This window comes from Podarcis melisellensis (genome assembly GCF_964234715.1).
Source record: "Podarcis melisellensis genome assembly, chromosome: 8".
Lineage (NCBI taxonomy): Eukaryota > Metazoa > Chordata > Lepidosauria > Squamata > Lacertidae > Podarcis > Podarcis melisellensis.
The window spans coordinates 76,871,335-77,159,692 of NC_138540.1; the positions used below are offsets into that span (position 1 = coordinate 76,871,335).

The 288,358-nt window shown below is 42.9% G+C and overlaps 1 protein-coding gene and 5 long non-coding RNA genes across 7 annotated transcripts; all 6 read left to right on the plus strand.

Annotated features, from left to right (window-relative positions):
- Positions 1–57,243: 57,243 nt before the first annotated feature.
- On the plus strand, positions 57,244–68,155 carry LOC309376173 (phospholipase A2 inhibitor and Ly6/PLAUR domain-containing protein-like). Its single transcript, XM_081922408.1, has 5 exons — positions 57,244–57,330; positions 58,288–58,410; positions 59,678–59,827; positions 60,956–61,102; positions 66,922–68,155. The coding sequence occupies exons 1-5, from the start codon at positions 57,282–57,284 to the stop codon at positions 67,074–67,076; spliced, it is 624 nt and encodes a 207-aa protein (XP_081778534.1). The 5' UTR covers positions 57,244–57,281; the 3' UTR covers positions 67,077–68,155.
- A 13,501-nt stretch (positions 68,156–81,656) lies between these two features.
- LOC309376278 lies at positions 81,657–194,205 on the plus strand. The gene is made up of 3 exons (XR_014171146.1): positions 81,657–81,786; positions 86,487–86,609; positions 194,125–194,205. It is a non-coding gene; the product is annotated as an uncharacterized lncRNA (long non-coding RNA).
- LOC309376261 lies at positions 129,778–139,246 on the plus strand. Its single transcript, XR_014171129.1, has 4 exons — positions 129,778–129,907; positions 136,425–136,574; positions 137,429–137,575; positions 138,812–139,246. It is a non-coding gene; the product is annotated as an uncharacterized lncRNA (long non-coding RNA).
- On the plus strand, positions 147,337–155,992 carry LOC309376247. 2 transcript variants are annotated; one of them, XR_014171106.1, is made up of 5 exons: positions 147,337–147,507; positions 148,770–148,892; positions 149,999–150,148; positions 153,841–153,987; positions 155,598–155,992. It is a non-coding gene; the product is annotated as an uncharacterized lncRNA (long non-coding RNA). The 2 variants fall into 2 exon arrangements; XR_014171107.1 differs by lacking the exon at positions 148,770–148,892 and having other exon boundaries at positions 147,340–147,507.
- Positions 194,206–206,886: 12,681 nt separating the features above from the next.
- On the plus strand, positions 206,887–236,824 carry LOC309376273. The gene is made up of 3 exons (XR_014171141.1): positions 206,887–206,986; positions 208,149–208,271; positions 236,682–236,824. It is a non-coding gene; the product is annotated as an uncharacterized lncRNA (long non-coding RNA).
- LOC309375788 lies at positions 227,275–229,202 on the plus strand. Its single transcript, XR_014171033.1, has 2 exons — positions 227,275–227,810; positions 228,276–229,202. It is a non-coding gene; the product is annotated as an uncharacterized lncRNA (long non-coding RNA).
- Positions 236,825–288,358: the final 51,534 nt, after the last annotated feature.

Here is a 288,358-nt window from a genome sequence, read left to right on the forward strand (position 1 = left end):
ATTGTCACATCTCTCGGTCTCCAGGGAGATCAGACGTCTGCAGTGTATTTTGACGACAATAAACCAAATAGAGATATTTAGCCACTAACTTGGTGAGCTCTTGATCATTCCCCAGTAATAGAAAATGTATGAGCTCCAACTCTGTTTTCCATTTGGGGATGCAGAGTTGATCTAGAAATTGCTGGCAGAGATCAGCATATAGTTTACAATTAAGAACCATGTGTGTAAGGGTTTCCACCAGGTGGTCTTCACATGGGCAAGTTCTTTCTCCTTCCACCCTGCCGAGTTGCTGTACCTTCTTGTTAAAATGTTGTAGCCCTGGGGAAAGAAAGGGGTCTAACAAAACTTCGCTGAGGAGAGGATCTTTATCTGATGTAAGGCAGATGTTTAACCAGCATAGAAGATGCCCAGGCGACAGTCTCTACCTTGTGTTGACCTCCCTCTAGACACAAGGCTGCATAGGGTACACAGCGTGGGACAGTAAAAATCTTGAAGAGCAATAACTGAAAACAGGGATCTCTGCTCTCTGATCCTCACAGTTGCAACCTTGCTCAATAGCAAGCAAGAGCTGGATTTAGTATCAAGGCTGTACCCAAATCAACACACACAAATTTGACGTGAAGTAGGTTTATTCAGAAAGAAGCGATTGCAGTCCAAAATGGGACAAAATGGCCCATAAAAGTACAATGAGAAAAACCGTTTGAAAATGTACAAACTAGAGTAAACTAACAAAGCTAACTTATCCATCTGCCATGGATACTTAAGTTGAGATCCCTGCATTGCAGGCAGTTGGACGAAAGCACTCTCTATTGAACACTGGCTCTGCAGTCTAAAGAGGAACAATATGGCCCATAAACCTACAATGAATTTTCAGGCCTCATCCCTGGCCCCAATGATAGAAAATCTAAGAAAATCTATCGTGGCAGTTTTAGTAGAGATTCCGGCATTGTAGGGAGTTGGAATAAATGATCCCTGGGGTTCATTTCAACTCTACAGTCCTGTGAATCTGTCTATGATATGCATAGCATTGAACATTGAATCTACAGGTTAAATTCTGTAGAAGATGAAGATATTGGATTTGATATCCCACCTTATCAGTACCCTAAGGAGTCTCAAAGCGGCCAACAATCTCCTTTTCCCTTCCTCCCCCACAACACTCTGTGAGATGAGTGAGGCTGAGAGACTTTGAAGAAGTGTGACTAACCCAAGGTCACCTAGCAGCTGCATGTGGAGGAAAGGAGACACGAACCCGGTTCACCAGATTAGAGACTACCGCTCTTAACCACCAGAACACACTAGCTCATAACAAGGAAGTCAAGCATCCCAGGTGTGGCAAAGCAGTGCAGTGAGAAAGACTGACTCCAACTACCAGTATAGGCTTGCTATGTAGTAATAAGCATAGTAACTGGGGTGAGTTTCCTCAACCAAAAATGTTACAAAATTAGAATCTTCTGGTACTTTTGCCTATGTGCTTTCCCTGAGCTGAAAGGACTTCTCAATTTTCTGGCCTCATCCCTGGCCTTCAAGACAGAAAGCCTAGGTAGAATAGCTGGCTCAGAATGATTACAACCCAATGCCAGCTTTCAGCCAGAGGCCTAAGTGGGGGGACAATTTTCTTAACACTCTGTTCCCACTGTCGGAGGAAGGTGGGTGTGTAGGGAGCGGCCCACCAGAGGTGCAATCCTGGGGGGGGGGGGTGACACCGCTCATCGCACACACCCAGGCCGTGACCCCCTCTCCACACACCCTGAGATGCGCACCAGCGATGCCCTCACACGTAAGGCGCTCCCGGTGCCAGAGCAGGTAGCTTCGCCACTGCTCTGTACATGCTCACTGCAGCACAAAGAAGCCAGCAGACAAACAACACCAATTGGGGTTTTTTCTTAAGTTCTCAAATGAGATGAAACGTGGAATGTCACAACCAACCCAAATCTTCAACGCAGAAGAGGCCATTTTCAGTAACTCCCGAAAAGCCTCCAAGTTGGGATTTCATAGAGGTGTGGAAATGCCACAAGAGCATCTCCTTGCTCAAAGGCCTATGCTGGAGAATTAGTGACTTTACGCTTGTGATTGACCACTCTTTTCACCTTAGCTTTCTTCAGTAAATTGTGCATTGGGAAGGCGAGGGCAGAAAAGAAGCTGCATGATTTTAGGGGGAAGTTCAGCTTGTTGCCTCATGGTGGACAATATTTTGTATTTCCCCACCTACACCATTCAGTCACTCTTTCCCTTCCTGGACTAGCTGACACAGTTCAGAAAAGGCAGCCCTGCCAAAAGCCCACAGATGCCCTCCCAGCTATGAGGCTTTTTGCAAAACAGCAGAAACAGGATTTTTTAAAAAAACAGGAAAGAAAACCCCGACCATCTTCAATAGTTAAAGGAAGTAAGCCAACTCCTTACTGTCAAAAGGTTTTGTGATAGTTTGCCATAAAAGAGTCCTACAATCCTCACTCCACCATTCACAGTGGATTAACACCAAAGTCTGTCGCGGTGGAAGAGCACCCCCACTTTTTTGCACAGATAGATGTAGATAAGAAAACACAGTTATCTTCCCTGTGGGATTTTTCTGTGTAGAATCCTTCCTACCCCAATATTCTTCAGAAACTGCTGCTGTCAGGGACACAAAATGAGAATAGCCACTACAGGCCTTATTTAAATTGTCCAGTTCTCTGTTTTAAAGGCTGGCTGTTTGAAGTTTATCTGAAAGATGAAGAGAATCAGGTGTATACTAAACCGCTATGAATTCAAAGTATAGGCAACAATGCTTAAGAATGAAAAATTCTTAACCATGCAACATAGCTCTTGTCCAACATGCCTGGACAAGAAGGACCCACAATTTACACATGGACCCTGTGAATATGATTGTGAAAATGCTTTCCCAAAGCAAGTGTGAAGAACACAGGCATAACTTGGATTCTCATTTGGCAAAACTTCATGGTGTTTCTGAAAAAAACAATTGCACTGAGTTTCCAAAGTGATTTGTATTCCGAAATCACATCATGTGCTTTCTGGGAAAACTCCATTTGGGCTAGTTTCCACATCTCACTAAAACAGTTGTTTGCAAGAGCTGCCTGAGGCTCCCATCCCTGATCTATAAATTCCTCTGTGTAAGCTCATAGTTGCATACGTTGCCTTTTGGGGACCAGATCGTCTTGAAATCCTCCTTAGCTTTTGACCATCTCAACACCATGAAGACTCTCCTGTGCATGGGCCTCCTGTGCATGGGCCTCCTCTTGGCCTTCTTTTCACCAGGTGAGTAGAAACCAGACATCCTGGGTTCCATTAGTTTCCTCTGGAGTAGGGAATGGCCAGTGGGGCAAGAGTAAGGGAGGTCAATAATGTCATGTGCCTAGAGACAGAATAATGAATAAACAAATATTGCGATAAAGAGCAGGAGGATCTGAGACTCTAATCTCTGAAGAAACCTATGAGATAAAGATTTTGAAGCTCCCAGAGATTTCTAATTCCCCTCCTTTGATGGTCCTATTTAGTGGGCTGGAACTGCCTGGGGGGTGTCATGAGAACTTGGTCATTTGGAAGATTAGGAATGGGAGAGAGGAGCAGAGATCCATTGAACAGGTAGTGAGAATTCCTGGATCATTCAGATAAAGTTGCACTTGCCAGGATGCTCTGCTGGGGCTTAGATTGCTCCATTAAGGAGCAAATTGGGCATGCAGGCAAGGGGTTGTGGAAGCTTCCATGATTTACCATGCCATGACTTCATGCCTCTGGGATTCTTTTCCAACACAGACCTATTTCTGATTTAAGAGTCTAGCAGGAGGGTGGGGGAAAGAGCATGAGTGACAGACAGAGAGCAGAAATGTCAGGAATGGGAGGAGGGTCTAGAACTCCTTTTGTGCTAGTTTTGCGGTTTAAAAGGCAGACCTCACACCCAGCACAGGAACGTTTTGTGTGCTTGGTGGAAAACAGTGGCCAAACTCTAATGGGTATTACCAACACATTCTGCTTGAGATGAATTAAATGGTAATTGGGAACTCCAAATGTGTGTCATTTACTCTATGCGGAGCCATGGCATCTTTACATTGTAAATCCAGCTTTGCATCATGTGTGAAAAGGCCTCCTAGGGAAGTAAAAAGGGTGTGAAGGCTGCAATACGAAATGTTCTGCCCGTGAAGGAAGCCCTTTTGAATTGATTTGCGTGTACTTCTTTGTAGACATGTCTAGCATTGTGCTAAGAGGGATTTCAGATGGCCTCTGCATGCAGTGCTGCCACCAAGCAGGAGGTGTTGCTGAAAGGCTCATTGGCACCAAATACATGACATACACTGCAACCAGAGGACCAGTGATCGGTGCCCAAGAAAGCACATCTTGCATTGAAATATGCTCGTAATAATCAGAGCAAAAAACATTACCTCAGCTTATTTTGGGGAGGTGGAACTCTCACGACTGGCATCTACCCTGCAGCTTTGAGGCAGAGAGGGGTATGTGGTAGTGCCTGGCAGTCCTGGCTATACTGCTTGGGGACAGCAGCTGGGTAGGGGCCAGCCCTAGATGGCTCTGCTGGAGCGTATAGGCCCATTCTGAGGATCCTAAAGACTGACTCCACTCCTCAATGAATGAGTCAGTGGTGGCCTTCTGGGGGACATTCCGGGCCCTCTGAATATTCTACTTTGGTTTCAAGGGGGAATGAAGGAAACTCCCATCTCTTTTACACAATGAAATGTCAAATTAATCATTCAGGGCAAATTATAGCTAGCTTCTCAGAAAGAAGTAAAACCTGTCAGAAATCGGGGTGACTTATGAGCACTTGGAGCTAATCCATAAAATATAATTTAGTTTTCAAATCCTTCAAATTCCTAACCTAAAAAGGATTAAAATTATTTGTAAAGCCATTTTATAAAGGCTTAGGGATTTGCCATTGTCTTCCTCTTTAAGCACAGCACCATTTAAAATCCTCTGGCGTCATATAACCAACATACGTAAGTGTAATGAATGCATGAAGGGGTTAAAGCCATAGAGTAAGTTGTCTTGCCAATCTTAGCTAGGTCAAAAAGGAGGTTTCTTGTGGCTTAAGATAGTGACACTGATCTCTTGTTATATTCTTTCCTCTCTGTAGGGGCGCCACTACAATGTATGACCTGTAAATATGATGCCTACAATAATTGCATCTCGCGAGAGCCACAGTTTTGTCCAGGCAATACTTGTCGTGAAATTATCATGAGGGACGACATATGTGAGTTAGGTTTCTTTCTTTCTTTTGTATACAGAGAACACTTCTCTTTTTTAAAAAAATAATTTTTTATTAACCGACCAATCACGTCAAATCAAACCAAATTACATAAATTCCAAATTACACAGCCGAATTTTAAATTTTTGCTGGGGGTACCCATATTTCAACTATACAGAGAACACTTCTCAATATAGGGTTGCCAAATGTCCAGTTTTCCCCAGACATGTCTGGGATTCCAGGGGCGTGAGTAGTGTCCGGTGGGTGGGATTTCTTAAAATTGGCAAAATGTCCAGGTTTTTGCAATCAGAACTTGGAAGTGGGTGATTTTTCCAATAAAAAGCTCAATAACATTTTGTGTTCAGAATGTTACACCTTGAAATATGCCATGCCTATCTCAAGAGATCTCTGGCAGGAACCAGGCCTAGCAAAGATTCCAGCACATATGCTAAGCTCAGCAATATATCCAGATTTTCTGGACCCTGTCATATTTCTGCATGAACCTGGGATGTTGTTGGAATCGATTGACAATGGAGAATCAATCAAATGTCATTCCATCCACACATTCAGTCAACAAATGGCACAGATTCTGTAATGAACTTCTTTTGAAACATGTACACACAATACATTAAGAGGTAGATAAATTGTTTTTTATGCATATCATTTTCATATTCCTTTATGTATAGAAGTGCCTCTTTGCTTTTCTTCTTTCTGAAGTGTTGTTTCTGGCCAAATGGAAGCTATATGTACTAAAATTCCAATCCTGACTACATGAATTCAGCAGCAAATGCCACTGAATTCAGTGAGCCTTACTCCCAGGTATGTGGGGGTTTGGATTTCAGCCTTAAATAGTTTCCATTCATGAATTTTAAAAGCCAAGGGAATGCATCAATCATTACAGTTCTTTTCACATGGAAAAGAGATATCTCTTTGATCCCCTCTGAATTTTTTGTATGCTCCTTCTTGCTAGCCTCTTTGTCCAGTTTGGGAGAACCATCTGTATTTCACCACCCAATCTCCATTTTAAGAGTGACATTACATTTAAAATTATTTCCCTCCCTCTTCTTGTGGCATTTCCCCCCTTCACATTCTCTCTCTCTCATTGGTGCTTCAGTGAGCAATACTAAACAGCATTGCAAGTTTCTACTGAATAGCGAAATCAAAGTAGTGAGAGTGGCTGAAATCCCAACCCTTCTTACCCAGGACTATGCCTTCCTCAATTCAGAGTGACATACGTCTCAGTAGAGATGGCTATCTTTGTAGGCACAGGTTTGTGATGCACAGGTTTGGTTGGTGATGGGTTGCTTCATCAATTTCACTTTATTAACCCAGACATTTGTAGTTTTTGCTGCAAAAGAAAAAAATGATTTTAACTCTGAAAATGCATTAACTATGAAACGAAACAGCTAAGGGTAAAAACAAGTTAGTTAATTTCTGTTTAGAAGCTTTAAAACTGAATTGTAAGTCCCGCAAAGACTAACAAAAGTATTTATTTTAAATGCATGGAAACATGTATCAGATGCTTTTCAGTTTAGAAAGTTTTGAATGTGACATGCATGGCACAGATGTTTGCAACTTGTGCTGCCATGGGCTGTCGTAGTTTTGGATCTGAAGCCAATAAGCACACTTAGGAGAGAATATGTTGCATTCTATTTATAATCTTTGAGCAGAAAAGCAAACATGCAAACTCTAATTAATAACGCCAATTACAAAACATTTAAATCATGTTGTTGTTGTTGTTGTTTAGTCATTTAGTCATGTCCAACTCTTCATGACCCCAAGGACCAGAGCACGCCAGGCACTCCTGTCTTCTACTGTCTCCTGCAGTTTGGTCAAGTTCATGTTACAGTGGAACCTCGGGTTGCGAAAGTCATTTGTGCGGGAGACATGTTAGCAACCCACAGCATTCGCAACCTGCAGTGCCGTGTCTGCGCACGCATGGGACACAATTCAGTGCTTCTGTGCATGCGAGAGCGCCGAAACATGGAAGTAACCTATTCCAGTACTTCCGGATTCGGCGTGGTGTGCAACCCGAAAACATGTAACCTGAAGCATCTGTAACCCGAGGTACCACTGTAGTAGCTTCGAGAACACTGTCCAACCATCTCGTCCTCTGTTGTCCCCTTCTCCATGTGCCCTCAATCTTTCCCAACATCAGAGTCTTTTCCAGGGAGTCTTCTCATGAGGTAGCCAAAGTATTGGAACCTCAGCTTCAGGATCTGTCCTTCCAGTGAGCACTCAGGGCTGATTCCCTTAAGAATGGATAGGTTTGATCTTCTTGCCATCCATAGGACTCTCAAGTGTCTCCTTCAGCACCATAATTCAAAAGCTTCAATTCTTCAGCGATCAGCCTTCTTTATGGTCCAGCTCTCATCATGAGGGCACTATTGTTAAGAACATATGACATTGTGGCTTTCTAGGAAGTCACAGCTGCCTCTGAAATGCCTAGTTGCCCCTCCATTTGCTTAAACTGATGGATACCAAGGTGGGACCTTGGAGATTAGGAATGTCAGTACTGCAGCTCTTCATCTTCAATGTGATGTTCCCAGAAAACCATCTCCCCTTTTCTTCCCTGCATCTGAAGACCTGGTGTCAGGTGTCCCATACAATATTCAGAAAGAACTACCGGACAGAATGCTGAAGCAGTAAGGATATTTCACATACGTTTAAAAACTGACATTTCACATACCTTTTCCAAATGTTAAAATAACGCATAGTTGAAATGTCATATTAAAAAAAGAAACAAAAATGGGACAAAAATGATTGACTTGATATTTCTTTCTCATTCTTCTTCACAGTTGAAAAATACCCCAGAACAAAACATTTCAGTGACTGTGTTAACACTGAGGATTGCACTCCAGGCCTTTTTGGTTATTCTGCCATACATATGGGATTTTTATCAATGAAAGTCGAGTGCTGCTCTACTGACCTATGCAATGAAAGATCTCTCCAAAGTAAGAATCCTTTTATTTTGGACACTTTTTGCATCAATAATTCTTTAACCATAGGCAAACTATACCTGGGTCCAAGATTTGTCTCCCCCTTTTTTTTAAAAAAAGGATATTCATACAACAATAATATACATAAACTTACAGCAGTAATAACAAAAGAAGAAAGAAGAAAGAAGCAAGAAGCAAGAAAGGTAAGGTAAGTTAAGAGAGAAGTACATAAAATCGGTGGATGATAATACTCCCTTTTGACTTCTCTCCACCAGTACTCATCATTTTTCTTTCATTCAAGTTCTTATTTACATTGCAAAACATGTATTGCTACATTACTTCTTTTATTATGCTATTATATTATATTAACAAAACAACTCTACAAGCTTAGTCTAAACATACCAGCATGTTATCTTTAGAGCAGGGTTTACTCATGTACATAACCATTGTGACCTTAATTTCTAATGTGTTTGATATCTTATTGCCACAGTTAATTTTGCCAATTCTATAAATTCTGTTAATTTATATAACCTATCTTCTTTTGTGGGTATATAATTTCCTTTCCAGTTCTTTGCGAGAAGTAGCCTGGCTGCTGCAGTTGCGATTGGGAATAATTATTTTCCTGTCTTGTGGTATCTCATCTCCTACTATACCCAGCAAGAATGACTCGCCCCCCCCCCACCTCCCAAAGATATCCTGAGCATCTTTTTAAATTCATCATGGATGCAGCCCCAGAATTTTTTAACTTTTTCGCAGCCCCACCATAGGTGCATTTTAGTACCCTCTAGTTTCATGCATTTCCAACAGGAGAAGAAAATGAGACATTATTTACGGTGATTGTATTTATGAATGGGTGTGTTACTATTGTCACATTGTTTGAAGCTAAATGAAATAAGCAATAACCCCCATAAAATGTCAAGACTAGAACCTCTACACATTGGATCCTATTTAAGGCTGGGTTGAAACCCTCCTGCCGCTGTCCCCACTCCCCCCCCCCCCATTGCACAGGAGACTTTGTTATAGTAACCTTTGGCGGGAGGAAAGAGAATAAGGCAAAATTCAACATGGATGAAAATTGCAGCATTTTCATTTCATTGTTAGGGGCAGGGAAGGTATGAACCCAGCAGCCTCAATCCCAACAAAGAATGTTGTTTAAGGTGATGATTACAATGATCATAGATGGTAATCACTCTGGATGGCTTCCATCATATTAAAACTGCAACAAACATCAACAACCAACTACCGTATTTTTCACCTTCAACTTCGCGCCGGTCTCCCAAGGGTTGCGCAGAGGTGCCTGCATTCCCGGGCTTCGCGCAGCTCTCCACAAGCCTGGGGAAACTGGCACAACTTCCCGCCAGGCTCCCTAGGCTTGCGGATAGCAGGCTGTTCTGGGGGATGGGGTCAGGGGAAGCTCGGGCTTCCCCCACGCCAGTCCCGCACCTGGGGAAAAAATAATTCCCCCCCTTTATTCCCCCCCCAAAAAACTAGGTGCGCCCTATGGGGCGAAAAATACGGTATGTACCCAGTAGCATCCTTCCCAACAAATTAGCTTGTTGGTGATGATGGTCACAATAATTATTACAGTTGATTGCCAGACATAATTTACCCCTAGAATGATCCTGAGAATCATTCAGAAACAGATAAACAGCAACATGCATGTTCTGAGAATGATCTGAATGTGATGCATATAGAAGTTATACTGAGGACAAAATATGCAACACTAAAAAACACCAATGGGGAAAACTCGGTCATTTGTCCCTTTAAAAATGTCCCTGGGGGTAGCACCACTATCAGGATCATTCTAGGGGTAAATTATGTCTGGCAATCAACTATGTTAACAATTATTCTGTGGTTTTATTCATTGGATTTCATTTCTAACACATTGTTCATCGCAAAACAACACACAGTTTAACAGCATAAAACATGTAAATTAATTAAAACCAGTAAAATATTTCCCCCTCCCAAAGATTTAGGCAGTCTTCATGTTTTTGCCCCATGTTCATCACCTGAAAGGGCTGTGAGTCAATGATCTAGGGAATCTGGGAAATTTTAGTGTGGCTGTGGGGAACCAGAGAAATTGAGAATGCAGGGGGCAGGCTGGGGGCACGGTTTTGTTTAATGTAGGATAAAAGCACCACAAATGTGTATCATAGATAGTAGAAAAGTGTCTTCTTTTCTTCCATTCAAAAGAGTCAGCCTGGAGCCTAAAAACATGAGAAACCCTTGTTTGATCTCATAGAATGGTAAGGATTATAGCTAATCTGTTCTTGTCCTGACAGAACTGTCAATCTCATTTTACTCAAATCAGATTACTCTCATGCAGAAGCAGGTACACAGCAAGATGCATGTACTGAAAAAGATCTGAATGTGATACATATAGAAGTAATACTGAGGACAAAATATGCAACACTAAAATGTTTATATTAGATTTTCACAGCCAGCCTATTTGATTGCAGTTGTAGAACACCATGCCATGCCATGCCATGCCATGCCATGCCATGCCATGCCATGCGTGTCTGTGTGAACTGGAAACTAAGGGCCACAATGGACTAGGTATGCCAATGTAAATGGAATCCTTCTGCTGACCATATACTTCATTTTGCCAGTTAAACCGAATGAAGAGCTAAGGGTGATGTGGGGAGCCTGCTGTGCGGTTGAAAATGAAATCAAGAGTTGCTGGAGGAACAGCCATGGCCGTTATAAATGGCTTAAGTGTCTGAGACTAACTGCTTTTTTAAAGAATGGTGAGTAAACTGCCAATCAGCTGCCAATCATTAACTACCTTTTCTGGCCAAATGTGATAAAAGGAAATGGTGCGGGGAGCGGTACTATATGTTTTCTTTGAAAGGAAATATTCAAGGTTTTCTTTAACGTAGTATTTCCTTGTTTTGAATGTACTTTGGGGAAATATATCTGTCCCTGATTTCAGTATGTGAGAAAGAGAAATGAAGGGATATAAGAAGTACCCTAGGAAGGTGAGGTTTCCTGGTTATCAGGGAGGAACACCCTGTTGGCTCCATTCCCATTTTGAGTTTTCCCAGGCCCTGGAGGCATGCTATATTGTGGGCTTTATGGAAGATCTAATTAGTGACTAAATTCACATGTGTGGGCTTCACCCAGTAGTTTTGGTCTGGTCAGAATACCAATAGACAGGGAAGAAAGGTAAAACAGAGCTTGTGGAAGACGTCAGATGTGGACTGTTCTCAGGTGCAGTGGCCCTGACATCTGCCCAAGAATGTCAGGCCCTGATGCCAAACCTGACTCATATTACCTGCTTCCACTTTCATTTCAGTGCCTTTTTGGAGGTTACAATACATCCTCTGAATTTTCAGAGAAGCTATCAGGGTGTGGGGTAAAGGGGATCATGTGGACCCAATGGTACTTGAGGTTGCTCAAGTGTGCTGGGTCCTGAAGTCAACCCTGACTCATTTTATCATTCCTCTCTTTTCAGAGCGTGGAATAGAGGTACTGCTTGCTCTTAAAGGATGTGCAACACCAGATTTTTGTAATTTTCTAACGGCAGCCCCAAAAGGTGTAATGAAAGCACTCAACGGCTGGCTCTTTATTAAGGTCAAAATAGCAACATGTTGGGATCCCAAAGATTATATGCTTCACAGCTTAAAGGGTACAGAAGAAATCAATACCCATCCTGAGACTTGCAAAATCTCCGACGGCTTGGAAGATCTCTGAAGATGCTGCAGAGTGAATGTGTTTCCAGGAGGCAGGCGCAAGAGGGCATGAAATTGTGGGTTGTGAGCTCTAGTTACAGAACATTTGGTACAGGTGTTACATTTCCCCTGTACATTTATTCTGAATCATGATGAGAATAAAATGGATAAGGTAGATGAATACTGTGTCTTGTGTTGGCTCTTTTCAAGTGAATAATATCTATGCAATGATGGTGCAATGAATGTTAGTTCTTGAAGGTCAAGAAGAAGAAGAAAACTGAAAATCATGATATGGCCATTGAGTTGCCATATCTTTAGAAGGAAAAATCTGGAAAGTTGTTAACTGCAAAGTTATTGAGCTTCTTTGGAGCTGCCAGAGCTCAATCCAGCACCTGGGCTGCCTACCCCCGAACCCAAGCCATGCCCAATTAAAAAAGAAGAAGAAGAATAATTTTAAAAATCCCAAACTTTGATTTAAAATCATAATAAAAATACCCTGGATGGCCAGGTCCCCCCAAAAGAGGATATGTCTGGAATATCCCAGACATATGGCAACCCTAAGTTACTTCTGATGTCAGGATTCAACAATCTGTTAGATGCCATCCTCCAACTGCCTCCAGACACTCACACAGGACATTCACCACCTTCACTGGTTCTGATTTAAAAGAGAGGTAGAACTGGGTATCATCCACATACTGATGAACACCCAGCCCAAACCCCCTGATGATCACTGAGATCGGGTGTCCCAGTGCATCCCCCCCCCCCCGTGTAACCTGCCCCAGCCATTCTGTTGGCTGGGGCCCACTCCCCGGCAGCCCTGACCCTCTCCCCTTAAGAATACAAAAATACAAACTCTATGAAACAATAAAACTAATTGAAGAACAACAATAATTCACACTCATATTAAAGATGAGAGTAACCCTCAACCCCAAGTAGACATTAATCCCACCCCAACCCAGCTAAAACCAAATCATAAACCAAAATTTAAAACACTGTAAGTTAAAACTATATAAAAACATTTTTAAAAGGCAAGGCAGGGACCCCCAGGCTCTCAGCAGGTCAGTCCCCCACTGGGCGGCAGCAGCTGCAGCAGCCACAGTCCTTATAGAGCCCTTCAGGCCCCACCCCAAGGCAGATGGAAAGAGGCAAGCAGGGCCCTTCAGGCTCTCTCAGTCCCTCCTATGGGTCCAACTTGCTCTATAGGGGATACTTTGAAATGCAAAGGTGTGTTCCAGGTAGAATGGCAGGGGACTAGGATCCCTCATTCCATGTTGGGGGTGGCTGCTCCTGGCTTCACCTGGACTACTATTGGGGTTGCATTCTTTGCAAATCCTGGGGGGTTGCCTTCTGCCCAAACCCCTGGCAGAATGCCTAAAAGTTCAGGGGTGAGCTGTCAGGCTGCATTAACCCCCCTTTGCCTTGTTCCCTCAAGACCACCAACAATTTCCATGCATTGTCTCTTGGTATTGTAAGGCTTAAGATTCTCTGGGGAATCTTGAAATTCATGCCTTCATCTGAAAAGGTTATCTAGGCTCACAGCTTGTTAAGCAGGTCCCGTCCCATCAATGGTAGAGGGCATTCAGGCACATACAGGAACTGGTGAGTGACCAAATGTCCTCCCACTTCACATTCTTGGGCTTGCAAAAAGGGTTTAATCGTTCTCTGTCTGGTTGCTACCATTACAGGGATTCTCAGGGTGCTGGGTTTGGAAAGGGGTTCAGTGACTACAGGATGTTGGGCCCCTGTATCCACCAAGAAGTCGATGGACTGTCCCCCCAACTTCAATTTGACCATAGGTTCTCGTGGGCCGAAGGGGAAAGAACCCGGTCTGTCCTAGTAGTCATTTTCCTGCCCCATCATGGCTGCCAGTCCCTCATATTCATTGGCTCTGGGGTTCAATCCAGGGGTGCCTGGCTGGTAAGGTCCCTCCTTCACATATCCTCTTCCACGTCCTCTGTTTCCTCCTCCTTGTCCTTGTCCCCTTCATCCTTTGCCACGATTCTGTCTTGAACCCGTGTTAGGGCACTCATTTTTCCAGTGCACTTCCTGTTTGCAGATGGGACATTGATTTCTCCCTAAGGGGGTTCGACCTGAGGGGGACCATCCCCTCCCTTTCCCTTGAGGTGCCCCTGTGATGGCCAGAGCAATTAACTCTGCTTTCTTCTTCATCCTCCTCTCCGCCTCCCTCTTAGCTTCTGTGTCTCGGTTCACAAGCAATCTCCAATAACTTGTGGCCAGCAAGCGCTCTAGGGAGTGTTTCCCGCAATGCCATGGGCGGGGGGGGGGAGTGGCTGCCCACTTTGCCAATACCCAGGAACGGCCCTGCTGGGGCGATGGTGCGTGTGCCAACAGAGAGGGCCACCACTGCCTTAGGATAGACAATGCTTTATTTTATTTTTTAAACCAATTTCTATCCTACACCAGGCATAGGCAAACACCGGCCCTCCAGATGTTTGGGACTACAATTCCCATCATCCCTAACCACTGGTACTGTTAGCTACGGATGATGGGAATTGTAGTCCCAAACATCTGGAGGGCCGGAGTCTGCCTATGCCTGTCCTACACCATTGAATCTCACTTCCCCTTCCTGGGCTGGCTGACACAAAGGGAGCCATGCCAAAAGTCCTCAGATGCCCTCTCAGCTGTTGCAACCAGCCATGAGATTTTTTTAAAAAAATGGCAGAAACAGGATTTTTTAAAAGAAAGAAAAGAATACCCTGACCATCTTCGATAGTTAAAGAAAGTAAGCCAACTCCTCTCAGTTGAAAGGTTTTGGGATAGTTTGCCACATATATCCTTTTCTATATCCAAAGCAGTAGAGGGTGGTAAGAGATTTGTTTATTGGTTCTTGAAATGTATTTTGACATACAGTAAAAAATATGACTGGGACATGGTCACTGACACTGTGCAGGATCAGATCCTCTCACTTATCAGCAGAATGATCTGATCCAGCATGCTGCTACTTCAGGGTGCAAGAACAGGTGAGGAGGAGAAGCCTGCTTGGAAAGGCAACCCACATCTTCTCTGGCAAAAGCAACCCTATTCTGGGTTTTCCATTTGTACAATCTGCTGGCGTGTTTAATGGGCACTCAGGAAGTGGCAGGGATCGAATTCCCTTCATTTTATTTCAAATCGTGAATTTGATTTGCTTAATCTGGTTAATGAGGCTGCTTTGCAGATCCTCTAATTTGGTTACATTTAATAAATACAATCAGTTTATTAATAATATTGGTCTCTTGATACTCCTTTGGTTTTGATGGCAATTTAAATTACATCTGAGTTACTTTTTATCTGAGCTGATGTTGAAAAAAATTGTATATTCATGTTCAGAATTCTTAAATTTACATATTACAAAACTGACTTATTAACTTATTAACATTCTCATTCTCATTCACCTCCACAAACACAACCTCCAAGCCCCTGGTAAAGCACTAGTTTCAACATTTATCTCTCTGTCTCCCCCCGCCCCCAGGTTTTAGTAAGAGCCAAACCAAATCCAAATATCTTTATTATACTAGCCATTGGCCATGACAAATCTGAATCAAAAATAAATACAAGCAAAAGGGGTTTCACATCATAAATAATGGTCTCTGTTTAGATCTCTGTGTCTCCCTTCCAGTTCATGGTTGTATTGTCTTTTTTCTGATCTTTTTGGCCGCCAAGGCAAAAAGGGTGACTTTATGAGTCACTGAAGCATTTACATTGCTAAGAAGCCATAGGACCTTCTCTGCTGGGGAGAGACATCTTTCCTGTATGGATGGTAAGGTGAGACATCTCCTCCTGGGTCCAATGTATAGTGGGCTAAATAGTAAATAGCACAATATGTCTTCCACCTGCGGTTGGAAGACAGAGTCTGTCTTCGTATGCTATCCTATTATGTTGTCTGTCTAAGACGGTGAATGGCATAGCTTGTAAAAGCCAATCTAAGTGAATCTAAGTGAGGCCGGCTGGTGATTCGACAGGTAACTGGCTCTAAAATGGATCATTTTTAGAAGGGGGAACCAAGGAGAGCATTTAGAAGATTTGATCATAGTGATTCTATCCAGTGGCACCAATCACTTAATTGGTGTTTGTCTATGGATATAATATCCTCTCGTTTAGGGAAATAACAAGAGTTCAAATAACATTGAGTGTCAGATTCCCACCATTGGCTGTTCTCCAATTCCATATAGCACAGGCCTGGCAAGCGCTCGCAAGGCATGGAGGACAGTCTTTTCAGGTAATTAAATCTGATGCGATCAGTTCTTGCAGTTAACGATGGCTAGCCAGCTTCCTTGCATTAAGCGTGCGGCTGCTGTTCCCTTGGACGGTAAGAGCTAAGATATCACTTTGCAACAGACCTTTGTGCCATCTGGAAAAGTGGAAACTTTGTCATCGGTGCTGGGAAATTTACGCTTTTTGTCACCCAAGAATGCTTCACAAATCTCACCCCAGCCTAAGCTTGAAGGGTAAATTGGATACAGTGCACACCTCCTTCCTTATGGATTCCAAAATTCACAGCAATGAGGTGCAGTTGGAGGCCAGTGGTGAGAGCCAGGCCTTAGGATCTCTGGTTCTACCTCTCTCTTGATGGAATGAAAGGAAAGGGGCAGAGAAAAGAGGGTCAGAATGTGGGGCTTGTGCGTTCTAGTTCTACACCCCCTGAAGTGTATCATTAAAATTAGTTATTTTTTCATTATGATAAAAAATAAATGGTTATGGGAAATTAATGCTGGTTCTCCGATCTGTTTCTTTAAGATACAACTACAAATAGTTTTGTTTACAAAAGACAAATAAACAGACAAAAACAGAATAAAGGACATTACACTGTTAAAATAATTATTACAAACAGACATTTTGTTAGATAAGAATTTGCTCCTCTGAAGAATTTGACTACAAGCATTTCTCCTTAAGATTGCCACTTAAAGGAAAAAGAGGCAACTTTTTTCAGAAGTGTAGGGGGACTAACAAAAAGTTACTAAAATAACAAATCTCCCAATTGGGAGATTTAAATCTTTGAGCAAGGCTGCTCTTAAGTCCTTATAAATTGAGCAAACCAGTAAGAGGTTGTTGGGGCATGTGCAAAGTGCCCATCCAATGTGCCAGTGGGTTGTGCAAATGAAAAGCCAGGATGTGGTTGTCAAAGGAAAAATCCAGACCGTTTGGGTAAGGTCAGTTCGTTTATTGACAGTTAGTGCAAAGTATAATGCAGTCCCTTGGCTTTCCTAGATCCTTAAGAAATTTCTCAGCTTTAGCAGTTAGATACAGTTGTATAATAAAACAATGCTACCTCCATCTGTTGTTCTCAGTAGACAGCTTACAGCAAAAGTAATGAAAGGTCTTTCCATCAACAAGACTTCCCTGCAGTAGTCCAACACAGATTAGGTTCTAGCCAAACAGAAGCTAGCTTGCTACAAACTTTAAAAGTATTTATATTTCATTCTGACTCACTCTCACATTTGTTGACTCACACTTGACCAGCTGCAGGTGCAGGACAAGCACACCTAAATTAACCCTTTCTTGTCCTCTTTCTCTGCATGCCTAAACTCATATACTCTAACACAGGAGTGAAGTAAAACTCTTTCTTCACTGAGGACCCAGAGACAGTCTCCTTCAACTACGGTGGAGTTCATAGACTTGAGAGACAGAACTTTAAATTCTTTTCTCCATTTGATATTTGTGATAGTCTGAATGGGTAGTTTAGCATGTCAAGTGGCAGGGCTGGCCTACCTATGAGGCCAGGTGAGGTGACCACATCAGGTAGCAAGATCCACAGGAGCAGCAAATCCAGCCTCCAAGGGAGGTTTTGCTGTGCTGCAGTCCTTGGAGGCCAGATCAGTCCCCAATGTCAGGCCAGATCAGTCCCCTATATTGGCCTCTTGGCAGAGCCACCGACTTGGGCCCCAGACCGCAGGTGCCCAGCAGCACACACATGCATGACAAGATACCTAGAAGTGCCATTGGCCGGTATGCTGGACTAGAAGTGCCATTGGCCAGATCCAGCAGGCTCTTCTCATATTCCTATGAGGGAACTTTCTTATGCTCCTGTGCACTGTTGGTGTAAGCAGAGAGCTATTTATTTATTTGTTGTTGTTGTTTAGTCGTTTAGTCGTGTCCGACTCTTCGTGACCCCATGGACCAGAGCACGCAATTATATACTAGTCTACTCAGAAGAAAGTACCATTGATGGAACACACATGCGTGCGCACGCACACACTCAAACACACACTCCAATAGAGTGTCTGCTTGCTGTCTTTCACACACAAACACACTTCTAATAATGTTTAGTAAAGGTAAAGGTACCCCTGCCCGTACGGGCCAGTCTTGACAGACTCTAGGGTTGTGCGCCCATCTCACTCAAGAGGCCGGGGGCCAGCGCTGTCCGGAGACACTTCTGGGTCACGTGGCCAGCGTGACAAGCTGCATCTGGCGAGCCAGAGCCGCACATGGAAACACCGTTTACCTTCCCGCTAGTAAGCGGTCCCTATTTTATCTACTTGCACCCGGGGGTGCTTTCGAACTGCTAGGTTGGCAGGTGCTGGGACCGAACAACGGGAGCGCACCCCGCCGCGGGGATTCGAACCGCCGACCTTTCGATCAGCAAGCCCTAGGCGCTGAGGCTTTTACCCACAGCGCCACCCGCGTCCCTTTCTAATAATGTTTACTGCCAACTAAAATTATATTTGGAAGCCATTTTCCCCCACTTGGTTTTTAAACACAACCTAAGATGCAGGTTCTCATGGAATTGGTATTTGATTCCCTTCCAAAACAGTACAAACGAACTTTGGGAGGATGTTATATTTTTATAATAACATAACAAGAGCCTAACACAAATGGCATTCCCACTAAAGGTGGAAATAGGAGTCATTAATATGTTTTCCACATCATCGTTTAGGAGGATCATTTCCTGGTATTTCAGGGAATTAATTCATTCACAAGGCAGGATCTAGTCTGGATCATCAAGCTCCAAAATGCTGATAAATCTTGATGGTTAGCACAAGACGGTCCTGACAAAGGTGCAAATTAAGCTGTAGAAATTGCATTGCACCTCAGAAGTATGGTTGCCGGCAAGTTTCTGCATAATGCATGACGTTCTAATTAAAAACATTCATTCAGTGTTGTAATCAGATGAAATCATTTTCTGGAACATACTGGACTTTTGCCAGATATTACACCTCTTCCAAATCCACCTTAGCTTCAGGACAAGAGGAGCGTCAGAACAATACCTAGGAACAAGTGCTTTCATAAGGGTATAGGAAGTGAAACAAGTGGAGATCTGAGTGTCTCAAAAATCTCAACATTTAACATCGGCTACGCTGAATGTTCAAAGTTTCAGCTTTCCAGAATGTGAAAGCTACCATTCAGTGTATCGCTGCATGTCTACATTACATTCGTACAGCAGTTTAAAAGGAGCTGATCAGCCCTGAAATCTGTCAAGGAATCCAGGGAAGGATAGCATACTAAGGATGCTTCAAAAAATATGTTATCAACTGAGATAGCTTTCTCAGGTGGTAATGTTGTGACTGGGGCAGATGACACCCTCTGGACATTCATTCTTAGCCCTGGCTATTCCAATCCTTGTGGGAACCCCCCCCCCCAACACACATCAGTGATGTTTGCTTATTGTGGGCCTGAAGTGGCAAGGGAGGCCATTATTTGCAGGACCATGGAGAACTCTAAGAGAGAAACTTCCTTTAATGATGGCTGGAGTCAGTGGCGGAGGAAGACTTTCTGGTACCCGGTGTGGGGTGCCGAGGGATGGGGCAAACCGCCTGATGGCACACGCGCAGCGCCCACTCTGACAGCACACCCGTACCCTTGGCCACCCTACAGCTGGGGAGGGGGGAGGCAGTGGGTGGACAGGGTGGAGCCTGAGGGCGCCCGAGATGTGTGGCTCAGGCATACTGCAGGCCCCGCAGTGAGTGCTGCCTGCTATTTTGTAACCCCAATCAGGGATTGGGCAAGGATCAAGGAGACAGGTGGTTGGTTTCATGCGTCCAAGCAGCCTCTCCACATCCTCGGGGGTAACGGATTGAAATTGATTCCATGCAACTTGACTAGACAGGGCTCTAGCACTCTCCCGCCCTGGCCCTGCTCCCATGGTGGTGTCTAAATATGAGCGACTTTATCTGCAAAAAACTTTGCAAAATCCTTGCAGGAGATCTTGGGGTCTTTACAAGGCCCCGGTGGTAAAGGTGGTTCCGTTAAATTGTGAACCACCTGAAAGAGTCTCCTGCTATTATTTTCTGCAGATGCAACAGAGGCGGTGAAGAAAGTCTTCTTCACTGTTGCTATCACCACTTGGTAGGCTCGATGTTGAGCTCTAACCCGTGTCCAGTCCAATTCAGAATGAGTTTCCGCTACCAACGGTCTACCCATCTCAGCGATTGTTTCCTCGCCCTCAGCTCTGAAGAAAACCACGGGGCTGTTCGGGCTCCATGTAATCGGAGAGGGCGCTTCGGAGCCAGACACCCAAAAGCCCTAGTTAACTCCGCATTCCAGTGGGCCACCAGGGAAGCAGCTGAAAGGCCATCAACGTGGGATAAAGCATCCCCTAACAATCTCTGGAAACCATTTGGATCCATTAAGTGGCAGGGGCCGACTATCCAAATTGGTCCCACCTCCCTGCAAAGGGGAAGGGTCACGGAGAAGTCCAGTTGAACCAGGAAGTGATCTGACCATAGCACTTCTTTTGTTTCACTTTTACTCAGTGTCAGATCACCCACGTCACTAGAGGTGAAACCAGGTCTAAGGCATGTCCGTGACTGACTATGAGTTGGGCCAAACTTATTCAGGGATAGCCCCATGGAGGCCATGCTTTCCACGAAGTCCCGAGCAGCCCCTTGTAAGGTCGTGTCAGCATGGATGTTAAAATCACCTAGGACAACCAAACTAGGTGTCTCCAGGAGAACATCCGCCACAACCTGAAGCAGCTCAGGCAGGGAATCCTTGGTGCAGCGGGGAGCTCGATAAGCCAAAAGGAATCCTGTGCTGCCCCTATTGCCCAACTTCCAGAACATGCACTCAGAGAACTAGGTCTTCCCAGTAAGATGCCTAATGCAAGCTAATGAATTCCTAAAAATCACTGCAACCCCCCTCCCCGCCCACATGACCTGGGAAACCTGGTGAACAAGCAGCAGCTAAGACAGGCCCATCTGCTTCATCCAACCAAGTCTCTGTTACACATGCCAGGTCAAGTCCCCCATCCATGATCAAGTCATGGATGGCAGTGGTCTTATGAATCATTGACCTGGCATTACACAGCAACACCATCAGGTCATGTGGGCTTCCCTTGTTGATTCCAGTATCTATCCGGTCAAGACCAGACCCGGAGGCAGGGATAGTCCTCAAATAACGACTAAGCCTGCTCCCTCGGTTATGAATTCAAAGAGTAGATAATAATGCCTTTATTAAGCTTAAGAATAATAATAAAAATATTTTTAGAATAATTTTATTATGGAATGCTAAATAATTGTCCATCCAACATAGCTTAAGTCCAAGAGATACCAACTTGCCTGGAGGGGAAGATCACATCATGTGTAGACCGAGCCCCGTGAATATGATTGTGAAAATGCTTTCGCAAACCCACTGTGAAGAACGCTGGGGGAAACTTGGATTCTAATTTGCCAAAATTTCATGGTGTTCCTGGAAAAGATTGCATGCAATTTCAAAAGTGATTTGTGTTCCAAGACCACATGACAGGCTCTCTGGGAAAACATGCAGCCTCCATTTGTGCCAGTTTCCACGTCTCATTAAACTAGTTGTTCGCAAGTGCTGCCTGATGCCCCCATCCCTGAGTATAAATTCCTCTGTATGCTCATAGTTGTATCCATTGCCTTTTTGGGATGAGGTCTTCTTGAAGTCCTTCTTAGCTCTTGATCATCCCAACACCATGAAGACTCTCCTGTGCACAGGCCTCCTCTTGAGCTTGTTTTCAGTAGGTGAGTAGAAACCAGAAATTCTGTGTTCCATTAATTTCCTCTAGAATAGGGAGTACTCAGTGGAGCTAGAGAAGAGAGGTCAATGTGCTTTTAGATGGGATATTGAATACATGGATATAGTGATGAAGGGCAGGAGAATCTGGGAGCCAAGACTATAAAACTGGAAGAAACCTATGGGATAAATATTTGGAAACTCCTAGAGATTTCTAGTTTTCCTGCTTTGGTTGTCCTATTAAGTGGGCTGGAACTGCCTGGGAGGTGCCATGAGAACTTGGTCCTTTGGAAGATTAGGAATGAGAGGACAAGTGGTCCACTGAATAGTAAGGAATCCTAGATTACCTAGAGAAAGCAACACATTGTCCTTTCTTTGGCAATCACTCATAGCCAAGTAAGATTGTCTTCCATGAACATGGTCTTAACAGTGAGTCTGTAAGTGACTGTGGAGACCAATTCTGGATACACATGTTCTTCCACAGCGGGAACATAAGAAGAGAAGAAGAAGAGAAGAAGAGTTTGGATTTGATATCCCACCTTTCACTCCCTTTAAGGAGTCTCAAAGCGGCTAACATTCTCCTTTCCCTTCCTCCCCCACAACAAACACTCTGTGAGGTGAGTGGGACTGAGAGACTTCAAAGAAGCGTAACTGGCCCAAGGTCACCCAGCAGCTGCATGTGGAGGAGCAGAGACGCAAACCCGGTCCCCCAGATTACGAGGTTTCCAGGAGGGAGTTGATCATGGTAAGGGTTTACCAAGTGTGTCTTCCTCTTAGCACATTTCTCTCTTTCATCCTGAGTGTCTTGACCAATTATCACCCATTATCAAATATTACAATCCTGGGTAAGCTGACTGAGTCACAGAATAACTTCAAGCATGCCATTTGGATTCCTTCCAGTTGGGTTTCAGGCCCCACCATGGGACTGAAACCACCCTGGTAAGGCTGATTGATGGTTTCCCTTGGTGTGGGGACACAGTTGAAAGCTGTTTCCTGGTTCTGCTGGATCTCTCAGCAGCTTTTGACACCATCAGCAATGGTATTCTTCTGGACTGTCTAGGAGGGATGGGAGTTGACAGTGGTTCTGCTCTTTCCTTCTGGGTTGTGTCCAGAAATTGATGTTGGGCACACACTTGTGGGGTGTTAGTGGGTGGGGAATCTCTGAGCATAATATAATGATGTGACAAATATTTCATAAGAAGTTAGAAATATTTCATAAGAAGTTAGAAAGAGGGATGAAAGAAGAAGGAATAAACTAAATACATATTAACACCAAATCTGGTCCATCTTGGATAGCAGTGAAAGGGGAAGTAGCAACACCATCAATGAGAACAAGATGTTCGTGTGCAAACAAACAACTAATTTGGGTAGGAGTGGGCAAGCAAGCTCTACGTTTTAGTAACTTTTGTGGACCCATTTTCCAGGTTGAGACAGGAGGAGGAATGGGGTTTATTTTCAGCTTGGATGCTCGCTTAGTGCACATTTACTGCTCATTTCAGGCTGCACTGAGGAAGAAAATATGTGCATTAATGAAGTTAATAATTTATTGTTTTGGGTCAATGAAGATTTCTGTTTAATGCAAGTCAAATTCTGCAAGCCAAGCTGCAGATGAGCACCCTAATTCATACACGGGTTCAGACACGTGTTGAGATTTCCCATTTTCATATGTAATGATGATGATTTGCTGTTTCTTGTTTGCTTGATAGGATATAGAGGAGGAGGTAATAGTAAATCATAACTTTTAAATTAAGAGGGATTCAATTTAATAGACATTTTAATAAAATAAATTTAAATAAATAAAATAAATGGCAGATTAATTAGAGCTGTTGAAGTCATTGTCCAGAAAACTGGTTTAATTCTACCTGGTGTGGGAGTTGAATGGTGGGGTAAACCACCTGGTGGCGCATGTGCGGCACCCATATAGATGGTGCATTCGCAGCACCATACCGACGGTGCTCGAGTGGCACCCATACCCTCAGGGTATGTGCGCCCTCAGCCGCCCTACACCTGGGTGGGGGCAGTGGGCGGACAGTGCAGAGCCTGCGGACACCCGAGACGTGTAGCTCGGGCATACTGCAGACCCCATGGTGAGTATGCCGGCCAAGAGGCCAAAAGTGACGAGAAAGACCAATCATGGCGTCCGGCACAATTCCATTGCGCAACTCTGCTTACTATCCGTGCTGCTCCAAAAGTCCTTCTGCCTCTTCAGCCGGTAGCAGAGCAATCGCAGCAGTTAGAAGCAACTTGCAGCGTGTGGGTAATAAACTCAGAACAGACACAAGGCTTCCTTATCTTCTTAGCCTTTAATCATGTAGAGTAACAGCATAAATCAAATCCTGGCGAAAGCTCGCCCATCCTCCCTCTCGCATAGCGTACCAGAGGCAGACTGAGACACACAGAGCAAACCACTCCCGTAAGTGTCTGTGACCACGCCTCATGATGCAAGGCGTCACACAGAACCTCTTAACCCTGTAAGTTCTGCTTCTCCCACAGTGAGTGCCGCCTGCCATTTTGTCATCCCCCTTAGGGTGACACCCGAAGCGAACCGTACCTACCACAACACACTTCCTACATCCCTAGCTGGTGTTTCTTTTCTTTCTTTCTTTTTTACAATATTTTTAAATTAGCTTTTTTGATAATCTTATACATATAAAACATAACCTTTTCAAATATTCAAATAAAAGGTTCTTTTGAACCTCCAGACCTCCTTCCTTCTTTCCATGGATTCCATATTTAAATGTAAGTTTGCCGCATCTTTTACCATTATCTATCTATTAATCAACCATAACTATCATAAATAATTCCACATTACAAGCGTCCTTACATCCCTGCCAAACATCTTAACCGTTTACAGTGGTCTTTTAAGTAAATTACAAATTTACTCCAGCCTTTAGTAAATACTTTATCTTCCTGGTTTCGGATCTTCCCCATCAGTTTTGCCATCTCCACATACTCCATCAGTTTCACCTGCCATTCTTCTTTTGTTGGTACTTCTCCTTCCATCCATCTCTCAGCTAGTAGCATTCTCACTGCCGTTGTTGCATACATAAAAAGTCTTTTGTCTTCTCTTGGTAACTCTTCACCTGTTATACCTAACAAAAAGGCTTCTGGTTTTTTTAATGATGGCTCAAGTTTCTCAGCCCTCATGCAGAAAAAGTCAAAGCCTGAAATGAAAGCTGGGGAAAGGGAGTTCAGTGAGGATCCTGAAGAATGTTAGTAAGTGAAGCAGCCAAATTTTGTGCTGGAGCTTGGGGAGAGACATCACCAGCCCTCCTAACCTTTCATTATATCCTTCCCCCATCCCTTTCGGTTACTCTGAGGCAGAAAAACAGCATAAGTTTTCCTGCTTGCCACATGCATTAGCTCTCACATTTCCAAGGATCCTGTCCACATCCTTGAGCTATACAAACTGAAAGTTATCAATTATCACTAGCAAGCAGGGGCCAAAGTTACATCCATATCTGGAAAGTCATATGCAAGATTGGGTCATCTATTTTATCAGTGCCTGCCTAGGAGGGTTTAAGAAGAGGGTATTGGGGACTCAAGTTCACTTTTAACCCAAGGAACTGAAGCCAAACCACTAATAACATGTATTAGCTGTTTTATTTTAAAAGCCTTATGCTATCACTTGAGGATTGTAGCTCCCAGGCCCCCTTTAATTCTGGGGTGGTATAAGGTCAGGCAATCCATCCTGCTTCTCTTCCCTTCTGGAATGAAACTGTTAAGTAAGTCTTGCCAGAAAGCCAATGGAGCATGAGCAACAGGTATGGGCAAGGTCTGCTAAAATACCCACCCCCTGCCTCCCATCCTTCCAGCCAAATATATTTATTGGTGAGGGATGGGGTAGAAACTTGAGAAGCATCCTTGGCTATCAAGGAAGGCGTTGCATTGCTAAATAGGCCTAGATAAATTAGTTTAGCTTCTCCGGGTCATCAGAAATTCTGCTGAAGCAAAGCATAATCTGCATTAGCAAAATTCTTCAGTTTAATCATCGAATTGTAGAGTTGGAAGGGACCCCAAGGGCCATCTAGTCCAACCCCTCAATTCCCCCCATTGGATTTGACCATGAGTGTCTCATGCTCTTCTGGCTGAGCTATAGAAAACCCACATCAGCAATGAAAGCCACAGTTGGATAGACCTAAGATTGGACTAGTCACATTTATGGTAGAGGCTATCAGGGGCTATTAATTCTGATGGCTGTACTATTTCCAGTTGCTGGGGGAGAACAGGGGGAGTGGGCTACTGCCCTCCTCTCATGATAGTCCTGTACCCATGGACATCTGATCAGCCACTCCAAGAAGGATGCTGCTACACTGCAGGGTTCTTCTTGTCTTCTGAAAATGGGATTTGAAGCAGGTATAAGAAACTAGCTGGATTCAGTTCAAGACAACGTGGCCAAGGACAGTCATCACTAAGCAGAACAGCTGAGTCAAAGTATCTCTCCCTGTCCCAACAATCTGACATAATTAAAACAAGGAGGGATTAAGTTCCGAAAAATGATTTAATCAGCTCTCAGTGTTGATCTTGGAGTCATTGTATCCTATTCAATGCCTAATAGGATGTTCCTGGCATCTTTTAACAGCCCTGAGCTATGTCTACCTTGGCACTTGAGCAGTCACCTGAGCAATACCTTGAGGCTTTCATTGCACTTTGATCAGTATATTGCTCTTTATCCATGAAGGACACAGCAACTTCCCATAGACTTTGGATGTGACAGTAAAAAAGGAAAAGGTAAAGGAGCCCTGGATGGTTAAGTCCAGTCAAAGGCGACTATGGAGGTGCGGCGCTCATCTCGCTTTCAGGCTGAGGGAGCTGACGTTTGTCCAGAGACAGCTTTCCGGGTCATGTGATCATCATGACCAAACCGCTTCTGATGTAATGGAACACTGTGACGGAAGCAAGAGCCCACGGAAACACCGTTTAGCTTCCCGTCACAGAGATTCCTATTTATCTACTTCCACTAGTATGCTTTCAAACTGCTAGGTTGGAGGAGCTGGGACGGAGCCACATGATTTGTAGCTACTGAGAGTCTTATTCTCCATCAATTTGTCTAATTCCCTTCTAAAGCCATTCAAATTGGTGGCATCCACTATGTATTGTAGTAAATTCCATAGTTTAATCTCCTCTGCTGTGTCTCATTAAGCAAACCACAAAACCAAATAATGATGATGTTAATGATAATAATAATAATAATCCACAAAGTAATATTTTGCTCCTGTCCTCAGCATTACCTCTGATGTGCAGCTATATCCGAAACTACAATGCACTGACACCACAAAGCAATTTAACAAGACATTGTGACTCCAATAAATATTCCTGTTCTGCCAGTGTTCTGCGTACAAATTTAGGTAAGATTTGCCTTACTTTTTGTCTTTTGCTGTTGGATTAGATCCAGGTTAAGATAGTTGAACTTAACGGTCTTTTATCTCTTTTATGTGTTAATACTGAAAAGCATATTGATATTTTTTTCCTTTTATGATATTGCACTCCACACACATTTAAATAAATACACAAAAATTAAATAGCACTTCACTTTAGATTACCAAATTTAATAACACTTTCCATATTGTCCTGATTCAGGCATCAAAGAAAATTGGAACCATTACAATGAATGTGCATTAAGAGCAATAGACCTACATATTTTTCCAGATCAATATATTTCTTTCAAATTCTTTTTCATAGGGAGACGCCGAGTGCAACTTTTGAATGAATGCACCCCAACCAGGTATTGTGATGCAGGCGATTACAGCTTCACTGCAGGGAATGGTAAATTCTTTCAGATGAAGAGGCACTGCTGCAACACTGAACTGTGTAACAATGCAACTCTCAGCTGTAAGTTTCTGTAAGGTCTGTAAGTTTCTGCATCATTTTAGAATCCTTAGCATGTTAGGGCTGTGCACTGGACTTGGCCAAGGGCTGGATCCTTAGTCAACCAGCAGTACTCAGAGGACATGTGCCTCATTCAAATGGGGTGAGACAGCCCCAAATGGCTATACAGTGGTACCTCGGGTTACATATGCTTCAGGTTACATACGCTTCAGGTTACAGACTCCGCTAACCCAGAAATAGTACCTCAGCTTCAGAACTTTGCTTCAGGATGAGAACAGAAATTGCGCGGCAGTGGCGCGGCAGCAGCGGGAGGCCCCATTAGCTAAAGTGGTGCTTCAGGTTAAGAACAGTTCCAGGTTAAGAACTGACCTCTGGAACAAATTAAGTACTTAACCCGAGGTACCACTGTATGGGTTGAGCAGCTCAGGACGAAGAAGCAGGCATGAGGAGAAACTGTTAAAAAAAGGACCTCTTGGGCAGCCTGAGAAGGGATGGGTTCCCTTTCCAAACAGGCTTCTCATGAATCTGTCCCAATGTCAGTCCTAAACCCAGACTGGGTCTAGATAATCTTTTCATCCAATAATACTTGTAGGTGCCCCACCAAAACTGTGCAGGTGCCCCACCAAAACCCTTGGGTGAATTACAGTAATATAACATACAGGTACAAAAACAGATAAAACCATTAACATGCTCAATATACTTTTGATTTTGGCAGTTCCTGATCGCAACATGCTGGCTGAAAATGGCCTGAAGTGCCCAGCCTGCTTCTCCAAAAGGACCAAAAAGTGTAAAAGTGAGAAGACCATCAACTGCCTTGAAAATGAGACCCAGTGTGTTGTTTTTAAAGGAGGTCTTCATATAGGTAACATTGCAACTCAGACTGTGTCCTTTAACTCTCATAATGCCACTTACTTGTCCAGAAGGAGTATTCAAGTTTCCTTAAATTCTGTGACAATGAGCAGTATCTTGCTAACTCAGCCATTAGTGCAAGGACTTACAGTTGTGCAACAGGATTTCCGTTCTCTTCTGCCTTTATATGTTCTGTATCGTCCCAAAATCTGCTCCACAGAATTGGGGAAAACCCTAGAATGTATTTAGGAGAACGAAGAGAGGGAGGATATACTCAGTTCCACAAGAATACATCATTTTGCTGATGTCATGATTTAGCTACATTAGATATAGCACTTTATATTCGTTATAACACTATGACACACGATGACGTGATGGAATCCCATCTGTCGTCAATGGCATTTGCTTGTATGAAGTTTGCAATGCATTTAACTAAATCACATTTTTTGATGTGTCTAGATCCAGCCTTAGATGAATACGTCCCGCTCAACATAGTTTTGAGGAATAATGCTGTTTGGAGACAAGACAAATTTTCCAAATCCCTCCTTTCTGAAAAGAAGAGGGTGTTTGGAATGAATGGGGGAAGTGAATCTGGGTTGATTTGCCCCAGAAAGGAAGAGGGAGAATCAAGGCCATTCAAGCTGCTTCTGCCCTACATTCTTTCTTCTTATCCTTTTCCTGCCCTTTGTAGCCTGGGCTTTGCAAATTTCTCTTCTAAGGGCTGAGTAAGAATTCTGAGGGGAGTTCCTGATTGGCTCTTGCAGTCCCCCCTTTTCACCTACTTCATGTTAGATGTGTTTAACATGAAATTAGTCAAATAAAAGGAGGATTCTCTGGATGCTTAGATCACAGTAGGGCAATGAGGAAGCCTCAGTTGGCACCCAACCATCCTGAGAGACAATGAAGTGCACCTCCAGCTTTTTTTGTGTATGGCTGTTGACTCATGCCAGGTTCAAACACTCAATGCTCCCACACCAGGGAAGGGAGTGTTGTTTTCAAATCTTGCTGCGTGGCCACAGCATGTGACTTTTAAGATGCCTAGGAGATGGTAGGGATAGAATTCCTCCCATTTTATTGCAACTCAGCTGCACACTAGAATTTGATCAGTTTAATCTAGTTTATTAGGCCTGTTTTCAGATCCTCTAATTTCCTAATATTTTATAAATATAACCTGTTTACTAATAATCTTCATGTCTTGAGACTCCTTTGGGTATGATGGCCATTCTGAATTACATATGAGTTATTTTTTTTTTTTTAATCTGAACTTTATGTTCAAAATTTTGTATATTCATGTTCCGATGAAATTATATTTTTCAGATTTCTTAAATACAGTTATACACATTTTAAAACTAACTTACTAAAATTCTCATTTAGCCTCACAAGCACAATCTCCTAGTACCTGGGTAAAGGACTAATGTCAACATTTCTTTCATTTTTTTCTAGCCCCCTTTAATCGCCACATTTTCACGTTCCAAGGTTGTGGAACAACAGATTTTTGTGCCATCCCGGAAAACAGAAGAAGACTTGGATCTGGGGGATATGTCCTTTTTATTACCCAAAAAAGATGTTATAATGCTTCAGGCATCTCACACCAGCCTGAACATGAAGGGTAAATAGGACAGTGTAAACCTCTTCCTTGTGCATTGCAAAATCCATGGCAATGAGGGAAAATTGGAGGCCTAGTGGTGAAATCCAGGTTGCAGGATCTGTGGTTCTTTTTTGCTTTTGGTGGAGGTAAAGGGAAGCAAGGGGTAGAGAAAAATGGGTCAAAATGTGGGGATTGTAGATTCTAACTACAAAGAACCCTGTAGTGTATCATTAACAAATAGTTAAGTTTTCATTATGATATTACAAAACAAAATAAATGGTTATGAGACATAAAATTTTTGTTCTTAGTTCTGTTTCAGATACAAATGCAATTACTATTTATTGGTTTAGCTGAAGCAATTACAAAATCTAAAATACATAAAACAGGATAAAAGCAGAACAATTATTTCTCCTTATAATCGTCACTGTAAAGGCAGAACAGACCACTTTTTCAGAAGTGTATGGGCACTTGTCCCTTAATAAAAAGTTAATCATATACCTATCCATCTCTCAGTTGGGAGATTTAAATATTTGAACAAAACTTCTCTTAAGTCCTATAGATGGGACCAACCAGCAAGCAGTTGTATAAATATTTAGGAGCCTTATCTCCATGTAGGCAAACTTTTTCTACATAGGGAATCCAGCGATAGCATCCTTTAACTATGACAGACTTCAGACACTGGAGTCACAGAGCTGTAAAACCTTGCGCATCCTGGCTTATAAAAGCTAGCTGGGAAGGGCTTGGCGATGGGCTTTGTGGGGTGGTGAATGCTTCTCTCTGTGAGGGAGCCGTGTATTGAGCCGGGCTTAATGGGGACTCACTGGATGAGATGGCATGACATCATTTTGACTGTCTGCGCATGCGCGCGCGGCAAAACCCAGAAGTAACGCGCTCTGTTACTTCCGGGTCACCGTGGAGCGCAACCCGAAAATACTTAACTGGAAGCACATTTATCCTGAGGTATGACTGTACAGTTAAGGCAGCCAACCACAAAAGAGAGAGAGAAACTGCGGCGCTCATTTTGTTTTGTCTCGAGCTTGATGATCTTTGTTTCTTTTGACTTTCAAAAGGAACTTTGCCATGGCCAGTGTAATATCTTTAGACCTGTCATCCAAAATATATTTAATATGGGAGGGTTTTGATTCTCCCGGCAGATTTGCCAGTAGGGGTTTGATCTGTTGGTCCCTTGCTTGCTCATATTGCCCACAATGCAGTAAGCTATGCTTCATGCAATCGACGTCCTGAGAACATAAAGTGTATTATGATAAGGGATGGCTCTTAATCTACCGTTTAGCACTTCCAAAGGAAGCACATTTAGTCTGGCTTTGGTAAATAAATGCTGATAGGTTGGTACAGACAGGTTCCTAAGATATGAGGATATCTGAAAGTCGTAGCCATATTGGATTCCTGCTGCTACTGGGCCACAGATGAAATGGGATCAAGATGGCAGGTCATTATGTGGAATGTTTCCTGTGGAGATCTTTATTCCTCACCCCTCACATTGTTCCTGATGTCAAGTCTTCACTTAACCCCTTTTCCCCTGGAATGGGGAGGTAGTATTTTGTGGTTTGCCTTAGGTGCCAACATGTCTTGGGCCAGCCTTACCAAGGAGCACATTTGACAAGACAGGCAGAAGTGTGATGAGCACAGAAATAATGCTTTAAAATATGAGATTTCATATGGCAAGGTGCCACCCCAATAGCTAGCACACTCATATTCATCAATACAATGGTATCTCTGGTTACGTACTTAATTTGTACCGGAGGTCTGTTCTTAACCTGAAACTGTTCTTAACCTGAAGCACCACTTTAGTTAATGGGGCCTCCCGCTGCTGCGCGATTTCTGTTCTCATCCTGAAGCAAATTTCTAAACCCGAGGTACTATTTCTGGGTTAGCAGAGTCTGTTAACTGAAGTGTATGTAACCTGAAGCATATGTAACCCAAGGTACCACTGAAATGTGTAGCATTTCCTTATCCCTAGCTAGAAGCTCCCCATTGTTATAAGTCAGCATCTCATTGAAACCTCCATTCCATTTTAAAATACCTAAGGGAAAGGATATGCACTCTGACCACTGAGCAAACACCAGCTTCCATAGGAGCCAACTCTTAGGGGGTAAGGGGTCTTCACCACCTCCAAAAAAATGTCTGAGGGAGCTGGGCAGCCCCAAAGTTGATGGGAATTGCCATTCAGATGGTATGCGTGCACCACATCATGTGACTGATTGGGTGGGGCGGGGCTAACCAGTCCCTCACCCCTATATGATTCAAGTTGGCACAGCTGACAACTTCCAAAAGGAGAAGCTTTGGGCAGCTCTAAGATTGTGCATATATTTTTATTCCATGGTTTTACAAATTCTGCTTTTGAGGAGATCCCCATTTTTGTGCACCATAAGAGATTTGTGGGGTGACTTTGACGTTATAAGTTTTGAGGGCTGGGGGAATCTGCAATATACCCTTTACTCCAACAGACCCTTGATAGAGAGTTGACTGAATTAATAACCAATGTATTGTATTTACAAAGTTACAGGAACCTGGGGGCAATCATGGTGGAGCTTCAGTATCAGGATTCAGGTTCAGTTTTCCAGTCCATGGTTTATCATTCCTGGACTCAGCCAGCTCATGTCTCCTGAAACTGAAGGACAGGCCAGGGGCATGACAACTGATTTGTCTCTCCTATTTGTCATCATCCCCCCCATTCCACTGACTGAGCAGCCTGGTGTGACGGTAAAGTTTGCTTTGCTGGGCAGGTTGGGTCCCCAAGTGTTTTCTTTTTCTTTTTCGGTGACAGCAAGCAATTAACGAATGGCAGCCTCTGATTGGCCGGAGTTTCAGGAGAAGAGGTTGAAAAGGAGAGGATTTGGAGAGACAGGTTTTTAGGTTGGGATAGTGGTTGGGAGAATAGGTTGGGGCAAGGGGCAATGTCCTTGAATGTTACCAACTGAAACTCATCCAACACAACAGGGCTAGACTGTGCTCTGCACATCCCTTGAGATTCATCTGCAGTAACAGAGGGGTCAGGTTTCCAGTGGATGCAAGCAATTTTATCCACAATATTTTTTGCAAACAAGTCACAGCACTGACAAGTCACAAGCACCCTCCCTGGCTGCCAATGACATGCTCTCCCCATTTTCACCTTGAAGAATTCCTCACCCTGGGAGATGGCCACTTCTCCACCTCTCAACCTGGTTACTGGCACCAGGTTGACATTTTCCTCACCACCACTGGCAGCACATTAAGCCTTTTATTTTATTTTATTGTAAAAGCTCAGACCAATGCTTTCATATCATCATGTGGTTGAGATATCTTAAATTCTGAGATTTAGAGATATCTAAACACTGTTAGAATCAGAAAATACAAAAGACACACCGATACAAAGGAAATGAGTAGAAAGAGGTATATTTAAATAGAAATGATAGCAAAAATGATGGTAATGTTGATGATGTTAGGGTCTATAAAAGAGAGGACAGCATAAGAGTAGGAAAGAGAGGAGAAAAAGAAAGGGGAAATAAGAAAAAAAGGAAAGGAAAGGAAGGAGAGCGGAAAGAGAAACATGGGGAAGAGAGGAATGTGTGTTTGTTTAAAATGCAGATGAAAGCTGTTCAGAAGGCAGATCACTGAAGACAGGTCACAAGAGGAGATGTTATCTAAAAAGTTTTCATTCCTGTGGCTTATGAAAAGGACCCATGATTCTATGAGCTTGTTCTCCTATTTGCTTCTGATTTCTGTTCAACAAAAGGCCAAACTCCCAGAATATTAGGATGTCACCACTCTTGCTAGCCATTCTTCCCTTCAGGTCCAGGAGACACCTGTGGGTACAAAGGACATCTGGGTGACCCAGAAAGCAGAAGCTGTTGCCCGATGTCTCCAGCAAAATATATCACCCAGAATGCAGAAAGAGAGCTGATGTTCTGGTTTGAATCAACACTGTATCCAAAAAAGCACAAAAAGTACAGAATACATATTAACAGTGGTGCCTCGCAAGACGAAATTAATTCGTTCCGCAAGTCTCTTCGTCTTGCGAGTTTTTCGTCTTGCGATGCACGGTTTTCCATAGGAATGCATTGAAAATCAATTAATGCGTTCCTATGGAAAACGCCTTCCCCCGACCTCTTCTGGCGGGCGGCATTTTAAAATCACCCGGGACAGCGGAGGACTTCTCCGCTGTCCGGGGCGATTTAAAAGCCCCTGGGAAGGCAGGCAGGGGGGACAAAGGCTTTCTCGCCCCGCCGCTCGGCTTCGGGACATCGTTCCGATGCCGGGCGGCGGGGGGAGGCTTTCTCGCCCGGCCGCCCGGCTTCGGGACATCGTTCCGATGCCGGGCGGTGGGGGGAGGCGTTCCTGCCCCACCGCCCGGCATCGGAACGATGCCCCGAAGCCGGGCGGCTGGGGGAGGCGTTCCTGCCCCACCGCCCGGCATCGGGACGATGCCCCGAAGCCGGGCGGCTGGGGGAGGCGTTCCTGCCCCACCGCCCAGCATCGGGACGATGCCCCGAAGCCGGGCGGCTGGGGGAGGCGTTCCTGCCCCACCGCCCGGCATCGGGACGATGCCCCGAAGCCGGGCGGCGGGGGGAGGCGTTCCTGCCCCACCGCCCGGCATCGGGACGATGCCCCGAAGCCGGGCGGCTGGGGGAGGCGTTCCTGCCCCACTTCCCGGCATCAGGACGATGCCCCGAAGCCGGGCGGCGGGGGGAGGCTTTCCCGCCCGGCCGCCCGGCTTCGGGACATCGTTCCGATGCCGGGCGGCTGGGGGAGGCGTTCCTGCCACACCGCCCGGCATCGGGACGATGCCCCGAAGCCGGGCGGCTGGGGGAGGCGTTCCTGCCCCACCGCCCGGCATCGGGACGATGCCCCGAATCCGGGCGGCTGGGGGAGGCGTTCCTGCCCCACCGCCCGGCATCGGGACGATGCCCCGAAGCCGGGCGGCTGGGGGAGGCGTTCCTGCCCCACCGCCCGGCATCGGGACGATGCCCCTAAGCCGGGCGGCGGGGGGAGGCTTTCCTGCCCCACCGCCCGGCATCGGGACGATGCCCCGAAGCCGGGCGGCTGGGGGAGGCGTTCCTGCCCCACCGCCCGGCATCGGGACGATGCCGCTAAGCCGGGCGGCGGGGGGAGGCTTTCCCGCCCGGCCGCCCGGCTTCGGGACATCGTTCTGATGCCGGGCGGCGGGGGGAGGCTTTCCCGCCCCGTCGCCCGGCATCGGGACATGGTTCCGATGCCGGGCGGCGGGGGGAGGCTTTCCCGCCCCGTCGCCCGGCATCGGGACATGGTTCCGATGCCGGGCGGCGGGGGGAGGCTTTCCCGCCCCGTCGCCCGGCATCGGGACATGGTTCCGATGCCGGGCGGCGGGGGGAGGCTTTCTCGCCCCGCCGCCCGGCATCGGGACGATGCCCCGAAGCCGGGCGGCGGGGGGAGGCTTTCTCGCCCCGTCGCCCGGCATCGGGACATGGTTCCGATGCCAGGCGGCGGGGGGAGGCGTTCCTGCCCCGCCGCCCGGCATCGGGACGATGCCCCGATGCCGGGCGGCGGGGGGAGGCTTCAAAAGCCGTCCGGGGGCTTTTAAATCGCCCCGGACAGTCCCGGGGCGATTTAAAAGCCCCCGGTTAGGCAGGCAGGGGGGGCAAAGACTTTTGCCCCCCGCCCGCCTTGGGAAGAGGTCCAGGACCTCTTCCCAAGGCGGGCGGGGGGGCAAAAGTCTTTGCCCCCCCTGCCTGCCTTCAAAAGCCGTCCGGGATAGCGGGAAGCGCTTCCCTGCTATCCCGACCGCTTTTAAAATGCTGGCGGTGGGGAGCAAAGCCTTTCGCCCCCGCCGGCCTTCCTGGACCTCTTCTGAAGTCCGGAGGGGGGAAAAAGGCTTTGCTCCCCACCGCCAGCATTTAAAAAAAGGTCCCCGAGATTTCCCTATGGGCTTTCGTCTTGCGATGCAAGCCCATAGGGAAAATCGTCTAGCGAAGCGTCGCAAAACCCGAAAAACCCTTTCGTCTTGCGGGTTTTTCGTCTTGCGAGGCATTCGTCTTGCGGGGCACCACTGTATTAATAAATAAATTACTGTGTAGTAACAACCCTGTTACCATATAGGAGTAAAAGATCGTAGAAGAAGGTCACTTAAGAATTCGGGAACATTTGGGAAAATAAATACAGAGAAAACAACAAATCTGACTTAGTCTAAGCTAGCGTATTTTAACACCACTTTCTGACCCTCAAAGAGATGTGGCAACCATCAGTGAGTACACATCCCTTTCCGGGGCACATCTTCCACTGTGATGTGTAACAACTGGTATTAATAGGCTTAATGGCTCTCATACTGAAGGAAAGGTAGCCATCACTGACACGCAGCGTAAATTAATAATGCAGAGTTTTAAAGAATAAAAACTTTACTGAATTAAAATAATCTTCTTAATAAACAACATGGTTCCAAACAGTTTGTCTGAGATTACATACTGACTCTGCTCACAACTGAAGCAGACAGACTCTCACATCTTACAGAGAACACAAAAGAGAAACTGGCTACTCAGTCACATGTTAGAATGACTCAACAGTTAGCAGTTAGGCCTGAATAACTTTAGTAGGCCCAAATGACTGTGCAGTCCCAGCACTTCCCAGCCTGCTTTGCTGCTTCTGCTCTCATGTGTCTTTGTCACATGACAACCATGGCTGCATCAAAAAGAACTTACTGATAAGCTACAAAACCGTCTGTGCAAACTAAAATGGCCCCATGGATGCAAGCATGTTCCAAGTTCACCTGATTTCTGGGAAGAGCATGTCTGTGACATGCTAATTTTTGATTACTTTGTGCCTCATTAGGATTAGGTTGTTTCCAGCTCAGTTTTATCATAAAGCCCGAGAGACAAATACATTCATTTAATGTACCTGTTTACTGACAATGTAGGTGTGGCTAGACTGGAAGAGGCATCTGGCTGACTCCCACAGAGTTCCTTAAAAGGATTGCATCCAATATGAAATAAGAGCTTTGTGTTACAATATGGAAATATAGGATTTCTGGGAAAGCATGCACTCTCTATTTCCATAATTTCCTGCTCCTCACTGAGACAGTCCTTCCTAGTTGGAATTCCTGGGCACGTTTCCTTGGCCCATAATAACTCCCAAGTCAGCTCCTTCTTCCATAGGTCACCTGCTGCTGAATTCTTCCTTGGCTTTTGATCACTCTGGCATTTTGAGGGCTTTTCTGAGTATATATTTCTTCTTTGCACATTTGGTTTAGACTACTGTCTAGGCTAAACAATGCAGAGGTGTGGGAACAGTGCAATGGTTGGGCAAGCCCCTTCTTTCTGGTCTGAAAGAAGCAGCAAAAGGAGGCATTTGTACGGCTTCTGGCAGAAGGGGTGAGGATTCTGATAGGGTCCTAAGTACAACCCCCTTCCCAAAGCCAATAAGCACTGCTGGTAGTCCTAACATAAATCATGACACAAAGAGAAGGACACCCCAAGATAGACATCTTAGTGCAGAATGTCCTCTGTTCCTTCTGTGCTGTGTGTGGCTAAAAAATATCTTGGGTGGCGGGAAATGAAGTTATTGCTCTGTCCCTCACCAATTAAACATAAGGGGAACATGCTGGATCAGGGCAATCACCCCTCAAGTCCAGCATCTCAACAGATCCCTGTGGGAAGCCTGAAAGCTGGACTTGACTGTGGCAATATTCTGTCCATCAGCAATTCCCAGGCACCAAGTATTCAGTGACAAACTTCCTTTGATGGTAGATGTAGAACATAGCCTTTGTGGGTACTTTGCCCTGCCTGAATTTGTCTAATCCTCTTTTTAAGTCATCTAAATTGGTGGCCATCAATGTCTGCTGTTAGGATTGCAAAAGAGCAAAAAGAGGGGTTGCAGAAAAACAAAAAAGAGCACTGCCAGGGTTCTTCTTATCTTTTGAAAATGGAAGATGGGATTTCTAGCAGGTATAAATAACTAGCTGGGTTAAATCCAATAAATGTGGCCTGGGACAGTCATCACCAAACAGAAGAGCTTAGTCAAAGTATCTCTCCCTGTCCCAACAATCTGACTCAGTTTTGTAAAATGATTTAATTAGCTCTCAGTAATGATCTTGGAGTCACTGTATTCTATTAAGTGTCTACCAATGTGTCCCTGGAACCTTTCAACAGTCCTGTGCTATGTCTAGCTCTACCACCGCAGTAGTCACCTGAGCAGTACCCTGAGGCTTTCATTGCACTTTGATTAGCAGCTTGGAAGATCAGAAAAAGTAAATTGCTCTTTCCAATTCGTTAAGACCCCACATCAAGTAAGAGCAAAGACTAGTTCAGAATATACCTTTATCCATCAAGAACCAAGCAACTTCCCATAGATCTTGGATGTGATAGTATTAGCAGTTTATGCACATGTCTGTAGCAAATGAGGGCTACGGCCACGCACTGAAGAATATGGTTGGCAGTCTCAGCCATTGTGGGAGGAAATTTAAAAGCCTCATCACAAACCATTCAAGCACTTTGTTTGCAGTAGAACGACCAAAGCACTAAATTAGTTGTTCTGCTTTAATGATGGGCATTAAACCACTTGACTGGTTGAGAGAATGGCCATGGCAGTGATGAGGTGGTTTTTTTACTCAACAAAATGCTTATCAAAAAAAGGTTTGAAGAGGGTAAAAAGAAAGAAATATTGGAAGAAGTGATTTAAAAACCTGGAAAAGATTCAGAGGTGTTAGTGAACCAAGAAACTGAATGAAAGATTAAAATGTTAAGGTAGATTTTTTTTTTAAAAAAATGCAAACAAATGAGGAAAACTGCTTCCTTGGCAGTTAAAAAAGAAACATGAATTGAATGTAATAAATGAATTGAAAGTAGAAGGAAAAATAATAGATAACCCAAAAGACATTAGACAACAATTTGTAAAATATTATACAGAGCTATATTGAGCTGGTAAAGAAAATAAAGCTAGAACGGGAGAATATTTAAAGCACAGTAATTTACCAAAGATTCCAAAACAGAAAATTATTTAAATGCACCAATAATAATACAGGAAGGGCAACAAGAAATTAACCAATAAAAATTAGGTAAGTTGCCAGGGCCAGATTTATCAGCAAAATATTATTAAAAAACTACAAGATTTTCTGGGACAACCGTTGAAGGATGAAGGATGTAAAAGAGTTAATTCATCAAGATCAAGCTAGCTTTCTTCCTGGCTGACAGATGAAGGATAATATAAGGAAAATTAACTGATACAATAGAGTATCTGGAAGTCAGCAGCTTCATGAAAAGCAAGCAGCTTTGATGTTTGTGGATGCAGAGAAGGACTTTGATAACGTGTCATGGCCCTTTATGGGGGCGGGGGGGGGGAATATGGAGATGATGAATTTTGGAAAATCATTCCTAAGGGGAATTGACGCAAGTTATGCAGACCAGCAGGCAATGTTGATAGTCAATAATGTAGTATCAGAAAATGTAAAATTACAAAAGGGACAAGACAGAGTTTGGCCCCTGTCACCATTACTGTTCATTTTAGTATTAGAGACCCTGGTGAGAAATATAAGATCTGATGAAGAAATAAAAGGTATAACAGCTGAGTGCAAAGCATATAAGCTGGGAACCAGGCAGAAGGCCTTCTTGGGAGTTGTACCTACACTGTGGAATGGCCTCCTATTAGATGTCAAGGAGATAAGTAACTATAGAACTTTTGGAAGACATCTGAAGGCAGTCCTGTATAGGGAGATTTTAAATGTTTGATGTTTTATTATGTTTCTGTATATGCTTGAAGGCACCCAGAGTGGCTGAGGTAACCCAATCAGATGGGGTGGGGAGTAGAAATAATAAAATTATTATTATTACTATTAAGAGGGATCCTTAGATGGAGGCCATTTTGAGGGGCTATTTTGTAGGTGGCTTCAGGGCTTTTGCCCTTGCCTATTTGGCTCTAAATTGCTTTCTTGAGCACCTTCATCATTGAGATTGTAAATTGTAAATTATTTATATCGAAAAATAAATCTTAGAAGTGTCAATCAACAACTAATGAGATCATAGACAATTCCTTCACTGAGATTTGAATTTCAGTATGTTCCTCTTTATCTTTGTTGTGTACAAACAACACCCATTCCCGAACCTCACTGAACCATTTGTTCCCAAGTGTTGCCTGCGACATGAGACCATGGCCTATAAATAACTCCACGTAAGCCTCTACCTGCACCAATTCCCTTGTTGATCCATCTCTGCTCTGAGTCTCCTAATCTTTCCAGAATGATGAAGGCACTCCTGAGCGCATGCCTCCTCTTGGTCCTGCTTTCTCCAGGTAAGATGGGGAACATTTAATTACCTTTAGAGGACACTGAAAAGAACTTGCAGCTTGGGAGAGAAGGGGAGTTAGAAGTGCAGATCAACACCCCACAGTGCAAGGAGTGCAGGGTTACCAAGAGAAAGTAGCAGAGAGTTAGGTCATGAATATTTCTTGTGATGTCATTATGATGGGCCCGACGATCCTTTTTCCCCTGGCACCGTTGGGCCCGTCCTCTCCCTTAAGTATAGTGCACACAACTCACAGAACACCAATCCCACGGATTTCCACAGTCTACCTCAGATTATCTTGTAGGGGATTTGCATGAAGTAAAACTTAATAATTAGGAGTCTCGGGCAGGATTTGTTCAAATTAACAATAACAATTTTATTTAACAAGGAAGTTTATGACACAAGTAGATAAAACTTAGGATACTTCAGTTTACAATGTTATTTCACTTCAAGGTTTTGTCAGTTGTTCACATTTAATACTTTGGTTCTTAACAAGGTGGTACTTTCTGTCAGTTACACACCCCTAGACAACCCTACTCCTGAGGCACTCCAAGGTTTCACTGGTTTGGGAGTCTTCTCTTACTAGAAGAATCTCTCCCCTCCTGACTGGAATGAGACCTAAGTAGACTGTCTCTTTACAGCTTCTACTTCTCCTTTCTCAACCTCAGCCACCCAGTTAATTTCTGGCCTAAATACTCTTACAGGACACCACACACTGTTCTTCACACTAAGCTCAGAGACTTCTTTCTCTAGCATGTGATATTTTCCTCAGAGTGGATGTTTCTGCCCAGAACCAACTCTCATTCCCTATCTTCCTACCTATCCCCCCAACCTCAATCCCAACCTACTCCAAAACCTCCTCCCAACACTCCCTCCAAAACTCACTCCTCCTTTCTCTCCAAATCCTCTCCTTTCAACTCCCCCTCCTGGAACCTTGGCCAATCAGAGGGTGTCGTACATTAACCCTTTTCTGGCATGGGGAAAAGAAACAGAAAATACTTGGGGACCCAACCTGCCCCAGCAAAAACAAACTTTTCCTTCATAGTCATCCAGATAAATGATGTCATAGAGATAAACAATGAATTTATTGCAGATAAAAAAATAAATCGGAAAAATAGAAACTGAAAGTAAGTTAAATTGATAGATTGGTTCACCCCTAGTCCAGGATCCTGTCCTCACAGTGGCCAACCAAATGATTATGGGAAGCTCACAGGACCTCAGTGCAACAACTTTTTATACTGGAGGTAGTACGTAGGCATCATGTTTAGTAGCCACTGAGAGTCTTATTTTCCATCAATTTGTCTAATTCTCTTAAAAAGCCATTCAAATTGGTGGCATTGACTACATCTTGTAGAAAATTCCTTTTTTTCCAAAAAAAAATATTAGTTTTCCAAATTTATAACAAACAAATAAAAACACACCAAAAACAAACAAACAAACAAACAAACAAACAAACATTTATCCTAATTGTAATAGTTTCACTTTTGTTAACATTGTTGGGTGACTTCCTTGAGTCCCCCTGGCTAAGTTTCCATATAAGTCATTGTAGCAGTTTTACAAAACTATTTTCACAAAAAAATTACTTAGTCAATTAACATCTTTCTTTCTTTTCATTTTAACTTAACATAGTATTCTACAGCATCACATATGTAAATCCTAGGCCTATCTGATGTTGTTGTTTAGTCGTTTAGTCGTGTCCGACTCTTTGTGACCCCATGGACCAGAGCACGCCAGGCACTTCTGTCTTCCACCGCCTCCCGCAGTTTGGTCAAACTCATGCTGGTAGCTTCGAGAACACTATCCAACCATCTTGTCCTCTGTCGTCCCCTTCTCCTTGTGCCCTCCATCTTTCCCAACATCAGGGTCTTTTCCAGGGAGTCTTCTCTTCTCATGAGGTGGCCAAAATATTGGAGCCTCAGCTTCACGACCTGTCCTTCCAGTGAGCACTCAGGGCTGATTTCCGTATCTGATACTCAGAAGTAATTCTATTTAAGTTATCTTAACATATTTAGCTAAGTTGTCTTTGAATTTCTTCCATTCGTCTTGGTACGCCTCCTCCTTCTGGTCGCGAACTCTTCCGGTCAGGTCGGCTAGCTCCTAAAGTCCATCACCTTCATCTGCCATTCCTCCACTGTTGGTACTTCTTGTGATTTCCAATTTTTGGCCATCAAAATTCATTATGCAGTTGTGGAATACAAAAACAATCTGACATCTTTCTTGGGAAATTCCAAACCTGTTATTCTAAGTAGAAAGGCTTCTGGTTTCTTAATAAATGTATATTTCAACATTTTTTCCAATTCCTTATAAATCTTTTCCCAGAAGTCTTTCACCTTGTGATCTTGTAGAAAATTCCATAGTTTAATTGTGCTAAGATGTAAGTTTGTAACCAAACAGTGGAAAGAAAATGTATTGTATTTAAGTGAGAGTCTGGATGGGAGAAAAAGTGGGTCGTGGGAAAGGGAGAGTTCACCCCTCACTTCTTAGAAACAATTAAACCAGTGTTGTGGGCAATAGCTTTGAGAGTTTTAATTACCGGTGATGAGTGTTTTACTCTTTTCCTTCTATTTTACTCTATTCTGTTAAAATACTTTTAATATTGAACCCCTTTTAATTTAGAAGTTTTAATTTACTATCACCTCCTCCTCTTAGTCCCATTAAGCAAACTGCAAAATCAAACTAATAATAATGTTAATGATCATAATAATCCATGAAGTAAACTTTTGCTTCTGTATTCAGCATTACCTCTGAACTGCAGATATGCTTATAACAAGACTGGACTGACATATAAAGGCTATGCTGAAACAACTTGTAACTCCAAGGAAGATTCCTGTGTTGCCAGTGTTCTGCGTACAAATATAAGTAAGATTTTCCTGCCTTTTTGTCTTTTGCTGTTGGATTAGATCCAGGTTAAGATTGTTGAACTTTAAGGGTTCTACTAGCATATAGAGGTCTATGCTAGGGCAACTCACCCATGAAAAAAGGGAGTTGAGGAAGCTGTAGCACTTCAGCTATAGATGAATTAGAACTCCCATCAGCCTCAGTTAGCCTGGCCACCAGTCAGGGATAATGGGAGATGTAGTCTAACAACATCTGGAGGATCATAGCTTCCCAATCCTGAAGTAAGCAATGGCTTGCATATGAAAATGGGGAATCTAACATCACCTGATCACAACCAGTGGCAGAATCTGCGTGCTTATCTCCAAGCTTGGAGAACTTGATTTATATCAACCAGAAATCCCTATTGACCCAAAACAATGAACTCCAATTTAGTTTTGGTTATCAAATTAGACAATAAACCTAGAATATAAACTGAATATTCCCTTTGCCATAAATGACACTGAAATTGAGAGTCCTTTCAGAGATCTACAAAAAACTAATGAAAAGTTGAGCAATTGGGATGGGAAATGAAGATGCTTCACACTTTCATGGCTCCCCCTCCCCCCTCAAGTAATTTTGAATTAACTCTCAGTGATGAAATGATTAGGAAGGAACCAACATTAAGTATTCTTGCAGTTTGCCTATTAAAAAGGGTTTCTGTTATCTAGCTTGATTCAGTATGGGCCCCTCCACCTGATGAACTTCTTTCATACTTCAGCCATTGGTTAAGGTCGATTTGATCCCCTTGCCAGTGTGGTGTAGTGGTTAAGAGCGGTAGACTTGTGATCTGGTGAACCAGGTTCGCGTCTCCGCTCCTCCACATGCAGCTGCTGGGTGACCTTGGGCCAGTCACACTTCTCAGCCCCACTCACCTCACAGAGTGTTTGTTGTGGGAGAGGAAGGGAAAGGAGAATGTTAACCGCTTTGAGACTCCGTCGGGTAGTAATAAAGCAGGATATCAAATCCAAACTCCTCCTCCTCCTCCTCTTCTTCTTCTTGCTTGTGCCTGATTAACCCACCCCTTCTACCCTAGAGGACATGGGTGCCATTTCTGGTTTGTCTGAGGTGCCAAAATGCCTTGGGGCAACCCTGGGTGGGATGGTGGTGCTCACTTGACCATCTGTTCCAACATCACTGCTACATTTTTGGAGGGAGAGGGGCAAGTGGGCAGTAAGGTTGGTGCAATGCAAGTGTCTTGCCAAGTGTCTTTTGTTCAACAACAGGAGTTCAGTGAAGAATGCCCCGAACCTGCAAACTGTTATGACCAACTAGAAGCTAGAGTGCAGTGTATGTCAGATGTATTGTCGGATGTATAGGAGAAGGCATGAGTCCTTGTGCTAGAAATTTGATCTGAGATGAAGTTCTACATACATTCCAAATTGAAAGCATTATACAAATTAATTGCAAACATAAAAACAGAGGTTGGTCCTATGGATTAAGGAGGCAAGAGACTACTGCTTGTGGCAGAGAGCTGAACTCATAAATGCCTGCAGAAAACTATTCTGCTCCACCTGGGCTATGCAGATCATTAAGAATAGATCTTTCTACATGTTGGCTATTTGCTGATTAGTTGCGCTGCAGAAAGCATGCTGGGGGACCACACATTACAAGGAACACAAATATAACTTTTGCTAGGTTTTAATAACAAAAAACTCCTTTTACATTAATTATAATATATCAATAAGCATGACCCATCCACCAAGGTAGTGAGAGAGCTAGGTGCTGCTTAACAGCACCTGCTTTACTGCTTCACAACTGTAAAACTAGGTCACGTTATTTGCTCTGGCCCTTAAAGAAATACACGTCTTGTGGAACAATAATGAACCTTCAAATTTAAAGAGACCATTCAACACCACACTGGTTAATTGATATCTATCTATTTACTTTCAATGTTGTTTTTATTGTATCTCTTATGTATTATTACTGAAAAACATTTTGATATTTTTTCCTTTTATGTTATAGCAGTGCACACGTGTTTAAACAAACAAAGAAATAGCACCTCACTTTAGATTGCCAAATTTAATAATACTTTCCATATTGTTAGTTTGAAAATTGGAACCATTACAGTGAATGTGCCTTAGGAGCAATAGTCCTGAATATTTTCCCCAGATCTAGAGATTTCTTTCAATTTCTTTTTCATAGTAGAACTCCGAGTGCAACTTTTGAATCAATGCACGTCATCCGACGATTGTTTCTCAGGCAATTACAGCTTCACTGCAGGGGATGGTAAATTCTTTGAGATGAAGAAGCACTGCTGCAACACTGAACTGTGTAACAATGCAACTCTCACCCGTAAGTTTCTGTATAATTTTAAAATCCACAACATGTTAGGGCTTTGCATTGGATTTGGCCAAAGGCTGGAGCCTTAGTCAATCAGCAGTGCTCAGAGGACCTGGGCCTCATTCAAATAGGGTGAGACAGCCCCAGATGGCTATATGGGTTGAGCCATTCAGCACTATTAGGGCCTCTCAAGGGGTGGAGAGGCAGGCAGGATGAAGAAGCAGGCATGAGGAGAAACTTTGAAGAAGAGGGACCTACTGGGCAGCTACATCTCTGCCTGAGAAGGGATGGGTTCCCTTTCCAACCAGGCTTCTCCTGAATCTGTACCAATGTCAATCCTAAACCCAGATTGGGTCTAGATAATCTTTTCATCCAATAATACTTGCAGGTTCCCCACCAAAACTGTAAAGCCCTTGGGTGAATTACAATAATATAATATACATGTACAAAAAACAGATAAAACCATTAACATGCTCGTTATACTTTTGATTTTGGCAGTTCCTGATCGCAACGTGCTGGCTGAAAATGGCCTGAAATGCCCAGCCTGCTTCTCCAAAGGGACCACAAAATGTAAAAGTGAGAAGACCATCGACTGCCTTGGGAATGAGACCCAGTGTGTTGTTTTTAAAGGAGCTCTTCATATAGGTAACTTTGCTACTCGGACAGGGGGAAAGTGTCAGGAATTCAAGCCCATATCAGGAGAAACTGGCAACAATCAGAGGCGCCCGGCTTGATTCCCTGGTGACCTCCCTGGCTGCATTCCCCAGCAAGCGCAGGCTAGGTCTCGATCGGCGATTCTTCTCAAACGTGAAAAGAACACCCCCCCTCTTTCCTGCCCCCTGGCAGGGGAAAGAGATAGACAGAAACGTATTTACATGCCTTTATTTCTGTCTTTGCAGCGTTATGAAAAACATGACTGCTCTCTTCAAACTCCAGCAGTGTAGTGACAAACACTTCCTGTACTTCCTGGACAGGAACAAACGGAAGAGCTCAGATTACACTCTGAGCTAATTCCAGTGCTTCGCATTGTGAATTGACTGTCCCTCTGTTTCCCACGGGCAGTCCCAACATTCCCATCATGTTTTCTTTTCAAGCTAGCACTTTGCAGCAGCATTGCATCCATATCGTAACATAAAGGGGCTAGTCATTGGCTGGCTCATGCAAACTCCCTCCTGTTCTCCTATTCTCCCTCCCCCCTTTCCCTTTCCCTTGCATATTACTAAAAATGTGAGAGGGACCACATCTCTCACTGGCCCCACGCTGCAACCTTCCTTAGTGTTTTGCCTACCTGGACTGTTTCCTTTAACTCTCATAATGCCTCGCTTGTCCAGAAGGAGTATTCAGAGCGAGATGTGTATGTAAAACACCCTTCTGAACAAAAGTAAAAAGTGCATTCATTGCTTCACCCCAGTTGCATCTGGATCCCTCCACCGCTGGGTTGCAGTCCAGGGGAAAATGTGTCCCTCTTGCTCAAAAAGCATATTTATTATGTAAAAGGCATGTAATAAGTTTCCTTAAATTCTGTGACAATGAGCAGTATCTGGCTAACTCAGCCATTAGTGCAAGGACTTACAGTTGTGCAACAGGATTTCCGCTCTCTTCTGCCTGTATGTGTTCTTTATCCTCCCAAATGTATTTAGGAGGACAAAGAATGGGAGGATATACTCAGTTCCACAAGCATACATCATTTTGCTGTTGTCATGATTTAGCTACATTAGTAAAGATATAGCACTTTTTATTCGTTATAACACTGTGACACCAGATGGCTTGATGGAATCCTGTCTTTCGTCAATCGGATTTGCTTGTATGAAGGTTGCAATGCATTTAACTGAATCACATTTTTGATGTGTCTAGATCTAGCCTTAGATGAATACCTCCCAATCAACATAGTTTTGAGGAATAATGCTGTTTGGAGACAAGACAAATTTGCCAAATCCCTCCTTTCTGAAAAGAAGAGGGTATTTGGAATGAACGGGGGAAGGGAATATGGGTTGATTTGCCCCATAAAGGAAGAGGCAGAATCAAGGCCCTTCGAGCTGCTTCCGCCCTACATTCTTTCTTCTTATCCTTCTCCTGCCCTTTATAGCCTGGGCTTTGTAAATTTCTCTTCTAAGGGCTGAGTAAGAATTCTGAGAGGAGTTCCTAATTGGCTTTTGCAGTCCCCCCTTTTCACCTACTTCATGTTAGCTGTGTTTAACATGAAACTCGTAAAATAAAAGGAGGATTCTCTGGATGCTTAGATCACAGTTGGGCAATGAGGAAGCCTCAGTGGGCATCCAACTGTCCTGAGAGACATTGGAGTGCACCTCCAGCTTTTTTTGTGTGTGTGGCTGTTGACTCATGCCAGGTTCAAACACTCAAGGCTCCCACACCAGGGAAGGGAGTATTGTTTTCAAATCTTGCTGTGTGGCCACAGCATATGACTTTTAACATGCCCAGGAGATGGTAGGGATAGAATTCCTCTCCTTTTTTTCTTTTTTCTTTTTTGCACCTGACATGCGCACAAGAATTTGATTTGGTTAATCTTGTTAATTAGGCCTGTTTTCAGATCCTCTAATTTCATTATATTTTATAAATATAACCTGTTTACTAATAATCTTTGTGTCTTGAGACTCCTTTGGGTATGATGGCAATTCAGAATTACATAGGAGTGTTTTTTTACCTTAACTTCTGATGTTGAAAATTTTGTATATTCATGTTCCAATGAAATTATGATATTTTTCAGATTTTTTAAATATACACATTTTAAAACTAACTAATTAAAATTCTCATTCACTGTCACAGGCAGAATCTTCTAGTCCCTGGGTAAAGGACTTATGTCAATATTTGTTTTCTTTTCCCTCAGCTTTTGCTAGGCTCCAGCATTTCACGTTCCAAGGTTGTGGAACAACAGATTTTTGTGCCATCCCGGAAAACAGAAGAACACTTGGATATGGGGAATTTAGCCTTTTTATTACCCAAAAAAGATGTTATACTGCTTCAGGAATATCAAGCCAGCCTGAACATGAAGGGTAAATAGGACAGTGTAGACCTCCTCCTTGTTTATTGCAAAATCCATGGCAATGAGGGGGAATTGGAGGCCTAGTGGTGAAATCCAGGTTGCAGGATCTGTGGATCTTTCTTTTTTGCTTTTGGTGGAGGTAAAGGGAAGCAAGGCGCAATGAAAAATGGGTCAAAATGTGGGGCTTGTATATTCTAACTACAAAGAACCCTGTAGTGTATCATTAACAAATAGTTAAGTTTTCATTATGATCATTACAAAACAAAATAAATGGTTATGGGAAATAAAATTTTGGTTCTTAGTTCTGTTTCAGATAAAAATGCAATTATTATTTATTAGTTTAGCTGAAGCAATTACAAAATCAAAAATACATAAAACAGGATAAAAGCAAAATTATTTTTTTCTCCTTATAATCGTCACTGTAAAGGCAGAACAGACCACTTTTTCAGAGGTGTATGGGCACTTGTCCCTTAATAAAAAGTTTATCATATACCCAATCCATCTCTCATTTGGGAGGTTTAAATATTTGAACAAAAAACTTCTCTTAAGTCCTCATAGATGGGACAAACCACAAGTAGTTGGGTAAATATTTCAGAACCTTATCTCCATGTAGGCAAACTTTTTTTACAAAGGGAATCCGGTGATAGCATCCTTCAACTATGACAGACTTCAGATACTGGAGTCACAGCTGTAAATGCTTTTCCCCATTTGGTGTTTGTGATGCTGGTTACATAGTGATGGGTTGAATGTGTAGTTTGGCATATCAAGATGCAGGATGGTCTCACCCATGAAGCAAGGTGTAGTGACCATCTTAGGTGGCTGGATTGATAGGGGTCGTCAGGAACATGGCCCCCCAGAGCACAGCAGGACAGTCAGCCTCAGAAATTGAGCTGAGCTAGCAAAGGGCTAACTCTGCTGATGCAAGCTGTCTGTTTGAGTTTAGAGAGGACAGCCCACCCCTCCTTCCCAGAGAATTATCTGCTTGCTCTCAAGAGGAAGAGAGGAAGTGGTGGAAGCCAGGCAACCATCAGATAAGCCAGAGTCTGAGGCGGTGTCTTCTGGGGAAGAAAGGTAAAAAAGGTAAAGGACCCCTGGCAGTGGCGTAGCATGGGTTGTCAGAACCCGGGGCAAGGCAAGTAATTTGTGCCCCCTAACCCATGGATTTGCGCCCCCTAACCCTAATCCCCAGATGTTGCGCCAGGTGCGGCCGGCCCCCCTGCACCCCCCACGCTACGCCACTGACCCCTGGACGATTAATCAACTATGGGGTTGTGGCGCTCATCTCACTTTCAGGCCATGGGAGTCAGCGCTTCTCCAAAGATACCTTTCTGGGTCATGTGGCCAGGATGACTAAACCGCTTCTGGTGCAACGGGACACTGTAATGGAAACCAGAGCACACGGAAATGCCATTTACCTTCCCACCACAGCAGTACCTATTTATCTACTTGCAAGGGTGTGCTTTTGAACTGCTAGGTTGGCAGGAGCTAGGACAGAGCAAAGGGAGCTCACCCCGTGATCGGCAAGCCCAAGAGGCTCAGTGGTTTAGACCACAGCGCCACCCGCATCCCTCTGGGGAAGAGACAGGCCAGCCATTCAGTCCCTGAATGAGGAGAGTGGAGAAGCTTTAAGAGCAATGGAAGGGAAGGAGAAGAAAGGCGGGATTTTGGTGTTCATGGATACGATGTTCCAAGACCCCCAGAGGCAGACTGCCGCTTCCAGGCAATTGCTTAATTTGAGGCAGGGGAGTAGAACAGTGAAGCAATATTGGGCGGAGTTCAATATGTGGTGGCAACAGTTGGAGTGGGGGGAGAAGCCCCTCGTGGCGTTGTATCGAGTTGGGCTTAATGGGGACTTGCTGGATGAGCTGGCCAGGATGCGCACTCTCCTCATTAGAGAGCATGGTACAGGCTTCTCTCTGCAACTAGATCACCACGCTATGGAATGAAGGATCAGAAGGAGGGGGCCAGACAGACAGCCATTAAAGATGGCTGGCATTCCTGACATTTCAGTGCGAAGGTTTGGCAGTATGCCCAGAGACGAACTGGGGGAGGCAGGCTCCAGACTTCACTGGCAGAGCGAGAGAGAAGGAAAAGAAAGAGGCTGTGCTTTGTCTGTGGCACGCCATACTCTGGATGTGTTTTTCTTGTAAACAAACTTACATAAAACTGACAGAGAGTCCTTGCTGCTTATCAGTCTGCATGCCTGCCAGAGATCATTATAGGGGCAGCAGATCTGGCCTGCAAGGAATTCGTTGCCCATTGCTGCTCCCACAGTGGCAGCAACAGCTGCACTCCTTAGAGACCAGATTTACACCTCCCCTCCCAAATCAGGTCAATTCTTCAGTGGGCTCTTGGAAAATTAGGAGGTGCTGCTAGTCTCCTCCATTCCTTGTTTCCTGTGATTATATATATATATAATCTTTATTGAGGTCCAAAAACCCATAGAACATAGATAGAGAGAAACTGAGGCGGTCATTTTGTTTTGCCTCCAGCTTGATGATCTTTGTTTCTTTTGACCAACTAAAACTCATTGAACAAAACAGGGCTAGACAGTTCTCTGCACACCCCTTGAGATTCATCTGCAGTAACAGAGGGGTCAAGTTCCCAGTGGATACAAGCAATTTCATCCTCAATATTTTTTGCAAACAAGTCACAGCATTGACAAGTCACAAGCACCCTGCCTGGCTCCCAATGACATGCCCTCCCCATTTTCACCTTGGAGAATACCTCACCCAGCCTCTCACTCTGGGAGATGTCCACTTCTCCACTTCTCAATCTGGTTACTGGCATCAGGTTGAGATTTCCCTCACCACCACTGGCAGCACATTAAGCCTTATTTTATTTTATTTTTTCATTTTATTTTATTGTAAAAGCTCAGACCAAGGCTTTCATATTATCATGTGGTTGAGATATCTTAAATTCTGAGATTTGGAGATAGCTGAATACTGTTAGTATCAGAAAATATGAAAGACACACCTATACAAAGGAAATGAGTAGAAAGAGGTATATTTAAATAGAAATAATAGCAGAAATGATGGTAATGGTGATGATGTTAGGGTCTATAAAAGAGAGAACAGCATAAAAGTAGGAAAGAGAGGAGAAAGGAAAGGGGGTAATAAGAGAAAAAGGAAAGGAAAGGAGGAAGGAAGGAGAGGGGAAATAGAAATATGGGGAAGAGAGGAATGTTTCTTTGTTTAAAATGCAGATGAAAGCTGTTCAGAAGGCAGATCACTGAAGAGGAGATGTTATCTACAACCTTTTCATTCCTGTAGCTTATGAAAAGGACCCATAATTCTAAGAGCTTGTTCTCTTGTTGGCTTCTGATTCCTGTTCAACAAAAGGCCAACCTCCCAGAACATTAGAATGTCACCCCTCTTGCTAGCCATTCTTCCCTTCAGGTCCAGGAGACACCTGTGGGTACAACGGACATCTGAGTGACCCAGAAAGCAGGAGCTGTCTCCAGAAAAATATATCACCCAGGATGCAGAAAGAGAGCTGATGTTCTGGTTTTAATCAACACTGTATCCAAATAAGCACAAAAAGTACAGAAAACATATTTATTAAATAATAATAATAATACTAGTCTAAGCTAGTGTATTTTAACACCAATTTCTGATCCTCAAAGAGATGTGGCAACCATCAGTGAGTACACATTTAAAGTACCTGTTCACTGACAATGTAGGTGTGGCTAGACTGGAAGAGACATCTGGCTGACTCCCACAGAGTTCCTTAAAAAGATTGCCTCCAATATGAAAGAAGAGCTTTGTGTTACAATATGGAAATATAGGATTTCTGGGAAAGCATGCACTCTCTATTTCCATAATTTTCTGCTCCTCACTGGAACAGTCCTTCCTAGTTGGAACATTTCCTTGGCCCATAAATCTGTCCAAGTCAGCTCCTTCTTCTTCCATAGGTCACCTGCTGGTTCGTTCTTCCTTGGCTTTTGATCACTCTGGCATTATGAGGGCTTTTCTGAGTATATATTTCTTCTTTGCACATTTGGTTTAGACTACTGCCTAGGCTAAACAAAGGAGAGCTGTGGGAACAGTACAATGGTTGGGCAGGCCCCTTCTTTCTGGTCTGAAAGAAGCAGCAAAAGGAGGCATTTGTACGGCTTCTGGCAGAAGGTGTGAGGATTCTGACAGCGGCCTAAGTACTACCCTCTTCTTCCCAAAGCCAGAGCTGGACCATAAAGAAGGGTGATCGCCGAAGAATTAATGCTTTTGAATTATGGTGCTGGAGGACATTCTTGAGAGTCCCATGGACTGCAAGAAGATCAAACCTTTCCATTCTTAAGGAAATCTGCCCTGAGCCCTCACTGGAAGGATATATCCTGAAGCTGAGACTCCAATACTTTTGCCACCTCATGAGAAGAGAAGACTCCTTGGAAAAGACCCTGATGTTGAGAAAGATTTAGGGCACAAGGAGAAGGGGACGACAAAGGACAAGATGGTTGGATAGTCTTCTCGAAGCTAGCAGCATGAGTTTGACCAAACTGCAGGAGGCAGTGGAAGACAGGAGTGCCTGGTGTGCTCTGGTCCATGGGGTCACGAAGAGTTGGACACGACTAAACAATTAAACAACAATAACAAGTAGTCCTAACCAAAACAAAATTAAAAAAATTCCTTCCAGTAGCACCTGAAGAAGTGTGCATGCACACAAAAGCTCATACCAAGAACTAACTTAGTTGATCTTTATTTTGTTTTGACTATGACAGACCAACACGGCTACCTATCTGTAACAAGTAGTCCTAACATAAATCATGACGCAAAGAGAAGGACACCCCAAGATAGACATCTTAGTGCAGAATGTCCTCTGTGCCTTCTGTGCTGTGTGTGGCTAATATGTACCTTGGGTGGTGGGAAATGAGGGTATTGCTCTGTCCCTCAGCAGTTAAACATAAGGTGAACATGCTGGATCAGGGCAATCACCCCTCAAGTCCAGCATCTCAACAGATCCCTGTGGGACCCTTGCAAGCTGGACTTGACTGCGACTGCGACAATATTCTGTCCATCAGCAATTCCCAGGTACCAAGTATTCAGAGGCAAACTTCCTTTGACAGTAGAGGTAGAACATAGCCTTGTGGGTAACTTTGCCCTGCCTGAATTTCTCTAATCCTCTTTTTAAGTCATCTAAATTGGTGGCCATCAATGCCTCCTGTTAGGGTTGCCATATCTTGAAGAGCAAAAAAGAGGACCGCCAGGGTTCTTCTTTTCCTTTGAAAATGGTAGATGGGATTTCAAGCGGGTATAAATAACTAGCTGGGGTAAATTCAAAACAATGTGGCTTAGGACAGTCATCACCAAACGGAACAGCTTAGTCAAAGTATCTCTCCCTGTCCTGACAATCTGACACAATTAGACCAAGGAGGGGCAAAGTTCTGTAAAATGATTTAATTAGCTCTCAGTAATGATCTTGGAGTCATTGTATTCTATTCAGTGCCTACCAGTGTGTCCCTGACACCTTTCAACAGCCCGAGGTATGTCTAGCTTTGCCAGCTGAGCAGTCACCTGAGCAGTACCTTGAGGCTTTCATTGCACTTTGATTAGTGGCCTGGAAGATTGTACATTGTTCTTTCCAGTTCTGTAAGGCCCTAAATCAAGTAAGAGCAAAGACAGAGGCACTGGCTCAGAATATACCTTTATCCATCAAGGAGCCATCAACCTCCTATAGACCTTTGATGTGATAGCATTAGCAGTTTGTGCACATGTCTGTAGCAAATGAGGGCTATAGCCAGGCACTGAAGAATATGGTTTGCTGTCTCAGCCATTGTGGGAAGAGATTGCAAAACATTATTGCAAGCCATTCAAACAGTGCTTGCAGCAGAACAACTAAAGCACTAAATTAATTGTTCTGCTTTAATGATGGACACAGTCAGATGTCCTCAATTGACACTGCAGCCTTCTTGGGAAAAGTTGCTTATTTGGAGCTGTCATTGATCCTGCAGTATCCCTACCAGGGGAGTTGACACCTTCCCTGCTGCCCTGCACCAATATATGGCTCCTTTAAAATTTCTGCTTTAAAATTGCTATGTAGATGCAGCCTAATAAAACTGAATGGCAGGCATGCTTTTGAAATAAGAATTTAAAAATGCAGATTACAAAAAAGCATTGAGGAGCTGTAGTAGCCTGGCTGCATAAAACAACAAAGTCTCAGAGGAGCACAGTATCAGATTCAGCTAGAGGCACTTTATTTAATTATTACAGAAAAACTCTGAACCACATAGGTGGGAAAGACCACATGTGTATAGTGTGCAAATCAACTGTTAGGTTCCAGTGCTTTTGGGGCAAGCCTTCCCTGCAGGAAGGAAAGTTACGTTCATCCTCTGGAGGAACTTCAAATCAAATTTAGACAAATTCAGAAAATGTGGGCAGGTGAGGATTTTGTAAAAGTCTTGAATGGAAGCAGTCCCCCCCCCCAAGCATGCCAATCTCCAACTGTGGCTTCCTGAGAAAGGATGGGGGCGAGGACTAACTTTTGGTATCAGGTGAAGGTGAAGGTAAAGGTAAAGAACTCCTGGATGGTTAAGTCCAATTGAATTCGAATTTGAGGTGGAGTGCTCCTCTCCACTTTCAGACTGAGGGAGCCGGTGTTTGCCCTCAGAAAGCTTTATTGGTCATGTAGCCAGCATCACTAAATCGCTTCTGACAAGTGCTGTTTGCCTTCCCGCAGCAGTGGTACCTATTTATCTACTCGCACTGCTATGCTTTCGAACAGCTAGGTTGGAGGAGCTGGGACAGAGCAACAGGAGGTCACCACATCCTGATCCGCATACCTTGTGATCAGCAAGCCCTAGAGGCTCAGTGGTTTAGGCTACAGCACCACCTGCATCCTTTTGGGTATCAATGCAACATGCACATCTAGGTCCCACTGTTTACCCAACATTTTCATGTCAGATTCACAGGGCAGCACCACCCACAAGGAATTAAGGGCTGACAGATGCCTGAAATGTGCTCTTAACCAGTGATAGACTATATGGAACTGGCGGAAATGACTGGCAGAATCTGAGACCAGGGAGAAGAGTTGGTGGAAGAAGATTGGAAGAAATTCAAAGACTATTTGCAGAAACATTGTAAAATTAATGAATGTTAAAATGATGTCGGATTGAAATGAAGCGGCCTTAGCAACAAGGTTAATAAGAACATGTAAAAATGGATTGATAACGGATGAAAATATAAAGTTATAATATGTTAAGATATAGAATTAAGATAAAAACAAAGAGGGTAAGGATTTGCTGAATTAATCATGTGAACTGGAATACAAAAAAGGGAGGTGTGAGGAGGTCAAGGAAATAAGTAAACGAAATCTAAGATATGAAAAGATTGATTTGTTTTTAACTGTTTTCTATATATTTTTTTGTATTTTGCATTTTTTTCTATGTATTTTTGTACTTTTTGTATTTTTCCCTTTCCTTCTTCTTTATTCTGTATCCTTTTTTCCTTTTGTAAAACCTTAATAAATATCTTTTTTTAAAAAAGAAATGTGCTCTTAACCCAATAATGCCACAGAATGCCTAATGTTTTATTCACCAACCTCATCACTTGCCTAGATGCAGCTGAAGCCAGTGGGACTAATTTCTTTTTATTTTTTTCTTTGTGTAGCTCGCCTTCTCATCAGCCTTGTTTTTACAGATTTCCTCTGGAGCACAAATAAAACAGCCTCGCACAAACTCCCTAACAGACTGATATTCTTGGAAGGAGGCAATAAACAATATCCCAATCTACTGAAGGATTTGCAATACAAATATCCTTCACTTCCAGATACATATACTTACTTTCTACCTCAGTCTTACTTGCCTGCACCTGAAGAGGTTGATTCACCTCCCCCACTCTTTTTCCGTGTGGATGCAATAACAGCTTTGGGAGGTAATTTGGAGCTGAACCAACAATGTCTCTTCCTCAAGTGGCCTTTGCACATAGCCTCATACCCTCCACTCGACTGGTTAAGAGAATGGCCATGTTTGTGTAGCTCCCTAATGAAGGAAGCTCCATGGCCATTGCTGGCTCCAATTGAGACCTTTCTCACAGTTGTGTGAGTGGCTGATTCATACCTGGCACTCTTTCAGTCACTAGCACATTCAACTCCTGAGGACTCACTTCATCTGTTTTACCCTTTGGAAGCCACGGCCGAGACAGGAGGGTCAGTTTTCCTGGTTAAAGCATCCATTGCTTCCATGAGACCCTGAGCCCATTCCATACTTTCTAGCCTTGCTGGAATGGATCTAATATCCAGGCTTTTTCTGAAGGAGCATCTCTACCCCCATCATTCAGGCTACACACTGAGATCTAGTTCTGAGGGCCTTCTGTCACTGTGAGAAGGCAACCAACCAGAGGGGCATCTTAGTAGTGATGCCCACACTGTGGAACAACCTCCCATCAGATGTCAAGGAGATAAATAACTATGAAACTTTAATGGTTATCTGAAGACAGCCCTGTATAAGGAGGTTTTTAATGTTTGATGTTGGGGTGACCCAGTCAGGTGGGTGGGGAAGAAATAATAAAATCATCATTATTATTAAGAGGAATCCTTAGATGGAGGCTATTTTGAGGGGCTTTTCTGTAGGTGATCTTTGGGCTTTTGCCCTCACCTATTTTGCTCTAAATTGCTTTCTTGAGTGTCTTCACCATTTACATTTAAATTGTACATTATTTATATCAAAAAAGAAATCTGAGAAGTGTCTATCAACAACTAATGAGATCATAGACAATTCCTACGCTGAGCTTTGAATTTCAGTATGTTCCTCTTTTTCTTTGTGGTGAACAAACAACACCCATTCCCGGACCTCACTGAACCAGTTGTTCCCAAGTGTTGCCTGCGCCATGAGTCCTTGGCCTATAAATTCCTCCAGGTAAGCCTCTACCTGCATCCATCTCTGTTCTGAGTCTCTTAATCTTTCTAGAAGGATGAAGGCACTCCTGAGCGCATGCCTCCTCTTGGCCCCACTTTCTGCAGGTAAGATGGGGAACATTTAATTATCTTGGAACAGATCACATTTACCCACTTAACCCACTGTAACCCACTGGTGAGGATCCAGAGGATTCTGGATTCCCTATTACTACTCGTTGGTTGTGGAAATCTGAGAAGCAGAATTTAAAAGAGCCCGTGTGCTGTTGTGATTAGAGTGTTAGACAAGGATCCAGGAGGCCAGGGTTTGAATCCCCACTCAGCCACGAAGCTCACTGGGGGATCCTAGACCAGTCACTATACCTTGGCTTAACCTACTTTACAGGAATCTTCTGAGAATAAAATGGGGAGGGGAGAACTATGCACACAGCCTTGAGCTTCTGGGAGGAAGTGACTGCAGATAAATAAATAAATTGGAAAAAATAGAAATTAAGAGCAAGTGACATCGATTGACTGGTTCATCCCTAGTCCAGGATCCTGTCCTCACACTGGCCAACACAATGACTATGGGAAGCTCACAATCAGGACCTCAGCACAGCAGCACTCTGCCTTACCGTGGGTTCCAGCAACTGAAAGAGGAAATATGTTACTTTTGCTATTGGAGGTAGTACATAGCCATCATGATTTGTAGCCACTGAGAGTCTTAGTTTAATTGTACCCAGATCTAAGCTTGTAACCAAACAGTGGGAATAAAATGTATTTAAGTGAGAGTCTGGATGGGAGGAAAAGGCCATGGAAAGGGAGGGTTCACTTCCCCACCTCTTAGAAATAATTCAGCCAGTGTTCTGAATGATGACTTCGAGAGTTTTAATTAATGAGTGTTTATTCATTTCATTTCATTTCATTCTATTAAAATGCTTTTAAAATTGAACCCCTTTTAAGTTAAAAGTTTTAATTTACTATCACCACCTCCTCTTAGTCTCATTAAGCAAACCACAAAACCAACTAATAATAATGTTAATTATCATAATAATCCATAAAGTAATTTTTTGCTTCTGTCTTCAGTGTTACCTCTGGACTGCAGATATGCTTATAACAATACTGGAATGACATATGGTGGCAATCTTAAAGTAACTTGTGACTGGAAAAAAGATTCCTGTGTTGCCGGTGTTCTGCGTACAAATATAAGTAAGATTTTCCTGCCTTTTTGTCTTTTGCTGTTGGATTAGATCCAGGTTAAGATTGTTGAACTTTAAGGGTTCTACTAGCATATAGAAGCCTATGCTAGGGCAACTCACCCATGAAAAAAGGGAGTTGAGGAAGCTGTAGCACTTCAGCTATAGATGAATTAGAACTCCCATCAGCTTCAGCTAGCCTGGCCAGTCAGGGATGATGGGAGATGTAGTCCAACAACATCTGGAGGATCACAGCTTCCCAATCCTGAAGTAAGCAATGGTTTGTAAATGAAAATGGGGAACCTATCACCACCTGATCACAATCAGTGGCTGGATCTGGGTGCTGATCTCCAAGCTTGGACAATTTGATTTGCATTAATGAGAAATCCCTGCTTACCCTTCTAAAAGTTTTGACTGTTTACAATGGTTTTTAAGATACATTATAAATTCTCCCCATTCCTTATTAAAATTCCAGTCTTCCTGTTTTCTGATTCTTCCAGTCATTTTTGTCAATTCAGCATAATCCCTCAACTTAATCTGCCATTCTCCTCTAGTAGGGAGTTCATCTTCTTTCCATCTCTGGGCCAATAACATTCGTGCAGTCGTGGTCGCATACATAATTAGTCATTTCTGTTCCCTTGGGATTTCGGCACCTAGGATTCCTAAAAGCAAAGCTTGGGGGGGGGGGTTAAATAAAAAAGTTATTTTAAACATTTTTTTAACTCATAATAAATCATTTCCCGAACCTCCAATACTATCTTACATGTCCACCACATTTCTAACATACAACTGACCCAGTTTTGTACATTTTTGCTAATTTACTGCTATTTACATCATTTTCAAATAATTTTCTTTCAGCATGTAACATGCTGTAAATTTTAAATCCCAATCCGATAACTTCTCCCACGCTGTAAATTGTATGTTATCCCCAAAATCTCTGGCCCATACTAGCCATTAAGTATACATTGATATCAGTTTCTTTACTTTTAATACAGTTTTTATTGTCTGTTTTATGCATTAAAGCTGGAAAACATTTTGATATTTTTCTTTCTATGATATAGTGGTGTATACATATTTTAATTAATAAAAAAGGAACAGCCCATCACTTTAGACTGACAAATTTAATAACACTTTGTATATTGTTAGTTTGAAAAGGTCATCAATCAGACAATACAAAAAAAATTGGAACCATTGCAACGAATGTGCCTGAGTGGCATTAGACCTGCATATTTCCCCCCCCACCCCCAAACTGGGTATTTCTTTCAAATTCTTTTTCATAGTGAAACTCCGAGTGCAACTTTTGAATAAGTGCTCGCTACCCAGCTCTTGTCTCTCGGGCCATTACAGCTTCACTGCAGCGAATGATAAATTCTTTGAGATGAAGAATTACTGCTGCAAGACGGAACTGTGTAACAATGCAACTCTCAGCCGTAAGTTTCTGCATCATTTTAGAATCCTTAACATGTTAAGGCTGTGCACTGGATTTGGCCAAGGCCTGGATCCTTAGTCAATCAGCAGTATTCAGAGGACCTGTGCCTCATTCATAGAATCATAGAATCATAGAGTTGGAAGAGACCACAAGGGCCATCGAGTCCAACCCCCTGCCAAGCAGGAAACACCATCAGAGCACTCCTGACATATGGTTGTCAAGCCTCTGCTTAAAGACCTCCAAAGAAGGAGACTCCACCACACTCCTTGGCAGCAAATTCCACTGTCAAACAGCTCTTACTGTCAGGAAGTTCTTCCTAATGTTTAGGTGGAATCTTCTTTCTTTAGTTTGGAACCATTGCTCCGTGTCCACTTCTCTGGAGCAGCAGAAAACAACCTTTCTCCCTCCTCTATGTGACATCCTTTTATATATTTGAACATGGCTATCATATCACCCCTTAACCTCCTCTCTTCCAGGCTAAACATGCCCAGCTCCCTTAACTGTTCCACGTAAGGCATCGTATCCAGGCCTTTGACCATTTTGGTTGCCCTCCTCTGGACACGTTCAAATGGGGTGAGCAGCTCAAGACTATTAGGGACTCTCAAGGTGGAGAGTCAGGCAGGATGGGGAGGCAGGCATGAGCAGAAACTGTGAAAAAGAGGGACCTACTGGGCAAGTGCAGCTCTGCCTGAGAAGGGATGGGTTGCCTAACACTAACCTTATACCCGGTAGTCTTAGGGCGGTTCACTGAAACTCACAGGTTATTGCTGAAGAGCAGAAGAGAGACATAATCTCTGTACAAAAATAAGGATCTAAGATCCTATAATTTCAAAGAGGCTACACCATAACCAATGGCACGAAAACCTTCAGAGAGATCAAGAAGGAAAAGAAAGTTCACACTCCCCCCACCCAAATTTTGGGTAAGATAATTCATCTCAGAGACCAATGGTGACTTTGTCCCATGCTCAGTCCTGAACCCAGATTGTGTCCAGATTATATTTCATCCATGAGTATGTGCAGCTACCCCACCAAAACTATAAGGGTCTAGGGTGGGTTACAATAATATAACACAGAGATACAAAAACAGACAAAACCATTAACAGTCTCACTATACATTTGATTTTGGCAGTTCCTGACCGCAACATGCTGGCTGAAAATGGTTTGCAGTGCCCAGCCTGCTTCTCCAAAGGAAAGAAAAAGTGTAAACGTGAGAAGACCATCAACTGCCTTGAGAATGAGACCCAGTGTGTTGTTTTTAAAGGAACTCTTTCTAGAGGTAACATTGCTACTCAGATGGGGAAAGGGCCTAGTCATCAGATGGTTCATGCAGACTCCCTCCTGTTCTCCTATTCTCCCTCCCACCCTTTCCCTTTCCCTTGCATGTAGCTGGAAAAAAGAGAGGGACCACATCTTTCACTGGCCCCACTGTGCACCATTCCTTAGTGTTTTGCCTGCCTACACTGTATCCTTTAACTCTCATAATGCCACTAGCTTGTCCAGAAGAAGGATTGAGAGTGAGATGTGTATATAAAATACCCTTCTGAACAAAAGTAAAAAGTGCATTCATGGCTTCGCCCCAGTTGCATCTGGATCTCTTCATCACTGGAATGTAGTCCAGGACAAAATTTGTTCCTCTTCCTGAAAAAACATATTATGTAAAAGGATTGTAATTTTGTTGTTTAGTCGTTTAGTCATGTCCAACTCTTCGTGACCCTATGGACCAGAGCACGGCAGGCACTTCTGTCTTCCACTGCCTCCCACAGTTTGGTCAGACTCATGTTAGTATCTTCAAGAACACTGTCAAACCATCTAGTCCTCTGGCACCCCCTTCTCCTTGTGCCCTCCATCTTTCCCAACATTTGTTGGTTTCTGCTTTCTTCTCTGTGCAGCGAAGTGCTTGTCACGAGACAGGTTGTTTACATTCCACAGTAAATGCACTGTTGGGTTTCTCACGGGAACGGAGACTGGATGTGACGTACACTGGTTTCCTGTTTATCACTGTTCTTTGCAGTTTCACTTTTGTGATTCTCTCCGTGCTTTAGAGGAGAGAGGATGCATTTTCTGCTCCGGCAGAGGCAACATGTTTTTCTGTAACTTACCAGCTTTGAAATGTAAATAAAGCAATATAGAGTATGTTGGCACGTACTTTTCATCATTCCGCTGTGCACGGGACACTGCTTATCTCCAACATTTGGTTCCGGGCCCAGAAAAACGCAGTGTTTTGAGAATGGACTCCAGAAGTCGGGCTCCTGGCAAAGGAACAAAGGAGCAAAGAAACGGAGTGCCGGCAGAGGATCGGAAAGCAGAGGGACGGATCGCACGGTATCTGCTCTGCGCGACAAAATGATTGATGTGAGGTATGTGCTACTGCTCCGGGCAGCCTGCCAGCTTCTAATTAATGGCTTTATGGCTGGACTTTGAACTTTTATAGCCGGTTTTGCCGAGGCACAGGCAAATGGCTCAAAGGAACAATTTCCTATGCTGGGGGAAATCGAAAGTAACTTTTTAAAGATGCTCTTGGAGCAAAGCAGCTGCAAATGTGACGCAGCAAGAATTAAAGGCAGCATAGAGAAAGCACTTTAGAACTTTCACTTTTGAACTTGCCTTTGGAATGAGGTTTGAAGCAGCTGCAGATAAGCAAAGTAGCACAGGCTCACAAGCAGGCTGTTTTGAATTTGCCTTTGGATTGAAGCAGCTGTACACAGACGCAGCATGTATAAAGCAGCTTGATTTAAAGCAGCAGAGATGGTGCAGGAGGTTAATGCCAGAGTCATGATGGCTAGCTGCAGAAGGCTGGATGAGGCAGGTGGGGAATTTGATACCACTGATCAGCCAAATGCTCAACTCACAGTAGCCTGTGATACTGCCATGATTCAGAATGAAGCAGATCGCCGGGGTGCTGGCTGCATGGGAAAGGGGGAGTCTTCACAGACGTCATCCCATAGTGCAGTGGAACCACCAGATGGTGCCAAAGCTTTGAAGGCAGTGAAATGCTACTCGTGTGGACGTCTAGGCCATATGAAGAGGGAATGCAGAAATCCCAAGACCAAGACAGAGCAGCGCAGCGAAAGCTCATCGCGTGGAAAAGGCCGAGGCAAAGGCAAAGGTCCGGTGTCCAGGACAACGCAGCATAAGGCAATGGTCTCACGCTTCACTCCAAAGGTTGCAGAGGTCCAGAAGACGTCTAGATCTTTCTTCGTTGTTGATTCAGCGGCAACGCACCACATGTGCAACAATAAGCGACTGTTCGTGTCTTTTACACCGCAGGAAGGTGCGATTCACCAGGCGGATGACCATACAATCCCCAGTAAAGGCTACGGAACTGTTGTTCTTCACAGTTTGGACTTATCAATACAGAATGTGCTTTATGTGCCGGATGCCAAACATAATCTGCTCAGCGTTGGACAGCTGAATGAGCGGAACATTGACGTTTCCTTTAAGAACAAAAGGTGCATCATCACAAAGAAAAACGATTATGTATTGTATGCTGAATATGTTGATCGTTTGTTTGTTTTGTATTATGATGATGTTGTGCAGGATGACACTTGTTGCATTGCAGGTTCTAACAAAAGTTTGCATGCAGAATGTATTCATGATTTTCACAGGAAATTTGGTCATTTGCATTTTGAGGCAGTATCTAAAATGCCTGCCTTGGTTGAAGGTATGACTATTAAACCCTGCAGGTACCACATGAAGTGCAAGGCATGCGCAGCAAACAAGGTGAAAATGGCTGCGAAAGGTAAGGTGTCTGGTAGGCAAGCTACAGAACCATACCAAATTATTCATGCTGATTTGGTTGGATCACTAGCGCCCTCTTTGGGTGGAAATAGGTACTTCATGGTTCTCATTGATGCATTTTCCAGGTATATTTATGTGTATAATCTCAAGCAGAAATCAGAGGCTTTTCCTAGGTTCAAGGAATTCTGTGCTTGGTTGGGAAATGTGCATGGAAAGAAGATAAAAATTCTTTTCAGTGACCGGGGGGGAGAATTCACTTCTCAGCAGTTTGAAGCTTTTCTGGCTGAGAAAGGAATTCAACATGATTTGTCTAGTCCTCGCTCGCCATGGCAGAATGGACTTGCGGAACGGGCAAATCAAACATTGCTTCAAGGGTTAAAAACCTTGCTGCATGATGCAAATCTTCCAGAGAGTTATTGGGCCGAAGCTCTCTCATGTTTCACTTACAGTTATAATCGCAGGTTATCTTCAGCGATTGGTTGTACCCCCTATGAGAAGATGTTTGGCAAGAAGCCATACATCAAACACATGAAAATTTTTGGTTCTGACATGTGGGTTCACTCACCACAAAACTCCAAGTTAGACAAGCGTGGATTGTATGGTATCTTTCTAGGTTATCAGAAAGGGTCTTACAGAATAATGATGACTGACTCTAAGACAATTAAGCTCACAAGAAGTGTTGAGTACAATGCCAAGTGGGGGGAGAATGTGGGAATTTTCCAATGTTATCCTGATGACAGTGATGAGACTGAGGATAGTCAACAGCAAAAGCAGCCGCAACAACCCACACCCACTGATGAAGGTTCTGATTCTGAGTCTGAAACTGAATCGGGTGATTCAGAGGATTTCAAGAGTGCGAAAGCCTCTATGCGACCCTCTGAAAGCTCTGATCAAGAATTGGAGGAACCATTGTTCACAATAGGTCGTTTTTCTCCTAAAAAGGAAGAGGAGAGTGTTGAAGACTTAAGGCTAATTCGCAGGTCACAGAGAGCCACAAAAGGCAGACCTCCAAAGAGATTTGCTGATGAGTTTGCTAAGATAGCAGTAACAGCTGTTAAAAGCTCCAAGAAGGTATTTGAACCTTCAAGTTTCCAAGAAATCCAGGATTTGGATTCAAAGGAAGCTGAGCCATGGTTAAATGCCATGAAGGCTGAGCTTGATTCCTTAGAAAGGAACAAAACATGGGAGCTAGTTCCAGTAGTTCCAGGAATGAAACTGCTTGGAAGCAAATGGGTCTTCAAAGCGAAGACTGATCAAAATGGCAAGATAGTCAGACACAAAGCCAGATTGGTAGCCAGAGGTTTTGCTCAGGTACCAGGTGAAGACTATCACGAGACCTACTCACCCACAGTGAGGTATGAGAGCATTAGGCTTATGCTCAAGCTAGCTGCAGAGGAAAATCTACACATTAGTCACCATGATGTGAATACAGCTTTTCTGTACGGATCTCTAAATGAATCACTTTATATGCTTCCACCTGATGGCGTACAGGTAAAACAGGGATTTGTTTGTGCTCTGAAAAAGTCCCTTTATGGTCTCAAACAAAGTGCACGGTGTTGGCACACAAAACTCACTGAAGTATTATTTTCTCTAGGTTTTCAGCAAGGGAAAGCTGATCCATGTGTATTTGTCAAAGAGGAGGGGCAAGAGAAACTGTATTGTTTGTTTTATGTTGATGATCTTTTATTCTTTTGGAAAGATGTCACAATGTACAATAACGCCCTAGCTCAACTGAAAGAGCACTTTGACATGAAAGATCTTGGTGAGGTAAACAATTACCTGTCTCTGGAAATAGAGAGAGATCAAGATGGTAACATTCTAGTACACCAGTCACGGAAAATTGCTGATGTGTTAAGCAAACTAAACCTGATGGATGCTAACCCTGTAGACACACCGATGACAACAGGTTATCAGGTAGATGACACTGAAGAAGCATTTTCTGACACTACACTGTACAGAAGTGTGCTAGGCAAGCTAAACTTCATTGCCAGATGTTCAAGACCAGACATTGCTGTTAGCTGTAATTTGCTAAGCAGACAAGTCAACAATACCACTGTGAAGGATTGGAAAGCTCTGAAACGCATAGCGCGGTATTTGAAAGGCACTATGCATTACAGACTGAGATTTAACAATCAGAAGTCTGGTGGTCTTGAGATATTTGCAGATGCAAGTTTTGGAAGTGACACTACAGACAGGAAAAGTACGTCTGGAGTTTGCTATAAGTACAATCAGGGTCTATTTGATTGGTCATGCAAGAAGCAAACAACAGTTAGCTTAAGTACTTGTGAAGCTGAACTGAATGCACTGTCTTATTCACTTAAAGATTGTGAATGGTTGTTACAATTGTGCAAAGACATGAAAATTCCTGTCAAATGTCCAATCCAGGTTTACCAGGACAACAAAGCATGTTTGGCTTTGCTGAATTCTGAAGGTTGTAAGCAAAGCACGAAGCACTTGCAATTGAAGTTGCAACATGCTAGGGAACGTATTCAGAAGGGACTCATAACGGTGTCCTATATGCCAGGTAATGAAATTCCTGCTGATGTATTGTCCAAGATTGTATCAAGGGATCAACACTGTACCTATGTGCAGAAGTTGGGTTTGTACTGATATTGTACGAACACGCTGCCCAGAGATGTTCACAGAAAGGGGGAGGATGTTGGTTTCTGCTTTCTTCTCTGTGCAGCGAAGTGCTTGTCACGAGACAGGTTGTTTACATTCCACAGTAAATGCACTGTTGGGTTTCTCACGGGAACGGAGACTGGATGTGACATACACTGGTTTCCTGTTTATCACTGTTCTTTGCAGTTTCACTTTTGTGATTCTCTCCGTGCTTTAGAGGAGAGAGGATGCATTTTCTGCTCCGGCAGAGGCAACATGTTTTTCTGTAACTTACCAGCTTTGAAATGTAAATAAAGCAATATAGAGTATGTTGGCACGTACTTTTCATCATTCCGCTGTGCACGGGACACTGCTGATCTCCAACAACATTAGGGTCTTTTCCAGGGAGTCCTCTCTTCTCATGAGGTGGCCAAAGTATTGGAGCCTCAGCTTCAGGATCTGTCCTTCCAGTGAGCACTCAGGGCTAATTCAGGGCTCAGGGGATTGTAATACATTTCCTTAAATTTTGTGACAATGAGCGGTATCTGGCTAACTCAGACCATTACTGCAAGGATTTATAGTGCATCAGAATTCATGTATATTCATGTTCCAGTGAAATTATGATATTTTTCAGATTTCTTAAATATGCACATTTTAATACTAACTTAGTAAAATTCCCTTTTTAGCATCACAGGCATCCTCTCCTATTCCCTGGGTAAAGGACTAATGTCAACATTTGTTTTCTTTTTTCCCTAGCTATCTTTGAGGAGCACGATTTCACTTTCCAAGGTTGTGGAACAACAGATTTTTGTGCACTCCGGAAAAATGGAAGCGGTGTAACTGGAATGGGGAGCTTTCAACTTTTAGTTATCCAAGAAAGCTGTTATAATGCTTCACGAATCTCTCACTAGCTTGAATATGAAGGGTAAATGGGACAGTGTAGACCCCTCCTTGTGTATTCCAAAATTCATGGCAATGAGAGGGAATTAGAGGCCTAGTGGTGAAATCCAGGACTCAGGATCTCTGGTTCTTACTTTTTTGCTTTTGGTGGCAGTAAAGCGAAGCAAGGGGCAGAGAAAAAGGATTCAGAATTGTCAGTTTTCATTTCTTGGTGCAGAAAATATTGATCTGGTGTATAATAATAATAATATAATATTTTTATACTCCGCCCATCTCGCTGGGCTTCCCCAGCCTCTCTGGGCAGCTCCCAACTGAATATTAAAACACAATACAGCATTAAACATTAAAAACTTCCCTAAACAGGGAGGCCTTCAGATGTCTTTGAAAAGTAAGATAGTTGCTTATTGCCTTGACATATGATGGGAGCGCGTTCCACAGGGCAGGCACCACTACCGAGAAGGTCCTCTGCCTGCAGACATCTTCCCTATTCTGATTAATTCAAGGGGGCTCTGGAAACTTCTCTGTATGAAAGAAACAAGCAGAAGGGTCATGATGTTTAGGTAACTCCTTCAGAGAAGCTTAGTACTGCTGGCTTGAACTGGTTCTGTTATCTCTTTTTTAAGGTCATATTAAGAGGCCAGAAGGAGCTCGGGTTTCATTTCTCTTTCTATATCTCTTCCTTCTGGTGTGGAGTTCCGTATATAGTGTTAAGGTTTAGACTTATTGTAAGTTATTGTAAGTTTATGTGAAGTCTGCTGCAACTGGATTTCTTGTGGACAGTGCCAATCCTGAATGCATTGTATATGTGACCATTGTGTTCATTTGCCTTCAGTAGCAGTAAAACTCTGTTGGATGAAATATTAATTGCCTCCGGTCTATTTTGGGGGCAATCCTAAAACGTGTTTAAGTTTTTACTCTGCTAACTATACATTGGGATCTTCTCTGGATTGATATTGAGTAGAATTTCCATGACAGTTGTGTGGGAATTGTGTATAATAACTACAAAGAACCCTGCAATGTTTCAATAAAAAAACCTTAAGTTTTCATGATGTTCATTACAATACGAAATAAATGGTTATGGGAAATAAAATGCCGGATCTCAGATCTGTTTCTTTCAGATACAAATGCAAGTATTATTTATTGGTTTAGCCAAAGAGATTACAAAAGATAAAATACATAAAAGAGGTTAAAAACTAAACAAAATACATTGCACAGAGTTCATACACAGAGTCTCATATGACAGAGTTCATACACTGGAGTTGTAGAGCTGTAAAAGCTTTTCCCCATTTGGTATTTGTAATGCTGGTTACATACTGAGGGTGAGGGGGCTGAATGAGTAGTCTGGCATTCTAAAGTGCAGGACTGTCCCAACCATGAGGCTAGGTGTGACAAAAACCTTAGGCAGCTGGATCCATAAGAGCAGAAGATCTGGCCTCCAGAGAATTCCTTGTCCATTGCTGCTGCCTCAGTGGCAGAAACAGCTGCACTGCTCTCCTGAGAGACCAGATTGGCCCCTTCCCCCAAAATCAGGTCACCTCTTCAGTGGCCTCTTGGGCAATAGACAACAGGGCTAGACTGTGCTCTGCATACCCCTTGAGATTCATCTGCAGTAACAGAGGGGTCAAGTTTCCAGTGGATGCAAGCAATTTCATCCTCAATATTTTTTGCAAACAAGTCACAGCATTGACAAGTCGCAAGCACACTCCCTGGCTCCCAATGACATGCCCTCCCCATTTTCACCTTGGAGAATTTCTCACCCAGCCACTCACCCTGGGAGATGGCCACTTCTCCACCTCTCAACCTGGTTATTGGCACCAGGTTGAGATTTTCCTCTGGGCCCAAGCACACATGCATATTGTATAAAGGTGCAAAACCCTTCTTTCACAGTTATTTTAAAAAACTGGGCAACGGCACACCACCTGCTTGTGACTCCCGAGCCTTCCCTGATCTCCTTCCCCTTCCCTCTTTGTTTTGACAGATAAGGGGAGGCTCGGGAGTAACGGGCAAATGGCCGTTGCCCAGAAGGGGCCAGCCTGGGAGTGCTATTGGCTCTGGTTGGTTTCAGGAGCTGCTTGCTGTTTGCTGACGTGGTGCCATGGCAGAGAGCAACTCCTGAAGCCAGCCAGAGCCAACTGTGCTAATAGGCTGGCTCTGGGCTGCTGAGGCTGCCGCTGCCACATTTCCCAGGGACAGATTTGCAAATCTGGGGACATTCCAGGGACACAATTTGTCCAGGGACAGATTTGCAAATCGGGGGACATCTGGTAACCCTACAATAGGAGGTGCTACTGATCTCCTCCCACTCTTGTTTCCAATGTAGCTCTTTATTCCTCACCTCTTGCATTCTTCCTGATGTCGATCTTAACTCAACCCTTCTTTCCTGGAATGGGGAGGCACAATTTTGTGGTTTGCCTCATCTGGCAACATGTCTTGGGGAAGCCTTGCCAAGGAGCACATTTGACCAGACAGGCAGAAGTGTGATTAGCACAGAAATCATGCTTTAAAATATGAGATTTCCTGAACTCACCCAGCTCATCTCTCCTGAAATTGAACTACAGGCCAGGGCATGACAACTGGTCTGTCTGTCTCTCCTAGATGCCTTCAGACAGGGTGCCATAGGCAGTGTCCCATCCCCCAAATTCCACGGACTGAGCAACCTGGCAGGAAACCTTGGTCATGCTTATAACAGGCACCACTTGTTTAAGGATAATACCTCCTGTCAATTGCTTATGCCCAACCCCTCAGAGTTTGATGGATGATGTCAGATGATAAAATAGAAGAAGGAGGAGGAGGAGGGTTTGGATTTGATATCCAGCTTTATCACTACCCTACGGAGTCTCAAAGCGGCTAACAGTCTCCTTTCCCGTTCTTCCCCACAACAAACACTCTGTGAGGTGAGTGAGGCTGAGAGACTTCAGAGAAGTGTGACTAGCCCAAGGTCACCCAGCAGCTGCATGTGGAGGAGCGGGGACACGAACATGGTTCACCAGATTACAAGTCTAGTGCTCTTAACCACTACACCACACTGGCTCTCTTAACCCTCAACATAGCCACAAATCACACGCAATATCACCGCTGAATATCGCCTCCTCGTGGCAGCAAACAATCCAACCAATCATGGTGTTTGGGGGGGATGGACAGTGTGGTAAAATATCAGCTGCTTGGCTGGCAGACAAATCCCCCAATGCTGCTTGGCCAGCAAGTACTCTAGGGAGTGTTTCTTGCCCACGGTGCTGTGGGGAGGGGGGAGGAGCTGCCCACTTTGCCAAAACCCAGGAACGGCCTGCTGGGGCGATGTTTCATGTGCCAACAGAGAGGGCCACCAGGCCATTGTTTGCAGGATCATAGAGAACTCTAAGAGATCAGCTTCCTCTGATGATGGCTGGAGTCAGTGGCGGAGGAAGACTTTCCGGCACCCAGGGTGGGGTGCCGAGTGACAGGGCGAACCGCCTGGCAGCGCACGCGCAGTGCCCACACTGACGGTGCCCTACAGCTGGGGGGGGGAGGCAGTGGGCAGACAGCGTGGAGCCTGCGGGCTCTTGAGATGCATGGCTTGGGCATGCTGCAGGCCCTGCGGTGAGTGCCACCTGCCATATTGTCACCACCCATCAGGGTGACACCCGAGGCGGACTGTACCCACCACACCCCCCTTTCTACGCTCCTAGCTGGAGTTTCTCTTCTTTCTTTCTTTTTTAAAAATTGTTTTATTAGGTTTTTGGTCCCTTTGGAGAAGCAGGCTGGGCACTTCAAACCATTTTCAACCAGCACGTTGCGATCAGGAACTGCCAAAATCAAAAGTATAGTGAGCATGTTAATGGTTTTATCTGTTTTTGTACATGTATGTTATATTATTGTAATTCACCCAAGGGCTTTACAGTTTTGGTGGGGCACCAGCGAGTGTTATTGGATGAAAAGATTATCTAGACCCAGTCTGGTTTTAGGACTGACATTGGGACAGATTCAGGAGAAGCCTGTTTGGAAAGGGAACCCATCCCTTCTCAGGCAGAGATGTAGCTGCCCAGTAGGTCCTTTTTTAAAACAGTTTCTCCTCCTGCCTGCTTCTTCATCCTGCCTGCCTCTCCACCCCTTGAGAGGCCCAAATAGTGCTGAACTGCTCAACCCAACCTATAGCCATTTTGGCTGTCTCACCCCATTTGAATGAGGCACATATCCTCTGAGTACTGCTGCTTGACTAAGGATCCAGATCTTGGCCAAGTCCAGTGCAAAGCCCTAACATCCTAAGGATTCTAAAATGATGCAGAAACTTACAGCTGAGGGTTGCATTGTTACACAGTTCAGTGTTGCAGCAGTGCCTCTTCATCTGAAATAATTTACCATTTCCTGCAGTGAAGCTGTATTCACCTGAGTCACAATACCTGGTTACTGCAAATGCATTCAGAAGTTGCACTCGGTGTCCCCCTATGAAAAATAATTTGAAAGAAATATTTTGATCTGGAAAAAATATGCAGGTCTATTGCTCTAATCGAACAGCAAAAGACAAAAAGTAAAGCAAATCTTACCTAGATTTGTTCGCAGAACACTGGCAGAACAGGAATATTTATTGGAGTCATAACGTCTTGTTAAATTGCCATGTGGTGTCATTATAGTTTCGGATATATCGGCACATCAGAGGTAATGCTGAGGACAGGAGCAAAATATTACTTTGTGGATTATTAACATCAGTATTATTTGGTTTTGTGGTTTGCTTAATGAGACACAGCGGAGGAGATGATAGTGAATAAAAATGTTTAAATTAAAAGCGGTTCAATTTAATAAGCATTTTAATAAAATAAAATAAAATAAAATAGCCATTAATTAAAATTATTGAAGCCATTGTCCAGAACACTGGTTTAATTATTTCCAAGAGGTGGGGAGGTGAACCCTCCATTTCCCACGGCCAACTTTTCCTCCCATCCAGACTCTCACTTAAATATATTTTCTTCCCACTGTTTGGTTACAAGCTTAAATCTGAACTCAATTAAACTATGGAATTTTCTACAAGACATAGTGAATGCCACCAATTTGAATGGCTTTAGAAGGGAATTAGGCAAATTGATGGAGAATAAGACTCTCAGTAGCTACAAATCATGTGGCTCTGTCCCAGCTCCTCCAACCTAGCAGATTGAAAGCATACTAGTGCATGTAGATAAAAAGGAACCTTTGTGACAGGAAGCTAAACGGCGTTTCTGTGGGCTCTTGCTTTCATCACAGTGTTCCATTACATCAGAAGTGGTTCAGTCACGCTGACCACATGACCCGGAAAGCTGTCTATGGAAAATTGTCAGCTCCCTCTGCCTAAAAGCGAGATGAGAGCCGCAACCCCATAGTCGCCTTTGACTGGACTTAACCATCCAGAGCTCCTTTACCTTTTCCTTTTTTACTGTCACATCCAAAGTCTATGGGAAGTTGCTGGGTCCTTCATGGATAAAGAGCAATATACTGATCAAAGTGCAATGAAAGCCTCAAGGTACTGCTCAGGTGACTGCTCAGCTGCCAAACTAGACATAGCTCAGGGCTGTTGAAAGGTGCCAGGGACACACTGGTATGCAGTGAATAGAATACAAGGACTCCAAGATCAACACTGAGAGCTGATTAAATAATTTCCCAGAACTTAATCCCTCCTTGTTTTAATTGTGTCAGATTGTTGGGACAGGGAGAGATACTTTGACTCAGCTGTTCTGTTTAGTGATGACTGTCCTTGGCCACGTTGTCTTGAACTGAATCCAGCTAGTTGTTTATACCTGCTTCAAATCCCACCCTCCATTTTCAGAAGACAAGACAAGAAGAACCCTGCAGTCTAGCAGCATCCTACTTGGAGTGGCTGATCAGATGTCCATGGGTACAGGACTATCATGACAGGAGGGCAGTAGCCCACTCCCACTGTTTTCCCCCAGCAACTGGAAATAGTATATCCATCAGAATTAATAGCCCCTGATAGCCTCTACCATAAATGTGACTAGTCCAAACTTAGGTCTATCCAACTGTGGCTTTCATTGCTGATGTGGGTTTTCTATAGCTCAGCCAGTAGAGCATGAGACTCTTAATCTCATGGTCAAGTCCCATGGGGGGGATTGAGGGGTTGGACTAGATGGCCCTTGGGGCCCCTTCCAACTCTACAATTCGATGATTAAACTGAAGATTTTTTCTGATGCAGATAATGCTTTGCTTCAGCAGAATTTCTGATGTCCTGGAGAAGCTAAACTAATTTATCTAGGCCTATTTAGCAATGCAACGCCTTCCTTGATAGCCAAGGATGCTTCTCAAGTTTCTACCCCATCCCTCACTAATAAATATATTTGGCTGGAAGGATTGGAGGCAGGGGGTGGGTATTTTAGCAGACCTTGCCCATACCTGTTGCTCATTCTCCATTGGCTTTCTGGCAAGACTTACTTAACAGTTTCATTCCAGAAGGGAAGAGAAGCAGGATGGATTGCCTGACCTTATACCACCCCAGAATTAAAGGAGGCCTGGGAGCTACAAGCCTCAAGTGATAGCATAAGGCTTTTAAAATAAAACAGCTAATACATGTTATTAGTATACCGGGAGGTGCGAACTTTTGACATTGCCTCCATGCCCGGGTGCTCCCCCTGGTGCTCGGGATGGACTGGCTGGAGGCTCACAATGTTCAGATTGACTGGCTCAATCGGACTGTGCACTTTCCAGACCCATGTCCCCATGCTCAGTCCGAGATACTAGCAACCACACCCACTGAGGAGGCTGCATCCACGCTCCCCACCGAGTACCGGGACTACCAAGAGATTTCCATGCGGCGTACCCCAGCAAGCCGGGTCCAGATCCTCGATTGATGGGGAGGGCCTGGGAGGGGGGATGGTGTGATGGCCTGGGAATCCAATTCAGAGGCTGAACCAGAGGAATCCCAGCCTGCACAGGAGTCCCTGCCTCCAGGGCCGGCTGAACTGGGGCAGGGCCTTGATTCTGAAGCACCTGCACCTGGGCCGGATCCTCAGGAGCAGGCACCAGGTGAATCCACTCTGGCTCCAGAGGTGGTTGAGGACTCAGTGCCTACAGGTGAGTCTCCCCCTCGGCCCAGTAACCCTTCAGCCTCTCCTGAACTGCAGAGGCTCAGGGCAGGGAGGTGAAAGGAACTGGTTTCTCCCAGGAGGAGTGCTCGCCTTAAGGCCAGGAGAGGCGGGTCTCCTGGGGGCCGGGACCGCCCCTGGCCTCAGAGAAGATAAAGGCCAGTCAGCCCGATCCCAGGTTGCGGGAGCAACGTCGTTGATGAGCTGTTTCGGCCAGCATCCAGTCCTGTTTCCCCCAGAGTTCCTGTCCTTGCCCGGCTTCCCGCTGTGGACCCCGCTTTGCCCGAGGAGGACTGTCTGCCAACCCTCAACTCAGGTCCTGGACCTCGCCCCACGGTAACCTCCCCCCTGGACCAGCACAATTAGGTTGTTTCCAGTTCAGTTTTACCATAAAGCCCAAGGGAGGAACACATTTATTTAAAGTATCTGTTCACTGACACTGTAGGTCTGGCTGACTCCCACAGAGTTCTTAAAAAGATTGCATCCAATATGAAAAAAGAGCTTTGTGTTACAATATAATAAATATAGGATTTCTGGGAAAGCATGCACTCTCTATTTCCATAATTTCCTGGTCCTCACTGGAACAGTCCTTCCCAGTTGGAATCTTTGATCACCTTTCCTTGGCCCATAAATCCCTCCAAGTCAGCTTCTTCTTCTTCCATAGGTCACCTGTTGTTTCATTCCTCCTTTGCTTATGAGGGCTTTCCTGAGTAAATGTTTCTTCCATGCACAGATAGTTTTGACTATTGCCCATGCTAAACAATACAGAGGTGTGGGAACAGTGCATTGGTCGGGCAAGCCCCTTCTTTCTGGTCTGAAAGAAGCAGCTTCTGGAAGAAGGGGTGAGGATTCTGACAGGGTCCTAAGTACTATCCCCTTCTTCCCAAAGCCAATAAGCACTGCTAAGTAGTCCTAACAAAAATCATGACGCAAAGAGAAGGACACCCCAAGATAGACAGCATAGTGCAGAATGATGGTATTGCTCAATTCCTCACCAGTTAAAGGTGAACGTGCTGGATCATGTCAATCACTCCTCAAGTCCAGCATCTCAACAGATCCCTGTGGGAAGCCTGAAAGCTGGAATTGACTGTGACAATATTCTGTCCATCAGCAATTCCCAGGCACCAAGTGTTGTTTAGTCATTTAGTCGTGTCCGACTCTTTGTGACCCCATGCACGCCTGGCACTTCTGTTTTCCACTGCCTCCCACAGTTTGGTCAAACTCATGCTGGTAGTTTCGAGAACATTGTCCAACCATCTCGTCCTCTGTTGTCCCCTTCTCCTTGTGCCCTCCATCTTTCCCAACATCAGGGTCTTTTCCAGGGAGTCTTCTCTTCTAATGAGTTGGCCAAAGTATTGGAGTCTCAGCTTCAGGATCTGTCCTTCCAGTGAGCACTCAGGGTTTCAGACCATATTTTGTGCTCTCCTCTTTCACCCTCATTAAAAGGTTCTTTAATTCCTCCTTACGTTCTGCCATCAAGGTTGTGTCATCTGCATATCTGAGGTTCTTGATATTTCTTCCAGCAATCTTAATTCATTCAGCCCAGCTTTTCACATCATCTTTTAAAATTTTAAATAGTTCAGCTGGAATATCATCACTTCCACTGGCCTTGTTATTAGTAGTGTCCATGTGTAGAGTCGTCTCTTGTGTTGTTGGAAAAGAGTAGCTGGATTTCTGTGATGTTAAAAGGTCTGCCTTGGATTCCTATCGAGATCATTCTATCATTTTTGAGATTGCATCCCAGTACAGCTCTTGGCACTCTTTTGTTGACTACGAGGGCCACTCCATTTCTTTTACGGGATTCTTGCCCACAGTAGTAGATATGATGGTCATCCGAACTGAATTTGCCATTCCCATCCATTTTAGTTCACTGATGCCCAGGATTTCAGGATTTATTCTTGCCATGTCATTTTTGACCACATCCAACTTACCTAGGTTCATGGTACTTACATTCCAGGTTCCTATGCAATATTTTTCTTTACAGCATGGGACTTTCCTTTCGCTTCCAGGCATATCCACAGCTGAGCAACCTTTTGGCTTTGGCCCAGCCGCTTCATCAGCTCTGAATCTACTTGTACTTGTCCTCCACTCTTCCTGTAGCATGTTGGATGCCTTCCGACCTGAGGGGCTCATCTTCCAGTGTCATAACTTTTATATGCCTGTTGTCTTTGTCCATGGAGTTTTCTTGGCAGGGATACTGGAGTGGCTTACCAGTTCCTGCTCCAGGTGGATGATGTTTGGTCAAAACTCTCACCTATGACCTGTTTATCTTGGGTGGCCCTGCATGGCATAGCTCATAGCTTCTGTGAGTTATTCAAGCCCCTTCGCCACGGCAAGGCAATGATCCATGAAGGGGCAGGCACCAAGAATTCAGAGGCAAACTTCCTTTGACAGTAGAGGTAGAACATAGTTTTTGTGGGTAACTTTGCCCTGCCTGAATTCCTCTAATCTTCTTTTTAAGTCATCTAAATTGGTAGTCATCACTGCCTCCAGTTAGGGTTGCCATATCTTGAAGAGCAAAAAAGAGCACAGCCAGGGCTCTTCTTTGAAAATGCAGGATTGTATTTCAAACGGGTATAAACAGTGAGCTGGCTTCAATTCAAGACAATGTGGATTAGGGCAGTCATCATCAAACAGATCAGCTGAGTTAAAGTATCTCTCTCTGTCCTAACCATCTGACACAATTGGAACAAGGAGGGTCAAAGTTCTGTAAAATGATTTAATTAGCTCTCAGTAATGATCTTGGACTCATTGTTTTCTATTCAGTATCTACCAGTGTGTCCCTGGAACCTTTCAAAAGTCCTCAGCTATTTCTAGCTCTACCACTGCAGCAGTCATCTGAGCAGAACCCTGAGGCTTTCACTGCACTTCGATTAGCAGCCTGGAAGATCAGAAAAAAGTATATTGCTCTTTCCAATTCATTAAGACCCCACATCAAATAAGGGCAAAGACAGAGACACTAGTTCAGAATATACCTTTATCCATCCAGGACCAAGCAACTTCCCATAGATCTTGGAGGTCATAGTATTAGCAGTTTAGGCACATGTCTGTAGCAAATGAGGGCTACGGCCACGCACTGAAGAATATGGTTGGCGGTCTCAGCCACAGTGAGAGGAAATTTAAAAACCTTATCACAAACCATTCAAGCACTCTGTTTGCAGTAGAACAACCAAAGCACTAAATTAGTTGTTCTGCTTTAATGATGAGCATTAAACCACTTGACTGGTTGAGAGAATGGCCGTGGCAGTGATGAGATGGTTTTTTTACTCAACAAAATGCTTATCAAAAAAACGTTTGAAGAGGGTAAAAAGAAAGAAATATTGGAAGAAGTGATTTAAAAACCTGGAAAAGTTTCAGAGGTGTTAGTGAACCAAGAAATTGAATGAAAAATTAAAATGTTAAGGCAGATTTTTTTTTTAAAAAAAAAAGCGAACAAATGAGGAAAACTGCTTGCTTGGCAGTTAAAAAAGAAACATGAATTGAATGCAAGAAATAAATTGAAAGTAGAAGGAAAAATAATTGATAACCCGAATGACATTAGACAACAATTTGTAAAATGTTATATAGAGCTGTATCGAGCCAGTAAAGAAAATAAAGATAGAACTGGAGAATATTTAGAGCACAGTAAATTACTATAGATTCCAAAAGAGTAAATCAATTATTTAAATGCACCAATAATAATACAGGAAGGGCAACAAGAAATTAACCATTCAAAATTAGGTAAATTGCCAGGGCCAGATTTATCAGCAAAATATTATTAAAAAACTACAGGATTTTCTGGGACAACTGTTGATGGATGAAGGATGTAAAAGAGCTAATTCATCAAGATCAAGCTAGCTTTCTTCCTGGCTGACAGATGAAGGATAATACAAGGAAAATTAATTGATACAATAGAGTATCTGGAAGTCAGGAATGAAAAGCAAGCATCTTTGATGTTTGTGGATGCAGAGAAGGACTTTGATAACGTGTCATGGACCTTTAGGGGGCGGGGGGGGGAATATGGAGATGATGAATTTTGGAAAATCATTCCTAAGGGGAATTGACGCAAGTTATGCAGACCAACAGGGCATAATGACAGTCAATAATGTAGTATCAGAAAATGTAAAATTACAAAAGGGACAAGACAGAGTTTGGCCCCTGTCACCATTACTGTTCATTTTAGTATTAGAGACCCTGGTGAGAAATATAAGATCTGATGAAGAAATAAAAGGTATAACAGTTGAGTGCAAAGCATATAAGCTGAGAGCATGTGCAGATGACCTTGTAATGACAGTAGAAGACCCATTGGCAAATGTACCAAGGGTCCTAGATAAAATATCTGAATTTGGTGAGGTAGCGGGATTTAAGATAAATACAAATGAAATGAAAGTACTGGTTAAAAATATGACAGAACAACATAAAAATGAGTTACAACTAGCAACACAATTGACAATTGGAAAAAAAAGGTGAACTGTTTGGGGGTTTGGTTGACAGCTAAGAACAGAAATTTCTTTAAGGATAACTATGTATGGAACTATGGAAAGAAATAAAGGAAAATATGGATGTTTGGGGAAGGATGAATTTATCACTATGGTCAAGAATTTCAGCAATGAAAATGAATGTATTGCCAAGAATGTTATTTTTATTTCAAACCATACCCATAGTCAGTGGAGCAGAACACTTCAAACGATGGCAAAAATATCTTTCTAGATTTATCTGGCAGGGGGGGGGGGGACCAAGGATTAAATATAAATGATTAACAGATGCCAAAGAAAGAGGTGGATTTTCACTGCCAAATTTGAAGTTATTATTATGAAGTGTCCTGTCTCTGCTGGCTGTGGGAGTGGATAATTTTTTTAATACATATATTTTAGACCTTGAGGGTCATGATAATAGATTTAGATGGCATGCATTTATTTGGTATGAGAAGACTAAAGTGCACAGATGGTTTTTAAATCATTTGGTAAGGAAATCCATTTTCGCAGTATGGGAGAAATATAAAAACCTGTTAGAGCAGAAGATACCATGGTGGCTTTCCTCACTGGAAGCAATATGCTTGAAGAAAACTAATGCAAAAAGTGAATGGGCAACCTATAAAGAGTTGCTAATGGAAATAGAACAACAATTAAAGTTGAAAAGATTTGAGGATGCAGGACATTTAGTAACAGATTGGTTGCATCAATTGAATGATGTCTTTAACGTTGATAAGAAAAATGGGTTTAGTAAGGAAATTTCAAGGATTGAAAAAGATTTACTGGAATACAATGTGAAGTTACTTTCCAAAATGTATAAGTTGTTGCTAGAATGGCATACTAAAGATGAGGAAGTTAAATCGGTAATGATACAATGGGGAAAATATATTGGGCACAATATTCAATTTTCATCTTGGGAAAAGTTATGGCGGGAGGAATTAAAATTTACAGCATGCTGTGCATTGAAGGAGAACTATATGAAAATGATGTAACACCTACAAAATTAGCAAAGATGTATAGAACTTGTTGTTGTTTAGTCGTTTAGTCGTGTCCGACACTTCAAATGTATATTGGAAGTGTACAGAGAAGGAAGGCACGTTCTACCACATGTGGTGGATGGGCAAGATAACAAAAACATTCTGGGAAATGATATATAATGAGCAGAAGAAATGTTTAATATAACGTTTTTTTTTGGGGGGGAGAAGCTTTCTTACTTGGAATTTCAGATGTAGAGTTGCCAAAGTAGCAGCTTATGTATGCGAGGACAACAGCGTGGATACTACTGGCCCAAAGATGGAAAAAAGACAAAGTCCTGACCAGACGTGAATGGTTGATGTAGATGATGGACAACACTAAAATGGCGAAAATGACCAGGGAAATCAGAAACCAGGACATAGTAACTTTAATAAGGAATGGGAAAAAATATACAATTTACTTAAGAGAACACTGTAAAGAACTAAAAATCTGACAGGATTTGAGTAACGCTTGCAATGTACTAAAAGCTAAGGTAAAAATGGATTATTTAAAGAAAAATAGAGAAAATATATGATGCAGTAGAAAGTGTTTGAAAATGGAAACCATGGAGGGGTGGAGAGAATCCTAAATGTTGATGATTGTCACTAATGTTTGCATTCAAATAAATCGTGTAAAATTGAATAAAAATATTTTCTTTTTCTTTTTTTAAAAAAGAGGGAATAGCCATGTTTGTGTCGCTCCCTAATAGAGAAAGCTCCATGGCCATTTCTGGCTCCAATCGAGACCTTCCTCGTAGTTGTGTAAGTGGCTGATTCATACCTGGCACACTCTTCCATTGGCACATTCAACTCCTGAGGTCTCACCCTCTGGAAACCACGTCGAAGACAGCAGGATTAGTTTTACTGCTTAAAGTCTCAATTGCATCCACAGCCCATTCCACACTTTCCAGCCTTCCTGGAATGGATCTAGTATCCAGGCTTTTCCTGAAGGAGCATCTCTACCCCACTCCCAAACACTGAGATCTAGCTCTGAGGGCCTTCTGGAGGTTTTCTCACTGTGAGAAGTGAAGATAGAGGAAACCAGGCAGAGGGCCTTCTTGGAAGTGGTACCCACACTATGGAATGACCTCCTATTAGATGTCAAGGAGATAAGTAACTATAGAACTTTTGGAAGACATCTGAAGGCAGTCCTGTATAGAGAGATTTTAAATGTTTGATATTTTATTATGTTTCTGTATATGCTTGAAGGCACCCAGAGTGGCTGAGGTAACCCAATCAGATAGGGTGGGGAGTAGTAATAATAAAATTATTATTATTACTATTAAGAGGAATCCTTAGATGGAGGCCATTTTGAGGGGCTATTTTGTAGGTGGCTTCAGGGCTTTGTAGGTGGTTTCAGGAGGGTCAGTTTTCCTGGTTAAAGCATCCATTGCTTCCATGAGACTCTGAGCCCATTCCATACTTTCTAGCCCTGCTGGAATGGATCTAATATCCAGGCTTTTTCTGAAGGAGCATCTCTACATCCATCATTCAGGCCACACACTGAGATCTAGTTCTGAGGGCCTTCTGGCGATTCTGTCACTGTAAGAAGGCAACCAACCAGAGGGGCATCTTGGTAGTGATGCCCACACTGTGGAACAACCTCCCATCAGATGTCAAGGAGATAAGTAACTATGAAACCTTTAATTGTTATCTGAAGACATCCCTGTATAAAAAGGTTTTTAATGTTTGATGTTTTATTATGGGTGACCCAGTCAGGTGGGTGGGTAAGAAATAATAAAATAATAAAATCATCATTATTATTAAGAGGAATCCTTAGATGGAGGCTATTTTGAGGGGCTTTTCTGTAGGTAACCTCTGGGCTTTTGCCCTCACCTATTTTGCTCTAAATTGCTTTCTTGAGTGTCTTCACCATTTACATTTAAATTGTAAATTATCTATATCGAAAAATAAATCTGAGAAGTGTCTATCAACAACTAATGAGATCATAGACAATTCCTATGCTGAGCTTTGAATTTCAGTATGTTCCTCTTTATCTTTGTTGTTGATCAACAACACCCATTCTCGAACCTCACTGAACCATTTATTCCCAAGTGTTGCCTGCAACATGAGACCATGGCCTATAAATAACTCCACGTAAGCCTCTACCTGCACCAATTCTCTTGTTGATCCATCTCTGCTCTGAGTCTCCTAATCTTTCCAGAATGATGAAGGCACTCCTGAGCGCAAGCCTCCTCTTGGTCCTGCTTTCTCCAGGTAAGATGGGGAACATTTAATTACCTTTGGAGGACACTGAAAAGAACTTGCAGCTTGGGAGAGAAGGGGAGTTAAAAGTGCAGATCAACACCCCAGAGAGCAAGGAGGGCAGGGTTGCCAAGAGAAAGTAGCAGAGTATTAAGTCATGAATATTTATTGTGTTGTCATTATGATGGGCCCGACGACCCTTTTCCCCTTGGCACCGTTGGGCCCGTCCTCTCACTTAAGTATAGTCCACCCAACTCACAGAACACGGATTTCCACAGTCTACCTCAGATTATTTTGTAGGGGATTTGCGTGGAGTAAAACTTAATAATTAGGAGTCTGGGGCAGGATTTGTTCAAATTAACAATAACAATTTTACTTAACAAGGAAGTTTATGACACGAGTAGATAAAACTTAGGATACTTCAGTTTACAATGTTATTTCAGTTCAAGGTTTTTTCAGTTGCTTCACAATTAATACTTTGGTTCTTTTTTTAAAAAAAATATTCAAAGTTATAACAAAACATATTTTCCAAAAACATATCCTTATTCCCCCCAATTTTTTCTCCCCCCACAAAGCCCATCCTCCTACCCCCCGACTTCCCTCAGTTCCAGTCTTTGGTTTCTCCAATAATGCTATTTTCTGCATGTTACAGAGTTGTATAGATCCTCCAACTGTTTAGCTAATTATTATCAGTAAAAAAATCGTGGATGTTTATTCAAAACCTGCCAAGGAGTCCAATTTGCTTTGTTGCATCTTCAAATACTTTGTGAAAGGTTCCCATTCATCCTTAAAGTCACAGTTATCCTTGTCCGGTAGCTTATGAGTCAATTTTGCCAGTTCTGCATAATCCATCAATTTTTCTTGCCATGATTCTTTAGTTGGGATTTCTTCAGTCTTCCATCCTTGTGCTACCAGAACTCTCGCGGCCATTGTCGCATACATGAAGATGTTTTTCAACTTTTTTGGCAGGTCTTTCCCTACAATCCCCAACAAAAATACCTCGGGTTTTTTAACAAATGTTAAATGGAACATTTTCTTCAGTTCATTGTATATCATTTCCCAATTTTTTTAAATTACTTTACAATCCCACCACATATGATAAAATGTTCCCTCCTTTTCCTTACACTTCCAACATATGTTTGAGCTAGTTCTGTGCATTATCCCTAGCTGCACTGGTGTTGTATACCATCTGTACATAATCTTCATGTAGTTCTACTTCAGTAGTGAACAATCTGTAAATTTTAAGTCAGTTTTCCATAATTTAACCCAATCCTCCATCATAATATTGTGACCTACATCTTGTGCCCATTTAATCATAGCTGATTTTACCTCTTCATCTTTCATCTCCCATTCTAATAGTATGCTATATGTGGCCTTCAGTAATTTCACTTTCCCTTCAATCACTTCCATTTGAAACCTAGATTTAGTATAACTAAATCCTTTCTTACAGTCTTCTTTATATGTTTCATGTAATTGTCGATAATGCAACCAACTCTGAAAGTGGTCTTTGATCTCATCATAATCTCTTAATTTCCATTTCCCATCATGTTCCTTTAATAAATCAGCATATGTGAGCCATTTTCCTTTCTGTCCAAGTGGTTTGAGCAGCACAGTGGTGCCTCGCAAGATGAAATTAATTCGTTCCGCAAGTCTTTTCGCCTTGCGAGTTTTTCGTCTTGCGAAGCACGGTTTCCCATAGGAATGCATTAAAAATTAATTAATGCGTTCCTATGGAAACCGCCTTCAGACCAGGTCCGGGGACAGTCTGTCCCCCGACCTCATCTGAAGGCTGGCGGGGGGGGGGCGAAAGTCTTTGCTTCCCCCCGCCTGCCTTCCCGGGAGTCTTTGGCCCCCCTGCCTGCCTTCCCGGGGGCTTTTAAATCGACCCGGGACTGTCCCGGGGCGATTTAAAAGCCTCCGGACGGCTTTTGAAGGCAGGTGGGGGGGAGCAAAGACTTTTGCCCCCCGCCCGCCTTCAGAAGAGGTCCAGGACCTCTTCTGAAGGTGGGTGGGGGGCAAAAGTCTTTGCTCCCCCCGCCTGCCTTCAAAAGCCATCCGGGATAGCGGGAAGCGCTTCCCTGCTATCCCGGGCTGCTTTTAAAATGCTGGCGGTGGGGAGCAAAGCCTTTCGGCCCCCGCCGGCCTTCCTGGGCCTCTTCTGAAGGCCGGAGGGGGGGGGAAAGGCTTTGCTCCCCACCGCTAGCATTTAAAAGAGGTCCCCAGAGATTTCCCTATTGGCTTTCTTCTTGCGAAGCAAGCCCATAGGGAAATTCGTTTTGCGAAGCGCCTCCAAAACGGAAAACCCTTTCGTCTAGCGGGTTTTTCCGTCTTGCGAGGCATTCGTCTTGTGGGGCACCCCTGTAATGCTTCATGTGGTGAAAGCCACCACTGAGTCTTTTGTTCCAATAAGTCTTTATATCTCTCCCATACTCTCATTAATGATTTCCTGATTATATGGTTGTAAAAGCTTCTATGAATCTTCCCTTTCCCGTACCCTAAGTATGCATGCCAACCAAATCTGTTGTCATGTCCTTCTAGTTCTAGTGCCTCTTGCTTGTCCAATCTCATCCAGTCCCTGATCCATACCAAACAAGCAGATTCGTAATGCAATTTAAGGTCTGGGAGGGCAAACCCGCCTCTATCTTTTACATCTGTAAATATTTTATGTTTTATCCTTGGACTTTTGCCCCCCCCCCCCCCAGATAAATCTTGAAATCTCTTTCTGCCATTGTTTAAAGCATTCATCTTTCAGGATGACTGGTATTGATTGAAAAAGAAATAGCATTTTAGCAACACATTCATTTTAATCGCTGATATTTTTCCTAACATTGAGAGATTCATTCTGCTCCATATTTCTAAATTTCTTTTTTACCTCAAGCCAATTTTTTTCATAGTTATTTTTAAATAGGTTTATATTTCTTGATGTTAATCAAATCCCTAAATATTTAACCTTTTTATGGACTTCAATCTCAATATTTTGTTCTAATTCGGTTCTTCTTCCTTCATGTTTTTAACTAATAATTTAGTTTTATTCCTATTTAGCTTAAATCCTGCCACTTCCCCAAAATTCTGAATTTGTTCTATTACTTTAGGGAGTGAGGTTTTGTAAAATCCAAAAAGGAACAAGACAAGGATGCCCATTATCACCATTATTGTTTATTCTGGTCTTAGAAGTACTTGCCAAAAACATAAGAGCAAATAAAGAGATTACAGGTGTAAAAGTTGGGAAAAGTGAATTCAAGTTAAAACCGTATGCAGATGACTTAGTGATAACAGTGGAAGAAGCTAAAACTAATACTTTGGTTCTTAACAAGGTGGTACTTTCTGTCAGTTACACACCCCTAGACAACCCTGCTCCTGAGGCACTCCAAGGTTTCACTGGTTTGGGAGTCTTCTCTTACTAGAAGAATCTCTCCCTTCCTGACTGGAATGAGACCTAAGTAGACTGTCTCTTTACAGCTTCTACTTCTCCTGTCTCAACCTCAGCCCCCCAGTTAATTCCTGGCCTAAATACTCTTACAGGACACCACACACTGTTCTTCACACTAATCTCAGAGACTCCTTTCTCTAGCGTGTGATATTTTCCTCAGAGTGGATGTTTCTGCCAAGAACCAACTCTCACTCCCTATCTTCCTACCTATCCTCCCAACCTCAATCCCAACCTACTCCAAAACCTCCTCCCAACACTCCCTCCAAAACTCACTCTCCCTGTCTTTCCAAATCATCTCCTTTTTCAACTCCCCCTCCTGGAACCTTGGCCAATCAGAGGGTGCCATACATTAACCATTTTCTGGCATGGGGAAAAGAAAAAGGAAATACTTCGGCACCCAACCTGCCCCAGCAAAAACTAACTTTTCCTTCACAGTCATCCAGATAAATGATGTCATAGAGATAAATAATGATTACCTTACAGGAATCTTTTGAGGATTAAATGGGGAGGGGAAAACTATGTACACAGCCTTGAGCTTCTTGAAGGAAGTGGTTGCAGGTAAATAAATAAATCGGAAAAATAGACACTGAAAGTAAGTTAAATTGATAGAGTGGTTCATCCCTAGTCCAGGATCCTGTCCTCACACTGGCCAACACAATGATTATGGAAGCTCACAGTCAGGACCTCAGTGCAACAACACTTTGGTTTACTTTGAGTTCCAGCAACTGATATCTGAAATATGCAACTTTTTATACTGGAGGTAGTACATAGGCATCATGTTTAGTAGCCACTGAGAGTCTTATTTTCCATCAATTTGTCTAATTCCCTTCTAAAGTCATTCAAATTGGTGGCATTAACTACCTTTTGTAGAAAATTCCATAGTTTAATTGTGCTAAGTTTGTAACCAAACAGTGGGAAGAAAATATATTTAAGTGAGAGTCTGGATGGGGGGGAAGGTTGGCCATGGGAAAGGGGGAGTTCACCTCCCCACTTCTTGGAAATAATTTAACCAGTATTCTTGGCAATGGCTTCAAGAGTTTTAATTAATGAGTGTTTTATTCATTCTATTCACTTCTATTCTCTTCTATTCTATTCTATTCTATTAAAATGCTTTTAAAATTGAACCCCTTTTAATTTAGAAGTATTAATTGACTCTCACCTCCTCCTTTGTGTGTCACTTAGCAAACTGCAAAACCAATTAATAATAATGTTAATGATAATAATAATAATAATAATAAATAAATAAATAATTCATGAAGTAAACTTTTGCTTCTGTCTTCAGCATTACCTCTGAACTGCAGATATACTTATAACAAGACTGGAATGACATACAATAGCTCTCTTGAAACAATTTGTGACTCCGATGAAGATTCCTGTGAGGCCAGTGTTCTGCGTACAAATATAAGTAAGATTTGCCTGATTTTTTTTGTCTTTTTTGTCTTTTTTGGGGTCTTTTTTGTCTTTTTCTGTTTGATTAGATCCAGGTTAAGATAATTGAAATTTAAGGGTTCTAATAGCATATAGAAGTCTACGCTGGGGCAATTCACCTATTAAAAAAGTGAAGTGAGGAAGCTGTGGCACTTCAGCTGTAGATGAATTAGAACTCTCATCAGCCTCAGCTAACCTGGCCACCAGTCAGGAATGATGGGAGATGCAGTCCAACAACATCTGGAGGATCACAGCTTCTAACATCACCTGGGCTAACATCACCTGATCACAACAAGTGGCTGAATCTGGGTGCTTATCTCCAAGCTTGGACAATTTGATTTGCATTAATGAGAAATCCCTGCTTACCCTTCTAAAGTTTTGACTTGATTTGCATTAACTAGAAATCCCCATTGACCCAAACCAATGAACTCCAATTTAGTTTTGGTTATCAAACTAGACAATAAGCCTAGAATATAACATGAATATCCCCTTTGTCAGAGTAGAAATAACTGTCTACCACTAAACAAGATATGAGTTTAATTATAAAGGAAATAAGGAAGGTATATATTTCTTGCAAGAGAAAGGAAGAGACTGTATTGTAATGATTGAATTTAAGACTGAGAACAAAATGATAATTTGCTTAAAAACAATTTTATAATGATGCAAGTGGGAACGGGAGACGTGAGGAAGTCCAAAGTAGTAATGAAAAGATGTGAAACAATCAATGTTGTTTTATCAAATATGCAATTGTATTGAAAAACCTTAATAAAAATTTATATAAAAAATAAAATAAAGAGGAAGCCAAGACAGCCAGCGGGATGGATCCCACTGGCTGTCTTGGTTTCTTTGCTCTTTGGGGCTGGGGGGAGGGGAATAAAACTAGGTGCACCCTATAGTCCGGTGCGCCTATGGAGTGAAAAATGCGGTATGTATGAACTGTATGAAAAACATTTTGATATTTTTTCCTCTTATGTTATAGCAGTGCACAAGCATTTAAACAAACAAACAAACAAACAAACAAACAAACAAACAGCACCTCACTTTAGATTGCAAAATTTAATAATATTTTCCATATTGTTAGTTTGAAAAGGTCCTGATTCAGGAATCAAAAAAATTGGAACCATTACAATGAATGTGCCTCAGGAGCAATAGTCCTGAATATTTTTTCCCAGATCTAGATATTTCTTTCAATTTCTTTTTCATAGGGGGACATCGAGTGCAACTTTTGAATCAATGCAGATCATCCGATGATTGTTTCTCAGGCAGTTACAGCTTCACTGCAGGTGATGGTAAATTCTTTGAGATGAAGCAGTTCTGCTGCAACACTGAACTGTGTAACAATGGAACTCTCAGCCGTAAGTTTCTGTATAATTTTAAAATCCACAACATGTTAGGGCTTTGCATTGGATTTGGCCAAGGACTGGATACTTACTCAATCAGCAGTACTCAGAGGACCTGGGCCTCATTCAAAAGGGGTGAGACTGCCCCATATGGGTATATGGGTTGCCCAGGGCTGCCCAAGAGGACTCCCCTGAGTGAGTGCTTGAGGGCCCTGCTCTTGCCACTTACCATCTGGCCTGGAGTGGGGCCTGAAGCCTCATAAGGACTGTGTGCTGCTTGCTACCTGCTGCCCAGGAGGACTCCCCTGAGTGAGTGCCTGAGGGCCCTGCTCTTGCCACTTACCATCTGACCTGGGGCGGGGCCTGAAGCCTCACAAGGACTGCGTGCTGCTTGCTGCCGCTGCCCAGGAGGACTCCCCTGAGTGAGTGCCTGAGGGCCCTGCTCTTGCCACTTACCATCTGGCCTGGGGTGGGGCCTGAAGCCTCACAAGGACTGCGTGCTGCTTGCTGCCTGCTGCCCAGGAGGACTCCCCTGAGCGAGTGCCTGAGGGCCCTGCTCTTGCCACTTACCACCTGGCCCAGGGCGGGGCCTGACAGGCCTCACTAGGACAGTTGTTACTGCCGGAGGGGCACAGAGTGTTTTAAAAATGTTTTTAAAAATTTTCTTTTGGATTTTTTGTATGTGGGGGGTGGGGGTGGGATGGATGTTTGGTTGGGCTTGGGGAATTTTTTTTTATTTTGATGTTTTTGTAATTTTTACATTTTTTGTTTGTATTGTTTTATTGGTTTTGTTTGTTTGTTTAAGGTGTTATTTTGTTCTTAGGGGGAGGGGTCAGGGCTGCCGGGGAGTGGGCCCCAGCCCACAAAATGGCTGGGGCATGTTCCACAGGGGGGGGATGCACTGGGACAACCGATCTCAGTGATCACGGGTAGGAGGAGGAGTTACACTAAGACTAGACCATGTCATTACAGAGGGGGCAGGTTTAGTCGTTGTCTGAGGACTATTCCTGCCTCCGGGTCTGGTCCTGACCGGATGGATACTAGAATCCATGACTTGATCATGGATGGAGGACTTGACCTGGCATTTGTAACAGAGACTTGGTTGGATGAAGCAGATGGGCCTGTCCTTGCCGCTGCTTGTCCACCAGGTTTCTCTTATGCACAGCAGCCCAGGTCATGTGGGCGGGGAGGGGGGGTTGCAGTGATTTTTAGGAAGTCATTAGTCTGCACCAGGCGTCCTATTGGGAAGACCCAGTTTTCCGAGTGCATGTTCTGGAAGTTGGGCAATAGGGGCAGTACAGGATTCCTTTTGGTGTACCGACCTCCCCGCTGCACCAAGGATTCCCTGCCCAAGCTGCTTCAGGTCGTGGCGGATGTTCTCCTGGAGACACCTAGCTTGGTCGTCTTAGGGGATTTTAACATCCATGCCGACACGACCTTACAAGGAGCCGCTCGGGACTTCGTGGAAAGCATGGCCTCCATGGGGCTGTCCCTGAATAAGTCTGGCCCAACCCATAGCCGCGGACATGCCTTGGACCTGGTGTTTACCTCTATGGATGTTGGTGATCTGACACTAAGTAAAAGCGAAATGAAAGAAGTGCCATGGTCAGATCACTTCCTGGTGCAACTGGACTTCTCTGCGACCCATCCCCTCTGCAGGGAGGTGGGACCAATTCGGATGGTCCGCCCCCACCACTTAATGGATCCAAATGGTTTCCAGAGAGTGGTAGGGGATGCTTTATCCCATGTTGATGGCCTTTCAGCTGATTCCCTGGTGGCCCGCTGGAATGTGGAGTTAACCAGGGCTATTGACTGTTTGGCTCTGAAGCGCCCTCTCTGATTGCATGGAGCCCGGACAGCCCCGTGGTTTTCCACGGATCTGAGGGCAATGAAACAACCGTTGAGACGGCTAGGGCGCCGGTGGCGGATAACTCATTCCGAATCTGACTGGATACAGGTTAGAGCTCAACGTCGAGCCTACCAAGTGGCAATAGCGATGGCGAAGAAGAATTTCTTCACCGCCTCTATTGCATCTGCAGAAAACAGCAGCAGCAGGAGACTTTTTCAGGTGGTTCACAATTTAGCAGAACCACCTGCAACATCGGGGCCCAGTACGGGCCACATGTTCTCCTGCAATGATTTTGCAAAGTTTTTTGCAGATAAAATCACTCAGATTCGGGAAGAAGTAGACTCCACCGTGGGAGCAGGGCCGGGGTGGGAGAGTGCTAGAGTTCTGTCTAGTCAAGTTGAGTGGGATCAATTCCAATCTGTTACCTCCAAGGATGTGGACAGGCTGCTTGGACGAGTGAAAACAACCAACTGTCTCCTGGATCCTTGCCCATCATGGCTTATAAAAGCTAGCCGGGAAGGACTGGGCGATGGGCTTCGTGGGGTGGTGAATGCTTCCCTCCGTGAGGGAGCCTTCCCAGACCCGCTGAAAGAGGCGGTTATTAAACTGCTTCTTAAAAAACCATCTTTAGATGCGGCCACGATGGCCAACTATCGCCCAGTCTCAAATCTTCCATTCTTGGGCAAGGTGATTGAGTGAGCGGTTGCCGAACAACTCCAGCCATGCCTGGAAGAAGCGGACCATTTGGATCCCTTGCAGGTGGGATTCAGGCCTCATCATGGGACTGAAACTGCCTTGGTCGCACTGGTTGATGATCTCCGGTGGGCTAGGGACAAAGGTGAGAGCTTTTTCCTAGTTCTGCTGGATCTCTCAGCAGCGTTTGATACCATCGATCATAACATCCTTCTGGACCGTCTTGAGGGGCTGGGAGCTGGGGGCACTGTCATACAGTGGTTCCGCTCCTTCCTCCTGGGCCGTGTTCAGAAAGTGGTGGTGGGGGATGAGTGTTCAGACCCCTGGGCTCTCACTTGTGGGGTGCCTCAGGGTTCTGTCCTCTCCCCCATGCTTTTCAACATTTACATGCAGCCACTGGGAGAGATCATCAGGAGGTTTGGGCTGGGTGTTCATCAGTATGCGGATGATACCCAGCTCTACCTCTCTTTTAAATCAGAACCAGTGAGGGCGGTGAAGGTCCTGTGTGAGTGTCTGGAGGCGGTTGGAGGATGGATGGCGGCTAACAGATTGAGGTTGAATCCTGACAAGACAGAAGTATTGTTTTGGGGGGACAGGAGGCCGGCAGGTGTGGAGGATTCCCTGGTCCTGAATGGGGTAACTGTGCCCCTGAAGGACAAGGTGTGCAGCCTGGGAGTCATTTTGGACTCACAGCTGTCCACGGAGGCACAGGTCAAATCTGTGTCCAGGGCAGCTGTTTACCAGCTCCATCTGGTACGTAGGCTGAGACCCTATCTGCCTGCGGACTGTCTCGCCAGAGTGGTGCATGCTCTGGTTATCTCCCGCTTGGACTACTGCAATGCAGTCTACGTGGGGCTACCTTTGAAGGTGACTCGGAAACTACAAGTAATCCAGAATGCGGCAGCTAGACTGGTGACTGGGGGCGGCCGCCGAGACCATATAACACCGGTCTTGAAAGACCTACATTGGCTCCCAGTACGTTTCCGAGCACAATTCAAAGTGTTGGTGCTGACCTTTAAAGCCCTAAACGGCCTTGGTCCAGTATACCTGAAGGAGCGTCTCCACCCCCATCATTCTGCCCGGACGCTGAGGTCCAGCGCCGAGGGCCTTCTGGCGGTTCCCTCATTGCGAGAAGCAAAGCTACAGGGAACCAGGCAGAGGGCCTTCTTGGTAGTGGCACCTGCCCTGTGGAACGCCCTTCCAGCAGATGTCAAAGCGATAAACAACTACCTGACATTCAGAAGACATCTTAAGGCAGCCCTGTTCAGGGAAGTTTTTAACGTGTGATATTTTACTGTATTTTTCGTTTCTATGGAAGCCGCCCAGAGTGGCTGGGAGGCCCAGCCAGATGGGCGGGGTATAAATAATACATTATTATTATTATTATTATTATTATTATTATTATTATTATTAGTTGAGCAGGTTAGCACTATCAGGACCTCTCAAGGGGTGGAGAGGCAAGCAGGACGAAGAAGCAGGCATGAGGAGAAACTTTGAAGAAGAGGGACCTACTGGGCTGCTAGATCTCTGCCTGAGAAGGGATGTGTTCCCTTTCCAACCAGGCCTCTCCTGAATCTGTCCCAATGTCAATCCTAAACCCAGACTGGGTCTAGATAATCTTTTCATCCAATAATACTTGCAGGTGCCCCACCAAAACTGTAAAGCCCTTGGGTGAATTACAATAATATAACATACAGGTACAAAAACAGATCCAGTGGTACCTCGGGTTAAGTACTTAATTCGTTCCAGAGTTCTGTTCTTAACCTGAAACTGTTCTTAACCTGAAGCACTACTTTAGCTAATGGGGCCTCCAGCTGCCGCCGTGCTGCCGGAGCACGATTTCTGTTCTCATCCTGAAGCAAAGTTCTTAACCCGAGGTAATATTTCTGGGTTAGCGGAGTCTGTAACCTGAAGCGTATGTAACCCGAGGTACCACTGTAAAACCATTAACATGCTCCCTATACTTTTGATTTTGGCAGTTCCTGATCGCAACGTGCTGGCTGAAAATGGCCTGAAGTGCCCAACCTGCTTCTCCAAAGGAGCCACACAGTGTAAAAGTGAGAAGACCATCAACTGCCTTGAGGATGAGACCCAGTGTGTTGTTTTTAAAGGATCTCTTTTTAGAGGTAACATTGCTACTTAGGCAGGGGAAAGGGTCTAGTCATCGGATGGATCATGCAGACTCATTCCTGTTCTCCTATTCTCCCCCTCCCTTCCCTTTCCCTTGCATATTACTAGAAATGTGAGAGGGTCCACATCTCTCACTGGCCCCATTCTGCACCCTTCCCTAGTGTTTTGCCTGCCTGGACTGTGTCCTTTAACTCTCATAATGCCACTTGTTTGTCCAGAAGGAGTATTCCCCTTGGCTGGGGAGGGCGGGGTATAAATAAATAAAATTATTATTATTATTATTATTATTATTATTATTATTATTATTATTATTATTATTACTATTACTATTATTAGTATTATTAAAAACACCCTTCTGAACAAAAGTAAAAAGTGCATTCATTGCTTCACCCCAGTTGCATCTGGATCTGTCCACCATTGGGTTGCAGTCGAGGACAAAATGTGTCCCCCTTGCTCAAAAAGCATATTGGGGGGGCCACTAGAGGCGCACTGGAAGATGGCTGACAATACCATCTCTCTGGACCACACGGGGTAATTAAGAGGCGGTTATGGGAGTAGGCAGCCTCCCTTGTTGCCCCAAGGGAATGGGGAACACTGCCCTTGCCTGCTGTGCCCATAAATCACCCCCAAATTCGAAAGAAGGGGGTGAGGGCACTAGGCAGAATGCCCCCGTGTAGACTTCGGGTCTCCTGGACACTCTGTCTGATAGCGCTCTAGCTGCAGCAATTTGGAATAATTAATTACAAAAGAAGCAAATGCACATGTTTCAAGTGTAGAAGGGGAGTGAAGACTGCTAATTGAAGGGACCTCTGCAAAAGAAGATGACGGGTTGGAGCAACAGGAATATTTTATGATGAAGATACATAAAAGGCTGGGTATGTCGGCAACGGGACTGAATTGGGGGGGGGGGACATTTTTTACTTTTCTTCTATGTGATTAACCAAGAACCCCTCCTCATTAGAACCGTCGGTTTAACTGCCCCAAGCAGGATGATTAAGGTCTGTGTGGAAATAAACTTTAACCAAAAGTATGCTTTATGGAGCTTGAGAAGGAATAAGAGCTTTTGGAATGGCACAGCAATTAATTCAGAGTCACCATCTTGCCAAAGGATTTATAGCCAGGAGGAGGAACGGATTTGTTTTCAGACTGCATTCCTGGTGAATCTCCTCAGAGGTTTGAGAAAGGAGGCAGATTTGTGAAGATTAAGGACGCTAAGACTGTTTTGATTTATGGAAGTGATGTTATATGGGAAATTTCTGGATATGGCTACTGGATAAAAAAAATATCCACGCAGGATTACAAACTGTTTTAACCAGCTTGTGGAGACTATCAGAGGTCACAAAGAGAAAGGAAAAATATATGAAAATAACAAGAAGAGATGTGGAAAAACAATAAGAAAGGACTGGATAGTACTGTGAACATCATATGGTCAGATTTGTGGACATTAAAACAGCAGCAAGAAGCAAGAAGTTGATTGGATCCCCTTCGGAACTTGAAATATGGGTACCCCCAACAAAAATTCAGCTGTGTAATTTGGAATTTATGTAATTTGGTTTGATTTGATGTGATTGGTCGGTTAATAAAAATTATTCAAAAAGCATATTTATTATGTAAAAGGCATGTAATAAGTTTTCTTAAATTCTGTGACAATGAGCAGTATCTGGCTAACTAATTCTGTGCAACAGAATTTCCGCTCTTGGAAACTTGTAAAATAAAAGGAGGATTCTCTGGATGCTTAGATCACAGTGGGGCAATGAGGAAGCCTCAGTGGGCATCCAACCATCCTGAGAGACAATGAAGTACATCTCCAGCTTTTTGTTTGTGTGTCGCTGCATCACACTGTTGTCTCATGCCAGGTTAAAACACTCAAGGTTCCCACACCAGGGAGGGAGTGTTGTTTTCAAATCTTGCTGTGTGACTTTTAACCTGCCCAGGAGATAGCAGGGATAGAGTTCCTCCCATTTTATTGCAACTCAGCTGCACACAAGAATTTGATCTGCTTAATCTAGTTAATTAGGCCTGTTTTCAGATTCTCTACTTTCATTATATTTTATAAATATACTGTCAGAGGCTGGACTGAGGAGGAATGGTGGGAGCTGCCCCCTTCTTTTCTGATTTCCTGAAGCCTGACAGATAAACTGTTTCTTAATAATCTTGAGACTCTTTTGGGTATGATGGCAATTCTGAATTACATATGAGTTTCTTTTTATCCGAACTTCATGTTGAAAATTTTGTTTATTCATGTTCCGATGAAATTATATTTTTCAGATTTCTTAAATATACACATTTTAAAAATAAATAAAATTGTCATTTAGCCTCACAAGCACAATCTCCTAGTACCTGAGTAAAGGACTAATGTCAACATTTCTTTCCTTTTCTTCTAGCCCCCATTCATCTCCACGATTTCACGTTCCAAGGCTGTGGAACAACAGATTTTTGTGCCATCCACAGAAGAAGACTTGGATCTGAAGGATTTGCCCTTTTTATTACCCAAAAAAGATGTTATAATGCTTCAGGAATCTCACACCAGCCTGAACATGAAGGGTAAATAGGACAGTGTAGACCTCCTCCTTGTGTATTGCAAAATCCATGGCAATGAGGGGAAATTGGAGGCCTAGTGGTGAAAATTTTGGTTCTTAGTTCTGTTTCAGATACAAATGCAATTATTATTTATTGGTTTAGCTGAAGCAATTACAAAATATAAAATACATAAAACAGGATAAACGCAGAATAATTTTTTTCTCCTTAAAATTTTTTCACTGTAAAAGCAGAACAGACCACTTTTTCAGAGGTGTATGGGAACTTGTCCCTTAATAAAAAGTTTATACCCAATCCATCTCTCAGTTGGGAGATTTAAATATTTGAACAAAACTTCTCTTGAGTCCTCATTGTTGTTGTTGTTGTTTAGTTGTTTAGTCGTGTCCGACTCTTCATGACCCCATGGACCAGAGCACACCAGGCACTCTTGTCTTTCACTGCCTCCTGCAGTTTGGTCAAATTTATGCTGCTAGCTTCAAGAACACTGTCCAACCACCTCGTCCTCTGTCGTCCCCTTCTCCTTGTGCCCTCAATCTTTCCCAACATCAGGGTCTTTTCCAGGGAATCTTCTCTTCTCATGATGTGGCCAAAGTATTGTAGCCTCAGCTTCACGATTTGTCCTTCCAGTGAGCACTCAGGGCTGATTTCCTTAAGAATGGATAGGTTTGAACTTCTTGCAGTCCATGGGACTCTCAAAAGTCTCCTCCAGCACCATAATTCAGAAGCATCAATTCTTTGTTGATCAGCCTTCTTTACGGTCCAGCTCTCACTTCCATACATCACTACTGGGAAAACCATAGCTTTAACTATACTAAGTCCTCATAGATGGGACAAACCAGCAAGTAGTGGGTAGATATTTAGGAACCTCTATCTCCATGTAGGCAAACCTGTTATACCTAGGGCATCTGGTGATAGCATCCTTCAACAACGATGGACTTCAGACACTGGAGTCACAAGGCTGTAAATGCTTTCCCCCATTTGGTATTTGTGATGCTGGTTACATAGTGACGGGGTTGAATGTGTAGTTTGGCATATCAAGGTGCAGGATGGTCCCACCCATGAGGCAAGGTGTGGTGACCATCTTAGGTGGCTAGATTGATAGGGGTCGTCAGGAACATGGCCCCCCAGAGCACAGCAGGAGAGTCAGCCTCAGAAATTGAGCTGAGCTAGCAAAGAGCTAGCTCTGAAGATGTGAGCTGTCTGAGTTTAGAGAGGACAGCCCACCCCCTTTTTCCCAGGGAATAATCTGTTTGTTCTCATGAGGAAGAGAGGAAGAGTTGGAAGCCAGGCAACCATCAGATAAGCCAGAGTCTGAGGCTGTGTCTTCTGGGGAAGAAAGGTAAAAAAGGTAAAGGACACCTGGACAGTTAAGTCCAGTCAAAGGCAACTATGGGGTTGTGGTGCTCATCTTGCTTTCAGGCCAAGGGAGCCAGCGTTACTCCACAGACAGCTTTCCTTGTCATGTGGCCAGCATGACTTAACCACTTCTGGTGCAACGGGACACCGTGAAGGAAACCAGAGTGCATGGAAAAGCTGTTTACCTTCCCACCACAGTGGTACCTATTTATCTACTTGCACGGGTGTGCTTTTGAACTGCTAGGTTGGCAGGAGCTGGGACAGAGCAATAGGAGCTCACCCCGTGATCGGGAAGCCAAGAGGCTCAGTGGTTTAGACCACAGCACCACCCGCATCCCTCTGGGGAAGAGACAGGCCAGCAATTCAGTCCCTGAATGGGGAGAATAGAGAAGCTGTAAGAGCAACAGAAGGGAAGGAGAAGAAAGACGGGATTTTGGCATTCATGGATACAACGTTTGCGGGATTTTGGCGTTCATGGATACAATGTTCCAAGACCCCCAGAGGCTGGCTGTCACTTCCAGGCAATTGCTTAATTTGAGGCAGGGGAGTAGAATAGTGATGCAATTTTGGTTGGAGTTCAATATGTGGTGACAACAGCTGGAGTGAGGGGATAAACCCCTCGTGACGTTGTATCGGGCCGGGCTTAATAGGGACTTGCTGGATGAACTGGCCAGGATGCACCCCCTTCTCATTAGAGAGCATGGTACAGGCTTCTCTCTGCAACTATGGAACGAAAGATCAAAAGTAGGGAGCCAGGCAGGCAGCCATTAAAGATGGCTGGCATTCCTGACATTTCAGTGCGAAGGTTTGGCAGTATGCCCAGAGAGGAACTGGGGGATGCAGGCTTCAGACTTCACCGGCTGAGCGAGAGAGAAGAAGAAGAGAGAGGCTGTGCTTTGTCTGTGGCATGCCATGCTCTGGATGTGTTTTTCTTGTAAACAAACTTACATAAAACTGATGGAGAGTCCTTGATGCTTATTCTTGGCCATTAGGAGGTGCTGCTAGTCTCCTCCAGTCCTTGTTTCCTGTGGAGAAAGATATAGATAGATAGATAGATAGATAGATGATAGATTAGATAGATAGATGATAGATAGATAGATAGATAGATAGATAGATAGATGATAGAGATAGAGATAGATAGATATAGATAGAGATAGAGATATAAAATCTTTATTGAAGTCCTAAGACCTATAGAATAATTTCAGAAGAAAATACAGTTAAGACAGCCAACCACAAAAGAGAGAGAGAAACTGAGGCACTCATTTTGTTTTGTCTCGAGCTTGATGATCATTGTTTCTTTTGACTTCCCAAAGAAACTTTCCCATGGCCAGTGTAATATCATCAAACCTGTCATCCAAAAGATATTTAATATGGGAGGCTTCAGATTTTTCTGGCAGATTTGCTAGTAGGGGTTTGATCATTTGGTCCCTAGCTTGCTTGTACTGCCCATAATGCAGTAAGCTATGCTTCATGCAGTCGATGTTCCGAGAACATAAAGCCTATTCTGATAAGTGATGCCTCTCAGTCTACCATTTAGCACTTCCGAAGGAAATACATTTAGTCTGGCTTTGGTAAATAAATGCCGATAGGTCGGTACAGACAGGTTCCTAAGATATGAGGATAGCTGAAAGTCGTACCCATATTGGATTCCTGCTGCTATCAGGCCACAGATTAAATAGGATCAAGATGGCAGAAATGTTTCCTGTGGAGATCTTTATTCATCACCCCTCACATTGTTCCTGATGTCGATCTTCACTTAACCCTTTCCCCCCCTGGAATAGGGAGTGACGAGGGCCTGCTCGTGATAAAATAATCAGTCTCACACCAGGATGGATTCAAAAGGCCTAGCCAGCAACAACTGAGCTGAACTGAGCTGAACAGAACTGATCAGGCCTGAACTGCTCAAACTGCTGCGGCCTAGCATTTTATTTTTTCACAGAACATTGTATCAACTCAACAGTAAAAGACAATACCATATATGGAAAATCACCCCACTATCAGGGTATGCTGTATAAACCAATCACAGGCTAGCATGAGGTGTCCACGTGCTGATCATGCCTAACACAGCCTGCCCTGCCAAAAGGTCAGGCTGCAGTAAATTTCCACCCATGTGCCCATTTCCCCTATAGGTAAAACCAACCATATTCCCACATGCCCTCTTTTCTTACTTATTTTATGAAAAATAAATTTTTTCTTAACCAAACCTAAGCAAAGTCATTTGTCTCATTTTCTAAACGCTTATAACTTGCAACATAAATTCTTCTTGTCATCCCTGTGGCGGTTTGCGGTTTGTACCACCACGTAGTACACTGGGCATACAAAGAAGGTAGGCATTGAATGCAGCAACACAACACAATGAATCCTGCAACAAGCAAAATTACAATTAGCAGAAGTTTTCTTAACTATGCTCTATTAGGCAACCAGGAAAACAACCATTCCCATGGATCAAAACCTTCGGGTGGATTCAAAGGATTATGGGCTATCATTTGTTCCATATAATCAATAGTAGCAGAAATATTGGCCGATTGATCAGATATATACATACAACAATGGGAATGAATTAAGGCACAAACTCCACCTTTAGAAGCAAGGATTACATCTAAAGCATAACGATTTTCGAGAGTCACATCTCTAATTTCTGACATTTCTTTGTGAAGTAATTTTAAAGCCAAGATAGTAGAATTAAACAAGGCTTCAGTCCAATTAGCCAATTTATGTAGATCACGGTAATTCATAGCTGCACCTAAAGAGGGCAGAAGAGACCTAGAGATGGCTGTCCCTGTATATCGAGAAATAGGTGAATGCACTTCCCTTTTGTTATGCAAACGAACAGCTGGGAGCTTGTCCATTTTATACACTAGGGGTATGACTACTCCTAAAGTGCAGGTTCCAGAAAAGGCAAAGGGGATTTCTTTGTAGGCTCTTGTGCCACAAAATAACCATAAATCAGATTGAAGTAAACATGTAGATTTACTGCTTTTCTTCATCCAATCAAACCAAACATAAAAATCTCTACACGCAGCCTGTTGTTCATAAGTCATGTTGGTCGTGACATTATTAACTAAAACTCTTGGCCTACCACTCATAGTGCTAACGTTAAGAAAACAAGAAGATCCATTAACATACTCATAGGTCCAATTACAATATGGATAATGACCTAGAAAATTACTACTATTATGATTAAAAAGAAAACAATAAGACGCTGTTTCCATAAGTGACAAAAACACAGGGGGTGAACTAGTACGATTATCCTTCATATTATTACTAATCTTATATGAGGCATTTACTGGAATACCATGCAATAATATACCAGACCTCTTTAATTGAGGAGGGATATGCATACATACCCAACATTCAGAAAGATTAAGTGTAGAAGCAAAATGATTTATGTCCCTAACATTCGTATTGTTGGTCCAAATCTGATGATAAGGTTCAGGTCTCTGGGCCTTCTGCAAAAGAGCAGCACGACAAAAGCGGCGCTTCACAGTGTCCACAGAGGGGTGATTGGTAGTCATGGTGGCTTCCCAGGGGGAAGGAGGGCCAATGCGGTAGGGATGAAGATGATCTTTCAACGTGCCAGGAAACACTGGAACAGCTGTGGAAGGTGACTCCATCCAGGGCACATCAATGTGGCGATGTCTCCAGCTGTCGTGTGGGTTGAGATCAGGTGGAAGGTCATCACTGGCAGACAGCGTAGAATACGATTTCAAGGCGCTGGTGTCTCCTTGGGCGAAGGCGAGGCAACAGAAGAGCGCCAAGGTCGAACGCACCTGGCTGGAACCCATCGTATTTCTCCGTCCACGTCAATGGCAGCGATTCCGCGACCCCAGGAAACCAAGGAAGTAGGACCCTTCCACTGTGGATCTGGAAGCAACCTATAAGACACTAGAGGGCGCTGCAGTAGTTCTTCCTTCCTGAAATGAAGTTCAGCAGGCGTAAAATTCTTATTGTGAGGGTACAACAGATGATTTAAGGTAAACAATACTTGATGTACAATATTAGGTATTTCAGAAACAGCAGCCGAGCGGCCCCCCAGTTGCTTATTGAGAAGAGTCTTAAAAGTCAGGTGGGCGCGCTCGATGATCGCCTGCCCTGTAGAATTGAAAGGAATGCCATGAATCAACCTTGACCGCGACGTTGCTGTGTGGTAGATCTGCACTGCGCACGAAAATGGCCTGCTTTGCCACATCCAAAGCAAATCTTCTCCTTTGCAGGATTTTGGGACACAGTGGAGGACAAAGCCGTGGCTAGAAGGCGGGCTTTGTGTGTCTCAGTGCCCACTGGCTGGCAGGCTTTAAGCATATCTGCAATGGCAATATTTGGCGTTGTCATCAAAGGGCGCAGCGCTTGCTTACAGTCCTCATTTGCATTATCAAATGCAAGCTGGCGGACAATCACTTCTTGGGCTGCTACGTCCTGAACTTGCCGCTTGAGGGTGTTATACAAGCGATCGACAAATTGTCCATAGGGCTCTGTAGGGCCTTGATGGACGCTGTTGGGTGTAGCATACACGTTACGTGGGGGAGCATGAGGCAAATGAAGCCATTCCACAATAGACACAGTCCCAGGCTTCTGGCCAGTGGTGTATAATTTGGCCGTTGGAAGGAGTGGGGTGGCAAACACTGCAAGCGATAGCTGGTCCATGGAAAGAGAAGGGATCCTGTCCACCATACATCTGCTTAGGTGATCATTCACGGTTGTTAGAGCCTCTTCCATTGCAGGGGTAACTGTGACCTTGTCCGCTGGATCCTTATGTCCTTTAAGGGCAGAATATAGCGGAGACAGAGTGGAGGTGGGCTCAAACCGCTCGTGCCGGGCTGGGCCTCCCCCCAGGGCGCCAGGAACCATTACAGGAAAAAGATTTGGGGTGGCAGAATCGAAAGCCAGCAATGGAGCAGCGGCACGAAGAGATCCCTGAAGAGGAGTGGTAGATGGCTGTGCAGAAAGCGAAGAAGGTGGTGGAGGCTGAGGTGGGACAGGAGGAGCCGAAGAAGAGAGATCCGATGGTTTAGGAGGTACATAAACCGGAGGATTCGAAGAAGGCAACGTGGGATGCAGAGGCGAAGGAGGAACCAGAAGGACAGGTGAAACAGGCGGTGAGGTAGCCAGGAGGATATTTGCAGGAGTTAAGCTTGACATAGCTTTGTAAACTTTACACCAGGCATGCAAAACTTTAACATCAATTTGAGGATGGTTCTGGAAAAATTGTCCTATTTTTTCCCAATCTTTTAAATCCCAAATGCCATCCTGCGGAAACCAGGGGCAGTGGGTGTCCAAAGCTTGAATAAGGGCCTTGAGATCAGCATCAAGTACAACAAGGTTGTTACTGGTGAGAAGGAACTTAAGGTCATCAAAAAATTTCTTCTGTGGTGCAGAAAGAGATTGCCCCATGATAGTGAGAGTAGCAGAGAAAAAAAAAGAGAAGCAGTCACTGGGATCCACAAAGGATGAAAAGGAACGACAAAAGAAGGGAGCACTAACCGGGATCCAAAAGATAGGATGAGTGGTACCTGGAACCCTGGCCGGGTGTGGTCAGTGCTGAGAGGGCCGCAGCGTCATGAAGTCCGAAATCAGTCAAAGTCCGAAAGAGACTGCCCCACAAAGGCAGAAGGAAAGGGAGCACACACCGGGATCCGAAGCGGATGAAAGACGCGTGGTGAGCGCTGGATGATGAGAAAAACGTGGAGTCCGAAGGTAGTCACACGGGGCACCAAATGACGAGGGCCTGCTCGTGATAAAATAATCAGTCTCACACCAGGATGGATTCAAAAGGCCTAGCCAGCAACAACTGAGCTGAACTGAGCTGAACAGAACTGATCAGGCCTCAACTGCTCAAACTGCTGCGGCCTAGCATTTTATTTTTTCACAGAACATTGTATCAACTCAACAGTAAAAGACAATACCATATATGGAAAATCACCCCACTATCAGGGTATGCTGTATAAACCAATCACAGGCTAGCATGAGGTGTCCACGCGCTGATCATGCCTAACACAGCCTGCCCTCCCAAAAGGTCAGGCTGCAGTAAATTTCCACCCATGTGCCCATTTTCCCTATAGGTAAAACCAACCATATTCCCACAAGGGAGGTACTATTTTGTGGTTTGCCTCAGCTGCCAACATGTCTTGGGCCAGCCTTACCAAGGAGCACATTTGACAAGACAGACAGAAGTGTGATGAGCACAGAAATAATGCTTTAAAATATGAAATTTAATATGGCAAGGTGCCACCTCACTAGCTAGCACTCATACTCATCAATAATGTGTAGCATTTCCTTATCCCTAGCTGGAGGCTCCCCATTGTTAAAAGTCAGCATCTCATTGAAACCTCCACCCCCATATAAAATACCTAAGGGAAAGGATATGCACTCTGACCACTGTGCAAACACCAGCTTCCCTAGGAGCCAACTCCTTGGGGGCAAGGGGTCTTCACCACCTCCAGTAAAATGTCTGAGGGAGCTGGGCTCTCCCAATGTTGATGGGCATTGCTAGTCAGATGGTATGCGTGCACCACATCATGTGACTGATTGGGTGGGGCATGGCTAACCAGCCCCTCACCCCTATATTATTCAAGTTGGCACAGCTGACAACTTCCAAAAGGAGAAGCTTTGGGCAGCTCTAAGATAGTGCACATATTTTTATTCCTTGGTTTTACAAATTCCGCTTTTGAGGAGATCCCCATTTTTGTGCACCATAACAGATTTGTGGGGTGACTTTGACTTCAAAAGTTTTGAGGCTGGGGGAATCTGTATACACCCTTTACTCCAATAGAACCTTGATAGAGAGTTGACTGAATTAATAACCAATGTATTGTATTTACAAAGTGCTTATTCAGATTTAAAAGCATAATTCTAGTTATTTAAAAGATTTCACCAGATCAGTAAGTGAGGTGCTCCTCAAGTTGCCACTTGTGTTTTTAAACCTATTGGCAGGAATCAAAACAATTGAGTTTAAGGGTGTGTTTTTTTGCATTATCAAGTCTGCTTTGGGCAGGTCTAAGATAGTGCATATATTTTTATTCCATGGTTTTACAAATTCCGCTTTTGAGGAGATTCCAATTTTTGTGCACCATAACAGATTTGTAGGGTGACTTTGACTTTGTAAGTTTTGAGGCCTGAAATCAAAACATTTGTCTTTTTATAACTGAGTTTAAGTTTTTCTTGCATTATTAAGTCTTCTTTCAGATGACTACTTTAGAATGGCGAAGCATATATAGCAGACAGGAAGGATGAAAGTTACAAGACCCTGGGGGCAAGCATGGTGGAGCTTCAGTATCAGGATTCAGGTTCAGTTTTCCAGTCAATGGTGTATCATTCCTGGACTCTGCCAGCTCATGTCTCCTGAAACTGAAGGACAGGCCAGGGGCATGACAACTGATCTGTCTCTCCTAGTTGCCTTCAGACAGGGTGCCATAAACAATTGTCATCGTTCCCTCCCCCCCCCCCCATTCCACGGACTGAGCAACCTGGTGTGACAGGAAAGTTTGTTTTGCTGGGCAGGTTCTTCCTCAAGTGTTTTCTTTTTATTTTTCACTGCCAGCAAATGGTTAACGAATGACAGCCTCTGATTGACTGGAGTTCCAGGAGAGGGGGTTGAAAAGGAGAGGATTTGGAGAGACAGGATTTTAGGTTGGGACAGAGGTTGGGATAATAGGTTGGGAGATAGCAAGGTAGGGAGTGAGAGGAGAGAGAGAGTTGGTTCTGGGTAGAAGCATCCACACTGAGGAATATATCAAAACCTAGAGAGAGGTGTCACTGAGCTGAGCATGAAGGATAGTGTGTTGTGTCCTGTAAGAGTAATAGGTCAGGAATTAACTGGGAGGCTGAACCAGGAGAAGTAGAAGCTGGAAAGATACAGTCTACTTAGGTCTCATTCCAGTCAGGAGGGGAGAGATTCCTCTACAAAAAGAAAAGACTCTGGGGTAGTTTGTAAGAATTCAGGTAATTGGTGTTCTGTGAGGTGGGTGCACTATATTTAAGTGAGGGCGGGCCCAACTCCGCCAGGAGAAATACTGCCATTGTGCCTTTGCACCTGGCAAGATACTTTGGTCATGCATACAGCAGTCATCAGTAGTATAATACTACTACTTCCTGTCAATTGTTTATTCCCCACCCCTCTTGTGTTTAAGAGGGAGCCAGTGTGGTGTAGTGGTTAAGAGCAGTAGTCTCATAATCTGGGGAACCGGGTTCGTGTCTCCGCTCCTCCACATGCAGCTGCTGGATGACCTTGGGCCAGTCACACTTCTCTGAAGTCTCTCAGCCCCACTCACCTCACAGAGTGTTTGTTGTGGGGGAGGAAGGGAAAGGAGAATGTTAGCCGCTTTGAGACTCCTTAAAGGGAGTGAAAGGCGGGATATCAAATCCAAACTCTTCTTCTTCTTCTTCTTTAATTGGTGATGTCATATGACACTCCACCCCAAGAGTCCCATCCCACCTCCAAGAGCCACCATGAAAATGTTTTTTTTTTGGGGGGGGGGTTCACACAACCCACCTGTAATGATGGCACACAAATGCTTCCTTCAAGTGGGAAGGGACCACCCCCTGTTGCAAGGAGGTATTATCACCTCCCTGACCCAGTCAGCTGTCCCCGCTCTGCTAGTATGCCTCAGACAAGAGGGGCAAGGGGCGATGTCCTTGAATGTTACCAACTGAAACTCATCCAACACAACAGGGCTAGACTGTGCTCTGCACACCCCTTGAGATTCATCTGCAGTAACAGAGGGGTCAAGTTTCCAGTGGATGCAAGCAGTTACTTCCTCAGTATTTTTTGCAAACAAGTCACAGCATTTAAAAGTCACAAGCACACTCCCTGGCTCCTGATGACATGCCCTCCCCATTTTCACCTTGGAGAATTACTCACCCAGCCTCTCACCCTGGGAGATGGCCACTTCTCCACCTGGTTACTGGCACCAGGTTGAGATTTCCCTCACCACCACTGGCAGCACATTAAGCCTTATTTTATTTTATTCTATTTTATTCTATTTTATTTTATTGTAAAAGCTCAGGCCAATGCTTTCATATCATCATGTGGCTGAGATATCTTAAATTCTGAGATTTAGAGATATCTAAATATTGTTATTATCAGAAAATACAAAAGACAAACCGATACAAAGGAAATGAGTAGAAAGAGGTATATTTAAATAGAAAGAATAGCAAAAATGATGGTAAAGGTGATGATGTTAGGGTTTATAAAAGAGAGAAAAGCATAAAAGTAGGAAAGAGAGGAGAAAAGAAAGGGGGAAATAAGAGAAAAAGGAAAGGAAAGGAAAGGAATGAGAGGGGAAAGAGAAATATATGGAAGAGAGCATTGTGTGTTTGTTTAAAATGCAGATGAAAGCTGTTCAGAAGGCAGTTTGCTGAAGATAGGTCACAAGAGGAGATGTTATCTACAACCATTTCTTTCCTGTAGCTTATGAAAAAGACCTGTCATTCTAAGAGCTTGTTCTCTTGTTGGCTTCTGATTTCTGTTCAACAAAAGGCCAACCTCCCAGAACATTAGAATGTCACCCCTCTTGCTAGCCATTCTTCCCTTCAGGGGGACACCTGTGGGTACAAAGGACAACTGGGTGACCAAGAAAGCAGGAGCTGTTGCCCGATGTCTCCAGCAAAATATATCACCCAGGATGCACAGAGATCTGAGGTTCTGGTTTGAATCAACAATGTATCCAAATAAGCACAGACAGTAGAGAATACATATTTATTTTAAAAAATAACAACAGTGTAGTAAGAACCCTGTTACCATATAGGAATAAAAGATCATAGAAGAAGGTCACTTAAGAATTTGGAAACATTTGGGAAAATACAAACACAGAAAATAGCAAATCTGACTTAGTCTAAGCTAGTGTATTTTAACACCACTTCCTGACCCTCAAAGAGATGTGGCAACCATCAGTGAGTACACATCCCTTTGTGGGGCACATCTTCCACTGTGATGTGCAACAACTACTATTACCAAATTTTTCGCTCTATAAGATGCACTTTTTCCCTCCTAAAAAGTAAGTCTTATGGAGCGAATGCAGGCTTCGCGGGACTAGCCCAGAAGCCAGAACAGCTAGAGGGAGCGCTGCACAGCACTCCCTCTTGCTGTTCTAGTTTCTGGCTTAGCTGCGTGAAGCCTCTGCAGGGAATGGGAAGCCCTGCGGAGGCTTCGCGGGGCTAGCTCTGGCTTTTGCGGAAGGTGGGGGAAGGGACAGAGCACGCAGCTCTGTCCCTCCCCCCGTCCCAGAAAAGCCCCAAGAGCCACGCTCCCTTTAAAGAGCCATGTGGGGCGTGTGTGTGGCTATTGGGGGCTTTTCCCCAAGGAGGGAGAAGGGCAGCCCTCGCAGCTTGTGAAAGGAGCGCTGAGCAGAGCCTGGGATGCATACAAGCTCTGCTCAGCGCTCCCTTTAAAGATTTTTTTTTCTCTTGCATTCCCCCTCTAAAAACTTGGTGTGTCTTATGGTCAGGTGCATCTTATGGAGCAAAAAAATAGGGTAATAGCATAGCTGTAAACATTTTCCCCTTTTTATGATAAGGGATGCCTCTCATTCTACCATTTAGCACTTCCAAAGGAAGTACATTTAGTCTGGCTTTGGTAAATAAATGCTGATAGGTTGGTACAGACAGGTTCCTAAGATATGAGGATATCTGAAAGTCGTACCTATATTGGATTCCTGCTGCTACTGGGCCACAGATGAAATGGGATCCAGATGGCAGGTCATTATGTGGAATGTTTCCTGTGGAGATCTTTATTCCTCACCCCTCACATTGCTCCTGATGTGGATCTTCACTTAACCCCTTTTCCCCTGGAATGGGGAGGTAGTATTTTGTGGTTTGCCTCAGGTGCCAACATGTCTTGGGCCAACCTTACCAAGGAGCACATTTGACCAGACAGGCAGAAGTGTGATGAGCACAGAAATAATGCTTTAATATATGAGATTTCATATGGAAAGGTGCCACATCAATAGCTAGAACACTCATATTCATCAATACAATGGTACCAATACCTAAGGGAAAGGATATGCACTCTGACCACTGAGCAAACACCAGCTTCCATAGGAGCCAAGTCTTAGGGGGTAAGGGGTCTTCACCACCTCCAATAAAATGTCTGAGGGAGCTGGGCAGCCCCAAAGTTGATGGGCATTGCCATTCAGATGGTATGCATGCACAACATCATGTGACTGATTGGGTGGGGCGGGGCTAACCAGTCCCTCACCCCTATATAATTCAAGTTGGCACAGCTGACAACTTCCAAAAGGAGAAGCTTTGGGCAGCTCTAAGATAGTGCATATATTTTTATTCCATGGTTTTACAAATTCTGCTTTTGAGGAGATCCCCATTTTTGTGCACCATAAGAGATTTGTGGGGTGACTTTGACGTTATAAGTTTTGAGGGCTGGGGGAATCTGCAATATACCCTTTACTCCAACAGACCCTTGATAGAGAGTTGACTGAATTAATAACCAATGTATCGTATTTACAAAGTTACAGGACCCTGGGGGCAATCATGGTGGAGCTTCAGTATCAGGATTCAGGTTCAGTTTTCCAGTCCATGGTTTATCATTCCTGGACTCAGCCAGCTCATGTCTCCTGAAACTGAAGGACAGGCCAGGGGCATGACAACTGATCTGTCTCTCCTATTTGTCGTCATCCCCCCATTCCACTGACTGAGCAGCCTGGTGTGACGGTAAAGTTTGCTTTGCTGGGCAGGTTGGGTCCCCAAGTGTTTTCTTTTTCGGTGACAGCAAACAATTAACGAATGGCAGCCTCTGATTGGCCGGAATTTCAGGAGAGGAGGTTGAAAAGGAGAGGATTTGGAGAGACAGGTTTTTAGGTTGGGATAGAGGTTGGGAGAATAGGTTGGGGCAAGGGGCAATGTCCTTGAATGTTACCAAATGAAACTCATCCAACACAACAGGGCTAGACTGTGCTCTGCACATCCCTTGAGATTCATCTGCAGTAACAGAGGGGTCAGGTTTCCAGTGGATGCAAGCAATTTTATCCACAATATTTTTTGCAAACAAGTCACAGCACTGACAAGTCACAAGCACCCTCCCTGGCTGCCAATGACATGCTCTCCCCATTTCCACCTTGAAGAATTCCTCACCCAGCTTCTCACCCTGGGAGATGGCCACTTCTCCACCTCTCAACCTGGTTACTGGCACCAGGTTGACATTTTCCTCACCACCACTGGCAGCACATTAAGCCTTTTATTTTATTTTATTGTAAAAGCTCAGACCAATGCTTTCATATCATCATGTGGTTGAGATATCTTAAATTCTGAGATTTAGAGATATCTAAACACTGTTAGTATCAGAAAATACAAAAGACACACCGATACAAAGGAAATGAGTAGAAAGAGGTATATTTAAATAGAAATAATAGCAAAAATGATGGTAATGTTGATGATGTTAGGGTCTATAAAAGAGAGGACAGCATAAAAGTAGGAAAGAGAGGAGAAAAAGAAAGGGGAAATAAGAAAAAAAGGAAAGGAAAGGAAGGAGAGCGGAAAGAGAAACATGGGGAAGAGAGGAATGTGTGTTTGTTTAAAATGCAGATGAAAGCTGTTCAGAAGGCAGATCACTGAAGACAGGTCACAAGAGGAGATGTTATCTAAAAAGTTTTCATTCCTGTGGCTTATGAAAAGGACCCATGATTCTATGAGCTTGTTCTCCTATTTGCTTCTGATTTCTGTTCAACAAAAGGCCAAACTCCCAGAATATTAGGATGTCACCACTCTTGCTAGCCATTCTTCCCTTCAGGTCCAGGAGACACCTGTGGGTACAAAGGACATCTGGGTGACCCAGAAAGCAGAAGCTGTTGCCCGATGTCTCCAGCAAAATATATCACCCAGAATGCAGAAAGAGAGCTGATGTTCTGGTTTGAATCAACACTGTATCCAAAAAAGCACAAAAAGTACAGAATACATATTTATTAATAAATAAATTACTGTGTAGTAACAACCCTGTTACCATATAGGAGTAAAAGATCGTAGAAGAAGGTCACTTAAGAATTCGGGAACATTTGGGAAAATAAATACAGAGAAAACAACAAATCTGACTTAGTCTAAGCTAGTGTATTTTAACACCACTTTCTGACCCTCAAAGAGATGTGGCAACCATCAGTGAGTACACATCCCTTTCCGGGGCACATCTTCCACTGTGATGTGCAACAACTGGTATTAATAGGCTTAATGGCTCTCATACTGAAGGAAAGGTAGCCATCACTGACACGCAGCGTAAATTAATAATGCAGAGTTTTAAAGAATAAAAACTTTACTGAATTAAAATAATCTTCTTAATAAACAACATGGTTCCAAACAGTTTGTCTGAGATTACATACTGACTCTGCTCACAACTGAAGCAGACAGACTCTCACATCTTACAGAGAACACAAAAGAGAAACTGGCTACTCAGTCACATGTTAGAATGACTCAACAGTTAGCAGTTAGGCCTGAATAACTTTAGTAGGCCCAAATGACTGTGCAGTCCCAGCACTTCCCAGCCTGCTTTGCTGCTTCTGCTCTCATGTGTCTTTGTCACATGACAATCATGGGTGCATCAAAAAGAACTTACTGATAAGCTACAAAACCGTCAGTGCAAACTAAAATGGCCCCATGGATGCAAGCATGTTCCAAGTTCACCTGATTTCTGGGAAGAGCATGTCTGTGACATGCTAATTTTTGATTACTTTGTGCCTCATTAGGATTAGGTTGTTTCCAGCTCAGTTTTATCATAAAGCCCGAGAGACAAATACATTCATTTAATGTACCTGTTTACTGACAATGTAGGTGTGGCTAGACTGGAAGAGGCATCTGGCTGACTCCCACAGAGTTCCTTAAAAGGATTGCATCCAATATGAAATAAGAGCTTTGTGTTACAATATGGAAATATAGGATTTCTGGGAAAGCATGCACTCTCTATTTCCATAATTTCCTGCTCCTCACTGAGACAGTCCTTCCTAGTTGGAATTCCTGGGCACGTTTCCTTGGCCCATAATAACTCCCAAGTCAGCTCCTTCTTCCATAGGTCACCTGCTGCTGAATTCTTCCTTGGCTTTTGATCACTCTGGCATTTTGAGGGCTTTTCTGAGTATATATTTCTTCTTTGCACATTTGGTTTAGACTACTGTCTAGGCTAAACAATGCAGAGGTGTGGGAACAGTGCAATGGTTGGGCAAGCCCCTTCTTTCTGGTCTGAAAGAAGCAGCAAAAGGAGGCATTTGTACGGCTTCTGGCAGAAGGGGTGAGGATTCTGATAGGGTCCTAAGTACAACCCCCTTCCCAAAGCCAATAAGCACTGCTGGTAGTCCTAACATAAATCATGACACAAAGAGAAGGACACCCCAAGATAGACATCTTAGTGCAGAATGTCCTCTGTTCCTTCTGTGCTGTGTGTGGCTAAAAAATATCTTGGGTGGCGGGAAATGAAGTTATTGCTCTGTCCCTCACCAATTAAACATAAGGGGAACATGCTGGATCAGGGCAATCACCCCTCAAGTCCAGCATCTCAACAGATCCCTGTGGGAAGCCTGAAAGCTGGACTTGACTGTGGCAATATTCTGTCCATCAGCAATTCCCAGGCACCAAGTATTCAGTGACAAACTTCCTTTGATGGTAGATGTAGAACATAGCCTTTGTGGGTACTTTGCCCTGCCTGAATTTGTCTAATCCTCTTTTTAAGTCATCTAAATTGGTGGCCATCAATGTCTGCTGTTAGGATTGCAAAAGAGCAAAAAGAGGGTTGCAGAAAAACAAAAAAGTGCACTGCCAGGGTTCTTCTTATCTTTTGAAAATGGAAGATGGGATTTCTAGCAGGTATAAATAACTAGCTGGGTTAAATCCAATACAATGTGGCCTGGGACAGTCATCACCAAACAGAAGAGCTTAGTCAAAGTATCTCTCCCTGTCCCAACAATCTGACTCAGTTTTGTAAAATGATTTAATTAGCTCTCAGTAATGATCTTGGAGTCACTGTATTCTATTAAGTGTCTACCAATGTGTCCCTGGAACCTTTCAACAGTCCTGTGCTATGTCTAGCTCTACCACCGCAGTAGTCACCTGAGCAGTACCCTGAGGCTTTCATTGCACTTTGATTAGCAGCTTGGAAGATCAGAAAAAGTAAATTGCTCTTTCCAATTCGTTAAGACCCCACATCAAGTAAGAGCAAAGACTAGTTCAGAATATACCTTTATCCATCAAGAACCAAGCAACTTCCCATAGATCTTGGATGTGATAGTATTAGCAGTTTATGCACATGTCTGTAGCAAATGAGGGCTACGGCCACGCACTGAAGAATATGGTTGGCAGTCTCAGCCATTGTGGGAGGAAATTTAAAAGCCTCATCACAAACCATTCAAGCACTTTGTTTGCAGTAGAACGACCAAAGCACTAAATTAGTTGTTCTGCTTTAATGATGGGCATTAAACCACTTGACTGGTTGAGAGAATGGCCATGGCAGTGATGAGGTGGTTTTTTTACTCAACAAAATGCTTATCAAAAAAAGGTTTGAAGAGGGTAAAAAGAAAGAAATATTGGAAGAAGTGATTTAAAAACCTGGAAAAGATTCAGAGGTGTTAGTGAACCAAGAAACTGAATGAAAGATTAAAATGTTAAGGTAGATTTTTTTTAAAAAAAAAATGCAAACAAATGAGGAAAACTGCTTCCTTGGCAGTTAAAAAAGAAACATGAATTGAATGTAATAAATGAATTGAAAGTAGAAGGAAAAATAATAGATAACCCAAACGACATTAGACAACAATTTGTAAAATATTATACAGAGCTATATTGAGCTGGTAAAGAAAATAAAGCTAGAACTGGAGAATATTTAAAGCACAGTAATTTACCAAAGATTCCAAAACAGAAAATTATTTAAATGCACCAATAATAATACAGGAAGGGCAACAAGAAATTAACCAATAAAAATTAGGTAAGTTGCCAGGGCCAGATTTATCAGCAAAATATTATTAAAAAACTACAAGATTTTCTGGGACAACCGTTGAAGGATGAAGGATGTAAAAGAGTTAATTCATCAAGATCAAGCTAGCTTTCTTCCTGGCTGACAGATGAAGGATAATATAAGGAAAATTAATTGATACAATAGAGTATCTGGAAGTCAGCAGCTTCATGAAAAGCAAGCAGCTTTGATGTTTGTGGATGCAGAGAAGGACTTTGATAACGTGTCATGGCCCTTTATGGGGGCGGGGGGGGGAATATGGAGATGATGAATTTTGGAAAATCATTCCTAAGGGGAATTGACGCAAGTTATGCAGACCAGCAGGCAATGTTGATAGTCAATAATGTAGTATCAGAAAATGTAAAATTACAAAAGGGACAAGACAGAGTTTGGCCCCTGTCACCATTACTGTTCATTTTAGTATTAGAGACCCTGGTGAGAAATATAAGATCTGATGAAGAAATAAAAGGTATAACAGCTGAGTGCAAAGCATATAAGCTGGGAACCAGGCAGAAGGCCTTCTTGGGAGTTGTACCTACACTGTGGAATGGCCTCCTATTAGATGTCAAGGAGATAAGTAACTATAGAACTTTTGGAAGACATTTGAAGGCAGTCCTGTATAGGGAGATTTTAAATGTTTGATGTTTTATTATGTTTCTGTATATGCTTGAAGGCACCCAGAGTGGCTGAGGTAACCCAATCAGATGGGGTGGGGAGTAGAAATAATAAAATTATTATTATTACTATTAAGAGGGATCCTTAGATGGAGGCCATTTTGAGGGGCTATTTTGTAGGTGGCTTTTGCCCTTGCCTATTTGGCTCTAAATTGCTTTCTTGAGCACCTTCATCATTGAGATTGTAAATTGTAAATTATCTATATCGAAAAATAAATCTTAGAAGTGTCAATCAACAACTAATGAGATCATAGACAATTCCTTCACTGAGATTTGAATTTCAGTATGTTCCTCTTTATCTTTGTTGTGTACAAACAACACCCATTCCCGAACCTCACTGAACCATTTGTTCCCAAGTGTTGCCTGCGACATGAGACCATGGCGTATAAATAACTCCACGTAAGCCTCTACCTGCACCAATTCCCTTGTTGATCCATCTCTGCTCTGAGTCTCCTAATCTTTCCAGAATGATGAAGGCACTCCTGAACGCATGCCTCCTCTCGGTCCTGCTTTCTCCAGGTAAGATGGGGAACATTTAATTACCTTTAGAGGACACTGAAAAGAACTTGCAGCTTGGGAGAGAAGGGGAGTTAGAAGTGCAGATCAACACCCCACAGTGCAAGGAGTGCAGGGTTACCAAGAGAAAGTAGCAGAGAGTTAGGTCATGAATATTTCTTGTGATGTCATTATGATGGGCCCGACGACCCTTTTTCCCCTGGCACCGTTGGGCCCGTCCTCTCCCTTAAGTATAGTGCACACAACTCACAGAACACCAATCCCACGGATTTCCACAGTCTACCTCAGATTATCTTGTAGGGGATTTGCATGAAGTAAAACTTAATAATTAGGAGTCTCGGGCAGGATTTGTTCAAATTAACAATAACAATTTTATTTAACAAGGAAGTTTATGACACAAGTAGATAAAACTTAGGATACTTCAGTTTACAATGTTATTTCACTTCAAGGTTTTGGAGAGAAAGAATATAAATTAAAGGCCTATGCCGACGATTTGGTCCTATTTCTAGAAAATCCAGCTGAGAGTATGAGCAGAGCGGTAGAACTTTTGGAAGAGTTCGGCAAATTGTCCGGATTTAAGTTAAATAGGAAAAAAACTAAAATATTAACAAAGAATCTGACAGAACAGGAGAAACGACAGTTGGAACAAAAGGTGGACATTAAAGTAGTAAACAAAGTGAAATATCTGGGAATTTGGTTATCCCCAAAGAACATAAATTTGGTAGAGGACAATTACAATAAGTTGTGGAAAGAAATTAAGAAAGACATGGATACCTGGCGTAGACTTAACCTATCATGGACCGGGAGAATGGCATCGATCAAGATGTGCATTCTCCCGAGGTTGTTATTTTTATTTCAGAACTTACCAGTCATAAAAGGTACGGCCTGTTTTAAGACTTGGCAAAGGACCCTGACCAAATATATTTGGCAAGAGAAAAAACCCAGGGTGAAACTTAAATACCTGATGGACTCCAGGGAGAGAGGCGGTTTTGGTGTACCGAATTTAAGGTTGTATTATGAGGCGGCATGCCTACTTTGGATAAAAGATTGGGCCACTTTGAAAGATACAGATTTACTAGATCTTGAAGGGTTCGATCTAAGATTCGGGTGGCATGCCTACCTTTGGCAGGAGAAGGATAAAGTCCATAGAGACTTCTATAATCATATAGTCAGAGGTTCCCTTTTAGAGGTTTGGAAGAAGAAGAAAAAATCGATTGAACAAAGCACCCCCTGGTGGCTTTCACCCGTGGATATTATTAAAATAAAGAAATTAAACATGACAGGAAAAAGGTGGACGTATGAGGACCTCCTAACTAAATCAGAAGAAGGGTGGAAATTAAGACCGTTGGAAGAACTGAAAGAGAAAATTAAGGATTGGTTCCACCTGCATCAAATTAATGCATTATGGAGTGAACATAAGAGATTAGGCATAGGAGATAATAAATCTAGATTTCAAGTGGAGATACTAGAGAGCAACAATAAACTTCTCTCCAAAATGTACAGGCAACTATTGGAAAGTGAAAATAAGGAGGAGGTGGTTAAAGAGGTAATGATTAAATGGAATAAAGACTTAGGATACGAGATAGGATATAACAAATGGCAAACTCTCTGGAAGAAAGGCATGAGATTCATCGCATGCGCGGCTCTACGTGAGAACCTAGATAAGATGATGTACCGTTGGTACCTGACTCCGGCAAAAATAAGGAGGATGTATAGAACAGCAGATAATACTTGCTGGAGGTGTAAAGATAGAGTAGGGACTTTCCTCCATATTTGGTGGACCTGTGAGGAGGTGAAGGGTTTCTGGGGACAAATCTACGAAGAATTAAAAAAATTTTTGAAGTATAACTTCCCCAAGAGACCCGAAGCTTTCCTCTTAGGAATGATTGGGGAGGAAATAAAAAAGACGGACCAGACGTTTTTTCAATACGCCACTGCTGCAGCGAGGATTCTAATAGCAAAAAAATGGAAATCCTCTGAAGTACCCACAATGGGAGAGTGGCAGGTGAAACTCTTTCAATACCTGGAATTGGCGAGACTTACACAATATATTAGGCGGGACAACTCCGTTAAAAAGAAAGAGGATTGGACTAAATTTGTAAGATATCTTGAGAATAATCTTGGAATTAACAATTTAACAGTAGACGATGCTTAACTCCTATGACATGTAAAGATAAAATATAAATAACTGCAGAAGAATTATGTAGAATATTTAATCCAAAGCTGAGGTAAATGGAAGTCAATTGTTTGGTAAGGGCATGAATGGAAATCTTTTTCTTTTTTTTTCCTACTATGTTTATTGGTATGTAATTTTTTTGTTCTTTTTTCTTTCTTGTTTATTGTTCTTTTTTTTACTCTTTTCTCTTATTGTTCGGTTTTCTTGTTTTTTGTTAGGTAATCTTTTTTCTTTGTATGTGGCATTTTGTATGTTTGTAATAAAATTTTTTTTAAAAAAATAAAAATAAAATAAAATAAAATAAAAAAAGAGAGACCAGGTTGGCCCCTTCCCCCAAAATCAGGTCACCTCTTCAGTGGCCTCTTGGGCAATAGACAACAGGGCTAGACTGTGCTCTGCATACCCCTTGAGATTCATCTGCAGTAACAGAGGGGTCCAGTTTCCAGTGGATGCAAGCAATTTCATCCTCAATATTTTTTTGCAAACAAGTCACAGCATTGACAAGTCGCAAGCACACTCCCTGGCTCCCAATGACATGCCCTCCCCATTTTCACCTTGGAGAATTTCTCACCCAGCCACTCACCCTGGGAGATGGCCACTTCTCCACCTCTCAACCTGGTTATTGGCACCAGGTTGAGATTTTCCTCTGGGCCCAAGCACACATGCATATTGTATAAAGGTGCAAAACCCTTCTTCACAGTTATTTAAAAAAAAACTGGGCAACGGCACACCACGTGCTTGTGACTCCCGAGCCTTCCCTGATCTCCTTCCCCTTCCCTCTTTGTTTTGACAGATAAGGGGAGGCTCGGGAGTAACGGGCAAATGGCCGTTGCCCAGAAGGGGCCAGCCTGGGAGCTGCTTGCTGTTTGCTGACGTGGTGCCATGGCAGAGAGCAACTCCTGAAGCCAGCCAGAGCCAACTGTGCTAATAGGCTGGCTCTGGGCTGCTGAGGCTGCCGCTGCCACATTTCCCAGGGACAGATTTGCAAATCTGGGGACATTCCAGGGACAGAATTTGTCCAGGGACAGATTTGCAAATCGGGGGACATCTGGTAACCCTACAATAGGAGGTGCTACTGATCTCCTCCCACTCTTGTTTCCAATGTAGCTCTTTATTCCTCACCTCTTGCATTCTTCCTGATGTCGATCTTAACTCAACCCTTCTTTCCTGGAATGGGGAGGCACAATTTTGTGGTTTGCCTTATCTGGCAACATGTCTTGGGGAAGCCTTGCCAAGGAGCACATTTGACCAGACAGGAAGAAGTGTGATTAGCACAGAAATCATGCTTTAAAATATGAGATTTCCTGAACTCACCCAGCTCATCTCTCCTGAAATTGAACTACAGGCCAGGGCATGACAACTGGTCTGTCTGTCTCTCCTAGATGCCTTCAGACAGGGTGCCATAGGCAGTGTCCCATCCCCCAAATTCCACGGACTGAGCAACCTGGCAGGAAACCTTGGTCATGCTTACAACAGGCACCACTTGTTTAAGGATAATACCTCCTGTCAATTGCTTATGCCCAACCCCTCAGAGTTTGATGGATGATGTCAGATGATAAAATAGAAGAAGGAGGAGGAGGAGGGTTTGGATTTGATATCCAGCTTTATCACTACCCTACGGAGTCTCAAAGCGGCTAACAGTCTCCTTTCCCGTCCTTCCCCACAACAAACACTCTGTGAGGTGAGTGAGGCTGAGAGACTTCAGAGAAGTGTGACTAGCCCAAGGTCACCCAGCAGCTGCATGTGGAGGAGCGGGGACACGAACATGGTTCACCAGATTACAAGTCTAGTGCTCTTAACCACTACACCACACTGGCTCTCTTAACCCTCAACATAGCCACAAATCACACGCAATATCACCGCTGAATATCGCCTCCTCGTGGCAGCAAACAATCCAACCAATCATGGTGTTTGGGGGGGATGGACAGTGTGGTAAAATATCAGCTGGTTGGCTGGCAGACAAATCCCCCAATGCTGCTTGGCCAGCAAGTACTCTAGGGAGCGTTTCTTGCCCACGGTGCTGTGGGGAGGGGGGAGGAGCTGCCCACTTTGCCAAAACCCAGGAACGGCCTGCTGGGGCGATGTTTCATGTGCCAACAGAGAGGGCCACCAGGCCATTGTTTGCAGGATCATAGAGAACTCTAAGAGATCAGCTTCCTCTGATGATGGCTGGAGTCAGTGGCGGAGGAAGACTTTCCGGCACCCAGGGTGGGGTGCCGAGTGACAGGGCGAACCGCCTGGCAGCGCACGCGCAGTGCCCACACTGACGGTGCCCTACAGCTGGGGGGGGAGGCAGTGGGCAGACAGCGTGGAGCCTGCGGGCTCTTGAGATGCATGGCTTGGGCATGCTGCAGGCCCTGCGGTGAGTGCCACCTGCCATATTGTCACCACCCATCAGGGTGACACCCGAGGCAGACTGTACCCACCACACCCCACTTTCTACGCTCCTAGCTGGAGTTTCTCTTCTTTCTTTCTTTTTTAAAAATTGTTTTATTAGGTTTTTGGTCCCTTTGGAGAAGCAGGCTGGGCACTTCAAACCATTTTCAACCAGCACGTTGCGATCAGGAACTGCCAAAATCAAAAGTATAGTGAGCATGTTAATGGTTTTTTCTGTTTTTGTACCTGTATGTTATATTATTGTAATTCACCCAAGGGCTTTACAGTTTTGGTGGGGCACCAGCGAGTGTTATTGGATGAAAAGATTATCTAGACCCAGTCTGGTTTTAGGACTGACATTGGGACAGATTCAGGAGAAGCCTGTTTGGAAAGGGAACCCATCCCTTCTCAGGCAGAGATGTAGCTGCCCAGTAGGTCCTTTTTTAAAACAGTTTCTCCTCCTGCCTGCTTCTTCATCCTGCCTGCCTCTCCACCCCTTGAGAGGCCCAAATAGTGCTGAACTGCTCAACCCAACCTATAGCCATTTTGGCTGTCTCACCCCATTTGAATGAGGCACATATCCTCTGAGTACTGCTGCTTGACTAAGGATCCAGATCTTGGCCAAGTCCAGTGCAAAGCCCTAACATCCTAAGGATTCTAAAATGATGCAGAAACTTACAGCTGAGGGTTGCATTGTTACACAGTTCAGTGTTGCAGCAGTGCCTCTTCATCTGAAATAATTTACCATTCCCTGCAGTGAAGCTGTATTCACCTGAGTCACAATACCTGGTTACTGCAAATGCATTCAGAAGTTGCACTCGGTGTCCCCCTATGAAAAATAATTTGAAAGAAATATTTTGATCTGGAAAAAATATGCAGGTCTATTGCTCTAATCGAACAGCAAAAGACAAAAAGTAAAGCAAATCTTACCTAGATTTGTTCACAGAACACTGGCAGAACAGGAATATTTATTGGAGTCACAACGTCTTGTTAAATTGCCATGTGGTGTCATTGTAGTTTGGGGGTTTTTTTGCACATCAGAGGTAATGCTGAGGACAGGAGCAAAATATTACTTTGTGGATTATTAACATCAGTATTATTTGGTTTTGTGGTTTGCTTAATGAGACACAGCGGAGGAGATGATAGTGAATAAAAATGTTTAAATTAAAAGCGGTTCAATTTAATAAGCATTTTAATAAAATAAAATAAAATAGCCATTAATTAAAATTATTGAAGCCATTGTCCAGAACACTGGTTTAATTATTTCCAAGAGGTGGGGAGGTGAACCCTCCATTTCCCACGGCCAACTTTTCCTCCCATCCAGACTCTCACTTAAATATATTTTCTTCCCACTGTTTGGTTACAAGCTTAAATCTGAACTCAATTAAACTATGGAATTTTCTACAAGACATAGTGAATGCCACCAATGTGAATGGCTTTAGAAGGGAATTATGCAAATTGATGGAGAATAAGACTCTCAGTAGCTACAAATCATGTGGCTCTGTCCCAGCTCCTCCAACCTAGCAGATTGAAAGCATACTAGTGCAAGTAGATAAAGAGGAACCTTTGTGACGGGAAGCTAAACGGCGTTTCTGTGGGCTCTTGCTTTCATCACAGTGTTCCATTACATCAGAAGTGGTTCAGTCACGCTGACCACATGACCCGGAAAGCTGTCTATGGAAAATTGTCAGCTCCCTCTGCCTAAAAGCGAGATGAGAGCCGCAACCCCATAGTCGCCTTTGACTGGACTTAACTATCCAGGGCTCCTTTACCTTTTCCTTTTTTACTGTCACATCCAAAGTCTATGGGAAGTTGCTGTGTCCTTCATGGATAAAGAGCAATATACTGTTCAAAGTGCAATGAAAGCCTCAAGGTACTGCTCAGGTGACTGCTCAGGTGACTGCTCAGCTGCCAAACTAGACATAGCTCAGGGCTGTTGAAAGGTGCCAGGGACACACTGGTATGCAGTGAATAGAATACAAGGACTCCAAGATCAACACTGAGAGCTGATTAAATAATTTCCCAGAACTTAATCCCTCCTTGTTTTAATTGTGTCAGATTGTTGGGACAGGGAGAGATACTTTGACTCAGCTGTTCTGTTTAGTGATGACTGTCCTTGGCCACGTTGTCTTGAACTGAATCCAGCTAGTTGTTTATACCTGCTTCAAATCCCACCCTCCATTTTCAGAAGACAAGACAAGAAGAACCCTGCAGTCTAGCAGCATCCTACTTGGAGTGGCTGATCAGATGTCCATGGGTACAGGACTATCATGACAGGAGGGCAGTAGCCCACTCCCACTGTTTTCCCCCAGCAACTGGAAATAGTATATCCATCAGAATTAATAGCCCCTGATAGCCTCTACCATAAATGTGACTAGTCCAAACTTAGGTCTATCCAACTGTGGCTTTCATTGCTGATGTGGGTTTTCTATAGCTCAGCCAGTAGAGCATGAGACTCTTAATCTCATGGTCAAGTCCCATGGGGGGGATTGAGGGGTTGGACTAGATGGCCCTTGGGGCCCCTTCCAACTCTACAATTCGATGATTAAACTGAAGATTTTTTCTGATGCAGATAATGCTTTGCTTCAGCAGAATTTCTGATGTCCTGGAGAAGCGAAACTAATTTATCTAGGCCTATTTAGCAATGCAACGCCTTCCTTGATAGCCAAGGATGCTTCTCAAGTTTCTACCCCATCCCTCACTAATTAATATATTTGGCTGGAAGGATTGGAGGCAGGGGGTGGGTATTTTAGCAGACCTTGCCCATACCTGTTGCTCATTCTCCATTGGCTTTCTGGCAAGACTTACTTAACAGTTTCATTCCAGAAGGGAGGAGAAGCAGGATGGATTGCCTGACCTTATACCACCCCAGAATTAAAGGAGGCCTGGGAGCTACAAGCCTCAAGTGATAGCATAAGGCTTTTAAAATAAAACAGCTAATACATGTTATTAGTATACCGGGAGGTGCAAACTTTTGACATTGCCTCCATGCCCGGGTGCTCCCCCTGGTGCTCGGGATGGACTGGCTGGAGACTCACAATGTTCAGATTGACTGGGTCAATCGGACTGTGCACTTTCCAGACCCATGTCCCCATGCTCAGTCCGAGATGCTAGCAGCCGCACCCACTGAGGAGGCTGCATCCACGCTCCCCACCAAGTAGCGGGACTACCAAGAGATATCCATACGGTGTACCCCAGCAAGCTGGGTCCAGACCCTCAATTGAGGGGGAGGGCCTGGGAGGGGGGATGGTGTGATGGCCTGGGAATCCGATTCAGAGGCTGAACCGGAGGAATCCCAGCCTGCACAGGAGTCCCCGCCTCCAGGGCCGGCTGAACTGGGGCAGGGCCTTGATTCTGAAGCACCTGCACCTGGGCCGGATCCTCAGGAGCAGGCACCAGGTGATTCCACTCTGGCTCCAGAGGTGGTTGAGGACTCAGTGCCTATAGGTGAGTCTCCCCCTTGGCCCAGTAACCCTTCAGCCTCTCCTGAACTGCAGAGGCTCAGGGCAGAGAGGCGAAAGGAACTGGTTTCTCCCAGGAGGAGTGCTCGTCTTAAGGCCAGGAGAGGCAGGTCTCCTGGGGGCCGGGACTGCCCCTGGCCTCAGAGAAGATAAAGGCCAGTCAGCCCGATCCCAGGTTGCGGGAGCAACGTCGTTGATGAGCTGTTTCGGCCAGCATCCAGTCCTGTTTCCCCCAGAGTTCCTGTCCTAGCCCGGCTTCCCACTGTGGACCCCGCTTCGCCCAAGGAGGACTGTCTGCCAACCCTCAACTCAGGTCCTGGACCTCGCCCCACGGTAACCTCCCCCCTGGACCAGCACAATTAGGTTGTTTCCAGTTCAGTTTTACCATAAAGCCCAAGGGAGGAACACATTTATTTAAAGTACCTGTTCACTGACACTGTAGGTCTGGCTGACTCCCACAGAGTTCTTTAAAAAGATTGCATCCAATATGAAAAAAGAGCTTTGTGTTACAATATAAAAAATATAGGATTTCTGGGAAAGCATGCACTCTCTATTTCCATAATTTCCTGCTCCTCACTGGAACAGTCCTTCCCAGTTGGAATCTTTGATCACCTTTCCTTGGCCCATAAATCCCTCCAAGTCAGCTTCTTCTTCTTCCATAGGTCACCTGTTGGTTCATTCCTCCTTTGCTAATGAATGCTTTCCTGAGTAAATGTTTCTTCCATGCACAGATAGTTTTGACTACTGCCCATGCTAAACAATACAGAGGTGTGGGAACAGTGCATTGGTCGGGCAAGCCCCTTCTTTCTGGTCTGAAAGAAGCAGCTTCTGGAAGAAGGGGTGAGGATTCTGACAGGGTCCTAAGTACTATCCCCTTCTTCCCAAAGCCAATAAGCACTGCTAAGTAGTCCTAACAAAAATCATGACGCAAAGAGAAGGACACCCCAAGATAGACAGCATAGTGCAGAATGTCCTCTGTGTCTTCTGTGCTGTGTATGGTTAAAAAAATACCTTGGGTGGTGGGAAATGATGGTATTGCTCAATTCCTCACCAGTTAAAGGTGAACGTGCTGGATCATGTCAATCACCCCTCAAGTCCAGCATCTCAACAGATCCCTGTGGGAAGCCTGAAAGCTGGAATTGACTGTGACAATATTCTGTCCATCAGCAATTCCCAGGCACCAAGTGTTGTTTAGTCATTTAGTCGTGTCCGACTCTTTGGGACCCCATGCACGCCAGGCACTTCTGTTTTCCACTGCCTCCCACAGTTTGGTCAAACTCATGCTGGTAGTTTCGAGAACATTGTCCAACCATCTCGTCCTCTGTTGTCCCCTTCTCCTTGTGCCCTCCATCTTTCCCAACATCAGGGTCTTTTCCAGGGAGTCTTCTCTTCTAATGAGTTGGCCAAAGTATTGGAGTCTCAGCTTCAGGATCTGTCCTTCCAGTGAGCACTCAGGGTTTCAGACCATATTTTGTACTCTCCTCTTTCACCCTCATTAAAAGGTTCTTTAATTCCTCCTTACGTTCTGCCATCAAGGTTGTGTCATCTGCATATCTGAGGTTCTTGATATTTCTTCCAGCAATCTTAATTCATTCAGCCCAGCTTTTCACATCATCTTTTAAAATTTTAAATAGTTCAGCTGGAATATCATCACTTCCACTGGCCTTGTTATTAGTAGTGTCCATGTGTAGAGTCGTCTCTTGTGTTGTTGGAAAAGAGTAGCTGGATTTCTGTGATGTTAAAAGGTCTGCCTTGGATTCCTATCGAGATCATTCTATCATTTTTGAGATTGCATCCCAGTAAAGCTCTTGGAACTCTTTTGTTGACTATGAGGGCCACTCCATTTCTTTTACGGGATTCTTGCCCACAGTAGTAGATATGATGGTCATCCGAACTGAATTTGCCATTCCCATCCATTTTAGTTCACTGATGCCCAGGATTTCAGGATTTATTCTTGCCATGTCATTTTTGACCACATCCAACTTACCTAGGTTCATGGTACTTACATTCCAGGTTCCTATGCAATATTTTTCTTTACAGCATAGGACTTTCCTTTCGCTTCCAGGCATATCCACAGCTGAGCAACCTTTTGGCTTTGGCCCAGCCGCTTCATCAGCTCTGAATCTACTTGTACTTGTCCTCCACTCTTCCTCAGTAGCATGTTGGACGCCTTCCGACCTGAGGGGCTCATCTTCCAGTGTCATAACTTTTATATGCCTGTTGTCTTTGTCCATGGAGTTTTCTTGGCAGGGATGCTGGAGTGGCTTACCGGTTCCTGCTCCAGGTGGATCATGTTTGGTCAAAACTCTCACTTATGACCTGTTTATCTTGGGTGGCCCTGCATGGCATAGCTCATAGCTTCTGTGAGTTATTCAAGCCCCTTTGCCACGGCAAGGCAATGATCCATGAAGGGGCAGGCACCAAGAATTCAGAGGCAAACTTCCTTTGACAGTAGAGGTAGAACATAGCTTTTGTGGGTAACTTTGCCCTGCCTGAATTCCTCTAATCCTCTTTTTAAGTCATCTAAGTTGGTAGCCATCACTGCCTCCAGTTAGGGTTGCCATATCTTGAAGAGCAAAAAAGAGCACAGCCAGGGTTCTTCTTTGAGAATGCAGGATTGTATTTCAAACGGGTATAAACAGTGAGCTGGCTTCAATTCAAGACAATGTGGATTAGGGCAGTCATCATCAAACAGATCAGCTGAGTTAAAGTATCTCTTTCTGTCCTAACCATCTGACACAATTGGAACAAGGAGGGTCAAAGTTCTGTAAAATGATTTAATTAGCTCTCAGTAATGATCTTGGACTCATTGTTTTCTATTCAGTATCTACCAGTGTGTCCCTGGAACCTTTCAAAAGTCCTCAGCTATGTCTAGCTCTACCACTGCAGCAGTCATCTGAGCAGAACCCTGAGGCTTTCATTGCACTTTGATTAGCAGCCTGGAAGATCAGAAAAAGTATATTGCTCTTTCCAATTCATTAAGACCCCACATCAAATAAGAGCAAAGACAGAGACACTAGTTCAGAATATACCTTTATCCATCAAGAACCAAGCAACTTCCCATAGATCTTGGAGGTCATAGTATTAGCAGTTTAGGCACATGTCTGTAGCAAATGAGGGCTACGGCCACGCACTGAAGAATATGGTTGGCGGTCTCAGCCATAGTGAGAGGAAATTTAAAAACCTTATCACAAACCATTCAAGCACTCTGTTTGCAGTAGAACAACCAAAGCACTAAATTAGTTGTTCTGCTTTAATGATGAGCATTAAACCACTTGACTGGTTGAGAGAATGGCCGTGGCAGTGATGAGATGGTTTTTTTACTCAACAAAATGCTTATCAAAAAAACGTTTGAAGAGGGTAAAAAGAAAGAAATATTGGAAGAAGTGATTTAAAAACCTGGAAAAGTTTCAGAGGTGTTAGTGAACCAAGAAATTGAATGAAAAATTAAAATGTTAAGGCAGACATTATTTTTTTTAAAGCGAACAAATGAGGAAAACTGCTCATTCATTCAAAATTAGGTAAATTGCCAGGGCCAGATTTATCAGCAAAATATTATTAAAAAACTACAGGATTTTCTGGGACAACTGTTGATGGATGAAGGATGTAAAAGAGCTAATTCATCAAGATCAAGCTAGCTTTCTTCCTGGCTGACAGATGAAGGATAATATAAGGAAAATTAATTGATACAATAGAGTATCTGGAAGTCAGGAATGAAAAGCAAGCAGCTTTGATGTTTGTGGATGCAGAGAAGAACTTTGATAACGTGTCATGGACCTTTAGGGCGGGGGGGATATGGAGATGATGAATTTTGGAAAATCATTCCTAAGGAGAATTAACGCAAGTTATGCAGACCAACAGGGCATAATGACAGTCAATAATGTAGTATCAGAAAATGTAAAATTACAAAAGGGACAAGACAGAGTTTGGCCCCTGTCACCATTACTGTTCATTTTAGTATTAGAGACCCTGGTGAGAAATATAAGATCTGATGAAGAAATAAAAGGTATAACAGTTGAGTGCAAAGCATATAAGCTGAGAGCATGTGCAGATGACCTTGTAATGACAGCAGAAGACCCATTGGCAAATGTACCAAGGGTCCTAGATAAAATATCTGAATTTGGTGAGGTAGCGGGATTTAAGATAAATACAAATGAAATGAAAGTACTGGTTAAAAATATGACAGAACAACATAAAAATGAGTTACAACTAGCAACACAATTGACAATTGGAAAAAAAGGTGAACTGTTTGGGGGTTTGGTTGACAGCTAAGAACAGAAATTTCTTTAAGGATAACTATGTATGGAACTATGGAAAGAAATATAGGAAAATATGGATGTTTGGGGAAGGATGAATTTATCACTATGGTCAAGAATTTCAGCAATGAAAATGAATGTATTGCCAAGAATGTTATTTTTATTTCAAACCATACCCATAGTCAGTGGAGCAGAACACTTCAAACGATGGCAAAAATATCTTTCTAGATTTATCTGGCAGGGGGAAAAAACCAAGGATTAAATATAAATGATTAACAGATGCCAAAGAAAGAGGTGGATTTTCACTGCCAAATTTGAAGTTATATTATGGAAGTGTCCTGTCTCTGCTGGCTGTGGGAGTGGATAATTTTTTTAATACATATATTTTAGACCTTGAGGGTCATAATAATAGATTTAGATGGCATGCATTTATTTGGTATGAGAAGACTAAAGTGCATAGATGGTTTTTAAATCATTTGGTAAGGAAATCCATTTTTGCATTATGGGAGAAATATAAAAACCTGTTAGAGCAGAAGACACCATGGTGGCTTTCCTCACTGGAAGCAATATGCTTGAAGAAAACTAATGCAAAAAGTAAATGGGCAACCTATAAAGAGTTGCTAATGGAAATAGAACAACAATTAAAGTTGAAAAGATTTGAGGATACAAGACATTTAGTAACAGATTGGTTGCAATACCATCAATTGAATGATGTCTTTAACATGGATAAGAAAAATGGGTTTAGTAAGGAAATTTCAAGGATTGAAAAAGATTTACTGGAATACAATGTGAAGTTACTTTCCAAAATGTATAAGTTGTTGCTAGAATGGCATACTAAAGATGAGGAAGTTATATCGGTAATGATACAATGGGGAAAATATATTGGGCACAATATTCAATTTTCATCTTGGAAAAAGTTATGGAGGGAGGAATTAAAATTTACAGCATGCTTGCGAGATTGGCTACACTATTACCAAATTAGAGAGGCCTTTAATATGGACAAGAAAATAGGTTTCCAGGTGGAAAAATCGAAATTAGAAACGGAATTGTTAGAACCTAAAACGAAGGTATTGTCAAGAATGTACAACTTGCTGTTAAAATGGAATACTCAGGATGAAACGGTTAAATCAGCTATGATTAAATGGGCACAAGACATTGGTTATAACATTATGTTTGCTGACTGGGAACGGTTATGGACCACTGGTATGAAATTTACGGCATGTAATGCCTTGAAAGAAAACATTATGAAAATGATTTACAGGTGGTACATGACACCAGTCAAGCTTGCAAAGATATATCATTTGCCTGACAATAAATGTTGGAAGTGTAACGAAACTGAAGGAACATTCTTTCACCTCTGGTGGACGTGCCCAAAGGTAAAGGCCTTCTGGGAAATGATCTATAATGAACTGAAAAAGGTATTTAAGTATATCTTCCTTAAGAAACCAGAGGCCTTCCTCTTGGGCATTGTTGGCCAGAAGGTGTTAAAGAAGGATAGAACTTTTTTTATGTATGCAACAACAGCAGCAAGAATACTTATCGCAAAGTATTGGAAGACACAAGATTTGCCCACCTTGGAAGAATGGCAGACGCAATTGATAGACTATATGGAATTTGCAGAAATGACTGGCAGAATCTGAGACATGGGAGAAGAACAAACAGAAGAAGAATGGAAGAAATTTAAAGATTATCTGCAAAAAACATTGTAAATTATTAGAATGTTAAAGTGATGCAGGATAGTGAGACAATGTGGCATTAGTGACAAAGTTGAGGAATGTGTAAAGATGGTTTATGAGTAACAACTAAAGAAACATAGTTAAATTAATCAAATGATGGGGGACTAGAGGATAATTGGATAGCAGTGGGAATGGTTAATTTAAAAGAAATTAAGAAATATTAAAATTAGTCAAAATAAAGGAAGAATTTGCTGAAACTAAATTGGAAATTTGAATACAGATAAGGGAGATGTGAGGAAGTCAGGAAAGTAAGCTATATGAAAGTAAGAGTTGAACTTATATATTTTTGTTTGGTTTGTGTGTTTTCTTTTATCGTTTATTGTTTGTCATTGTGTTATCTTGTTTTGTTTTGTTACTATAAATCTGTTGAAATTTTAATATATTTTTTTTTAAAAAAATAAAATTTACAGCATGCTGTGCATTGAAGGAGAACTATATGAAAATGATGTAACACCTACAAAATTAGCAAAGATGTATAGAACTTGTTGTTGTTTAGTCATTTAGTCGTGTCCGACACTTCAAATGTATATTGGAAGTGTACAGAGAAGGAAGGCACGTTCTACCACATGTGGTGGATGGGCAAGATAACAAAAACATTCTGGGAAATGATATATAATGAGCAGAAGAAATGTTTAAAATAACGTTTTTTTTGGGGGGGGGGAGAGAAGCTTTTTTACTAGGAATTTCAGATGTAGAGATGCCAACGTAGCAGATTATGTATACGAGGACAACAGCGTGGATACTACTGGCGCAAAGATGGAAAAAAGACAAAGTCCTGACCAGACGTGAATGGTTGATGTAGATGATGGACAACACTAAAATGGCGAAAATGACCAGGGAAATCAGAAACCAGGACATAGTAACTTTAATAAGGAATGGGAAAAAATATACAATTTACTTAAGAGAACACTGTAAAGAACTAAAAATTTGACAGGATTTGAGTAACGCTTGCAATGTACTAAAAGCTAAGGTAAAAATGGATTATTTAAAGAAAAATAGAGAAAATATATGATGCAGTAGAAAGTGTTTGAAATGGAAACCATGGTGGGGTGGAGGGAATCCTAAATGTTGATGATTGTCACTAATGTTTGCATTCAAATGAATCGTGTAAAATTGAATAAAAAATATTTTCTTTTTCTTTTTTAAAAAAAGAGAGAATAGCCATGTTTTTGTAGCTCCCTAATAGAGAAAGCTCCATGGCCATTGCTGGCTCCAATCGAGACCTTCCTCGTAGTTGTGTAAGTGGCTGATTCATACCTGGCACACTCGGCCATTGGCACATTCATTCCTGAGGTCTCTCTTCATTCTTTTCACCCTCTGGAAACCATTTCGAAGACAGCAGGATCAGTTTCACTGCTTAAAGTCTCCATTGCATCCACAGCCCATTCCACACTTTCCAGCCTTCCTGGAATGGATCTAGTATCCAGGCTTTTCCTAAAAGAGCATCTCCACTCCACTCCCAATTCAGCCCAAACACAGATCTAGCTCTGAGGGCCTTCTGGAGGTTTTCTCACTGTGAGAAGTGAGGTTAGTGGGAACCAGGCAGAAGGCCTTCTTGGGAGTTGTACCTACACTGTGGAATGGCCTCCTATTAGATGTCAAGGAGATAAGTAACTATAGAACTTTTGGAAGACATCTGAAGGCAGTCCTGTATAGGGAGATTTTAAATGTTTGATGTTTTATTATGTTTCTGTATATGCTTGAAGGCACCCAGAGTGGCTGAGGTAACCCAATCAGATGGGGTGGGGAGTAGAAATAATAAAATTATTATTATTACTATTAAGAGGGATCCTTAGATGGAAGCCATTTTGAGGGGCTATTTTGTAGGTGGCTTCAGGGCTTTTGCCCTTGCCTATTTGGCTCTAAACTGCTTTCTTCAGTGCCTTCATCATTGACATTGTAAATTGTAAATTATCTATATCGAAAAATAAATCTTAGAAGTGTCAATCAACAACTAATGAGATCATAGACAATTCCTGAGTTTTGAATTCCACTGAGTTTTGAATTTCAGTATGTTCCTCTTTATCTTTGTGGTGTACAAACAGCACCCATTCCTGGGCCTCACTGAACCATTTGTTGCCAAGTGTTGCCTCCGACACGAATCCATGGCCTATAAATAACTCCACGTAAGCCTCTACCTGCACCAATTCCCTTGTTGATCCATCTCTGCTCTGAGTCTCCTAATCTTTCCAGAATGATGAAGGCACTCCTGAGCGCATGCCTCCTCTTGGTCCTGCTTTCTCCAGGTAAGATGGGGAACATTTAATTACCTTTAGAGGACACTGAAAAGAACTTGCAGCTTGGGAGAGAAGGGGAGTTAGAAGTGCAGATCAACACCCCAGAGAGCAAGGAGTGCAGGGTTACCAAGAGAAAGTAGCAGAGAGTTAGGTCATGAATATTTCTTGTGATGTCATTATGATGGGCCCGACGACCCTTTTTCCCCTGGCACCGTTGGGCCCGTCCTCTCACTTAAGTATAGTGCACACAACTCACAGAACACCAATCCCATGGATTTCCACAGTCTACCTCAGATTATTTTGTAGGGGTTTTGCATGAAGTAAAACTTAATAATTAGGAGTCTCGGGCAGGATTTGTTCAAATTAACATTAACAATTTTATTTAACAAGCAAGTTTATGACACGAGTAGATACTTAGGATACTTCAGTTTACAATGTTATTTCACTTCAAGGTTTTTTCAGTTGTTTCACACTTAATACTTTGGTTCTTTTTTAAAAAAAAATTTGGATGTTTATTCAAAACCTGCCAAGGAGTCCAGTTCACTTTGTTGTGTCTTCAAATACTTTGTGAAAGGTTCCCATTCATCCTTAAAGTCACAGTTATCCTTGTCCCGTAGCTTATGTGTCAATTTTGCCAATTCTGCATAATCCATCAATTTTTCTTGCCATGATTCTTTAGTTGGGATTTCTTCAGTCTTCCATCCTTGTGCTACCAGAACTCTCGCAGCCGTTGTCGCATACATGAAGATGTTTTTCAACTTTTTTGGCAGGTCTTTCCCTACAATCCCCAACAAAAATGCCTCGGGTTTTTTAACAAATGTTAAATGGAACATTTTCTTCAGTTCATTGTATATCATTTGCCAAAATTTTTTAATTACTTTACAATCCCACCACATATGATAAAATGTTCCCTCCTTTTCCTTACACTTCCAACATATGTTTGAGCTAGTTTTGTACATTTTCCCTAGCTGCACTGGTGTTGTATACCATCTGTACATCATCTTCATGTAGTTCTCCTTCAATAGTGAACAATCTGTAAATTTTAAGTCAGTTTTCCATAATTTAACCCAATCCTCCATCATAATATTGTGACCTACATCTTGTGCCCATTTAATCATAGCTGATTTTACCTCTTCATCTTTCGTCTCCCATTCTAATAGTATGCTATATGCGGCCTTCAGTAATTTCACTTTCCCTTCAATCACTTCCATTTGAAACCTAGATCTAGTATAACTAAATCCTTTCTTACAGTCTTCTTTATATGTTTCATGTAATTGTCGATAATGCAACCAACTCTGAAAGTGGTCTTTGATCTCATCATAATCTCTTAATTTCCATTTCCCATCATATTCCTTTAATAAATCAGCATATGTGAGCCATTTTCCTTTCTTTCCAAGTGGTTTGAGTAGTAATGCTTCATGTGGTGAAAGCCACCACGGAGTCTTTTGTTCCAATAAGTCTTTATATCTCTCCCATACTCTCATTAACGATTTCCTGATTTTATGGTTGTAAAAGCTTCTATGAATCTTCCCTTTCCCATACCCTAAGTATGCATGCCAACCAAATCTGTTGTCATGTCCTTCTAGTTCTAGTGCCTCTTGCTTGTCCAATCTCATCCAGTCCCTGATCCATACCAAACAAGCAGATTCGTAATACAATTTAAGGTCTGGGAGGGCAAACCTGCCTCTATCTTTTACATCTGTAAGTATTTTATGTTTTATCCTTGGCCTTTTGCCCCGCCAGATAAATCTTAAAATCTCTTTCTGCCATTGTTTAAAGCATTCATCTTTCAGGATGACTGGTATTGATTGAAAAAGAAATAGCATTTTAGGCAACACATTCATGTTAATCGCTGATATTTTTCCTAACATTGAGAGATTCATTCTGCTCCATATTTCTAAATTTCTTTTTACCTCAAGCCAATTTTTTTCATAGTTATTTTTAAATAGGTTTATATTCCTTGATGTTAACCAAATCCCTAAATATTTAACCTTTTTAAGGACTTCAATCTCAATATTTTGTTCTAATTCGGTTCTTTCTTCTTCCTTAATGTTTTTAACTAATAATTTAGCTTTATTCCTATTTAGCTTAAATCCTGCCACTTCCCCAAAATTCTGAATTTGTTCTATTACTTTAGGGAGTGAGGTTTTGTAAGATCCAAAAAGGAACAAGTCAAGGATGCCCATTATCAATATTATTGTTTATTCTGGTCTTAGAAGTACTTGCCAAAAACATAAGGGCAAATAAAGAGATTACAGGTGTAAAAGTTGGGGAAAGTGAATTCAAGTTAAAAGCGTATGCAGATGACTTAGTGATAACAGTGGAAGAACCTAAAACCAATATTTGGTTCTTAACAAGGTGGTACTTTCTGTCAGTTACACATCCCTAGATAACCCTGCTCCTGAGGCACTCCAAGGTTTCACTGGTTTGGGAGTCTTCTCTTACTAGAAGAATCTCTCCCTTCCTGACTGGAATGAGACCTAAGTAGACTGTCTCTTTACGGCTTCTACTTCTCCTGTCTCAACCTCAGCCCCCCAGTTAATTCCTGGCCTAAATACTCTTACAGGACACCAAACACTGTTCTTCACACTAAGCTCAGAGACTCCTTTCTCTAGCGTGTGATATTTTCCTCAGAGTGGATGTTTCTGCCCAGAACCAACTCTCATTCCCTATCTTCCTACCTATCCCCCCAACCTCAATCCCAACCTACTCCAAAACCTCCTCCCAACACTCCCTCCAAACTCACTCCTCCTTTCTCTCCAAATCCTCTCCTTTTCAACTCCCCCTCCTGGAACCTTGGCCAATCAGAGGGTGTCGTACATTAACCATTTTCTGGCATGGGGAAAAGAAAAAGGAAATACTTGGGGACCCAACCTGCTCCAGCAAAAATAAACTTTTCCTTCACAGTCATCCAGATAAATGACGTCACAGAGATAAATAATGAATACCTCACAGGAATCTTCTGAGGATTGAATGGGGAGGGGGAAACTATGTACACAGCCTTGAGCTTCTTGGAGGAAGTGGATGCAGATAAATAAATAAATCGGAAAAATAGAAACTGAAAGTAAGTTAAATTGATAGATTGGTTCATCCCTAGTCCAGGATCCTGTCCTCACACTGGCCAACCCAACGATTATGGAAGCTCACAGTCAGGACCTCAGTGCAACAACACTCTGGCTTACTGTGAGTTCCAGCAACTGATATCTGAAATATGCAACTTTTTATACTGGAGGTAGTACATAGGCATCATGTTTAGTAGCCACTGAGAGTCTTATTTTCCATCAATTTGTCTAATTCCCTTCTAAAGTCATTCAAATTGGTGGCATTAACTACCTTTTGTAGTTAAAGGTAGTATATAGGCTTCATGTTTAGTAGCCACTGAGAGTCTTAAAGGTAAAGGTATCCCTGCCCGTACGGGCCAGTCTTGACAGACTCTAGGGTTGTGCGCCCATCTCACTTAAGAGGCCGGGGGCCAGCGCTGTCCGAAGACACTTCCGGGTCACGTGGCCAGCGTGACAAAGCTGCATCTGGCGAGCCAGCGCAGCACTCGGAAACGCCGTTTACCTTCCCGCCAGTAAGCGGTCCCTATTTATCTACTTGCACCCGGGGGTGCTTTCGAAATGCTAGGTTGGCAGGCGCTGGGACCGAGCAATGGGAGCGCACCCCACCGCGGGGATTCGAACCGCTGACCTTTCGATTGGCAAGCCCTAGGCGCTGAGGCTTTTACCCACAGCGCCACCTTATTTTCCATCAATTTGTCTAATTCCCTTCTAAAGCCATTCAAATTGGTGGCATTAACTACCTCTTGTAGAAAATTCCATAGTTTAATTGTGCTAAGTTTGTAACCAAACAGTGGGAAGAAAATATATTTAAGTGAGAGTCTGGATGGGGGGGAAGGTTGGCCATGGGAAAGGGGGAGTTCACCTCCCCACTTCTTGGAAATAATTTAACCAGTATTCTTGGCAATGGCTTCAAGAGTTTTAATTAATGAGTGTTTTATTCATTCTATTCTATTCTATTCTATTCTATTAAAATGCTTTTAAAATTGAACCCCTTTTAATTTAGAAGTATTAATTGACTCTCACCTCCTCCTTTGTGTGTCACTTAGCAAACTGCAAAACCAATTAATAATAATGTTAATGATAATAATAATAATTAATAATTCATGAAGTAAACTTTTGCTTCTGTCTTCAGCATTACCTCTGCACTGCAGATATACTTATAACAATACTGGATTGTCATACAATAGCTATCTTCAAACAACTTGTTACTCCAAAGAAGATTCATGTGAGGCCAGTGTTCTGCGTACAAATATAAGTAAGATTTGCCTGATTTTTTTGTCTTTTTTGACTTTTTTGGGGTTTGTGTGTCTTTTTTGGTCTTTTTCTGTTTGATTAGATCCAGGTTAAGATAGTTGAACTTTAAGGGTTCTAATAGCATATAGAAGTCTACGCTGGGGCAATTCACCTATTAAAAAAGTGAAGTGAGGAAGCTGTGGCACTTCAGCTGTAGATGAATTAGAACTCTCATCAGCCTCAGCTAGCAAGGCCACCAGTCAGGGATGATGGGAGATGCAGTCCAACAACATCTGGAGGATCACAGCTTTCCATCCTGAAGGAAGGAATGGCTTACATTGAAAATGGGGAATCTAACATCACCTGATCACAACCAGTGGCTGAATCTGCATGCTTATCTCCAAGCTTGGGGAACTTGATTTGCATTAACTAGAAATCCCTATTGACCCAAACCAACAGACTCCAATTTAGTTTTGGTTATCAAACGAGACAATAAGCCTAGAATATAACCTGAATATCCCCTTTGCCATAAATGACATTGAGATTGAGACTCCTTTCACAGATCTATAAAAAAACTAATCAAAAGCTGAGCAATTGGGATGGGAAATGAAGGTGCTTCACACTTTCATGGCTCCCTCTCCCCCCTCAAGTAAGTTTGAAATAACTCTCAGTGATGAAATGATTAGGAAGGAACCAACATTAAGGGAGTATTCTTGTAGTTCACCTATTAAAAAGGGTTTCTGTTAGCCAGCTTGATTCACTGTGGGCCCCTCCAACCTGATGAACCTCTTTCATACTTCAACCATTGGTTAAGGTTGTTTTGATCCCCTTGCTTGATCCTGATTAACCCACCCCTTCTACCTAGAAGGACATGGGTGCCATTTCTGGTTTGTCTGAGGCGCCAAAATGCCTTGGGGCAATCCTGGGTGGGATGGTTCCAACATCTGGGTGGGATCTGTTCCAACATCACTGGTACATTCTTGGAGGGATAGGGGCAAATGGGCAGTAAGGCTGGTGCAATGCAATGTATTGCCAAGTTTCTTGCACTGGGCAACAGGAGTTCAGGGAAGCATTTCCCCCACCATGCAAACTGTTATGATCGACCAGCAGAGAGAATGCAGTGTATGGCACATGTATTGTCAGATGTATAGGAGAAGGCATGAGTCCTTGTGCTTGAAATTTGATGTGAAATGAAGTTCTGCATACATTCCAAATTTAAAGCATTACACAAATTAATTGCAAACATAAAAAAGAGGTTGGTCCTATGGATTAAGGAGTCAAGAGACGAATACTTGTGGCAGAGAGCTGAACTCATAAATGCCTGCAGAAAACTATTCTGTTCCACCTGGGCTATGCAGATCATTAAGAATAGATCTTTCCACACTGGTTAATTGATATCTATTGATTTACTTTTAATGTGGTTTTTCTTGTATCTTTTACCATATTTTTCGCTCTATAAGACGCACTTTTCCCCCTCCAAAAATGAAGGGGAAATGTGTGTGCGTCCTATGGAGCGAATGCAGGCTTTCGCCGAAGCCTGGAGAGCGAGAGGGGTCGGTGCGCATCGACCCCCCTCGCTCTCCAGGCTTCAGGAAGCTATCCACAATCCTTCAGAGCGCGGTGGGAACTCCCGCCGGGCTCCGAAGGCTTGCGGACAGCAGCCTGCAGCCCGAAGCCCAGGGAGCGGGCTTTGGGCAGCTGCACAACTTTGTCTCTGCTCCAGGACCTGTTCTGGGGGCTGGGGTCGGGGGGAAGCTCGGGCTTCCCTCGCCCCAGCCCCACGGCAAAAATCGAAGCCCCACATAGCCTCTCCCGGCTGGAGAGGTTATGCATGGCTAAAGAGGAAGCCAAGACAGCCAGTGGGATGGATCCCACTGGCTGTCTTGGTTTCTTTGCTCTTTGGGGCTGGGGGGAGGGGAATAAAACTAGGTGCGCCCTATGGTCTGGTGCACCCTATGGAGTGAAAAATACAGTATGTATGAAATGTATGAAAAACATTTTGATATTTTTTCCACTTATGTTATAGCAGTGCACACGCATTTAAACAAACAAACAAACAGCACCTCACTTTAGATTGCCAAATTTAATAATACTTTCCATATTGTTAGTTTGAAAAGGTCCTGATTCAGGAATCAAAAAAAATGGAACCATTACAATGAATGTGCCTTAGGAGCAATAGTCCTGAATATTTTCCCCAGATCTAGATATTTCTTTCAATTTCTTTTTCATAGTGGTACTCCGAGTGCAACTTTTGAATAAATGCACATCATCCAATGATTGTTTCTCAGGCAGTTACAGCTTCACTGCAGGGGATGGTAAATTCTTTGAGATGAAGCAGTTCTGCTGCAACACTGAACTGTGTAACAATGGAACTCTCAGCCGTAAGTTTCTGTATAATTTTAAAATCCACAACATGTTAGGACTTTGCATTGGATTTGGCCAAAGGCTGGATAGGTAGTCAATCAGCAGTACTCAGAGGACCTGGGCCTCATTCAAATAGGGTGAGACAGCCCCAGATGGCTATATGGGTCGAGCCATTCAGCACTATCAGGACCTCTCAAGGGGTGGAGAGGCAGGCAGGATGAAGAAGCAGGCATGAGGAGAAACTTTGAAGAAGAGGGACCTACTGGGCAGCTACATCTCTGCCTGAGAAGGGATGTGTTCCCTTTCCAACCAGGCCTCTCCTGAATCTGTCCCAATGTCAATCCTAAACCCTGACTGGGTCTAGATAATCTTTTCATCCAATAATACTTGCAGGTGCCCCACCAAAACTGTAAAGCCCTTGGGTGAATTACAGTAATATAACATACAGGTACAAAAACAGATCCAGTGGTACCTCGGGTTAAGTACTTAATTCGTTCCGGAGTTCTGTTCTTAACCTGAAACTGTTCTTAACCTGAAGCACTACTTTAGCTAGTGGGGCGTCCAGCTGCCGCCATGCTGCCGGAGCATGATTTCTGTTCTGATCCTGAAGCAAAGTTCTTAACCCGAGGTAATGTTTCTGGGTTAGCGACGTCTGTAACCTGAAGCGTATGTAACCCGAAGTACCACTGTAAAACCATTAACATGCTCAGTCCTAAAACCAGACTGGGTCTAGATAATCTTTTCATCCAATAACACTTGCTGGTGCCCCACCAAAACTGTAAAGTCCTTGGGTGAATTACAATAATATAACATACAGGTACAAAAACAGATAAAACCATTAACATGCTCCCTATACTTTTGATTTTGGCAGTTCCTGATCGCAACGTGCTGGCTGAAAATGGCCTGAAGTGCCCAGCCTGCTTCTCCAAAGGAACCACAGAGTGTAAAAGTGAGAAGACCATCAACTGCCTTGAGAATGAGACCCAGTGTGTTGTTTTTAAAGGATCTCTTTTTAGAGGTAACATTGCTACTTAGACAGGGGGAAAGGGCCTAGTCATTGGATGGGTCACACAGACTCACTCCTGTTCTCCTATGCTCCCCCTCCCTTCCCTTTCCCTTGCATATTACTAGAAATGTGAGAGGGTCCACATCTCTCACTGGCCCCACTCTGCACCCTTCCTTAGTGTTTTGCCTGCCTGGACTGTATCCTCTGTGGTGAGTGCTTGCTTGTCCAGAAGGAGTATTCCCGTTGGCTGGGGAGGGCGGGGTATAAATAAATACAAATTATTATTATTATTATTATTATTATTATTATTATTATTATTATTAAAACACCCTTCTGAACAAAAGTAAAAAGTGCATTCATTGCTTCACCCCAGTTGCTTCTGGATCTCTCCACCATTGGGTTGCAGTCGAGGACAAAATGTGTCCCCTTTGCTCAAAAAGCATATTTATTATGTAAAATGCCTGTAATATGTTTTCTTAAATTCTGTGACAATGAGCAGTATCTGGCTATCTTAAACCATTAGTGCAAGGATTTACAGTTGTGCAACAGAATTTCCGCTCTTGGAAACTTGTAAAATAAAAGGAGGATTCTATGGATGCTTAGATCACAGTGGGGCAATGAGGAAGCCTCAGTGGGCATCCAACCATCCTGAGAGACAATGAAGTGCATCTCCAGCTTTTTGTTTGTGTGTCGCTGCATCACACTGTTGTCTCATGCCAGGTTAAAACACTCAAGGTTCCCACACCAGGGAGGGAGTGTTGTTTTCAAATCTTGCTGTGTGACTTTTAACATGCCCAGGAGATAGCAGGGATAGAGTTCCTCCCATTTTATTGCAACTCAGCTGCACACAAGAATTTGATCTGCTTAATCTAGTTAATTAGGCCTGTTTTCAGATTCTCTACTTTCATTATATTTTATAAATATAATATAAGAGGCTGGACTGAGGAGGAATGGTGGGAGCTGCCCCCTTCTTTTCTGATTTCCTGAAGCCTGACAGATAAACTGTTTCTTAATAATCTTGAGACTCCTTTGGGTATGATGACAATTCTGAATTACATATGAGTTTCTTTTTATCCAAACTTCATGTTGAAAATTTTGTTTATTCATGTTCTAATGAAATTATATTTTTCAGATTTCTTAAAAATACACATTTTAAAAATAACTAAAATTGTCATTTAGCCTCACAAGCACAATCTCCTAGTACCTGAGTAAAGGACTAATGTCAACATTTCTTTCCTTTTCTTCTAGCCCCCATTCATCTCCACGATTTCACATTGGAAGGCTGTGGAACAACAGATTTTTGTGCCATCCACAGAAGAAGACTTGGATCTGGGGGATTTGCCCTTTTTATTACCCAAAAAAGATGTTATAATGCTTCAGGAATCTCACACCAGCCTGAACATGAAGGGTAAATAGGACAGTGTAGACCTCCTCCTTGTGTATTGCAAAATCCATGGCAATGAGTGGGAATTGGAGGCCTAGTGGTGAAGTCCAGGGCTCAGGATCTGTGGATCTTTCTTTTTTGCTTTTGGTGGGGATAAAGGGAAGCAAGGGGCAGAGAAAAATGGGTAAAAAATGTGCGGGTTGTAGATTCTAACTACAAAGAACCCTCTAGTGTATCATTAACGAATAATTTTTATTATGATCATTACAAAACAAAATAAATGGTTATGGAAAATAAAATTTTGGTTCTTAGTTCTGTTTCAGATACAAATGCAATTATTATTTATTGGTTTAGCTTAAGCAATTACAGAATATAAAATACATAAAACAGGATAAACGCAGAATAATTTTTTCTCCTTATAATCGTCACTGTAAAAGCAGAACAGACCACTTTTTCAGAGGTGTATGGGCTCTTGTCCATTAATAAAAAGTTAATTATATACCCAATCCATCTCTCAGTTGGGAGATTTAAATATTTGAACAAAACTTCTCTTGAGTCCTCATTGTTGTTGTTGTTTAGTCGTTTAGTCTTGTCTGACTCTTCGTGACCCCATGGACCAGAGCACGCCAGGCACTCCTGTCTTTCACTGCCTCCTGCAGTTTAGTCAGACTCATGTTGCTAGCTTCGAGAACACTGTACAACCATCTCGTCCTCTGTCATCCCCTTCTCCTTGTGCCCTCCATCTTTCCCAACATCAGGGTCTTTTCCAGGGAATCTTCTCTTCTCATGATTTGGCCAAAGTATTGGAGCCTCAGCTTCACGATCTGTCCTTCCAGTGAGCACTCAGGGCTGATTTCCTTAAGAATGGATAGGTTTGAACTTCTTGCAGTCCATGGGACTCTCAAGAGTCTCCTCTAGCACCATAATTCAAAAGCATCAATTCTTTGTTGATCAACCTTCTTTACAGTTCAGCTTTCACGTCCATGCATCACTACTGGGAAAACCATAGCTTTAACTATACTAAGTCCTCATAGATGGAACAAACCAGCAAGTAGTTGGGTAGATATTTAGGAACCTCTATCTCCATGTAGGCAAACCTGTTATACCTAGGGCATCCGGTGATAGCATCCTTCAAAAAAGACGCACTTCATACACTGGAGTCACAGAGCTGTAAATGCTTTCCCCCATTTGGTATTTGTGATGCTGGTTACATAGTGATGGTGTTGAATGTGTAGTTTGGCATATCAAGGTGCAGGATGGTCCCACCCATGAGGCAAGGTGTGGTGACCATCTTAGGTGGCTGGATTGATAGGGGTCGTCAGGAACATGGCCCCCCAGAGCACAGCAGGAGAGTTAGCCTCAGAAATTGAGCTGAGCTAGCAAAGGGCTAGCTCTGAAGATGCGAGCTGTCTGAGTTTAGAGAGGACAGCCCACCCCCTTTTTCCCAGGGAATAATCTGTTTGTTCTCATGAGGAAGAGTTGGAAGCCAGGCAACAATCAGACAAGCCAGAGTCTGAGGCTGTGTCTTCTGGGGAAGAAAGGTAAAAAAGGTAAAGGACCTCTTAACAGTTAAGTCCAGTCAAAGGCAACTATGGGGTTGCGGTGCTCATCTCGCTTTCAGGCCAAGGGAGCCAGCGTTACTCCACAGACAGCTTTCCTTGTCATGTGGCCAGCATGACTTAACCACTTCTGGTGCAACGGGACACCGTGAAGGAAACCAGAGCGCATGCAAACACCGTTTACCTTCCCACCACAGTGGTACCTATTTATCTACTTGCATGGGTTTTTGAACTGCTAGGTTGGCAGGAGCTGGGACAGAGCAATGGGAGCTCACCCCGTGATCGGGAAGCCAAGAGGCTCAGTGGTTTAGACCACAGCACCACCCGCATCCCTCTGGGGAAGAGACAGGCCAGCAATTCAGTCCCTGAATGGGGAGACTGGAGAAGCTTTAAGAGCAACAGAAGGGAAGGAGAAGAAAGACGGGATTTTGGCATTCATGGATACAATGTTTGTGGGATTTTGGCATTCATGGATACAATGTTCCAAGACCCCCAGAGGCTGACTGTCACTTCCAAGCAATTGCTTAATTTGAGGCAGGGGAGTAGAATAGTGATGCAATTTTGGTTGGAGTTCAATATGTGGTGACAACAGCTGGAGTGGGGGGATAAGCCCCTTGTGATGTTGTATCGAGCCGGGCTTAATGGGGACTTGCTGGATGAACTAGCCAGGATGCGCACCCTCCTCATTAGAGAGCATGGTACAGGCTTCTCTCTGCAACTATGGAACGAAGGATCAAAAGTAGGGGGCCAGGCAGGCAGCCATTAAAGATGGCTGGCATTCCTGACATTTCAGCGCGAAGGTTTGGCAGTATGCCCAGAGAGGAACTGGGGGAGGCAGGCTTCAGACTTCGCCGGCTGAGCGAGAGAGAAGGAGAAGAGAGAGGCTGTGCTTTGTCTGTGGCATGCCATGCTCTGGATGTGTTTTTCTTGTAAATAAACTTACATAAAACTGATGGAGAGTCCTTCATGCTTATCCTTGGAGGTGCTGCTAGTCTCCTCCAGTCCTTGTTTCCTGTGGATATCTGTCTGTCTGTCTGTCTGTCTGTCTGTCTATCATCTATCTATCTATATCTATCTATCTATCATCTATCTATCTATCATCTATCTATCTATCTATCTATCTATCTATCTATCTATCTATCTCTATCTATCTATCTCTATCTATCATCTATCTATATCTATCTATCTATCTATCTATATCTATCTATCATCTATCTATCTATCTATCTATCATCTATCTATCTATCTCTATCTATCTATCTATCTATCTATCTATCTATCTATCTATCTATCTATCTATCTATCTATCATCTATCTATCTATCATCTATCATCTATCTATCTATCTATCTATCTATCTATCTATCTATCTATCTATCATCTATCTATCTATCTATCTATCTATATCTATATCATCTATCTATCTATCTATCTATCTATCTATCTATCTATTATCTATCATCTATCTATCTATCTATATCTATCTATCATCTATCTATCTATCTATCTATCTCTATCTATCTATCTATCTATCTATCTATCTATCTATCTATCTATCTATATCTATCTATCATCTATCTATCTATCTATCTATCTATCTATCTATCTATATCTATATCTATCATCTATATCTATCTATCTATCTCTATCTATCTATCTATCTATCTATCTATCTATCTATCATCTATCTATCATCTATCTATCATCTATCTATCATCTATCTATCTATCTATCTATATCTATCTATCTATCTATCTATCTATCTATCTATCTATCTATCTATCATCTATCTATCTATCAAAAATCTTTACTGAGGTCCAAAGACCTATAGAACAATTTCAGAAGAAAATACAGTTAAGACAGCCAACCACAAAAGAGAGAGAGAAACTGAGGCGCTCATTTTGTTTTGTCTCGAGCTTGATGATCATTGTTTCTTTTGACTTCCCAAAGAAACTTTCCCATGGCCAGTGTAATATTATCAAACCTGTCATCCAAAAGATATTTAATATGGGAGGCTTCAGATTTTTCTGGCAGATTTGCTAGTAGGGGTTTGATCATTTGGTCCCTTGCTTGCTCGTACTGCCCATAATGCAGTAAGATATGCTTCATGCAGTTGATGTTCTGAGAACATAAAGCCTATTCTGATAAGTGATGCCTCTCAGTCTACCATTTAGCACTTCCGAAGGAAATACATTTAGTCTGGCTTTGGTAAATAAATGCCGATAGGTCGGTACATACAGGTTCCTAAGATATGAGGATAGCTGAAAGTCGTACCCATATTGGATTCCTCGGGTTAAGTACTTAATTCGTTCCGGAGGTCTGTACTTAACCTGAAACTGTTCTTAACCTGAAGCACCACTTTAGCTAATGGGGCCTCCTGCTGTTGCTGCGACGCCGCAGCATGATTTCTGTTCTTATCCTGAAGCAAAGCTCTTAACCTGAAGCACTATTTCTGGGTTAGCGGAGTGTGTAACCTGAAGCGTATGCAACCTGAAGCGTATGTAACCCGAGGTACCACTGTATTATCACAAGCCATTCAAGCACACAGTCCTTGCAGCAGAACAACCATAGCACTAAATTAGTTGTTCTGCTTTAATGATGGACACAGTCATATGACCTCAATGGACTTTTCAGTCTTCTTAGAAGAAGTTACTGTCCATTGTCCTGCAGTATCCCTACCAGGGAGAGTTGATACCTTCCCTTCTGCCCTGTACCAATATTTGCTGCAGCTGCCTCGTTTGCAAACAGACAATCATCTGTACTCTCAATATCCAAAACCTTTTAGGATTCTTTAAGGAGTTCCTGCTTTAAAATTGCTATGTAGATACAGTGGTACCTTGGGTTACATGCGCTTCAGGTTACATACAGTTCAGGTTACAGACTCCGCTAACTCAGAAATAGACCAAGATTGTATATTTTCAGAGAGGTGACACCATAATTGATGACATGAAAATCTTCAGAGAGATTCAGAAAGAAAGGAAAGTTCACACTTCCTCACCCCCATCATGTAAAGGTCGTTCATCTCAGAGAGTAATGGTGGCTTTGTCCCATGGACAGTCCTGAATCCATGTTGTTTCTAGATCATATTTTCATCAAATATTACTTGCTGCTGCCCCACCAAAACTCTAAGGTTCTAGGGTGGATTCCATTAATATAACTCAGAGATACAAAAACTGACAAAAGCATTAACATGTTTGCTATCCTTTTGATTTTGGCAGCTCCTGATCACAACATGCTGGCTGAAAATGGTCTGCAGTGCCCAGCCTGATTCTCCAAAGGAAAGTAAAAGTGAGAAGACTGTCAACTGCCTTGAGAATGAGACCCAGCTGATTTTAAAGGAGGCTTTTCTACAAGTAATGTTGCTACTCAGAAAGGGGGGGGAGCTCTAATCATTGGCTAGGTCACACAGATTCCCTCCTGCTCTCCTGCTCCCACTTCCTGCCCCTTCCTTTCCCTTTCAAAAGTGAGAGGGGCCACATCTCTCACTGGCCAAACTCTGCACCCTTCCTTAGTGTTCTGCCTGCCTGGACTTTGTCCTTAAACTCTCATAATGCCACTTGCTTCTCCAGAAGGAGGATTCAGAGCAAGATGTGTATATAAAATACCCTTCTGAAGAAAAGTAAAAAGTGCATTCATGGCTTCACCCCAGTGGCATTTGGATCTCTCCACCACTGGGATGCAGTCCAGGATAAAATGTGTTCCCCCTGCTCAAATAGCATAATTTTAAGGAAAAGGAATGCTATATATTTCCTAAAATTTATATATATTATTCCCTTGATATATTTTTTCCTCTCTGATTTTCTTATTTAGGACTTCCATTACTAAAATGAATATTAATGGAGAGAACAGACATCCCTGTTTCGTCACTTTATTAATTTTACATTTTTCTGATCTATTCCCATTTATTATAATTTTTGCCATTTGTTTGGTATAGATAGCCTGGATTCTGTTACAGAACAGATCTTTAAACTCCATTGCAACATAGTTGTCACAAATCTTCAGGCGATGTTATCGAATGCTTTCTCTGCATCAACTGCCATTAAAATTGCTGGTTTGTCAATTCGTAGTTCCAAATATTCCAACACATTTCTAATATTTCTGATGTTATTGTGAATCATGCGGCTGGGGAGAATATATATATATATATATATATAGAGAGAGAGAGAGAGAGAGAGAGAGAGAGAGAGAGAGAGAGAGAGAGAGAGAGAGAGAGCGGGCATTTGCAGATGACCTTATCATCACAACCGAAAATCCCAGAGAGAGTCTTATTAAAACCTTGGGAATAATTAACAACTTTGGGAAGGTATTGGGGTTTAAATTGAACAAATCCAATACAAAATTAATGGCAAAAAATCTCTCCCAATTGGAAAAAGATGAAATTGAAAGGATAACACATCTAAAAGTCTGCCAAAAATTAAAATTGTTGGGAATATGGTTAACACAAAAAATATTAATCTTTATGAAGCTGATTACATCAAGGCATGGTCTAAAGTTAAAAGGAATATGGAAATTTGGAGTAAATTAAAATTATCTTTTGTGGGACATATTTCGTCTGTTAAATTAAATATTTTACCAAAGATGATTTTTTTTTTTGTTTCAAGCCATTCCAGTTATATGGAAAACAAGCTGCATTGAAAACTGGCAGAGGGAAATATCTAAATTCATTTGGTCTGGAAACAAACCAATAATAAAGCACACACTTCTTATTGACCTTAAAGAAAGGGTGTTTTTTTTGGCATGTCTGACCTAAAATTATATTATGAAGCAGTCTGCTTTTCTTGGATAACAGACTGGGGTCATCTTAAAAATAACGGGCTATTAAATTTAGAAGGGCATAACAACCGTTTCGGTTGGCATGAATATTTAAATTATGATTATCAGCTCTCGGGCTGGCTGGAATATCATCAACTCTGCAAGACATTTAAATAGGATGAGAAGAATTGATTTGCTATCGAACCCTCTAAATTTGAGAAGGAAATAGTGAATAATAATATGAAAATAATATCAAAGGTGTACCGACTCCTCCTTGACTGGTTAAGGCAGTTATGATTAGATGGGATCAAGATATTGGACATCCTATAATGCTGAAGCTGAGGCTCCAGTACTTTGGCCACCTCATGAGAAGAGAAGACTCCCTGGAGAAGACCCTGATGTTGGGAAAGATGGAGGGCAGAAGGAGAAGGGGACGGCAGAGGACGAGATGGTTGGATAGTGTTTTCGAGGTTACCAGCATGAGTTTGACCAAACTGCGGGAGGCAGTGGAGGACAGAGGTGCCTGGCGTTCTCTGATCCATGGGGTCACGAAGAGTCGGACACGACTAAACGACTAAACAACAACAACAACAACATAATGCTGAATGAGTGGGAAAACCTCTGGAAAAAAACTATGAAGTGTACGGCATGTTATAACACTAAAGAAAACATGTTAAATATGCAATAGAGGTGGTATCTAACCCCATCATAGCTCTCAAAGATGAAGAAAAACATATCATGGCCAAGACAGGAGGATCAGTTTTAATGGATAACGCCTCCATTGCATCCATGTGACCCACAGCCCATTCTATTTGAATCTGATATCCAAGCTTTCTCTGAAGGAGAGTCTCCATCACCGTTATTCGGCCCAGACACTGAGACATAGCTCTGAGGGCCTTCTGGCAGTTCTCTCAATTTGAGAAGTGAGTTTAGAGGGAACCAGGCAGAGAAACTTTTTGGTAGTGGTGCCCACACTGTGGAATGACCTCCCAACCTTTAGATACAACTTCTCCTACCTGGGCAGTTATCTTTCCATAAGGGTCAACATTGATGCCAAAATCCAGCACTGCCTGAGCTGTGCAAGTGCAGCTTTCTCCTGATTGAAGTGTAGAGTGTTTGAGGTCCAGGACATTCGCAGGTAAACCAAAATGCTTGTTTACAAAGCCATTGTACTAGAAACCTTACTGTATGCTTGTGCAACATGGACCACTTACAAATGCTATCTCCAAGTTCTTGAAAGATTCCATCCACGGTGTCTCTGAAAAATCTTACACATCACTTGGGAAGACAGGCGAAACAATATCAGTGTACTGGATGGAGCAAAGATCACTAGTGTTGAAGCAATGATTCTTCAACATCAGCTTTGTTGGACTGCTCATGTTGTGGGGATGCCTGATTATTGTCTTCCAAAGCAATTACTCTATTCCAAATTTAAAAATGGAAAGTGTAATGCTGGTGGTAAACAAAAGAGGTTAAAAGACGGTTTCAAAGCAAATCTAAAAAAATGTAGTATAAACACAGACAACTAGGAAATACTGGCCTGCGAGCGCTCCAGTTGGAGAACAGCCTTTACCAAAGGTGTCATGGGCTTTTAAGACACTCAGACTCAGAGCACAATGGAGAAATGTGCTAAGAGGAAGGCATGCTTGGCAAATACACACCGTGATCAACTCCTGCCCAGGAACCAATGTCCCCACAGTGGAAGGACATATGGGTCCAGAATTGGCCTCCACAGTCACTTACGGACTCATTGTTAAAACCGTGTTTACAGAAGACAATCTTACAAGGCTTCAAGTGATCGCCAAAGAAGAAGAAGAAGAATGTTTCTGTATATACTTGAAGCCACCCAGAGCAGCAGGGGTGACCCAGTCAGATGAGTGGGGTAAAATTATTATTATTATTATTATTATTATTATTATTATTATTAGGAATAAATCTGAGAGGTGTCTATTAACAAGTAATGAGATTATAGAGAAATGATTTAGAGAATTCCAACAGCGAGCTTTGAATTTTAATATGTCCCTCTTTATCTTTGTAATGAACAAGCAATCCCCATTTCCAGACCTCACTGAACTATTTGTTCCCAAGTGTTGCCTCCGACATGAATCCATGGCCTATAAATCTCTCCAGGCAAGCCTCTACCTGAATAAATATCCTTGTTGATCCATCTCTGTTCTGAGTCTCCTAATCTTTCTAGAAAGATGAAGGCACTCCTGAGAGCATGCCTCCTCTTGGCCCTGCTTTCTCCAGGTAAGATGGGGAACATTAAATTACCTTTAGAGGACACTGAACTTGCTGCTTGGGAGGGAAGGGGAGTTGGGAGTGTAGATCAACACCATAGAGAGCAAGGACTGCTGGGTTACCAAGAGAAAGTAGGGGAGAGTCAAGTCACGAGTTTATTTCTATTGAGTTCCTAGCAAAACACACAAATCAAGGATCTCCCTCTCTCTGTGTGTGTGTTGTGTTTGTTGATGTGTGTGTGTGTGTGTGTGTGTATGTTTGTGTGTTTATACACACACACATGAGACAGACACATGGTTAGGTGTGGAAACAGATGGGGGATGTGCAAAGGCAAGAGATGGTCAGATGAAAATGTTGGATATGATTTCAAAATGCAGGGAAAGTGCTAAGAAGGTGAACAATCTTTTCTTCAATGGGAGAGGGGGAGAAAATAGGACTTAGAAAATAGGACAGAATAGTAATTCCATTGAAATGGAGAGTAAAAGTTGTTTAGGAAAGGAAAGGGGAGAAAACAAAGTATGGCCATAGCAGGAAGAAATAAAATACATTTTAATAAGAAAAAAAAACATCCTCTTGGAACAGATCACAGAAACCCACTGCTGAAGATCCAGTTTTGCTACTACTACTCATTGATTGTGGAAATCTGGGGAGCTGAATTTAAGAGAGCCAGTTTGCTGCTGTGATGAGAGTGTTAGACAAGGATCCAGGAGGCCAGGGTTTGAATCCCTATTGAGCCACAAAGCTCACTGGGGGATCCTAGACCAGGCACGATCCCTCAGCTTAACCTACCTCACAGGAATCTTTTGAGGATAAAATGGGGAGGGGAAAACCATGTACACAGCCTTGAGCTTGGCTGCAGATAAAGAAATTTGAAAAAAATTGAAATTGAGAGCAAGCGAAAATGATAGATTTGTTCACCCTTGGCCCCGGAACCTGTCCTCACATTGGCCAACACATTGGCTATGGGAAGCACACAATTAGGACCTCAGCAAAGGTGCAACACTGTGTCTTACTGTGGGTTCCAGCAACTTATGTCTGAAATATGCTACTTTTTCTTGTCAATGGCTTCAAGAGCTTTAATGAGTGTTTTACTCATATCATTTCATATTATTCTATTAAAATGCTTATTAAATTGAACCCCTTTTAATTTAAAAGTTTTAATTCACTATCACCTCCTCCTCTGGGTCTCATTAAGCAAACCACAACACCAAATAATAATAATGGTAATGGTAATAATAATCTATGAAGTAATCTTTTGCTCCTGTCCTCAGCACTGGCTAGGAAGTGCAGATCTGCCTATAACAAGACTGGACTGACAACACATGGCTATGTGGAAAAAACTTGTGACTCCAACCAAGATTCCTGTGTTGCTAGTGCTCTGCGAACAAACATAAGTAAGGCTTTGTCTTTTGCTGTCGGATTAGATCCAGGTTAAGATAGGTGGACTTTAAGGGTTCTACTAGCATATAGAAGTCTATGCTGGGGCAACTCACCTATGAAAAAGTGAGGTGAGGAAACTGTGACACTTCAGCTGTAGATGGATTAGAACTTCCATCAGCCTCCGCTAGCCTGGCCACCAGTCAGGGAAGATGGGAGATGTAGTTCAACAACATCTGAAGTAAGGAATGGCTTGCATATGAAAATGGGGAATCTAACATCACCTGATCACAACCAGTGGCCAAATCTGGGGGCTGATCGCCAAGTTTAGAGAACTTGATTTGCATCAACCAGAAATCCCTATAGAGCCAAACCAATGAACTCCAGATTAGTTTTGGTTATCAAACTAGGACAATAAGCCTGGAATATAAGCTGAACATCCCCTTTGCCATAAATGACATTAAAATTGAGAGTCCTTTCACAGATCTATAAAAACTATTCAAAAGCTGTGTAATCGGGATTGGAGTTGAAGATACTTCAAACTTTCATGCCTCCATGGCCTCCCCCCACTCAAGTTATTTTGAAGTAATTCTCAGTGATGAAACAATGAGAAAGGAACCAATATAAAGAAAGTATTCATGTAGTTCGCCTCTAAAAAAGGGATTCAGTTACCCAGCTTGATTCAAAGTGTGCCCCTCCACCCTGATGAACCTCCAACATCACTGCTACATTCTTGGAGGGAGAGAGGCAAGGGGGCAGTAAAGCTGGTGCAATGCAATGTCTTGCCAAGTGTCTTGCGTTGGGAACAAGAGTTCAGGGAAGCATTTTCCCCAACCTGGAAACTGTTACAATCAACTAGTAGAGAGGGTGCAGTGTATGTCACATGCATTATCAGATGCATAAAGGCAGGCATGAGTCTTCGTGCTACAATTTTGACCTGAAATGAAGTTCTGCATACATTCCATTGCCCAATTTAATAATACTTTTCCATATTGTCAGTTTGAAATGGTCTTGATTCAGGCAACGTAGAAACCTAGAACCATTACAATGAATGTGCCTTAGAAGCTATAAATCTGCATCCTGCCCCCTGAACTAAATATTTCATTCAAATTCTTTTTCATAGTTGATCCCCGAGTGCAACTTTCGAATTGGTGCTCGTCATCCCACTATTGCTTCTCAGGTGATTACAGCTTCACTGCAGCAGATGGCAAATTCTTTCAGATGAAGAGGCACTGCTGCAACACTGATCTGTGTAACAGTGAAACTCTCAGCCGTAAGTTTCTGCATCATTTTAGAATCCTTTTCTTAAAGGAAATAATGTTTTTATTGGGTTTTCTGCAAGTGTAACAAGCATCGCATATAAACAAAAGAGAACAAACACTACATCAAAAAATTAAAGAAGAAAAAGAGAAAAGAAAAGAAAATCTTTTTTAACTGCATATCCTTTCTACTCCAAATTTGTATTTTAACCTCGAGTTTCCTATACCGTCTCTAAAATTACAAGTGTTTTTAAAAACCTGCCAATATATTAAGATGTTTACAGTACTTTTGTAAATATATAATAAACATTTCCCATTCTTTTAAAAATTTCTCATCATCTTGGTTTCTGAGCTTCCCAATTAATTTCACCATTTCAGCATAGTCCATTAACTTGGTCTGCCCGTCTTCTTTGGTAGGGATTGCTTCCTCTTTCCATCTTTGGGCTAGCAATGTCCGGGTGGCCGTTGTAACATACGTCAACAATTTCTTCTGGTCTTTTGGAACCTCTGCTCCTATAATACCTATTTAAAAGGCTGCTGGTTTTTTGTTTTACAAAAGTTACTCTAAATATTTTTTTCATTTCATTATACAGTGGACGCTCGGGTTGCGAACGTGATCCATGCAGGAGGCACGTTTGCAACCTGCAGCGGCGCGTCTGCGCATGTGTGGGTTGTGATTTGGCGCTTCTGCACATGCGCAAAGCGCAATCTAACGATTCTGCGCATGCGCAACCGCCGAAACCCGGAAGTTACCTGTTCCAGTACTTCTGGGATACAGGGGATCCGTAACCCCCCAAAAAACGCAAACTGAAGCGTCTGTAACCTGAGGTATGACTGTAGATCATTTCCCAGAAGTTATTAATGACCTTACATTTCCACCACATATGATAAAATGTACCCTCTGTTGTTGGATCTTGTTCTGTATGTTTTTGCTAGTTTAACCAGGGTTAAATACCACCGGTACATAATTTTATTATAATTTTCTTTCGGTTGGGTACATGCTGTAAATTTCATATTTGTTTTCCAAAGCCTTTCCCAGTCTGACATTTGTATATTATGTCCCACGTCTTTTGCCCATTTGATCTTCACACATTTGACTTGTTCTTCCTTAGTATCCCACTCCAGAAGCAAATTATACATTTTTGACAGCAATTTTGTATTGTTTTCTACAATTGCTCTCTGAAACTTTGACACTTCATAACTAATCCTTTCTTTTCATCATTTTTAAAGGTTTCATTTAACTGAAAATATTGTAGCCAGTCGGTTACTTTTCTACTGATTTCTTCATAATCTTTTAATTTTAATTGATTATCTGTTTCTGTTAACTGCTCTCTATATGTCAGCCAACCTGTCCTCATATTTACATTTTTAAAAAAGATACTGCTTGTCACGGGGAAAGCCACCATGGTGTTTTTTGTTCTAGTAAATCTTTATATTTCTCCCAAACTTTAAATATCACATTTCTTATTATATGATTATGAAATCTTCTATGTACTTTGGCCTTATGATACCATAAATACACTTGCCAATAAAATCTATTATCATAACCTTCCAGATCCAGCAGATCAGCTTGTTTTAGAATTATCCACTCCCAGATCCAGCAAATGCAGGATGCTTCATAATATAGTCTTAAATCTGGTAGAGAGAAGCCTCCTCTGTCTTTAACATCTATTAATAATTTATGTTTTATTCTTCATTTCTTCCCTCTCCAGATATATCTTGAAATATCTCTTTGCTACTCTTTGTAGCAGCTTGCATTGCTTATCACTGGGATTGATTGGAATAAAAACAACACTTTTGGCAAAACACTCATCTTGATCCCTGGCATTCTGCCTAATATAGACAAATTCATCCTTCTCCAGATTTCTAATTTCCTTTTTTCCTTTCCATAATTTTCATAGTTGTCTTTAAATATATTAATATCCTTAGCTGTCAACCATATTCCCAAATATTTAACTTTTTAAAATATACCTATCTCTGTCTTCTGCTGTATCTCCTTTTTATCTTGCTCTGAAACATTCTTCACTAAGAGTTTAGTCTTATTCTTATGCAATTCAAAACCTAATACCTGTCCAAATTTCTGTATTTTTTTCTAATACTTTCAATAGTGAATTTTGGGGGTTATCAACCATTATAACAAGGTTGTCTGCAAATGCTTTCAATTTATATGCTTTATTTCCTACTACTATTCCTCTAATAGTTTTTTCTGCTCTTATGTTTCTCACCAGGACTTCTCATATTAAAATAAACAATAATGGTGATAAGTGACATCCTTGTATTGTCCCTTTCATGTTTCTACATTTTTCTGTAATAACATTATTAACAATTAATCTTGCTTGTTGCTCTGAATAAATTGCATCTATTCCTCTTCTAAACCAAATTCCATTTCTAGAACCTTATGCATAAATGACCAAGAGATATTATCAAATGCCTTTTCAGTGTCAATAGACATCAATGCAGCTTGTTTTTTTGTTTTTTACTTCCAGGTATTCTGGAGTCCTTAGCATGTTAGGGCTGTGCACTGGATTTGGCCATGGCCTGGATCCTTAGTATATTAGCAGAGAACCTGAGCCTCATTCAAATGGGGTGAGACAGCCCCACATGGATACAGGTTCAGTTGATCAGCTCCAGGACTATTAGGGCCTCTCAAGGGGTGTAGCGGCAGGCAGGACAGAGAGGCAGGCATAAGAAGAAATTGTGAAAAAGATGGACCTACTGGGCAGCTGAGAAGGGATGGGTTGTCTTTCCAAAAAGGCCTCTCCTTCTTCCTGCCCCTTGTAGCAGCAACCTACAGGATCAGATCCTCCTTCTGATAGGTGGGAGGATCTGATCCTGCACAGTGCCAGTGTCCCTTGTCCCAGCCATATTTTTACTGGATATTAAGATGTTGTTACACATCACCCCTATATCGAAGTGATTTGAGATTCTAGGGGTACCAGGTGTGCTTCAACCCAGGGTCTGTGTTTCTTGTGGGACCAAAATACACAGCTGACATTGTGGTGCCTTTATGATTTATTTTTTATTTATAAATAGATACAACCTGAATCCTACAATGAAGGTGTCCACAAAAAGGAGATCTGTCCCTCTCATAGGCACAGTAGCATTCTTGTCTTGGAAGCTTGTCTTTTCCTGAGAACGGTCACATCCCTCATATTCTAATAAAACTTAACCCTATTACACAGGGAGCAGCCTCCATTCCTTTGCGGTGTTGCTGTGCTAATCTGTTATTTTAATGACCCACTTCTGCAGATGGTCACCTCACAAGTAGATTGCTTCTGACACACATCAAGATAATTTGCTAGAATCAAGAGGTGTCTAACAAGCCAAAATTAAGACCTTGGCCTAGGTTAATTAACTCAGTGGGTAAGTCCCCCCCCCAAAAAGACCTGGGCCAAGAATACAAAGTTTAAGAAACCTTTATAACATTCCATATGCTTTTTAAGTCTGTGAATGATCTATTTCAAACAGAATAATTGGATATCTAGGCTCATGAACAGCTCATGAACAGTTTATGGTCCCTTCAAGTTAATATTCAATTGTTTCAAATATTGACCTTACAACCCACATATCTTATCCGTGTCCTCCTAAATCAGCCTTGAGTTGGTCCTGGTCAGTCTTTTAATTGGCAAAATAAGTGAATTATCACACACAGATACAAAAATAGACAAAACCATTAACATGCTCTATATATTTGTGATCTTGGCAGTTCCTGATCGGAACATGCTGGCTGAAAATGGTCTGCGGTGTCCAGCCTGCTTCTCCAAAGGAAACAAAAAGTGTAAAAGTGAGAAGACCGTCAACTGCCTTGAGAATGAGACCAAATGTGTGGATTTTAAAGGAATTTTCACTAGAGGTAACACTGCTAGTCAAGCAGGGGGGAAAGGCCTAGTCTTTGGCTGGGTCATAGAGACTCCCTCCTGTTTTCCTTCTCGCCCGCCCCCCCATTTCCCTTTCATGTTGCTGGAAAAGTGAGAGGGAACACATCTCTCTGCACCCTTCCTTAGTATTTTGCCTGCCTGGACTGTGTCTTTTATCTCTCATAATGCCACTTGCTTGTACAGAAGGAGGATTAAAAGTGAGATATGCATATAAACTACCCTTCCATACAAAAGTAAAAAGTGCATTGATTGCTCCACCCCAGTTGCATCTGGATCTCTCCACCAATGAGATACAGTCCAGGACAAACTATGTCCCTCTTGCTCAAAAAACATATTTATTATGTAAAATGAATGTAATAGATTTCCTTAAATTCAGTGACAATGAGCAGTATCTGGCTAACTCAGACCTTCAGTGCAAGGATTTACAGTTGTGCAACAGAATATCTGGGCTCTTCTGCCTACATGTGCTCTGTTTCCTCCCAAAATGTGCTCCACAGTTGTGGAAACTCCCGGAATGGATTTAGGGGATACACAGGGGGAGGAAAAGAGGGAGGCTATGTTCCTTTCCAAAAGCATACATCATTTTGCGGATGTCATGAGTTAGCTACATTCATAAAAATATAAAGCGCTTTATATGCGTTATGGAATTGATGTTGTGGAGTCCCGTCTTTCACCAATGGGACTTCCATGTATGAAGTTTACAACGTATTAAACTGAATCACTTTTTTGATGTGTCTAGATCCAGTCTTAGATGCATAGCTCCATATCAGCATAGTTTTGAGGAATAATGATGTTTTGAGAGGGGACAAATTTGCCAAATCCCTCCTTTCTGGAAAGAAGAGGGGATTTGGAATGAATGGAGGATGGGCTGATTTGCCCCATGAGGGAAGAGGCAGTGTCCAGGCCATTTGAGCTGCCTTTGCCATACATTCTTTCTTCTCATTTTTCTCCTGCCCTTTACACCTGGGCTTTTGCTAGTTTCTCTTTTGAGGGCTGAGTAAGAATTCTGAGGGGCGTTCCTGATTGGGATTCCCCCTTTTCACCTACTTCATGTTAGATGAGTTTGAATTGAAAATAGATATGGTAAAGTAAAAGGAGGGTCCTCTGGATGCTTAGATCATAGTGGGGCAATGAGGGAGCCTCAGTGGGCATCCAACCGTCCTGAGATACAATGGAGTGCACCCCCAGCTTGATTAATGCCAGATCCACATACTCAAGGCTTGTTTTCAAATCCTCTAATTTCAATATATTTTATAAATATAGCCTGTTTATTAATAATCTTCATTTCTTGAGACTCCTTTGAGTATGATGGCAATTTTGAATTACATAAGAGTTATTTTTTTACCCAAACTACTAATGGTGAAAATAATGAAACCCAGCCAGATGGGTGGGGTATAAATAATAAATTAGTAGTAGTAGTAGTATTCTTGTATATTCATGTTTGGATGAAATTATAATATTGTTCAGATTTCTGAAATATCCATATTTTAAAATTAACTTATTAAATTCTCATTCACCATCACAGGTACCATCTTTTAGTCCCTGGATAAAGGACTAATGTCAGCATTTCTTTCCTTTTTTCCAGCTTATTTTATCCACAACAATTTTTCTTTCCAAGGCTGTGGAACAACAGATTTTTGTCGCATCCGAAAAAAAGGAAAGAGAGTTGGAGTAGGGAAATATATCCTTTTAGTTCTGCAAGAAAGATGTTATAATGCTTCACGAATATCACACCAGCCTGAACATGAAGGGTAATTTGCACAGTGTAGCCAATGAGGGGGAATTGGAGGCCTAGTGGTGAAATTCAGGACTCAGGAAGTCTAGTTCTTTCTTTTTTGCTTTTGGTGGAGATAAAGGGAAGCAAGTGGTAGAGAAAAAGGGGTTGGAATTTGGGGGTTCTAACTTCAAAGAGCCCTGTAGTGTATCATTAAAAAGCAGTTAAGTTTTCATTGTGATTATTACAATACAAAATAAATGGTTATGGGAAATAAAATTCTGGTTCTTGGATGTTTCTTTCAGATTCAAATGTGATTAATATTTATTAGTTTAGCCGAAGATATTACAAAAGATAAAATACATAAAACGGGATAAAAACATAATAAAATACATTACACAGCTAAAATCATTATTCAAATTGAATGTTTTCTTAGATAAGAGGTTTCTCCTCTGAAGAATTTAACTCGGGGCATCTTTTCAACTCCGGCACCTTTCAGGTGGGTGCCATTACCATTTTAAGAGAACAAGGAAGAATTCCATGATGAGCTCTTGCACCTGTAAATCTAGAAAAAATAGCACTGATCCTGTACTATTGCCATTATAATCATCCTGTCTTTTTATAATTAAGTTTTAGTTTTTCTTACATTACCAATTGATTAAAAACACCAAGTCTTCTTTCAGATGAATACTTCAGAATGGAGAAGCGTGTAGAATGAAAGTTACAGGACCCTTGGGGCAATCATGGTGGAGGTTCAGTATCAGGATTCAGGTTCAGTTTTCCAGTCAATGGTGTATCATTCCTGGACTCAGTCAGCTCATCTCTTCTGACACTAATCTACAGGCCAAGGCATTAGTAGTATAAGGATACTACCTCCTGTCAATTGCTTATGCCCCACTGCCATAGAGTTTGATTGATGATGTTATATGACACTCCACCCCATAAGTCCCATCTAAGAAGGGCCACCTCCAAGGGCCACTATGAAATAACCTGGAGATGAGCATCCACATAATGCATTTGTGATGATGGCACACCACTGCCTCCTTCAAGTAGATAGGGACCACCCCCTCTTTCAAGGAGGCATTAATCACCTCCCTGACCCAGTCAGCTGTCCCCTCCCTGCTACTTTTCCTCAGACAAGAGGGGCAAGGGGCAATGTCCTTGAATCTTACCAACTGATACTCATCCAACACAACAGGGCTAGACAGTGCTCTGGACACCCCTTGAGATTCAACCTCAAAATGCTTTGCATTGACAAGTCACAAGCACCCTCCCTGGCTCCCAATGACAGGCCCTCCCCATTTTCACCTTGGAACATTTCTTTTCTCACCCTGCCTCTCACCCTGGGAGATGCCCACTTGGCCAACTCTCTACCTGGATACTGGCACCAGCTTGAGATTCCCCACCACCACCACTTGACAGCACATTAAGTCTTTTATTTTATTTTTAAAGCACAGACCAATACTTATCACCAGGTGTTTTTGATACATACTGTACCAATGCCTTGTCATCTCCACACACACCCCAACTCTGCTTTAGTGGTTTCCTAAATAATGAAACATTGAAAATAAACAAGAGGGAAAATGCCACATTTTGTTAGATGTGATTACATACATATTCTGTTGTTTAGTCGTGTCCAGCTCTTCATGACCCCATGGACCAGAGCACACCAGGCACTTCTGTCTTCCTCTGCCTCCCTCAGTTTGGTCTACTAACTCATGTTAGTAGCTTCGAGAACACTGTCCAACCATCTCATCCTCTGTCATCCCATTCTCCTTGTGCCTTCAAGCTTTCCCAAGATCAGGGTCTTTTCCAGGGAATCTTCTCTTCTCCTTTCTTGATCCCTTCGAAATTCTGTTAGTATAAGCAAATACTAAAGACACACCGATTCAAAGGAAATGAATAGAAAGAGGTATATTTAAATAATATTAATAGCAATAATGATGGTCATGATGATGATGATGATATTAGGGTGTATAAAAAAGATAATACAATAAAAGCAGGAAAGGGAGGAGAAAAGAAAGGTAAATATGAGGAAAAGTAAAGGAAGGAAGGAAGGAAGGAAGGAAGGAAGGAAGGAAGGAAGGAAGGAAGGAAGGAAGGAAGGGCAAAAGAGAAAGATTGGGAAGGGAGGAATGTGTGTGTGTGTTTAAAATGCAGATGAAAGCCGTTCAGAAGTCAGATTACTGAAAACAGGTTACAAGAAAAGATGTTATCTACAACTCTTGCATTTCTGTAGCTTATGAAATGGACCCATCGTTTCAAGAGCTTGTTCTCTTGTTGGTTCTTAAACACAAGGCCAAACTCCCAGAATATTAGTATGTCAAAACTCTTGCTCACAATTCTTCCCTTCAGGTCCAGGGAACACCTGTGGGTACAAAGGACATCTGAGCGATTCCAGAAAGTAGGAGCTAAATCACCAAAATATATAGCACAGAATACTCGAAAAGATCTGATGCACTGGTTTGGATCAAATAATACAGAATTACATATTTATTTAAGACAAATAAAACAACAGTGTAGTAAGCACCCTGTTACCAAACAGGAATAAAGGATGGTAGAAGAAGGTCAGTTAGGAATTTGGGAAGATTTGGGAAAATATGTATACAGGAAAAAACAAGTCTAAACTAGAATATTTTTTAACATCTGTCAGGTGGCAGAGGAGCCAACAAGCACAGCAGGTTGCCAGGAAGAGATAACACAAGAAAAATTCCTTCCCATCTGCTTTTTATTCAATGTTTACAGGGAGATGCTTAGGAATGCAGCCCCTTGGAAAAATGGCATAGTCCTGAGTAAAACTCCACTCCCCTTCTTTTCCACTTCCTCATTCGTCAACAGCACCATCCCCTCTATGGTTGCCTCTTAGGGCCATTTGTCTTTGAGCTCTTTGCTCGCAGGGTTCAGGGAGATGGTGGGTCTGAAATGCTTTCTAGTCTCCACCATTACCCCTCTGCCCAGTCCCTGACATCACTCCCCTCTCCAGAGCCCTCCTCCACCCACCCCAGTAGTTTTGGTCAGTTGGGGTGGCATGTATGCAACACCCTTTGCAAGTATGGTGAATGGACATGTTCTGCATACCCCCATGATCCTTCTTCCGGTCATTACCTCTCGCCCCCCAATCAGGTATTGCAACTTCTTTCTTTGCATCCTGGAGTCTAGAATTTGTTCTACTTCGTACTCTTCCTCTCCTTCTATCATGTCTAGTTGCCTGGTAAGGGTGTGCAGGCACGACGGGTGACAAGACTGATCTGTGCAAGATGGGGTGAATCTTCATAGACACAGGCAATCGGAGCGAGAAAGTCAGAGAGTTGATCTGGTGCACAACTTCAGACAGGCCCACTCTCGGTGGGTTCAGTTTCCTGAACCTGCCATTCTGTGGTAAATCAGGTTTTGACAAAGCCACTTCCAACCTAATGAGGGGGTGGGGTTGAGGGTTCACGCCCCCAACTACAATCTCGCAGGGCTGGCGTCAGCCATGTGGGACTCAGGGATTCCTCTAGCTCATCAATATTCATCACCCTCAGCGCCAGCCAATCGGATGGCGCTGGGGGCGGGCTTACCAGGTGCACTTAAGGTCAGGGCAGCCCTGCATCTTATCTGGCGCACGTAAGAAGGGCTTGGGAATTAGCGGGAGACGAGGCTGCCATCTCGTACGATGAGGACTTTCGTAGGAATGCCTCGCTGTTGTCATCCACGTGCTGGGATCAGCGGGACAATAACTACTGGATGGAGCATGTGGGGCCTAACATCGAAAAGAAAACTCCCGACCAAGCCAAATCCTGTAAGGTGGACACAAAACGTCGTAAGCAATGCTGGGATTTCAATAAGGGGGCCTGCCAGCGCACCTCTTGTAAGTACTTGCATGAATGCGATAAGTGTTTTGGCAACCACCTGGCCGTTAACTGCTACAAGGGTAAACAACCGCCCTTTCAAGGTGGCAGGGGTCACCTCCACCAGGAAAACTGGGGTGCCCCCTCTGGCGCGACAGGACCCGCCCAAGGGGCAGCTGGGAATCGCTACTAACTTATCTCTCGACCTAGCTCGCTCGCCGATTAAGCTCCAACCTCTAACAACCCTCTTAAATCTATATCCTAATAGGCGAGCTGCCCTTCTCCTAGGGGAAGGGTTTTCCAAAGGTTTCAGAATTCTAGTGGCTTTCACCCCTAATTCCAGCTGCCCCCCAAATCAGACATCGGTTTTAGAGAGACCTGACATTGCTATGAAAAAGATTCAGAAAGAGATTTTGGCCGGGAGGGTGGCTGGTCCATTTGCAGTACCTCCCATTGATCAGCTGCATATTTCACCACTCGGCATTGTCCCAAAGAAGGCGCCCAGGGAATTCCGGCTGATACACAATCTTTCTTACCCCAAGGGTGCTTCTGTTAACGATGCTATTCCCCAAGAATTGTGCACGGTGAAATACGCATCTTTCGATCAGGCAGTGAAGTTGGTCAGGGGTTTCGGTAGGGGCGCTTTCCTGGCGAAATGCGACATTGAATCTGCATTTCGCCTCCTTCCAGTTCATCCGGAGGACTATAGCTGGCTAGGTTTTAAATTCCAGGGTTCTTTATCGATAAGGCAATGCTCATGGGGTGCTCGATTGCCTGTGCCGCCTTCGAGACGTTCAGCACTTTCCTCGAATGGGCACTAAAATCTAAAACTGGTTCTGAAGGGGTGGGGCATTACCTGGACGATTTTATCTTGGTCGCGAGTAATGCAATTGACTGCATGGCCTTGCAGCAGGTTCCCTGGGTTTCGGCGTCTACTTTAGAGGGCAGTGGTATGCACAGCGATGGCCCCCTTCATGGCAGGGAAAACCCATTCTTCGCGACCTAACATTCTTAGAATACTTCCCTATAGTAGTTGCAATTCATCTTTGGGCCAAGCAATTTAAGGATCAAAGGGTCTGCTTCTGGACAGACAATCAAGCGGTGGTGTCTGTGTTGAATAAACAATCTTCTCGCTCTCCTGAAGTGGCGTCCCTGTTACGATATTTTGTCCTTTCCTGCCTTAAACTAAACTCATACGCTTCGGCCAAATTTGTACCGGGGATTGATAACAACATTGCAGATGCTCTGTCTCATTTCCAGATGGAGCGCTTTCGCTCATTGGCGCCAGATGCGCAGCAGCTGCCGCAGCCGTTTCCAGAGCACCTATGGAGTATTGGCAACGAGAAGCAATAAAGGGAGTATTGTCAGCACTTGCGCCCTCAACCCTTAGATCCTATAACAAGGCATGGTTAGATTTCTCATTATTCCGTCAGAAGAAGGGTCTCTTTAAACCTGGAAGGCCCCCAACTAAGTCGGTGGTTATAGAATACCTTGTACGCCTTCGTGACCTAGGTCGGGCCCCCAAAACTCTTAATATTCATTCCGCAGCGATATTGTTTTTCTCCAAAGCTCTGTTCTCAGTTGACCCCTGCGCACACTTCGTGGTGCGGAAGATGCTGGAGGACTGGCGTAGATCGCAACCTCCTGCTTCTGACAGCAGAAGACCCATAACTTTTGACATACTTAGGCAAATGTGTACGAAGCTCAGGGTCATCTGCTGGTCCAGGTACGAAGCCAGGTTATTTTCCACAGCATTTTCCTTCGCTTTCTTTGGCGCCTTACGCATAGGCGAGGTGGTCTGTGATGACCATCCGTGTGGTATCAGCAGGGTTCTCCTCTTGGACGATGTGTCCTTGTCCAGCTCAGAGGTAATCCTGAAAATCCGCAGTTCGAAGACCAACCAGCTCGGCAGAGGGGCTCTAGTCCACCTGCAGGCTACTCAGAAGGCCCGGCCCTTGCCCAGTTAAGGATGCAAGAAAGTTTCTGTGCTTAAGATAAAAAATGAGTGGCCCTTTCTTCATACATGCAGATGGCTCTCGCTTGTCGAAACACCAGTTCACGAGGGTCATGCGCAAGGCGATCGCGGCTATAGGGCTCCCACCAGAGGAGTACGCCGCACACTCCTTCCGCATTGGGGCTGCCACCACCGCCGTCCATATGGGTTTACCAGCAGAGAGGATAATGGACATGGGTCGGTGGAAGTCGAATGCATACAGGGGTTACATTCGGAAATCATGCTAAACCCTCCTTTTCCCTCCCTTCCATCTGTCCCCACCCTGACCCGGGTCTCTTGCTCTCTTATTTTCAGGTTTGGGGGCGGTGCGTATCTGGATCTTTGGCCACAGCATCGACCATAGGGCAAGACTGCGGGTGGTCACCAGGGGATGTTGCGGTGATCTCCAGCTCCCGAGCAATGTTGAAGTTTCTTGGATTGCACGTCGGGGAATGTGCTGGGAGGAATTCCGCCCAGCAGTATCAAATAAAATTGCAGTACAAGGCCCACCAGAGGCGCTGGTCATCCAACTGGGCGAGAACAACCTGGCTTACAGAAAGGGGGTGGACTTAATGTGGAATATTGTCAATGACCTGGAGGAGTTGAGGGCCTCCTACCCAAAGCTAACAATTATATGGTCATCTTTGCTTGAAAGGCGCTGCTGGCGGGATACCACTAATTCTGTGGCCGTTAATAGAGCCAGGAGGATCCTGGAGCGCTCGGTGGCGCGTAGAGTTGCTGCAATGGGTGGGCGGGTCATTGAGCACCCAGGCATCCAATTTAGCAAGGAAGCACTCTACCGCGGGGATGGCGTGCACCTTTCCAATGCTGGTAACGATATCTGGCTGGCTGACATTTTTCAGGGGATCAGGGCTTGGTTACAGGTCTGAGGGTATTGGCAGCGAGCCTGGCTCGTGTGGCGGTTAGGCATTGGCATGGGTATTGTTATGCAAATGAAGTCGGGGGGGAGGAATGTCATCACCTCCCCCAAAGCTTGATGGGTAGTTCGTTAAAGGACTCCGTGGGGCGTCACCTCGTCCAAAACCTACAGAGGCTAGGGCCTAAAGCGCGCCCCCGAGCAGTAACTCCTCGGGGAGCACCCAGGGATGTGCATCTTGGGGGCTCCCCCTGTTGGTGCTTAACCCTTCCCGGTTAGACCGGATAGTCTGTTAGGGCCAATGCCTAAAAGCCAATACCGCTCTTACCTGTAATCAATAAAGTTGTGGCCATTTTCGCCCATTAACCTAATTTCTGGTGTCCGGTGTCTTTATTTACTCCATCTGTGGGTGGGGGCGGGTATCGCCGCGCAACCATACCTGATCTTCCACATTAATTTCGGTGCCAGGTTGTGAGTGCGCATCGGCCAATGTCTTATAGGCCTCTTTAGCACAGTCCAAACACTCTTTTAGCTAAGTCTGAATTGCTGACAGTTCTTTTACAATGTCTTTTGCTGCCAGAACCGACGGGGTGTCAGTCAGGGTTGGGAAGCTTGCGAGGATGGTATCCATAACGGACAACACCACGTTGTGACTCACAAAGAGGATGTGGTAACCATCAATGCATGTGTATCCCTTTATAGATCACATTTTCCGCTGTGATCTGCAACAACAGATATTCAGAGACTTACTAGTTCTCATACTGGAGGGGAAATAGCTATCGTAACTATATTAAAAACACAATACTGATAAGTTACAAAACTGACAGTGTAAACTTGAATGACCCCATGGATACAAGCAGGTTCCAGGTTCACCTGATTTCTGGGAAGAGCATGTGTGTGACATGCTAATTGTTTATTACTTTGTGCTTCGTTAGGATTAATTTGTTTACAGCTCAGCTTTACCATAAAGCCTGAGGGAGGAACACATTTATTAAAAATACCTGCTTACTGAGAGTGTAAATGTGATTGAACTGGATGAGGCACGTGGCTGACTCCCACAGAGTTCCTTAAAAAGATTGCATCCAATATGAAAAAAAAGATTTGTGTTACAATACCAAAATATAGGATGCACTCCCTATTTTCATAATTTCTTGCTCCTCACTGGACCAGTCCTTCCCAATTGGAATCCTTGGTCACCCTTCCTTGGCCCATGAATCCCTCAACTTCTTCTTCCAGAGATCACCTGTTGGTTCATTCCTCATTGGCTTCTAATCACTCAGGCATTATGAGGGTCTTCTTGAGTATATGCTTCTTCCTTGAAGAGTTGGTTTCGACTACTGCTCAGGCTAAACAATACAGAGGTGTGGGAGCAGTGCAATGGTTGGGTAAGCCCCTTCCTTCTGGTCTGAAAGAATTAGCAAAAGGAGGTGCTTCTGGCAGAAGCTGTGAGGACTCTGACAGGATCCTGGAGTCAAACGGCCTTTCCCACAAAACCTTTTAAGCACTAACTAGGCTTTGGGAAGCAGCCCTCCTTTCGCTTTCCCAATGCTGCTGCCACCCCAGAAACTACTTCCATGGCCCTTCTCTGCTGGCAGGGAGAAATCAGGACACCTGGAATCAAGGCACAACCCAGGACAGCTTAAGGAATTCCGTAGCCATTACGGCCAAATCAGGACTGCTGAGGCGTATGCATTTAAATCAGCTGGAGGCCCATAGGATTGGCGTAAAAGTCCACTGCCTTTTGAATATGACTTTTTGTATGTTGTGCTTTAAAAAGGCTAAGGTACCTGAACTTACAAACATTGTTAGGCCCAGCAAGTCTCTTTCATCACCTGTTCTAACTCTTTTATCATTTCACTTATTTGAGACATGTTTCATCTTGTATTGAGGTTAGATGATATAACCATGCATTCAAAAACTGTCAAATCTCTGCTTGCCTGCAGTTTTACATTAAACAGCAAGAGAGAGAGAGAGAGAGAGAGAGAGAGAGAGAGAGAGAGAGGAAGAGACAGGGATCCAAATGCATGACTCTCACCACTAGGAATCACCCTCACATTGCTATGAATTCACAAAGAGGAAATTTATGCTGAACCATAATTACCCACCAATGTGAGGCTGGTGTTAGATATGTGAAGCATTATAATAGTATATTTTGAAGAAGTTGCAATACAAAACTATACAGACTTATCTGTGAGTAAGACCCATTGAAATCAGTTGCAGTTACATCTAGATAGACAGGTATAGAATTGCACTGTAATCCCTTTGAAATAAATGGTTATTAGTTCAACCAAAAGTGCATAGGAGTGTGCTGAAATCCCTAGGAGTTTGCTCCAGTCCATCCAGCCAAATATATTTATTGGTGAGGGATGGGGTGGAAAATTGAGAAATATCTTTCGCTTTCAAGGAAGGAAGCAAACTTCCTTTGAAACTGGAGGTAGAACATAGATATTGTGGGTTATTTTGCCCTGCCTGAATTTGTCTAATCCTCTTTTCAAGTAATCTAAGCTGGTGGCCATCACTGCCTCCTATGGAAGTGAGTTCCATGATTGAGCTATGAACTGCATAAATTATTATACAGCATATAGCTTCTGAACTGCACTAGCCATGCTTTACCCCTCCTTTCAACTATCTCAGCTAAAATATTTGTGATATTATAGGGTTAATCGTTAAACAGAGTACTTTTCTTTTTTCTTTAACTTACTAAACACAAGCAAAATAATTAAGAAACATTAGGTTACCTTCTCCAGGACATCGGGAATTTTTGTTAGGTCTAATTGTAGATGAATCTATGTATGCCACAACGGCCACAAGGATACTCCTGGCCCAGAAGTGAAAATCACAGGAGATTCCAACATTGGAAGAATGGTGGAGTAAGATGGTGGAATACGTTGAGTTAGCAAAGCTGACGGGGAAGATCCGGAATCAGCGCGACGAACTGTTTCAAAAGGATTGGAGCAAATCTATATTATATATGAAAGAATATTGTAAATATCTGGAAACATTTGTAGCTGTGAGTTGAAATGTTTTGTAATGACAATATAAGGAACTGATTTACATTTAATAAAAGGAAATATAAAAATAAGAGAGAAGGTAAAAAAGTGATTATAGAAGTGCTAAGAAAAAAGTAATTATGTACTGAAGTCAGAAAAAGGGGCGGGAGGAGGTCGATGCTCGGATAGAGCAATGTTTGAGCATATGGATTAATGTATGGATATTGTGATTACAAAACACTGAAAATGTAATAAAAAATATTTTAAAAAAGAAAAGAAGTGAAGCATAATCTGCATCAGCAAAATTCTTCAGCTTAATCATAGAATTGTAGAGTTGGAAGGGACGTCAAGAGTGATCTAGTCCAACCACTGTAATTCCCCCCATGGGACTCGATCATGAGATTGAGAGTTTCATGCTCTACTGGCTGAGCTATAGAAAACCCACATCAGCAGTGAAAGCCCCAGTTGGATAGACCTAACAGCAGACTAGTCACATTTATGGAAGAGGATATCAGTGGCAATTAATTTGACGGATATACCATTTCCAGTTGCTGGGGGTGAACAGGGGGAGTGGGCGACCGACCTCCTGTCATGATAGTCCTGTACCAATGGACATCTGATCAGCCACTCCAAGAAGGAAGCTGCTAGACTGCAGGGTTCTTCTTGTCTTCTGAAAATGGAGGGTGGGATTTGAAGCAGGGATAAACAACTACGTAGCTGGATTCAGTTCAAGACAAGGTGGCTAAGTCTAGTCATCACTAAACAAATCAGCTGGCTCAAAGTATCCTTTGCCTTTCACAACAATCTGACACAATTAGAACAAGGAGGGGCAAAGTTCAGTAAAATGATTTAATCAGCTCTCAGTAATAATCTTAGAGTCACTGTATTCTATTCAGTGCCTACCAATGTGTCCCTGGCACCTTTCAACAGCCCTGAGGTATTTCTAGTTTGCCAGCTGAGCAGTCACCTGAGCAGTACCTTGAGGCTTTGATTGCACTTTGATTAGTAGCCTGCAAGAAGAGAAAAAGTATATTGTTCCTTCCAACTCAGTAAGCGAAGGCAAAAACAGAGGAATTGGATCAGAATTATTTTTTCTACTTTTAATGATGAGCATGGTCACATGGCCTCAATTGACTTTGCAGCCTTCTTGGAACAAGTTGCTCATTTGGAGCTGTTTGTGGTCCTGCAGTAACATTACCTTACAGTGGTACCTCTGGTTAAGAACTGAATTCATTCTTATCCTCAGGCGCACTTTCACTAATGGGACCTCTTGCTGCGCGCAATTTCCATTCACATCCTGGGGCAAAGTTTGCAACCAGGAGCAGCTACTTCCAGGTTAGCGGAGTTCGTAACCCGAAGCATTTGTAGCCAGAAGTGTTCGTATCCAGAGGTATCACTCTGCTTTCTACCTCAGCCTTACTTGCCTGCCCCTGAAGTGATTTCTTTGCTGCCACTGAGTCACCCTCCTTTTTTCTGTATGGATCAGTTTTACTGGTTAAAACATCCATTGCAGCCACGTGCGCTGCAATATGAAGTCAACATTTTAACCACAGCTCATCCTATACTTTGCAGCCTTGCTGGGATGGATCTAATATCCAGGCTTTTCTCTTCTTTAGAAGAGGAATCCTTAGATGGAGACTGTATTGAGGAGGTTTCTTGTAGGTGGCTTCCGGGCTTGGCCATTGCCTTTTTTGGTTCTCAGCTCCTTTATTGGGTGCTGAGAGAATTTAAATTTTACATTACCGTATTTTTTGCTCCATAAGGTGCACCTGACCATAGGGCCCACCTAGTTTTCAGAGGGGGAAATCAAGGGAAAAAATATGATCCCCCCCCCAGCTCTGTGAGCAGTGGACAGGCTGCGGGCAGCCTGTGTGCTTCTCCCAGACCTTCTTCCTTCTTTTGCAGGAGGTGGGGGAATTCCCCCACCTCCTGCAAAAACTCACAGTTTGGGGAGAAGCGGACAGAAGTGTGCAGCCTGCGCGCTTCTCCCAGACCTTCTCCCTGCTTTTGAGGGAGGTGGGGGAATTCCCCCATCTCCCGCAAAAGTCCACCCTTTAAGGAGCGCACGGCTCCTGTGCGCTTTTCTACGAGGAGAGAGAAGGGACTGACGCAGCCAGTCAGCCCCTTGTCCCTCCTCGGGGAAAAGCCCGCAAGAGTGGCCCTGCAAAAGTTGTGTGCTCTTTAAAGGGGCTGTGCGGCTTCTGCTGGCTTTTCTACAAAACCGGCAGAAGCCGCACGCTCTTTCAAGGGTGAGTGGCTCCTGTGGGCTTTTCTACGAGGTGGGAAAAGGGACTGATACAGCCAGTCAGTCCCTTCTCCCTCCTGGGGAAAAGCTCCCAAGAGCGCACAGAGATTGTGTGCAGCTCTTGGGGGCTTTTCCCGCCTGCCTCCCCCCTGCATTCGCTCCATAGGACGCACACACATTTCCCCTTGCTTTTTAGGAGGGAAAAAGTGCGTCCTATAGAACGAAAAATACGGTAACTGTATAGAAGAAGAAATTTGAAAAGTGCCTGTTGACACCTAATGAGATTGTGGTGAAATAATTCAGACAATTTCAACAGTGAGCTTTGAATTTCATCATTTTCTCTATGTCTTTATGCCAAAGTGTTGCCTGCAGCACAAACACGTAGCCTATAAATTTCTCCAAGTAAGCCTCTATGTGCATCAGTTCTCTTTCTAGAATGATGAAGGCACTTCTGAGCACATGCCTCCTCTTGGCCCTGCTTTCTCCAGGTAAGTAGGAACCAGTAGGATGGGGAAATTTTACAGAAATAATATTCAGAGGACAGAGGAATCCGGAGAGCTGAATTTAAGAGAGCTATTGTGTTGTAGACATTAGAGGGTCAGACAAGGATCCAGGAGACCAGGGTTCAAATCCCCACTCAGCCACAAAGCTCACTGGGAGATCCTGGACCAGTCACTATACCTCAGGTTAACGTACCTCACAGGGTTCTTGTGAGGATAAAAAGGGGAGCAGAGAAACATGTACACAGACTTGAGCTGCTTGGAGGCAAGTGCAGAAAACAAATAAATCAAAAAATTTAGAAGCCAAGAGCAACTAAAATGGATAGAATTTTAAAATGATATTTGAAATATGCTAGTAACTGAAGGTACTATGTTTAGTAGCCACTGGTAGCCTAATTCTGCATCATTTGCCTAACCTTTTGTGAGGCCATGCAAGTTGATAGCTTTGTCAGTCTTACGAGAGAGGGATCAAAATGTTTGTATTTCCACTTTGTCCATGTCATGCAGAACAGTATGTGCTTCCAGGATGTCTCCTCTCCCCCCCCCCTTAACTGTCCAAAACCCCTTTCCAAAAAAAAGCATTTTCAACATTTTTCATAGGTGAGCTGCCCTAGCATAGCTAGTAGAACCCTTAAAGACCAACTCTCTTAACCTGGATCTAACCCTGTTCATTTAACTCTGCTTAAAACTGGTTGAAATGCAAAATCTTCTCCCCAACAGGTCTAGTAAGTGATAGGACAGAGTTTTGCTGCAGAGGGTACCCAGTGTCCACAATGCTTTTTTTTCATGCCTAAATGATGGGATAAGCCTTCCTCCTGCTCATCTGGCCATTGCTCCTTTATCTAAGCTCATGTCTAAGATTGTAATTGAATAGTACAGTGGTGCCTCGCAAGACGAAATTAATTCGTTCCGCAAGTCTCTTCGTCTTGCGAGTTTTTCGTCTTGCGATGCACGGTTTTCCATAGGAATGCATTGAAAATCAATTAATGCGTTCCTATGGAAACCGCCTTCCCCCGACCTCTTCTGGCGGGCGGCATTTTAAAATCGCCCGGGACAGCGGAGGACTTCTCCACTGTCCGGGGCGATTTAAAAGCCCCTGGGAAGGCAGGCAGGGGGGACAAAGGCTTTCTCGCCCCGCCGCTCGGCTTCGGGACATCGTTCCGATGCCGGGCGGCGGGGGGAGGCTTTCCCGCCCTGTCGCCGGGTTTCGGGACATCGTTCCGATGCCGGCGGCGAGGGGGAGGCTTTCCTGCCCCGCCGCCGGGCTTCGGGACATCGTTCCGATGCCGGGCGGCGGGGGGAGGCATTCCTGCCCCACCGCCCGGCATCGAAACGATGCCCCGAAGCCGGGCGGCTGGGGGAGGCGTTCCTGCCCCGCCGCCCGGCATCGGAACGATGCCCCGAAGCCGGGCGGCTGGGGGAGGCGTTCCTGCCCCGCCGCCCGGCATCGGGACGATGCCCCGAAGCCGGGCGGCTGGGGGAGGCGTTCCTGCCCCGAAGCCGGGCGGCTGGGGGAGGCGTTCCTGCCCCGCCGCCCGGCATCGGGACGATGCCCCGAAGCCGGGCGGCTGGGGGAGGCGTTCCTGCCCCGCCGCCCGGCATCGGGATGATGCCCCGAAGCCGGGCGGCGGGGGGAGGCTTTCCCGCCCGGCCGCCCGGCTTCGGGACATCGTTCCGATGCCGGGCGGCGGGGGAGGCGTTCCTGCCCCACCGCCCGGCATCGGAACGATGCCCCGAAGCCGGGCGGCGGGGGGAGGCTTCAAAAGCCGTCTGGGGGCTTTTAAATTGCCCCGGACAGTCCCGGGGCGATTTAAAAGCCCCCGGTTAGGCAGGCAGCCTTCAAAAGCCTGCCTTCAAAAGCCGTCCGGGATAGCGGGAAGCGCTTCCCTGCTATCCCGGACCGCTTTTAAAATGCTGGCGGTGGGGAGCAAAGCCTTTCGCCCCCGCCGGCCTTCCTGGACCTCTTCTGAAGTCCGGAGGGGGGGAAAAGGCTTTGCTCCCCACCGCCAGCATTTAAAAAAAGGTCCCCGAGATTTCCCTATGGGCTTTCGTCTTGCGATGCAAGCCCATAGGGAAAATCGTCTAGCGAAGCGTCGCAAAAAACGAAAAACCCTTTCGTCTTGCGGGTTTTTCGTCTTGCGAGGCATTCGTCTTGCGGGGCACCACTGTAATTGAAGTGATAGAGTGGATGGGAGGGAAAATGGGCCATTGGACAGGGAGGGTTTACCTCTTGGAAATAATTAAACCAGTGTTCTGGCCAATGGCTTTTACTCATTTCATTTTATTGAAATGTCTTGTAAACTTGAACCCCATTTCATTTAAAAGATTTAATTCTCTCTCACCTCCTTCTCTGTGTCAAATGAAGGAAACCACAAAACCAAATAATAATAATGTTAATGACAATAACAATCCATGAACTAATCTTTTGCTCCTGTCCTCAGCATTGCCTCTGAAGTGCAGAGAGGCATTTAACAGGACTGGACTGACATATGATCGCTATTTAAGATCATATTGTAAATTTGATCAAGATTCCTGTGCTGCCAGTGTTCTACGTACAAATCTAGGTAAGATTTATCTGGTTTTTTGTCTTTTGTTGTTGGAATTACTAAATTAGTTGTAAGGAAGCTTTGTCACATAAGCTGTAGATGAATGAGAACTCCCATCTGCCTCATCTATCCTGGCCACCAGTCAGAGATGATGGGAGATATAGTCCAGCAGCATCTGGAGGATCACAGCTTCCCAATCCTGCAGTAAGGAATCACTAACATATGAAAATGGGGAATTTAAAATCACCTGATCACAAGCATCAGATTTCCATCTTGATGTACATATTCACCCACCCCTTCTTCACTAGAGTGTGTGGTTGCCATTTTGTGGTTTGCCTCAGGTGCCAAAATACCTTGGGGCTATTCTGGGTGGGATGCTTGTGCTCACTTGACCATCTGTTCCTACATCATTGCTACATACTTGGAGGGAGAGGGGAAATGGGACAGTGAGGTTGGTGCAGTTGAAGTGCACTGCCAAGTCTTCTTCCTTGGCGATCACTTGTAGCTGAGTAAGTTTGTCTTCCATAAACACGGTTTTTACAATGAGTCCGTAAGTGACTCTGGATCCACATGTCCTTCCACAGTGGGGGCATTGGTTTCCAGACAGGAGTTGATCAAGGTGTGAATTTGCCAAGCGTGCCTTCCTGCTAGCATGTTTCTCCCTTGCGTCCTGAGTTCAAGTGTCTTCAAAGCCTATGACACCTTTGTTAAAGGCTGTTCTCCAACTGGAGTGCTTGCAGGCCAGTGTTTCCCAGTTGTCAGTGTTGATGCTACAATTTTTTTTATTTGCCTTGAGACAGTCTTTAAACCTCTGCCAAGTATCTTGGGTTGGGCAACAGGAGTTCAGGGAAGTATTTTCCCGCCCTGTAAATGGTTATGATCGACTAGCAGAGAGAATGCAGTGTATGGCACATGTATTGTCAGAAGTATAGAAGAAGCCATGATTCTTCATGCTGCAGATTGTACCTGAAATGAAGTTCTACATTCATTCCAAATTTAATGCCTTTTACTGAGCGCCGCAACCCCAGAGTCGGTCACGACTGGACCTAATGGTCAGGGGTCCCTTTACCTTTACCTTTTATGATTGTAATAAAGCTTTGAAAGCTTTGCTTTTTTATAATAATATTTATTAAAATTTTGTTTAAACAGTAAATAACATACAGAATAACACATAATTTTCCAATATCCACATTTCATTCTCCTCATTGGACTTCCTCACAACTCTCGCTCCTGCATTCCAAAATCTTAAACTTTACCAGCAATTTATTAACTTATTTCAATTCTTATAATATAATTTTCCAATATTAAATCCCAAATTTTAGAAAATTTAGATCACAATTTTAAAGACTTAGTTATAACATAGTATTTATCCAAAATTTGTCTTTTCTTTCATTTGCATTTAAGTTCATATTCCTTTTAACTAATTTATTGGTACCATGTTGTTGCTAATCTTACATCTTTCTTAACATTCATACAGTTTGCAATGTTTTTGTAGATAGTCCTTAAATTTCTTCCAGTCCTCCTCCACCAGTTCTTCTCCCAGGTCTCGGATTCTGCCAGTCATTTCCGCCAGTTCCATATAGTCCATCAGTTGCATCTGCCATTCTTCCAGTGTGGGCAAATCTTGGGTTTTCCAGTACTTAGCAATGAGTATCCTTGCTGCTGTTGTAGCATACATAAAAAAAGTTCGGTCTTTCTTTTGCACCCTCTGGCCGACAATGCCCAGAAGAAAGGCCTCTGGTTTCTTAGGGAAGGTATACTTAAATATCTTCTTCAGCTCATTATATATCATTTCCCAGAAAGCCTTAACTCTAGGGCAAGTCCACCAGAGGTGAAAGAACGTTCCTTCAGTTTCTTTACATTTCCAACATTTATTATCTGACACATGGTATATCTTTGCAAGCTTGACTGGGGTCATGTACCACCTGTATATCATTTTCATAATGTTTTCTTTCAAGGCATTGCATGCCGTGAATCTCAGGCCGGTGGTTCATAACTTTTCCCAGTCAGCAAACATGATATTGTACCCTATGTCCCGTGCCCATTTTATCATAACTGATTTGACCGTTTCATCCTTTGTGTTCCATTTTAACAGCAAGTTATACATTCTTGAAAGTATCTTAGAACTGGGTTCTAACAGTTCTGTTTCTAACTTTGATTTTTCCACCTGGAAACCTATCTTTTTGTCCAACTTAAAAACTTCTTTAATCTGAGCATAATGTAACCAATCTCGCACTTTATCCTTTAGTTTCTCCAAACTCTGCAACCTCCAGTTGTCTCCATCTTTTTCTATTATTTCCCAATATTTCGGCCATCTGACCTCCATATTGAGTCTTTTCGGGGCCTTAGCTTCCATTGGTGATAACCACCTTGGGGTCTTATTTTCCAATAAGTCCTTATATTTTGTCCAGACATTGAACACTGCTTTTCTGACAACATGGTTCTTGAAAGCCTTATGAATTTTAACCTTGTCATACCACAAGTATGCATGCCATCCAAAAGCATTGTTAAATCCTTCCAAATCTAAAACATCAGTGTTTTCAAGAAGCAGCCAGTCCTTCAACCAGCAGAAAGCTGCTGATTCATAGTACAACTTTAAGTCTGGCAGGGCAAAGCCCCCTCTTTCTTTGGCATCAGTTAATATCTTAAACTTAATTCTGGGCTTTTTGCCCTGCCAGACAAATTTAGAGATGTCTCTCTGCCACCTCCCAAAACACTCCATTTTATCCACAATCTGCAAAGTTTGAAACAGAAACAACATTTTTGGCAATACATTCATCTTAATAGCAGCAATACGTCCTGACAAGGAAAGTTTCAGTCTTGACCAAACTTCTAGATCCCTTTTAATTTCAGACCAGCATTTTTCATAGTTAACTTTAAATAAGTTCATGTTCTTCGCTGTTATGTTTACCCCTAGGTATTTTACTTTTTTAACCACATTTAGCTCTGTCTCTTTCTGAAACCTTTCTGATTCTAAAGAGGTCAATTTTTTTTCCAAAACCTTGGTTTTTTTGCTTGTTAAGTTTAAATCCCGCCACCCGACCAAACTCATAAATCAGTTGCAATACCCTTTTGGTACTTGGCTCTGGCTCCTGTAAAGTCAATACTAGGTCATCTGCAAATGCTTTAAGTTTATACTGTTTCGCTCCAACCTGAATACCTTCCACCAACCGGTCTCCTCTGATCATATTTAAGAACACTTCCAGGACCAAAATAAATAACAAAGGGGAAATAGGGCAACCTTGTCGTGTTCCTTTTTCAATTTTAAACTCTTCCGTCACCACATTGTTCACTATCAATTTAGCCTTTTGCTCCAAATAGATTGCCTCTATCCCATTCTCAAACCCCCGCCCCACTCCCATTCCTTCCAAGTTTTTCTTCATAAACTTCCATGAGATATTATCAAAGGCCTTCTCCGCATCTATGAATATCAACACTGCTTTTGTATTGATATTTGTTTGCAAGAGTTCCAAAATATCAATAATGTTCCTTGTATTTGCAAACAAATGTCTACCTGGGAGAAAGCCTGCTTGGTCCTTGTGAATCACTTCATTTAACACTTTTTTTAATCTACTTGCTAGAATGTCTGCAAATATTTTGTAATCCACATTTAGGAGGGAGATGGGGCGGTAGTTCTTAAGTTGTGTCTTTTCAGTTTCTAGTTTGGGTATCAATGTGATGAAAGCTTCTTTCCACGACTCCGGTGCCTTCTTCCCCTCCATAATTTCATTGCAAACCTCCATTAATGGATGTATCAAATAGTCTTTCAATGTCTTGTAATATTTGGAGGTGAGTCCATCTGGCCCTGGAGATTTGCCCAGTTGCATATTCTGAATGGTTTCTTGAATCTCTTGTTGTGTTATTTTGTGGTTCAGGATTGTTCTATTTCGCTGGGACAACCTTGGTAAACCATTCTTCTTTAAAAATTGTTCTATCTCCGATTCGTTTTGCAGCCCTTGTGTATATAATTGTTTAAAGTATCTCTGGAAACACTTTCTGATCTCCACTGGGTTCTGGATGTTTCTTCCTTCAATCTCTAAATTTGTGACCGTGTTCAGTTTTTGTCTCTTTTTCAGCTGCCATGCTAGCAGCTTTCCACATTTATTTGCCGATTCAAAGGATCTTTGTTTCATTAGCTAAACTTTCCATTCCACTTCCTGATTTATCAATTTTGAATATTGTGCTTGGTAAAGTTTAATTTCTCTTAGGATCTCCTTTGACTTCGGTCTTGTTCTTAACTTCTTCTCACCTTCTTTAATTTTCTCCAAAATCTTGTTTTTTTCCTCATTCTGTGCTTTTTTCTTTATAGTATTCTGTTGTATCAGAAACCCCCTCATAACCGCCTTACTTGCGTCCCAGATAGTTCTTTTTTCCACCATGGTGTTCAAATTTATCTCAAAATAGTCCTTCAAAGCTTTTGGGGCCTTTTTAACAATCTCCTGATCTCTGAACAGGTTGTCATTCATCCTCCATCTGAAGGAGCCGGTTGGAGTTAGTCTCATGTCCATCTTTACAGCGTTATGGTCGGAGCAGGTCTTTGGGCAGATTTCCACTTTTTTTATCTTGGGTGCCAGGCCTCTAGTTATCCATATTTGGTCGATTCTTGTCCATGTCAGTTGGGGTCCCTTTACCTTTACCTTTTATGATCGTAGTAAAGCTTTGAAAGCTTTGGTTGTATTTTACAAACTACGGTTGCAATCAAAATTATTCACGCCCCATTGCAAATTGGGTTTATTATCAAATTTTACAGACTTCTAGCTGTTTGCATTGAGAAAATCAAACAAAAGCCATTGAAATTGATCTGCAAAATTGCTGCTTCAAGTGCTTCCCCCAAATGCAGCTGAAAATGCATCTTCTTCTGCCAAGAACAAGAACATTATTTATTTTGGTTGAAAGACCCACAAAATCATTTTCAAAAGCAAAATAAAAAAGAAATACAGGGAAGATTAAAAAGCGGTCACATTGTTTTATCCACAGTATGTAGGTTTCTATTTCGTATTACTTCTGAGAGGAACTTAGGCAAGGCCAGGGTAGTATCATCTGAGTTATATTGGCTTCTCTACTCTCACTATTATTCAACCCATCCTTGGCAAGCATCTTTTAAATGCCTGCAGAAAAATTGGTATTCCACCAGGCTCATACAAGCCATTCAGATTACATCTTTCCATTGATTAATTGATATCTGTTTCTTTACTTTTAATACAGTTTTTATTGTATGCTTTATGTATTATGAGTGGAATCATTTTGATATTTTTCTTTCAATGATATATAGGTGTGTGTACGTATATATAAATTAATAAAGCCCATCACCTTAGATTGCAGAATTTAATAATATTTTGCATGTTGTTTGTTTGAAAAGGTTCTCATTCAGACATTACAGAAAATTGGAACCATTACAATGAACGTGTCTTAGGAGCAATAAACCTCCATATCTAGATAATTCTTTCAAATTCTTTTTCATAGTGAAATTCCAAGAGCAACTTTTGAATGAATGCTCGTCATCCAGATACTGTTCCCCAGGCCATTACGGCTTCACTGCAGGGGATGGTAAATTCTTACAGATGAAGAAGCACTGCTGCAAGACTGAACTGTGTAACAATGCAACTCTCAGCCGTACGTTTCTGCATCAATTTAGAATCATTAACATGTTAGGGTTTTTCACTGAATTTGGCCATGGCCTGGATCCTTAGTCAATCAGCAGTACTTAGAGAATCTGTGCCTCATTCAAATGGGGTGAGACAGCCCCAGGGGGCTACAGGTTGGGTTGAGCAGCTCAAGACTATTAGGGGCTCTCAAGGGATGGAGAGTCAGGCAGGATGGGGAGGCAGTCATGAGCAGAAACTGAAAAAGAGGGACCTAGCTAGAGACACGGGTGGCGCTGTGGGTTAAACCACAGAGGCTAGGGCTTGCCGATCAGAAGTTCGATGGTTCAAATCCCGGCAATGGGGTGAGCTCCCGTTGCTCGGTCCCTGCTCCTGCCAACCTAGCAGTTCAAAAGCAAGTAGATAGATAGGTACTTCTCCGACGGGAAGGTAAACAGCATTTCTGTGCGCTGATCTGGTTCGCCAGAAGTGCTTAGTCATGCTGCCAGATGACCTGGAGGCTGGTTGCAGACAAACGCCGGCTCCCTCGGCCAATAAATTGAGATGAGCACCGCAACCCCAGAGTCGTCTGCAACTGGACCTAATAGTTAGGGGTCCCTTTACCTTTTACTTGGCAGCTACATCTGCCAGAGAAGGGATGGGATGCCTTTCCAAACAGGCCTCTCCTTCTTCCTTTCCCTCAAAGGAGCACCATGCAGGATCAGACCATCCTACTGATAGGTGGGAAGATCTGATCCTGCACAGTGCCAGTGCCCTTGTCCCAGCCATGCTTTTACTGCATGTTAAGATATGGTTACACATCGCCCCTATAGCCAAGTGATGTGAGATTCCATGGACACCAGGGATGCTGTAACCCAGGCTCTGTGTTTCTTGTGGAAACCATAATGCACTCTGGTGTCTTTATGATATTTGGTTATGCATAAATATATACAACCTGAGGCCTACAATGAAGACATCCACCAGAATATGTACTTGCAACTGCCCCACCAAAACTGGAAGGCCCTAGGGTGGATTCCATTAATACAACACAGAGATACAAAAACAGAGAAAAACATTAACATGCTCACTATACTTTTGATTTTGGCAGTTCCTGATCGCAACATGATGGCTGAAAATGGTTTGCAGTGCCCATCCTGCTTTTCCAAAGGAACAAAAATGTGTAAAAGTGAGAAGACCATCAACTGCCTTGAGAATGAGACCCAGTGTACTCAATTTAAAGTTTACCTTCATCTAGGTAACATTGATACTCAAATAAGGAAAAAAGGCCTAGTAATTCTTGGTCATGCAGACTCTCTCCTTGTCTCCTTCTCTCCCTTCCGTCTTTTCCCTTGCATGTCGCTGAAAAAATGAGGGGGATCATTTCTCTCACTGGCCCCACTCTGCACCCTTCCGTATTGATTTGCCTGTCTGGTCTGTGTCCTTTAACTCTTATAATGCCACTTGCTTGTCCAGAAGGAGGATTCAGAGTGAGATGTGTATATAAAATAGATGGAGACCTCCCTATCAGCAAATTTTTCAGGAATAATGCTACATTGGGAGGGAATTTGGAATGAATGGGGGAGGGGCATATGGCTGATTTGCCTCAGGAGTACAGAGGCAATTTCCAGGCCATTTGTGATGCTTCTGCCCTACATTCTTTCTTCTCTTACTTCTGCTGCCCTTTACAGCCTTGGCCTTGCTAGTTTCTCTTTTAAGGGGTGAGTAAGAATTCTGAGGTGAGTACCTGATTGGCTCTTGGGATTTGCCTTTTTCACCTGCTTTATGTTTGATGCGTTTAACATGAAAATAGGTAAAATAAAAGGAGGATTCTCTGGATACTTAGATCACAGTGGGGCAGTGAGGGAGCCTCAGTTGGCACCCAACCATCCTGAGAGTCAATGAAGTGCATCTCCAGCTTTTTTTGCTGCTGGATCACCCTGTTGACTTATGGCAGGTTCACTCAAGGTTCAGACACCAAGGTGGGAGTGTTGTTTTCAGATCTTGCTGTGTGGCCGTAGCATGTGACTTTTAGCATGCCCAGGAGATTGGGGGGGGATAGAATTCCTCCCATTTTATTGCTACTCACCTGCCCACAAGAATTTGATTTGGTTAATCTTATCAATTAGGCCTGTTTTCAAATTCTCTGATTTCATTATATCTTATAAGTATAACCTGTTTATTAAAAATCTTTGTGTCTTGAGAGTCCTTTGGGTATGATAGCAATTTAAAATTATATCTGATCCAGCTTTTTTACCTGAACTTCTAATGTTGAAAATTTTGTATATTCATGTTCTGACGAAATTATGATATTTCTCAGATTTCTTAAATATACTCTTTTAAAAACTAACTTAAGAAAAATTTTAATTCACCGTCACAGGCACCATCTCCAAGTCCCTGAGTAAAGGACTAATGTCAACATTTCTCTCCCCTCCCCCCAGGTGCATTTCAGTCCGACAGTTTCACTTTCCAAGGTTGTGGAACAACAGATTTTTGTGCCCTCGGGAAAAATCAAAGAAAAATAATTGGAGCTGGGAGCTTTGTCCTTTCTGTTACCAAAGAAAGTTGTTACAATGCTTCACGAATCACACAACAGCCTGAACATGAAGAGTGAATGGGACAGTGTAGACCACCAAAATCTATGGCAATGAGGGGGAATTGGAGGCTCAGGATGAAATTCAAGACTCAGGATCTCTGTTTCTTTCTTTTTTGCTTTTGGTTGAAGTAAAGGGAAGCAAGGGGCAGAGAAAAAGAGGTCAGAATACGGGGAATGTGGATTCTAACTTCAAAGAATCCTGTTGTGTGTCATTAAATAACAGTTAAGTTTTCATTATGACGATTACAATGCAAAAATAAATGGTTATGGAGAATCAAATGTTGGTTCTCAGATCTGTTTCTTTCAGATACAAGTGCAATTATCATTTATTGGTTTAGCCACACTGATTACGAAAGACGCAATACATAAAACAGAATAAAAACAAGATGAACACATTGCACAACGAAAATTATTATTAGAATCAGATGATTCTCCTTTGAAAGATTTAAATTAGGGCATATTTTAAGGCAGAGTTTAGTGGAATTCAGCTCCGGCACCTCTCAGGTTAGTGCCATTGCCATTCTAAGAGGAACAAGTTCATGGTGAACTCTGGCACTGGCAAATCTAGGAAAATAGCACTGAGCCCTACAAACTTTTCTCCTTATAATCATAACTGTGAAGGCAACACAGATCAATTTTTCAGAGGGGTAAGGGGATTTGTCCCTTAATAAATAGTTAGTCATATAACCAATCCATCTCTCAATTGGGAGATTTAAATATTTGAACAAAGCTTCTCTTTGTCCTCATAGATGGAACAAACCAGTAAGTAGTTGGGTGAATATTCAGGCCTCTTACCTTTACATAGGCAAACGACATAGGGGATCTGGTGAGAGCAGCTTTCAACTATGACAGAGTTGTAAAAGCTTTTCCCCGTTTGGTATTTGTGATGTGCTTACATAGTGAGGGAGCTGAATGGGTAGTTTGGCATACGAAGGTGCAGGACTGTCTCCCCCTCCCCCCCATTAGTCAAGGTGAGGCAACCATCTTAGGCGGCTGGGTCCATAGGGGCAGCAGATCTGGCCTAGAAGGAATTCCTTGCTCCTGCTGCTGGCACAGTGGCAACAACAGCCGCACTGCGCTTCTTAAAGACCAGATTTGCCCCTCCCCCACAATCAGGTTGCCTCTTCAGTGGCCTCTTGGCCAATAGGAGGCGCTTCTGGTCTCCTCCTATGCTTGTTTCCTGTGGAGATCTTTATTCCTCACCCTTCGCATTGTTCCGCACTTATCTCTTCTTCCCTGGAATGGCGAGGCACTATTTTGTGGTTTGCTTCAGCTGCCAACATGTCTTGGGACAAACTTTCCAAGGAGCACATTTGACCATGAAATTATGCTTCTAAATATGAAATTTCATATGACAAGGTGTCACCTCAATATCTAACACACTCAGAATATCTCAAGGAAGATCATAATCATCAATAATTTGTAGTATTATCTTATTCCAAGATGGAGGCTCTGTAATGTTAAAAATCTGAATCTCCTTGAAACCTCCATCCCATTTTTAAATTTTATCAATAAATACCCAAGAGAGAGTATATGCATTCTGACCTTCACTGAACAAACCCCAGTTTACATCGGAGGCAACTCCAAGGTGGCATGGGGTCTTCACTCTACCCCCCTGACCCATAAAATGCCTGAGGGAGCCGGTCCCTCCCAAAGTTGATGGGCATGGCAACTGGTCTGTCTGTCTCTCCTAGTTGCCTTCAGACAGGGTGCCATAGACACTGCCCCCCCCAATTCCTCTGATTGAGCAGCCTGGCAGGATACTTTGGTCATGTATACAACAGACATCCATAGCATTAGTATACTACCTCCTGTCTATTGGTTATGCCCCACCCCTCTAGAGTTTGATTGAAGATGTCATATGACACTGCACTCCAAAAGTCCCATCTCAGATGTCCCACCTCCAAGGGCCACTATGAAATAACTTGGGGGGGGGATCCACGTAACCCAATCTGTGATGATGGCACACCACTGCCTCCTTCAAGTACATAGGGACCACCCCCTCTTTCAAGGAGGTATTAATCACCTCCCAGACCCAGTCAGCTGTCCCCTCCCTGCTACATTTCCTCAGACAAGAGGGGCAAGGGGCAATGTCCCTGAATCTTACTAATTGAAACTCATCCAACACATCAGGGCTAGACAGTGCTCTGGACACCCCTTGAGTTTCATCTGCTGTAACAGCTGAGTCAGGTTCCCAGTGGATGCAAGCAATTTCATCCTCAAAATGCTTTGCAAACAAGTCACAGCATTGACAAGTCACAAGCACATTCCCCGGCTCCCAATGACAGGCCCTCCCCATTTTCACCTTGGACCTTTCCTTTTTCTCATCCAGCCTCTCACCCCGGGAGATGCCCACTTCTCCACCTCTCCCCCTGGTTACTGGCACCAGGTTCAGATTTCCCACCACCACCATTTGCAGCACATTAAGCATTTTATTTTATTTTTTAAGCCCAGACCAATGTTTCATATCATCATGCGATTCAGATATTTTAGCATTACCTCATCTTTGTGACCCCCCTTTTTTTAGTGCAAGGGGTTTCCTAATTAATGAAACATTGAAAATGAATGGAGAGGGGAAATGCCACATTTTCTTAGATGTGATTACACACATATAACTTTACTTCATCCTTTAGAAATTCTGTTAGTATAACTTTACTTCATACTTTAGAAATTCTGTGAGTATAAGCAAATAGAAAAGACATACCCATAGAAAGGAAATGAGAGAAGGAGGTATATTTAAAATAAAATTAATAGCAATGTTGAGGCTGCTAGGATGTATAAAAGCAAGAACATCATAAAAGTAGGAAAGGAGGTTAAATAAAGAGGGCAGTATGAGAAACAGTAAAAAGAGAAAGACTGAAGGAAGGGAGGGTTAGGGTAAACTGTCCTGAAATCAACAGCTGAAGGGCAGTATTCAAATGTTTTAAAAATAAAAATAAACCAAAGTGTGGGCAGGGGGTGGGAATTACATTATAAACACCCCACCCACTCCCAGAATATTAGGATGTCAACACTCTTGCTAACAATTCTTCCCCTCAGGTCCAGGAGACACCTGTGGGTACAAAGGATGTCTGGGCGATTCCAGAAAGCAGGATTTTTATTTTTTATTTTTGCATTCTCTTTATTAATTTTCATTACACACCAATACACACAAGACAAATTCATCACAAACAAAAAAATAAACCAAACAACACAGCTAAATAGGGAAAAAAAGCTAAGAACAAAAAACAACATATAACTAATTTACTTCCCTCCACCTCAGTTTTGGGTTATATAATAAAGGATTTTTTCCGCAGTTTATCTTTAAGACTTCTGCACGTCAGAGGGTTATATTTAGCCTACTGTGATCTTTAGATTTTTCAAATCTGCTTCAATATATGTTATGAATTTATTCCATTCCTTAATAAACTTTGTTTCTTTCTGATCTCTGATTTTTTGTGTTATTTTTGCCAATTCGAATAGTTTACTTTGCCAATCTCTTACCGTTGGGATACTAATTGACTTCCAATTTTGTGCTATTAATATTCTAGCAGCTGTTGTTGCATACTGGAATAAAGTCTGGTCCTCTTTCTTAATTTCATTACCAATCATCCCCAGTAGGAAGTTTTCTGGTTTTTTAACAAAAGTGTATTTGAACATTTTAATTCATTATAAGCAAGCTCCCAAAACTTTTTAATTTTTTCGCAGGTCCACCACATGTGGTAGAAACTTCCTTCCTTATTTTTGCACTTCCAGCACATTTTGTCTCCAGTCTTATAAATGTTTTCTAATTTTACAGGGGTGATGTACCATCTGTACAACATTTTTTCCATGTTTTCTCTTAGTGCGACACACGCTGTAAACTTCATATCTTTATTCCAGAGCTTTATCCAACTATCATATTTCAAATTATATCCCAGGTCTATCGCCCACTTCACCATGACTTCTTTTATCTCCTCGTCCTTTGCATCCCATTCTAACAATTGGTTATACATTTTTGATAAAAGTTTTGGATTTCCTTCCAATATTTCTATCTGAAATCTGGATTTTTTTCGTTCATCCCAATCTTTTTATCTTCTGTCCACAGTGCATTAATTTGATGGAATTGTAACCAACTCGTTAAATTATCTGCTAATTCTTCATAAGCTTTATTGTTTGGCGCCCAGCCACGCTCCCCTGCGAGTCTCTGCAGCTTCTGTTTACGCAGTGTGGCTTTGGAGCGGTCGTAAAGCAATTAGCAGAATTACACAGCGTCTGTGTGTGAAAGGGCAGTGAACAAGTCCCACACGTTTCATCTGTCCTAATATCACTTTATTTGCTCAAAAGTAGCATATTTACAAACAAGAACTTCCATCTGATTTAAGCTGCATCTTCTCCCTCTGTTTGCAGCTGCGCAAAAAAGCTGCTTTCACTTTTCACTCAGTTCACAGAATTCCAAGCTGCTTTCGTCATGTCCTGGCTTACTTCCCTTGTAAGCGCCTCCTCTCAGGCTTGAGGCACAGAAGGTTAACCCTTCACTACACCCAACATTTTCCAACCTTTCTCTGTTCTAACCAACAAGTCTTCATATGTCCATCTTTCACCTTCTATATTTACTTTTTTGGTTGTTAAAATATCTATTGGTGACAGCCACCAGGGAGTGTTTCTTTCAAGTAAATTTTTGTTTCTTTCCCATACCTCTATCAATGGTCCTCTGATAATATGATTGGAGAATCCTATGTGTACTTTTACTTTGTTGTGCCACAAATATGCGTGCCATCCGAATCTGGTATTGAAGCCTTCTAGATCTAACAGGTCAGTATTTTTTATGACAATCCATTCTTTAATCCTACAGAGGCATGAAGCCTCGTAGTACAGTTTCAAATTCGGTACCGCAAATCCTCCTCTTTCCCTTCTATCTGTAAAAACAAAACAAATTTCCTTCCAGTAGCACCTTAAAGACCAACTAAGTTAGTTCTTGGTATGAGCTTTCGTGTGCATGCACACTTCTTCAGATACACAGATACACAATTTGTTTTGTTTTGACTATGGCAGACCAACACGGCTACCTATCTGTAACCTTCTATCTGTAAGTAATTTGAATTTAATTCTAGGCCTTTTCCCCTGCCAAATGAATTTGGATAGAATTTTTTGCTGTGGTTCCCCTTATCACCGGAATATTTTGGAACAAAAATAGCAGCTTTGGAAGTATGTTCATCTTAATTGCGGCCATTCTTCCTGACCATGATAATTTCATCCTGTTCCAGATATCTAGGTCCTTTTTAATTTCTTTCCAAGTAACTAAATGATTATCCGCCATTAAGTTTATATTCTTCATAGTTAGCCAAATTCCTAAGTATTTTGTCTGATTTTTCACAACTTCTTCGATGTTTTTAGTCATCATTTTAGTTTTTGATTTGTTTAACTTAAAACCCGATAACTTTCCAAATTCTTCTAACAATTCTATTACCCTGTGTACACTTTTTTGTGAATCTTCTAATAATAACATTAAATCATCAGCATATGCTTTCAATTTATATTCTTTCCCCCCGATTTTAATTCCACATACTTCTGGTGTTGTTCTTAACTTATTCGCGATAATTTCTAATACCATTATAAATAGAAGAGGAGACAGAGGGCATCCCTGTCTCGTGGCCTTTGAAATTTCAAAAGAGTCAGTTAAGTCATTATTGATGATTAATTTTGCTCTTTGGCTTGAGTAGATAGCTTTTATACCCTCCAAAAAGGAGCCCTCTATCCCTACTGTTTCCAAACACCCCAAAAGGAATTGCCAGGATACATTATCAAAAGCCTTTTCGGCATCAATAAAGATTATTGCCGCAGGGATATCATTCTTGCAATCTAGATATTCAATAATATTTATTATGCGTCTTATATTATCTTAAATAAATACAAATCCGTTTATTGTGAGGACCATGCCTGTGCACAAAAATCAACACTACAATAGTTAAAAATATTAAAATTCATTACATACTATGCCAACAAAACCTTCTTCCCACAAAATAGAAAAGAAGGGAAAACGAGCAGCGAGTTAAACAGACAATGAAGGGGTCTTTACATTGTTGTCCATAAATCTTTCCCTGGCTTTCATGGCCTTCATCACAAAGACCGCTACCACATGGGTAATGCGTGGGTTTGCATCAACTAACAAAAATTTTACTCTATCTTCAGGACTAGTTATAGAGTTGGGTATAATTTGCAGCAATGCGTCTCTAAAGCCCGAGTAAATGGGGCAGTAGAGGAAGTAATGTGTAAGATCCTCTTTAATTTTCATAAGGCAAGGACATAAACGATGTTCTACTGGGGTTTTTGTGTATCTACCGGTCAGATAAGCAGTTGGCAATGTTTGAAACCATGCCATAGTGAAAGCTCTCCGAAGGGTGGTATCAGTGATCTCCACCAAGTAGTTGGCACAGATTTTGACTGCTTTTACTCGGGGGAACCAGTAGGAAAACCCAGAGTTTTTTATCTTGGTGGAGTCCAATAAGGCGTCTTTTTCAAAGATCCATTCCCGAACTTTATCAGGGCTCCACAATTTGAGAGTATTAAACTCAGGTAGGTTGTATCTAGATAGAATGTCTAGTAGGCTTTTATGCCAAGTGGTATTATTTTGTAATGATACAAATGATATATTATCTTTTAATTGTCTATTGGGTAAAAATCCAACTTGGTCTGTATGAATAAGGTTTGTTAAGCATTTCTTGAGACGATTGGCCATTACTGCTGCGAATATTTTATAATCGTTATGTAATAATGATATTGGTCTATAATTTTTCATGTCCAACTTATCTGTATCTGGCTTAGATACCAATGTAATATAGGCTTCCTTCCATGAGTCTGGTGTTTTACCTCCTCTTAAGATGTTATTTGCTACTTCGCATAGTACCGGGGCTAAGTATTCCTCTAAAACTTTATAGTATTTAGCAGATAAGCCACCAGGCCCTGGAGCTTTTCCCAGTTTCATTTTTTTTATCGCCTCCTGGGTTTCTTCCGTTTTTATAGGTTTATTTAATTGTATTTTCTCCTCTTCTGTTAATCCTTTCATTCTATTTTCTTCTAAGTACTTCTTTATTCCAATTATGTCTTCTTTTTTCCTTTTGTATAGTTTTTCATAAAATTTAATAAATTTTTCCTTTATTCTCTTGGGGTCTTCCACAATTTGATCTTCTATTCTTATTTTATTGATCACATTTTGTTTTTTACTTTTTCGTAGTTGCCACGCTAATAGTTTCCCAGTTTTGTTTGCTGATTCAAAATATTTTTGTTTCCATACCTTAATTCTCCATTCTACTTCTTGACCTATTAAAATTGAGTATTGCGTTTGAAGTATTCTGTAGGTTTGTTTGATCTGTTCCTCACTTGGGTTTATTATTAGTTTTCTTACACATTCTCTTAATTGATTAAGTATTTCTTCTTTTATTTGTTCTCTTAACTTTTTCTTGTAACTATTCTGATTAATTAGGAATCCTCTTAGCACTGCCTTACTGGCATCCCAGACTGTATTAATATTTGTTTCTTTCTTCATATCCATGTCGAAATAATCTTTTAAAGTTCTTTTGGCCTTCTCAATTATCTCCTCATTTTCAAAAAGAAATTTGTTCATTCTCCATCTGTATGTCCCTTGTATTCTACTTTTTAACTCCAAGGTTACTGAGCTGTGATCAGAAAGGGTTCTAGGTTGGATTTCACATTTCACTGCTCTTGTTGTTAATTCTCTTGAAACCCATATTTGGTCCAACCTAGCCCAGCTTTGGTGTTATTCTGAAAAGTGTGTAAATTGTTTTGTTATTGGATTTTTATGTCTCCAGATATCATTCAGATCCAGAAAGCAGGAATTAAATGACCACTCTCTCTTGCCCAATGTCTCCAGCAAAATATACCACCCAGGACACCAAAAGAGAGCTGAGGTACTGGTTTGGATCAAGACTGTATCCAAATATACACCAAAAGTACAGAATACATATTTATTTCAGAAAAATACAATAACAGTAATTTTAAAAATACTGATAAAATACAAAACTGACAGTGTAAATTCGAATGGCCCCGTGGATGTGAGCAGGTTCCAGGTTCACCTGATGTCTTGGAAGAGCATTTGTGTGACATGCTATATGTTGATTACTTTGTGCCTCATTTGGGATTAGTTTGTTTCCAGCTCAGTTTTACCAAAATGCCTGAGGGAGGAACACATTTATTTAAAGTACCCATTTACTGACAGTGTAGGTGTGATTGGACTGGAAGAGGCACCTGGCTGAATCAAACAGAGTTCCTTAAAAAGATGGCATCCAATATATAAAAAAATAAATTTGTCTTACAATATAAAAATATAAGATGCACTCCCTATATCCATAATTCCCTGCTCATCACTGGACCAGTCCTTCCCAGATGGAATCCTTGGGCACCTATCCTTGGCCCATAATTCCCTCAAGTCAGCTTCTTCTTCCATAGGTTACCACTCTGGCATTATGAGGGCCTCCCTGAGGATATATGAGGATTTTCACAGATGGTTTTGACTAGTGCCCAGGCTGAAGAAGACAGAGGTCTGGGAGCAGTGCAATGGTTGGGGAAACCCCTGATTTCTGGTCTGAAAGGTGCTTCCAGCAGGAGGCGTGAGGACTCTGACAGGGTCCTAGAGTCCAACTGTCTTCTTCCCAAATCCTTTTAAGGATTAACTAGTGTTTGGGAAGGAGCCCTCACATCTCCTTCCCAATGCCGCTGCCACCTCAGGAGCTGCTTCTGTGACCCTTCTCTGCTGGCAGGGGGAAATCAGGACACCCTGGAATCAAGGCAAAACCTTGGACTCTTGAACTGTAAGGAGAAAATGAGAACATTTACAAAGCAAAATGGTCAGAGCTGGAGGCCCATAGGATGGGGGTAAAAACCCAATGCCTTTTGAATATGACTTTTTGTATGTTGTTTTTTAACAAGACTAAGGTACCTGAGGAAACAAAGATCATTAGGCCCAGCCAGTCTCTTTTACCACCTGTTCTAACACTTTTATCATTTCACTTATTTGAGAGATCTGTCCTTTTGCATTGGGGTTAGATGTGTCGTCTTGTATTGAGGTTATATGATATAACCATGCATTGAAAAACCGTCAAATCTCTGCTTGCCTGCAGTTTTACATTAAAAACAAAGCTTTGATGCTTTATATCAGGAAATACCATACTTCTCCATTCCAAACTATTGATTTGAAGGATACACATTATAGAAGCAAATTTTTATTTTCCGCAATCATTAATATTTATCACAATAGGAATAATAATACACAATACAGCACTCTTTTCTCTGTGTGCTGCATCCCATTTCCCTTCATCAACAGCAAAAAATGGAAGAGACAGAAATCATGATTCCAAGCATTGCCATCAGGCATCCAACCCATTCACACAACTGCTGTGAATTCACAAGGAGAAGGTTTATGATGAACCAAAATTACCCATCAGTGTGAGGCTGGTGTGAGATATGTGAAGCATTATAATAGTTATTTCAATTGGAAAACAGTTTGAGGCAGGGGAGATAAAGGGAAGTGCCAGAGAAACCAAAACTCCAAAATATACTTTGAAGAAGATGCAATGCAAAATTATACAGACTTATCTGGGATCAAGAGCCTTTGAAATCAGTGGCGGTTACATCTAAGTAGACAGATAGAGAATTGCATTGTAATCCCTTTGAAATAAATGGTTACTACTTCCACCAACAGTGCATAGGAGTGTGCTGAAATCCCGGGGAGTTTGCTCCAGTCCATCCAGCCAAATATGTTTATTGGTGAGGGATGAGGTGGAAAGTTGAGAAACATCTTTCGCTATCAAGGAAAGAAGCAAATTTCCTTTGAAACTGGAGGTAGAACATAGATATTGTGGGTTATTTTGCCCTGCCTGAATTTGTCTAATCCTCTTTTTATGTCATCTAAGCTCGTAGCCATCACTGCTTCCTATGGAAGTGAGTTCCATGATAGAACTTTGAACTAAATAAAATATTATACAGCACATAGCTTTTGAACTGCACTAAGCATGCTTTATCCCTCCTTTCAACTATCTCAGCTAAAATATTTGTGATATTATAGGGTTAATCATTAAATAGAATACTTTTCTTTTTTCTGTAACTTACTAAACACAAGCAAATAATTAAAAAACATTAGATTACGTTCTCCAGGACACCAGAAATTCTCTTGAAGCGAAGCATAATCTGCATCAGCAAAATTCTTCAGTTTAATCATAGAATTGTAGAGTTGGAAGGGACCTCAAGAGTGATCTAGTTCAACCACTGTAACTCCCCCCATGGGACTCGACCATGAGATTGAGAGTTTCATGCTCTACTGGCTGAGCTATAGAAAACCCACATCAGCAGTGAAAGCCACAGTTGGATTGACCTAACAGTGGACTAGTCACATTAATGGAAGAGGCTATCATTGATGGATATACCATTTCCAGTTGCTGGGGGAGAACAGGGGGAGTGAGGAACTGCCCTCCTGTTGTGATAGTCCTGTACGAATGGACATCTGATCAGCCACTCCATGAAGGAAGCTGCTACACTGCAGGGTTCTTCGTGTCTTCTGAAAATGGAGGGTGGGATTTGAAGCAGGGATAAACAAATAGGTGGATTCAGTCCAATACAATATGGCTAAGGATAGTCATCACTAAACAAATCAGCTGGCTCAAAGTATCCTCTGCCTTTCACAATAATCTGACACAATTAGAACAAGGAGGGACAAAGTTTAGTAAAATGATTTAATCAGCTCTCAGTAATGATCTTGGTGTCATTGTATTCTATTCAGTGCCTACCAGTGTGTCCCTGGCACCTTTCAACAGACCTGAGCTATGTCTAGCTTTGCCAGCCGAGCAGTCACTTGAGCTGTACCTTGAGGCTTTCATTGAACTTTGATTAGTGGCCTGGAAGAAGAGAAAAGTATATTGTTCCTTCCAACTCAGTAAGCGAAGACAAAAACAGAGGAATTGGATCAGAATTATTTTTTCTACTTTTAATGATGAGTATAGTCACATGGCCTCAATTGACTTTGCAGCCTTCTTGGAACAAGTTGCTCATTTGGAGCTGTTTGTGGTCCTGCAGTAACATTACCTTACAGTGGTACCTCTGGTTAAGAACTTATCCATTCTTATCCTCAGGCACACTTTCACTAATGGGACCTCTTACTGCGCGCAATTTCCATTCGCATCCTGGGGCAAAGTTTGCAACCAGGAGCAGCTACTTCCAGGTTAGCGGAGTTCGTAACCCGAAGCATTTGTAGCCAGAAGTGTTTGTATCTAGATGTATCACTCTGCTTTCTACCTCAGCCTTACTTGCCTGCACCTGAAGTGATGGCTTCACTGCCACTGAGTCACCCTCCTTTTTTCTGTATGGCTCAGTTTTACTGGTTGAAACCTCCATTGCAGCCATGTGCGCTGCAATATGAATTCAACATTTTAACCACAGTTCATCCTATACTTTGCAGCCTTGCTGGGATGGATCTAGTATCCAGGCTTTTCTCTTCTTTAGAAGAGGGATCCTTAGATGGAGACTGTATTGAGGAGTTTTCTTGTAGGTGGCTTCCGGGCTTTGCCATTGGCTTTTTTTGTTCTCAGCTCCTTTATTGGGTGCCGTCAGAATTTAAATTTTATATTACCGTATTTTTCGCTCCATAAGGTGCACCTGACCATAGGGCCCACCTAGTTTTTAGAGGGGGAAATCAAGGGGAAAAATGTGATCCCCCCCCAGCTCTGTGAGCAGCGGACAGGCTGCCGGCAGCCTGTGCGCTTCTCCCAGACCTTCTTCCTTCTTTTGCGGGAGGTGGGGGAATTCCCCCACCTCCTGCAAAAGCCCACAGTTTGGGGAGAAGCACCTGTGTGCTTCTCCCAGACCTTCTTCCTTCTTTTGCGGGAGGTGGGGGAATTCCCCCATCTCCCGCAAAAGCCCACAGGAGCCGCGCACCCTTTAAGGAGCGCACGGCTCCTGTGGGCTTTTCTACGAGGAGGGAGAAGGGACTGATGTGGCCAGTCAGTCCCTTGTCCCTCCTCAGGGAGAAGCCCCCAAGAGTGCACAGAGCTTGTGTGTGGCTCTTGGGGGTTTTTGCCGCCTGCCTCTCCCCTGCATTCGCTCCATAGGATGCACACACATCTCCCCTTGCTTTTTAGGAGGGAAAAAGTGCGTCCTATAGAACGAAAAATACAGTAACTGTATAGAAGAATAAATTTGAAAAGTGTCTGTTGACAACTAATGAGATTGTGGTGAAATAATTCAGACAATTTCAACAGTGAATTTTTGAATTTCATCATTTTCTCTATGTCTTTATGCCAAAGGGGGGGGGGACTCCTCTTCCCAGAGTTCACTGAACATTTGTCCCCAAGTGTTGCCTGCAGCACAAACACGTAGCCTATAAATCCCTCCAAGTAAGCCTCTATGTGCATCAGTTCTCTTTCTAGAATGATGAAGGCACTCCTGAGCACATGCCTCCTCTTGGCCCTGCTTTCTCCATGTAAGTAGGAACCAGTAGGATGGGGAACTTTTACAGTAATAATATTTAGAGGACAGAGGAATCCGGAGAGCTGAATTTAAGAGAGCTAGTGTGTTGTAGTCATTAGAGGTTCAGACAAGGATCCAGGAGACCAGAGTTCAAATCCCCACTCAGCCACAAAGCTCACTGGGAACTCCTGGACCAGTCACTATACCTCAGGTTAACCTACCTCACAGGGTTCTTGTGAGGATAAAAAGGGGAGCGGAGAACCATGTTCCTTGCTGGAAGCAAGTTCAGAAAACAAATCAAAAAAATTAGAAGCCAAGAGTAACTAAAATGGATAGAATTTTAAAATGATATTTGAAATATGCTAGGAACTGTAGGTATTATGTTTAGTAGCCACTGGTAGCCTAATTCTGCATCATTTCTCTAAACCTTTTGTGAAGCCATTCAAATTGGTAGCAATGTCAGTCTTATGAGAGAGGGATCAAAATGTTTGTATTTCCACTTTGTCCATGTCATGCAGAACAGTATGAGCTTCCAGGAAGACCCCTCTTTCTCCCCTCTTAACTGTCCTACCCCCCAAAAAAACCACAACAACATTGTCAACATTTTTCATAGGTGAGCTGCCCTAGCATAGCTATTAGAACCCTTAAAGACCAACTCTCATAACCTGGATCTAACCCTGTTCATTTAACTCTGCTTAAAACTGGTTGAAATGCAAAATCTTCTCCCTAACAGGTCTAGTAAGTGATAGTACAGAGTATTCCTGCAGAGGGTACCCTGTTTCCACAATGCTTTTTTTCATGCCTAAATAATGGGATAAGCCTTCCTCCTGCTCATCTGGCCATTGCTCCTTTATCTAAGCTCACATCTAAGATTGTAATTGAACAGTAGGGGGGGAAAGGCATTGAAGTGATAGAGTGGATGGGAGGAAAAAATGGGCCGTCGGACAGGGAGGGTTTACCTCTTGGAAATAATTAAACCAGTGTTCTGGCCAATGGCTTTTATTCATTTTCTTTGACTGAAAGATCTTATTAACTTGAACCCCATTTCATTTAAAAGATTTAATTCACTCTCACCTCCTTCTCTGTGTCAAATGAAGGAAACCACAAAACCAAATAATAATAATGTTAATGATAATAGCAATCCATGAAATTATCTTTTGCTCCTGTCCTCAGCATTGCCTCTGAGCTGCAGATTCGCGTTTAACAGGACTGGACTGACATATGATGGCTATATAAGAACAGATTGTAAATTTGATCAAGATTCCTGTGTTGCCAGTGTTCTGCGTACAAATCTAGGTAAGATTTATCTGGTTTTTTGTCTTTTGTTTTTGGAATTACTAAATTAGTGGCAAGGAAGCTTTGTCACATAAGCTGTAGATGAATGAGAACTCCCATCTGCCTCATCTATCCTGGCCACCAGTCAGAGATGATGGGAGATGTAGTCCAGCAGCATCTGGAGGACCATAGCTTCTCAATCCTGCAGTAAGGAATCACTAACATTTGAAAATGGGGAATCTAAAATCACCTGATCACAAGCATCAGATTTCCATCTTGATGTACATATTCACCCACCCCTTCTTCACTAGAGTGTGCGGTTGCCATTTTGTGGTTCGCCTCAAGTGCCAAAATACCTTGGGGCTATTCTGGGTGGGATGCTTGTGCTCACTTGACCATCTGTTCCTACATCATTGCTACATACTTGGAGGGAGAGGGGAAATGGGACAGTGAGGTTGGTGCAGTTGAAGTGCACTGCCAAGTCTTCTTCCTTGGCAATCACTTGTAGCTGAGTAAGTTTGTCTTCCATAAACATGGTTTTAACAATGAGTCCGTAAGTGACTGTGGAGACAAATTCTGGATCCACACGTCCTTCCACAGTGGGGGTATTGTTTTCCAGACAGGAGTTGATCAAGATGTGGATGATTCTTCATGCTGCAGATTGGACCTGAAATGAAGTTCTACATTCATTCCAAATTTAATACCTTTTACTCTGGTCTATGATGGTAATAAAGCTTTGAAAGCTTTGGTTATATTTTACAAACTACGGTTGCAATCAAAATTATTCACGCCCCATTGCAAATTGGGTTGATTATCAAATTTTACAGACTTCTAGCTGTTTACATTGAGCAAATCAAGCAAAAGCCACTGAAATAGCTCTGGACAATGGCTGCTTCAAGTGGTTTCCGAAATTCAGCTGAAAATGCGACTGATAGTGCCAAGAACAACAACATTATTTATTTCGGCCGAAGACCCACAAAATTATTTTCAAAAGCAAAATAAAAGAGAAATACAGGGAAGATTAAAAGGTGGTCACATTGTTTTATCCGCAGTATCTAGGTTTATTTCTTATTACTTCTGAGAGGAACTTAGCCAAGGCCAGGGTAGTATCATCTGAGTTATATTGACTTCTCTACTCTCACTATTATTCAACCCATCCTTGGCAAGCATCTTTTAAATGCCTGCAGAAAAATTTGTATTCCACCAGGCTCATACAAGCCATTCAGAATACATCTTTCCATTGGTTAATTGATATCTGTTTCTTTTCTTTTTACAAAGTTTTTATTGTATGCTTTATGTATTATGAGTGGAATCATTTTGATATTTTTCTTTCAATGATATATAGGTGTGTGTACGTATATATAAATTAATAAAGCCCATCAACTTAGATTGCAGAATATAATAATATTTTGCATGTTGTTTGTTTGAAAAGGTTCTCATTCAGACATTAAAGAAAATTGGAACCATTACAATGAATGTGTTTGAGGAGCAATAAACCTCCATATCTAAATATTTCTTTCAAATTCTTTTCATAGTGAAATTCCAAGAGCAACTTTTGAATAAATGCTCGTCATCCAGATTCTGTTCCTCAGGCCATTACAGCTTCACTGCAGGGGATGGAAAATTCTTTCAGATGAAGAAGCACTGCTGCAAGACTGAACTGTGTAACAATGCAACTCTCAGCCGTACGTTTCTGCATCAATTTAGAATCATTAACATGTTAGGGTTTTGCACTGAATTTGGCCATGGCCTGGATCCTTAGTCAATCAGCAGTACTTAGAGAATCTGTGCCTCATTCAAATGGGGTGAGACAGCCCCAGCTGGCTACAGGTTTGTTTGAGCAACTCAGGACTATTAGGAGCTCTCAAGGGATGGAGAGTCAGGCAGGATGGGGAGGCAGTCATGAGGAGCAACTGTGAAAAAGAGGGACCTAGCTAGAGACACGGGTGGCGCTGTGGGTTAAACCACAGAGGCTAGGGCTTGCCGATCAGAAGTTCGATGGTTCAAATCCCGGCAATGGGGTGAGCTCCCATTGCTCAGTCCCTGCTCCTGCCAACCTAGCAGTTCAAAAGCACGAAGTGCAAGTAGATAAATAGGTACTGCTCCGACAGGAAGGTAAACAGCATTTCTGTGCGCTGATCTGGTTCGCCAGAAGTGGCTTAGTCATGCTGCCAGATGACCCGGAGGCTGGTTGCAGACAAAGGCAGGCTCCCTTGGCCAATAAATTGAGATGAACACCGCAACCCCAGAGTCGTCTGCAAATGGAGCTAATAGTCAGGGGTCCCTTTACCTTTTACTTGGCAGATGCGTCTGCCAGAGAAGGGATGGGTTGCCTTTCCAACCATGCCTCTCCTTCTTCCTGCCTCTCAAAGGAGCACCATGCAGGATCAGATCATCCTACTGATAGGTGGGAGGATCTGATCCTCCACAGTGCCAGTGCCCCTTGTCCCAGCCATGTTTTTAATGTATGTTAAGATATGGTTACACATCGTCCCTATAGCGAAGTGATGTGAGTACCAGGCATGCTGTAACCCAGGCACTGTGTTTCCTGTGGGACCATAATGCACTCTGGTGTCTTTATCATATATGGTTATGCATAAATATATACAACCTGAGGCCTACAATGAAGACATCCACCAGAATATGTCCTCTCCCTCTCATAGGCACAGCAGCATCCTTGCCTTGGCAGTTTTTCTTTCTCTGAGAACGGTCACATCCCTCATATTCTAATAAAACCTAATCCTTTTTTTATTACTACACAGGGAGCAGCTTCCATTCCTTTGTTGTGCTGCTGTGCTAATCTGCTATTTTAATGACCCACTTCCCCAAAGTGGTTACCTCAGAAGTAGATTACTTCTGACATGAGTCATGTTGATTTTCTAGGATTTAGAAGTGTCTAAAGAAGTGTCAGTTATGTCAGTTTAGAAACTTTGCCTACATTAAGTAACCAAGTGGATAAGTAAAATAATAAAAATAAAAATTGGGGATAAGAATACAATCTTCAAGATTATAACATTGCCTATGCATAATTAGCCATGAATAATATTTCATGCAATATAATTGGATACCTAGGTGCATGAACAGCTCATAAACAGGTTATGGTCCCTTTAGGATAACATTCAATTTGATGGTCCAAATTAGATGGTTACAACCCACCTATCTTATCCAGGTGTCCCCCTAAATGACCCTTGAACTGTTTCTGGTTAGTCTTTTAATTGACAAAATAAGTACTGACTAAGCTGGCAGTTATTCTTAATTATTATTATTTATTGAATTTATATACTGCCCTGTACCTGCAGGTCTCAGGGAATTCACAGAAAGTGATGGTTAGTTCATTCCAGAAGTGCAAAAGACAGCCAGAAACTCTGTACAAAGATAAGGGACTAAGAGTATACCTTTTCATACAGGCTACACCATAATCAATGGCAGGAAAACCTTCTGAGAGATTGAGAAGGAAAGAAAGTTCACACTCCCCCACGCCCCTTTATGTAAAGGTCATTCATCTCAGAGAACAATGGTGACTTTGTCCCATGCTCAGTCCTGAACCCAGATTGTGTCTAGATTATATTTTATCCAAGAGTACTTGCAGCTGCCCCACCAAAACTGGAAGGCCCTAGGGTGGATTCCATTAATACAACACAGAGATACAAAAACAGAGAAAAACATTAACATGCTCACTATACTTTTGATTTTGGCAGTTCCTGATCGCAACATGATGGCTGAAAATGGTTTGCAGTGCCCATCCTGCTTTTCCAAAGGAACAAAAATGTGTAAAAGTGAGAAGACCATCAACTGCCTTGAGAATGAGACCCAGTGTATTCAATCCAAAGTAGCTGTCATTACCGGTAACATTGCTACTCAGACAACGAAAAAAGGCCTAGTAATTCTTGGTCATGCAGACTCTCTCCATGTCTTCTTCTCTCCCTTCCTCCCTTTCCCTTGCATGTTGCTATAAAAATGAGAGGGATCATATTTCTCACTGACCCGACTCTGTACCCTTCCGTATTGTTTTGCCTGCCTGGTCTGTGTCCTTTAACTCTCATAATGCCACTTGCTTGTCCGGAAGGAGGATTCAGAGTGAGATGTGTATATAAAATAGATGGAGACCTCCCTATCAGCAAATTTTTGAGGAATAATGCTACATTGGGAGGGAATTTGGAATGAATGGGGGAGGGGCATATGGCTGATTTGCCTCAGGAGGACAGAGGCAGATTCCAGGCCATTTGTGATGCTTCTGCCCTACATTCTTTCTTCTCTTATTTCTGCTGCCCTTTACAGCCTTGGCTTTGCTAGTTTCTATTTTAAGGGGTGAGTAAGAATTCTGAGGTGAGTACCTGATTGGCTCTTGGGATTCGCCTTTTTCACCTGCTTTATGTTTGATGTGTTTAACATGAAAATAGATATGGTAAAATAAAAAGAGGATTCTCTGGATACTTAGATCACAGTGGGGCAATGAGGGAACCTCAGTTGGCACCCAACCATCACGTGCATTTCCAGCTTTTTTGCTGCTGGATCACCATGTTGACTTTTGACAGGTTCACTCAAAGTTCAGACACCAAGGAGGGAGTGTTGTTTTCAGATCTTGCTGTGTGGCCGTAGCATGTGACTTTTACTACGCCCAGGAGATGGGGGGGGGATAGAATTCCTCCCATTTTATTGCAACTCACCTGCCCACAAGAATTTGATTTGGTTAATCTTATCAATTAGGCCTGTTTTCAAATTCTCTTATTTCATTATATCTTATAATTATAACCTGTTTATTAAAAATCTTTGTGTCTTGAGAGTCCTTTGGGTATAATAGAAATTTAAATTATATCTGATCTAATTTTTTTACCTGAACTTCTTTTAAAAACTAACTTATTAAAATTCTCATTCACCATCACAGGAACCCTCTCCTAGTCCCTGAGTAAAGGACTAATGTCAACATTTCTCCCTCTCTCTCCCCCCCCCCCCGGCCAGTTTCATTTCAGCTTCATATTTTCACTTTCCAAGGTTGTGGAACAACAGATTTTTGTGCCATTCGGAAAAATCAAAGAAACATGATCGGAGCTGGGAGCTTTGTCCTTTTTGTTACCCAAAAAAGTTGTTATAATGCTTCACGAATCTCACACCAGCCTGAACATGAAGAGTGAATGGGACAATGTAGACCTCCAAAATCTATGGCAATGAGGTGGAATTGGAGGCTTAGTGTTGAAATTCAGGACTCAGGATCTCTGTTTCTTTCTTTTTTGCTTTTGGTTGAAGTAAAGGGAAGCAAGGGGCAGAGAAAAAGAGGTCAGAATACGGGAATTGTGGATTTATCTTCAAAGAATCCTGTTGTGTATCATTAAAAAACAGTTAAGTTTTCATTATGATGATTACAATGCAAAAATAAATGGTTATGGAGAATGAAATGCTGGTTCTCAGATCTGTTTCTTTCAGATACAAATGCAATTGCCATTCTAAGAGAACAAGGAACAAGTTCTTGGTGAACTCTGGCACTGGCAAATCTAGGAAAATAGCACTGAACCCTACAAACTTTTCTCCTTATAATCGTAACTGTAAAGGCAAAACAGATCAATTTTTCAGAGGGATAAGGGGATTTGTCCCTTAATAAATAGTTCAGCATATAACCAATCCATCTCTCAATTGGGAGATTTAAATATTTGAACAAAGCTTCTCTTAAGTCCTCATAGATGGAACAAACCAGTAAGTAGTTGTGTGAATATTCAGGCCTCTTACCTTTACATAGGCAAACGACATAGGGGATCCTGCGAGAGCAGCCTTCAACTATGACAGAGTTGTAAAAGCTTTTCCCCATTTGGTATTTGTGATGTGCTTACATAGTGAGGGGCCTGAATGGGTACTTTGGCATACGAAGGTGCAGCACTGTCTCCCCTCCCCCCATGAGGCAAGGTGAGGCAACCATCTTAGGCGGCTGGATCCATAGGGGCAGCAGATCTTGCCTCTAAGGAATTCCTTGCCCCTGCTGCTGGCAAAGTGGCAACAACAGCCGCACTGCACTTCTTAAAGACCAGATTTGCCCCTCCCCCACAATCAGGTTTCCTTTTCACTGGCCTCTTGGCCAATAGGAGGTGCTGCTGGTCTCTTCCTATCCTGTTTCCTGTGGAGATCTTTATTCCTCATCCTTCGCATTGTTCCGGATTTCGATCTGCACTTATCTCTTCTTCCCTGGATTGGCGAGGCACTATTTTGTGGTTTGCTTCAGCTGCCAACATGTCTTGGGACAAACTTTCCAAGGAGCACATTTGACCATGAAATTATGCTTCTAAATATGAAATTTCATATGACAAGGTGTCACCTCAATATCGAACACACTCAGAATATCTCAAGGAAGATCATAATCATCAATAATTTGTAGTATTATCTTATTCGAAGATGGAGGCTCTCTAATGTTAAAAATCTGAATCTCCTTGAAACCTCCATCCCATTTTTAAATTTTATCAATAAATACCTAAGAGAAAGGATATGCACTCTGACCTTCACTGAACAAACACCAGTTTACATAGGAGGCAACTCCAAGGTGGCAAGGGGTCTTCACCCCCCCGCCTCATAAAATGCCTGAGGGAGCCGGTCCCTCCCAAAGTTGATGGGCATGGCAACTGGTCTGTCTGTCTCTCCTAGTTGCCTTCAGACAGGGTGCCATAGTCACTGCCCCCCCCCAATTCCTCTGATTGAGCAGCCTGGCAGGATACTTTGGTCATGCATACAACAGGCATCAGTAGTATTAGTATACTACCTCCTGTCTATTGGTTATGCCCCACCCCTCTAGAGTTTGATTGAAGATGTCATATGACACTGCACTCCAAAAGTCCCATCTCAGATGTCCCACCTCCAAGGGCCACTATGAAATATCTTGGGGGGGGGGATCCACGTAACCCAATCTGTGATGATGGCACACCACTGCCTCCTTCAAGTACATAGGGACCACCCCCTCTTTCAAGGAGGCATTAATCACCTCCCAGACCCAGTCAGCTGTCCCCTCCCTGCTACGTTTCCTCAAACAAGAGGGGCAAGGGGCAATGTCCCTGAATCTTACTAATTGAAACTCATCCAACACATCAGGGCTAGACAGTGCTCTGGACACCCCTTGAGTTTCATCTGCTGTAACAGCTGAGTTAGGTTCCCAGTGGATGCAAGCAATTTAATCCTTAAAATGCTTTGCAAACAAGTCACAGCATTGACAAGTCACAAGCACATTCCCCGGCTCCCAATGACAGGCCCTCCCCATTTTCACCTTGGACCTTTCCTTTTTCTCACCCAGCCTCTCACCCTGGGAGATGCCCACTTCTCCACCTCTCCACCTGGTTACTGGCACCAGGTTCGGATTTCCCACCACCACCATTTGCAGCACATTAAGCATTTTATTTTATTTTATTTTTTAAAGCCCAGACCATTGTTTCATATCATCATGTGAATGAGATATTTCAGCATTTCCTCATCTTTGTGTCCCCCCCTTTTTTTAGTGTGAGAGGGTTTCCTAATTAATGAAACATTGAAAATGAATGGAGAGGGGAAATGCCGCATTTTCTTAGATGTGATTACACACATATAACTTTACTTCATCCTTTAGAAATTCTGTTAGTATAACTTGAATTCATACTTTAGAAATTCTGTTAGTATAAGCAAATACAAAAGACACACCCATAGAAAGGAAATGCGTAGAAGGAGGTATATTTAAAATAAAATTAATAGCAATGTTGATGTTGCTAGGATGTATAAAAGCTAGAATATCATAAAAGTAGGAAAGGAGGTTTAAATAAAGAGGGAAGTATGAGAAACAGTAAAAAGAGAAAGATTGAAGGAAGGGAGGGAGGAGAAAGAAAAGAGAAAAAAGAGAGGTGTGTGTGTGTGTGTGTGTGTGTGTTTAAAATAATAGCTGTTCAGAAGTCAATCACTGAAAATAGGTTACAAGAGGAGATGTTATCTACAACCCTTTCAGTCATGTAGCTCCACTATGTCCAACCTGTAGATCGCGATTGACTTTTTGATCGTGAAAAGAATTCTGCTGGACCCCTGTTTCCGAGGCCTCACCCTCCCTATAGTGCTCCCTCTGCCAGAAACAAACCAAGCAGCCTCATCCCAATCTCCTCTCATGGGAGGGGATGTTCTGATGCTGCACGCGCCCACCCTGCGCCCACCCCTGTCCCATCAGGGAAGCAGCCGGTGAACTACACTCACAAGATGGGTTTTTTTAAACCTGCCCCTGCCCCTTACCGGAGGAAACCTCACTTGTAGATGCAGCCCCTGCAAAGGACGTGCCTGCCCCACCCTGAGGGAGGACAAGCCCCCACCCCAGCAAGGTTTCTCTTTGGATGCCATGCTTGCGTTGCTTGCATCATCATCATCATCATTGACCAATTAATTAAAATTATTACTTGCTATCTTGCCCAAGGCAGCTCAAAGTGCCTAACAAACAACACCCCACAGAGAGGGAGGGGGTATTAGTTTGTGAGAAGGGGTCAGTCTGGTTTTCACTATGTGCTTTGTTTATTTCTCTTGTAAACTGCCCTGAAATCAACAGCTGAAGGGCAGTAAAAAATAAAAATAAACCAAAGTGTGGGTGGGAGGTGGGAATTACATTAGAAACACCCCACCCACTCCCAGAATATTAGGATGTCAACGCTCTTGCTAACAATTCTTCCCGTCAGGTCCAGGAGACACCTGTGGGTACAAAGGATGTCTGGGAGATTCCAGAAAGCAGGAATTAAATGACCCCTCTCTGTTGCCCAATATCTCCAGCAAAATATATCACCCAGGATGCCAAAAGAGACCTGAGGTACTGGTTTGGATCAAGACTGTATCCAAATATCCACCAGAAGTACAGAATACATATTTCAGAAAAAGACAATAACAGTATTTTAAAAAATGCTGATAAGCTACAAAACTGACAGTGTAAACTTGAATGGCCCCATGGATGTGAGCAGGTTCCAGGTTCACCTGATGTCTTGGAAGAGCATGTGTGTGACATGCTAATTGTTGATTACTTTGTGCCTCATTAGGATTAGTTTGTTTCCAGCTCAGTTTTACCAAAAAGCCTGAGGGAGGAACACATTTATTAAAAGTACCCATTTACTGACAGTGTAGGTGTGATTGGACTGGAAGGGGCACCTGGCTGAATCCCACAAAGTTCCTTAAAAAGATGGCATCCAATATGACAAAAGAGATTTGTGTTACAATATAAAAAATAGGATGCACTTCCTATTTCCATAATTTCCTGCTCCTCAGTGGACCAGTCCTTCCCAGTTGGAATCCTTGGGCACCTATCCTTGGCCCATAATTCCCTCAAGTCAGCTTCTTCTTCCATAGGTTACCACTCTGGCATTATGAGGGCTTGGCTTTTGATCACTCTGGCATTATGAGGGCCTCCCTGAGGATATATGAGGATTTTCACAGTTGGTTTTGATTAGCGCCCAGGCTGAACAAGACAGAGGTCTGGGAGCAGTGCAATGGTTGGGCAAGCCCCTGATTTCTGGTCTGAAAGGTGCTTCCAGCAGGAGGCGTGAGGACTCTGACAGGGTCCTAGAGTCCAACTGTCTTCTTCCCAAAGCCTTTTAAGGACTAACTAGGCTTTGGGAAAGGAGCCCTCACATCTCCTTCCCAATGCCGCTGCCACCCCAGGAGGTGCTTCTGTGATCCTTCTCTGCTGGGAGGGAGAAATCAGGACACCCTGGAATCAAGGTACAACCCATGGCAGCTTATTAATGAATACTCTAGCCATTCTGACCAAATCGGGACTGTTGAGGGGTATACATTCAAATCAGCTTTAAAATAACTTTGTCTCCAAGGTGAATGGACTCTTGAACTGTAAGGAGTATATGAGAACATTTACAAAGCAAAATGGTCAGAGCTGGAGGCCCATAGGATTGGTGTACAGTGGTGCCTCAAAAGACAAAAAGAATCCGTTCCGCGATTCTCTTCGTCTAGCGGTTTTTTCGTCTTGCGAAGCAAGCCCATTGACAGCTTAGCGGATTAGCGCTATTAGCGGTCTAGTGGCTTTTAGCGATCAGCTGTTAAGTGGCTTATGAGCGGATCAGCTGTTAAGCGGATTAGCGGCTTAGGAAAAGGGGGGGAGTGAAAAAACCCCGCGGGAACTCACAAGATTTTTCCCCATAGGGAAATTTGTTTTGCGAAGCGCCTCCAAAACGGAAAACCCTTTCGTCTAGCGGGTTTTCCGTCTTGCGAGGCATTCATCTTGCGGGGCACCACTGTAAAAGCCAATGCCTTTTGAATATGACTTTTTGTATGTTGTTTTTTTAACAAGACTAAGGTACCTGAAGAAACAAAGATCATTAGGCCCAGCCAGTCTCTTTCACCACCTGTTCTAACTCTTTTATCATTTCACTTATTTGAGAGATGTGTCATCTTGTATTGAGGTTAGATGATATAACCATGCATTCAAAAATCATCAAATCTCTACTTGCCTGCAGTTTTACATTAAAAACAAAGCTTTGATGCTTTATATCAGGAAATACCATACTTCTCCATTCCAAACTAATGATTTGAAGGATACACATTATAGAAGCAAATTTTTATTTTCTGCAATCATTAATATTTATCACAATAGGAATAATAATACACATTACAGCACTCTTTTCTCTGTGTGCTGCATCCCATTTCCCTCCATCAACAGCAAAAATGGAAGAGACAGAAATCTTGATTCCAAGCATTGCCATCAGGCATCCAACTCACTCACACAACTGCTGTGAATTCACAAGGAGAAGGTTTATGATGAACCAAAATTACCCATCAGTGTGAGGCGGGTGTGAGATATGTGAAGCATTATAATAGTTATTTCAATTGGAAAACAGTTTGAGGCAGGGGAGATAAAGGGAAGTGCCAGAGAAACCAAAACTCCAAAATATACTTTGAAGAAGATGCAATGCAAAATTATACAGACTTATCTGGGATCAAGACCCATTGAAATCAGTGGTGCTTACATCTAGGTAGACAGATATAGAATTGCATTGTAATCCCTTTGAAATAAATGGTTACTACTTCCACCAACAGTGCATAGGAGTGTGCTGAAATCCCGAGGAGTTTGCTCCAGTCCATCCAGCCAAATATATTTATTGGTGAGTGATGGGGTGGAAAATTGAGAAATATCTTTCGCTTTCAAGGAAGGAAGCAAACTTCCTTTGAAACTGGAGGTGGAACATAGATATTGTGGGTTATTTTGCCCTGCCCGAGTTTGTCTAATCCTCTTTTCAAGTAATCTAAGCTGGTGGCCATCACTGCCTCCTATGGAAGTGAGTTCCATGATTGAACTATGAACTGCATAAATTATTATACAGCATATGTCTTCTGAACTGCACTAGTCATGCTTTACCCCTCCTTTCAACTATCTCAGCTAAAATATTTGTGATATTATGGGGTTAATCGTTAAATAGAGTACTTTTCTTTTTTCTTTACCTTACTAAACACAAGCAAAATAATTAAGAAACATTTGGTTACCTTCTCCAGGACATCAGAAATTTTTGTTAGGTCTAATTGGAGATGAATCTATGTATGCCACAACGGCCACAAGGATACTCCTGGCCCAGAAGTGAAAATCACAGGAGATTCCAACATTGGAAGAATGGTGGAGTAAGATGGTGGAATACATTGAGTTAGCAAAGCTGACGGGGAAGATCCAGAATCAGCACGACGAACTGTATCAAAAGGATTGGATCAAATTTATATTATATATGAAAGAATATTGTAAATATCTGAAAACATTTGTAGCTGTGAGTTGAAATGTTTTGTAATGACAATATAAGGAACTGATTTACATTTAATAAAGGGAAATATAAAAATAAGAGAGAAGGTAAAAAAAGTGGTTATGGAAGTGCTAAGAATTACGTACTGAAGTCAGAAAAAGGGGCGGGAGGAGGTCGATGCTCGGATAGAGCGATGTTTGAGAATATGGATTAATGTATGGATATTGTGATCACAAAACACTGAAAATGTAATAAAAAATATTTTACAAAAGAAAAGAAGTGAAGCATAATCAGCATCAGCAAAATTCTTCAGCTTAATCATAGAATTGTAGAGTTGGAAGGGACCTCAAGATTGATCTAGTCCAACCACTGTAATTCCCCCCATGGGACTCGATCATGAGATTGAGAGTTTCATGCTCTACTGGCTGAGCTATAGAAAACCCATATCAGCAGTGAAAGCCACAGTTGGATTGACCTAACAGTGGACTAGTCACATTTATGGAAGAGGCTATCAGTGGCAATTAATTTGATGGATATACCATTTGCATTTTCTCGGGGAGAACAGGGGGAGTGGGCGACTGCCGTCCTGTCATGATAGTCCTGTACCAATGGACATCTGATCAGCCACTCCAAGAAGGAAACTGCTAGACTGCAGGGTTCTTCTTGTCTTCTGAAAATGGAGGGTGGGATTTGAAGCAGGGATAAACAACTACGTAGCTGGATTCAGTTCAAGACAATGTGGCTAAGTCTAGTCATCACTAAACAAATCAGCTGGTTCAAAGTATCCTCTGCCTTTCACAACAATCTGACACAATTAGAACAAGGAGGGGCAAAGTTCAGTAAAATGATTTAATCAGCTCTCAGTAATAATCTTAGCGTCACTGTATTCTATTCAGTGCCTACCAGTTCGTCCCTGGCACCTTTAAACAGCCCTGAGGTATGTCTAGTTTGCCAGCTGAGCAGTCAGCTGAGCAGTACCTTGAGGCTTTGGTTGCACTTTGATTAGTAGCCTGGAAGAAGAGAAAAAGTATATTGTTCCTTCCAACTCAGTAAGCGAAGACAAAAACAGAGGAATTGGATCAGAATTATTTTTTCTACTTTTAATGATGAGCATAGTCACATGGCCTCAATTGACTTTGCAGCCTTCTTGGAACAAGTTGCTCATTTGGAGCTGTTTGTGGTCCTGCAGTAACATTACCTTACAGTGGTACCTCTGGTTAAGAACTGAATTCATTCTTATCCTCAGGCGCACTTTCACTAATGGGACCTCTTGCTGCGCGCAATTTCCATTTGCATCCTGGGGCAAACTTTGCAACCAGGAGCAGCTACTTCCAGGTTGGCGGAGTTCGTAACCCGAATCATTCATAGCCAGAAGTGTTCGTATCTAGAGGTATCACTGTGCTTTCTACCTCAGCCTTACTTGCCTGCCCCTGAAGTGATTTCGTTGCTGCCACTGAGTCACCCTCCTTTTTTCTGTGTGGATCAATTTTACTGGTTGAAACCTCCATTGCAGCCATGTGCACATTTTAAGCACAGCTCATCCTATACTTTGCAGCCTTGCTGGGATGGATCTAGTATCCAGGCTTTTCTCTTCTTTAGAAGAGGAATCCTTAGATGGAGACTGTATTGAGGAGTTTTCTTGTAGGTGGCTTCCGGGCTTTGCCATTGCCTTTTTTTGTTCTCAGCTCCTGAGAACCTGACCATAGGGCCCACCTAGTTTTCAGAGGGGGAAATCAAGGGGGAAAATATGATTTCCCCCCGCAGCTCTGCTAGCAGCGGTCAGGCTGCCGGCAGCCTGTGCGCTTCTCCCAGACCTTCTTCCTTCTTTTACAGGAGTTGGGGGAATTAGCCCACCTCGCACAAAAGCCCACAGTTTGGGAAGAAGCGGACAGAAGCGTGCAGCCTGTGCGCTTCTCCCAGACCTTCTCCCTGCTTTTGAGGGAGATGGGGGAATTCCCCCATCTCCTGCAAAAGTCCACAGGAGCCACACACCCTTTAAGGAGTGCACGGCTCCTGTCGGCTTTTCTACGAGGAGCCAGAAGGGACTGACGCTGCCAGTCCCTTGTCCCTCCTTGGGGAAAAGCCCCCAAGAGTGGCCCCGCAAAAGCGGTGTGCTCTTTAAAGGGGCTGCACAGCTTCTGCTGGCTTTTCTATGAGGTGGGGGAATTCCCCCACCTCTCGCAAAACCGGCAGAAGCCGCACACTCTTTAAAGGGTGTGTGGCTCCTGTGGGCTTTTCTACGAGGTGGGAGAAGGGACTGATGCAGCCAGTCAGTCCCTTCTCCCTCCTGGGGAAAAGCCCACAAGAGCGCACGGAGCTTGTGAGTGGCTCTTGGGGGCTTTTCCCGGCTGCCTCCACCCTGCATTCGCTCCATAGGACGCACACACATTTCCCCTTGCTTTTTAGGAGGGAAAAAGTGCGTCCTATAGAACGAAAAATACGGTAACTGTATAGAAGAAAAAAATTGAAAAGTCCCTGTTGACAACTAATGAGATTGTGGTGAAATAATTCGGACAATTTCAACAGTGAGCTTTGAATTTCATCATTTTCTCTATGTCTTTATGCCAAAGTGTTGCCTGCAGCACAAACACGTAGCCTATAAATCCCTCCAAGTAAGACTCTATGTGCATCAGTTCTCTTTCTAGAATGATGAAGGCACTCCTGAGCACATGCCTCCTCTTGGGCCTGCTTTCTCCAGGTAAGTAGGAACCAATAGGATGGGGAAATTTTACAGTAATAATATTTAGAGGACAGAGGAATCCAGAGAGCAGAATTTAAGAGAGCTATTGTGTTGTAGACATTAGAGGGGCAGACAAGGATCCAGGAGACCAGGGTTCAAATCCCCACTCAGCCACAAAGCTCACTGGGAGATCCTGGACCAGTCACTATACCTCAGGTTAACCTACCTCACAGGGTTCTTGTGAGGATAAAATGGGGAGCAGAGAACCATGTACACAGCCTTGAGCTGCTTGGAGGCAAGTGCAGAAAACAAATAAATCAAAAAAATTAGAAGCCAAGAGCAACTAAAATGGATAGAATTTTAAAATGATATTTGAAATATGCTAGTAACTGAAGGTACTATGTTTAGTAGCCACTAGTAGCCAAATCCTGCATCATTTGCCTAAACCTTTTGTGAGGCCATTCAAGTTGATAGCTTTGTCAGTCTTACGAGAGAGGGATCAAAATGTTTGTATTTCCACTTTGTCCATGTCATGCAGAGCAGTATGTGCTTCCAGGATGTCTCCTCTCCCCCCCCTTAACTGTCCTAACCCCCTCCAAAAAAAAAACATCGTCAACATTTTTCATAGGTGAGTTGCCCTAGCATAGCTAGTAGAACCCTTAAAGACCAACTCTCTCAACCTGGATCTAACCCTGTTCACCTATTCATTTAACTCTGCTTAAAACTGGTTGAAATGCAAAATCTGCTCCCCAACAGGTCTAGTAAGTGATGGGACAGAGTTTTCCTGCAGACGGTACCCAGTTTCCACAATGTTTTTTTTCATGCCTAAATGATGGGATAAGCCTTCCTCCTGCTCATCTGGCCATTGCTCCTTTATCTAAAGCTCACATCTAAATTTGTGATAGAACAGTAGAAGAAAAAAAGGCATTGAAGTGAAAAATGGGCCATGGGACAGGGAGGGTTTACCTCTTGGAAATAATTAAACCAGTGTTCTGGCCAATGGCTTTTACTCATTTCATTTTATTGAAATGTCTTGTAAACTTGAACCCCATTTCATTTAAAAGATTTAATTCTCTCTCACCTCCTTCTATGTGTCAAATGAAGGAAACCACAAAACCAAATAATAATAATGTTAATGACAATAACAATCCATGAACTAATCTTTTGCTCCTGTCCTCAGCATTGCCTCTGAAGTGCAGAGAGGCATTTAACAGGACTGGACTGACATATGATCGCTATTTAAGATCATATTGTAAATTTGATCAAGATTCCTGTGCTGCCAGTGTTCTGCGTACAAATCTAGGTAAGATTTATCTGGTTTTTTGTCTTTTGTTTTTGGAATTACTAAATTAGTGGCAAGGAAGCTTTGTCACATAAGCTGTAGATGAATGAGAACCCCCTTCTGCCTCATCTATCCTGGCCACCAGTCAGAGATGATGGGAGATGTAGTCCAGCAGCATCTGGAGGATCACAGCTTCCCAATCCTGTAGTAAGGAATCACTAACATTTGAAAATGGGGAATTTAAAATCACCTGATCACAAGCATCAGATTTCCATCTTGATGTACATATTCACCCACCCCTTCTTCACTAGAGTGTGCAGTTGCCATTTTGTGGTTTGCCTCAGGTGCCAAAATACCTTGGGGCTATTCTGGGTGGGATGGTGGTGCTCACTTGACCATCTGTTCCTACATCATTGCTACATACTTGGAGGGAGAGGGGAAATGGGACAGTGAGGTTGGTGCAGTTGAAGTGCACTGCCAAGTCTTCTTCCTTGGCGATCACTTGTAGCTGAGTAAGTTTGTCTTCCATAAACACGGTTTTTACAATGAGTCCGTAAGTGACTGTGGAGGCCAATTCTGGATCCACATGTCCTTCCACAGTGGGGGCATTGGTTTCCAGACAGGAGTTGATCAAGGTGTGGATTTGCCAAGCGTGCCTTCCTCCTAGCATGTTTCTCCCTTGCGTCCTGAGTTCAAGTGTCTTCAAAGCCTATGACACCTTTGTTAAAGGCTGTTCTCCAACTGGAGTGCTTGCAGGCCAGTGTTTCCCAGTTGTCAGTGTTGATGCTACATTTTTTTTTTATTTGCCTTGAGACAGTCTTTAAACCTCTGCCAAGTATCGTGGGTTGGGCAACAGGAGTTCAGGGAAGTATTTTCCCGCCCTGTAAATGGTTATGATCGACTAGCAGAGAGAATGCAGTGTATGGCACATGTATTCTACATTCATTGCAAATTTAATGCCTTTTACTGAGCGCCGCAACCCCAGAGTCGGTCACGACTGGACCTAATGGTCAGGGGTCCCTTTACCTTTACCTTTTATGATCGTAATAAAGCTTTGAAAGCTTTGGTTGTATTTTACAAACTACGGTTGCAATCAAAATTATTCACGCCCCATTGCAAATTGGGTTTATTATCAAATTTTACAGACTTCTAGCTGTTTGCATTGACAAAATCTTTTTTTTTTTAATAAAATATTTATTAAGGTTTTCAATATAGATACATAGATAACTCACAATACAACATATGTCATAACATATTGTCACAACTTCTTTGGACTTCCTCACGTCACCCGCTCCCATTTTCATTTTTAAGAAATTTTTGCCAGCAATTTATCATCTTATTTGCATTTTATATCCCACAAACTTAATTTATAGTCTAATAGTTCTCCAAATGGTTCATATTTTCTCAATCTCACTTGTATTCCTAATTCTATCTAGTTTAGTGGTGCTCAATTATTTATGATTTAGCAACCTGCTTAGCATTCAACCAAATTACAATGTTTTTGTAAATAAATCTTAAATTTCTTCCAGTCTTCTTCCGTCCTCTCCTCTCCCAGGTCTCGGATTCTGCCGGTCATCTCAGCCAATTCCATGTAGTCTATCAGTTGCATCTGCCAGTTTTCCAGTGTGGGAAAATCTTGACTTTTCCAGTGCTTCGCTAGGAGTATCCTTGCTGCTGTTGTTGCATACATAAAAAATGTTCGGTCCTTCTTTACCACCCCTTGGCCAACAATACCCAGAAGGAAGGCCTCTGGTTTCTTAGTGAAGGTATACTTAAATACCTTTTTCAGTTCATTATATATCATTTCCCAGAAAGCCTTCACTTTAGGGCATGTCCACCAGAGTTGGAAGAATGTTCCTTCACTTTCTTTACATTTCCAGCATTTATTATCAGACAGGTGGTATATTTTTGCAAGTTTGACTGGGGTCATGTACCATCTATAAATCATTTTCATTACATTTTCTTTCAGAGCATTACATGCAGTAAAGTTCAACCCATTAGTCCACAACCTTTCCCAGTCCTCAAACATAATGTTATGCCCAATGTCCTGCGCCCACCTTATCATAGCTGATTTAACCGTTTCATCTTGAGTATTCCATTTTAGCAGCAAGTTATACATTTTAGAAAGTACCTTAGTCTTCGGTTCTAACAGTTCTATTTCCAATTTCGATTTCTCCACCTGGAACCCTAACTTCTTGTCATTTTTAAAAACTTCTTTAATCTGAGCGTAATGTAACCAGTCTCGCACTTTATCCTTCATTTTCTCCAGACTCTGCAATTTCCAATTGTCTCCATCTTTTTCTAGTATTTCCCAATATTTTGGCCAGTTGGCCTCCATATTGGGTCTTTTTCGGGCCTTAGCCTCCAATGGTGATAGCCACCTTGGAGTTTTGTTTTCCAATAAGTCTTTATATTTTGTCCAGACATTAAACACTGCTTTTCTGACAATATGGTTCTTAAAGGACTTATTGATCTTAACCTTGTCATACCATAAGTATGCATGCCATCTGAACGCATTGTTAAAACCTTCCAAATCCAATACATCAGTGTCTTCAAGAAGTAGCCAATCTTTTAGCCAGCAAAAAGCTGCGGCCTCATAATACAACTTTAAGTCTGGCAGGGCGAAGCCCCCTCTATCTTTCGCATCAGTTAATATCTTAAACTTAATTCTGGACTTTTTGCCCTGCCAGACAAACTTAGCAATATCTCTCTGCCACTTCCGGAAGCACTCCGTCTTGTCCACAATCTGTAGTGTTTGAAATAAAAACAGCATTTTTGGCAATACATTCATCTTGATCGCAGCAATTCGGCCTAACAAAGAAAGTTTCAATTTGGTCCAACTGTCTAAGTCTCTCTTAATTTCTGACCAACATTTTTCATAATTATTAATTTTGCTGTTATGTTTACCCCTAGGTATGCATTGACAAAATCAAACAAAAGCCATTGAAATAGCTCTGCAAAATTGCTGCTTCAAGTGCTTTCCCCAAATTCAGCTGAAAATGCATCTTATTCTGCCAAGAACAAGAACATTATTTATTTCGGTTGAAAGACCCACAAAATCATTTTCAAAAGCAAAATAAAAAAGAAATACAGGGAAGATTAAAAAGTGGTCACATTGTTTTATCCACAGTATGTAGGTTTCTATTTCGTATTACTTCTGAGAGGAACTTAGGCAAGGCCAGGGTAGTATCATCTGAGTTATATTGGCTTCTCTACTCTCACTATTATTCAACCCATCCTTGGCAAGCATCTTTTAAATGCCTGCAGAAAAATTTGTATTCCACCAGGCTCATACAAGCCATTCAGAATACATCTTTCCATTGATTAATTGATATCTGTTTCTTTACTTTTAATACAGATTTTATTGTATGCTTTATGTATTATGAGTGGAATCATTTTGATATTTTTCTTTCAATGATATATAGGTGTGTGTACGTATATATAAATTAATAAAGCCCATCACCTTAGATTGCAGAATTTAATAATATTTTGCATCTTCTTTGTTTGAAAAGGTTCTCATTCAGACATTACAGAAAATTGGAACCATTACAATGAATGTGTTTTAGGAGCAATAAACCTCCATATCTAAATATTTCTTTCAAATTCTTTTCATAGTGAAATTCCAAGAGCAACTTAGGAATAGATGCTCGCCATCCACAAGCTGTTCCCCAGGCCATTACAGCTTCACTGCAGGGGATGGAAAATTCTTTCAGATGAAGAAGCACTGCTGCAAGACTGAACTGTGTAACAATGCAACTCTCAGCCGTACGTTTCTGCATCAATTTAGAATCATTAACACGTTAGGGTTTTGCGCTGAATTTGGCCATGGCCTGGATCCTTAGTCAATCAGCAGTACTTAGAGAATCTGTGCCTCATTCAAATGGGGTGAGACAGCCCCAGGGGGCTACAGGTTGGGTTGAGCAGCTCAGGACTATTAGGGGCTCTCAAGGGATGAAGAGTCAGGCAGGATGGGGAGGCAGTCATGAGGAGAAACTGTGAAAAAGAGGGACCTAGCTAGAGACACGGGTGGCGCTGTGGGTTAAACCACAGACCCTAGGGTTTGCCGATCAGAAGTTCGACGGTTCAAATCCCGGCAATGGGATGAGCTCCCGTTGCTCGGTCCCTGCTCCTGCCAACCTAGCAGTTCAAAAGCACGAAGTGCAAGTAGATAGATAGGTACTGCTCCGACGGGAAGGTAAACAGCATTTCTGTGCGCTGATCTGGTTCGCCAGAAGTGGCTTAGTCATGCTGCCAGATGACCCGGAGGCTGGTTGCAGACAAACGCCGGCTCCCTCGGCCAATAAATTGAGATGAGCTCCGCAATCCCAGAGTCGTCTGCAACTGGACCTAATAGTCAGGGGTCCCTTTACCTTTTACTTGGTAGCTACGTCTGCCAGAGAAGGGATAGATTGCCTTTCCAAACAGGCCTCTCCTTCTTCCTGTCCCTCAAAGGAGCACCATACGGGATCAGACCATCCTGATCCTGCACAGTGCCAGTGCCCTTGTCCCAGCCATGTTTTTACTGTATGTTAAGATATGGTTACACATCGCCCCTATAGCCAAGTGATGTGAGATTCAATGGATAGCAGGGATGCTGTAACCCAGGCTCTGTGTTTCCTGTGGAAACCATAATGCACTCTGGTGTCTTTATGATATATGGTTATGCATAAATATATACAACCTGAGGCCTACAATGAAGACATCCACCAGAATATGTCCTGTCCCTCTCATAGGCACAGCAGCATCCTTGCCTTGGGAGTTTGTCTTTTCCTGGGAATGGTCACATTCCTCATATTCTAATAAAACCTAATCCTGGTTTTATTACTACACAGGGAGCAGCTTCCATTCCTTTGTTGTGCTGCTGTGCTAATCTGCTATTTTAATGACCCACTTCCCTAACGGTTGCCTCAGAGGTAGATTACTTCTGACATGAGTCATGTTGATTTTCTAGGGTTTAGAAGTGTCTACAGAACTGTCAGTTCTGTCAGTTGAGGAACTTTGCCTACATTAAGTAACCAAGTGGATAAGTAAAATAATGAAAATAAAAATCAGGGATAAGAATATAATCTTCAAGATGCCTTTATAACATTCCCTATGCATAATTAGCCGTGAATGATATTTCATGCAATATAATTGGATACCTAGGTGCATGAACAGCTCATAAACAGGTTATGGTCCCTTTAAGATAACATTCAATTTGATGGTCCAAATTAGATGGTTACAGCCCAGCTATCTTATCCAGGTGTCCTCCTAAATGACCCTTGAACTGTTTCTGGACAATCTTTTAATTGACAAAATAAGTACTGACTAAGCTGGCAGTTATTCTTAATTATTATTATTTATTGAATTTATATACTGCCCTGTACCTGCAAGTCTCAGGGAATTCACAGAAAGTGATGGTTAGTTCATTCCAGAAGTGCAAAAGACAGCCAGAAACTCTGTACAAAGATAAGGGACTAAGAGAATACCTTTTCATACAGGCTACACCATAATCAATGGCAGGAAAACTTCTGAGAGATTGAGAAGGGAAGAAAGTTCACACTCCCCCACTCCCCTTTATGTAAATGTCATTCATCTCAGAGAACAATGGTGACTTTGTCCCATGCTCAGTCCTGAACCCAGATTGTGTCTAGATTATATTTTATCCAAGAGTACTTGCAGCTGCCCCACCAAAACTGGAAGGCCCTAGGGTGGATTCCATTAATACAACACAGAGATACAAAAACAGAGAAAAACATTAACATGCTCACTATACTTTTGATTTTGGCAGTTCCTGATCGCAACATGATGGCTGAAAATGGTTTGCAGTGCCCATCCTGCTTTTCTGAAGGAACCATAATGTGTAAAAGTGAGAAGACCATCAACTGCCTTGAGAATGAGACCCAGTGTTTTCAATCCAAAGTAGCTCTCATTACCGGTAACATTGCTACTCAGACAAGGAAAAAAGGCCTAGTAATTCTTGGTCATGCAGACTCTCTCCTTGTCGTCTTCTCTCCCTTCCTCCCTTTCCCTTGCATGTTGCTATAAAAATGAGAGGGATCATATTTCTCACTGACCCAACTCTGCACCCTTCCGTATTGATTTGCCTGCCTGGTCTCTGTCCTTTAACTCTCATAATGCCACTTGCTTGTCCGGAAGGAGGATTCAGAGTGAGATGTGTATATAAAATAGATGGACACCTCCCTATCAACAATTTTTCAGGAATAATGCTACATTGGGAGGGAATTTGGAATGAATGGGGGAGGGGCATATGGCTGATTTGCCTCAGGAGGACAGAGGCAATTTCCAGGCCATTAGTGATGCTTCTGCCCTACATTCTTTCTTCTCTTATTTCTGCTGCCCTTTACAGCCTTGGCTTTGCTAGTTTCTCTTTTAAGAGGTGAGTAAGAATTCTGAGGTGAGTACCTGATTGGCTCTTGGGATTCGCCTTTTTCACCTGCTTTATGTTTGATGCGTTTAACATGAAAATAGGTAAAATAAAAGGAGGATTCTCTGGATACTTAGATCACAGTGGGGCAATGAGGGAGCCTTAGTTGGCAGCCAACCATCATGTGCATTTCCAGCTTTTTTGCTGCTGGATCACCCTGTTGACTTATGGCAGGTTCACTCAAGGTTCAGACACCAAGGAGGGAGTGTTGTTTTCAGATCTTGCTGTGTGGCCGTAGCATGTGACTTTTAATATGCCCAGGAGATTGGGGGGGGGGGATAGAATTCCTCCCATTTTATTGCAACTCACCTGCCCACAAGAATTTAATTAATCTTATCAATTAGGCCTGTTTTCAAATTCTCTGATTTCATTATATCTTATAAGGATAACCTGTTTATTAAAAATCTTTGTGTCTTGAGAGTCTTTTGGGTATAATAGCAATTTTAAATTATATCTGATCTAATTTTTTTTTAAACTAACTTATTAAAATTCTCATTCACCATCACAGGAATCATCTCCTAGTCCCTGAGTAAAGGACTAATGTCAACATTTCTCTCCCCCTCCCCCAGGTGCATTTCAGCCCCACACTTTCACTTTCCAAGGTTGTGGAACAACAGATTTTTGTGCCATCGGGAAAAATAAAAGAAAAGTAATCGGAGATGGGAACGTTGTCCTTTCTGTTAAAAAAGAAAGTTGTTACAATGCTTCACGAATCACACAACAGCCTGAACATGAAGAGTGAATGGGTCAGTGTAGACCTCCAAAATCTATGGCAATGAGGGGGAATTGGAGGCTCAGGATGAAATTCAGGACTCAGGATCTCTGTTTCTTTCTTTTTTGCTTTTGGTTGAAGTAAAGGGAAGCAAGGGGCAGAGAAAAAGAGGTCACAATACGGGAATTGTGGATTCTAACTTCAAAGAATCCTGTTGTGTATCATTAAAAAACAGTTATGTTTTCATTATGACGAATACAATGCAAAAATAAATGATTATGGAGAATGAAATGCTGGTTCTCAGATCTGTTTCTTTCAGATACAAATGCAATTATCATTTATTGGTTTAGCCACTCCGATTACGAAAGACACAATACATAAAACAGAATAAAAACAAAATGAACACATTGCACAACGAAAGTTATTATTAGAATCAGATGATTCATTAGATAAGAGGTTTCTCCTTTGAAAGATTTAAATTAGGGCATATTTTAAGGCAGAGTTTAGTGGAATTCAGCTCCGGCACCTCTCAGGTTAGTGCCATTGCCATTCTAAGAGATCAAGGAACAAGTTCATGGTGAACTCTGGCACTGGCAAATCTAGGAAAATAGCACTGAACCCTACAAACTTTTCTCCTTATAATCGTAACTGTAAAGGCAACACAGATCAATTTTTCAGAGGGGTAAGGGGATTTGTCCCTTAATAAATAGTTCAGCATATAACCAATCCATCTCTCAATTGGGAGATTTAAATATTTGAACAAAGCTTCTCTTAAGTCCTTATAGATGGAACAAACCAGTAAGTAGTTGGGTGAATATTCAGGCCTCTTACCTTTACATAGGCAAACGACATAGGGGATCTGGCGTGAGCAGCTTTCAACTATGACAGAGTTGTAAAAGCTTTTCCCCATGTGGTATTTGTGATGTGCTTACATAGTGAGGGGCCTGAATGGGTAGTTTGGCATACGAAGCTGCAGCACTGTCTCCTACCCCCCCCCCATGAGGCAAGGTGAGGCAACCATCTTAGGCGGCTGGGCCCATAGGGGCAGCAAATCTGGTCTCCAAGGAATTCCTTGCCCCTGCTGCTGGCAAAGTGGCAACAACAACTGCACTGCACTTCTTAAAGACCAGTTTTGCCCCTCCCCCACAATCAGGTTGCCTCTTCAGTGGCCTCTTGGCCAATAGGAGGCGCTTCTGGTCTCCTCCTATGCTTGTTTCCTGTGGAGATCTTTATTCCGCATTGGTCCAGATGTCGATCTGCACTTATCTCTTCTTCTCTGGAATGGCGAGGCACTATTTTGTTGTTTGCTTCAGCTGCCAACATGTCTTGGGACAGACCTTCCAAGGCGCACATTTGACCATGCAATTATGCTTCTAAATATGAAATTTCATATGACAAGGTGTCACCTCAATATCTAAGACACTCAGAATATCTCAAGGAAGATCATAATCATCAATAATTTGTAGTATTATCTTATTCCAAGATTGAGGCTCTCTATTGTTAAAAATCTGAATCTTTTTGAATCCTCCATCCCATTTTTAAATTTTATCAATAAATACCCAAGGGAAAGGATATGCACTCTGACCTTCACTGAACAAACACCAGTTTACATAGGAGCAACTCCAAGGTGGCAAGGGGTCATCACTCCCCCCCCCGCCCCATAAAATGCCTGACTGAGCCGGTCCCTCCCAAAGTTGATGGGCATGGCAGCTGGTCTGTCTGTCTCTCCTAGTTGCCTTCAGACAGGGTGCCATAGACACTGCCCCCCCCCCAATTCCTCTGATTGAGCATCCTGGCAGGATACTTTGGTCATGCATACAACAGGCATCAGTAGTATTAGTATACTACCTCCTGTCTATTGGTTATGCCCCACCCCTCTAGAGTTTCATTGAACATGTCATATGACACTGCACCTCAAAAGTCCCATCTCAGATGTCCCACCTCCAAGGGCCACTATGAAATAACTTGGGGGAGATCCACGTAACCCATCTGTGATGATGGCACACCACTGCCTACGTCAAGTAGATAGGGACCACCGCCTCTTTCAAGGAGACATCAATCACCTCCCTGACCCAGTCAGCTGTCCCCTCCCTGCTACTTTTCCTCAGACAAGAGGGGCAAGGGGCAATGTCCTTGAATCTTACCAATTGAAACTCATCCAACACTTCAGGGCTAGACAGTGCTCTGGACACCCCTTGCGATTCAACCTCAAAATGCTTTGCAAACAATTCACAGCACTGACAAGTCACAAGCACCCTCCCTGGCTCCCAATGACAGGCCCTCCCCATTTTCACCTTGGAGCGTTCCTTTCCTCATCCTGCCTCTCACCCTGGGAGATGCCCACTTTTCCACCTCTCCACCTGGTTATGTGGGATGTGAAACACAGGAGCAGTCAAGTACAACATTCCTAGAGGAACATGTTTACAGATGGGGAGGGATGTTTGTCCAGCCAGCAGGTAAACTTCCTGTTTCCTACTGGGCTGGGACAGACTTCCTCTGCATGTGACTAGAGGTGGGTGTGGCCTCACCTGTGCAGGTAATGACAAAAGCACAGGGCAGGGCAGCCATCTCTCTCTCTCTTTGACTACATGCATCAAAGAAACAACATCTACTGAGCCAAAGATGCCCTCTTGGCTTCCAGCCAAGAGAGGACAAAGGAACTGTCTTCTTATGAGATAGATTCCAAGTGTACATTATTTCATTAAGCTAAGTCTGCCTTCTGGGATCTGATTGTGAACAGAATGTGAGAAAACTCTTTTTATACTTTTGTAAAAGACTGTGTTGTCTCTTATATTTTATGAGGGAATAAGGGGAAATTACCAGAATAGTTATTATAGAGGCTTTAGCGAGCCTGAGCAATTGCATCCGTTGCAAGCTTAAAATTAAGGGGAATGTTACTCTGCTGAAATTGTGGAATTTGTTAACACAAGTTGGATAAGGATATAATCAGACAATATATCCTCTCCTGCACCCCTGAACATTCCCACAAAGGGTTAGTGGCCCCAGCATTGCATATTTTTGTGTATTTTTAAAGGATTGCGTTGGATTGTGATTTTGAGTTGAGTAGTATTTTTCTGAGAGAACTTCCTGGTAAGCACATGGTCTTTTGTTCCATTGTGCCGTGGGGATTAAGCAACCCCCCCCCCCTCAGAGTTCACAGTGACCCAAGGCAGTGAAGATTTGTTTTGTATTTTGAGATCTTTGAGATTTTGATTTTAACTTTTTGACAAATTTTTGAATGTTGAATATTTTTCAAATTTTTGAATTCTAAGATGGCTAGAGCAGCTTTTGATAGTGATGCAAAACTAGGAATGCCTGTGCTAAATGAATATAATTTCGTGCACTGGAAGCAGTGCTAAATACCATTTCTGGATTCAAAACATGTTTTGGATGCTATAGAAGACCCTCTGCCTACAGGAACATCTGAGGAAGATTTAGCCAAGATAACAGCTTGGAAACACAAGAGCAGCGAAGCCAGACACATAATTTTGAGTGGACTTCGTGATGAGCATCTATCATTAATAAATAGTAGAGATGATGCATCTTAAATCTTAAGTGATATTGAGCGCATGTATGGAGAATCTACCATGAACTCCTACAGAACCTTGATGTGTAAATTAACCAGACTGAGGATGAATTCAAAAGAGGAATTCACAGAACACATCAAAAAGTTTACTGAGATTATTCAAAGGATTGATCTTACTCCTAAAGCTTTTGATGAAGATACAAAGACATCATTTTTGCTATAATCCCTAGAACCATGGTTCGATTCATTTGTTAGCATCATGGACCACAAAGAAGGTCTAACTTTTAAAGACCTGACCAGTCATTTAAGAGAGGAATGCAGAGGGAGAGCTGAGTCTCCAGTAAGAAATGCTAGAAGCAAGGACAGTAATTATGCGTCTAGACAATTTACAAAGACCAGAGAGATGCCCAAGAGAGTGGTTTGCTTCAATTGCAACAAGGAAGGGCACATTGCAAAGAACTGCAGAGCTCCTAGGACACCCCACCCCTTTCAGCCAAAAGGGGAAAAGAAGGGGGAAACTGAATGCACTTTGCTACTGCAAGAAAGGAATTTAGCTGTCCAGAATCATGAAAATAAACATAATAAGTGGGTTATTGATTCCCGGGGCGAGCTCACATTTTTCATTTGAAAAGGACTATTTTAATGAGATAAATGATGAAGAAGGACCTGAAATTGAGATTGTAGATGGCAACATTGTTAAAGCAAAAAGGTGCAGGTTCCATGGACCTGAAATTCAATATAAACAATGAATCTATTGAATCCACAGTTTCTAGAGTTTTGTATGTACCACAATTGAGCTGCAATTTTCTCAGCGTGTTCACTTTGGACAGAAAAGGTTTCCAGATCACATTTGAAAATGGAGAATGTAATGTGACTAAAAATGGCAAAGTGTTTGTTCAAGCCAAGCTTGTAAATGGTGCATATGAGATTGATCTTTCAGAGAACCAGTCTGCAAAAGTAGCACATTCTAGTCAGAAGGATGAGTCAGACCTGGACCTATGGCACAGAAGGCTTGGACACAGAGACACCAGCATTTTTCTGGATCTACAGAGAAAAGATCTTGTAAGAGGTTTGCAGGTAACAGAGAGCAACAAAGCTCCAGTAAAGTGTATAAGCTGTGTTACTGAAAAGTCTGTAAAACCTTCATTTCCACGTTGTACAGAACACAGAAGCATCAAAGTGCTTGACATTGTGCACACTGACTTATGTGGACCCATGAATGTTCCTTCACTGGGAAAGAATAGATACATACTAATATTTGTTGATGATTTTTCAAAGTACTGTGTTGCATATTTCATCAAAGAAAAGAGTGAGACAGTGGACATGTTCCAGGACTATATTGCCATGGTCAAGAACAAGTTCCAAAGAGCTCCAGCTGTGTTAATGAGTGACAATGGAGGTGAGTACTGCTTAAGTGAAATGCAGGCTTTCCTGGCCAAGGAAGGAATTGCACACGTGACCACAATTCCCTACACACCACAGCAGAACATCATAGCAGAGAGAAAGTTTAGATCCATTATGGATATGACAAGATGCATGCTAAAAGATGTATCCTTGCCACAGAAGCTGTGGGCAGATGCAGCAAACACAGCAATTTATTTGCAGAACAGATTGCCAGATAAAGGAGCAGAGCGCACACCATTTGAACTTTGGCATGGGAAAGTTCCCAATTTGTTGCACATACGTGTGTTTGGAAGTCTGTGTTACTACCACGTCCCCAAAGAACACAGACACAAGCTTGACTCCAAGGCAAAAGCAGGTATCCTTGTGGGGTATGCTTCTGGAGGCAAAGGATACAGAATCATGGACTTACAAACTGGTAAGACAAATGCACACCATGCAGTTTATTTTGATGAGCATGGCAAAGCTGACACTAAGAACAGTGTTGTGGATTTTTCCAACAAATCAGAAAGGACTCAAGAATTTGTATACTTCCATTCTGAAACCCCACAAAGTACTAATCTGCCTTCGAGTGTTATAGCCCCCCCTACAGGAAACGCACCAGAAGATGCAGAGGACCAGACCCCTGGTGGCACCAAAGACGAAGCGGAGAACTCAGATGAGGACATGCCAGCGTTGGAGGAGGATGAGGAAGCTGATGCAATCGCAAAACCAGAGGTCAGACGCTCATCCAGAACCAACAAAGGTGTCCCACCATTACAGCTGTCCTACTTTGCAGGGTCGGTGTTTCCACAGGAACCTTCCACTTGGGAAGAGATACAGGAGATGCCAGCTGCTGAAGCCGGTCTCTGGAAGAAGGGCGCGCAGGAGGAGATGGATGCACTGCATGAAAACAAGACCTGGACACTCACTGAGCTGCCTCCCAGAAAATGGCAGTAAATGGGTTTTTAAGGTTAAGAAGGGGTCAGAAGGAGAAGGACAGACAATATATCCTCTTCTGCATCCCTGAACATTCCCACAGGTTAAAGGCACCAGGTTGAGATTCCCCCCCCCCCACTTGACAGCACATTAAGCTTTTTATTTTAGTTTATTTTTAAAGCTCAAACCAATGCTTTAATATAATCATGTGGTTGGGATATCTTAGCATTGCCTCACCTTTGTGTCCGCCCCCCCTTTTTTTTAGTGTGAGGGGGTTTCCTAATTAATGAAACATTGAAAATAAATGGGGAGGGAAAATGCCACATTTTCTTAGATGTGATTACACACATATTACTTTACACCATCCTTTAGAAATTCGGTTAGCATAAGCAAATACAAAAGACACACCGATAGAAAGGAAATGAGGAGAAGGAGGTATATTTAAAATAAAATGAATAGCAATAATGATGGCAATGTTTATGCTGCTAGGATGTATAAAAGTGAGAACGCAATAAAAGCAGGAAAGGGAGGAGAAAAGAAAGGGGGAAATATGAGAAAAAGTAGCAATGCCTCATCGTCCCCCCCCCTTTAGTGGCTACCCTAAATAATTGAAACATTGAAAATAAACAGGAGGAAAAATTTCCTTTAGAAATTCTGTTAGCATAAGCAAATACAAAAGACACACCGATACAAAGGAAATGAATAGAACAAGCTACATTTAAATAAAATTAATACAAATAATGATGGCAATGATGATTATATTAGGGTGTATAAAAGAGAGCAAAAAATAAAAGAATGAAAGGGAGGAGAAAAGAAAGAGGGAAATGCGAGAAAAAATACAGGAAGGAAGGAAGGAAGGAAGGAAGGAAGGAAGGAAGGAAGGAAGGAAGGGGTAAGACAGAAAAGGGAAAAGGGAAAGATTGAGAAGGGAGGAATATGTGTGTGTGTGTTTAAAATGCACATGAAAGCTGTTCAGAAGTGAGATCACTGAAAATAGGTTACAACAGGCGATGTTACCTAGACCCTTTCCATTCCTGTAGCTTATGAAATGGGTCCATTGTTTCAAGAGCTTGTTCTTTTGTTGGCTTCTGATTTCTCTTAAACACAAGGCCAAACTCCCAGAATATTAGTATGTCAACACTCTTGCCAACAATTCTTCCCTTCAGGTCCAGGGAACATCTGTGGGTACAAAGGACATCTGGGTGATTCCAGAAAGCAGGAGCTAAATCACCACTCTCGGCTGCCCAATGTCTCCAGCAAAATATATCACACAGGATACTCAAAGAGATCTGATGCACTGGTTTGGATCAAGACTGTATCCAAATAAGCACAAAAAGTACAGAATTACATATTTATTAAAGACAAATAAAACAATAGTGTAATAAGAACCCTGTTACCAAATAGGAATAAAGGATGGTAGAAGAAGGTCAATTAGGAATTTGGGAACACCTGAGAAAATATGTACACAGGGGAAAAAACCAAATCTGACTTAGTCTAAACTAGTATATTTTAACACCTGTCGGTGGCTGAGGAACCAACAACCATGGCAGGTTGCCAGAAATGGATAACACAATAAAAATTCCTTTCCATCTGCTTTTTATTCAATGTTTACAGGGAGATGCTTGGGAATGCAGCCTCTTGGGAAAATGGCATAGTCCCGAGTAAAATTCCACTCCCCTTCTCTCCCACTTCCTCATTCGTCAACAGCACCACCCCCTCTGTGGTTGCCTCTTAGGGCCATCTGTCTTTGAGCTCTTTGCTCACAGGGTTCAGGGAGATGGTGGATCTGAAATGCTTTTTAGTGATAACGTGTCAGCCAGCTGCTCTGCATCTGCCTTCTCCTACTCTCCCATTATTTTCCAACTTCTCCCCTCATCTTCCTCCGAGTTGTGATCTCCCTCAAACCTCTGTTGTAATTCTGAACTGTCTTCTTCTCTGGAAGGGTCAGGTTGGGGAGGCAGTCTCCACCATTACCCCTCTGCCCAGTCCCTGATATCACTCCCCTCTCCAGAGCCCTCCTCCACCCATCCCAGTAGTTTTGGTCAGTTAGGGTGGCATGTATGCAACGCCCTTTGCAAGTATGGTGAAAGGACATGTTCTGCATACTCCCATGATCTTTCTTCCGGTCAATACCTCTCACCCCCCAATCAGGTATTGCAACTTCTTTCTTTGCATCCTGGAGTCTAGAATTTGTTCTACTTCGTACTCTTCCTCTCCTCCTACGATGTCTAGGGGCCTGGTAAGGGTGTGCAGGCACGACGGGTGACAAGACTGATCTGTGCAAGATGGGGTGAATCTTCACAGACACAGGCAATCGGAGCGAGAAAGTCAGAGAGTTGATCTGGTCCCCAACTTCAAACGGGCCAGCTCTCTGTGGGCCCAGTTTCGTGCACCTGCCCTTCTGTGGCAAATCAGGTTTTGACAGCCACACATGACATTCCACATTAATCTTGGTTCCAGGTTGTCAGTGTGCATCGGACAATATCTTATAGGCCTCGTTAGCACACTCCAAACACTCTTTTAGCAAAGTCTGCATTGCTGACAGTTCTTCTACAAAGTCTATTGCTGTCAGAACCGATAGGGTGTCAGTTGGGGTTGGGAAGCTTGCAAGGATGGTATCCATAATGGACAACACCACTTTGTGACCCACAAAGAGGATGTGGTAACCATCAATGCATGTTTATCCCCTTATAGATCACATTTTCCGCTGTGATCTGCAACAATAGATATTCAGAGGCTTACTAGTTCTCATACTGGGGGGAAAATAGCTATCATAACTATATCAAAAACCAAATACTGATAAGTTACAAAACTGACAGTGTAAACTTGAATGGCCCCATGGATACAAGCAGGTTCCAGTTTCACCTGATTTCTGGGAAGAGCATGTGTGTGACATGCTAATTGTTTATTACTTTGAGCCTTGTTAGGATTAATTTGTTTCCAGCTCAGGTTTACCATAAAGCCTGAGGGAGGAACACATTTATTAAAAATACCTGCTTACTGAGAGTGTAAATGTGGTTGAACTGGAAGAGGCACCTGGCTGACTCTCGCAGAGTTCCTTAAAAAGATTGCATCCAATATGAAAAAAGAGATTTGTGTTACAATATAAAAATATAGGATGCACTCCCTATTTTCATAATTTCCTGCTCCTCACTGGGCCAGTCCTTCCCAATTGGAATCCTTGGTCACCCTTCCATGGCCCATGAATCCCTCCAAGTCAACTTCTTCTTCCAGAGGTCACCTGTTGGTTCATTCCTCATTGGCTTCTAATCACTCAGGCATTATGAGGGTCTTCTTGAGTATATGCTTCTGTTCAGTTTTTGTTAATTGATTCTCATGAAAACTTACAGATTCTGGCTTCACACAATTAACTCAAGGCAGTGTCAATTTCTCTTGGCAGAAAGACAAGGTCTGCTTGACCTAGAAACTACTTACTCTGATTGGTTAACGACCAGCACTCAACTCTGTTATCTAGGAATGCTAGCACAGTTTGTGTGGGTGTGTTAGGAGTAGAAGTGCTGTGTATGGTTAAGCGAGAGAGAGAGAAAGAAAGGAATTATTTTGCTTTGTTTTGTATGCAGAAACTCTGCTGGTTTTATTTTTCCTTTTAATAAATCCTGTAAATAGTTATTCTGAGTCTAGCTGACTAGTCATTCCACCTCAACTAGCTTCCTCGCTGTGCAGGAAAACTCTGCTACGCTTGGGCTAAAGCCATTAGAGCTATGCCTGGCACTTCAAAGTTCCAAGAGGTTATGGGTATTGTGCTGCCAGCCTGAGTTGTGGTGGTGTCAGCATCAACGGTGTTGGTTCCAGTAGTTCCAGAAGTTGTTGTTCCCGTTGGTGCAGCAGATGGACACTGGCTGGTTCCTGACTGCTGTGAACTGGTGACGCAGTGGACACAAGGACAACAGCTGCAGCGGGCTAGTGCTGGGTGATGTGGTTCCTGTTTTCTCTCTCGGTGGTCGTGAGTAGCTGGTTCTGGGTTCCAGGGACATCGCTCTCAAGATGGCCTCACAACCAGTTCAGATGGCTTTTGAGCGTCTGAATGACTCCAATTACTTGCTGTGGTCGGAACGCATGCAGGCAGTGCTGCAGAGGGTTTGTCTCTGGCAAGTGGTGAGTAAGTTTCCTGCGAAGCCTGATGATGAAGACCTTGATAAAGACCAAAGAGCAAGGGCCACAATTGTCTTGGGGCTGGAAGATTCCCAGTTGCCGTATGTGAGGGGAATCAAGACAGCTAGAGGTGTGTGGCAAGCACTTAAAGAACTCCATGTGCATGAGACAGCGGTTTCCAAGCTGTTCATTTGCAAGGCATTGTACAAGGCAATGTTACAGCCTGGGGTTACAATGCAGGAACACCTACACAGTTTACAGTTAAAGTTTGCTGCGCTACAGGAAAGAGACTGTGCGTTAGACCAGCAGGAGAAGGTGGCTATTATTTTGAGTTCTCTCCCGGAAAGCTGGGATAATTTAGTTCTGTCTCTAGAAGGCATACAGGAGCGTGATTTATCAGTCAGTTATGTTACTGGGCGTTTGATTGAAGAATGGCAGAAGAGGCAAGAAAGGTTGTTTGCTGCAGAGGCTTCTACAGGCGGGCGGTTTGGAAGGAGTTCTCATGCCGTGCCAGAGGTGAAGCAAAAGCAGCGTACCGGTGAGGAGTCAGCGTTTGCTGTTAGGCGTTGTTTCCGATGTGGGTCTTCAGCGCATCTAAAACGACAATGTCCGAAGTTGGTCAAGTCTCAGTGGCCGGTGCAGGAGCAGAGACGAGATCAGCAGTAGCAGCAGCAGCAGCGGAAAAAGAAATTCTTCAAACAAAAACAGTCGGCTCAGCTGGTGACCGCCGAGGTCAAGATTGCTGATGAGAAACAAGCTGTCTGGGTGGTCGATTCGGGAGCAACTCGGCACATCGTAAATTCAGATGAATTGTTTGTTTCCAAGAACTCAGCACAGCGCAGCCAGGTGGCTCTAGCAGACGGAAGTACTTCCGAAGTGATTTCGGGGGTGCAGTTTTTGTTCCTTGTCTTTGTGAATGCCTGCAAAATGTACTTTGTGTGCCTTCATTAAGGAGCAATCTGATGTCTGTAGATTGTTTGCTAAAGGATGGCTTTAAAGTGTATTTTGAAGGAGACAGTTGCATTATTAAGAAGGCTGGTGAGATTTTAGGCACTGCTAAGTCAGAGGGAGGCTTGTTTTGGCTTAAAGCAGGATCTCAAGTTGCAGCAGTAGTCAGTAAATCTCAGCCTGTAGTGAATAACAAAGCTATACATGACAACTGTGTGCACTTATTGCATAGGAAATTGGGGCATGCTGGCTGGAAAAGTGTACTAAAAATGTCTGAATTGGCTGATGGTGGTAATTTAAAGAGTTGTAACAAGTACTTTAATTGTAATGTTTGTAAAAAGGTTAAAACCCACAGAGTCTCTTACCACAGAAGTGACAGAGTTAGTGAGTCACCGCTACAGCTCGTTCACATGTACGTAATTGGTCCATTTGCTGTAAGCAGGGGTGGATCGCGTTTTTCATTAACAATTGTGGATGACGCCACACGTTACTCTTGGGTTTTTCCCATGAAGAACAAGGGTGATGTGTTCACTAAGTTTAAAGGCTGGGTGGCATCTGTGGAAAGATTTCTGTCCATTAAACTCAGAAGGATTCAGACGGACAGAGGTGGCGAATTTATGTCAAATGCTTTTAGAGATTGGTTACAAAAGCGTGGCATTGGGCATGGAAAACGAACGCTTTTCCCCCAGAGGAGAATGGCGTTGCAGAGCGAAAAAACAGATCTTTACAAAATATGATGTTTGCCATGCTTGATGATGCTGATTTGCCCATGTCTTATTGGGGGGAGAGCATGCTCACTGCGTGTTATCTCCAAAATAGGCTCTTTCATCAAACAATAGTACTTTAAATTGTTTCAAAAAAAAAACCCAAAATTGACCATTTGCCTGTGTTTGGATCAAAAGCCTGCGTATTAATTCCAAAACAAATGAGAAGAAGGGAGATCCTAAGACCAAACAGTTAGTGTCTGTGGGCTACCAGGAGCTGGGAAAAGGTTTCCGCTTTGCTGAAGGGACAAATGGCATTGTGATCTCCAGGAATGCCAGTTTTTGTGAACATAGTGGCTGGGAGAGACTACATGCCAATACTGAGGTTTGGTTTGAACCTTCCCAGGAGCTTCATGACTCTGAAGGTAAACATAGAGAATCAGAGTCTGAGGGGGAGGAAAGTTCAGATAAGAGCTCTCAAGAAAGTGGAATTAGCCAGAGACCAGTTGCTAAGCAACAAAAGAGAGGTCGTAGTTCTGAGGAGGAAAGTGGGTCAGAAGAAAAATTTTCTCCCAGAAGATCTAAAAGACAAAACAAAGGAGTGCCTCCGGTGCGTTTTTCTCCAGATACTGCAAATGTGTTTAGTGTAATTGCAGAGCCCAAGAGTTTTCAGGAGGTGTTAAAGTTACCAAAAGAGGAGGCAGAGCTCTGGAAACAGGCAATGGAGGAAGAGATGTCCTCTCTGAATGAGCACAAGGTCTTTACACCAGTAGCAGCGCCTGAGGGGGCAAAGATTGTAGGCTGCAGGTGGGTGTACAAACTTAAACCTCTGGTGACAGGAAAGTACAAATACAAAGCTCGTTTAGTGGCTCAAGGATACTCTCAGAGGCCTGGAAAAGATTATGACGAGATTTTTTCCCCTACTGCTAAGGGGGACAGTGTAAGGCTGATTCTAATGCTTGGGACAAAGAGAAAACTCCTGTTAAACCATTTTGATATCCATACTGCATATTTACATGCATCAATATCAGAAGACCTGTATCTAGCCGAACCGCCTGGTTATGAGACAGGTTCCAATAGAGTGTTGAAATTAAACAAAGCTCTATATGGTCTCAAACAGGCTGCAAGATCTTGGAACAAATGTTTCCATGAGGCCTTAGTGTCATTTGGTTTCAAGCAGAGTAAAGCTGACAATTGTGTTTATGTACGTGGTACAGGCAGTGATAAGAGTTTTGTCTGATTTATGTAGATGATGTATTGTATGCTTGCAAAACAGATAAACAAACTAAAAGGTTTGCCAAGCAATTGTCCAGTAAGTTCAAAGTGAAAGACTTAGGCCCGGTTAGGACATATCTAGGGTTGGAAGTGTGCTGGGCCCAAGATGGCAGCTGCCTAATTAGTCAGCAGAACAAAGTTAAACAACTACTGACTACATACAGGATGCAGGATTGCAAAGGGGCAGTGGTGCCTATGGATCCAGGTTTCATAAAAACACTTCATATAGATGAGAGTCCTGAATTTGAACATCCTGATGTATATCATTCTGTAATTGGAAGTTTATTGTATCTAGCACAGTGGTCCAGACCTGATATTAGCTACGCAGTAGGCATATTAAGTAGATTGGTCTCAAAACCCACACTAAATGCCTGGAAAGGGGTAAAACAAGTTCTGAGATACCTCAAACAGACAATTGGCTATATGTTACAATTAAATTCTTCAGAGGATGAAATGTTGAGTTGCTACTGTGATAGTGACTGGGGAAATTTGCCATATAGAAAATCTGTCACAGGACTAGTCATAATGGTCGGTGGAGCTTTAATCAGCTGGCGGTCACGCAAGCAAGACGTTGTAAGTGTGTCATCAACGGAATCCGAGTACGCCGCATTGAGTGAATTGTGCAACGAGGTGATTTATTTCAAGCATTTGTTAGCAGATTTAAATGTAAATTGTGGAGAACCAGTACGAGTTTACATTGATAATCAGGCTTGTATAACCTTAAGTAAAACAGAGGGTTTCAGATCACGTTCCAAACATATCTCTGTAAAATACCAAAATGTACGTTGCTGTGTACAAGACAATATAATCACATGTACTTATGTATCAAGTGAAGAAAATGTAGCAGATGTATTAACTAAACCATTGGCAAAGATAAAGAACAAGCAAATGTGCAAGGGTTTAGGTTTGCTGGAAAAATAATCTCCTACATAGGTGTTATTTGATGTTAACTGTCCAGCAGAATCTGTGAGGGGGTGTTCAGTTTTTGTTAATTGATTCTCATGAAAACTTACAAATTCTGGCTTCACACAATTAACTCAAGGCAGTGTCAATTTCTCTTGGCAGAAAGCCAAGGTCTGCTTGACCTAGAAACTACTTACTCTGATTGGTTAATGACCAGCACTCAACTCTGTTATCTAGCAATGCTAGCACAGTTTGTGTTGGTGTGTTAGGAGTAGAAGTGCTGTGTATGGTTAAGCGAGAGAGAGAGAAAGAAAGGATTTATTTTGCTTTGTTTTGTATGCAGAAACTCTGCTGGTTTTATTTTTCCTTTTAATAAATCCTGTAAATAGTTATTCTGAGCCTAGCTGACTAGTCATTCCACCTCAACTAGCTTCCTCGCTGTGCAGGAAAACTCTGTTACGCTTGGGCTAAAGCCATTAGAGCTATGCCTGGCACTTCAAAGTTCCAAGAGCTTCTTCCTTGAAGAGTTGGTTTCGACTACTGCTCAGGCTAAACAATACAGAGGTGTGGGAGCAGTGCAATGGTTGGGTAAGCCCCTTCCTTCTGGTCTGAAAGAAGGAGCAAAAGGAGGTGCTTCTGGCCGGAGGTGTGAGGACTCTGACAGGATCCTGGAGTCAAATGGCCTTCCTCACAAAGCCTTTTAAGCACTAACTAGGCTTTGGGAAGCAGCCCTCCTGTCTCTTTCCCAATGCTGCTGCCACCCCAGGAACTACTTCCGTGGCCCTTCTCTGCTGGCAGGGAGAAATCAGGACATCCTGGAATCAAGGCACAACCCATGACAGCTTAAGGAATTCTGCAGCCATTCCGGCCAAATCAGGACTGCTGAGGCGTATGCATTTAAATCAGCTTTAAAATAAATTTGCCTCCAGGGTGAATGGACTCTTGAAGTGTAAGGAGAATATGAGAACATTTACAAAGCAAAATGGTCAGAGCTGGAGGCCCATAGGATTGGCGTAAAAGTCCATTGCCTTTTGAATATGACTTTTTGTATGTTGTGTTTTAAAAAGACTAAGGTACCTCAACATACAAAGATTGTCAGGCCCAGCCAGTCTCTTTCACCACCTGTTCTAACTCTTTTATCATTTCACTTATTTGAGAGATCTGTCCTTTTGCATTGGGGTTAGATGACATAACCATGCATTCAAAAACTGTCAAACCTCTGCTTGTCTGCAGTTTTACATTAAAAAACTTTGATGCTTTATATCAGGAAATACCATACTTCCCCATTCCAAACTATTGATTTGAAGGATACACATTTTAGAAGCAACTTTTTATTTGCCACAATCATTTATATTTATCATAATAACCACAATGATAGACAGCACTCTTTTCTCTGTGTACTGCATCCCATTTCCCTCCATGAACAGCAAAAAAAAAAAAAAGAGAGGAAGAGACAGGGATCCCAATGACTGACTCTCACCACTAGGAATCACCCTCACATTGCTATGAATTATAGAATTCACAAAGAGGAGATTTATGCTGAACCATAATTACCCACCAATGTGAGGCTGGTGTTAGATATGTGAAGCATTATAATAGTTATTTCAACTGGAAAAACGTTTGAGGCAGTGGAAATAAAGGGAAGTGGCAGAGAAACCAAAACACCAAAGTATATTTTGAAGAAGTTGCAATACAAAACTATACAGACTTATCTGTGAGTAAGACCCATTGAAATCAGTGGACGTTACATCTAGATAGACAGGTATAGAATTGCACTGTAATCCCTTTGAAATAAATGGTTATTACTTCAACCAAAAGGGCATAGGAGTGTGCTGAAATCCCGAGGAGTTTGCTCCAGTCCATCCAGCCAAATATATTTATTGGTGAGGGATGGGGTGGAAAATTGAGAAATATCTTTCGCTTTCAAGGAAGGAAGCAAACTTCCTTTGAAACTGGAGGTGGAACATAGATATTGAGGGTTATTTTGCCCTGCCTGAATTTGTCTAATCCTCTTTTCAAGTAATCTAAGCTGGTGGCCATCACTGCCTCCTATGGAAGTGAGTTCCATGATTGAACTATGAACTGCATAAATTATTGTACAGCATATGTCTTCTGAACTGCACTAGCCACGCTTTACCCCTCCTTTCAACTATCTCAGCTAAAATATTTGTGATATTATGGTGTTAATCGTTAAATAGAGTATCACAGGAGATTCCAACATTGGAAGAATGGTGGAGTAAGATGGTGGAATACATTGAGTTAGCAAAGCTGACGGGGAAGATCCGGAATCAGCGCGACGAACTGTTTCAAAAGGACTGGAGCAAATTTATATTATATATGAAAGAATATTGTAAATATCTGAAAACATTTGTAGCTGTGATTTGAAATGTTTTGTAATGACAATATAAGGAACTGATTTACATTTAATAAAGGGAAATATAAAAATAAGAGAGAAGGTAAAAAAGTGGTTATAGAAGTGCTAAGAATAAAGTAATTACGTACTGAAGTCAGAAAAAGGGGCGGGAGGAGGTCGATGCTCAGATAGAGCAATGTTTGAGCATATGGATTAATGTTTGTATATTGTGATCACAAAACACTGAAAATGTAATAAAAATATTTTTAGAAAGAAAAGAAGTGAATCATAATCTGCATCAGCAAAATTCTTCAACTTAATCATAGAATTGTAGAGTTGGAAGGGACGTTAAGAGTGATCTAGTCCAACCACTGTAACTCCCCCCATGGGACTCGATCATGAGATTGAGAGTTTCATGCTCTACTGGCTGAGCTATAGAAAACCCACATCAGCAGTGAAAGCCACAGTTGGATAGACCTAACAGCAGACTAGTCACATTAATGGAAGAGGATAGCAGTGGCAATTAATTTGATGGATATACCATTTCCAGTTGCTGGGGGTGAACAGGGGGAGTGGGTGACTACCCGCCTGTCATGATAGTCCTGTACCAATGGACATCTGATCAGCCACTCCAAGAAGGAAGCTGCTAGACTTCAGGGTTCTTCTTGTCTTCTGAAAATGGAGGATGTGATTTGAAGCAGGGATAAACAACTACGTAGCTGGATTCAGTTCAAGACAAGGTGGCTAAGTCTAGTCATCACTACACAAATCAGCTGGCTCAAAGTATCCTCTGCCTTTCACAACAATCTGACACAATTAGAACAAGGAGGGGCAAAGTTCAGTAAAATGATTTAATCAGCTCTCAGTAATAATCTTAGAGTCACTGTATTCTATTCAGTGCCTACCAGTGTGTCCCTGGCACCTTTCAACAGCCCTGAGGTATGTCTAGTTTGCCAGCTGAGCAGTCACCTGAACAGTACCTTGAGGCTTTGATTGCACTTTGATTAGTAGCCTGGAAGAAGAGAAAAAGTATATTGTTCCTTCCAACTCAGTAAGTGAAGGCAAAAACAGAGGACTTGGATCAGAATTATTTTTTCTACTTTTAATGATGAGCATAGTCACATGGCCTCAATTGACTTTGCAGCCTTCTTGGAACAAGTTGCTCATTTGGCGCTATTTGTGGTACTGCAGTAACATTACCTTACAGTGGTACCTCTGGTTAAGAACTTAATTCGTCCTGGAGGTTCATTCTTAAGCTGAAACCTTTCTTATTCTGAGGCGTGCTTTCACTAATGGGGCCTCCTGCTGTGCGCCATTTCCATTCGCATCCTGGGGCAAAGTTTGCAACTAGGAGCAGCTACTTCCAGGTTAGCAGAGTTCGTAACCTGAAGCATTTGTAGCCAGAAGTGTTCATATGAAGAGGTCTCACTCTGCTTTCTACCTCAGCCTTACTTGCCTGCACCTGAAGTGATTGCTTCACTGCCACTGAGTCACCCTCCTTTTTTCTGTATGGATCAGTTTTACTGGTTGAAACCTCCATTGCAGCCACGTGCGCTGCAATATGAAGTCTACATTTTAACCACAGCTCATCCCATCCTTCGCAGCCTTGCTAGGATGGATCTAGTATGCAGGTTTTTCTCTTCTTTAGAAGAGGAATCCTCAGATGGAGACTGTATTGAGGAGGTTTCTTGTAGGTGGCTTCCGGACTTTGCCATTGCCTTTTTTTGTTCTCAGCTCCTTCATTGGGTGTTGTCAGAATTTAAATTTTAAATTAACTGTATAGAAGAAGAAATTTGAAAAGTGCCTGTTGACAACTAATGAGATTGTGGTGAAATAATTCAGACAATTTCAACAGTGAGCTTTGAATTTCATCATTTTCTCTCTGTCTTTATGCCAAAGGGGAAAGAAACCCTCCTCTTCCCATAATTCACTGAACATTTGTCCCCAAGTGTTGCCTGCAGCACAAACACGTAGCCTATAAATCCCTTCAAGTAAGCCTCTAAGGGCATCAGTTCTCTTTCTAGAATGATGAAGGAACTTCTGAGCACATGTCTCCTCTTGGCCCTGCTTTCTTCAGGTAAGTAGGAACCAGTAGCATGGGGAACGTTTACAGAAATAATATTTAGAAGGGCAGAGGAATCCGGAGAGCTGAATTTAAGAGAGCTAGTGTGTTGTAGTCATTAGAGGGTCAGACAGGGATCCAGGAGACCAGGGTTCAAATCTCCACTCAGCCACGAAGCTTGCTGGGGTATCCTGGACCAGTCACTATACCTCAGGTTAACCTACCTCACAGGTGAGGATAAAATGGGGAGTGGAGAACCATGTACACAGCCTTGAGCTGCTTGGAGGCAAGTTCAGAAAATAAATAAATAAAAAATAGAAACCAAGAGCAACTGAAATGGATAGAGTTTTAAAATGATATTTGAAATATGCTAGTAACTGAAGGTACTATGTTTAGTAGCCACTGGTAGCCTAATTCTGCATCATTTGTGTAAACCTTTTCTGTAGCCATTCAAATTGGCAGCTTTGTCAGTCTTACGAGACAGGAATCAAAATGTTTGTATTTCCACTTTGTCCATATCATGCAGAACAGTATGTGCTTCCAGGAAGTCCCCTCTTTCTCCCCTCTTAACTGTCCTACCCCCCCCCCTTTTAAATCCAACTCTCTTCACCTACATTTAACCCTGTTCATTTAACTCTGCTTAAAACTGGTTGAAATGCAAAATCTTCTCCCCAAGAGGTCTAGTAAGTGATGGTACAGAGTATTCCTACAGAGGGTTCCCAGTTTCCCCAATGCTTTTTTTCATGCCTAAATGATGGGATAAGACCAATTTAGATTTAAAACTGGACCTGCAGGTGAGGGGGAAAGGATCTGTCACAATTTGCCTTCCTCTTGCTCATCGTCTGGCCATTGCTCCTTTAGCTAAGCTCACATCTAAGATTGTAATCAAACCGTAGAAGAAAGAAAGGCATTGAAGTGGATGGGAGGAAAAATGGGCCGTGGTAAAGGGAGGGTTTACCTTCAAACCTCTTGGAAATAATTAAACCAGCGTTCTGGCCAATGGCTTTTACTCATTTTTTTTTAAAGAACTAATTAACTTCAACCCGATTTCATTTAAAAGATTTAATTCACTCTCACCTCCTTCTCTGTGTCAAATGAAGGACACGACAAAACCAAATAATAATAACGTTAATGATAATAATAATCCATGAAGTAATATTTGTTCCTATCCTCAGCATTACCTCTGTACTGCAGACATGTGTTTAACAGTACTGGACTGACATATGATCACTATGTAAAAAAACCTTGTAAATTGAAAGAAGATTCCTGTGTTGCCAGTGTTATGCGTACAAATATAGGTAAGATATATCCGATTTTTGTCTTTTGTTTTTTAAATTAATAAGTTAGTGGTAAGGAAGCTGTGTCACATTTGCTGTAGATGAATGAGAACTCTGATATGCCTCATCTATCCTGCCACCAGTCAGAGATGATGGGAGATGAAGTCCAGAAACATCTGGAGGATCACAGCTTCCCAATCCTGCAGTAAGGAATCGCTAACATTTAAAAATGGGGAATCTAAAATCACCTGATCACAAGCATCAGACTTCCAGCTTGATGTACATGTTCACCCATCCTCCTTCCCTAGAATGTGTAGAACCATTTTATGGTTCGCCTCAGCTGCGAAAATACCGTGGGGCTATTCTGGGTGGGATGGTGGTGCTCACTTGATCATCTGTTCCTACATCATTGCTACATACTTGGAGGGAGAGGGGAAATGGGACAGTGAGGTTGGTGTAGTTGAAGTGCCCTGCCAAGTCTTCTTCCTTGGCGATCACTTGTAGCTGAGTAAGTTTGTCTTCCATAAACACGGTTTTAACAATGAGTCCGTAAGTGACTGTGGAGGCTAATTCTGGATCCACACATCCTTCCACGGTTTTGGTTTCCAGGCAGGAATTGATCATGGTGTGGATTTGCCAAGCGCTTCCTCCTAGCATGTTTTCCATTGCATCCTGAGTTCATGTGTCTTCAAAGCCTATGACACCTTTAGTTAAAGGCCTTTCTCCAACTGGATTGCTCACAGGCCAGTGTTTCCCAGTTGTCAGTGTTGATACTACATTTTTTTAGATTTGCCTTGAGACAGTCTTTAAACCTCTGCCAAGTATCTTGGGTTGGGCAACAGGAGTTCAGAAAAGTATTTTCCCACCCTGTAAAAGGTTATGATCAACTAGCAGAGAGAATGCAGAAGTATAGAAGAAGCCATGATTCTTCATGCTGCAGATTGAACCTGAAATGAAGTTCTACATTCATTCCAAATTTAATGCCTTTTACTCTGGTGTATGATCGTAATAAAGCTTTGAAAGCTTCGGTTATATTTTACAAACTACAGTTGCAATCGAAATTATTCATGCCCCATTGCAAATTGGGTTGATTATCAAATTGTACAGACTTCTAGCTGTTTGCATTGAGCAAAAACAAAAGCCATTGAAATAGCTCTGCAAAATGGCTGCTTCAAGTGTTTTCCCCAAATTCAGCTGAAAATGCAACTGATACTGCCAAGAACAACATTATTTATTTCAGTCGAAAGACCTACAAAATCATTTTCAAAAACAAGATGAAAGAGAAATACAGGGAAGATTAAAAGGCGGTCACTTTGTTTTATCCAGAGTATGTCGGTTTCTATTTCTTATTACTTCTAAGAGGAACTTAGCCAAGGCCAGGGTAGTATCTTCTGATTTATATTGGCTTCTCTAGTCTCACTATTATTCAACCCATCCTTGGCAATCATCTTTTAAATACCTGCAGAAAAATTGTGTATTCCACCAGGCTCATACAAGCCATTCAGAATACACCTTTCCACTGGTTAATTGATATCTGTTTCTTTACTTTTAATAGCTTTTATTGAATGCTTTAAGTATTATGGCTGGAAGACATTTTGATATTTTTTTCTTTCTATGACATGGTGGTGTGTACATATTTTAATTCATAAAACCCATCACTTTATATTGCCGAATTTAATAATACTTTCCATGTTATTTGTTTGAGAAGGTTCTCATTCAGACATTACAGAAAATTGGAACCATTACAATGAACGTGTCTTAGGAGCAATAAACCTCCATATCTAGATAATTCTTTCAAATTCTTTTTCATAGTGAAATTCCAAGAGGAACTTTTGAATCAATGCTCGTCATCAAGATACTGTTCCCCAGGCCATTACAGCTTCACTGCAGCGGATGGTAAATTCTTTCAGATGAAGAAGCACTGCTGCAGGACTAAAATGTGTAACAATGCAACTCTCAGCCGTACGTTTCTGCATCAATTTCGAATCATTAACATGTTAGGGTTTTGCACTGATTTGGCCATGGCCTGGATCCTTAGTCAATCAGCAGTACTTAGAGAATCTGTGCCTCATTCACATGGGGTGAGACAGCCCCAGGTGGCTACAGGTTGGGTTGAGCAGCTCAGGACTATTAGGGGCTCTCAAGGGATAGACAGTAAGGCAGGACGGGGAGGCAGTCATGAGGAGCAACTGTGAAAAAGAGGGACCTAGCTAGAGATACGGGTGGCGCTGTGGGTTAAACCACAGAGTCTAGGGCTTGCCGATCAGAAGTTTGGTGGTTCAAATCCCCACAATGGGGTGAGCTCCCGTTGCTCGATCCTTGCTCCTGCCAACCTAGCAGTTCAAAAGCACGAAGTGCAAGTAGATAAAATAAGTACTGCTCCAATGGGAAGGTAAACGGCATTTCCGAGCGATGGTCTATCATCTGATTTCCCAGAAAACATGTGATTTACAAGAAATGGTATAGAATTAAAACTTTCGTTTTTCCATAAAAGGGGCTAACTTCCTAATTTCACGTATTCTAGTTCCTCCCTCCTCCTGGGCTGCTGGAGTTGGTATAGCAACCCGTTATCTTTTGGCTGAGCAATCAGTCATTCCTCATGCTTCTATGGGAAGGGGGGGGTCTGTAGGGAGAGGAAGCCCAAAGAGATTCTTGCTTTTATTATTATTATGTAAATAAGATAATATAATTAGCTATATACCTAGGAAGGTTTTTCCATATATATATATATATATATATATATATATATATATATATATATATATATATATATATATATTTGCTTTCGTAGATTTTCACGGGTACAGGAATGCAGGTTTTGGTGTCCTCGGGTGTCTTCCCGTGTAAAAGTTGGGGTGTCTAGGCGACGTTTCGACGAGGTCTCACTCGTCATCTTCAGGCTGGTGCTTTCGGCTTCTTGTTACTGGAACAGAGCAGGATCTCAGTGTTTGAGTTCCTATAAATACTGTTGAGGGGGTGTGGTGTATAGCCTCCAATGTTCTGGGCAGAGAGGAAGTTCCCAGGCTAGTGTGCCTTTTCTTCTTTTGTTCCTTAATTACTTGAGGGATATCTTGAGTGATTTCTTGAGTGATATCCTGAGTACCACTTAGGTGGGTCATTAGGTGTGGATTAGTTGCTAAAGTCTTTGTGTCTTGACCTCTTGAACTTTGTGAAGAGTTTTTCTGAGAAGATGGCTGTACTGCACTTAGTTGTGCTCTGGCTTGGCTTCGTGTATAGGGGCGAGCTGTGGTTTTGTGGCCTGTGTCAGCCAGATCTGTGTAGGGATTGCAGGGGGGTGCAGCATCCGGAGGTGCCACCATGGTTTGGCTACTGGATGGTGTCTGTAATTTATCTGTGGAGAGGGTCTGGGTTTGGGTCTGGTGTGGTTGATTGGTGATGGCGTTCTGTGTGCCTCTGGATCTGGTGTCAGTTTTTGTGGGGAGGGCTAATTTCCAGATGTCTGGCAAGCGGGATGTGTCGTCACGCTTGTTCATGTTGTGAGGGTGTTTCTCTATCTCGATGGCTTCCATGATTATTCTCTTGTGGTGATGTTCCATGTTAAAGAGCAATTTGGAATCTGCAAAATTAATTTCGTGTCCTGTTTCTTTCATGTGTTGGAAAAGAGAGGAAGTTTTTTCTTCTTTTTTGACGGCATTCTTGTGTTCTGCGATACGTGCATTTATTCGTCTGTTTGTTTGTCCAATGTACGTGGCTGGGCAGACTTTGCAGGGTATTTCATAGACCCCTTGGTTTTCCAACTGGATTTTATCCTTGGGGTTTCTGAGGATATTGGCTATTTTTTGGTTGGTGCAAAAGGCTGTTTTGATATTGTGTTTATGGAGGATTTTGCTAATTTTATCTGTAGTGCCCTTGATATAAGGAAGGAGGGCCATGCCATTGTTTTCTTCTGTGTCTTGGTTTTTGGGGGGTGTTTCTTTTTGGATTAGCTTCGTAACCCTGTTTTGCTGGTATCCATTGGCAATTAACACATTTGAGAGATTCTGTAACTCAGTTGTCAAGTGGTCTTTGTCAGCCAGGCGTTTGGTTCTGGAGATGAGAGTCTTGGCTACGGAGTTTATTTGTGCAGGGTGGTGGTGTGATTGTGCATGTAAGTAGCGGTTGGTGTGTGTTTTTTTCCGGTAGATAGTGTGTCCTAGGGAGCCATCAGGTTTTTTGTAGATTAGGACGTCAAGGAAGGGAAGTTGGTTGTTGGCTTCTATTTCCATAGTGAATTGTATTTTGGGGTGTAGGCTGTTGAGATGTGTGAGGAAGCTATCCAGTTTTTCCTTCCCGTGTGGCCAAATTACAAAGGTGTCGTCAACATATCTGAGCCAAAGTTTGGGTTTGTGTTCTGACTTGTCTAAAGCATTGGTTTCAAAGTGTTCCATGTACAGGTTTGCGATGACCGGTGAGAGGGGTGATCCCATAGGTGCTCCTTCTATCTGTTTGTATCTTTGTCCATTGTGGATGAAGTACGTGTTGGTTAGGCAGTGGTTGGTCAGGTCCAAGATGTATTCGGGGGGATTGTATTTGTTTTGAATGGCTGTCAAGGCTTCATTAATGGGCACTTGTGTGAAGAGAGATACAACATCGAAGCTCACAAGTAGGTCATTAGGATGTAGGTTTTGCTTCTTTATTGTTTCTATGAACTGGAAGGAGTTTGGAACGTGTGAAGAGATGGATTCTGCATAGGGCTGAAGTTGCTTGGCGAGAAATTTAGCGAGATTTTGTAGAGGTGAGCCTATGGAGCTGACTATTGGTCTGAGTGGTGTTCCTTCTTTGTGTATCTTGGGGAGGCCGTAGAGTTTGGGGCATCTGGATGATTTTTCTCTGGGGATGATTCTTAGCTGGATTTCTTCACTGATAGGAGAGGCTTTTATTTTGGATTTGGTGGTTTTTTCCAGATAGGTGGTGGGATCTGTTTTTATAGGTTGGTAGGTAGGATCTTGGAGTAGATTTGATAGTTTTGCTTGGTAGTCCGATGTGTTCATCACAACAGTGGCATTACCTTTGTCTGCTGGGAGAATGATTATGTTGTTGTCTTTCCTCAGGTTGGTGAGTGCTTTCTGTTCTTCTTTGTGTAAATTGCTTCTGGGTGGTTTGCTGGAGCAGAGGATGTTGGTGACTTCAAGTCTGATTTTATTGGCTTCATCTGGGTTGATTTTGGTTAGGCTAGCTTCGACTCCGCATATGATGTTTTCCGTGGGGATGCGTCTCGGGGCGACTGCAAAGTTGAAACCTTTGGAGAGTACTTTGGTTTCAGTTGTGGTGAGGATCCTGTCTGATATGTTATGTACTGTTTGTTTCATGGGTTGTTGTGGAGGGTGGCTGGGCTTCTGGCGTTTCTCTAGTTTGTGGAGTTTGTTGGTGTGTGTGTCTGTCTTATGTGAGGTCTCCGTTTCAGCTCTCCAGACGGCTAGTTGTTTGCATTTGTCCCAGAGTGCAGGGTGGATTTTGTTACAGAGTTGAAACAAACAGTACATAACATATCAGACAGGATCCTCACCACAACTGAAACCAAAGTACTCTCCAAAGGTTTCAACTTTGCAGTCGCCCCGAGACGCATCCCCACGGAAAACATCATATGCGGAGTCGAAGCTAGCCTAACCAAAATCAACCCAGATGAAGCCAATAAAATCAGACTTGAAGTCACCAACATCCTCTGCTCCAGCAAACCACCCAGAAGCAATTTACACAAAGAAGAACAGAAAGCACTCACCAACCTGAGGAAAGACAACAACATAATCATTCTCCCAGCAGACAAAGGTAATGCCACTGTTGTGATGAACACATCGGACTACCAAGCAAAACTATCAAATCTACTCCAAGATCCTACCTACCAACCTATAAAAACAGATCCCACCACCTATCTGGAAAAAACCACCAAATCCAAAATAAAAGCCTCTCCTATCAGTGAAGAAATCCAGCTAAGAATCATCCCCAGAGAAAAATCATCCAGATGCCCCAAACTCTACGGCCTCCCCAAGATACACAAAGAAGGAACACCACTCAGACCAATAGTCAGCTCCATAGGCTCACCTCTACAAAATCTCGCTAAATTTCTCGCCAAGCAACTTCAGCCCTATGCAGAATCCATCTCTTCACACGTTCCAAACTCCTTCCAGTTCATAGAAACAATAAAGAAGCAAAACCTACATCCTAATGACCTACTTGTGAGCTTCGATGTTGTATCTCTCTTCACACAAGTGCCCATTAATGAAGCCTTGACAGCCATTCAAAACAAATACAATCCCCCCGAATACATCTTGGACCTGACCAACCACTGCCTAACCAACACGTACTTCATCCACAATGGACAAAGATACAAACAGATAGAAGGAGCACCTATGGGATCACCCCTCTCACCGGTCATCGCAAACCTGTACATGGAACACTTTGAAACCAATGCTTTAGACAAGTCAGAACACAAACCCAAACTTTGGCTCAGATATGTTGACGACACCTTTGTAATTTGGCCACACGGGAAGGAAAAACTGGATAGCTTCCTCACACATCTCAACAGCCTACACCCCAAAATACAATTCACTATGGAAATAGAAGCCAACAACCAACTTCCCTTCCTTGACGTCCTAATCTACAAAAAACCTGATGGCTCCCTAGGACACACTATCTACCGGAAAAAAACACACACCAACCGCTACTTACATGCACAATCACACCACCACCCTGCACAAATAAACTCCGTAGCCAAGACTCTCATCTCCAGAACCAAACGCCTGGCTGACAAAGACCACTTGACAACTGAGTTACAGAATCTCTCAAATGTGTTAATTGCCAATGGATACCAGCAAAACAGGGTTACGAAGCTAATCCAAAAAGAAACACCCCCCAAAAACCAAGACACAGAAGAAAACAATGGCATGGCCCTCCTTCCTTATATCAAGGGCACTACAGATAAAATTAGCAAAATCCTCCATAAACACAATATCAAAACAGCCTTTTGCACCAACCAAAAAATAGCCAATATCCTCAGAAACCCCAAGGATAAAATCCAGTTGGAAAACCAAGGGGTCTATGAAATACCCTGCAAAGTCTGCCCAGCCACGTACATTGGACAAACAAACAGACGAATAAATGCACGTATCGCAGAACACAAGAATGCCGTCAAAAAAGAAGAAAAAACTTCCTCTCTTTTCCAACACATGAAAGAAACAGGACACGAAATTAATTTTGCAGATTCCAAATTGCTCTTTAACATGGAACATCACCACAAGAGAATAATCATGGAAGCCATCGAGATAGAGAAACACCCTCACAACATGAACAAGCGTGACGACACATCCCGCTTGCCAGACATCTGGAAATTAGCCCTCCCCACAAAAACTGACACCAGATCCAGAGGCACACAGAACGCCATCACCAATCAACCACACCAGACCCAAACCCAGACCCTCTCCACAGATAAATTACAGACACCATCCAGTAGCCAAACCATGGTGGCACCTCCGGATGCTGCACCCCCCTGCAATCCCTACACAGATCTGGCTGACACAGGCCACAAAACCACAGCTCGCCCCTATACACGAAGCCAAGCCAGAGCACAACTAAGTGCAGTACAGCCATCTTCTCAGAAAAACTCTTCACAAAGTTCAAGAGGTCAAGACACAAAGACTTTAGCAACTAATCCACACCTAATGACCCACCTAAGTGGTACTCAGGATATCACTCAAGAAATCACTCAAGATATCCCTCAAGTAATTAAGGAACAAAAGAAGAAAAGGCACACTAGCCTGGGAACTTCCTCTCTGCCCAGAACATTGGAGGCTATACACCACACCCCCTCAACAGTATTTATAGGAACTCAAACACTGAGATCCTGCTCTGTTCCAGTAACAAGAAGCCGAAAGCACCAGCCTGAAGATGACGAGTGAGACCTCGTCGAAACGTCGCCTAGACACCCCAACTTTTACACGGGAAGACACCCGAGGACACCAAAACCTGCATATATATATATATATATATATATATATGAGAAAGCCTTATGGCTCTTCAATAGGATATAGAAGTGTCTAAAGAAGGGTCAGTTATGTCAGTTTAGGAATTTTGCCTACATTAATTAACCAAGTGGATAAGTAAAAAAATAAAAATGAAAATCGGGGTAAAGAATACAATCTTCAAGATGCCTTTATAACATTCCCTATGCATAATTAGCCGTGAATGATATTTAAAGCAACATAATTGGATACCTAGGTGCATGAACAGCTCATAAACAGGCTATGGTCCCTTTAAGATAATATTCAATTACATGGTCCAAATATGGGCCTTACAACTCACCTATCTTATCCAGGTGTCCTCCTAAATGACCCTTGAACTGCTTCTGGTCAGTCTTTTAATTGACAAAATAAGCACTGACGTAGCTGGCAGTTATTATTAATTATTATTATTTATTGAATTTACATACTGCCCTGTACCTTCAGGTCTAAGGGAATTCACAGAAAGTGACGGTTAGTTCATTGCTGAAGTGCAAAAGACAGCCAGAAACTCTGTACAAAGATAAGGGACTAAGAGCATACGCTTTCATACAGACTACACCATAATCAATGGCAGGAAAACCTTCTGAGAGATTCAGAAGGGAAGAAAGTTCACACTCCCCCAGCTCCCTTTATGTAAAGTTCATTCATCTCAGAGAACAATGGTGACTTTGTCCCATGCTCAGTCCTGAACCCAGATTGTGTCTAGATTATATTTTATCCAAGAGTACTTGCAACTGCCCCACCAAAACTGGAAGGCCCTAGGGTGGATTCCATTAATACAACACAGAGATACAAAAACAGAGAAAAACATTAACATGCTCACTATACTTTTGATTTTGGCAGTTCCTGATCGCAACATGATGGCTGAAAATGGTTTGCAGTGCCCATCCTGCTTTTCTAAAGGAACCATAATGTGTAAAAGTGAGAAGAACATCAACTGCCTTGAGAATGAGACCCAGTGTGTTGTTTTTGAAGGAATTCTTGTTACCGGTAAAATTGCTACTCAGACAAGGAAAAAAGGCCTAGTAATTCTTGGTCATGCAGACTCTCTCCATGTCTCCTTCTCTCCCTTCCTCCCTTTCCCTTGCATGTTGCTGGAAGTATGAGAGGGATCATATATCTCACTGGCCCCACTCTGCACCCTTCCGTATTGTTTTGCCTGCCTGGTCTGTGTCCTTTAACTCTCATAATGCCACTTGATTGTCTGGAAGGAGGATTCAGAGTGAAATGTGTATATAAAATACCCTTCTGAACAAAAGTAAAAAAAGTGCATTGATTGCTTCACCTCAGTTGAATCCGGATCTCTCCACAACTAGGATGCAGTCCAGGACAAAATGTGTCCATTTTGCTCAAAACAAATATTTATTATGTAAAAGGAATGTATTACATTTCCTTAAATTCTGTGTCAATGAGCAGTATCTGGTTAACTCAGACCATTAATGCAAGGATTTACAATTGTGCAAGAGAATTTATTCTCTCTTCTGCATGTATGTGCATGTATCCTCCCAAAATCTCCTCCACAGAATTGGGAAACCGCTCAGAATTCATTTAGGGGATACACAGAAGGAGGAAGAGAGGGAGGATATGTTCCTTTCTACAACCATACATTTATTTTGTTGATGTCATGATTTAGCTACATCCGTAAAGATAAAGTGCTTTATATGCATTATAACAATTTGACACCAGATGGCACTTGGGAGTCCCGTCTTTCATTAACAGGATTTCCTATTACCTCTGGTTAATAACTTAATTAATTCCGGAGGTCCGTTCTTAACCTGAAACCATTCTTTCAGCATATTTTTCAGGAATAAGGCTACATTGAAAGGGAATTTGGAATGAATGGGGGAGGGACATATGGCTGATTTGCCTCCGGTGGACAGAGGCAGATTCCAGGCCATTTGTGATGCTTCTGCCCTACATTCTTTCTTCCCTTATTTCTGCTGCCCTTTACAGCCTTGGCTTTGCTAGTTTCTCTTTTAAGGGTTGAGTAACAATTCTGAGGTGAGTACCTGATTGGCTCTTGGGAGTCGCCTTTTTCACCTGCTTTATGTTTGACGTGTTTAACATGAAAATAGTATATTGTAAAATAAAAGGAGGATTCTCTGGATACTTAGATCACAGTGGGGCAATGAGGGAACCTCAGTTGGCACCCAACCATCCTGAGAGTCAATGAAGTGCATCTCCAGCTTTTTTTGCTGCTGGATCACCCTGTTGACTTATGGCAGGTTCACACACTCAAGGTTCAGACACCAAGGTGGGAGTGTTGTTTTCAGATCTTGCTGTGTGGCCGTAGCATGTGACTTTTACTACGCCCAGGAGATTGGGGGGAGATAGAATTCCTCCCACTTTATTGCAACTCACCTGCCCACAAGAATTTGATTTGGTTAATCTTATCAATTAGGCCTGTTTTCAAATTCTCTGATTTCATTATATCTTATAAGTATAACCTGTTTATTAAAAATCTTTGTGTCTTCAGAGTCCTTTGGGTATGATAGCAATTTTAAATTATATCTAATCTAACTTTTTTACCTGAACTTCTAATGTTGAAAATTTTGTATATTATATCTCTTATGATATTTCTCAGATTTCTTAAATATACTCTTTTAAAAACTAACCTAAGAAAAATTTTAATTCACCGTCACAGGACCATCTCCAAGTCCCTGAGTAAAGGACTAATGTCAACATTTCTCCCCCCCCCCCCCAGGTGCATTTCAGCCCCACACTTTCACTTTCCAAGGTTGTGGAACAACAGATTTTTGTGCCATCGGGAAAAATAAAAGAAAAATAATTGGATCTGGGAGCTTTGTCCTTTCTGTTACCAAAGAAAGTTGTTACAATGCTTCACGAATCACACAACAGCCTGAACATGAAGAGTGAATGGGACAGTGTAGACCTCCAAAATGTATGGCAATGAGTGGGAATTGGAGGCTCAGGATGAAATTCAGGACTCAGGATCTCTGTTTCTTTCTTTTTTGCTTTTGGTTGAAGTAAAGGGGAGCAAGGGGCAGAGAAAAAGAGGTCAGAATACGGGAATTGTGGATTCTAACTTCAAAGAATCCTGTTGTGTATCATTAAATAACAGTTAGGTTTTCATTATGACGATTACAATGCAAAAATAAATGGTTATGGAGAATGAAATGCTGGTTCTCAGATCTGTTTCTTTCAGATACAAATGCAATTATCATTTATTGGTTTAGCCACACCGATTACGAAAGACGCAATACATAAAACAGAATAAAAACAAAATGAACACATTGCACAACGAAAATTATTATTAGAATCAGATGATTCATTAGATAAAAGGTTTCTCCTTTGAAAAATTTAAATTAGGGCATATTTTAAGGCAGAGTTTAGTGGAATTCAGCTCCGGCACCTCTCAGGTTAGTGCCATTGCCATTCTAAGAGATCAAGGAACAAGTTCATGGTGAACTGTAGCACTGGCAAATCTAGGAAAATAGCACTGAACCCTACAAACCTTTCTCCTAATAATCGTAACTGTAAAGGCAACACAGATCAATTTTTCAGAGGGGTAAGGGGATTTGTCCCTTAATAAATAGTTAGTCATATAACCAATCCATCTCTCAATTGGGAGATTTAAATATTTGAACAAAGCTTCTCTTTGTCCTCATAGATGGAACAAACCAGTAAGTAGTCAGGCCCCTTACCTTTACATAGGCAAACGACATAGGGGATCTGGCGAGAGCAGCTTTCAACTATGACAGAGGTGTAAAAGCTTTTCCCCGTTTGGTATTTGTGATGTGCTTACATGGTGAGGGACCTGAATGGGTACTTTGGCATACGAAGGTGCAGGACTGTCTCCCCCTCCCCCCCATGAGGCAAGGTGAGGCACCATCTTAGGCGGCTGGGTCCATAGGGGCAGCAGATCTGGTCTCCAATGAATTCCTTGCCCCTGCTGCTGGCACAGTGGCAACAACAGCCGCACTGCGCTTCTTAAAGACCAGATTTGCCCCTCCCCCACAATCAGGTTGCCTCTTCAGTGGCCTCTTGGCCAATAGGAGGCGCTTCTGGTCTCCTCCTATGCTTGTTTCCTGTGGAGATCTTTATTCCTCACCCTTCGCATTGTTCCGCACTTATCTCTTCTTCCCTGGAATGGCGAGGCACTATTTTGTGGTTTGCTTCAGCTGCCAACATGTCTTGGGACAGACTTTCCAAGGAGCACATTTGACCGTGAAATTATGCTTCTAAATATGAAATTTCATATGACAAGGTGTCACCTCAATATTGAACACACTCAGAATATCTCAAGGAAGATCATAATCATCAATAATTTGTAGTAAAGGTAAAAAAGTAAAGGTACCCCTGCCCGTACGGGCCAGTCTTGACAGACTCTGGGGTTGTGCGCCCATCTCACTTAAGAGGCCAGGGGCCAGCGCTGTCCGGAGACACTTCCGGGTCACATGGCCAGCGTGACATCGCTGCTCTGGCGAGCCAGAGCTGCACACGGAAACGCCGTTTACCTTCCCGCTGGTAAGCGGTCCCTATTTATCTACTTGCACCCGGAGGTGCTTTCGAACTGCTAGGTTGGCAGGCGCTGGGACCGAGCAGCGGGAGCGCACCCCGCAGCAGGGATTCGAACCGCCAACCTTTCGATCGGCAAGTCCTAGGCGCTGAGGCTTTAACCCACAGCGCCACCTGTGTCCCACAGCGCCACCTGTGTCCAACAATTTGTAGTATTATCTTATTCCAAGATGGAGGCTCTGTAATGTTAAAAATCTGAATCTCCTTGAAACCTCCATCCCATTTTTAAATTTTATCAATAAATACCCAAGAGAGAGTATATGCATTCTGACCTTCACTGAACAAACCCCAGTTTACAATGGAGGTAACTCCAAGGTGGCAAGGGTTCTTCACTCTACCCCCCCTGACCCATAAAATGCCTGAGGGAGCCGGTCCCTCCCAAAGTTGATGGGCATGACAACTGGTCTGTCTCTCCTAGTTGCCTTCAGACAGGGTGCCATAGACACTGCCCCCCCCCCCAATTCTTCTGATTGAGCAGCCTGGCAGGATACTTTGGTCATGTATACAACAGGCATCCATAGTATTAGTATACTAAAGGTAAAGGTACCCCTGCCCGTACGGGCCAGTCTTGACAGACTCTGGGGTTGTGCGCCCATCTCACTTAAGAGGCCAGGGGCCAGCGCTGTCCGGAGACATTTCCGGGTCACGTGGCCAGCGTGACATCGCTGCTCTGGCGAGCCAGAGCCGCACACGGAAACACCGTTTACCTTCCCGCCGGAGCGGTACCTATTTATCTACTTGCACCCGGAGGTGCTTTCGAACTGCTAGGTTGGCAGGCGCTGGGACCGAGCAGCGGGAGCGCACCCCGCCGCAGGGATTCGAACCGCCGACCTTTCGATCGGCAAGTCCTAGGCGCTGAGGCTTTAACCCACAGCGCCGCCTGCGTCCCATTAGTATACTACCTCCTGTCTATTGGTTATGCCCCACCCCTCTAGAGTTTGATTGAAGATGTCATATGACACTGCACTCCAAAAGTCCCATCTCAGATGTCCCACCTCCAAGGGCCACTATGAAATAACTTGGGGGTAACCCAATCTGTGATGATGGAACACCACTGCCTCCTTCAAGTAGATAGGGACCATTCCCTCTTTCAAGGAGGCATTAATCACCTCCCTGACCCAGTCAGCTGTCCCCTCCCTGCTACTTTTCCTCAGACAAGAGGGGCAACGGGCAATGTCCCTGAATCTTACTAATTGAAACTCATCCAACACATCAGGGCTAGACCATGCTCTGGACACTCCTTGAGTTTCATCTGCTGTAACAGCTGAGTCAGGTTCCCAGTGGTTGCAAGCAATTTCATCCTCAAAATACTTTGCAAACAAGTCACAGCATTGACAAGTCACAAGCATATTCCCCGGCTCCCAATGACAGGCCCTCCCCATTTTCACTTTCGACCTTTCATTTTTCTCACCCAGCCTCTCACCCTGGGAGATGCCCACTTCTCCACCTCTCCACCTGGTTACTGGCACCAGGTTCAGATTTCCCACCACCACCATTTGCAGCACATTAAGCATTTTAGTTTATTTTATTTTTTAAGCCCAGACCAATGTTTCATATCATCATGCGATTGAGATATTTTAGCATTACCTCATCTTTGTGACCCCCCTTTTTTTTAGTGCAAGGGGTTTCCTAATTAATGAAACATTGAAAATGAATGGAGAGGGAAAATGCCACATTTTCTTAGATGTGATTACACACATATAACTTTACTTCATCCTTTAGAAATTCTGTTAGTATAACTTTAATTCATACTTTAGAAATTCTGTTAGTATAAGCAAATACAAAAGACACACCCATAGAAAGGAAATGCGTAGAAGGAGGTATATTTAAAACAAAATTAATAGCAATGTTGATGTTGCTAGGATGTATAAAAGCTAGAATATCATAAAAGTAGGAAAGGAGGTTAAATAAAGAGGGAAGTATGAGAAACAGTAAAAAGAGAAAGACTGAAGGGAGGGAGGGAGGAGAAAGAAAAGAGAAAAAAGAGAGGTGTGTGTGTGTGTGTGTTTAAAATGGACATAATAGCTGTTCAGAAGTCAGATCACTGAAAAAAGGTTACAAGAGGAGATGTCATCTACAACCCTTACAGTCATGTAGCTCCACTATGTCCAAACTGTAGATCGCGATTGACTGTTTGATCGTGAAAACAATTCTGCTGGACCGCTGTTTCCGAGGCCTCACCTTCCATATCGTGCTCCCTCTGCCAGAAACAAACCAAGCAGCCTCATCCCAATCTCCTCTCATGGGAGGGGATGTTCTGATGCTGCACGCGCCCACCCTGCGCCCACCCCTGTCCCATCGGCGCAGCAGCTGATGAGCTCCTCTCACAAGATGGTTTTTTAAAAACCTGCCCCTGCCTCTTACCGGAGGAAACCTCACTTGTTGGATGCAGCCCCTGCAAAGGACGTGCCTGCCCCACCCTGAGGGAGGACAAGCCCCCACCCCAGCAAGGTTTCTCTTTGGATGCCATGCTTGGGTTGCTTGCATCATCATCATCATCATTGACCAATTAATTAAAATTATCACTTGCTATCTTGCCTAGGGCAGCTCAAAGTGACTAACAAACAACACCCCACAGAGAGGGAGGGGGTATTGGTTTGTGAGAAGGGGTCAATCTGGTTTTCACTATGTGCTTTGTTTATTTCTCTTGTAAACTGCCCTGAAATCAACAGCTGAAGGGCAGTATTCAAATGTTTTAAAAATAAAAATAAACCAAAGTGTGGGCAGGGGGTGGGAATTACATTAGAAACACCCCACCCACTCCCAGAATATTAGGATGTCAACGCTCTTGCTAACAATTCTTCCCTTCAGGTCCAGGAGACACCTGTGGGTACAAAGGATGTCCAGAAAGCAGGAATTAAATGACCACTCTCTGTTGCCCAATATCTCCAGCAAAATATATCACCCAGGATGCCAAATGGGAGCTGAGCTACTGGTTTGGATCAAGACTGTATCCAAATATCCACCAGAAGTACAGAATACATATTTCAGAAAAAGACAATAACAGTATTTTAAAAAATGCTGATAAGCTACAAAACTGACAGTGTAAACTTGAATGGCCCCATGGATTTGAGCAGGTTCCAGGTTCACCTGATGTCTTGGAAGAGCATGTGTGTGACATGCCGATTGTTGATTACTTTGTGCCTCATTAGGATTAGTTTGTTTCCAGCTCAGTTTTACCAAAAAGCCTGAGGGAGGGACACATTTATTAAAAGTACCCATTTACTGACAGTGTAGGTGTGGTTGGACTGGAAGGGGCACCTGGCTGAATCCCACAGAGTTCCTTAAAAAGATGGCATCCAATATGACAAAAGAGAGTTGTGTTACAATATAAAAATATAGGATGCACTTCCTACTTCCATAATTTCCTGCTCCTCAGTGGACCAGTCCTTCCCAGTTGGAATCCTTGGGCACCTATCCTTGGCCCATAATTCCCTCAAGTCAGCTTCTTCTTCCATAGGTTACCTCATAGGCGCCGACTCTATGGGGCCTGAGGGGGCCCGAGCCCCCTCAAAAATTCGTTTGAGGGGGCTCCGCCCTCCCAATAATTTATGAAAATTATTAGTTATATTATGCTTTGTAAAATCACAAAATTATGTTGGTATTTTTTATTTTCCTTGTTTCACGATAGTTACCTTTTAAAATACATTCAGTAATGAGTTAAAACAAAGCCACTCCCGATCTAGAGAGGGGGTGGGGTTGCGGGCTCTCGACCCATCAACAATCTCGCGGGGCTGGCGTCAGCCCCGCGAGAAGCGGGGATTCCCCCTAGCTCATTAATATTCACCGCCCATGGCGGCAGTCAATCGGCTGCCGCAAAGGGCGGGCCCTCACAGGTTCACTTAAGGTCGGGGCAGCCCGGGGCTCGCCCCTTTCGTTCCCCCAGCAGCAGCGGCTTGGAGGTCTTGGACCCCCCCAATATTTTTTATAAGTCGGTATGGGCCCCCGCCCCCCCAATATTTTTTATAAGTCGGCGCCCCTGGGTTACCTGCTTGGCTTTTGATCACTCTGGCATTATGAGGGCCTCCCTGAGGATATATGAGGATTTTCACAGTTGGTTTTGATTAGCGCCCAGGCTGAACAAGACAGAGGTCTGGGAGCAGTGCAATGGTTGGGCAAGCCCCTGATTTCTGGTCTGAAAGGTGCTTCCAGCAGGAGGCGTGAGGACTCTGACAGGGTCCTAGAGTCCAACTGTCTTCTTCCCAAAGCCTTTTAAGGACTAACTAGGCTTTGGGAAAGGAGCCCTCACATCTCCTTCCCAATGCCGCTGCCACCCCAGGAGGTGCTTCTATGACCCTTCTCTGCTGGCAGGGAGAAATCAGGACACCCTGGAATCAAGGTACAACCCATGGCAGCTTATTAATGAATACTCTAGCCATTCTGACCAAATCGGGACTGTTGAGGGGTATACATTCAAATCAGCTTTAAAATAACTTTGTTTCCAAGGTGAATGGACTCTTGAACTGTATAGCGATCAACTGTTAAGCGGCTTATCAGCAGATCAGCTGTTAAGTGGCTTAGCGGCTTAGGAAAAGGGGGGGAGTGAAAAAAACCCGTGGGAACTCGGAAGATTTTTTCGTCTTGTGAAGCAACCCCATAGGGAAATTCATTTTGCGAAGCGCCTCCAAAACGGAAAACCCTTTCGTCTAGCGGGTTTTCTGTCTTGCGAGGCGTTCGTCTTGCGGGGCACCACTGTAAAAGCCAATGCCTTTTGAATATGACTTTTTGTATGTTGTTTTTTTAACAAGACTAAGGTACCTGAAGAAAAAGATCATTAGGCCCAGACAGTCTCTTTCACCACCTGTTCTAACTCTTTTATCATTTCACTTATTTGAGAGATGTGTCGTCTTGTATTGAGGTTAGATGATATAACCATGCATTCAAAAACCATCAAATCTCTACTTGCCTGCAGTTTTACATTAAAAACAAAGCTTTGATGCTTTATATCAGGAAATACCATACTTCTCCATTCCAAACTATTGATTTGAAGGATACACATTATAGAAGCAAATTTTTATTTTCCGCAATCATTAATATTTATCACAATAGGAATAATAATACACAATACAGCACTCTTTTCTCTGTGTGCTGCATCCCATTTCCCTCCATCAACAGCAAAAAATGGAAGAGACAGAAATCTTGATTCCAAGCATTGCCACCAGGCATCCAACCCATTCACACAACTGCTGTGAATTCACAAGAAGGTTTATGATGAACAAAAGTTACCCATCAGTGTGAGGCGGGTGTGAGATATGTGAAGCATTATAATAGTTATTTCAATTGGAAAACAGTTTGAGGCAGGGGAGATAAAGGGAAGTGCAAGAGAAACCAAAACTCCAAAATATACTTTGAAGAAGATGCAATGCAAAATTATACAGACTTATCTGGGATCAAGAGCCATTGAAATCAGTGGCGCTTACATCTAAGTAGACAGATATAGAATTGCATTGTAATCCTTTTGAAATAAATGGTTACTACTTCCACCAACAGTGCATAGGAGTGTGCTGAAATCCCAAGGAGTTTGACTTCCGGTCGGCGCCAGCGTTAATGGCGGTCCTTGCTTCGAGCTCTGAAGCAGGACTGCTCCGTGAGTTCGGGTCTGACCCGCTACGGCGAGCGGGGGACCCCTAAAATCACAGGCGCTGAAGCCTGTGAGCAAGGAGATTCGGTGGGCACCTTTGCGCCCCCCGGTATCGCGAAAGAGCCTTTTTAAAGGCTCCGGAGCGGCATCGGGTGTGAGCGCGGTGCTGAGGATCGCAACCCAGCCCACGGAGCGAAGCCGCGTCGCCATTGACGGAGAGCGCCGATTCCTTCCTGAAACTACCGATTGGCAACAATACCCGTGAGTAAGATCGACAAATAAAGTGAACGGGACTCTAAAAATTAAGAAGATTAGGCTGAAAACGGGTTAGGCAAAAATTAAGGAAGTCTGCCTCCCGGAACTGCATGACTGATTGAGCAACGAAAGGAGTAAGCTGTGTTTAAAGGGAACGTATTTATGCTTTTCAACTTCGTTAACCTGACATCGAAAGAGGACCTCCCCCCTAATGAGCAGGAGAGGGGGGAAGAAAATTGACTTAATTTTATTTGCTTGAAGAAAGGAGTTTGGAAACGGAAACTTTCCGCTGTCGATACCTCTGGCCAGGCTGCCGGAGCAGTGAGCGCCTGGGAGTGAACTGTCAAACTACATGGTGGATACAAAGTAAGATTTATCTGAAATAAAATAACGGGACTTTAGTGGACAAAAAATGTAACATCCTAAATCGCAACAAAGTAGGGTCTTTACTTGGACTTTCACTTTTGGAACTTTGTATGGCTATTTCTTTCCCTGTTTCTTTGTTCCTGTACTGGATACAATGTACTCCCTCTAGAGGTCTAAAAGAGAGACTGTTGTATTGAGGCAGAAATAGTGGGATTTTCCACTTGCAACTGTTCCTGTGGGAACGACCTTGAGATATGAGCGGTCCACTGGATGAAATATCAACAAGATCCAAAGCAAAGCAGGCTCAAAAGAAAAGAGGCTCCACATCAGGAGCATCAGCTGCACAGGAAAGAGCAACAACAGTATCAATGGATTCCATGACACAGGCTTTACTCAGGATAAATGAATCTTTAGAAGCACTTACCAAGCAGTCTACAGAGAATTCTAAGAAACTGACAGAATTGACAACAAGACTGGATTTGAACACAACGACAATATCGTCTAATACAGATTCTATAAATCGTTTAATTCAGGAAAGTACAGAAACAAGGAGAATAGCCGAGAGCGCTAAGAGCACGGCCGAGGAAACTAAAGGGAAATTTGTCCCTATTGCAAAGAAAGTATATGAACATGATGCAGCCTTGGCCCGTATGGAACTGGAGAGGAAAGGCAAGAATCTGAAATTGAGATTGGTACCTGAGGAGGAAGAGGACAAGCTTGGGGAATTTCTTACAGATAAGTTCCAAGAATTTTGGAGTGATGAGTTAGAGGGAGAGGAAGAGGATTTTGCAATAACTACAGCCTTCCGGATTGGCAGAAAGCAAGGCAAGAAACCAAGGGATTGTTTAATTACCCTCAGATCCAAGGAAGAAAGAGACAAAATATTGAACTTACATTTCCAGAAGGCACTGGTTATTAAAAACTCTCAAATACAGATTTTTAAAGATATTCCCAAATATTTTTTGGAGGTGAGAACACAATTTAAAGATTTAGTTGACCTACTGAAACAAAACAACATTCAATTCAGGTGGGAATTCCCACAAGGGCTGTCTTTCAACTTCAAAGGGAAGAAAATCAAAATAAAAACAATTCAAGATAAAGAACACTTTTTGGAGAGAAACTTTGAGGACTTTCAGAAAGGAACCGTGAGAGAGAGGGAAATACCGGACATTGCAAACCTATCGTTTGGATTGAACCCAGCACCGACTGACGAGGAACAAGAACTTGGAGCAGTGGGTGGGAAAAATACCCAATAACAAAAATGTCCCTGCAACTTCTGAGTTGGAACTGCAATGGTCTAAACCATCCCCGAAAAAGAGATCAAGTCTTTCATATATTAAAGAAAGAACAGTTAGACATAATCTGTTTGCAAGAAACCCATATTGCCAGGATACACAGAAAACTTTTGATAAATAAGAGATTAGGACTGGAATTTGTTTCCTCAGACAAAGTTAAGAAAAGAGGGGTGGTGATCTACGCCAAGGAAAAATGGGAACCAAAAATGATCTTTAAAGATGATGAAGGAAGATACCTGGCAGTAGAAATTCAAATTCAAGGAGAAAAGATTTTAATTGTTGGAGTTTATGCACCTAATGAGGGGAAGGCAGAGTTTTTCAAGAAGTTGCATGAGACTTTAATGGACTTTATGGACTTTAAAATCATATTGATGGGCGACTTGAACGGAGTTGTCTCCACAAATATGGACAAAGCACAAAGACAAGTAATATTCAAGGATGGGAGACTACCAAAGACTTTCTTTGAACTGACTGACACCATGGACCTGATTGATATTTGGAGAACAAGGAACCCCTCTGGAAAAAGAGGGAACCTTCTTCTCTGAAGCAAAAATGACCTGGACTAGAATTGATCAAATTTGGATTTCTAGCAATCTGGCACCAAGAGTGAAAAAAAAACAGAAATCTGCACAAAAACCTGTTCTGACCATAATGCAGTCAAGATGGAAATGAAATTAACAACGGCTGGAACCTTTAGATGGAGAATGAATGACACCCTATTTAGAGATGAAGAAATTTATCAAAAGGCCCAAAAAATAGTGAAGGACTATTTTGAGATAAATTTGAGAACGGAGGTGGAAAAAAGAACAGTATGGGACGCAAGTAAGGCCGTGATGCGCGGTTTCCTAATTCAGCAGAATTCTATAAAGAGGAAAAAACAAAATGAGAGGAAGGAAAAGATTTTGAAACAGATAAAAGAAGGAGAGAAGAAATTGAGATCCAAACCAAAGTCTCAGGAGATTTTAAGAGAAATAAAATATTACCAGACGCAATACATGGAATTGATGAATCAAGAGATAGAATGGAAAATAAAGCAAATGAGACAAAAGACTTTTGAATCAGCAGATAAATGTGGGAAACTGCTGTCATGGCAACTGAAAAAGAGACAAAAGTTAAACACTGTGACATCCTTGGAAATAGATGGGAAACTTGTCAACAAACCGAATGAGATAAGTAACTGTTTTCAAAGTTTCTTTAAAAAACTGTATGCACAAGGGCCTGTAAATGAACAAGAAATGGAGGAATTTGTTAAAAAATATGGATTATCAAAAATTACAGAACAAAACAAAAGGATTTTGAATGAAAAAATTACAGAACAGGAAATAGAGGGTGCCATTCAGAATATGAAATTGGGGAAATCACCAGGACCAGACGGCTTGACTGCGAAATACTACAAAGCTCTTAAGGAATGGTTAATACAACCATTGAAGGAAGTATGCAATCAGATATTAGAGGGGAAAAAGGCTCCCGAATCGTGGAAAGAAGCATTCATCTCACTTATACCGAAGACAGAAACTGAGAAACATCAAGTTAAGAACTACCGCCCTATATCACTCTTGAATGTGGATTATAAAATTTTTGCAGACGTTCTAGCGAAAAGATTTAAGAGAGTACTGGTAGAGGAGATTCACAAGAATCAAACAGGCTTTCTCCCAGGGAGACACATGTCAGATAATGTGAGGAATATTATAGACATTTTGGAGTTGCTAGAGGTGGACATCAACAGAAAGGCAGTTTTGATCTTTGTGGACGCGGAGAAAGCCTTTGACAACATTTCTTGGAAATTTATGAAGAAGAATCTCCATGGGATGGGGGTAGGCCAAGGGTTTGAAAACGGTATAGGTGCAATATACTCTGAACAAAGAGCTAAACTAATTGTGAACAATGTGGTAATGGACGAAATACCAATAGAGAAAGGCACACGACAGGGATGCCCTATATCCCCTTTACTCTTTATATCTGTCCTGGAGGTTTTATTAAATATGATTAGAAAGGACCAGCTGGTAAAAGGAATACAGGTCGGAACCAAACAATACAAATTAACGGCATTTGCAGATGATTTAGTGTTAACTTTGCAACAGCCAGAGTTTTAGCACCAAAAGAGTTTTAGAATTAATGGAGATATTCGGCCAGGTTGCAGGATTTAAATTAAATAAACAGAAAACAAAGGTGTTGGAAAAAAATCTAACAAATGAGGAGAAAGATAGGTTTCAGAGTGAAACTGGGTTGGAAATAGCAAAAAAGGTTAAGTACCTGGGGGTAAATTTAACATCTAAAAATGCGAATTTATTTAAAGATAACTATGAAAAATGCTGGTCAGAAGTAAAAAAAGATCTAGATATATGGTCTAGGGCTAGGCTGAAACTTTCCTTGTTAGGCCGAATTGCTGTTATCAAGATGAATGTATTGCCAAGAATGCTGTTTTTATTTCAGACGTTGCAGATCCTAGACAAAGTGGACTGCTTCAAGAAGTGGCAGAAAGATATATCCAAATTTGTCTGGCAGGGCAAAAAGCCCAGAATAAAATTTAAGATTTTAACTGATGCAAAAGATAGAGGGGGCTTCGCCCTGCCAGACTTAAGACTCTATTATGAATCAGCAGCATTTTGCTGGCTGAAGCAATGGCTACTTCTGGAAGATACAGACATTTTGGATCTGGAAGGATATGACAATAGTTTTGGTTGGCATGCATATTTGTGGTATGACAAGGTAAAGGTGTATAAAAGCTTTAAAAACCATATTGTCAGGAAAGCATTGTATAATGTTTGGAATAGATATAAGGACCTACTGGAAAGTAAAACCCCCAGGTGGTTGTCACCAATGGAAGCGAAGGCAGTGAAAAAACTTAACATGGACTCTAACTGGCCTAAATATTGTGAAATTTTAGAATATGATGGTGAAAAACTGAAGCTTCAAAGTTTTGAGAAGCTAAAGCATAAAGTTCGAGATTGGCTACATTATCGTCAGATAAATGAGACATTTAAGCAGGACAGGAAACTTGGTTTTCAGAAGGAGAGGTCAAAGTTAGAAACAGAATTGTTAGAATCCAATACTAAGAATTTATCTAAAATGTATAATTTGCTGCTGAAATGGAACACACAGGATGAAATGGTGAAATCAGCTATGATTAAATGGGCACAGGACATCGGTCATGATATTATGTTTGTTGACTGGGAACAGTTATGGACCACCGGTATTAAATTTACGGCATGTAGTGCCTTGAAAGAGAACATAATGAAAATGATCTATAGGTGGTACATGACCCCAGTCAAACTTGCAAAGATCTACCATCTGCCCAATAATAAATGCTGGAAATGTAATGAGACTGAAGGCACTTTTTATCATCTTCGGTGGACCTGCCCAAAGATTAAGGCCTACTGGGAAATGATCTATAATGAAATTAAGAAAGTCCTTAAGTGGACATTTGCAAAGAAACCGGAGGCTTTTCTCTTGGGCATGGTGGGCCAATTGGTACCAAAGAAGGATAAGACATTTTTTATGTATGCAACCACAGCAGCAGGAATTCTGTTGGCAAAGTATTGGAAGATGCAAGAACTACCTACTCTGGAAGAATGGCAAACGAAGGTGACGGAATAAATGGGATTGGCAGAGATGACCGGCAGAATCCGTGACCAGAGGAAAGAGACAGTGGAAGAGGACTGGAGAAAATTTAAAATATATCTTAAAAATTATTGTAAAATTGTGGACTGATAAGATGTCAAGGGGTAAGAAATAAAGAATTACAGCCGTAAATGTTAAACTTTAAGTAAATTTAAAAGGGACTCGATTAAAAATTGACTGAAGAGTTGCTTGAAAAAAATGGCAAAATAAGGATGTGGCGAAAGGAAGGTATGGGGAAGTCAAATTTTTGTTGTATGTTTTTGATGTTTGTGTTTTGTTCTGTATTGTCTTTTATATGTGTAAAAAACCAATAAAAATTATTTTAAAAAAAAGAAATCCCAAGGAGTTTGCTCCAGTCCATCCAGCCAAATATATTTATTGGTGAGGGATGGGGTGGAAAATTGAGAAATATCTTTCACTTTCAAGGAAGGAAGCAAACTTCCTTTGAAACTGGAGGTGGAACATAGATATTGTGGGTTATTTTGCCCTGCCTGAGTTTGTCTAATCCTCTTTTCAAGTAATCTAAGCTGGTGGCCATCACTGCCTCCTATGGAAGTGAGTTCCATGATTGAACTATGAACTGCATAAAATATTATACAGCATATAGCTTCTGAACTGCACTAGCCATGCTTTACCCCTCCTTTCAACTATCTCAGCTAAAATATTTGTGATATTATGGGGTTAATCGTTAATGTGATGGGTTAAGGGGCTGCTTGTGCGTAAATGGCTGAGTTCTTAACTCCTGCAATCAGTTTCTAAACTCTCCCCGTCCGTGGAGCCATGGGCGCATGGCTACCTCAATTGCTGGCAGAATCCGTCAGTGGGCGCTTCCGGAATTTGTGCCAACATAGGAGTTCCTTAACGGAAACTATCCTTTTGGAATCTCTGCGTGACAGTTTCCTGCGTGGAGTGGGCGTCCCCAGCGGAGGTCCTGAAACCTCTCCGCTGTTCTCATTGGAAGTATCTTGGAGCCATCCCTCCGACTGAGTTTCTGCGGGAACTCTCTCTCTCCCCTTGCTGGTTCCTTCCTCAGCATCCGAGGGTCTCCTAACCTCCTTGAGCCCTTCCACCACCTGACTCTCCGATGGCAGTTCCCTGACAGTTAAATAGAATACTTTTCTTTTTTCTTTAACTTACTAAACACAAGCAAAATAATTAAGAAACAATAGATTACCTTCTCCAGGACATCGGAAATTTTTGTTAGGTCTAATTGGAGATGAATCTGTGTATGCCACAACAGCCACAAGGATACTCCTGGCCCAGAAGTGAAAATCACAGGAGATTCCAACATTGGAAGAATGGTGGAGTAAGATGGTGGAATACATTGAGTTAGCAAAGCTGACGGGGAAGATCCAGAATCAGCACGATGAAGTGTATCAAAAGGATTGGAGCAAATTTATATTATATATGAAAGAATATTGTAGCTGTGAGTTGAAATGTTTTGTAATGACAATATAAGGAACTGATTTACATTTATTAAAGGGAAATATAAAAATAAGAAAGAAGGTAAAAGAAGTGGTTATAGAAGTGCTAAGAATAAAGTAATTACGTACTCAAGTCAGAAAAAGGGGCCGGTGGAGGTCGATGCTCGGATGGAGCAATGTTTGAGCATATGGATTAATGTATGGATATTGTGATTAAAAAACAATGAAAATGTAATAAAAATATTTTTAAAAATAAAAGAAGTGAAGCATAATCTGCATCAGCAAAATTCTTCAGCTTAATCATAGAATTGTAGAATTGGAAGGGATGTCAAGAGTGATCTAGTCCAACCACTGTAACTCCCCCTATGGGACTCGATCATGAGATTGAGAGTTTCATGCTCTACTGGCTGAGCTATAGAAAACCCACATCAGCAGTGAAAGCCACAGTTGGCTTGACCTAACAGTGGACTAGTCACATTTATGGAAAAGGCTATCAGTGGCAATTAATTTGATGGATATACCAGTTGCTGGGGTGAACAGGGGGAGTGGGCGACTGCCGTCCTGTTATGATAGTCCTGTACCAATGAACATCTGATCAGCCACTCCAAGAAGGAAACTGCTAGACTGCAGGGTTCTTCTTGTCTTCTGAAAATGGAGGGTGGGATTTGAAGCAGGGATAAACAACTACGTAGCTGGATTCAGTTCAAGACAAGGTGGCTAAGTCTAGTCATCACTAAACAAATCAGCTGGCTCAAAGTATCCTCTGCCTTTCACAACAATCTTACACAATTAGAACAAGGAGGGGCAAAGTTCAGTAAAATGATTTAATCAGCTCTCAGTAATAATCTTAGAGTCACTGTATTCTATTCAGTGCCTACCAGTGTGTCCCTGGCACCTTTCAACAGCCCTGAGGTATGTCTAGTTTGCCAGCTGTGCAGTCACCTGAGCAGTACCTTGAGGCTTTGATTGCACTTTGATTAGTAGCCTGGAAGAAGAGAAAAAGTATATTGTTCCTTCCAACTCAGTAAGTGAAGGCAAAAACAGAGGAATTGGATCAGAATTATTTTTTCTACTTTTAATGATGAGCATAGTCACATGGCCTCAATTGACTTTGCAGCCTTCTTGGAACAAGTTGCTCATTTGGAGCTGTTTGTGGTCCTGCAGTAACATTACCTTACAGTGGTACCTCTGGTTAAGAACTGAATTCGTCCTGGAGGTCCATTCTTAAGCTGAAACCTTTCTTATTTTGAGGCGTGCTGTCACTAATGGGGCCTCCTGCTGCGTGCCATTTCCATTCGCATCCTGGGGCAAAGTTTGCAACTAGGAGCAGCTACTTCCAGGTTAGCGGAGTTCGTAACCCGAAGCATTTGTAGCCAGAAGTGTTCGTATGAAGAGGTCTCACTCTGCTTTCTACCTCAGCCTTGCTTGCCTACACCTGAAGTGATTGCTTCACTGCCACTGAGTCACCCTCCTTTTTTCGGTATGGATCAGTTTTACTGGTTAAAACCTCCATTGCAGCCACGTGCGCTGCAATATGAAGTCAACATTTTAACCACAGCACCTCCCATCCTTCGCAGCCTTGCTAGGATGGATCTAGTATCCAGGCTTTTCTCTTCTTCAGAAGAGGAATCCTCAGATGGAGACTGTATTGAGGTTTCTTGTAGGTGGCTTCCAGACTTTGCCATTGCCTTTTTTTGTTCTCAGCTCCTTCATTGGGTGCTGTCAGAATTTAAATTTTAAATTAACTGTATAGAAGAAGAAATTTGAAAAGTGCCTGTTGACAACTAATGAGATTGTGGTGAAATAATTCAGACAATTTCAACAGTGAGCTTTGAATTTCATCATTTTCTCTCTGTCTTTATGCCAAAGGGGAAAGAAACCCTCCTCTTCCCATAATTCACTGAACATTTGTCCCCAAGTGTTGCCTGCAGCACAAACATGTAGCCTATAAATCCCTCCAAGTAAGCCTCTACGGACATCAGTTCTCTTTCTAGAATGATGAAGGCACTTCTGAGCACATGCCTCCTCTTGCCCCTGCTTTCTTCAGGTAAGTAGGAACCAGTAGCATGGGGAACTTTTACAGAAATAATATTTAGAAGGGCAGAGGAATCCGGAGAGCTGAATTTAAGAGAGCTAGTGTGCTGTATTCATTAGATTGTCAAGCAAGGATCCAGGAGACCAGGGTTCAAATCTCCACTCAGCCATGGAGCTCACTGTGGGATCCTGGACAAATCACTATACTTCAGGTTAAACTTACCTCACAGGGTTCTTGTGAGGATAAAATGGGGAGCGGAGAACCATGTACACAGCCTTGAGCTGCTTGGAGGCAAGTGCAGAAAACAAATAAATAAATAAAAATAGAAACCAAGAGCAACTAAAATGGATAGAAATTTTAAAGGATATTTGAAATATGCTAGTAGCTGAAGGTACTATGTTTAGTAGCCGCTGGTAGCCTAATTCTGCATCATTTGTGTAAACCTTTTCTGTAGCCATTCAAATTGGTAGCTTTGTCAGTCTTACGAGACAGGAATCTAAATGTTTGTATTTCCACTTTGTCCATATCATGCAGAACAGTATGTGCTTCCAGGAAGTCCCCTCTTTCTCCCCTCTTAACTGTCCTACCCTCCCCTTCAAGTCCAACTCTCTTCACCTACATTTAACCCTGTTCATTTAACTGTGCTTAAAACTGGTTGAAATGCAAAATATTCTCCCCAAGAGGTCTAGTAAGTGATGGTACAGAGTATTCCTACAGAGGGTTCCCAGTTTCCCCAATGCTTTTTTTCATGCCTAAATGATGGGACTGTTAGAATTCAAGCCCGTCTTGAGGTATGTGCCTATCTGTTCAGGCACCGGCTGAATTCTTTAGACCTCCCTCCGGCGACTCCCGGCAGGATAAAACATACGCGAGGTCCGTTCCGGCGATTTTCCTCAGGCTGTGAGGAAAACACACCAACTGCTTCTCCTGCTTCTCCTCCCTGCATGTCCCCAGGGAGGGGAATCAGACACAGACAGTAAACGTATCTACATGTCTTTATTTGTGGCTTTTAGCAGTCATACAGTAAAGATGTCTGCTCTCTTCAACAAACAGAGAGAGACTCCACCCATGTACTTCCAGCACAGGTCATATGACTAACCCACTGAGCTAACATCCGGTGCTCAGTACAGAATGGACTGCCCCTTTGTTCCCATGGCAACAGTCACAAACTTCCTGTTTGGCTTTCCAGCCACAAGCAGCAGACTTGGCTGCTATAGCCTTTGCTTGCTGCCGCATTGCTGCTTTAGAATAACATACTCCCCCTAAAGTATCAATGCGTGCTGCGAGCAAAGCGTCATCCAGAGAAGAAAACAAACAGTTGTTATACTTATAACATTCCCCTGTTGTTTCAGTTCCACCCTTGGAACTACCCGCCACTGGTTTTACCAATGTACCTCTCTGGTTGTGTGACTTCCAAGGAATGAGTGCTTCTGAATTACCTTGGTTAGCAACTCTCTGTTGTGCCTTTGTCTCTGACTCAGACACAGCTTCAATCTGACCTTGGTCGTTTACAACAGCAACAGCTAAGTTAGCAAACTCTTGTGAATACCTCTTGGGTGGTACACCCTTCGTTGCTCTCTCAGACCTACGTAAGAGGTGCTGCTCTTCTTTGATTTCTGGTTCAGCCTTTGGACTCTCTGGAGAACCAGTATTAAGCTTAATCAGTGGTTCATCCTCCTCTTCTGAGGGTCTAGTCATTATCTGAGATTTCCTCTCAATGACTGTGACAACTGAGCTGTCTGAGCTATCGCTGTCATCATCAGTACTACTGAACTCAATAAGATCAAACTCATCATCATCATCATCATCATCATCATCTCCTGTGGGAAATGTGTGAACAGTCACTCTCTCCTGTTCAGGAGCACTCTCTAGAAATTTTGTGAGAATCACCTGACCAGATTCAGACAAAATTACTCTGTAGAGACCCTTTTCATAACCCACAAAAATGCCTCTGGCATTCTTTACTCCACCTGGAGCTTCTGTTCTCACATGAGACCCAAAAACCTTGAAATGGGCAACAGAAGGTTTCCTGTGGAACAGTTTCTCAAAAGGAGAACTTCCCACCTCCTTTGAAAACTTTCTCAACCACGTGTAACAAAACGACATTAGTGACTCAGCCCAGTACTCATGTGGCAGATGTGAACTAAGCAATTGCGCATGCATTCCCTTTTGCAATTCTTTGTTCACCCTACTACAGACACATTTGTTCCAAGCTTCTTCGGAACTAGCAATTCTGTGTCTTATCCCTTTCTTCTTCAGGAACCTCTGGAACTCCTGTAAAAGAAAAATTGGCTTCTCATCTGTGCAAAGACAATCTATGTCAGCATCATGCATATTTTTAACCTTGTCACAAAACTCTTTAAACCTTTCTAAGGCTTCTTTTGGTCTCTCCAAAAGATAAATCCAGACAAAACCTGTAAAAGAATCAACACATATTAGGTAATACTTTGCATTGCCTCTAGACGGTGCTAAAGGACCAATCACATCAGCATACACCCGCTGAAATGCCTTGTCGACCCTCGAGGTCACCTGCTTGGTGTTCTTCTTGGCTACACCTGTAAAAGAGATCATGTTAGAATCACAAGAATTACATTCCATGTAATCACTTTGATCAAAAGTCAACAAATACAGTCCATCTTTCTCTTTGGCAGAAAGATACAACTCTCCATCTTTGTAGATCTCGCATTTTTCATCATCATAGGACAGTTTTAGTCCCTTCTTGGCAATCTGCGAAACGCTGAGCAGATTAAACTTCAACTCTGGAACCAAATAGACATTGCTTATAGTCAAGTTCAGACTTTTAAGATACACAGTTCCAATTCCGGTCGCTTCCAGCTTTTGACCGTTGGCTAGTTGCACCGCGAAGCTTTGCTTCTTAAACGTAGAAAATAGTCCTCTGTGTCCTGTCATGTGAACTGTGGCTCCAGTGTCTAGGACAAAGAAGTTTCCCACCTCTGGTGTGGCTTTTAGCGACATCAAAGCCTTTGCAGTCTTTGCCTTTGGCTTGGTGTGGCCTTTGTCTGACGCCTCAGACTTTGTGGAGCTCGCCTTAGCTCCTCTGTTCTTACGTGGCTTCTTGCAGTACCGCTGAAGATGCCCAGTCTGGTCACAATTGTAGCATCGGACAACGTTTAAAGCTACGGCGTTTTCTCCAGTAGCAACAGCAGTGGGGGCGTTAGAACTCCGTTCTTGTCTCCCCCTGTCCTTCACTTCCAGGGCGGCAAGTCTGTCATGTTCACAAAGAACAACGGCAAAGACCCTGTCCGACGTTAGGTCTTGCGCTGGGAGAGACCCCAGCTGACTGGCAACTGTTTTGTAAGTCCGATTCAGGCTGTTGATCACCATGAAGCAAAACAATTCCTCCTGCAGACGGAAATTACGTTCCACCATCTGTTGACGCAGAAATTTCATTTCCGTCAGGTGCGCTTGAACATCTCCATCAGGCGCAAGCCTCAGGTTGGTCAGCTTCTCAAAATACAGCAACACTGAAGAACCTGCATCTCTCTGATGTGTCCTTCTCAGCGTGTCCCAAACATCTTTCGCGTGGTCTAAATCTTGTATGTGGATCAGCTGCGAATCTGACACGCACAGAATTATAGCAGTTCTGGCCTTCACATCCTGTGACTCCCAAGCACGCGTTGGTGCTGCTGGAATGGGGTTCTCAATCACCCCAAACAGTCTCTGATTCTGCAGCAGGGCCTTCATTTTAATAGACCAAGATGCATAATTGTCACTGGTCAGGAGGTCTGGAGTAGGCAGGCCTCCCCCCTTCTTGGCATCCATTTTGAGTCCTTGCATTGACTCTCAAACACAAGCCTCTAAAATCCAATAGCTGGCTTGTTTACACTCTGTGCACCTGGCAGCTCTAACACTGGCCGCGTTGGAATGTTTCTTCCAAGAGTTCCTTTGGAAGGGCCTAGTCATAACAAAACCTTGTTTTTGCCTCTCCGAGGCAAAAGACTGACTTGTCCAGCCCTCTCGTGAAACTGGCCTTCGTTGCTAAGCAACAGCATTCCTTTTCCTTGAACAGGAAACCACAGGAATGTTTGGAATGCAGAGCTCTTGTCTCTTGGAGCTGTTTCTCCCAAACGTTTCTCCCTCGAAGCAGAGAATAAATCAATCTGCATTCACACTTCTAAGCCCGAAAATCTCATACCTGGGCTCCGTAGCTTGGCTTTCAGCTTCCTCTGGTCAGCTTCTGGCTGCAGAGAATCAGCTTTCTCACCTCAGGCTTCCATGGAGGCCACTTCTTCTGCAGAGGTCGATGAAAACAGCAACCGGCGTCTGCTACCACTGTTAGAATTCAAGCCCATCTTGAGGTATGTGCCTATCTGTTCAGGCACCGGCTGAATTCTTTAGACCTCCCTCCGGCGACTCCCGGCAGGATAAAACATACGCGAGGTCCGTTCCGGCGATTTTCCTCAGGCTGTGAGGAAAACACACCAACTGCTTCTCCTGCTTCTCCTCCCTGCATGTCCCCAGGGAGGGGAATCAGACACAGACAGAAACGTATCTACATGTCTTTATTTGTGGCTTTTAGCAGTCATACAGTAAAGATGTCTGCTCTCTTCAACAAACAGAGAGAGACTCCACCCATGTACTTCCAGCACAGGTCATATGACTAACCCACTGAGCTAACATCCGGTGCTCAGTACAGAATGGACTGCCCCTTTGTTCCCATGGCAACAGTCACAAACTTCCTGTTTGGCTTTCCAGCCACAAGCAGCAGACTTGGCTGCTATAGCATTTGCTTGCTGCCGCATTGCTGCTTTAGAATAACAGGGACAAGACCAATTTAGATTTAAAACTGGACCTGCAGGTAAGGGGGAAAGGATCTGTCACAATTTGCCTTCCTCTTCCTCATCGTCTGGCCATTGCTCCTTTAGCTAAGCTCACATCTAAGATTGTAATCATACTGTAGAAGAAAAAAAGGCATTGAAATGAATGGGAGGAAAAATGGGCCGTAGTAAAGGGAGGGTTTACTTTCAAACCTCTTGGAAATAATTAAACCAGTGTTCTGGCCAATGGCTTTTAATCATTTAATTTTTTTAAAGAACTAATTAACTTGAACCCCATTTCATTTAAAAGATTTAATTCATTCTCACCTCCTTCTCTGTGTCAAATGAAGGAAACCACAAAGCCAAATAATAATAATGTTAATGATAATAATAATCCATGAAGTAATCTTTTGTTCCTATCCTCAGCATTACCTCTGTACTGCAGACATGTGTTTAACAGTACTGGACTGACATATGATCACAGTGTAAAAAAACCTTGTAACTTGCAACAAGATTCCTGTGTTGCCAGTGTTCTGCGTACAAATATAGGTAAGATTTATCCGACTTTTGTCTTTTGTTTTTGAAATTAATAAGTTAGTGGTAAGGAAGCTGTGTCACATTTGCTGTAGATGAATGAGAACTCCGACCTACCTCATCTATCCTGCCACCAGTCAGAGATGATGGGAGATGAAGTCCAGAAACATCTGGAGGATCACAACTTCCCAATCCTGCAGTAAGGAATCGCTAACATTTGAAAATGGGGAATCTAAAATCACCTGATCACAAGCATCAGACTTCCAGCTTGATGTACATGTTCACCCATCCTCCTTCCCTAGAGTGTGTGGTTGCCATTTTGTGGTTCACCTCAGCTGCTAAAATACCATGGGGCTTTTCTGGGTGGGATGCTTGTGCTCACTTGACCATCTGTTCCTACATCATTGATACATACTTGGAGAGAGAGGGGAAATGGGACAGTGAGGTTGGTGTAGTTGAAGTGCCCTGCCAAGTCTTCTTCCTTGGCGATCACTTGTAGCTGAGTAAGATTGTCTTCTATAAACATGGTTTTAACAATGAGTCCATAAGTGACTGTGGAGGCCAATTCTGGATCCACACGTCCTTCCACGGTTTTGGTTTCCAGGCAGGAATTGATCATGGTGTGGATTTGCCAAGCATGCCTTCCTCCTAGCATGTTTTCCATTGAATCCTGAGTTCATGAGTCTTCAAAGCCTATGACACCTTTGGTTAAAGGCTTTTCTCCAACTGGAGTGCTCACAGGCCAGTGTTTCCCAGTTGTCAGTGTTGATAGTACATTTTTTTAGATTTGCCTTGAGACCGTCTTTAAACCTCTGCCAAGTATCTTGGGTTGGGCAACAGGAGTTCAGAAAAGTATTTTCCCACCCTGTAAATGGTTATGATCAACTAGCAGAGAGAATGCAGAAGTATAGAAGAAGCCATGATTCTTCATGCTGCAGATTGGACCTGAAATGAAGTTCTACATTCATTCCAAATTTAATGCCTTTTACTCTGGTCTATGATCGTAATAAAGCTTTGAAAGCTTCGGTTATATTTTACAAACTACAGTTGCAATTGAAATTATTCACGCCCCATTGCAAATTGGGTTGATTATCAAAATTTACAGACTTCTAGCTGTTTGCATTGAGCAAATCAAACAAAAGCCATTGAAATAGCTCTGGACAATGGCTGCTTCAAGTGTTTCCCCGAAATTCAGCTGAAAATGCAACTGATACTGCCAAGAAGAACAACATTATTTATTTCAGTCGAAAGACCTACAAAATCATTTTCAAAAACAAGATAAAAGAGAAATACAATGAAGATTAAAAGGCGGTCACTTTGTTTTATCTGGAGTATGTAGGTTTCTATTTCGTATTCTTTTAATTACCTGCAAAAAAATTGTATTCCACTAGGCTCATTCAAGCCATTCAGAATACATCTTTCCACTGGTTAATTGATATCTGTTTCTTTACTTTTAATAGCTTTTATTGAATTCTTTAAGTATTATGGCTGGAAGACATTTTGATATTTTTTTCTTTCTATGACATGGTGGTGTGTACATATTTTAATTCATAAAACCCATCACTTTATATTGCCGAATTTAATAATACTTTCCATGTTATTTGTTTGAAAAGGTTCTCATTCAGACATTACAGAAAATTGGAACCTTTACAATGAATGTGTCTTAGGAGCAATAAACCTCCATATCTAGTTAATTCTTTCAAATTCTTTTTCATAGTGAAATTCCAAGAGGAACTTTTGAATCAATGCACGTCATCCAGATACTGTTCCCCAGGCTATTACAGCTTCACTGCAGGGGATGGTAAATTCTTTCAGATGAAGAAGCACTGCTGCAGGACTAAAATGTGTAACAATGCAACTCTCAGCCGTACGTTTCTGCATCAGTTTAGAATCATTAACATGTTAGTGTTTTGCACTGAATTTGGCCATGGCCTGCATCCTTAGTCAATCAGCAGTACTTAGAGAATCTGTGCCTCATTCAAATGGGGTGAGACAGCCCCAGCTGGCTACAGGTTGGGTTGAGCAGCTCAGGGCTATTAGGGGCTCTCGAAGGATGGAGAGTCAGGCAGGATGGGGAGGCAGTCATGAGGAGAAACTGTGAAAAAGAGGGACCTAGCTAGAGACACGGGTGGCGCTGTGGGTTAAACCACAGAGCCTAGGGTTTGCCGATCAGAAGTTCGGCGGTTCAAATCCCCACAATGGGGTGAGCTCCTGTTGCTCAGTCCCTGCTCCTGCCAACCTAGCAGTTCAAAAGCACAAAGTGCAAGTAGATAATTAGATACTGCTCCAACGGGAAGGTAAACAGCATTTCCGAGGGCTGATCTGGTTCACCAGAAGTGGCTTAGTCATGCTGCCAGATGACCTGGAAGCTGGTTGCAGACAAACGCCGGCTCCCTTGGGCAATAAACTGAGATGAGCACCACAACCCCAGAGTCGTCCGCGACTGGATCTAATGATCAGGGGTCCCTTTACCTTTTACTTGGCAGATACGTCTGCCAGAGAAGGGATGGGTTGCCTTTCTAACCAGGCCTCTCCTTCTTCTTGCCCCTCAAAGCAGCACCATGCAGAATCAGATCATCCTTCTGATAGGTGGAAGGATCTGATCCTGCACAGTGCCAGTGCCCCTTGTTCCTGCCATGTTTTTACTGTATGTTAAGATATGGTTACACATCGCCTCTATATCCAAGTGATGTGAGATTCCATGGGTACTAGGCATGCTGTAAACCAGGCTCTGTGTTTCCTGTGGGACCATAATGCACTGTGGTGTCTTTATGGTATATGGTTATGCATAAATATATACAACCTGAGGCCTACAATGAAGACATCCACCAGAATATGTCCTGTTCCTCTTGTAGACACAGCAGCATCCTTGCCTTGGCAGTTTGTCTTTTCCTGAGAACGGTCACATCCCTCCTATTCTAATAAAACCTAATCCTCATTTTATTGCTACACAGGGAGCAGCCTCTATTCCTTTGATGTGCTGCTGTGCTAATCTGCTATTTTAATGACCCACTTCCCCAAAATGATTACCTCAGAAATAGATTGCTTCTGACATAAGTCATGTTGATTTCCTAGGATTTAGAAATGTCTAAAGTGGGACACAGGTGGCGCTGTGGGTTAAAGCCTCAGCGCCTAGGACTTGTTGATCGAAAGGTCGGCGGTTCGAATCCCTGCTGCGGGGTGCGCTCCCGCTGCTCGGTCCCAGCGCCTGCCAACCTAGCAGTTCGAAAGCACCTCCGGGTGCAAGTAGATAAATAGGGACCGCTTACCAGCGGGAAGGTAAACGGCGTTTCCGTGTGCGGCTCTGGCTCGCCAGAGCAGCGATGTCACACTGGCCATGTGACCCGGAAGTGTCTCCGGACAGCGCTGGCCCCTGGCCTCTTAAGTGAGATGGGCGCACAACCCCAGAGTCTGTCAAGACTGGCCCGTACGGGCAGGGGTACCTTTACCTTTACCTTTAAAGTGTCAGTTATGTCAGTTTAGGAACTTTGCCTACGTTAATTAACCAAGGGGATAAGTAAAAAAAATAAAAATAAAAATTGGGGCCAAGAATACAATCTTCAAGATGCCTTTATAACATTCCCTATGCATAATTAGCCGTGAATGATATTTTAAGCAATATAATTGTATACCTCGGTGCATGAACAGCTCATAAACAGGTTATGGTCCCTTTAAGATAACATTCAATTAGATGGTCCAATTACATGATTACAACCCACCTATCTTATCCAGGTGTTGTCCTAAATGACCCTTGAACTGCTTCCGGTCATTCTTTTAATTGACAAAATAAGCACTGTCTAAGTTGGCAGTTATTATTACTTATTATTATTTATTGAATTTACATACTGCCCTGTACCTGCAGGTCTCAGTTAGTTCATTGCTGAAGTGCAAAAGACAGCCAGAATTTCTGTATGAAGATAAGGGACTAAGAGCATACGTTTTCATACAGGCTATACCATAATCAATGGCAGGAAAACCTTCTGAGAGATTGAGAAGGGAAGAAAGTTCACACTCCCCCAGTTCCCTCTATGTAAAGGTCATTTATATCAGAGAACAATGGTGACTTTGTCCCATGCTCAGTCCTGAACCCAGATTGTGTCTAGATTATATTTTATCCAAGAGTACTTGCAGCTGCCCCACCAAAACTGGAAGGCCCTAGGGTGGATTCCATTAATACAACACAGAGATACAAAAACAGAGAAAAACATTAACATGCTCACTATACTTTTGATTTTGGCAGTTCCTGATCGCAACATGATGGCTGAAAATGGTTTGCAGTGCCCATCCTGCTTCTCCAAAGGGGAGGAAATGTGTAAAAGTGAGAAGACCATCAACTGCCTTGAGAATGAGACCCAGTGTATTCAATTTAAAATTAATCTTCATATAGGTAACATTGCTACTCAGACAAGGAAAAAAGGCCTAGTAATTCTTGGTCATGCATACTCTCTCCGTGTCTCCTTCTCTCCCTTCCTTCTTTTCCTTTGCATGTTGCTGAAAAAATGAGGGGGATCATTTCTCTCACTGGCCCCACTCTGCACCCTTCCGTATTGTTTTGCCTGCCTGGTCTGTGTCCTTTAACTCTCATAATGCCACTTGCTTCTCCGGAAGGAGGATTCAGAGTGAGATGTGTATATAAAATAGATGGAGACCTCCCTATCAGCAAATTTTTCAGGAATAATGCTACATTGGGAGGGAATTTGGAATGAATGGGGGAGGGGCATATGGCTGATTTGCCTCAGGAGGACAGAGGCAGATTCCAGGCCATTTGTGATGCTTCTGCCCTACATTCTTTCTTCTCTTATTTCTGCTGCCCTTTACAGCCTTGGTTTTGCTAGTTTCTCTTTTAAGGGGTGAGTAAGAATTCTGAGATGAGTACCTGATTGGCTCTTGGGAGTCGCCTTTTTCACCTGCTTTATGTTTGACGTGTTTAACATGAAAATAGTATATGGTAAAATAAAAGAAGGATTCTCTGGATACTTAGATCACAGTGGGGCAATGAGGGAGCCTCATTTGGCACCCAACCATTCTGAGAGTCAATGAAGTGCATCTCCAGCTTTTTTTGCTGCTGGATCACCCTGTTGACTTATGGCAGGTTCACTCAAGGTTCAGACACCAAGGAGGGAGTGTTGTTTTCAGATCTTGCTGCGTGGCCGTAGCATGTGACTTTTAATATGCCCAGGAGATTGGGGGGGGGGATAGAATTCCTCCCATTTTATTGCTACTCACCTGCCCACAAGAATTTGATTTGGTTAATCTTATCAATTAGGCCTCTTTTCAAATTCTCTGATTTCATTATAATAAGATATAATGAAATCAGAGAATTTGAAAACAGGCCTATTATACAGTATAACCTGTTTATTAAAAATCTTTGTGTCTTGAGAGTCCTTTGGGTATAATAGCAATTTTAAATTATATCTGATCTAACTTTTTTACCTGAACTTCTAATGTTGAAAATTTTGTATATTCATGTTCTGACGAAATTATGATATTTCTCAGATTTCTTAAATATACTCTTTTAAAAACTAACTTAAGAAAAATTTTAATTCACCGTCACAGGCACCATCTCCAAGTCCCTGAGTAAAGGACTAATGTCAACATTTCTCTCCCCTCCCCCCAGGTGCATTTCAGTCGCATAGTTTCACTTTCCAAGGTTGTGGAACAACAGATTTTTGTGCCCTCGGGAAAAATCAAAGAAAAATAATTGGAGCTGGGAGCTTTGTCCTTTCTGTTACCAAAGAAAGTTGTTACAATGCTTCACGAATCACACAACAGCCTGAACATGAAGAGTGAATGGGACAGTGTAGACCTCCAAAATGTATGGCAATGAGTGGGAATTGGAGGCTCAGGATGAAATTCAGGACTCAGGATCTCTGTTTCTTTCTTTTTTGCTTTTGGTTGAAGTAAAGGGAAGCAAGGGGCAGAGAAAAAGAGGTCAGAATACGGGAATTGTGGATTCTAACTTCAAAGAATCCTGTTGTGTATCATTAAATAACAGTTAAGTTTTCATTATGACGATTACAATGCAAAAATAAATGGTTATGGAGAATGAAATGCTGGTTCTCAGATCTGTTTCTTTCAGATACAAGTGTAATTATCATTTATTGGTTTAGCCACACCGATTACGAAAGACGCAATACATAAAACAGAATAAAAACAAAATGAACACATTGCACAACGAAAGTTATTATTAGAATCAGATGATTCTCATTTGAAAGATTTAAATTAGGGCATATTTTAAGGCAGAGTTTAGTGGAATTCAGCTCCGGCACCTCTCAGGTTAGTGCCATTGCCATTCTAAGAGATCAAGGAACAAGTTCATGGTGAACTCTGGCACTGGCAAATCTAGGAAAATAGCACTGAACCCTACAAACTTTTCTCCTTATAATCGTAACTGTAAAGGCAACACAGATCAATTTTTCAGAGGGGTAAGGGGATTTGTCCCTTAATAAATAATTAGTCATATAACCAATCCATCTCTCAATTGGGAGATTTAAATATTTGAACAAAGCTTCTCTTTGTCCTCATAGATGGAACAAACCAGTAAGTACCGTATTTTTCGCACCATAGGACGCACATTTTCCCCTCCAAAAATGAAGGGGAAATGTGTGTGCGTCCTATGGTGCGAATGCAGGCTTTCGCTGAAGCCTGGAGAGTGAGAGGGGTCGGTGCGCACCAACCCCTCATGCTCTCCAGGCTTCACACACCTCTCCGCAAGCAGCAGGAGCCCAGCGCTGGGCTCCCGCTGCTTGCGGAGAGGTGCCTGCATGCCAAAGCCTGGGCGCGCTGAGCTCAGCGCGTCCAGGCTTCGCGGACCTCTCCGCAAGCAGCGGGAGCGTTCCCGCTGCTTGCGGAGAGGTGCCTGCATGCCGAAGCCTGGGCGCGCTGAGCTCAGCGCGTCCAGGCTTCGCGGACCTCTCCGCAAGCAGCGGGAGCGCTCCCGCTGCTTGCGGAGAGCTGCCTGCATGCCGAAGCCTGGGCGCGCTGAGCTCAGCGCGTCCAGGCTTCGCGGACCTCTCTGTGTATCTGAAGAAGTGTGCATGCACACGAAAGCTCATACCAAGAACTAACTTAGTTGGTCTTTAAGGTGCTACTGGAAGGAAATTTGTTTTGTTTTGACTATGGCAGACCAACACGGCTACCTATCTGTAACCTTCTATCTGTAAGTAATTTGAATTTAATTCTAGGCCTTTTCCCCTGCCAAATGAATTTGGATAGAATGTTTTGCCAATCTTTAAAAACTGTGGTTCCCCTTATCACCGGAATATTTTGGAACAAAAATAGCAGCTTTGGAAGTATGTTCATCTTAATTGCGGCCATTCTTCCTGACCATGATAATTTCATCCTGTTCCAGATATGTAGGTCCTTTTTAATTTCTTTCCAAGTAACTAAATGATTATCCGCCATTAAGTTTATATTCTTCATAGTTAGCCAAATTCCTAAGTATTTTGTCTGATTTTTCACAACTTCTTCGATGTTTTTAGTCATCATTTTAGTTTTTGATTTGTTTAACTTAAAACCCGATAACTTTCCAAATTCTTCTAACAATTCTATTACCCTGTGTACACTTTTTTGTGAATCTTCTAATAATAACATTAAATCATCAGCATATGCTTTCAATTTATATTCTTTCCCCCCAATTTTAATTCCACGTACTTCTGGTGTTGTTCTTAACTTATTCGCGATAATTTCTAATACCATTATAAATAGAAGAGGAGACAGAGGGCATCCCTGTCTCGTGGCCTTTGAAATTTCAAAAGAGTCAGTTAAGTCATTATTGATGATTAATTTTGCTCTTTGGCTTGAGTAGATAGCTTTTATACCCTCCAAAAAGGAGCCCTCTATCCCTACTGTTTCCAAACACCCCAAAAGGAATTGCCAGGATACATTATCAAAAGCCTTTTCGGCATCAATAAAGATTATTGCCGCAGGGATATCATTCTTGCGATCTAGATATTCAATAATATTTATTATGCGTCTTATATTATCTTAAATAAATACAAATCCGTTTATTGTGAGGACCATGCCTGTGCACAAAAATCAACACTACAATAGTTAAAAATATTAAAATTCATTACATACTATGCCAACAAAACCTTCTTCCCACAAAATAGAAAAGAAGGGAAAACGAGCAGCGAGTTAAACAGACGATGAAGGGGTCTTTACATTGTTGTCCATAAATCTTTCCCTGGCTTTCATGGCCTTCATCACAAAGACCGCTACCACATGGGTAATGCGTGGGTTTGCATCAACTAACAAAAATTTTACTCTATCTTCAGGACTAGTTATAGAGTTGGGTATAATTTGCAGCAATGCGTCTCTAAAGCCCGAGTAAATGGGGCAGTAGAGGAAGTAATGTGTAAGATCCTCTTTAATTTTCATAAGGCAAGGACATAAACGATGTTCTACTGGGGTTTTTGTGTATCTACCGGTCAGATAAGCAGTTGGCAATGTTTGAAACCATGCCATAGTGAAAGCTCTCCGAAGGGTGGTATCAGTGATCTCCACCAAGTAGTTGGCACAGATTTTGACTGCTTTTACTCGGGGGAACCAGTAGGAAAACCCAGAGTTTTTTATCTTGGTGGAGTCCAATAAGGCGTCTTTTTCAAAGATCCATTCCCGAACTTTATCAGGGCTCCACAATTTGAGAGTATTAAACTCAGGTAGGTTGTATCTAGATAGAATGTCTAGTAGGCTTTTATGCCAAGTGGTATTATTTTGTAATGATACAAATGATATATTATCTTTTAATCGTCTATTGGGTAAAAATCCAACTTGGTCTGTATGAATAAGGTTTGTTAAGCATTTCTTGAGACGATTGGCCATTACTGCTGCGAATATTTTATAATCGTTATGTAATAATGATATTGGTCTATAATTTTTCATGTCCAACTTATCTGTATCTGGCTTAGATACCAATGTAATATAGGCTTCCTTCCATGAGTCTGGTGTTTTACCTCCTCTTAAGATGTTATTTGCTACTTCGCATAGTACCGGGGCTAAGTATTCCTCTAAAACTTTATAGTATTTAGCAGATAAGCCATCAGGCCCTGGAGCTTTTCCCAGTTTCATTTTTTTTATCGCCTCCTGGGTTTCTTCCGTTTTTATAGGTTTATTTAATTGTATTTTCTCCTCTTCTGTTAATCCTTTCATTCTATTTTCTTCTAAGTACTTCTTTATTCCAATTATGTCTTCTTTTTTTCCTTTTATATAGTTTTTCATAAAATTTAATAAATTTTTCCTTTATTCTTTTGGGGTCTTCCACAATTTGATCTTCTATTCTTGTTTTATTGATCACATTTTGTTTTTTACTTTTTCGTAGTTGCCGCGCTAATAGTTTCCCAGTTTTGTTTGCTGATTCAAAATATTTTTGTTTCCATACCTTAATTCTCCATTCTACTTCTTGACCTATTAAAATTGAGTATTGCGTTTGAAGTATTCTGTAGGTTTGTTTGATCTATTCCTCACTTGGGTTTATTATTAGTTTTCTTACGCATTCTCTTAATTGATTAAGTATTTCTTCTTTTATTCTCTTAACTTTTTCTTGTAGCTATTCTGATTAATTAGGAATCCTCTTAGCACTGCCTTACTGGCATCCCAGACTGTATTAATATTTGTTTCTTTCTTCATATCCATGTCGAAATAATCTTTTAAAGTTCTTTTGGCCTTCTCAATTATCTCCTCATTTTCAAAAAGAAATTTGTTCATTCTCCATCTGTATGTCCCTTGTATTTTACTTTTTAACTCCAAGGTTACTGAGCTGTGATCAGAAAGGGTTCTAGGTTGGATTTCACATTTCACTGCTCTTGTTGTTAATTCTCTTGAAACCCATATTTGGTCCAACCTAGCCCAGCTTTGGTGTTATTCTGAAAAGTGTGTAAATTGTTTTGTTATTGGATTTTTATGTCTCCAGATATCATTCATGTCCAGAAAGCAGGAATTAAATGACCACTCTCTGTTGCCCAATGTCTCCAGCAAAATATACCACCCAGGACACCAAAAGAGAGCTGAGGTACTGGTTTGGATCAAGACTGTATCCAAATATACACTAAAAGTACAGAATACATATTTATTTCAGAAAAATACAATAACAGTAATTTTAAAAATACTGATAAAATACAAAACTGACAGTGTAAAATCGAATGGCCCCCTGGATGTGAGCAGGTTCCAGGTTCACCTGATGTCTTGGAAGAGCATTTGTGTGACATGCTAATTGTTGATTACTTTGTGCCTCATTTGGGATTAGTTTGTTTCCAGCTCAGTTTTACCAAAATGCCTGAGGGAGGAACACATTTATTTAAAGTACCCATTTACTGACAGTGTAGGTGTGATTGGACTGGAAGAGGCACCTGGCTGAATCAAACAGAGTTCCTTAAAAAGATGGCATCCAATATATAAAAAAATAAATTTGTGTTACAATATAAAAATATAAGATGCACTCCCTATATCCATAATTTCCTGCTCCTCACTGGACCAGTCCTTCCCAGATGGAATCCTTGGGCACCTATCCTTGGCCCATAATTCCCTCAAGTCAGCTTCTTCTTCCATAGGTTACCACTCTGGCATTATGAGGGCCTCCCTGAGGATATATGAGGATTTTCACAGATGGTTTTGACTAGTGCCCAGGCTGAACAAGACAGAGGTCTGGGAGCTTTGCAATGGTTGGGGAAACCCCTGATTTCTGGTCTGAAAGGTGCTTCCAGCAGGAGGCGTGAGGACTCTGACAGGTGCCTAGAGTCCAACTGTCTTCTTCCCAAATCCTTTTAAGGACTAACTAGTGTTTGGGAAGGAGCCCTCACATCTCCTTCCCAATGCCGCTGCCACCTCAGGAGCTGCTTCTGTGACCCTTCTCTGCTGGCAGGGGGAAATCAGGACACCCTGGAATCAAGGCAAAACCTTGGACTCTTGAACTGTAAGGAGAAAATGAGAACATTTACAAAGCAAAATGGTCAGAGCTGGAGGCCCATAGGATGGGGGTAAAAACCCAATGCCTTTTGAATATGACTTTTTGTATGTTGTTTTTTAACAAGACTAAGGTACCTGAGGAAACAAAGATAATTAGGCCCAGCCAGTCTCTTTCACCATCTCTTTCACCAACACTTTTATCATTTCACTTATTTGAGAGATCTGTCCTTTTGCATTGGGGTTAGATGTGTCATCTTGTATTGAGGTTATATGATATAACCATGCATTGAAAAACCGTCAAATCTCTGCTTGCCTGCAGTTTTACATTAAAAACAAAACTTTGGTGCTTTATATCAGGAAATACCATACTTCCCCATTCCAAACTATTGATTTGAAGGATACACATTTTAGAAGCAACTTTTTATTTTCCGCAATCATTAATATTTATCACAATATGCATAATGATACACAATACAGCACTCTTTTTTCTGTGTGCTGCATCTCATTTCCCACCACCAACAGCAAAAAAGGAAGAGACAGAAATCTTGATTCCAAGCGATGCCACTAGGGATCCAATTCACTCACACAATTGCTGTGAATTCACAAGGAGAAAGTTTATGATGAACCAAAATTACCCATCAATGTGAGGCTGGTGTGAGATATGTGAAGCATTATAATAGTTATTTCAATTGGAAAACAGTTTGAGGCAGGGGAGATAAAGGGAAGTGCCAGAGAAACCAAAACTCCAAAATATACTTTGAAGAAGATGCACTGCAAAATTATACAGACTTATCTGGGATCAAGAGCCTTTGAAATCAGTGGCGCTTACATCTAAGTAGACAAATATAGAATTGCATTGTAATCCCTTTGAAATAAATGGTTACTACTTCCACGAACAGTGCATAGGAGTGTGCTGAAATCCCGAGCAGTTTGCTCCAGTCCATCCAGCCAAATATGTTTATTGGTGAGGGATGGGGTGGAAAATTGAGAAACATCTTTCGCTATCAAGGAAAGAAGCAAATTTCCTTTGAAACTGGAGGTAGAACATAGATATTGTGGGTTATTTTGCCCTGCCTGAATTTGTCTAATCCTCTTTTTATGTCATCTAAGCTGGTGGCCATCACTGCTTCCTATGGAAGTGAGTTCCATGATAGAACTTTGAACTAAATAAAATATTATACAGCACATAGCTTTTGAACTGCACTAAGCATGCTTTATCCCTCCTTTCAACTATCTCAGCTAAAATATTTGTGATATTATAGGGTTAATCATTAAATAGAAAACTTTTCTTTTTTCTTTAACTTACTAAACACAAGCAAATAATTAAGAAACATTAGACTACGTTCTCCAGGACACCAGAAATTCTGCTGAAGCGAAGCATAATCTGCATCAGCAAAATTCTTCAGTTTAATCATAGAATTGTAAAGTTGGAGGGGACCTCAAGAGTGATCTAGTTCAACCACTGTAACTCCCCCCATGGGACTCGACCATGAGATTAGAGTTTCATGCTCTACTGGCTGAGCTATAGAAAACCCACATCAGCAGTGAAAGCCACAGTTGGATAGACCTAACAGCAGACTAGTCACATGAATGGAAGAGGCTATCATTGACAATTAATTTGATGGATATACCATTTCCAGTTGCTGGGGGACAACAGGGGGAGTGGGCAACTGCCCTCCTGTTGTGATAGTCCTGTACGAATGGACATCTGATCAGCCACTCCATGAAGGAAGCTGCTACACTGCAGGGTTCTTCGTGTCTTCTGAAAATGGAGGGTGGGATTTGAAGCAGGGATAAACAACTAGGTGGATTCAGTCCAAGACAATATGGCTAAGGATAGTCATCACTAAACAAATCAGCTGGCTCAAAGTATCCTCTGCCTTTCACAACAATCTGACACAATTAGAACAAGGAGGGGCAAAGTTCAGTAAAATGATTTAATCAGCTCTCAGTAATGATCTTGGTGTCATTGTATTCTATTCAGTGCCTACCAGTGTGTCCCTGGCACCTTTCAACAGACCTGAGCTATGTCTAGCTTTGCCAGCTGAGCAGGCACCTGAGCAGTACCTTGAGGCTTTCATTGCACTTTGATTAGTGGCCTGGAAGAAGATAAAAAGTATATTGCTCCTTCCAACTCAGTAAGAAAAGGCAAAAACAGAGGCATTGGCTCGGAATTATTTTTTCTACTTTTAAAGATGAGCATAGTCACATGGCCTCAATTGACTTTGCAGCCTTCTTGGAACAAGTTGCTCATTTGGAGCTGTTTGTGGTCCTGCAGTAACATTAACTTACAGTGGTACCTCTGGTTAAGAACTTAATTCGTCCTGGAGGTCCATTCTTAAGCTGAAACCTTTCTTATTCTGAGGCGTGCTTTCACTAATGGGGCCTCCTGCTGTGCGCGATTTCCATTCGCATCCTGGGGCAAAGTTTGCAACTAGGAGCAGCTACTTCCAGGTTAGCAGAGTTCGTGACCCGAAGCATTTGTAGCCAGAAGTGTTCATATGAAGAGGTATCAATCTGCTTTCGACCTCAGCCTTAATTGCCTGCCCCTGAAGTGATTTCTTTGCTGCCACTGAGTCACCCTCCTTTTTTCGGTATGGATCAGTTTTACTGGTTGAAACCTCCATTGCAGCCACGTGCGCTGCAATATGAAGTCAACATTTTAACCACAGCTCATTCCATCCTTCGCAGCCTTGCTGGGATGGATCTAGTATCCAGGCTTTTCTCTTCTTTGGAAGAGGAATCCTCAGATGGTGACTGTATTGAGGAGGTTTCTTGTAGGTGGCTTCCGGACTTTGCCATTGCCTTTTTTTGTTCTCAGCTCCTTCATTGGGTGCTGTCAGAATTTAAATTTTAAATTAACTGTATAGAAGAAGAAATTTGAAAAGTGCCTGTTGACAACTAATGAGATTGTGGTGAAATAATTCAGACAATTACAACAGTGAGCTTTGAGTTTCATCATTTTCTCTAATGAGAAAATGCCAAAGGAAAATAAAAAAAAACTCCTCTTCCCAGAACATTTGTTCCCAATTGTTGCCTGCAGCACAAACACGTAGCCTATAAATCCCTCCAAGTAAGCCTCTTCGGGCATCAGTTTTCTTTCTAGAATGATGAAGGCACTCCTGAGCACATGCCTCCTCTTGGCCCCGCTTTCTGCAGGTAAGTAGGAACCAGTAGGATGGGGAACTTTTACAGTAATAATATTTAGAGGACAGAGGAATCCAGAGAGCTGAATTTAAGAGAGCTAGTGTGTTGTTGTCATTAGAGGTTCAGACAAGGATCCAGGAGACCAGAGTTCAAATCCCCACTCAGCCACAAAGCTCACTGGGAACTCCTGGACCAGTCACTATACCTCAGGTTAACCTACCTCCCAGGGTTCTTGAGAGGATAAAAAGGGGAGCGGAGAACCATGTACACAGCCTTGAGCTGCTTGGAAGCAAGTTCAGAAAACAAATCAAACAAATTAGAAGCCAAGAGTAACTAAAATGGATAGAATTTTAAAATGATATTTGAAATATGCTAGTAACTGAAGGTAATATGTTTAGTAGCCACTGGTAGCCTAATTCTGCATCATTTGTCTTAACCTTTTGTGTAGCCATTCAAATTGGTAGCTTTGTCAGTCTTACGAGACAGGGATCAAAATGTTTGTATTTCCACTTTGTCCATGTCATGCAGAACAGTATGTGCTTCCAGGAATTCCCCTCTTTCTGTCCCCTCTTAACTGTCCTAACCCCCTTTAAAGTCCAACTCTCTTAACCTGGATCTAACCCTGTTCATTGAACTCTGTTTAAAACAGGTTAATAATAATAATATAATAATAAATAATAATAATAATGTTAATGATAGTAATAATCCATGAAGCAATCTTTTGTTCCTGTCCTCAGCATTACCTCTGTACTGCAAATTCCTGTATAACAGTACTGGACTGACATATGATGAATATGTAAAAAAACCTTGTAGCGTGAAACAAGATTCCTGTGTTGCCAGTGTTTTGCGTACAAATCTAGGTAAGATTTATCTGGCTTTTTGTCTTTTTTTGTTGTAATTACTAAATTAGTGGTAAGGAAGCTGTGGCACTTCAGCTGTAGATGAATTAGAATTCCCACCTGCCTCATTTAGCCTGGACACCAGTCAAAGATGATGGGAGATGTGGTCCAGCAGCATCTGGAGGATCAGTTTCCCAATCCTGCCGTGAGACCGTCTTTAAACCTCTGCCAAGTATCTTGGGTTGGGCAACAGAAGTTCAGGGAAGTATTTTCCCACCCTGTAAACGGTTATGATCGACTAGCAGAGAGAATGCAATGTATGGCAGATGTATTGTCAGAAGTATAGAAGAAGTCATGATTCTTCATGCTGCAGATTGGACCTGAAATGAAGGTCTACATTCATTCCAAATTTAATGCCATTCAGAATACATCTTTCCATTGGTTAATTGATATCTGTTTCTTTACTTTTAATAGCTTTTATTCAATGCTTTAAGTATTATGGCTGGAAGACATTTTGATTATTTTTCTTTCTATGACATAGTGGTGTGTACATATTTTAATTCATAAAACCCATCACTTTATATTGCCAAATTAATAATACTTTCCATGTTATTTGTTTGAGAAGGTTCTCATTCAGACATTACAGAAAATTGGAACCATTACAATGAATGTGTCTTAGCAGCAATAAACCTCCATATCTAGGTAATTCTTTCAAATTCTTTTTCATAGTGAAATTCCAAGAGCAACTTTTGAATGAATGCTCATCATCCAGATACTGTTCCCCAGGCCATTACAGCTTCACTGCAGGGGATGGTAAATTCTTTCAGATGAAGAAGCACTGCTGCAGGACTAAAATGTGTAACAATGCAACTCTCAGCCGTACGTATCTGCATCAATTTAGAATCATTAACATTTTAGGGTTTTGCACTGAATTTGGCCATGGCCTGGATCCTTAGTCCATCAGCAGTACTTAGAGAATCTGTGTCTCATTCAAATGGGGTGAGACAGCCCCAGGTGGCTACAGGTTGGGTTGAGCAGATCAGGACTATTAGGGGCTGTGAAAAAGAGGGACCTAGCTAGAGACACGGGTGGCGCTGTGGGTTAAACCACAGAGCCTAGGGTTTGCCGATCAGAAGTTCGGCGGTTCAAATCCCCACAATGGGGTTAGCTCCTGTTGCTCAGTCCCTGCTCCTGCCAACCTAGCAGTTCAAAAGTGCAAGTAGATAATTAGATACTGCTCCAACGGGAAGGTAAACAGCATTTCCGAGGGCTGATCTGGTTCACCAGAAGTGGCTTAGTCATGCTGCCAGATGACCCGGAAGCTGGTTGCAGACAAACGCCGGCTCCCTTGGGCAATAAAGTGAGATGAGCACCACAACCCCAGAGTCGTCCGCGACTGGACCTAATGCTCAGGGGTCCCTTTACCTTTTACTTGGCAGATATGTCTGCCAGAGAAGGGATGGGTTTCCTTTCCAACCAGGCCTCTCCTTCTTCCTGCCCCTCAAAGCAGCACCATGCAGGATCAGATCATTCTTCTGATAGGTGGAAGGATCTGATCCTGCACAGTGCCAGTGCCCCTTGTTCCTGCCATGTTTTTACTGTATGTTAATATATGGTTACACAACGCCCCTATATCCAAGTGATGTGAGATTCCATGGGTACTAGGCATGCTGTAAACCAGGCTTTGTGTTTCCTGTGTGACCATAATGCACTGTGGTGTCTTTATGGTATATGGTTATGCATAAATATATAGAACCTGAAGCCTACAATGAAGACATCCACCAGAATATGTCCTGTCCCTCTCGTAGACACAGCAGCATCCTTGCCTTGGCAGATTGTCTTTTCCTGGGAACGGTCACATCCCTCGTATTCCAATAAAACCTAATCCTCGTTTTATTGCTACACAGGGAGCAGCCTCCATTCCTTTGATGTGCTGCTGTGCTAATCTGTTATTTTAATGACCCACTTCCCCAAAATGGTTACCTCAGAAGTAGATTGCTTCTGTCATGAGTCATATTGCTTTCCTAGGATTTAGAAATGTTTAAAGAAGTGTCAGTTATGTCAGTTTTGGAACTTTGCCTACATTAATTAACCAAGTGGATAAGTAAAAAAAAAAAAAATGGGGCCAAGAATACAATCTTCAAGATGCCTTTAAGATAACATTCAATTTGATGGTCCAAATTAGATGGTTACAACCCACCTATCTTATCCAGGTGTCGTCCTAAATGACCCTTGAACTGCTTCTGGTCAGTCTTTAAATTGACAAAATAAGCACCAACATAGCTGGCAGTTATTCTTAATTATTATTATTTATTGAATTTACATACTGCCCTGTACCTGCAGGTCTCAGGGAATTCACAGAAATTAGTTAGTTCATTGTGGAAGTGCAAAAGACAGCCAGAAACTCTGTACAAAGATAAGGGACTAAGAGTATACCTTTTCATACAGGCTACACCATAATCAATGGCAGGAAAACCTTCTGAGAGATTGAGAAGGGAAGAATGTTCACACTCCCCCAGCTCCCTCTATGTAAAGCTCATTCATCTCAGAGTGTGCTGGTCCCGGGGGAAAGGTACCGTGAGCGTAGTCAGAGTTCACAAGAAGAGAGGCGAGGTCCGAGGCAGGGAGCCGGGCGGGGAACAGGAACGCTGGAAGGTCCGGAACAGGAGGCCGAGCAGGGAACAGGAACACTGGAAGGTCAGGAACAGAAGGCCGAGCAGGGAACAGGAACACTGGAAGGTCAGGAACAGAAGGCCGAGCAGGGAACAGGAACACTGGAAGGTCAGGAACAGAAGGCCGAGCAGGGAACAGGAACACTGGAAGGTCAGGAACAGGAGGCCGAGCAGGGAACAGGAACACTGGAAGGTCCGAAGCCAACAACGACGTTGCTCCTGCAACCTGGGACTGGGCTGACTGACCTTTATCCTCTTCTAAGGCCAGGGGCGGTCCCGGCCCCCAGGAGCCCCGCCTCCTCTGGCCTTAAGGCGAGCACTCCTCCTGGGAGCAACCAGTTCCCTTCACCTCTCTGCCCTAAGCCTCTGTAGTTCAGGAGAGGCCGAAGGGTTACTGGGCCCCCGAGGAGGCTCACCTGTAGCCACTGAGTCCTCAAGCACCTCTGGGGCCAGAAGGGTTTCACCTGGGGCCAACTCCTGAGGATCTGACACAGGTGCAGGCTCCTCAGAATCTAGGCCTTGCCCCAGTTCAGCCGGCCCTGGAGGCGGGGACTCCTGTGCAGGCTGGGATTCCTCTGGTTCAGCCTCTGAATCGGAATCCCAGGCCATCACACCATCCCCCCTCCCAGGCCCCCCCTCAATCGAGGGTCCGGACCCGGCTTGCCGGGGTACGCCGCATGGAACTCTCGGAGGCAGGCAGGCGCGTGGACGTTGGCCGCTGGTTCCCAGGAACGGTCCTCCGGTCCATACCCCTTCCAGTCAATGAGATACTACAGCTTTCCCCTGCGGTATTGGGAGTCCAGGATGCGTTCCACCTCGTACTCAGGCTCTCCCTGAGCCAAAACTGGCTGCGGTCGGGGACGGTTTGGGTGGAACTCGTCGGGTGGGGCCACCAGACTCAGAAGGGAGCTGTGGAAGACCAGGTGAACCTTCAGGGTTGCGGGCAACCAGAGACGGAATGCCACAGGTGAGACTTGGTCCACGATAGGGAACGGGCCGGTGAAACGGGCGTCCAACTTCCGCGAAGGTCGAGAGGGGTGAAGGGGAGAGCCAAACCAGGTCACCGACGCGAAGTTCCGGCCCCACCTGGCGGTGGCGGTCGGCCTGGGCCTTGTAAGCCTCCTTGGCCTGGTGCAGTTGCTCCACCAAAAGCTGTTGCTGGGACTGGAGCTCTTGAAGCCACTCCGTCACCGCCGGGACCGCGGATGCCGGCAGCACATCTGGAAACAGCCGTGGATGATAACCGTAACTGGCCTGGAACGGGGTCTGCTGGGTGGACGCATTCACCGCGTTGTTGTAGGCGAACTCCGCCAATGCCAGGTGGTCGACCCAGTCATCCTGCTGGTAGCTGCAGTAACACCGGAGATACTGCTCCAGCACCGCGTTCGCCCGTTCCGTCTGGCCATCGGTCTGTGGGTGGTAGGCTGACGAGAGGCAGACCTCTGTCCCGAGGTGTTCAGGGCTCGGTAATCATGGCAAGGGCGGAGTTCCCCACATTTCTTCTTAACAAAGAGCACTGGTGCAGCGGTGGGCGAGGTGGAAGACCTAATGAAACCACGCTCCAGGTTCTTGCGCAAGAAGTCCTGCAAAGCCTCGCGCTCTGGCTCTGTTAGAGAGTATAAGCGACTCACCGGTAGGGGCGCTCCGGGTTGGAGGTCTATGCCGCAGTCAAAAGACCAATGCGGCGGCAGCTGGTCTGCCCCCCGTTCCTCAAACACGTCTTGGTAGTCCCGGTACACGGCTGGGAGCGTGGGTGCTGCCTCCTCCGTGGGTGCAGCCGCTAGCGTCTCGGACTGAGCATGGGAACATGGGTCTGGGAAGTGCACAGTCCGTTTGACCCAGTCAATCTGAACGTTGTGAGCCTCGGGCCAATCCATCCCGAGCACCAGGGGGAACCGGGGCATGGAGGCAATGTCCAAGGTTCGCACCTCCCGGTGCTGCTGGAGACACAGGACCAAGGGCTGGGTCTCCCGAGTGACGGCACCCGAGCGCAGGAGCCGTCCGTCAATTGCCTCCACCTGTACCGATTCTGGCTTGTCCTGAAGTGGCACCTGATGATGAGTGGCAAAGGCAGCGTCCATATAGGAGCGGGTTGCCTCCGAATCTACCAAAGCGTGGGTCCCAAACCATGCAAGAAGGGCCCACCTGGAGGGTAGAGACGCACCGGTACCATGAGATGTGGCAATTCCACTGGTGAGGGCCCTTCTTGCATGGTTTGGGACCCCCTGTTGCTAGGGCCTTGGGCGACTGAGGTTGGCGGTCTCCCTGCGACTGGTAGCTTCTCGGGACAGGAACGGGCGTAATGTCCACCCCCACCGCAGTAAAGACACAGGTTCCCCTCCCGACGCCGCAACTTCTCCGAGGGGGAGAGCCGAGGTCGCACAGCCCCGAGCGGCGTTGGCTCGACTGGCAACTCGGCTGTGGGCGTGGACCTGCTGGGAAGGACTGGCGCTAGGAGCCGGGAGTGCTGGCGGTCCCGGGCCTGGCGACGGTCCTCCAACCGATCGTCTATCTGCAGGTTCCGCTGAATGAGGGCATCCAGTGTGGTGGGACGATCCATCATGGCCAGCTGGTCCAGTATCTCGTCCGACAGTCCCTCAAGATACTGGTCCCGTAGTGCAGAGTCATTCCAAGACAAGTCCTGTGCCAACAGCCAAAATTCTGTGGCGTAGGCGGCGGCTGTGGACTTGTCCTGTCTCAACCGACGAATCACCCGTTTGGCTTGGCTCGGCTCTCCTTCAGAGGGTTACCAAACACAGTCTCTAAGTGGTTACAAATCCCCACATAGTCCGTTAGCAAAGGAGAGTCTTGCCGGAGCAGTGGCAAAGCCCACTTGGCCGCCTGGTCCTTTAACAAACTGATTAAAAAGTGCACCTTGGTACGGTCGTCAGGGAAGTTCCGGGCTCGCCCCTGAATGTACAACTTGGTCTGGGCGAGGAACATGGGAAAACTGGCCTGGGTCCCATCAAATTTCTCTGGCAAGGCCACTGGGTACTTGCCTGGAGCTGGGGCGTCGGCCCCAGGATCTGGAAAGGCTTCCAACTGCTGCTGAAGCGCTGTAACCACATCGCTTAGCTGCTGAACGGTGTGGGTCAAGGCCTGGTTCTCCTGGGCCAACGCCACCAGCGCAGCTGCCTGGTCAGCCATGGCCTCTGGCTCTTCCCGAACGCACCCCAACGAAGGGGGAGTGCGGGTGTGGCGGGAGCAAACTGTGCTGGTCCCAGGGGAAAGGTACCGTGAGCGTAGTCAGAGTTCACAAGAAGAGAGGCGAGGTCCGAGGCAGGGAGCCGGGCGGGGAACAGGAACGCTGGAAGGTCCGGAACAGGAGGCCGAGCAGGGAACAGGAACACTGGAAGGTCAGGAACAGAAGGCCGAGCAGGAAACAGCAACACTGGAAGGTCAGGAACAGAAGGCCGAGCAGGGAACAGGAACACTGGAAGGTCAGGAACAGGAGGCCGAGCAGGGAACAGGAACACTGGAAGGTCAGGAACAGAAGGCCGAGCAGGA

Bases quoted from the DNA above. Each gene is read 5' to 3' on its own strand.
- LOC309376173 (XM_081922408.1), top strand. From the start codon at position 57,282: ATGAAGGCACTCCTGAGCGCATGCCTCCTCTTGGCCCCACTTTCTGCA. The intron at 57,331-58,287 runs GTAAGATGGGGA...TTCTGTCTTCAG, and splicing joins CTTGGCCCCACTTTCTGCAG to TGTTACCTCTGGACTGCAGA. The intron at 59,828-60,955 runs GTAAGTTTCTGC...TGATTTTGGCAG, and splicing joins TAACAATGCAACTCTCAGCC to TTCCTGACCGCAACATGCTG.